At 38.8% G+C, this 265,613-nt stretch overlaps 5 protein-coding genes across 20 annotated transcripts; 3 read left to right on the forward strand and 2 right to left on the reverse strand.

The window, feature by feature from the left end:
- Nucleotides 1–44,525: 44,525 nt before the first annotated feature.
- On the forward strand, nt 44,526–214,438 carry MYCBP2 (MYC binding protein 2). 13 transcript variants are annotated; one of them, XM_067466879.1, is made up of 85 exons: nt 44,526–45,049; nt 73,246–73,321; nt 83,582–83,797; nt 83,919–84,072; nt 84,834–85,030; nt 87,174–87,416; nt 87,893–87,964; nt 89,236–89,332; nt 95,396–95,469; nt 97,269–97,407; nt 98,118–98,194; nt 99,080–99,284; nt 99,418–99,582; nt 100,022–100,180; nt 101,485–101,689; nt 102,949–103,094; nt 103,757–103,858; nt 118,064–118,183; nt 118,518–118,599; nt 120,196–120,313; nt 121,322–121,526; nt 121,718–121,871; nt 125,366–125,538; nt 126,822–126,947; nt 127,036–127,163; nt 127,333–127,424; nt 129,355–129,489; nt 129,575–129,658; nt 130,442–130,538; nt 132,352–132,544; nt 133,240–133,514; nt 133,727–133,948; nt 135,980–136,171; nt 136,902–137,108; nt 137,974–138,105; nt 138,305–138,483; nt 139,280–139,422; nt 141,211–141,311; nt 141,454–141,672; nt 142,208–142,433; nt 142,989–143,107; nt 144,138–144,225; nt 144,895–144,944; nt 145,906–146,078; nt 147,419–147,563; nt 150,131–150,349; nt 151,713–151,768; nt 152,553–152,668; nt 154,700–154,797; nt 156,708–156,824; nt 157,677–157,817; nt 163,619–163,693; nt 164,561–164,785; nt 165,623–165,755; nt 166,877–167,002; nt 172,614–172,799; nt 175,959–176,060; nt 177,403–179,046; nt 179,939–180,108; nt 180,920–181,164; nt 182,814–182,981; nt 184,602–184,759; nt 185,347–185,546; nt 187,524–187,673; nt 188,152–188,312; nt 189,562–189,718; nt 190,242–190,466; nt 190,804–190,869; nt 192,634–192,873; nt 193,922–194,020; nt 194,746–194,826; nt 195,835–196,101; nt 196,255–196,538; nt 196,742–196,838; nt 198,514–198,633; nt 199,523–199,624; nt 203,527–203,655; nt 203,773–203,905; nt 205,154–205,257; nt 206,521–206,709; nt 208,140–208,247; nt 210,335–210,544; nt 211,521–211,628; nt 211,741–211,906; nt 213,623–214,438. In XM_067466879.1, exons 1-85 carry the CDS (start codon nt 44,718–44,720, stop codon nt 213,736–213,738), a joined length of 14,328 nt encoding a protein of 4,775 aa, XP_067322980.1. In that variant the 5' UTR covers nt 44,526–44,717; the 3' UTR covers nt 213,739–214,438. The 13 variants fall into 13 exon arrangements, with proteins under 13 accessions (XP_067322980.1, XP_067322982.1, XP_067322983.1 ...); XM_067466881.1 differs by having other exon boundaries at nt 193,922–194,011; XM_067466882.1 differs by having other exon boundaries at nt 172,638–172,799.
- A 2,857-nt stretch (nt 214,439–217,295) lies between these two features.
- On the forward strand, nt 217,296–229,259 carry FBXL3 (F-box and leucine rich repeat protein 3). 3 transcript variants are annotated; one of them, XM_060769445.2, is made up of 5 exons: nt 217,296–217,539; nt 221,665–222,034; nt 225,654–225,776; nt 226,468–226,639; nt 228,062–229,259. In XM_060769445.2, exons 2-5 carry the CDS (start codon nt 221,666–221,668, stop codon nt 228,703–228,705), a joined length of 1,308 nt encoding a protein of 435 aa, XP_060625428.2. In that variant the 5' UTR covers nt 217,296–217,539; nt 221,665; the 3' UTR covers nt 228,706–229,259. The 3 variants fall into 3 exon arrangements, with proteins under 3 accessions (XP_060625428.2, XP_060625430.2, XP_060625429.2); XM_060769447.2 differs by having other exon boundaries at nt 226,531–226,639; XM_060769446.2 differs by lacking the exon at nt 217,296–217,539 and adding an exon at nt 217,651–217,795.
- Nucleotides 229,260–231,828: 2,569 nt separating this feature from the next.
- Nucleotides 231,829–239,573, reverse strand: CLN5 (CLN5 intracellular trafficking protein). 2 transcript variants are annotated; one of them, XM_060769448.2, is made up of 4 exons: nt 239,373–239,573; nt 237,911–238,076; nt 237,074–237,299; nt 231,829–233,782 (listed from the first exon to the last, which is right to left on the reverse strand). In XM_060769448.2, exons 1-4 carry the CDS (start codon nt 239,447–239,449, stop codon nt 233,271–233,273), a joined length of 981 nt encoding a protein of 326 aa, XP_060625431.2. In that variant the 5' UTR covers nt 239,450–239,573; the 3' UTR covers nt 231,829–233,270. The 2 variants fall into 2 exon arrangements, with proteins under 2 accessions (XP_060625431.2, XP_060625432.2); XM_060769449.2 differs by having other exon boundaries at nt 237,911–238,050; nt 239,373–239,462.
- Nucleotides 239,574–241,753: 2,180 nt separating this feature from the next.
- On the forward strand, nt 241,754–246,173 carry LOC132771435 (glutamine amidotransferase-like class 1 domain-containing protein 3, mitochondrial). The gene is made up of 4 exons (XM_060769443.2): nt 241,754–241,919; nt 243,985–244,156; nt 245,347–245,551; nt 245,891–246,173. The coding sequence occupies exons 1-4, from the start codon at nt 241,809–241,811 to the stop codon at nt 246,081–246,083; spliced, it is 681 nt and encodes a 226-aa protein (XP_060625426.2). The 5' UTR covers nt 241,754–241,808; the 3' UTR covers nt 246,084–246,173.
- A 654-nt stretch (nt 246,174–246,827) lies between these two features.
- Nucleotides 246,828–254,727, reverse strand: ACOD1 (aconitate decarboxylase 1). The gene is made up of 5 exons (XM_060769442.2): nt 254,065–254,727; nt 253,454–253,615; nt 251,967–252,056; nt 250,157–250,362; nt 246,828–249,030 (listed from the first exon to the last, which is right to left on the reverse strand). The coding sequence occupies exons 1-5, from the start codon at nt 254,074–254,076 to the stop codon at nt 248,073–248,075; spliced, it is 1,428 nt and encodes a 475-aa protein (XP_060625425.2). The 5' UTR covers nt 254,077–254,727; the 3' UTR covers nt 246,828–248,072.
- Between the last annotated feature and the right edge of the window lie 10,886 nt (nt 254,728–265,613).

Genomic DNA, 265,613 nt, shown 5'->3' on the forward strand with positions numbered 1-265,613 from the left:
ACAACAACAACAACAACAACTTATATTCCACCCTATCTTCCCGCGGGGACTCAGGGTGGATTCCAGCATATATGTACAGACACTGGGAAACATTCAGTGCCTTGAAACAATGAAATAAATACACAGACAAAGACAAAGGCTTCCCCTTTCATCTCTGGCTCTGGATGCAGTGCTCATCTTCGGTTCTGGGGGAGGTGCTTATCTCCATTTCCAAGCCAAGGAGCCTGCATTGTCCATAGACACTTTCTAGGTCATGTGGCCAGCATGACTGCATGGAGTGCCATTTACTTTCCCACTGAGGCGGTACTTATTGATCTACTCATATTTGCATTTTTTGAACTGTTAGGTTGGCAGGAGCTGGGGCTACCTGGAGGAGCTCACCCCATAGCACGGATTCAAACTGCCAACCTTCAGATCAGCAAGCTCAGCAGCTCAACGGTTTAACCCATTGCACCACTGTGGTGCCTGATCACGGATGTACTCATAAACTCTTCTAAGGACCTTATCACATTAGACTGGCAGCACTGGAAGCCTCGTGTTGCTGCCACAGTGTCGTGTGCTGCTTCCTCTCCTCTTTCACCAGGGATCCCGGCCAAAAGTTGAGGTGTATCATGTAATGGGTTTCATGGCGAAAGGGGAGAAGAAGCAACGTACGAAGGGTAAATCAGCCCATCTGATGAGGTCGTAAGTGTGTCATTATTATCAAAGCAATAACAACAACAACAACAACAACCAACATTTTTTGTAAGGGATGGTAGATTTGAAGAAGTTTTTGTTCTCCCTATATACTTTTTTAGTTTTAAAGGTTTTTGGTGCTATTATTAGATCCCTTCAAGATTAAAATAATGACTGCAAAGTTTCAATTAATGTGAAAGGAGAAAGAGTCTGCCCTGAGAAATGTAAGTGGCACTAATTAAATATGACTCATCTTGCACAGCTGGAATGAGAGGAAGGTAATATTACACCAGGAACATTGACTGACAGCTTGCAAAAAAGCACAACCTTATCGGAAAAGCACATTTTAAAGAACAAAGTGTCTGCATGAAACAGTTCATTGCTACAGAGGAAGACAGACTAGCGGGGCGGGAGAGAGGAAACTCTTAATTTCTAACATTCGTATTCTAAAATAATGAGCACATTTTTGTACTAATTTTCATCTTGGACAGAAATATATATTCTATATTTGGAATCATGACTCATTGGTGGAGCAATGGGTTAAACCCTTGTGCCGGCTGAACTACTGACCTGAAGGTCGGCAGTTCAAATCCGTGAGATGGGGTGAGCTCCCATCTGTCAGCTCCAGCTTCCCATGCAGAGACATGAGAGAAGCCTCCTACAGGGTGATAAAACACCTGGGTGTCCCTTGGGCAATGTCTTTGCAGACAGCATATTCTCTCACTTCAGAAGCAACTTGCAGTTTCTCAAGTCGCCTCTGACACACACAAAAATTGATTTCCAAGTGGTGAAAGATTCTTGTTTTCAATCAACTGGATGAGGCCTTTCATTTCATGGAACGCATCTAAGCTCATAATAAACAATAAATAGTCAATATTGTATCTATCCCCCACAGAAAAACAGTGATATTCCATTTAAATAAAATGGTTCCTTAGTTACTAAAGCAACTACGGTGAAACTGATTGGATATTAATACTATTCATTTAGTAATTTAGTTAGTTGAACTTTAATTCAGTACTAATTTCAGCAGGCGGCACTTTTCTTCTGCCTTGTACAATATTGTTCTATTCTTCTACATCTCTGTGTATATTAAATGTTTTAGAAATCAGCCTTGACTTATGAGAAGGAAACCACCATCAAGGACAATGAGATGTGCCATCGGCTTCCTGCAATGAGCAACAGTAACCACAATTTATGTAACAAGAGGATCTACAACTTATCTGTACCTGGGATAAAACAACTTCTGGTTTGTAGATGGGTGAAGCAATTTTATTTGGTGTCCATGAGTGTACTGCCAAAGATTGATAAAGGCATAGTAAGGGAAATCCTTCCCATCTTCCTAGTTATAAACTTAGCAGGCCCACTAGGAATGGAATTTTGCCCTGATACAAGACAGTGGCCCCTTCCACACAGTTGAATAAAATCCCACAGTATCTGCTTTGAACTGGAATAAACGGCAGTGTGGACTCAGATAATCCAGTTCAAAGCAGATATTGTGGATTATCTGGCTTGATATTCTGGGTTATATGGCTGTGCAGAAAGGCCATTTGTGGAACGGCCTTGTCTATCTGTTTATTATTCTGTATTAATTTCATTTTACTTTTTCCTTACAACAATTCTGTGCAGTAGATCAGGCTGAATTGAGAGTAGATAGCTCAAGGTCAACCAATGAGATTTGTGGCTTCAAGGGCCCTTCCACACGACCCTATATCCCAGAATATCAAGGCAGAAAATCCCACATTATCTGAGTGTGAGCCCAGTTCAAAGCAGATATTGTGGGATTTTCTGCCTTGATATTCTGGGATATAGGGCTGTGTGGACAGGCTCAATGTGAACCAGACTTTCCAAATTCTAGACCAACTTCCTATCCAATACCCCACACACAGATGGAATAGTGGCTGCTTCTGCTCAACGATTTCTGTCTGTATCCCTTCTCCACCACCTATAAAAACTAAACCTTGTCCCATTGAGTGGCTATCCAAGTTGCAATCTGGCAAACCAACCAGAAAGTGTCTGAATGCCAATGTCTGCCAGCCAGTAATGCAATGTAGTCCTATATCCAGTCTTGACCTCCATCCTTTTACTGAATGTATTTTTCCTTTCAGAAAGATAATCAGTTCCAATTAAAGCAGATCCGCTGAATCAATTTTTGAATGCAAAGTCAGCACTTACGTAAGTCTCATTGATTCAGTGTGTCTACTCTATTTTAAAGTGAACCAGTATTGGCTCACCTGGGCCAATTTGTATTCATCACAGAGCATGATGGTAGGTAGATGATGGTAGGTAGTTCATTGTATAAAACCTTTAAAAGGTCCCTCTTGCTCTGCAAATACTAAATTCAAAATGATCTGTGACGGACTGAGGAAGGAGGAAAGAACTGAAGAAGAATAGGTGAATTGCTCAATCATTTTTCTTACTGTGTCAGAAGCAAATTGGGAATATACTGCAAGTTGAGTCTGGTGTGAGAGAATTTTCCATCCCAGGGGATGCCCAGATGTGTTACCTTACTGTGGAGGCTTCTCTTATGTCCCCACATGGGAAGCTGTGGCTGACAGATGAGAGCTCACACTATCTTGCGGTCACTTTATCTTGCGGTGTCAAACCGCCGACCTTCAGGCTTTCAGGTCAGCAGTTCAGCCGCACAAGGGTTTAACCCATTGCACCACTGTGGCACCAATAAAGCATAATATATTAAAACGTATTTAAATATTCCCTGAAAATTGTTAATAAAATTGTAGTCACAGAAATCTCAAAATATTGTAATTCTAAAATTATATTTGGGATCTGATAAGAAACTAAGGGCTCCAGCAGAGTGTGTCACATTGTCCAGCTTCTAACTTCATCACAAACTGACTAGCATACCGCTGCATGTTTTTGCCTGGACATGTGCCTAACATTTAAGATAAATCAGTTTTCTTTTCCTGCTTCCAAATCCCTATATAATTTATAGTGCTAAATATAGATATATTGCGTCGACTTGCTGAGTATGTTGAAGTAAATTACTTTCATTGATTCAGACTAATCAGAACAGAAGTAACCAATTCCCACTGATACTCTCTTTACTATGAAAAAAGCAAATTGCTAAATCCCCCCATTGCAGACAGAGTGCACAATTTTTGCTAGTTGAATTTAGTAAGGGGGAAATGTTAACTGTATGCTTTCTATGAAGGCCTGGTCATAAATGAAAACAAATTTAAGTGGGTAGGTGCTTTCCCAAATGACTTATCATTCATTTGCAGTTACTTCTTTTTTTATTTTAAAACATGTGGATTGTGCTTATCAGTGAGAATCCAGGTAAAACATTACAAAATGTGCTCCATGCTGATCCCTATATTTCTCTAAATGGTGGAGTGTTTGGAATCACCTTTCATCAGGCTGTCAACGACATCCAAGTTCCAGATGAGTAAAAGTTCAGTCTGTTCCACTCTTATCTTCCCTTGGTCAAAGCTTTTGTCATCAATCCAGGATGCATGATCCTTGACCTGTTAGAAGGATACAGTCATGCCCTAAGATCGCGGCCTACAGTTCTACCAACAACACAGGAATCATGAGTGGATTGACCTTTCCATCCTAATGTTTTGGAAGTTCACCTAGTACAGTGGTTCTCAACCTGTGGGTCTCCAGGTGTTTTGGGCTATAACTCCCAGAAATCACAGCCAGTTTACTAGCTGTTAGGATTTCTGGGAGTTGAAGTCCAAAACATCTGGGGATCCACAGGTTGAGAACCACTGTACTAGGTGCACTTCCAAAGTGGGTTTAGCAGCATATGGCTGCCTGGGGAGTGGAGGGGGGAGAAAACAGGAAAAGTCCTGTTTAGTGAGGAGAAGTCCACCCATGTCCTGCTTGATACATCTCTGCCCTCAGTGTCTAAAGGAAAATACTTTAAAACAAGTATAAAAACAAGGCTGGTAACACAAAATAGTTGTGTCTCCAAGTAATGTTGAATTCAGTGAAGGATTTTGGCACCTCCCTCTGGAATCTCTTCCTGAGCATGTGTTAACAGCAAAACAGAAAAAGGACCAATCAGCTAGCCCCCACGTATGTTTTTAAAGCACATATTAAGTTTGGCCACCAAAATGGAAATCATAAGGAAAGTGAAGGCTGTGAAAGAAAATCCCAGCCTCAGATCCATTTTGAAAGAAGCTTTCAAATATCTCTAGAAGGTTAAGCATGTATTTAGACTGATTGTTTAATTTCAGGTGCATACATTGTTAGTTCTGAGTAAAAAAAAAAATACTGAAATGTTTTGAACTATTCTCCGTTTTCTGTGGCTTAGGAATCTATACAAGTTTCTACCATGTCATTTCTGCCTCTGGTATCAAATAACAAATAACTTTGTTGTGGGCCATCATGTCATTTCCAACTGATCATGATTCTAAGGGTGCACCTATAGTGGACGGCCTCTCACATTTTCCCCTGGGGCATCCAGATGACATCTCAGAGCAAAGCATCTCAGGGAAAACCCTGCATTGTGCCAAGGTAATTTGTCTGCTGGAAAGATCCGGGTCTTTCAGAAGATCCTGGTCTTTCCACGTCCAGGGGCTGTGTAGATGGGACTGGGGATTGCACCGCATGATTTCCGGTGCCCATCTGCACATCTGTCTCAAGTTTCTTGGCCTCTTAGAGCCCAAGAAACCTGAGACAGCCCCACCCTGATCCTGAAACACAAGCACAGGCTGAACTCCAACAGCTCCCACCGCCAGCTTCTGCCAACCTAGCAGTTTGAAAACAAGAATGTGAGGAGATCAATAGGTACCACTTTGGTGGGGAAGCAAAAGGCACCCATGCAAACATGCTGGCAATTCAATCAGGAAGGCGTCCACAGACAAAAGGGTCCTCAGCATGGAAAATGGAACAAAAGCATCTCCCCATGGCCAGAGCTAAGCACAGCCTACAGATGCCAGAAATGAAAAGGGGGAAGCCTTTACCTCTGTCTGTGTACTGTCTGTCTTTGTTTTTAATTGTATAATGGCACTGAATGTTTGCCATATATGTATTCTGTAATCTGTTCCCTCGGGGAGATAGAACGGAATATAAATAAAGTATATTATTATATTATTGGTGGCACTTTATTCTCAAGTCTTTCTCTAGTTTGATTCTAATATTTGAAAGATTTTTAACCAATGAAGGTTGAGTTTTAAATATAGAAAAATTATAAGAACAGATTTTTGAAAACAGATAATTATTTTCTTATCACACTTTTGATTTCTAGCTCTCTTTGGACTTAATATTAGTCAGAAGGTCAAACCATGTATAGCCTGCATCTTGAATTGATTTGCAAAGCAGTTCTCTTCATTTGTAAAGTACAAGGAAATACATATGGATGGAGCTATTCTCTTACTCACCCTGAAAACGTGTAGTGCTAAACAGTGAGCATTTACTAGTTGATGGCACTATCAGTTTGTACAAGTTCCAGAACCGCTCCACATATAGGGTATAGTCTGTAGAGAAAAAAAATTACAGGCAAACCTAATATTACAATCCATTTAAAATGAAGCACTTTGCGATTTTTTGATTTTTATAGGAGAAACTGATGGCAGCATATACTTGTCTCTGATGTTGATGAGATTTAGATTGTAATGAGGGTGTTCTCTTTGTGATTTTTCTCAGTGACATTGGACTTGACAGAGGATTTTAAAAAAATCACCTCAAGCCAACCACAGCTTTAGGGTTCATTTAGCACCATTTTGTCAAAGTCACATTGAATCATCTGGCCATGTTCCTAGTGGAGAACTGCACTGAAAAAAGGGCAAGTATTACAATTTGTCCCAATTTTTCCCAAAACGGTGATAACTGGTTTCATTTTTCAGAGATGATGCAAGACTTTTCAACTCTGGGTTACAGCTTATGCAAGCAAGACCGTGTTATTTAACACCATGCCTTCTCCAAAGAGATTACTGAACTCTTGCAAAGGAAAGCCTGGCAAAGGTAGACAACAACAAATTAACACCAGTTTGTCATTCTCCAAGCACATCTTTGTTTCAGAGACTGAGAACTCTTGCAGAATCAATGCAAAATTGTCCAAAGGCATTGCTCAAAATCAAATTATCTTATTTCAGTTAATATAATTATATATAAAATATCATAGAAATGTAGAAATATAATTATAAAAATATATTTATATTTCTAGCAGAGCCATTTTCTTTTGAAATGACATTTTTGATTTGAAATACTACATTTCAATCTATAAACATTTGTGTTTGTCATGAGCTCACTTCACACTGTGTAAATACATTTCAGGTGAGAAAACAAAGGAAGCAACCCTGCCCATAAAATGTAAACAGGGATGTGAAAGTTGAACACATCAGTCTTTATTCAGGAAGGAAATGATTATGGGGGAAGGGAGAAACAAACAGGGAAAGAAGAAACACCATACAAATTATGTGTAATCCTCCCTGACTGAGGCCAGAATAAAACATAACCTTGCACAAAAGCCTTCCAACTCTATGATGCTATCATTTTACTTTGTGTTATTAACTTGTGCAATTTAGTCAAAGCAGGATGCATCCAGTGCTTGAACAGCACATTTCCTTGGCAGGTAAAGCCCCATCATTCAATGGCAAAAGGTTATCTTAGGTTGCTGTGAGTTTTACGGGCTGTATGGCCATGTTCCAGAAGCATTCTCTCCTGATGTTTCACCCACATCTATGACAGGCATCCTCAGAGGCTGTGAAGTATATTGGAAACTAGGCAAGGGAAGTTTCGATATCTATGGAAGGTCCATGGTGGAAGAAAGAACTCTTGTCTGTTGGAGGCAAGTGTGAATGTTGTAATTAATCAACTTGATTACCACGGAATGACCCTGTAGGTTCAAGGCCTGGCTGCTTCCTCCTTGGGGGAATCCTTTGTTGGGTGGTGTTAGCGGGCCCTGATTGTTTCATGTCTGGAATTCCCATTGTCAGAGTATTGCTTTTTATTTACTGTCCTGACTTTAGGTGGACTGAACCACCTAACCTGGGCTCTACAGACCAATGAATACTGTATCACAGACATCAGAAGAGCTGTAAGGCTCTTGCCTAGTTTCCAATATATCTCACAACCACTGAGGATTTCTGCCATAGGTGTGGGCAAAACGTCAGGAGAGAATGCTTCTGGAACATAGCCATACAGCCTGGAAAACTCACCGCAACCCAGTAATTCCAGCCACAAAAGCCTTCAACAACACAAAAGGTTATCTTGTTTGGTGTGAAGAATTCTTTGTGATCCGTATTTATTTTATGTGTGTTCCGCTATTAAAGGGGGGTCTTTGAGACCTATTCATTTTTTTTTCACTGAATAGCTAGTTTTGGTTTTGGTTTTGAAAGGGCTGTGGTAATTGAACATTGAGATAATGAAGGTGGATCAAAAAAGGAGGGGCTATTATCGTTTGAGCTGTTCTTGAAAGATACAGTTAGCAACCTCAGGTCTTGATGTCAGAAATGTATCTGACCTTTTCTTTGCTGTTAAGAGTTGCAGTCAGATCTAATTCCATAGCTCAAAACACATCATTTGAAGAATGACCCATCTAGTGGTATAGCACCAATGCTCCCATTTCAAAGCATTCCAGGATTAACCAAAAGCTTCCTTTTAGTTGCTACACAGGAACAGGCTTCAAAGTGGTGGCTGTGTTAAAATGTATGTTAGGACTCTTCCAGACTGCTTTAAAAAAAGTATGAGTTCTCACCGTATAACTCCATAGGTTTCCCTGGCATTACTGCCCCCTCTTTCATTTGCTCCATTCTTTACTAGCCACTATTTAAAACTGGGGCATGGTTTGCTGTGGAGGTTCTCTGGCCTAAAGGGCAAATTTTCTCCTCTCTTATTTTTTCTCTCTTAGAGTTCTAGTACTGTAGTGCCAAGGAGCCGTTGCACTGCTACACACAAGCACTATATCTCATTTAAAAATTAGAGTATTCAAAGAAAGCAAAGAGAAGGATAAATATTTATTCCAATCTGTCTCAGAATAAAAAAAAGACACACTTTCAAGAGTAGAAGTAAAATGTTGCAGCTGGTCTCAGAAGTTGCCAAAAAATAACCCAAGGCAACCAAAAAAAATCATCATCAAGGACAACAAAAACCCACACAAATAGCAGCAACAAAAACCACAAACTCCAGGAACCTCTGGTTTGTCTTCAGAAGTTGATAGAGAAGAATTCTGCTTCTTGCAAATTTTCAACCTCTGTATCTTCCTTGTATTTATATATGTTGCTCTGAACTCTTCTGCCTTTTCAGATCAGGGGTAGGGAACATCTGTCCCAGGGCCAACATACAGCCCCCAAGACCCTTTGGTCTAGCCTCCTCATTTCCCACCCAAATACTAATCAAGTGCCTTTAAGTGAATATTAGGTGAAGATTAAAGAAATTACAGAACACACCTAAGGAGTTAACAATACGAATGTTGGATATGTTCCCAATCAAAGATGCAATTGTTCAATTGTAGGAACCCCCAATGGGACCTTCTGCTGGCAGGACCGTTGACTGACAGGTCAGCTCTTTGAATCCAGAGAGAGCAGGTTGAGCTCCTCCTGTCAGCTCCAGCTCCCCTTGCGGGGGCATGAGAGAAGCCTCCCACTAGGATGATAAAACATCAAACATCCAGACATCCCCTGGACAACGTCCTTGCAGACAGCCAATTCTCTCACACCAGAAGTGACTTGCAGTTTCTCAAGTCGCTCCTGAGAAACACAAAAACCTGCCTGGTGAGTGTGTGACTGGTGAGGCAGGTCATAGGGGGAGAGCAGGCCCAGAAGTTTGCCTTCCTCTGGCCTTAGTCACACAGGCTTCTTCTACGCCGCCATATAATCTAGATTATCTGATTTAACTGGTTTATATGGCATTGTAGACTCATATAATCTGGTTCAAAGCAAATAATGTAGATTATCTACTTTGATAATCTGGATTATATGGCAGTGTAGAAGAAGCCTTAGAATCACAGAGTTGGAAGAGACCACAAGGGTCATCCAGTCAAACTCCATGCCATGCAAAAGTACGCAATTCCTGACAGTTGCTCATCCAATCTTTGTTTTAAAAAGTCAGAGTATTGTATTTCCACTGTCAAACAGCTCATAAGGTCAGAAAGGTCTTCCTGGTATTTAGGTAGCATCCCTTTTCCTGTAGTTTGAATCAATTGCTTCATGACATAGTCTTTGGAACCCTAGAAAACAAGTTTGCCCCTTCCTCAATATGACATCTTTTCACATATGTAAACATGGCTATCATGTCCTCTCTCAGCCTTCTCTTCAGGCTAAACATACCCTGCTCCCTAAGCCATTCCTTATAAGAAATAGTTTCTAGCACTTTTACCATTATTGTTGCCCTCCTTGGGACATCTTCCAGCTTGTCAATATCCTTTCTGAATTGTGATGCCCAGAAGTAGACACAGTGTTCCAGGTGAGATCTGACCAAAGCAGAATAGAGTGGTAATATTACTTCCTTTGATCTAGACACTATATTGATGCAGCCTAGAGTCACGTTGGCTTTTTAAGTGTCGCATCAGCAAAGGATACTCACATATTGCTCAGTGCTGGTGTTAAAATAGTATTTGACCTGATTCTTTTGTTGGTGCTAAGCAAGGTGCTGACTTCAGATCACAAGCTTCTTAGTGAAGAAAAAAAATCAAGCAATAAAGAGCAGATGGAAGGAGAAACCAAATCCTGGTCAATTAAGATACTTTAAAAATAAGTGATTTAAAGAAAATGGCTGCATAGGTTTGTAGGAAGGTTGGATAATTCCACTTACATGTGTTGCAAGTTGCAAAATGAGTTGATAGGATAAATCTCAGATAGCTTGAATCCAATCACAAAACTTTCCAATTGAAACCATGTGAATAGCCATGGGGCGGGTGATGCAAAGAAGACAAGGAGATCAAGGACCTAAGCAAAAATGAACTTTGAAAGAAACAGAAGTCAAATAGAAAATACGATCGCTGGTTCTGTATGGGTTCAATGAAAAGGAGGGAAATCTCTCCTGCCCCCCCCCCCCCCCCCGGCCACATGCTTCAAGAAGTTTCTCTGCAGTTAATCAGAAATAAAATCCAGTAAAGTTGCAGTAGCAACAAATACTAATGGAATCATCTTTACATTGAAACATTAGCATTGTCTCATATGTCAAAAACCTCCTGAAATAAAAACCAAGTTGATGGATAGTCTCTGAAACAGCCTTTATAGACACCTTCAAAGGACCATTTGTAATTGTAAGACTAAATAAATGTATCTGTGTTGCCCTGGCATTGAGAGCCTCATAAAACATGATGGGACAGATTTGCCCCGTGGGCCTTTCATTTGACATGTGCTCAAAAAGGACAATTGTGCAGATGGTGCTTCCAGATTCTGTCAATCAAGAAACAAGGGCTAGGATAGGTAACTGTGAGTTTTCCAGGCTGTATGGCCATGTTCCAGAAGCAATCTCTCCTGACATTTCACTCACATATATGGCAGGCATTCTCAGAAGTTGTGAGGTCAAACCTCTGAGGATGCCTACCATACATGTGGGTGAAATATCAGGAGAGATTGCTTCTGGAACATGGTCTTACAGCCCTGAAAACTCACAGCAACCCAGTGATTCCAGCTATGAAAGCCTTCAACAACACAAGGGCTAGGATTTTGTTTGTAATATATATATGAAATTTTTATGGGGGAGGGGAAGCATTCTATGAGGAGGTGTTGACTAACTCCTTACACAAATTCCAACACTTTTTCTCTGACAGCTATCAAGCCCCCGGTGGCACAATGTGTTAAACCTTTGTGCTGGCAGGAATGCTGACCGACAGGTCAATTGTTAGAATCTGGGAAGAGCGAGTTGAACTCCCTCTGTCAGCTCCAACTCCCCATGCGGGGACATGAAAAAAGCCTCCCACAAGGAGGGTAAAACCTCAAACATCCAGGTGTCTCCTGGGCAACATCCTTGCAGACAGCCAATTCTCTCACATCAGAAGCGACTTGCAGTTTCTCAAGTTGCTCCTGACATAAAAAAAAAATCACTCAAGCCTTGGGGAGCATTACCATGGTTGTTCATTGAGTAAGGTTATGTGGAATAAGGTCGGGCAGTTCTGCAACTGCAGTTCTGTTGCCAGCATACAGCATTAAAAAGAGACCATTCTCCTGGCTTCTCACTGAATCGTTTGAAGAGACAGCAGAGCAAACTCAGATGTTTTCTTCAGACTGCAAAATTGCAGCTGGGACGGGCACAGCATGGTTGCTCCCACACACAAACCAGTAAACGGCTGTGGATGCCATGCCTGGGGCTTGACAGCTGCTGGGAGTGGAACTGCACATGTGGAATGCTACCTTTGATGTCGGTCAGGTCTGCACAACTTGTGGCCCTCCAAGTGTTTGAAACTCCAACTCCCAGAAGCCTTAGCCAGCTTGGTCAATGGTCAGGAATTCTGGGAGCTGAAGACCAAAACACCTGGAGGGCTACAAGTTGTGCAGACCTAATATTGGCTCTTGACACTTGTGGAGCTATTCTGTCCTTCCTTCCTTAATAAATATTTGATGTAATTTTATTTTTTACAAAAAGGGGAAATGAATGAGAAAATATCAAAAGAGCCAGTGTTGTCTGTAGACACCTCCAAGGTCATGTGGCTGGCATGACGGCATGGAGTGGGGTTAGCTTCCTGCTGGAGTGGTACCTATTGGCAGAAGCTGGGGATAACAGTGGGAGCTGCTCTCTGCACATTCATCCAAATTTTTAAAAACCCAAATCTTAAAAAAAATGAGATAACCATTTTGTGGTTGGAAATTAAGCTTTCAAGGGTTATCACTAAATAGAAACAAACAATGACTAGAACTTGAGTAGCCATGTGGATGAGATAGACAATAAAAATGACAAAACAAGAAGGGCAAAACCTTTACTGAAAGCAACCAGTGTTCAAAAAGAGGAGCAGGGATTTGGCAAGATTTGAGAGCAGGTACTTGGCAATTCAAAGCCTTGTTGGTCTGCACAGGTGGTACTTCTCTGCACTTGATAGTCAAAAATTTAAAATCTTGCCTAACAAAACATAAATCAACAAAGCCACACCTGCTTTCAATTTTCCAAACAGTCAGCAATGGTAAGTGTTGTTGGTTTACCCTAATTTGCTTTTCCCGTACTGACTCTCCAGCACATTCAGACTTGTCTAGTGTGTTGCTGGCTGTTTCCTAGCAACTCCCCTCAAAGTCTTGTTTAGTAGGTTAAACACACATGTATGGTATTTCTTTGTCATAAAGGCACAAGACAACCTTACCCCGCCTTTCCCCCACCTGATTTAACCCAAAGAGATTCTAAAAGCTGTTTATTTGCTTTTTCTCCCACAGCAGAGCTTCACTCTCTCCAATCTCCTTCTTCCCATCCAAACAAGAAGAAACCCCCCAATGCTTCTGTGATGCTTTTTAGATATACCGCAAGCCACATGGCAACTGGTTATGCATAAGTAGTTCCTACACAATTGGAGGAAGCTTGACTTGATCTGAGGTCCCACCAGAGGCGGCCCTAGGTAATTTTCAATGGTATGCAAACAGTATTTTGGCGCCCTCTCCCCCTAACCAATCACTGATATATATTTTCTGTTCGTCGTGGGAGTTCTGTGTGCCATATTTGGTTCAATTCCATCATTGGTGGAGTTTAGAATGCTCTTTGATTGTAGGTGAACTATACATCCCAGTAACTACAACTTGCATATGTCAAGGTCTATTTTCCCCCAAGAGCACCTCAAGAGCACCCCTGGGCAAAATCAACTATACTGCAAATGCTTACTTTGCGTAATGGGTTGAGCCACCCCTGAGTCCCACTGCCACATTATAATCTCCTGCTATGTCCAGTACCAGCAGTTTCACCGATCCATGTGTGACAACATATGATCTCTAGAAATTGTGTGAGTCCACCAGGAATTCTATGGCTGGATCTACTCTGTCACATAATCCTGATTATCAAATCAGATAATCTTGATGATCTGCTTTGAACTGGATTATAGGAGTCTAAACTGCCATATACACTGCCAGGTCAAAGCTGATAATCTGGATTTTACATGGCAGTGTAAATGAGGCCTATGGTAGGCTTCTGCTAGAATTTACTATGGAGTTCCACTGGAGAACCTAGTAAATTCCTAGAAAATATACCTATCTAGGGAATCTCTAGGTCCTCCAGCAGAAGTCATTCATTTCAACAAGGTTCAAAATTATCCACAATTTCCTGTTTCCACGGTAAGTTAAGGAACATAGCCCCATGAATTCTTCTTCAACATAATCTCACAAAAACATGCATACATTTTTCTATGTATTTTACTCTAGAATATGGGTATGTATTGGCATTTTAGCCTAATGCAGAGATAGACATTCTAATCACACACACACACACACACACTCACACACACACACACACACATATATATATGAGAATTTTCCATATTAGTACTTTTATGGTTTTGACCCAAATTGTACATTTTTATACAAAATTTCATACATTTTTGAGACTAGAACTGTTTTGTAAAATTCTGAGGAAAAAAAACTATAGCTAATCTGCATTTTAGCCCTGAAAACATGTATAAATACATTTTTGATATATACTTTTTGGACTAAATGAAAACTGTGAGCACATATAACATGGAGAAGAAAATTGTTTGGTTGTTCTCTGCTTCTGTTCTCTGGTTGTTCTCCACTTTTGATGGAGTGGATGGATTCATTCCATGCTATCTATTTTAGAAAAGCATGACCTTTTAGAAATCATAACCTTTTAGAGAAGAGCCAAAAATCTGTTTGAACAGAATCTTCTCAAGTAGTATACAACCAAATGTAATTATGCAAGGCAATTGGCTTCAGTTGTTAGACTGAATGACCTGTTGTTTCTGATCTGTTAGGAAACATATAATATGCAAGTGCATAAAGGGGTTCTTCAGATGTGTTTTTCTGTGCTCAAAATATATCTTCTCTCCCATAAAACAACTTGTTTTATATTATGCATTCAGGAGACAAAATGAAATGTTATTTGGTAAAAAAAACATATTTGGTTTGCTTCATGTGTTCAGCATACGCAGGTACACAACATATCAGTCAGTTATAGGTATGTTTGAGATAGTTTCTGTGCCATCTGATCAAAACATCTCTCTTACAATAAACAGCAGGCAAGTGTTTGAAAGTCTGCAATCTGAACAGTCCCAAAGTCTAAAGAAGTCTGTCTCTGTGCTCATCTCAGAGTGGATCATGTAGTCTGCAGCCCCTCCCACAACTTCTCAGGAAAAACATAGAGCAAGGAAAGAAAGCTGAATATCAGAACTTAAATAAGTAAGCAAGAGGATTATAGGTAAACAAATTACTAGAGGAGACTTGAAGAAAGTTGCAATTTCCAACAACTTAAACTCTGGAATGGCAAATCAAATCCACTGTAACTTCCAGTTAATGTAAGCATGCACAAGTATTGCACATGCATGGCTAGGGGTTGTGATAAGAGGCAACTCTAGAAAACCACCTCATGTACTGTAAGCCTGTAAGAGGAGCAACGTCAGTTCCGGGAAGTAGGAAATGTGCAAAGCAGCACTGAAAATCTCGTTGAGTTTCTGTAGTTTCTAATAAAGACCAGAAAACATTATGGATGGAGCTGAGATAGTATGCATTCACTAACTAAGTTTTCTTCATTTGAGGTTACCTGGGAAACAAGAAAATAAAAAAAATGTGAAGCTATACAGCACACTATGTAACACATTTTTGTTCCTGGATTGTCAATGTAATTTCCTAATTGGTTCTATTATAAAAACATGGAAAACGTTTATAAAACTGCAAAACTTTGTTTTTGCAGGACACCCTGCAGCACATTTTGCTATAGTTTCTCAATGAATATCTCATTGAGTCTCAACCAATTCAACATAGCTTGTGACAACCACAAAAACAAAGTTATAGAGTATAACAACTACTTTCAAAGCAAGTGCCACACAGTTAAACAGGAAATAGAACTTTCAAACCAAGAACAGAAAATTATTCAAATTTTGTTGCAGTGTTATATATTTATTACTTTTATCACAGACATACCTCAAGAAAAGCTATTCTGTTGCTTTGAAAATATGCAATACATTAAAAATTTGTTCTGAAAAATTGTGAATATTGGGAACATACATTAACATTTTAGCACATGCCCCATCTTTGTATGCCAGAGCCAAGTTTTCTTGCAGAATTAACAAAGAACTAGACCAACAAAGTGCTCCTTATCAACAATTTCCCTGAATTGCAGCCATCTGCCATTTCTAGCTTGTCCATAGGGACAAAAGACAACTGGTACAAAAACAATGCTGGTATAAAAACTATTCCATTATATCATGGGGATACTTTTTGGTCCATACAAGGTAAATTACTGTGTGAGGTAAACAATGTCCATGTCATTTTTGGTTGAGACATGATACTGAGAAGCTGGTGAAAGTGCTAGAATGATTTACAATTTCCCTCCATGGATATCACTTACAGGTGGAAAGGAAACAAATATGTGATCACTTGAACTTGTCCAAGGCCCCGTCTACATACGCTGCCATATAAAATCCAGATTATCTGCTTTGAACTGGATTATATGGCAATGTAGACTCATATAATCCAATTCAAATAAGATAATCTGGATTGTCTGATTTGATAATCTAGATCAGGGGTTCTCAAACTAAGGCCCGGGGGCCGGATGCGGCCCTCCAAGGTCATTTACCCAGCCCTCGCTCAGGGTCAACCTAAGTCTGAAACGACTTGAAAGCACACAACAACAACAACAACAACAACAACAATCCTATTTCTTCAGCCAAAAGCAGGCCCACACTTCCCATTGAAATACTAATAAGTTTATATTTGTTCAAATTGTTGTTGATTTTAATTATTGTATTGTTTTAAGTGGGTTTTGCACTACAAATAAGATATGTGCATTGTGCATAGGAATTCATTCATTTTTTTTTTCAAATTATAATCCGGCCCTCCAACAGTTTGAGAGACTGTGACCTGGTCCTCTATTTAAAAAGTTTGAGGACCCCTGATCTAGATTATATAGCAGTGTAGAAGGGGCCCAACAAGGAACAGGTGGAGATGCTGATATCATGAGAGACAGGAACAGGAAGATCAATTGCAAACATCTACTGCAGGGTAGAGAAGCAAAAGAAGTAATTTGGGAATGTCCAGGGTTAAAAAAAGGACGTATTCACAGCAACAATGCTATTTTTTAAAAAAATGTTTCTCGCAGAAAGCATTTATTACCCGGTAATCCATGAAACAAATAGAAACACATGGTATATATCTAGAGGATGCCAAAAGAAGAACGTTAGCAAAGTCAAACTCTGGAAGACCTTTGACATCATTAAGCTGAAGGCACACACTGGTTTATGGCTCCTGGCAGCTAGATAATGGAAGGCTGAAGAAACTATGGCATCCAATCTCTGTTGCCGCTTCTGAGTAATTAGCAACCCAAAGAGATTTGGGTGATTTCACAAGACTATTGGTATTTTGCAGCAGACAAATGACAGTAATGCAGAGTCACTGTTAATTTGCCTTCCACAACATAAAAGAGTGTGTGATTTTTGAACCTGGTACAAATGCTGGGCATATTTTGATACCAATGAACAGATGGCTGAGTTCAGTGGTAGATGCTCATTATGGCACTATATGCCAAATACCAGGAAACACAGGCATAAAATGTGTGATGGTTCTGTGATGCTGAACCAACATATCATCTGAAGGGAAATATTTACCTGGGCAGGTAGCCTGGTACATCACACGAAATCTATATTGGTTACAGTACAGTGACAACTCTTTTGAATCAAGACAACATTGTCCTGTATCACCGCTCTGAGTCTGAGGATATAAATATGACAAGTTGATAAATATTGTGAGAAAAAAAAATTACCAACTTAGATAAAGCCAAAATAGAGGCCTAATGTACATTGGCACCATTTGTAGATACGCCACCCAGTCACCCACATACATTTTTTTTAACTTCTAGAATAGGACTGCAGATACTTAAAAGGACTGCTGAATCTAAAAGCTCATCCTGGCTGACCAGAAGCATTGGGATTTGATGGCAGTATGACCTGATCATACTGGAATTTTATAAAATATCTGTACACTGTGCCTCCTATTCCAATCTGTTCCTGATGAATTCCTAGGAAAAGCTATGACCTTTGAAATACACTGAAATATTTTTTTTTCTGTCTGCCTGTGTGGATGTTTACTCCAGAGGGATTCCAGTACAAACAGGGGGCAATTTTCACATCTGGTTCTATTATATCCCAGCCCTTTCTTTTGATGATGGGTGGAATTAGGTATAGTTTGTGCTAAAGATATACTTCTCTGACCTAACAAAGTGTATTAAATTTTCTATAAAGGGAAGAAACTCCATTTAGGCAAGAAAAAAGAAAAATTCTAGTATATTTCAAGTGCAGATAAGTCTTGATTAGATGTTGGACTGGGGCAACCATGACAAATTATGATACCAGAAACATAATATACCAACATTGGGCTATGACTCTGTGGCATCAGGGTTCAATTCCCCACTTCCTAGTTATGGAAACCTGTTAGGTGGCCTTGGACAAATCCCACTCCTTCAGCTTTTGAGAAAGATAATGTCAAATCTCCTCTGTATCAAGTTTGCCAAGAAACCTGCCATAATAGCATTGCCATAGACTTCCCACAAGTCATTAATGTTTGAAAGCATACCATAACAACAAAGTTATAGAGATAAGAAGGAGGCCTGGGGAACTTGTGGCCTTTCAATTGTTAGATTACTGATCCCACTGGTGGTGTTGGCTGGGACACACGGGAACAGGAGTCCCACGATATCTGAAGGCTTTCATTCTTCCTTTGTTACATAAGATGGCCACTTAATTTGTATTTCAACCTAGGATACGTTTTCTGAGACCTTGCCAGTAGATAAATGCAGTTCTGCCATATTAGAATAGATATTAAGTAAAAGTAATATGACATGTGGGAAATGATAACCTTCCTTTTTGCAGTGAGAAGCAAATAGAGACAATTCACCTTAACTGTTCATTATGAGTTAATGAAAAGAAGATAATTTAGTATGTGGAAGATCCAGATTTAAGGAACACAATCAGCATGGTGGTCTTTGCTGGCATTTAATATGTGTTATATCTGGAAGAGGTAATTTTTTAAAAAGCCATTGTTTTCCTGCTTACTCTTAAAATGGCCTGATAATGTGTTACAAAAGGAAAAGATTTGATACTTTTGGACACCTACAAACCTTTCCATTTGCAAATAAAAGGCAAATGTGCGCATAAGAGCCTTTAATAAATATGCCTGCTTCAATAAATGTTTTCTTTTACTCAAGTTGTGGTGGAAACAAATCAATATTTATGAATTACTTAGTATTTATGCAGTCCCATTGTAGAATAATTTTGCAAAGACATGGTGTAATCAATGTTAAACCCATCTGTGAATGATAATAACTCCCAATATCATGCGCCAATCCCCCCTCACAGACACAAACACACACACAACCCTGCCAGTATTCAGAGTTGGCCATGTTATGTATGTGTGTCACGTATGGTCCAGATCTATTGCCGGTAGGGTTCACAGTGCTCTCTGGATGTGGGTAAACTACAACTCTCAACATCATGGGTATATTCTCTCCAAACTCCACTAGTATTCAAAGTTGGCCATGTTAGATATGTGTGGTCGAGATCCATCGTTGGCCTCAGGTATAAATCATATTGTGGGAGTAAATCTTACATTGCTATAACCTTTATATGGTACTATGAGAAAGATGGAATATATTTTTTTCTTTAAAAGAAGAAACAAATGTGAAGGTTTCCTGCTGCAAAATCCCAGGTGCAGAGTATAGGTATGAAAGCAAGGCAATGAAGCCCTGAGACCTTCAGAGGAGAGGTGGCAGAATAGCCTTGTGCCCTCGTGATCACATGGATATGTGAAGGCACACAGGGCCTACATACATTTCAGCTCTCAGTTCTGCACTTTTCTCCACAACATGTACCAAGGGCATAGTGAACATGATTGTGATTTAGATTATCTGCATTTTTCATCATCTTGATTTACTATCCTAGGACTTCATCACATACAATAAAATCAGCATTTCTACACATTTAAGAAATAGCAACCAAAAGAGCCCACCATATGATGCAATCATATACAGTGGGTTCAAGATATTTTGCCGTTTCTAAAGTTTTCCCCCCTATACTTCCTAAGTCGATTGGCAATTGGCTTTTTTTCCCATTTCTCGCGTAGAGACATGTAAAAATGCCCAGTTTACCATGTGATGGGAATTCCCCTTGCCTTCTTGTAAACATAATAATGACATCATCATGGAGGGAGGAACTGAGATGGGCCATATTGATTTCTTCTTCCACAATTACTGTTTTGGGACAGAGCAAGGAATGGTAATTTATATATTTTTAAATATTAAATAAATCAATAGCCTTACCTTTTGAATTGAAAGCTATCTGTATTTTAAAGAGAAATTATAATATCCAAAGAAAATAAGGAAGGAGACAGTGGGAGGAGAAATATGTCTCCTGTGTGATGAGAAGGCAAACGAATAATTAGAAAAGAAAGCAGAAAGAGAGAAAACGTGTGATGGGAATAGGGAAATCATCCATTTAATTTCAAAATGGGACTTTGCTAAGCTTAAGAGAAAAACAATGATCCCAAATACTATTGAAATCCCTAGACTATCCTTAGAAGGAGCTCTGGCAATCTCTACATTGCCTCTTTTGGGGTACCAGAGTGGTCCCTTGGTAAATAATGTTTTATCCTTACCCTGGAGAGACGGACATTAAACTCTGTTTGTTTTATTCCAATGTCCTAAGGATAGAGAAGACCTACTGTCAAAAGACGACAGATCAAGAACATTATTTACTGCTTTACTACAGCACCTGTTTCGTTTTCCTTCAGGAGAACTTAATCTCTTCAAATCGATCTCTTCCGAATTGCAAATGTTTGGGGTACAGCAAAGCCACAGATGATTTGGAAAGTATAATAATGCCTCTTACATCATCTTTGGGATGTACCCATGGCCTTTCAGATAAGCTCGCTCACTGCATCAAGAAATATGTTTTTGGCTGATAACCAATATTACAACAATGCAGTTCATTAAAAGAACTGGTAATTGCTGTGATGCTGATTTGGTCCTAGCATTTCCAGGAAAAAAATAATAGACAAACCATAAAGTGAATTCAGAGAACAATTATTAATGGGATTAAAAGCCTGCAGCTGAATGCCAAAATTATTTTCAGTATTATAGCATGGGTAACTTGGAGGTCACACTAAAAGATTATGAAAGCTAAGGAGAAACAGAAGTAGTTTATCATAGTCCAAGTAAGATATGATGTATTACATTCTGGACCCTGGCTGTCAGGGAATGCTGCATGAATCTGAGTTTAAGGTAAATAAGCTAACATATTGCTCCTCCTAATATGAACCTGTTTTGTAGTTTATCATTTTCATTAGCTCAAAAATACTATTGCATATTTCACCTTAAAGGGAGATCAGATTGGTGGGGGCATGGGGAACTTTGTGGTAGAACCCAGGATATTAGATTTCCTAATGAGAGTGGTTAAAGTGGCAATGAAAAATATGTTGTGCTTTTCCCTATACATTTAATGCTTTTTTCATGAGGTAGCTCTTGTTCTTTGAAATGATTCATGCTTTTGATTTGTTTGATTACTGTAAATCCATTTTAATGTTTTGTTGTACATGTTTCCTTGGCAGTTTAGAATTATTTTCATACGAAAGGTGAATTAATGCAATTAAGAAAGATGCCAGTTTTTTGGAGAAGGAAAGCTGAAACAGAGTAAATAATAATGATAGTAGTAATAGTAATAATAATTCACTGGAACTTATGTCACAAGTACCACCTGCAAGCAGTAAAGAATTGGTGGGATCATAAACCCGCAAAGGTCATGGAAAAAGAACACGCAAAAAATACTGTGGGACTTTTGAATCCAGTCTAACAAAGTTTTGGAACACAATACACCAGACATCACGATTGTGGAAAAGAAAAAAGTCTGGATTATTGATGTCATTCCAGGTGACAGTTGCATTCAGGAAAAACAACAGGAAAAACTCAGCCGCTATCAAGACCTCAAAATTGAACTGCAAAGACTCTGGCATGAACCAGTACAGGTGGTCCCAGTGGTCATTGGCGCACTGGGTGCTGTGCCAAAAGATCTCAGCCGGCATTTGGAAACAATAAACATTGACAAAATCACTATCTGTCAACTGCAGAAGGCCACCTTACTTGGATCTGCATGCATCATTCGAAAATACATCACATAGTCCTAGACGCTTGGGAAGTGTTCGACTTGTGATTTTGTGATACGAAATCCAGCATATAGATCCTGTTTGCTGTAACATACTGTGCTTTTGTGTCAGTAAAGTAATAATAATAATAATAATAATAATAGGACATGTCGGGCACTTCCCAAGTGTCTAGGACTGTGTGATGTATCAGCGGATCTGCATGCATTATTCGCCGATACATCACACAGTCCTAGACACTTGGGAAGTGTCCTATGTGTGATAAAATACAAAAGCTAGCATAGTGATCTTGTTTGCTCTGTACTAATCTTGTTATGTATCAAATAATAATCATAGTTTTATTTCTTACTTGCCTCTCCTTGAGGCAAGTTGCAACGTCACTAGTCATCCCTGGACTCCTCTCTCTCTTTAGAAAATTTGGAAATTTTACGTGGGAAAAAGGTCTAGATTCCCCCAGGAAGAAAATATTTTAATCAATGGCCTAGATCACAAGTCCAACTACAGCAAATCCACTGAAGTAATCTGATTTATGTAATTATTAACTTAGTATTCAATAATGGATTCAGCAGATCCACTCTAGTTGCTACTACCAATTCAAGGCCACAAATAGATCTTTTCAAAATCCTTCCCACTATTCATTTATAAGTTCTAGTTAACAACATTAAGCAAATAAGAAAGGTCTTTCTAACTACTGTACTGTATATATACACTGATATATAAGTTTAAAAAAATTAGTTGAAAAATTGGCCTACTTATCCATGGGTCAATATGAGTAATGGACCTTAACTCCATTCTGAGTAGAGTGGTGAAAGGTGAGAGCTGGATACATCCTGGAGGAATCTAAAGGAAGTAACAAATCCTGTATTTTCTCTGACAGCACTGCTTCTAGAGCTTTTGAATGCTGGGGTGGAAAAATGGTGGCCAGGAGCAACTGGTCCCTGAGAAAGCTGTGGCCCCTCTTCATGGAATGATTCTTGACTTATTCACGGGTTTCTTTCAGCTTCCCTTGGCATTACTGTTTAATTTAATCTTTCAGTAACAAATAAGCCTAAATCCAACTATTAGTTCCATACTAGATTATACCCATTGACTCAACAAAATGTATTTACAGTATTTGGTTGTTGTTGTTGTTGTTGTTGTTGTTGTTGTTGTTGCTTTTATATGCAGCCTTTCTCCCAGTAGGAGAGCTAAGTTACATCAGCCAAGTTGACAGTGATTTAGTGGATCTACTCTAGTTGAAAGTTAATTTGGGAAGACACTGGGCAGGGGAAAGCTGCCCTTGGATGATATACAGTATAGCCCCTTATCTCTGGAGCTTGTATCCATGGTTTCATTAACCTATGTCTGAAAAGGACGACCCCACTAAACATTTTCTAGGTCTTCCAATATGACTCTATGGTATTCTTGGGCCAGAAGTCCTCCATTTCAATAGGGTTCATTACTGCCTGCAGGTTTGTATTTCCATGTGAGATCCAGAAACATATCCCTGGAAATAGAGGGTGTACTGTATAACTATATAGTCACTGAGGGAAATAGCAGTGTTATATACCTGAATAGTATCAAGTTGTGTTATCATGAAATTGACACTCCCCCCGCCCCTCATAAATAGACACGAATGGACCAAGATGAATTAAAAATGAATTTATTTTCATTTTTATTTTAAGCCGTTTTGTCAATGTCGAAAACTGCTCTCCCGCAACTCTGAGAAAGTCCAGCCAGCAATATCTCACTTTGTTTATGAAACCAGCTTTTATGAAATTGTATAAACAATAGCAAATGAAATTAACCTTTAAAGTGTCACTAAAACTCCAGATCTATAAAACTGCCTTGCTTAATCTCATGCCTTGGGTCAGGAAATGGGCTAAAGCTGGCTAATGTAGGCAAGCCTGAAAGCGCCTGGGTCTCATTGATGGGATATCTATTGTATTTCTGTGAACCAAAACTCTTTTCCATTGACAAATCTCTTTCTGATTGATGTTGCGAAACCTTCTGGCTTCCACTGATGAGACCTGGAATATCGTCTGATACGGATCAGCAGACCTGCTGCAAGTGAAACCAGCCCATATACCATCAAGTGATCCCAATCACACTTCAGTGTTTTCCGTACTACCCCATTGTGTTTACCTGAACTGAACATTAAACCAATCAGGGACTCATTTGCATGTTTGTGAGACACATTCCTGGGGGTTGTGCCCTTTTCAGGGGTGGAATCAGAAACGGATTCAAAACTTCGAACCAACTAATGAAAGCTGTTTATTTTTCCTGCCATGGGGAACTATCAACCAGTGATGACATCAAAGGGAACCCCAGTCAACGGGAGCCCAGATCCTGGCTGTACCATTTTTCAACCAATCAGAGGCTGGTGCGGATGTTTCAAATGGCTGTTAAAATGAATAAACATGCTCTGTATGTCCCATTGCAGGCAAGTCACATCTTTGAGAGTACAGATGCTATTCTGACCTCCTTTTGGGCTCAAAAGAATAAACCTCTGTTCTTGTCATTTTCAAACCTGGTTCATGTTTTAATCTGGCCTTTGGAGTAGCAAAGCGTGCCGGGCTTCAAACCCCACCTGTGATCTTTGTGGATAGCTGAAATCACTCAACAGTTAGAGAAGGCTACTGCCAAATGCAATTCAAAATCTGTGAATGGGTGTCACCCACATGCAAAGCTTATAATATTTAAAATCTTTTGCAGCAAATGCATATTTTAATTACATCTACTGTCTCATTGGGTGTGGCCTTCCAGGAAAGCAGCATCTCCCAATTTTGAGTGTCCAAGCATTTTTTTTCCAGCCCTCCTATGGGAAATAGCCCACAGCTTGTGGTACTGGCAATATTAACTTTGCATAACATGCCACAAGAGGGTTGCAGATAGCCACCCATTGCTTTTTCTGAAGCACCCCTGTGCTAACACATCACGTCTTAGAATCAAGTCGTCTTGTTTTGGAAAAGGACAGTCAAATGCCCATGTGTATAGCCCTACTGACGTCAAAGGGATTAAGAATACAAAAGGGTGCGTAGGTTTTGTTTGAAAGAAATCTATTAGGAAGCAGAATTATCTCCCAAGGGAAAGGAGTATCTTTTCCATTGTTAGAAGCAGGAGGAGAAGGATAAGTAGCTCACAACACACTAGGCAATAACCTTGCTTCTGAAACACAGTAAGGGGCAGGATAGTTGGCCCACAGCAAGAAATTACAATTCATATGAGTCACAGAGTAATAAAAATGATAGATCTCCAACATGTGTCATCCCCGTTTCTCCCTGCTTTCAATGGTATATTGTAATGCCTTCCATTATCCAAGCAATAACAAAACGACCTATAAATATATCAATAATGCTTATCTTGTTAACTTTAATTCCACTTTAATTTGAAAAGGACACTGGAATGTGTGCTCTATTTGGTTAAGTTGTATGTGTGTGTGTATGTGCCTTCAAGTCATCATATGTCAACCCTGTTGACATGTGGCAATTTCAAAGGGTTTTCTTACAAAAGATACATAGACATCTCTTTGTATAGTTTTGTGTTCTGTCCTCCACATGAGTTACATTAAAACCTTTTAATAGCATCAATCAGCAACATTCATAGTAATATCTGAAACTGCACCCAGTGTAATATGATCTAAGTGGGCAATGCAAATTCAAATGTTTTTTTCTATTGCATTAGTGCAATAGGCTCCAAAGTCTGGTACCAACTAGTAGATCAATAAGCAGCTCTCTCAAAATGTAAAGTGGTAATGACATATAAAACTGGAAGTCAATCCAAATCTTTTTACGCTCACAAAGGTACTAATAAGTATTTGGAGTTTTTATCTACACTATGGCTGGCATTTTGTGGGTCAGTCTGAAGTTCCTTCTGGGCAAAACAGATACAATAGAATAAATAACATTTATAGAGGCAGAGACAAAAATATTAATGTCCTATAGCAAAATTATGGGTCACAATACACATTATATTTTAAATGAATTCCTAAAGTAATTTAAATATATTCCAATAAATGTAAAGAATGAATGAAGCAAGCAAATATTTGCAGAAACTGGAGTAGAGGTTGTGCCAATATACTGTCAAGCAATGCTAAGGAGCAAGAGAGGGAATGTGTAGCTCTCCATAAGTTTTTGAACTAAGAGCTTGTGTTGTTGTTGTTGTTCATTCGTTCAGTCGTCTCCGACTCTTCGTGACCTCATGGACCAGCCCACGCCAGAGCTCCCTGTCGGCCGTTACCACCCCCAGCTCCCTCAAGGTCAGTCCAGTCACTTCAAGGATGCTATCCATCCATCTTGCCCTTGGTCGGCCCCTCTTCCTTTTGCCTTCTACTTTCCCCAGCATAATTGTCTTCTCCAGGCTTTCCTGTCTCCTCATGATGTGGCCAAAGTACTTCAACTTTGTCTCTAGTATCCTTCCCTCCAGTGAGCAGTCGGGCTTTATTTCCTGGAGGATGGACTGGTTGGATCTTCTCGCAGTCCAAGGCACTCTCAGCACTTTCCTCCAACACCACAGTTCAAAAGCATCTATCTTCCTTCGCTCAGCCTTCCCTAAGGTCCAGCTCTCACATCCGTAGGTTACTACAGGGAATACCATGGCTTTGACTATGCGTATCTTTGTTGCCAGTCTGATGTCTCTACTCTTTACTATTTTATCGAGACTGGACATTGCTCTCCTCCCAAGAAGTAAGCGTCTTCTGATTTCCTGGCCACAGTCTGCATCTGCAGTAATCTTTGCACCTAGAAATACAAAGTCTGTCACGGCCTCCACGGTTTCTCCCTCTATTTTCCAGTTGTCAATCATTCTTGTTGCCATAATCTTGGTTTTTTTTTACGTTTAGCTGCAACCCGGCTTTTGCGCTTTCTTCTTTCACCTTGATTAGAAGGCTCCTCAGCTCCTCCTCGCTTTCGGCCATCAGAGTGGTGTCATCTGCATATCTGAGGTTGTTAATGTTTCTTCCAGCAATTTTCACCCCAGCTTTGCATTCATCCAGCCCCGCACATCGCATGATGTGTTCTGCATACAAGTTAAAAAGGTTGGGTGAGAGGATGCAGCCTTGCCGTACGCCTTTCCCAATCTTGAACCAGTCTGTTGTTCCGTGGTCAGTTCTGACTGTTGCGACTTGGTCCTTGTACAGATTCCTCAGGAGAGAGACAAAGTGGCTTGGGATGCCCATCCCACTAAGAACTTGCCACAATTTATTATGATCCACACAGTCAAAGGCTTTAGAATAGTCAATGAAGCAGAAGTAGATGTTTTTCTGAAACTCCCTGCTTTTCTCCATTATCCAGCGGATATTGGCAATTTGGTCTCTCGTTCCTCTACCTTTTCTAAACCCAGCCTGAACATCTGGCAACTCTCGCTCCATGTATTGCTGGAGTCTTCCTTGCAGGATCTTGAGCATTACCTTACTGGCATGAGAAATAAGGGCCACTGTACGGAAGTTTGAGCAGTCTTTCGCATTTCCCTTTTTTGGTATGGGGATATAAGTTGATTTTTTCCAGTCTGATGGCCATTCTTGTGTTTTCCATATTTGCTGGCAAATGGCATGCATCACCTTGACAGCATCATCTTTTAAGATTTTAAACAGTTCAGCTGGGATCCCGTCGTCTCCTGCTGCCTTGTTGTTAGCAATGCTTCTTAAGGCCCATTCAACCTCACTCCTCAGGATGTCTGGTTCTAATTCATTCACCACACCGTCAAAACTATCCTCAATATTATTATCCTTCCTATACAGATCTTCTGTATAGTCTCGCCACCTTCTCTTGATCTCTTCAGCTTCTGTTAGGTCCCTGCCATCTTTGTTTCTTATCATACCAATTTTTGCCTGAAATTTACCTCCAATGTTTCTAATTTTCTGGAAGAGGTCTCTTGTCCTTCCTGTTCTGTTGTCTTCTTCCACTTCCATGCATTGCTTATTTAAAAATAGTTCCTTATCTCTTCTGGCTAACCTCTGGAATTGCGCATTTAACTGGGTATATCTCCCCTTATCCCTGTTTCCTTTTGCTTTCCTCCTTTCTTGGGCTACTTCCAGTGTCTCAGCAGACAACCATTTTGCCTTCTTGGTTTTCTTTTTCTTTGGGACGTACTTTGTTGCCGCCTCCTGAACAATGTCTCGGACTTCTGTCCATAGTTCTTCTGGGACTCTGTTTACTAAATCTAGTCCTTCAAATCTGTTCTTCACTTCCACTGTATATTCGCTAGGAATGTTAGTGAGATCATATCTAACTGGTCTGTGTATTTTCCCTGATCTCTTTAGTTTTATTCTAAATTGGGCAATAAGAAGTTCGTGATCTGAGCTACAGTCAGCCCCGGGTCTTGTTTTCACTGACTGGATGGATGTCCGCCACCTTTGGCTGCAAAGGATGTAGTCAATCTGATTTCGGTGTTGACCGTCTGGTGAGGTCCATGTGTAAAGCCGTCTTTTAGGTTGTTGGAAGAGAGTATTCGTTATACACAGCGAGTTTTCCTGGCAAAATTCTATCAGCCTGCGTCCCGCTTCATTTTGTTCTCCCAGACCATGCTTGCCTGTGATCCCTGTTGTCATTTGACTTCCCACCTTGGCATTCCAGTCTCCTGTAATGAAAATAATGTCTCTTTTTGGTGTATTATCCAGTAGTTCCTGCAGATCCTCATAGAACTGATCTACTTCTGCTTCTTCAGCAGCTGTGGTTGGGGCGTATATTTGGATCACTGTAATGTTGAAAGGCTTTCCTTGCACTCGAATTGAGATCATTCTGTCATTTTTTGGGTTGTATCCAAGCACTGCTTTAGCGAGTTTCTTATTAATTATGAAGGCTACTCCATTTCTTCGATGTTCCTCTTGTCCGCAGTAGTAGATCTGGTGGTCATCTGATGTGAAGTGGCCCATTCCAGTCCATTTCAGTTCGCTGACCCCCAGAATGTCTATCTTTAGTCTTGACATCTCACCAATAACAACATCCAATTTGCCCTGGCTCATAGATCTTACATTCCAGGTTCCTATGGTGTGTTGATCTTTAGAGCATCGGATTCGTCGTTCGCCTCCAGTACCGTCGGCCGCTAGCCTTCCTTTCGGCTTTGAGCTAGCTGCGTCATCACATCTGGGGCTAGTTGAACTTATCCTCTGCTCCTCCCCAGTAGCATTTTGGCCATCTTCCGACCTGGGAGTCCCATCTTCCAATGGCATACCGACATATCTCTGGTTGTACTGGTCCATTTAGTTTTCTTGGCAAGGATACTGGAGTGGTTTGCCATTGCCTTCCCAGGGATCATGCTTGGTCTGACCTCTCTGCCACAACCGTCCCGTCTTGGGTGTCCCTTCACGGTTTCGCTCATGACATCATTGAGGTGCTCAAGCTCCAGCGCCCCGACAAGGCGGTGATCCTTTGCTGGAGAGCTTGTACAAGTTGCTTTTTTTTTTTTTTGGACTATAACTCCCAGCATCTCCCAGCTGTGCTGCTAGGGCATTATGAGAGTTTGATTAGCTTTCCCATCTTCTCTGACCAATGCCATGAAACTGGGATGTGGAATCTAACCACAACTGGAGAATCACAGATTGGTAGTAGAATTGTTATACCCTTTTCAGATGACCTCCTTCTACACATGAATTGAACACATGGAGGAGAATGGAACAAATTGGTGTGCAACTACACGTGTATTACCCACAATTCCCTTTCCATGTCAGGCAGTCAGCGAGGTATCTTATATTCTCTGTTTCATGCATCAAATGTAGGCATTGACAGCAATAAGTAAAGAGAACTTTGGATGTCGCTTCATGTATAAACTATTGCAAAACAATAGCTGAATAACTCCCCCATTTTCTGTTTTGAACTGGAATATATGGTAGTGTGGACTCAGATAACACAGTTCAAAGCAGATATTTTGGTATTTTCTGCCTTGATATTCTGGGTTATATGGATGTGTGGACATGCTCTAAATGGAACGTTCATCCAGTGTTATTGGACTGCAACTTCCATCGGCCCTGGACAGCAAAGTTGAAAGATGATGGGACGTACAGTCTAACTGACTGGTAACAAGACTGGTAATCTTCTCTCCTTCCAGGAATAGCAATAAAAACATTTTGTAGCTCTAAAGAAAGGATCACGTGTGTTGGACCACACAGGTATAGTAGTGACATGATTAGTTGCATCTGAATGCACAGCCAGTGGCAAACATAAGCAATGCTCACAAATCTTCCAGAAGTAATACAAGAATCCTTCAAGCATGGATTGCCCTGGGATGAGCTGTCATCCCCCATCCTAGCAGCAAATATAGAAATGAATCCATTTATTATTAAACTGATCTCTACTTTGAGCCTTCAGCAATAGACAAAAGAAATGAACAAGGACCAAACTAGAAGGAATGTGAGTCTTTACATTCCACTTGTTCTAAAAATGCAAGCTACATTGGCTGGCTTGATATGGATTGTTGTATGGTTTCAAGTTGTTTCCAACTAATGAGTATCCTAAAACATGGATCTATCTATCATGGATTTTTCTTGCCAGGATTTTTGCAGGTGGGGTTGGCCCTTGCTTTCCTTTGAGGCTGAGATAGTGTGACTTGCCCAAGAACATCCTCCTGTATTCTGTGGTTGAGTGGGCATTTGAAGCCTTATTTTCAGAATTGCAATCCAGTGCTCAAACCACTACAGCATGCTGGCACAAGCAGGGATATATTTCACATTTTGAGACACCAAAATGAAAGCCATTGATCTCCCTCTTCCCAGGAAAAACCCTTCCTCTGGAGTGAATAGTTGCCTTTAATACAAATTTCCCACAGCAGTTACAGAGGAGAGATTTTCCTCGGGAACATGTTCAAGAAGTGTTAACTATCTCTCCTCACAGCTCTACTCCCTGTTCATTTCCTGTTAATGTCTCCCTTCAGCTATTACATTTATATAATACAATAATAGTAATCAAGGGCAGATGCAAACACCTATATGACAACTTTGCATCTGGCTCTAAATTTAAACATACCAACTTTAATTCAGCAAATACACACACACACACACACACACACACACACACTAGTGGTCCCCTGCCACGCATTGCTGTGGCCCAGTCTGATGATCTGGAAAATAAGGTAACGAGAAGTGTTGGTTTCTAATATATGTAATGTCTTTATGTTTGTGGGTAACAGAATTTCTTGCCGTTTCTTTGCCAGTGTTGATATGGAGATTGTCTGGTTTGCCTACTCTGGAACATGCAACATATCATTGTCCTTCTTTAGGGGCAATTTCGGATTTTTAAATATTCCGGAATTCCAGATGAGGGGTGTTTAACCCATATTACCATTTGCATTTCATCCCTACATGGATCTATAATCCATTATTAGGGTATTTTAATATAAAAGAACATTGATGATAACTTGTTGGTCATTTCCCAATCTTGTCAATCATCCTATAAGGAACAGACAAACAATACAGAGAATTGACAAGCATTAGTTAGAAGATCTGAAAAACTAGTCAGTAGATTGAATTTATTTATTTATTTATTTACAGTATTTATATACCGCTTTTCTCACTCCTAGGGGGACTCAAAGCGGTTTACACATAGATAATGGCAAAAATTCAATGCCTTACAACTACAATGGTAAAACCACACATTAGACATAAATCATATTAAAAACAGTACATACCAAATATCAAAAAGTTATTAAAACCATAAAACAATCTCATCAGTTGAGTCGCCGTTCCAGTCCTTGTCCCACTAAAAGCTGCATGGTATTGACTAACATAGTATTGACTGATAGCAGTTAAATTATATTAGCATTTTGCTTTCAAAGCATTTTTACATTGATTCAGCTAATTTTCATAAGGCTCTTATGAAGTGTATTTACTTCCCATATCAAAAGTATGTTGTACTATCTTAAAGAAAAAGTGGAATCAATCCTCAGGATCATTAAGACTTTGGAAAGGCAGCTCTATTGCCTTTCCATGTGTCTGTTTTAGGGAAATCGTGGTCTTCATGAAACTTATTCTCATTAGATGTAGGATGAGCTGTGTTCAGGCACAGTGGAAGTAGTACCCTACTTGTGTATATATACAGGAATTTTAGTCAAAAAATCAATTTAAAAAATCTTGATTGATCCACAGGTCAATGTAAGCACTGTACCTAAACTTTTATCAAAAAAGAAACCATTCACTTCTTTGAGTAGAGTGATGAAAAGCAAGAGCTTAGTCTATCTAGGTAGAATTCAAAGGAAGCCCTGAACCCTTTTACTCTTCCCACCATGGCATTGTTAATTACCTTTTTAAATGCTGGATGGAAAAATGTGGCTGGCAGCCAGGAGATACTGGACCCCCGGGTGATATTGGTGTTTTCCCTTGTCTGAAGAATAACCCTCAACCTATTAAAGCAGTGGTTCTCAACCTGTGGGTCCCCAGGGGTTTTGGCCTACAACTCCCAGAAATCCCAGCCAGTTTACCAGCTGTTAGGATTTCTGGGAGTTGTTGTTGTTTTTTTTTTTTTTGTCGTGTCAGGAGCGACTTGCAGTTCTGGGAGCTGAAGACCAAAACATCTGGGGACCCACAGGTTGAGAACCACTGTATTAAAGAATCATATACAGGCAGTTCCCAAGTTACAAACTAGATAGGTTCTGTAGGTTTGTTCTTAAGTTGAATAAATATGTATGTCGGAACAGGTACATTTTTAAGTGCAACTCCAACCATATCTATATCTAGATAGATAGACAGATAGATAGGATAGATATGGGGGGCACTTTGTATAGCATAGGGATTAACACCCCAGTGCTGTTTGTTTTGTGGTTTGTGCCCCGTTCAGAATACTTCCTTTCACTTTCTGTCCTTGTGATCAGGCATGTAGCCGGGGGGGGGGGGCTCGGGGGGCTTCAGCCCCCCCCCGAAATTTTCATGGTGGTTCGCGAAAAGGCCTTAATGGTGCGTTATTTAAACTGTTATGTTTATTCATATCATGATCTGATCACCATACTCAATATATCCCATATGCATGGGCGTATTGGGGTAATGATACAAAAGGTTTGCTAGGCTAGACCCTCTTTCACTCAGACCCGCCCCCCCCCCGAAACTCAGCCCCCCCGAAACCCCCCCTGAAAAAAAATTCAGCCACCCCCCGAAATGAAATCTTGGCTACGGGCCTGCTTGTGATAATTGGCTTGTTATGAAAGCAAGGATTGGTGATAAAGCTTCAGTAGAAACACCTTTTCCCCATTATAACTCTTTCAGGAGTGAATTTCCCTTCTGAGGGGTAGATATCTCTCTCTTCCTGTTGTCTCAACCCTGTTCTTAACTTTGAGTCATTTGTAGGTCGGATGTTTGTAACTTGGGCACTGCCTGTATATAAAAATCCATGACTTTGACTCCACAATTTTAATGAATACATGAAACCGAGTTATACATGGTGGTTCATAGATATTTAGAGGGCCACTGTTTTTCTACCTGTTCTGTACAGAATTTGGTTATACCATTGAAACTGCCAAAATGCTACAAGTTGGCTATCTTGTATCTGAAATATTTTGGATTTTGGATGAGATACCTTGGAGAAGAGTAGCATTTTTTCATCCCACATCCACACACTCTTGAGAAGAGGCCAGTAATTATCTTCTGCTCTCTCTCTATTCTCATATGTGTTAGAAAGGAAACTGAACAGAAGAATTTACAGCTAAATCAAGGGAGAAATCAAAGGCTGTTGATTACTAATTTTCCAGGCCAAGACCAAAAGGAAGCAAGGTAATGGGTTTGCTTAATTCAGGGCACAGGTGTGTGTATAATGCTATATATAAAATGCTTAGCTTGTCGAACTGGACAGTCTGGTACTGAAATTATGTGATTTCATTACACTGCAAACGGAAAGAGACAATTTGTATCTACAAAAAGACTGGGGGAAGTTGCTAAATGTATGAATTTGAGCTATCTATATTATATATAAGTGTATTTTTGAAACATATACCAGAGATGTTACAATTTTAAGAGGTTGTATATAGCTAATTTTAATGCATTTTAATGTTGATAGGTTTAACTTATAAAGTGTTTATTTTTCAAATTTACTTTTAACACATTGTTTTTAACTTGTGTTATTTTAATATGTGCTCCAAGCCTCAATATGGGAGAATAAAATTGTCAGCAGCATCATCTTTGGATTTTTGTTTGGTTGTTGATTTAGAGTTAAGAACCCTGTATAAAAACAGTTTTGGGGCATCTGAAGAGATACTTGGCTTTGGATATTCAGATGCAGTGAGGATTTTAAAACAGAACAGGGCTATAGGTTTTGAAAGGAAAAAGAATACTCCATAACTGACACTATATTGCTAGTAAACGTTTTTAAAATCAGCTTTAAAAAGTGGTAAGTAATCTTGTCTGACAAAACACTTTTTGTGAGATAAAGGTTGTTTTGCCTGTGCAGAAGTCACGAAGCAAATAAAACTGTGAACTTGCCACTGCTCTTGTTCTGAAGATGCATCCCAGCTAATAGGCATGAACTAGATACAAACTATTGAAAAACATTGGACTCAAGGTGTGCGTGTGGTGGTCATTATAACTGGATCAATTTTTCTCTTACCATATAAGGCAAAAGCATTACATAATCTGTGACAGCAAAACAACAACTAAGAATACTCTATTTGAAGGGTAAATATAGTCATTATGCTCCTACTTTTGTGAATCAGAACTCAATCTTAGACCAAATAAATGGCCATCTAAGTGTGTGTAGGTATTATATACACTCCAGAAAGCATAGAGATGTTTTTTTGATTAATTGAGTGAAAACAAAAGATCAACAAATGCATGAGAGTAGAGGGTTTTTTTTTTATCATGTCAGAAGCAACTTGAGAAAGTTTTATGTCACTTCTAGTGTGACAGAATTGTCTGTCTGCAGAGACATTATCCAGGGGATGTCCAGATGTGTTACCATTCCTGTGGGAGGCTTCTAGAGGCTGGATGGCCATCTGTTGGGGGTGCTTTGAATGTGATGTTTCTTGTCAGGGGATTGGACTGGATGGCCCATGAGGTCTCTTCCAACTCTATGATTCTATGATTCTCTCATGTTCCCTCATGGAAACCTGAAGCTGACAGATAGGAGCTCACCACGTCTCAAGGGTCAGCAGTTCAGCCAGCACAAGGGTTTAACCCATTGTACCACTGCAGCTCATATGAGACTAGTGCATATGACTCATACTATTAAATTACCTAATTATTTTTTTTTTACTACCATACTTTGGATTAATGGGAACTCTATTTAATGTGATTTTATTACCACTGTTGTTTGCAGCTAATGAATGCCAGTTGTGAGGAGCCCTGAGTTCCTCCTCAGGGGTGAGATGGATGGGATATAAGTGTCTGAGACAATAAATAAATAAATAAATAAATAATCTGTCAGTTTTTAAACATTGCTTAGCCTTTGGGCTTGATTTTCAAAACAATTTTTTAAAAAACCCTTCTCTTCCACTTTGTGTTTATGAAATATATATCTACCCATTACTGTGACCACTTCATGCCTCTGTGAAACAGACTACTGACCTCAAAAACATTTTGTCACCATGCAGTTGTTAGTCTTTTTTAAAAAACTGATTCAAATAATTAATTTACAGGAGAGTTCTTCAATAATTGTTAGATATCATGTAATGTAGGTAAAGTGGTGCCTTCCATTGCTCTTTTCAGGCAAAACCATGATGCACTTCTAATATAACTAGGGGTGTGAACATCTGTAAAATCAATACTTATGGAGATCTTCTCTTTTCTGTATCCAATCCATGTATAGTCTGTTCTTTATTTCAACAAATTATCTACTTTTTAGAGGTATACTTTTGCATACTTTCTTTCCCAAAGTCACATTTGTCTTTAATAGGTACCATCAAGCCTTACTAAAGTGTTTTGCACACCTTTGAAATATGTACATTGCCCCCCCCCCCCCACACACAATTTTATCCATCCATCAATGTGAAGGTCCTTGAGAACAAATTTTTTCTGGAAGTGCAGATGATGAGGAAGCTATTGAACCTTAGTCTAGAACTGGATTCCTCACAGATATCCAGGCACAATGCTTTGACACTTTAACAATGTTCCAAAGAGGAAGTAATAACTATATGAGGTCAGAAATTTCTGCAGAAGTGCTATCTCCAGTCAAGTGGATAGGTTGTTGTTATAGCCCCTTCTGTAAAGAATGAGATCAACAAACTTGGAATCTTTCAGTTGTTCATAGGCCTGAATGATATGGCTGTGGTGGAAAGAAAGCTGGATGTCCCTGGATGCAAGTATATATAATTTGTTGTGTTCCTATATTATAACTATTGCTGCTTTCCTAAACAATGGCATTATGTATTTGAGATTCTTATTACCAAATTGATTTCTACTACCAAGTTGATTTCTGCCACGTTAATGTGACTTTTGCTGTAATTCTATGTTGCTAATCTACTCCCAAATATTTATTCTTCACAGGTGCAGTAATTCAAATGCTTGTTTCCTCCCCCAACAAAAACCACAGTGTAAATAGCCGCCAATTTAATCAAACACGGAGTAAATTGTTTAACTGCATTACCGCTTGTGCAATAAGTCAATGCTCCTTCCTTTCTCAACTAAGATAAGTATCATAAGCCAGTAATTTTTTTATTTGTGAATTAATGGTTTCTACTTCAAAAAGAAAGAATTAGATATCCGTGGCAAGTGGGCCAACTCTGCTATTGGGCAAAGGGGGACAGCTGTCTTACAGATGACATATTTGAGATGCCATAAAAGGGGATGATACTAATTGTGCTTTTACTGTCAGAAATTGTGTTTGTAATTTTTTGTCTAGAGTGCTAACATACCTTGGCTGGTTTTTGATGCTCTATATTTTGATGTGGATGGGTAGTGGGTATCACTTGCTGTATGCCTCATGTAGCAAAATGGCTTGGCCTGACCTTGTTTCTGGCATCTCTATTCTGGATCCAATGTTGTGATGGCTGTAAACCAGAATTTGGTGCATAGCTGAGAAAAACAAAATGACAGGCCGAAGAGTAAAGCCCTTTAAAAGACAGGACATCTTTAGAAATGAATGTTTTAATTATTTCTGAAAGTTTTCTAAAAACGTAATTTAATATAGCAAGACACACATACATATCCATGGGGAAAATGTTTCCGGATGAACCATGATTAGCTGAAACTGCTGCTATGATTGAACACTATTAAATTAAATTATTGGATTTCCACACCACAGAGTTGCACTGAAAGACCTAAAGATTCATAGGAAGGTATATTTGCTAAGTTCTCCAATGCAACTCTATAATAACTTTTGTAGGGAAGCATACCATAGAAGAATGTAGCAAATTCTTAGAAAGACTATGTTTCCTCAGCCATGGGTAAGTGAAGCTGCAGATATGTGTTCTGTGGTCTGACTGAGCCACCTTGTCCTTTGGAACTGTGGTATCTTCTACTACCAATTGCTTTACTCTGTACAGATACTAGGGGTGAATTAACACTATACAACTATAGTGTTATTTTCCACTTCAGCTTTCATGGTTCTATTCTATGGGATTGATGGTTGAGAGAATGGTGATTTGAATCCCCAGCCAGGTGCCTCTGATCCCTGGATTTTATGAGATGGAACCAAGACAGTTTAAAAACAATAATAGAAGTATAATTGTGTAATGTGAATGATCCCTAGGTTAGTTGAGTGGCTCAAAAACCTTTCAGCTCATTTTGCTATGTGATACATTATTTTTGAAAGCTAATGTGTTGTGGTCAGAGTGTTGGAGTAGAAGTCTCTGTTGAACCATGGAATGATGACCAACTTATTCTGGCTTGCTGTGAGGATAAATTGCAGAGGGTGAGGAGTGGTGGTGTATGTAGCATCTTGAGATCACTGGAGGAAAGGACATATGTAATAATAATAATAATAATAATAATAATAATAATAATAATAATTTTATTTATACCCCGCCACCATCTCCCCAAGGGACTCGGGGCGGCTTACATAAGGCCAAACCATGTAAATAAGAAAAAATGCATTTCTGTGCGACCTTAATTTCTTAAAGACCCTTTTAAAAAAATCTAAAGGGTAGACAATATAAAGTATTTCCCCATCATCTCCTTGCTACTATCTCAAGGGTTATCCTCTCCTCATCATGAACACTTCTTTGTTTCTATATTACAAGAAGGTAGCAGAGGCCAAGAGTCGCATTTATATAGTGTGTGAAGAAATGTTTTCATATAAAAAGTGAAACAACAAATCAAAGATGATGCAGCACATGTCCCTTCCTTGTGCATCATAACTCAGTTGCTGGGATGAAACCCCAAATCCAGAACAGCCAACAACCTCACATATTGGTAACATATGACAAATACCTATGAGAATATGCTAACTACAGGGCTAAACTGTTCTGATAACCAAATTATTGAATTTTTTAAATCTTGTATGTTTTTAAGATAAAGACCAAGTAAATTGTTAACAGGAATTAGGACATGGCTTAGAGATGGTGATGTCATCCAGTTTACTTTGCTTGGCTCAGCAGTTCTCTGGATCATGACTATTTAATCCTACAAAATACTGTGCGTTGATGCCAAGACAAGGAGAAGCTGAGTGGCATATGCTTAAATTTCACCCAGTTTGTGCACTTGTTGAGGTTAAACTTGATCAAGCAGGAACTCACAAAAATTATCTGAGCCTACATCCATATCAACTTAAAAAAACCCAACAACAAATACTTCATTAAGTCATATGAATATTTTTCATTTTTCATATATTTATAATATCATATATGAGTTTAAAACTTTTCACAGATACTATGCTGTTATGAGTTCCATGTTACCAATGGGGTGTTTGTGGCAAAGAATGAATATCTTGCTATGTCATTTAGCATATTCATGGAAGGGGAGATGTGAATTAGATTCATAACCTATATGAAAGATTTGTAATTCAATACTAATTTATAGCTCAGTTTTAGCTATTACAACAAACCAGCCTACATTGGCAAGATAGCTACAACATTTATTTGAGAGCTATCTACTTAAAGTAAGTAATCCGCAATAGTCAGCCTTAGATTCTTCATATATGGGATGTTTGTTCTAAAAGAAAATGGGTCTTCATTTTTTTTTTTTAAAAGGGGGTAGAATTTTTCCATTAATTCTAGCAGTTAGAACTGAGTAGCAAATATTATCTCAGGAATCACAATTTGACCCATACACTCACATTAAATTGAATATATGGGGGAATCCAAATAGAAAATTGCTAACGATGCCCAAGAAAATTGGCATTTCCTCCACAAGAAAACAATGACATAGATTTGCCCAGAGGTCTTAGCCTTAGTCCTCTTTTCAAAGACTGCCTATTTATTTATTTATTCAAAAAAGACTTCTTAGATGAAATCTTCTTGATCATACATGAAGAGGTATGACATTCCAGCATTGTTTTTGACTACCATGTGGTCACCCTTCATAATTCTCCTTCAATTCAAGACAGTTTCTGCTCCCTTTCCAAAAGTGGTCCTCAATTACAACACATAGGGCCCTTCCATACAGCCCTATATCTCAGAATATCAAAGCAGAAATTCCACAACATCTGCTTTGAACTGGAATATCTGAGTCCACACTGCCATATATCTCAGTTCAAAGTAGAAAATGTGGGATTTTATTCAGCTGTATGGAAGAGGCCATACTTGGCTGCTCAAAATAGTGTTGGAGGATTGTAAAATAAAATTCATTATAATTCCTCCATCATCCAATGCTACAAGAGAAGATTACCATACTTCTGGGTAAAGAAATTATAAAATATAGTTCCTCCCTTTAGCCAATAGAGCATTATTCTCCTTACTTTACAGTCCAAATGTTAGATTGAGAACCAAAACCAAGCCATGATCTTAAAGGGATCAAGAGATTCAGTGCTCCCAGAAAGTTCAAAAAGGTCACTCTGATTATCATATTTTCTCAACTGGAATGGGTTTTTAGGACTTCATCAAACGGAGCTGGGGAAATCGGGGGGGAAAGTGGAGGAAATTGTCTTTTTGTATGTAGAATCATTTTCTTTGCATGGGATTTTGTCTTTAATGAAGATAGATTGCCCTCTCCTGCCTTAAAGCAAATTACAATTCCTTGGGATTAAATTATATTTTTAAAATTACTATTCTAGGCTCATGCAGAAGGATTTTGTAAAATAAGTGGAGCATAGGAGACTGCTCATGTGAATGCCCATTCCTCCACATTACTGAAACGATACTATACAGGTGAAATTAACAGTCCCCATCCCACATTTAAGCGCTTTGTCCCATTTCCAAGTGCATCAGGAGCTCAGAAGACATTTTCTACCTGGCTTCAGTTCCCTCCATTTCTCCACACTTCTGACACAGTTTACTTACAAAACATCATGAATGACAGCTGGAAGTCTGTCTTCTTCATATGCTGGGCTCTTTGGTACTTTGTCAATTAACTGTTTTAAAAGTGTGTGGAAACAAGGGGGGACTTGTGTGCAACAAAGTCCTTAATTTACCATAATAGACCTCAACAATGCCTATTTTCATATTGGCATCCATTCACCATATTCTAGATCAGGGGTCCACAAACTTTTTGAACAGAGGGCCAGGTCACAGTCCCTCAAACTGTTGGAGGGCCGGATTATAATTTGAAAAAAAAATGCATTCCTATGCACGCTGCACATATCTTATTTGTAGTGTAAAAAACACTTTAAAATAATACAATAATTAAAAAGAGGAACAATGTTAACAAATATAAACTTATTAGTATTTAAATGGGAAATGTGGGCCTGGTTTTGGCTGATGAGATAGGATAGTTGTTGTTATGTACTTTCAAGTTGTTTCAGACTTAGGTTGACCCTGAGCGAATGACCTTGGAGGGCCGCATCCGGCCCCTGGGCCTTAGTTTGAGGACCCCTGTTCTAGATTCTTCCCTTTTACCAGAATTCTGCCCTTTGGTTTCTTCGCTGTCCCCTGTGGAAGAAAAATGCCATAATAATGGTGTGGTGTAATGTACTTAATGGCCCATAGAATGCAAGGAATAAAGAAAACTGTGGCTAACAGCAAGCAAGAAAGGAAATAAAAGGGAAAGGGGAAAAAACTAACTCATGAAGCAGTCCAAACAAGTGAGGCAAAGAAAAGGAAACTGATGTGACTGGCAGAAGGGACGGGACGATTGCCAAAATATTTTCCTTAGCTTTTCCTTTTGTGCTTGCTCTGCAGGCACAAAATAAACACAGATATAAGTCACTGAAACCACAAAGAACATACATTTCAGTATTATTGGAAGTGAGAGGCAGCATCAGGAAGCTAGATAGTTCCTGGACTTCCCCCTCTGTCTTTCCCCTAATTTTATGTACCTAGACAGTTTGATTTCATCCGACCTGATGATGTCACTTCACCCATCCACACAAAAAATGGCCACTTCTCTTTGTTCCCTTTGTCTGAGAAGGGGCACTCACAGTGTGTCAAATTTTAAAGGAACTTCCAAAATTCATGATGTTCAGGTTTGACATTTGGGAAATAGCTAAGAACATGTTTGTGTTCTACTTAAATATCAAATGAAGGCATTGATTTCAGTTAACCTAGTCATCTATTTCTCTGCAAAATCAACACATTGTCCATATTAAAAATGACACAATGCATATATTGCCATCTTTATGAAAAGCTCATATACAAAAATGCACAAATTTTTGGCATTCATTTAGCCCACAAAAATGGAAATGCACCCCAACCCTCAAATAAGAGACATTACTTATAAAAAAGGACATCTCCCAATGTATTAAGAGACAGGTTTTCTGGTCCGCAAATAAGAAACATCCCTTGTAATAGGGACAACCAAAGAACCTAGATAGTCATGAGGGACTCCATGTTCAATAATTATTACTAGCTTACTTCCATACATAAGAGCCATCTTTAGGGTCTCTTATAACTATATACAATGGTGATTAAGGTGTCTTTGCTGAAAATGACTTCTATCTTTGAGACACAACCTGTTTCCCAGTCATGTTGAGATCTACCTGTAATTTCTCTAACAAAAGATGTAATTGATACATTGGCCATGCCACTGAGTAACTATTAAGAACTTTATCAGGTTATTCTGGTCCTCTGAAACCCTTAACTTTCAATTCCCCAGAATCTTCACACTACTAGACCATATAATGCTGTAACACTAGAATTTATGTTTTCGTTTCTCCAGTCTGGTTGCCTGCCTTCAGTTTCTTTGACAAGCTGTGTGTTTGACATCTCAGTAGACAACAGAAAAAGAACATTGAGAACTGATGATAAAAATAGGGAAAGCTAATTTAATACACACACACACACACAAAGAGCAACCAAACTTATTACTGAACAAAGCTCTTCCAAACCCACATTTTAACTTGGCCTACACATCTAGATTCACTGCTGAGCAATGTCTTAGTCATCAACACAGCAGGCAAATGGCTGGCATTGTGGCACAGATTCTGCTCAGAACTGGAGAAAGTTCAATAATACTGAGTGTTTGAGTTGTCTAAGAGCAGGATAGCAGTTATGGTGGGGACACATCACCCAGACAACATGGAGCCTCATTAAATCAATTTCTGATTTATTTTAATTATTCAGTTTGTACAATATTCCAATTCATCAAAAACAACTATTGAGGTGGACATAGCTCCATGGTATTTATAGAACAAATACTCATAATTTGGATGATAAATGTCTTAGTTGTGAAAAATAACACATTATTGCTAGGGAGGTTACATAGAAATATATGTGTATGTCTGGGGAATCAGAGTAACAATTATGCCATCATTAATATGTCACTTTCTAAGCAGGCAGGGTAATTCTTATTATAGTACTAGCAGAAAGTTGGGGGAAGAGGAGAAAAGACATTAATGAAGGGTCAAGCTGTAACTATAACCTGGCAAGTCAAGTAAGTCTTTTTTTAACTGAAAGATGGCCATGCATAATAAATAAGAGGAATCCTCATCAAGCAAAGTTCAAGTCACTATCGATTGCGAGGAACATCAAACTAATCTAGGGAAAACAAATTAATAACCTCGTATGTAAACTTTCACAGAAAAAAAGTCCCAGTGGATACAAATGGGTATCTGCATTAAGTCACAATATAAGACCAGGCACCGTATGAAATACATCGGGCCATCATAAGTTACCCATCACACTAGAGAAACCCCCCTCCCCCCACTTAAAATCCAGTTTCTGCCTCCTGCAGAATTCTGGGGCTTGTAGTTTAGGGAGGAACCTTTAACAGCCTCACTAAACTACAAACTCCATAATTCTGCAGGAGGCAGAAACCAGATTTAAAGTGGATTTTTTCCTCTAGTGTGATGAAGTAGTTAGACAGGGAAATTGCAAATGCCTACATTGGGCTCTTGGTATTTTCTGTGGTTTGGTTCCAGTGTCCGTGTGGATATCAAAATCCACCCATACATATAATTGTGAAGTATAGAATGGAATATATAAGCATGGCAAAATCAAGCTTTTTAAGTTGTGTGTGCAATATTTTCAAGCTGTGGATAACTGAATGCCTGAATGCATAAGGGGGGCATATGGACACACACAGAATGATACTGCAGAGAAATGACCAAGCTGGGGGGGGGGGGTCACTACAAACTCCTTCGCCTTCCTGTGCTCCAGTGCCCTTATTAGACTGACCACAAAGTAGGGCTTTAACAGGAAACCTATTCAAGATGTCTAATTTGTACAAGAGTGACCATTCTTCCCAGTCGTGTTCAAGTATAGCCAAATGTGCAATCCTTTGCAGTCTTCTTCCATCTCCTTCTCCAGCAGGAATCCTTTCCAAGTTTCAGCCACGCACCGCTTGCCTTCCTCGCTTTGATTGAGGATCACCAATTATTATCTGCTGCAAGCAAACAGCAACCACGATAATTACAAATAATAATAATAATAATAATCTTTATTTATACCCTGCCACCATCTCCCCAAAGGAGACTCTGGGTGGCTAACATGAGGCCAAGCCCAAAATTATAGTACAGCAAAATAAAATACAAGAAGCAAAAATAACATCAAAATAAATACATGAAATAACAAAATAAAATAACCAGTTTCAAAATAACATGATAGAGAAATAGAACACAGTGGGCGGGCCAAATGTACTAGGAATAAAATTGATAAAACCCTGGATGAGGAATGTAGAATGGGTTTCTGAGGGAGAATGTGTTTCTGAGAATGAGTTTCTGAGGGAGGCACACTGGCATTTGCTGGCTCCTTCTCATGCAGTCATTATTCACGTGCTGCTCTGAGATCATAGGCTTTCAGAAGCAGGTGCTGCAGCCCATTCCCCTGCAAACAAACAAACACACACACACACACAAACAAACAAACAAGCAGAGAGAGAATGAATGGGAGGCTGCGGGAGAAGGAAAGGCGCTCTTCCAACCCAGCCAGGCGCACTTCTACGCATGCGCTTCGTCTCTGACAGGAGGTGGGCGGGCGGGGGGGAGTAAGAGGGTGGGGCGAAACAAAAGGGAGACTTCGCGCAGGCGCAGTCCCGACTAAGTGTCAGCGTTTTGACACACGGAAGAGGAGGTGGTAAAGGGGTGGCTGAAAGGGGAAGAGGCGGGGCCAAGAAAGAGAGCGCGCGTGCGCGTTGGAGAGAGAGAGAGCGCGCGCCGAGCCGGCCTAGCCTATCCGCTTTCCTTCGCCGCGCCCTGGCTTGGGCCGAGCGAACTCTCTGTGCTGCCGACCAATCCCCGCTCTCCGGCCACCCCCTCCTTCGCGCGCGCGCACAAGGCCGAGGGGGCGGGGCCGGGCGCCTGCCAGTCATCCCTGCCAGTCAGTCAGTCAGTCAGTCAGTGTGGCGCTGCCGGGCGGGTGGGCTGCCTGTGTCTGTTGCCCGCGGGGGCCCCAATGGCGGCGACGGCGGCGGGGGCTGAGGCAGAAATAGAGGCAGGGCCGCAGAGGCGCTGAGGGGAGGAGCGTGAGGAGGAAGAGGAGGAGGCGGAGGCCATGAGCGCGGCCGCCTCCGACGAGCCCGGCGGCTTCTTCCTCTTCCCGAGCGGCACCGGGCAGCAGCACCCGCAGCACCCGCCCAGCGTGGCCATGGGGCCCGGGGAGAGCGCGGCCTCCGTGGCCGCCTTGTCGGCGCTCCTCCCGCAGGCGCCGCCGGGCTCTTCGGGGCTGGGCTCCCCGGCCGGGGGCGCCAGTGGCAGCGTCGGCGGGGGCGCCTGCCGGGCGCGCTACCAGCTGCTGCTCTCGGGCCGGGCCCTGGCCGAGCGCTACCGGAGGATTTACACCGCGGCGGCGCTGAGCGAGCGGGACCAGGCCGGGCACCCGGGCAGGTAGGGAGAACAATAACAGCCCAGCAGCAGCAGGAGGAGGAGGATGCTTCTGCTGCTGCTGCGCACACGCCCCGCCAGGGACATCCGGGCGGTTGCAGGTGGCGCTTCCTGCCCTGACTCACCTGGGAGGGGGATAGATTGGCTCATCACTTGGGAGCCCCTCCCCCCAGCAACAATACAGCAATATATAATACTAATATTGTGCTGTGCTGATGTTGTAATATATTGTATACACATATAATATGGATAATATTATAATGCAATACAATATAATACTAATAATAATACAATGCAATGATTATATATTTTATATTGCATGTAATATTACTAATAATATTATATAGTACAATATAGTAAGATATAATACTAATATTGTCCTGTGCTAATAATAGGATATATTGTATACACATATAATATTGATAATATTATAATTCAATACTAATAATAATAAAATGTAATGATTATATATTTTATATTGCATGTAATATAAAATATTTTATTTTTATTTTAAACAGAGGCTGGATGGCCATCTGTTGGGGGTGATTTGAATACAATATTCCTGCTTCTTGGCAGGGGGTTGGACTGGATGGCCCATGAGGTCTCTTCCAATTCTTTGATTCTATGATTCTAATATTACTAATAATATTACAGTACACTGGTATAGTATAATATAGTAATATATAATATCAATATTGTGCTGTGCTAATAGGATATATTGTATACACATATAATATTGATAATATTATAATGTAATACAATATAATACTAATGATAATGCAATATAATAATTTTATATGTAATATTACTAATAATATTACTAATAGTATTACGGTATAGTACAATATAGTAATATATAATGCTGATATTGTGCTGTGCTAATAATATATTGTGTACACATATTATTGATGATATTATAAAGTAATACAATATAATACTAATAATACAATGTGATAATTATGTATTTCATATTACATGTAATATTACTAATAATAATAAAGTATAGTGCTACAGTACAAGATAGTCATATATAGTAGTAATATTGCGCTGTGCTAAATATATGTTGTATACGCATGTAATATTGATAATATAATGTAATGCAGTATAATACTAATAATAAAATATAATTTTATCTTTCATATTACATGTAATGTTATTAATACAGTACAGTGGTATAGTATAATATAGTAATATATAATACTAATATTGTACTATACTAATAACATAATATGTACATATAGCTTGTAAGCCACTCTGAGTCCCCTTCGGATTGAGAAGGGAGGCATATACGTCTCACAATAAATAAATAAATAAAGAGGGGGAGGCTGGGCTGCATCCTTCACAGAAGCACCGCCCTCGGCCTATAGACCCCCTCATCACCACCTCCTCAGGATCCAGAAAAGAACGCCTACCTACTTCACACCCCCTCATCTCTTCTGCATTTACTTTAATTGTCCATTGAAATAAAACCCAGCTCTTTGAATCCACTGGTTCCCAATGAGAATTCGCAGGGACAGTGAAATCATGCTCCCTTGTTGCTGTGCTGTTGGGATGAACTTTGCCTCTGATGAGTGCACGCCTCCTCAGAAGTAAACCCCAATGTATTCAGTCGTATGTAAGTGAGGCCTCATCTACAATGTCATATAAAATCCACATCATCTGCTTTGAACTGGATTTTATGGCAGTGTAGATTCATATAATCCAGTTCAAAGTAGATAATCTGGATTATCTGCTTTGATTTGAATGTAGAAGGGGGCTTAAGAATAAGGATAGGGAGTTTATTGTACTATGAGATTTTACTGTCTCTGAGAATCCAGCTCAATTGTGAATGCATCGAATTAGGGAAAGGCAGAAGCTGGGACTAACAGTGGGAGCTCACCCTGCTCCCAGGATTTGAATTGCCAACCTTTCAGTCAGCAAGTTCAGCAGCTCAGCGGTTTAACCTGCTGCGCCACAGGGCTAATATGGCAGTGTAAACTCATATAATCCCGTTCAAAGCAGAGAACCTGGATTATCTGCTTTGATAACGCAAGCCAACAAAATCAAACTTTTTGTAATCATCAGAAATGAGAGTAGCACAGTTTGAATCAATCTTTATGTTGATTTTAAATACGTCTTTTTTCCCATCATGTCAACTTTTTTTTAAATGACAAATGGTACATTGCAGTGGACTACTGTAGAGTCTGCACATTTTGCATCGTATTCGTCTAACAAGCATTTTTCATCAAGTATTTTTCATCAGATATAATTTTGGGTCATTCTTACAGAGTGTTTTGTGCTGGGTTGTTCTGCCTTGATATTCTGGGTTTTATGGCTGTGTGGAAGGGCCCTTGGATATCTCACAGCCAGGTACTCCTGGATTGCTTATTACTTTCTTAGTTGTCTAAAATAGGAAGTTGTTTCTTTCTCTTTACCTGAAGGTAGTTTAACTATGGGTCATTATACTTCTTTGTAAACATTTCAAAAGACAACAAGGCACATTAGAGTTAGCATAACAATAATAATAATAATAATAATAATAATTATATTTCTTACCTTCTCTTTGTGGCGCGAGGCAGGTCACAGCACAGTCAAAACACATAAGCATTGCCAAACTTATACAAGCACACATATTAAAATGTACTTCTATAAAAGATACATATCAAAACATATTTCTATAAAATACATCCTATGAAATACATATTCTTTTTGCTTGCTGGGTGTCTTGTGGTTTCCAAGCGGAGTCAGGATATGTCAGTGTGCAATCTATTTCATACCTGGCATGAAAGTAGTTACACTGCCATAGTTTTCCCGGACCTTCCATATGTCAATAAAATGTATGCAAACTAAAAGGGGATGGGGAAGAGGACTGGCCTTAATGTTGGATAATTCTTAATTGAGAAATTACATCTTTATTGTAATTGACGATTTGCCAGAATTCAAACATCATGTGCCTAAGGCCTTCTTTACATGTTTTTTTCTTCTTGTTGTAGGGATATGTGTCAAATGTTTAAGTAGCCTGTGAAACCAGCCTGGATTTTGACAGGATAGATCAGTTTTGCTGATAAACATGGATTGTGCTTGAACCCTTTGGGTTTTGAACTGTAGGAAAGAAGTTATTTTCTATTAGGTGTTGAAATTGGTGGTTTTTCATGAAGACTTATAGATATGGGTGGCACTCAAACTTCTGATTTAAGACAGTGGGAGAGGACAGACAAGAAGATGCCAATAGCAAGGCATGAAATATGAGGATGTGTTTAGATATCTGGATTTGGAATCAAACAATGAGATGCTCTTCTTTTACATGCACAGAGTTGGTGATTTAGGAAGAGATGAATTGAAGTAGATACTTCACTTTTTGTAATCACATTTTGGTGGAGACAATATTTATAAACTGTCAGTGGATTATTAAGGAACTCTATATGCTTATTAGCCTCATGAAATTTGACCTGTACAGGTCGATGAAAGAGATGCCTTGGGTTTCATGGCCCACATTAATTATTTTAAAAATCCCTGTTCTATTTAAGATCTGGAAGTATAAGCTATCAGTCCAATACTGTGTTGGTGGATATGTCTAATTATATACAGCAGTACTTCCCAAACTCTGGTCTTCCAGGTGTTTTAGACTTCAGCTCACATAATAATCCCTGATCATTCTCTAAGACCTCTGAGACTTTTTGGAGTTGAAGTCCAAAATACATCAAGGACCAAAGTTTGGGAAACACTGATGCATAAGACTGGACCACACATAGTATTCATAATATTCACTTTCTTGGAAATCTGTTGTGATATATTGAAGTTGTTTTGAGTATATGCTGATGAGCTAAGTTTTTTAAATTTTTCTTTCCTTGTAAAATTTTTCTTCATGGAATGATCCTTTGTGAGAAGATGTGATTTACTCACTTTGTTTAAAACAAAAAATGCAATTTCAGGCCTGTGCCTTTGACAAGTTGTTCACTTTTAGAGAATGAGCTGCAAATACAAGACTTCCCTGTATCCTTAGATTATTCTTGATTTGGTGAAGTCAGGCTGTTCCAGCAGCTGATAATAGAGAAGGTGAAAGTCACAGAAGCCCTAAATAATACTAAAGATATTGGGATTCAAGTTTTAATCTGTTCTAGCATTAAAAGGGGTGGGGGTGGGAATCTAATTGTAATTGATATGAACATCCGTGGATTTCAGTGGACTGTTGTGAGTATGATACTTAATACCCAGAGAAATCATGTATAATCAGACAGGTTCCTTATATTTTCACATTCTTAGTTCCAGAAGGAAGACATTGGGAGTAAATGGCAGTGACAAACCGCAAGGTGACAATTTGTCCCTTTCCAAGGAATGAATTTAATTCCTCCTCCTAAATTGATGAGGCTCTTACATGGAAGTTCCTGGGTTTGCTTTGTGCTGTTTATAGACTGTCATATTTTATATCTGCTGCCCCTCTTTGAAAGGGGATAATATTAAATTTAATCTGAGTTTTTCCATCAGTCTTAATAAAATCTACTTCTGTTAGGTTTTTTCAGGACAGACTAAGCCCTTGCCTTTCACCACTCTAGTTAGAGAAGTGGTTGATTAAGAGTTAAGGTGCAGTACAATACAGTACTTAACGTTGATCCATAAATAAGTTAACTCAGTTTTTTTGGGTTGGTTCTTTAACTGTTTTTTGAGACTTAAACACAAATATATAGGGTACCTTTTTTGCTCATATAACTGCACTTTTTTTTTCTTTTCGTCATTAGAGTTTGGTATTCTCTCACCCTCTTTGCAATAACCAGAGCTCCCCCGCCCCAACTTACCATATAGCCATTTTGCTTTCCCCACTGCCTTTCAATGGCTAGTGGAGAGATGTGTGGTAATCAGAAGGTGTCTGACTTTATCACTGGAACCTGAGAATTCTGGAGGACCCTGGCCTTTAGTGAATGATTTTATTGGTTTGTTTCTGGGTATGCAGACAGATCTTTCTCCTTCTATTTTAACCAGCCATGGAATGGTGTGTGTATGTGTTCAGCAGCTGAATAAAATTTGGAGCTGTGATTGACAGAAGAGACATGGTATGGTTCCATTAATTGAACTTTTATACTATATTCTGTGATACAGGTTCATTATGTGGTCTGGCATAGTTGCTGTAGACATGTGGAATATACTTCTTGGGAGTGTGGTTGAGCCTCCTTCTCTGGAGGTTTTTAAACAGAGGCTGGTTGGCAATCTATCAGAAGTGCTTTGTGTGTTGCTCTAGAGCAGCAAATTAGATTGGATGACCCTTGTGATGGCTTCTAACTCTAAGAGTCTGTGTTTCATGTTTCCCAGTCTAAATTATGAAGGGTAATTTTATTCTTGTAAGCAGTTGGCGAGTGTCTGACTTGTTGGAAAGCCACGATTAGCTGCATCTCAATGGGACCCCAATATGATGGTATATGAAAACAGGTAACCACATAACAAAGTCATGTTACTTTCAAAAGTCTAGACATTAGAGTCATGTTCTTGAAAATAACGTGGCTTTGTTGCTTCGCTTGGCACAGGCCCAGAGGCATGGCTAAAATGATCATTTTCTATTTTTCCATTTTCTCCCAGTGTCTTCCTTCATTGCAGTCAAGTCAGTGATTTATGATAAATTCAACTTATGAACAAACCTACAGAACCCATCTTGTTTGTTACTTGGGGACCGTCTGTATGTAGAGCATCAATATATGTATATTGTGCCAGTGCAGCATAGATTTAGTCTTGAAAAACTCCATACAGAGGACAGTACAAATGAAGTCTACAGAAAGACATAGACCTGATTTCTTTACATTCTCTTCTTCCTCTCACCTCCCCCCTTTGACAGTCTTCTAGAGCAATGATTTCCAAACCTTTCTGGAGTGCTTCAGAAGACTCCCCCTCCCTGTAGAAGCCTATGCCCCTTTTCTACGGAACCTTACTTCTGTTCTTCTTTCATCTACTCATATTTTCTGAGTTTGGAAATAAAGAGAATACATTTTAAGTATAATTGCAAACCTTTATTTTGGTACAGGAAAATATTGGATTCACACCTAAAGTGATGAATGAAATTGTTTCATTTTTGTACTTATAATCGTTTGAACTAAGTCTGAGCAGCATCCAGCTTCCTCCTAACTTTTACAATAGGTTTTTGTAAGTGTTTCGGGCTGTATGGCCATGTTCCAGAAGCATTCTTCCTTGAAGTTTCACCTGTATCTATGGCAGGCATCCTCAGAGGTTGTGAAGTCTGTTGGAAACTAGGAAAATGGGGTTTATATATGTGTGGAATGTCCAGGGTAGGAGAAAGAATTCTTGTCTGTTGGAGGTAGGTGTGAATGTTTAAATTGGCCACCTTGATTAGCATTTAATGGCCTAGCAGTTTCAAGATCTGGCTTCTTACTGCCTGGGAGAATCCTTTGTTGAGAGGTGATTAGCTGTCTACCGCATACCATGCACTGTGGACAAGTCTACATAGGGACCACCAAATACAGCACCCAAACATGAATCAAGGAACATGGAATTCACTGTAGACTACTTCAACCAGAGAAGTCAATCACAGCAGAGCACCTGATGAACCCAACTGGATACAATATGTTGGAGTCACCTTTCCTATATGCGTGCGCCTCTCTCCCCCTTCTGTTCTCTCTCATTCTCTCCCTGTGCTTTCCCTTCTCTCTCACACTTTTCCTCTTTCTGGTCTCTCTCTCCCCCCTCCCCCCCCCCCCCAACATCTCTCTGCCTTCTTTTCTCTCTCTTGTGTGTACATGTGTATCTCCGATTCTGCTTCTCCCCTCGCTCTGTCCTTTATATACTTGGGGTTGTGTAAACATTTATTTGGTAAATATTTATTTGGTAAAAGGGGGGTTGCAATTCTTAAGAACCTTTCTTCTGGAGAACCCACATCTCAAGTAGCTACAGTGGGAAGAAATAATAAAAATGGCCTCTTCCTTTGACAGTGTCTATATTGTGTGAATATAGACACTTACAGGGAGTGGTCAACCCCCCTGTTTAAGGAGCTCCACCGGCTGCCGTTTATTTTCCGGTCCCAATTCAAGTTGCAGGTTATCACCTACAAAGCCCTAAATGGTTTGGGACCAGCCTACCTTTGTGACCGCATCTCCCTCCATGTACCATCTCGGACCCTCCGTTCATTTGGGGAGGCCCTTCTTTCGCCCCTGCCAGCTTCACAATCTTGCCTCATAAGCACAAGGGAGAGAACTTTCTCCTCTGTGGCCCCCCGACTTTGGAACTCACTACCTGGAGAAATTAGGAAAACTCCTACCCTAGAAACCTTTAAAAAGGATCTTAAAACCTGGCTCTTCTGCTGTGCCTTTGGAGAGTAGGTATACAATCTACACTACTGCTTAGCCTCAACATTCTGTCATTGGAGTATATGTTGTTCCCCCCCTCTGTGGGAAAGCTTGAGTCCTCAGCCCCCGCTATAATGAGCTCTCCTCCGCAAATAATCTGTCCCTTTTTAACTCGCCTGAGTTTTAAATTAGTTTTAATTAGTCTCTCTTTTAGTCATTACATGCAGCCCACCAATTGTCATTGTGATTGCGTCTATTGTAACTTTATATTGTTATATATTTACATGTTTTATTTTATTATGATGTTGCTGTTTACTGTTTGCGTTTTCAGTTGTGTTTTGGTTTTATTTTTTATTGTAATTTGTTATTCTGGCTTGGCCTCATGTAAGCCGCTCTGAGTCCCCACTGGGGAGATGGTGGCAGGGTATAAATAAAGATGATGATGATGATGGTGATTATTGGGTTTTTAAAGGGATATTTTAAATGTTCTTTCTATTGGTAATTTAACTGTCTATATATTGTGAACTTCTAGCTGTATCCATTTTATCGTTGGTAAGTTGTTTGTAAGGGCTCGGAGAATGGTGGATATAAATAAATAAACAAAAAAGTAATAATTTGGCAGGAGCATCTTCCGAGCAGAATTCTGTTCAGTGGATCTCTGGATTCAATCCAATATGTGTTCAGTGTTATAAATGTTGGTTGCCTATTACTAGTTTTTAAATGATGGAAATAATTGTATCTCACTAATGGGGGCTTCAAATTGATTCCATGCAAATTTAATCCATGCTTAAAGGGTATTAAAACTTTTGAATTGTAGAATTATTAACAGAAATATGATTACTTTGATGGGGATGGTGGAAAAAATAAGGAAAAGTTTTTCTTCTTTTTTCTTCCCAAACTCTCAAATATTTAATTTCAAGATAAATGCACCAATGTAAAGCAGTAGTTTGCAGCATTGTTAAAATTATTGTATATACTCATGTTTAACTTTAGAAATGTTAGTAAAACAATTGACTGAAAAAACTTGGGTCAACATGTCTGCTTAGCAATGTAAGTATTGTACCTTGACTTTTGTCAAAAGAGGGGACCCTATTCTGAGTATAGAAAGGCAAGAGCTTACTTCATTGTGGGAGTCCCTAACAGAAGACCAGTCCTTTCTACTTTCTCAACCATAGCACTGCTTCTGGCCTTTTGGAATGCCCTGGTGACTTTTGGACGCTTTCCCTCAAAGTTCTGAGACAATGGAGATGGATTGGTGCTTCTATTAGGTTTTTCTTGCCTTTCACTACTTTACTCAGATAAAAGGATGGTTCCTTTTTTCATAAGATTTTGATATATGTAGGATCCAACAATGATGACTTAATTCATTTTCATATCACAGCAGTGATCTACAAATACCAATATTTTCCTAATGCAAATTTAATATGCTTAAACACATCCAACCAACAAAGGAGTAACTGCTAAATGTGTCCACTGTGCATGCCACAAGGAAGCATTATATCGCCAAAAATAGGAGAACTAACTAGTGTTTTTCTAAATAGGTGTAGTCATGCCCAATATCATCCTGTACCAAATGTGGTTTTAGGTCTAAATCAGTTTTATATATTGATTAGTTAATTTGCACAGGACAGTCTACTATTTGTTCCATTTCATTTTCTTTCGTTACTATCACATTTACTACTTTCCTACAGACATCTATCTATAAGGTAGGCTTGTAAAGTTCAATTTCTCTGAGGATTAATTTTTCCAACACCTGGGGATGGCTCAGGCACTAAGAGATAATGGTCCATATATGCAGATAGATACCAGAAGACTCATTAAAATTGTTACCAGTGTTTAACTCAGGATTTTTTCTTTCATTTTCATGAGCAATAATACAATAAACAAAATTACAATGTTTTGCTTCTTTTCATAACTGATTATAATATTTTATTTATAAAATACACCCTGTTTCATAATTTGTCCACTTTCCTTAGATGAATGGTTCTCAACTGTGGGTCCCCAGATGTTTTGACCTTAAACTCCCAGAAATCCTAACAGCTGATAAACAGGCTGGGATTTCTGGGAGATGTCGGCCAAAACACCTTGGGACCCACAGGTTGAGAACCATTGCCTTAGATCCAGAAATGAAAATGGAAGTTAATCACAGCATACATGTTTTTAAAATCCTATTGTAAAGCTATGTTTTTAAACAACTTGTTTCCGAAGTAGAAAGGTTTGTATGATCTAGTAGAATTATTTTCCCCCTTCACATAAAAAATATGTGTACAACACATACCAATTCAGATTTGGGGGTCACTATAACTACAAATGAATCTTACAGAGGTTTACAAGCAATATTAACTTTTACTGCAATAGGGATTAAATTTAATGGAAACTCTTAGACAAGTATCTTAGTTTGAGTTGGGAAGACCGGGTTTCTTCTATTTATTTCAGAATGGGTTTTTTTTAAAAAAAAAACTCAATTAGAGAATAATGTAGAAGGCATACAATGAACAAATTCTGAGCCGACAAATTTTCTCTGAGTACCAGAACTCACTGGTGCTCATAGTCTTTTCACACACACACAAATCTAGTGGTGATTATTCAAATCTTTTTACCATAGTTTATTGTGGAGGAAGTACATTTCTTCTCATGCCTGCTTTAGATAACCTCTGTTCACAGAAAGGGTCATCTTTTTGAGCAGTTGGCCCCAGCAGCTTAAGACCTGGCACAGACAATGGCTGACAAACTAGCACTACAGATGTGATCCTGTAACATTAGATGAAACTACAGGGACAGAGCTACATTGGACAATGCCTCTACTCCCTGCCACATTACCTTTTCAGCCAGGGAGTACTCCGGCTGAAGAACTTTTGTGGCAGTGAAGATCAGGACACTGAGAAAACAAAGTCTGCAGAGCTCATTTGCAGTCCTTTGAGAACAGGCAGCTGGGAAGATCCTTCAGCGTCCTGTCACAATTGTATTTATCATTGAGAGCAGCATTTCAGATGTTATTTGCCAGCCCCTCAATCCACAGTGCTTTGGAAACTCAAGTTGGAGGTCTCCCTGGCTGAAAACGTAGTTGGGGGGCGGGGGAGGGGGCTGTCATGTTAAGTCATTAGCAGTTGTAACCATGAATCCCTGTTGTTATGGGATAGTAAGTTCAGTTTATGAACTTTTAACTAGTGAACCTACATTCATAGGACTCTGGATAAAATATGGGAACTGTTTTTCCCCCCAGTAGTTCACCTCTAGCAATAGGGTTAACTAAGAAATATCTGACTTGTTGACACACTGAAATGAAACAAACCAGAAGTTCTCCCTGAGCTCCTTTAGATATGTTAATAACTGCATTTTGGGTTTTAAGGGAGTCTTTTGCTTTTAACTTACAAGCAAGGAGAAAGATGGCACATAAATTAGTAAAAATAAAGTGCTAAAAAAGAGTGAACTTCTTTAGTGCATAATGTTGCAACAACGTGGGCTTTGTATTATAATAAAGCTAGCAAGATGGTTTTCACATATCTAAGGCTCCATCTGCACTGCCAGTTCTATGCAGTTTAACTGCATTCTGAAATTGCATTATATGGCAGTGTAGATGGGGCCTGGGACATCAAGACGGGGTTTGCTACTATTGATACTGAAAAACAGATTAATATCGCCCTGTGGCCGGTGCAGTGACATAGAATAGCAGCAGAAATGTGCTTGTCTGACCAACTCAGTAGAGTTGTGCATGTTTTCGTTTTTCCAAATGGGCTCTGGCTGGCTGGGCTGTTTCAGCCAGCTGTAATGGCATAGGGTCCAACATCGTGGCTGTTGAAAACGACTGCTTTCTGTTTCTTTTAGGTACATGTGGAGCATGGAGAGGCAACCTCACACCCACATGGATTTTCTTATAAGCCATGCCTGTTGAGCTAATCAGAACAGAAGAAAGTCATGATGTGTCTTTTAGCCAAGCTGGGCTTTCATTTTTCTGTTGCAAGCAGGCTTCTGAGAGAGACATATATGATCTAAATTCTCAGTGCCACTCACAGCTCTGCATTTCTTGGCTTGCTTTTTGACTCAAATAGTAATAAATAAGCAATTTACTTTCTACACACTTAAGAAACCGCTACGATTGTGCCCTTCACATGAGGCAAGCTTCAAATGTGGGGTAGAGGACACATCTTACCATTTCTAAAGCCGCCATAAAATGAGGAGGCAATTTATATATATTTTTATAGAAAGGCAAATGCTCCTTCAGGTGGTGTAGCTCCCACTGAAATAAGTGTTTAAAAAGGGTGCCTCCCTTAACTCAGCTTCATTAAAAGGGTATTGAGGGCAAACGATCCCAGAAAAGGTGATTTCTTAAGTCTGATGCCTTTAACCTAGGTCTTACTGAAGAATATAAGGAGAAAGGATCCCAGAAATGATGGGATGCTTCCTGTCTTTCCATAAGGAAATATGTGCTGGGCCGCCCAAAGAGGTTCCCACCCATGTGGTGAGGGGGAAGCTGGGATGGTGCAGGTCACTTCTGGCAAAATGAAACCCAGGTTGAGGAAAGAAGGAAGAGTGGAGGGAGAAATAGCCAAGTCTCCCTTAAAAGTTGAACTCACCTGGCTTGAAACTTGAAGGGAGAAATAGCCAGGTCTCCTCTCCCTTAAAACCTGAACCCAGCCGGCTTGAGAATTGAAGCAACTAAGGAAAGAAAGGTGAGTGAAGGAGAAATAGCTGGATCTCCCCTTTTAAAGCCTAAAATCAGCCGGCTTCTTTTACTGAGGCTTAGGCTTCCCTCTGTGTGATGAGAATGAGGGGGAAGCCTGGATGGTGTAGGGAGTGGGTGGGTGCCACCAGTGGTGCGTGTAAAAAGGTCCAAGGAGAAAGGGGACCCTCGTAAGTTTTCCATTGCTGCCAATGAGCCAAGTCTTCCTATATTTTTTTGGTTGCCAGATCAAAAACCAGATTTTGTTTCTGACTTAATTCGAGAGGCTCCCAAAAAGTGGATCTGGGGGTCCAGCAAAATCCAGATACAGAAAACAGAATGGGGGTTAACTGAATTGCACACCCCTACTATTCAGGTAGTTGTGTGTGCATAAGTTGTCTGTGTTTCTGTGAAATTAGTTGTTAACAGGTTAATCACAATTTGTGGCGATTGCTCTGGTACACTGGTAATGGTACATATTGACTATCCCTTATCCAAAATGCTTGGGACAAGAAGTGTTTGGAATTTGGTTTTTTAAATACTTGTATTCATATAAAATGAACTATCTTGGGGGAGGGACCCAAGTCTCAGCACAATATTTGTCTTTTATTTACATCTTAGACATATAGCCCGAAGGTAATATTTTAAGAATGTTGTGCATGAAACAAAGTTTGTATACATTGAACCATCACAAAGCAAAGGTATCACTATCCTTCCTACCCATTTGAACAATTTTAGATTTTGGTGTATTTCAGGAGAATACTCAACTTTTACAGTATTTTGTGTGTGGAGTACATGTATTTGTTTTAAAAACTGGGACCGTTTAGATAGGTTTGTACTACAGGCTCCAGATCCAATCTTTGAAGCTAGGCAGGGTCAGGCTGGTGGTTAGTACTTGGATGGGGAACTGTCAACTAATAGCAAGAGCTGCTGGTTATAGTCAGAGGAAGGCTGTTGCAAACACCTTCTGTGTATTCCTTACCTTCACAAGAAAACCTTGTGAAATTTAGGAATTCACCATAAGTCGACAGGCAAGTTAAGGCACACACTTTACTCCTACTTGCAATAGAAAATGTAAATAATTAGTCAGTTAATGTGATATTAATATGTTATGTTCTATAGGTTTAACAGTATGTGGAATAAATGTTGTTGAAAATCATTAAACAAAAAAAAACATTAATTTACAGTATGTCTGACATATATAAAATATATTAAGTAAAGTACAGGATATCATTAAAAACACCCTTTTTGTTGAACCCGGTTAAAGTCTGAAGACCTCTCTCTCTAAAAAAAAAAGAAGATATTTTCTCACTGGTGCAAAGAAAACACCAGACTTTCTTGCTGATGTGAAAGTTAGTCCTATCCTTTAATGAGTAAACATTTTTAGAATATTTTATTGTGGTGGGTAGGTCTTCTTTTGACAGATTCAGTAAAACTGGAAGGCTAAAGAGGAAGAAGCATTAAGATTGGAGAAAATGTATCACATGGTTTTGTTTCTAGGCAGATTCATCTGTTTGCTGTAAGAAGGAAGAGGGAAGGCTGCTTGTCAAGTAGGACGGCCATTTCTAATCCAACAATTTGCAGATGTTTTCACCTCCTCCTATCTCCAGGCAATTCTATTGTTGTCTTTGTATTCAAATTACAAGTTGAATTACAGGCACAGGGAAGGCAAATTGAAAACTAAATAAAAGCACTTTTGAAGGTACCAGGAACAATATGTACTGCAAGGATGGATAGTGATAGTCTCCATCCATTGTTTATAAATATCATGGTTTGTCCCAGAAACGAATGCTTTAAATTACAAATAAATTAACAATAATTCAAATAATTACATGATTTCAAATTAAATTAACAGTAAATTGAATATATTTTTCAAATTCTGTCATTTAGTATTATTGATTGATTTTATTTATATCCTGCCTTTGTCTTGACATTGGGTCCAGATATAGAGTTCCAAGCTTTGCTTTGTACATTGTTCTTTAAATTGTACAGTGCTATGGACTACAGTGTGTCTTCATTGCTCCTATTTTATTGTAAAAGGGCATGACTTTTTAACTGAAATGCACAATATCTTCTATGAGATATCTATTTGTATAGTGTTCTTTGGATATGTTTGACCTTAGTTGCAGATTAATGCAGTTAATCTTCCTACTCACAGAGAGTTCAGATATATTTAAAGTACTTTACCGGATGGTTGTAAGCATATATAAAAGGCTGAAATCCTGTATCAGCTATTCAGCTATCATTAGCATCTTCTTTTCAGTCCCCCACAAACCTGATGGAAATGTCATTGAACTGTGCTTCCATCAGTGGCAAAGTGGATCTACTGCTTCCCCTGCAGCAGATGTCCATCATGTTTGTAGCGTAAAAATCATAACTAAGTAGTGATTGTGAATATAAATTTTTATCTAGATGTACTAATCTGTAGCTGTTTGGTATTTCTGATCATTCTTTAGCCATGATTGTGACAGTATTTCTATGGTCATAGCTCCTACTTTACCAGGCATCTGTTGTGTGGGTGAAGGAGGTGCATTCTGCCAGTGATAAGGACATGGCTGAATGACATTTCCATCAAGTTTGGGAGATCAGGCCAGGAGAAGTTAGCTATGGTTGAAAAATCATTTTAATTTTTTAAAGAAAAAAAAATCATATGGCTATTTTCTACATTTCTATGAGAACCTTTCCTTTTAGCTGCTATCTGGTTTAAGGCTCTGAATTTAATATTCTATTTGAATGACTGCTGCTAATAATAGAAGTAATTTATTAAGAGATTAACAAGTTGATCCTAAGTATGCTTATGTGGGAGAAAGTTGTGCAGACTTCAATAAGTCCTATTATTTAGCAAGAGCAATTTGGACTTGTTATAGTTGTGTTGATAGGGGCATGGTTTTAATCACTCCGTTTATTTAACTTTCTTATTAGTGAGAGAACTACTTATATAATATAACACAATCTTTGACCTCTTGGCTGAAATGACAATATATACACCTTACATCTTGATGTATTTATCAAATCATATGTGGGTATATGTATTATCAGTTGTATACTTGTCATAAAACAGAAGTCATAGAAACCTCTGGGTTGAAGAACAAATAAGCCTTTCATTAAATATCATGATTCCAGTTAGTTTGGTTATTTTTCATGGACTAAAAGTATTTTGGATAATTACTTTAATGAAACAGGTAGGTCTTATGATAAGGACAAAAGTAAGCGAAATGTAACATAGAACAACTATGTTACAAGATAGCTTCCATTAGCTGTTTTATAATAAAACATAATCCTGTTATCCTGTTTGTGCTGCATCAAAATGGACTCTAAATAATTGTTGTTTTAAATGGTTGTTCATATTGCTCATGCCTAGGAAAGGTAACAGAATTTATTGTTTCTTGCTGCATCTTAGAATCCTTTTTGGAGCTGCTGGTTTTTGTCATACTTTATGTCAAAGGACACACAATAATAATAATAATAATAATAATAATAATTATTATTATTATTATTATTATTTCTGTGGTATAATATATGCAAATTTTGCAGTTCAGCATGACTTGGAACATTTTGACAAAATTTGATTGTGACACAGCCTAATTGGACTCGTTGCTGATTTCCTTAGAATAATATTAATGTTTACCAAATTAAATGGTCGTTTCTTCAGGCCACAGTATAAATGCTTTGTAAAAATTTGGAAATCTTGATTCAACAGGGCAATTTTCCTAGGAAAACATAAAAGCATTCCTTGTACGGAGTAAGACTGTTTGTCTTTCTAGCCCCTGATTGTCATTGAACATAAGTCAGTACTGCCTCGTTTGTCAGCATTGTTCCACTGGATTGTGACAGAGTGGTTTTGCTTGTACAAACCCTCTTTCCCTGGCAGGCAGTCACTGCTACTGTTGTGGGAAGATTGTTGAAGTTCATCAGAGACTCCCAGGATTATGTGTTCACTACAGGTCGCAAAATAAGTATGTTATCCTGTCATGCAAGTCGAACTTACCTCCAGCATTTGTCAAATTATGGGAGATAAGGTGAGTAAAAAGTAGGTTTGTGTACATTCAGTATTTGAGTATATGTGAACTTTCCAAGGAGTTAGCCATAATGTGGCTAAAAAAATAAATCTTGTGATAGTAAGAAGTACTGTAAGAAATTTATTACATCATACAAAACAAATAGTCCTACTTAGTTGCCTAAGTATTTATGCTTTTTAGTGGTACAAGCCTAAATAAGCTCTGGCATCTATTATCTCCAGAAATACTTGAATTGACTCTTTCTGTGTGCAGTTCCAGAACCACATAATCTTTAATACAGGGCACACCTACACTGAGCACTTATGTCAAAGGATGAGCTGATCAGTTCCATGTGGGCTACATAATGCATGGTGTTCATTTGGTTTAATGTAGGCCAAAGCCAACTTGACACAGCCTATAGCCATGTTAACCAAAGTCGCAGGTTGCTCCTAATTCTCCCTGAGAATCTAGCACAAACTATGGCTCTATGCCCATATAAATAGTTGGACTAGTTTCAAGATGGAACAGGATGCAACTGTTTGCATAGCCATATCATATTGCCCAGGCTTGTGCAACCCAGGGATACGGGATGGCCCCCACTTTTCCTACTTTTGTCATCATGGCAGCCAGTGGGCACAACATGGTTCTTGCCAGTTGCTTGTTGCCTGAAGTGATGATGGCAGGAACAACAAGGCATTGGGGCGGGGCGGGGGGGGGGGGGTGATTCCTCTCCCCTCCTTTGTCACTCTGATATCCTGGCTGACGTCACTTCAGGTTTCAAGGAACCAACATGAGCCATGTCATCAAGATCAGACACCTCCGCAGTGGCCAAGGGAGAAATGATGGCCCTGAAATAAGTGGTCAATATGGATATGCCCACAGATCTAGTTCTGGAAGAACCCAAAGTTTGTTGGAGCATCATGAAGATCAAGTCTAGGTGGGATAAAGTTGGACTGAAACAACACTCAGGTCTATGCTATTTAAAAAGTCCCTAAATTATGAGCATCCCAGACGCATTCTTAAATCCCATTCTTCGAAAATGGAAACAGTAGGATTCAGCCATGACTATGCCTAGAGAAAGCCATCCTTCAAAATACATTGACTGATAAAGAAAAGCATTACTTGGAGAAGCAACAGATGGGGTAATGGTACGTCTGCCCCTGGAGTTGCGTTCTTTTCAAAAACCCCTCATATCATCCCCAGTGGCCTGCCCCTCATCATTTCGTGATGGCAGAAGTATGTTTTCACTTGCCTGCAAAAGACAAGCAGGAATGAGGCTTTATGGAAGACTTACCAAAACTAAAATAAAATAAAATAGGTGTTGCTGACACAAATTGACCTGATAACTCATTTTGAATTTGCAAAGATACATTAAACCTGTGGAAAAGCTACAGCAATCATCTGGCTTGATGAGACGAAGGCATACCATTCTGGTCTTGCCACAAAATGCTATGTCTGTGGCAAAGGCCATAGTGTTCATAGCCTTTGGAATAATATTCCCGCAGTGAAGCATGCTGATGTCTGCATTGTGTTAAGGCTGCACTTTCATCATTAGAGACTGAGAAGTCCAAGATTGAGCAAATTCTAGAAGAAAACCTGTTTCGTTTTGCAAGAGATCTTGGACTGTAACAGTGATTCATTTTCCAATATGACAGTGATGAAACACAAAGCCATGTTAATACCGGAATCGTTTAAAACAAGAATCCAAATGTCTTAGCATGTCAAAGCCCAGATCTCGTCTGAGTGGGTTTCTTTGTCAAGATCAAAAGCTAGTGTTCACCAATGGTCCCAGTCCAACCTGACAAAGAGATCAATTTTGCCAAGAAAATATGCTCAACTTGCAGGATCCAGATGTGCAGAACTGCTTCAGTTTTACTTCAGAATACTAGCAGCTGCAGTTGTGCCAAGGTGCTTAAAGTGGATGATGGTGATAAATATTTAGGAATATAGCCATATCAAACTTAACAAAGCCTCTGACAAAGAAGATCATTTTAATGTCAATTTTCCTCCTCACTCTTTCTCTAGCTGAAATATTTTTAGCACCATCAGTATTGGGAGGATAGTGAAGTACCCCGAGGAAACAGACTTTTAGTTGGATTGCAGCAGTGTATCTGCAGTAAACAGTGCAGTAAAGCTTGAACTGAGGAGACCAGGAATCTTCAGTTGATCTTCTTATAGTAATGGATGCTTGCTTACAATCGGCTATAACTGCCTTCATAATACCTTACTAAGCATGTATGAACAGCAAAGAGAAAGAGAAAGCAAATAAGCATGCTTAACCACCTAAATGTAGTAGGTTAAAAAAGTATAGATTGATAAGTTTGAGCACCAAAATAGAAAATAAAACAGAAATTGATGGTGATGAAAAAATAAATTATTCTTGGATGCATTTTTCAAGAAGCTTTCATGTGGTCTGTTGAAGATTTGGGCTGTTTTTGTTCCTTATACAAGGCTTATGCCACCTGGTTGATTAATTTCAACCAGGTTTAATTGCTTTTTGTGGTGTAGGAACCTGCTTTTATTTTATTTTTGATGGTCTTACCAAACTTCTGTTGAAGAAGTGATGTCCAACTGCATAACTATCTGTGGTACACCAGCCAACTAGTGCCAGTTACTTTACCTTCACAGTTCTGAGCATCTTGTGCTTGTCAAGTTGTAACTATAACAATTAAATATATTTTGATACCTAGGTGTAGCACAATAGAATGTGAAAAAATGCAAGGCTGTATCTACATTTGCAAGGCACTATACATACATGCATGACTTGAAAGGAACAAAATGTGAATAGTGAACAGTCCCAACCATACAGAGTGGTTACAGGAAAAGGAGGAGGACAATTCATTTTTATTCCACACGTGTTTAAATTGATTTATCTAGGGCTTTGACACATAGCAACATCAGCCCACTATATCTTGAAAATCCTCACAGAACATAAAGATCTTGAGGTACCAAAATGTTCATAGAAGCAATTTCAGTCCAAAATAGCCCCCCAGAGTAAAGTGTACCACTTGAAACAATTCCATGTGCCAAATCTTGATGTTTTGTACAAAGCAGGCGTGCACGTTAGTAGCTGTTCTGAATAATGGGGTATGGGGTAAAACAATTGCTAGGTGAGAGGAAAATGACTTTAGATAGGTTCGAGTTCCCAAGACAAATTAACTTAAGAATGTGTGAAGAAGCAGCAGTATATGTGCCTTTCTTCCCACTTGTTTCTTTGCACTCCATTCTATTTTGTGTAGATCTCCCCCAACTCTATAAAAACACAGATGTCTCTAGTGGAAGCAAGGTTCCCAAGACTACAGCCTTCCTTTCTCATGGCATCCTAGCAGGGGGAAGGTTGACAGCATTGCATGGGAGGGAGGGAGGGAGGGGAAGAGTATGTGGCAATTTAAACCATGTGCTTGTGCTGTGGGTTGCTTCCAGTCTGCCGGTATAGACAGTCCAGGTGGTCTGCCTGTCTACTTTTTCCCTTCCTTCGTCTCCCTATCAGAGTCTCTTGAACTACCTTTTCAGTTGCTACCTGCTGACACCAGGATCAGCAGGAGGGAGCCATTACCAGCTCAGGGAAATAGTGGTCTTGTTGTCCTTGTGGAGAGAAAAGGAGTCAGAGCACATGCATGCTCAATATATGGGTGCCTTGTGTATTTCAATCAGCAGCAAAGATAGCACAGCAATGCTGCCTGGCTGCTTGTGCTCATACCGTTGCCTGGAGCTTTGAAATGAGCTTTCATAAAAAAGCAAGCAGGAGGAAGGGAAAAAGAAGACGTCAGAGAGAGAGAGAGACTGAGACTGAGGTCTTGGGGTCTGGACTCTGGAGATTAATAGTGTCATTATCTTTGATAGGCTGAGGAAACCCATAGTGGATTCTGTACAAGTATGAGTGTGTGTATGTGTGTGAGAGAATCTACAGTGAAGTTGAAGGCACACATGCAGAAAGATAATGTGAAGAGACAGAGGATGGGGGAGTTGAATGACTTGCTTTTCAGTGTTTCCAGCCAAAGCTGTTCGGAAAGGGGATGATATCATAATTGCAGTTTTTAAAAGAAAAACCATGGGTATATTTGCCTATCTGGAGGAGGGAGTAGTGTGTTGTGTGTTTGGTTTTCTGAATTACATACGTTAAGTGGGTATGTTTGAAGTACTTTTTGTGTGGTTATGTATTTGAATTTTGAAGGAGAGATGTTGCTGTCCAGGTGTATTTGTGTGGGATTTTGGTGTCAGGATATATTAATGTGTATGATTTCAGAGTGACTTTTTGCCTGGATATATTGTGTTTCTCTGGGTATTACCCGTTTTTCTTCTGGGAATTTGATATGTTGATAATGTCAAACAAGGAACCTAGCATTTGGGACAGGATGAAACACATGAGGAACAGAGAGAGAGAAACACAGTACAGCCAGTCGCCGGTTTTTAAGATCAGTTCAGGGGGTACTATTGTTCTAGCTTTGAATATGCATCAAATATGTTGAATGGTTTTAACAGTGAATCTTTTAATACTGTTTACATGTAATTCTGTTTTAATAGTTGTATATTTGTATATTTTAAATGTTGTGCTAACATTTTTATGTTAAGCTGCTTTGAGTCCCCTTTGGGGGAGATAAAGTGAAGTAATAATAATAATAATAATAATAATAATAATAATAATAGCAAGATAGGTTCTGTGGGTTTTTTCTTAAATTGAATTTGTATGTAAGTCAGAAAAGGTACATTTTTAAGTGTAACTCTGGCCAAATATATTGGATAACATAGAAAAAGGTTACCATCCCTGTGGTGTTTGTTTTTCTCTCTGTGCCTCTGTTCAGAAGATTTCACCTCACTTTCTGTCCCTGTGATTATTGGATTTTGAAAAAAAATTGGCTTGTTTTGGAAACAGAAATTGATGATAAAGCTTCAGTGAAGATACATTTTCTCCACGATAACTCTTACAGTAGTGGATTTCCCTTCCTATGGGTAAATTTTCTGTTGTCCCACCCCCATTTGTAACTAGGAGTTGAATATAAATTGGATGTTTGTAACTTGGGGACTTCCTGTAAGGCTGATTGACTTAACAGCCCTGTTAGCCTGGGTTTATCTCTTTATTTATCTGTCTTTGCACACTTATTGCAACTCAGACAATCCCCAGCCATCTTCTTTCTTGTTTTGAATCCTTTTCAGCCACCCATTGTGTAACAGTTGAATTTTAAAACAAAAATTTTTGGTGGACTGTAGGGTCTGTTCCTATGTGGTAAATTCAGTATTTTTATGGAGGGTGAAAAGAGTTGCTTTGGGTGTGAAAAACATTTTGGAAAGTGTATTTTATAGAAGTACAGCTACCACCATCCCTATTAACCTACAGCTCAAGGGGTTGTGTACATGTGTGAGGCAGAGGTTGAAAAAATATTTCTTTCACTGAAAATGACTGATTCTGCCTTCTACCTTGATTTAACTCAGTGCTTTGGAGTTGTGTGTGTAAAACAGAGATTGGAAAAGTTAATATGTTTTGTATAAGTATCGCCTTCTAATATCTGTTAGACCTGCAAGGTGACATTCAGTGTACAAACTAAGTGAGATTAGATTATCTGACCTTCTGTCTGCTGGAAAAATGGAGAAAGAAGAGAGGTTCTTGATAATTCTGAGTGTGTCTTTGAAGTCATAAATTGCCTTTTGTTGATAGATGCGGTCAGCCCTCCAAATTTGCTGGTATAAGGGGCACAAGATCACTGTGAAAGTAAACAAGCATTATTTATAATTGCTGGTTTTAAAAAAAATCTGAGAGACTATCTCTAGGAATTTCTATATCATAGAGCACAACTCTGTGGTCAATTTCCACTGGAAGCTGACTATAGAGTTGCATTGGATGGCATAGAGATTTCTAGAAATAACATTGTAATGAAAATTGCGAATAATCAGATCTGCAAAAGTCAAATCCACAAATGTAGAGGCTGACTGTTTTTAATGCTTAATTAAATAATAGGGTCCATCTTTTGTCATATCAACAGGGGCTGTCCCTAGGTCTCAAATTTTGTCCCAGAAATGCTTCTGATCTGGTTATCCAAAGTGTAAAAGGAGAGGTGGGAAATGCCTTTTTGTGAATTTCCGTATATAAATTTATCTGGAAGTCTTTATAAAATTAGCTTTTAAAAACTTGATTAATGCAGATGTTTTAAAAGATTTTGGTAGTTGTTAAAGTAATTCATACATCTTTACATATTTGTGTAGTCTTTATATAATGCAGCTGCCTGGGAGTCCTCAGCTAGGGCACTGCTTCTCATATCCATCTGTGTGCAGTTTATATTGAGCATGAGAGATGGAAAAGCAAAGATAGAAAAAAGATATTTCATGCAAAAGAGAAAAAAAACTCCTTTCTTCCTTGAGTAGCAAGGGAACTTAAAATGTTGTCTTCTCTCCTTTACATCTGCATCCTCTCTGTGGTTGTTTCCTGAATTTCTGTTTAAAAATAGTTTTACGTAGACTTTTTTTAAGGAAAGAGAGGGAACCAAAAGTAGTACTACTTTCTGACAGTTTCCCTACATCAAATTCCATCATATTCAGGTTTATAAGTCACTAAAATGAAATCTGGAAGTAGTATCTGGAATATTCATATTATAAATGTACTTGTCATGCCAAATTTTAGTGAACAATATTAGAATAATGTATACAGATATAATAAGGGAAAGTAAAAAATGAGAGCAGTAAATTTAAATGACTAAAAGGGGGAAATCACTGAAAACTGTTGACATGCTAGTTTTAGCACACTCAATAGCCTGTGTATGAAATATAGTGACTTTTCCCTCTCATCTGCTTCCAACAGAGGAAGCAATTCCACCATCCCTGTCATACTCCTGTCTGCAACATTTACACATACCAACTTCCTTACTTCCTTCAGTGGGTTCTTTATAAAAAAAAGCTGCTCCACCAACATCATTTTGACTACTTCAAAGTAACCAGAAACACTTAAATGATTTTGTGCAAACACAGTTCTGCTGTAATTGTGTGTTGAAAAGGAAACATGAAGTACTGTATTATTAGTTTTTGTCTTGGCTGTACCAATAAAAGGAATTCATGACTTTTCAGATGACTTTTATGAAGCAATGTTTTTTTTTTAAGAAATAGAAAATTTCTTAAGCAGTGGAAAACTTTCCATTTTGAATTTTTTTTAACCCAGTCCTTGTACCTTTAATAGAATGAAGGCATTTCTGTACAATAGATTCTTAATTAACTGGAACTCAAGCAACCAGAACTGTCAAGCAACCACCAAAAAGTGAAAAAACCAATAATTTAGTAAAAAAAAGTTTTTTATAATGTAGTAAAACAGTAAAACTTTGCTACATTAAGTCAAGTTTGTCTTCATTTGTCTATTTGCTTTTAACTACTGTATTTCAATATTAATATCAAGTCAATGAAGAGTTTATGGTATGGTATGGTATGGTATAGTATAGAGCAGGGGTCCTCAAACTTTTTAAACGGGGGGCCGGATTACTGTCCCCCAGACCATTGGAGGGCCGGACTATAGGTTTAAAAAAAAAAAAAAGATGGCCAAATTCCTATGCACACTGCACATGTCCTATTTTGCTACTGTTATGAATTGTAATGTAAATATCTGATATGCAGGATGTATTTTCATTGTTACAGATTGAATATAATTAAAGCATAGTGATGAATCACAAAAACAATATGTTTGGAGGAGTATGGGCAATGAATGATGGGATTTGCAGTACCTTCAATCAATTCTGCTCTGACTTCCACAGACTACTGAGACCCCCAGGAATTACAGAACTGGACCAAACTTGGCACACAGAACTGCCATGACCAACAGAATATACTGGAGTGGTTTGGGAAGAATTGACAGTGATTTAGGGGAGATGTAGTTTGCCTACATCTGGAGAGTACTGTGAACCCAAACAGCTATGGATCTGGACCAAACTTGGCATGAATATGCAATATGCCCAAATTTGAACACTGGTGGACTTTGGGGAAAATAGGCTGTGACATTAGGGATTTGGAGTTGATTAGACCTATAGTTCACGTACAATCAAAGAGGTTCTCACTGCATATTTGTGGCAAAGGCAGACATGGGCAAACTTGGGCCCTCCAGGTATTTTGGACTTCAATTCCCACAATTCCTAACTGCCTACCAGCTGTCGGGAATTGTGGGAGTTGAAGTTCAAAACACCTGGAGGGCCCAAGTTTGCCCATGCCTGAGCTAAGGTCACCCGGAGAGGCACCCCCTCCTCTTCCCTCCCTCCCAAAACAAAAACACAACATGGAAGAGGAGGAAAAGGAGGCAGCGAAGCAGCTGGCGTCCCCTGCAGCCAGTGCATCCTCCGTGCAGGCTGGGTGCTGCTTGACTCCACTAATGCCACTGGGTCGAGCTCCCCAGCAGCACTGAGGGTCAGCCAAAGGCAGCAGCAGCCTTCCTTCCTCCCTCCTTTTGCTCCCTTCCTCCAACACACGGACGGCTGGCTGGCTGCAAACACCGGGGCTGTAAACCTGGGAAATGGGACGTGTTTAGGCAGTTTGGATTGGGGAGGGGAGGGAATGGTGAAAAGATTGAAGAAAGGAGGAAACAAGGAAGAAAAAGGAATGAAGGAGAAAGGAGAGGGGAGAGGGGAAGAAGAAAGGGAAGGAATTGAATGAGGGAAGGGAAAAAAGGAAGGCAGGCAGCCAGGGTGGGAGGGAGGAAGTAAGTCCTGCGCCCTGGGAGAAAACAAAAAAGGGCATTTGTCGTCGGAAGGGGAGGGGGGATTGGTAAGGAAGTGAGGACAATGTTCCAAAGAAAACTTTGCCCAAACCCTGCACCCCCCCCCCAAAAAAAACAAAACAAAACATACCCTTCTGGGAAACAGACTGAGCGTCAACACCTTCATTCTCTCCCTCCTCCTCCTCCTGGGGAGACCCTCCATTGCTGCACGTGGCTCCAGTTCCCGCGGCCTGTGGGGAGGAGCAGCGGGCCCTTCATTCCCCCCACCCCGCACTGAGTTTTCGTGCCAGAAGCTCGGCCTGCCCCACAGCCTGCAGGGAAGGCAGGGGGAGTGCGGTGGTGGACCTCATTGCTCCCCCCCCCCCGTGCTGCTTTTTGTGCTCAGTTTGGTAGTTCGGTTCAGATCCAAACTGGCAGAGGGGCCCCGGCAGCCATTCCAGGGAGGTGGAGGGGGTGGGGCCTAAGGAGGCCATGCTGCGACCCCTCGAAAATTGCCCCGTGACCCCTAGGTTGAGAAATGCTGCTGTGGAGGGAGAAGCGCAGCAGAGCGGACGCCATTGGCGGCGGCAAGGGGCATTGTGCAAGGCCAGGACAGGCCGCGCGGGCCGGATAGATGCCCTTGGCAGGCCGCATGTGGCCCGCGGGCCGTAGTTTGGGGACCCCTGGTATAGAGTATAGTTTTAGTTAGGTCTATTTTAATAGTAACTCTTAAGCAATCAGAAAGTAAATTTATCTGGCACCTATCAATCCCCATGGGATTAATTGAGTGCCTACTGTAAATATTTGGAAGCACTTTTCTTTGTGTTATAGTTTTTTCTTTGTTTCCTGTTTATATTCTAAATTGTAAAGTTTCACTTGTTTTTCATAGATTAATTTGAATGTTAGTATTTAATGGAAACTGATCTTGAGTGAATTTATTAAGGGCTACAAAGGTGTATTTTCCAACGTATTAGTATTTTGGAAAATATACCTTTCCTAGATTAAAACTGGCTGTGACTTTAGTGATCAGTTAAATGTCATTATGCATAAACATATTTCTCAAAGTCAGTAGTGTATCCTCTACGAAAGAACATGCAGAATTCTTCCATGGTAGTGCTTGTGGAGTGTAAAACAGGACGACTTGTAGGACAGTGACAAGTATTCTGCTCTGGATAAGAGTTTTCAGGAGCGTTGACACCATTAGCTGTAACTGCAGAATATTTTGTTAATTACAAAATATTGTATGTAGCTGCACATATTTCTGGAAAGGGCATCACAGTGGAATAGTGTCTAAGGTAGCAAGGTTTTATTGGTAGCTTAATTAGCTAAAGCTGTTACTTATTTTACAACTTTAGGTGTATTGTGCCTAGGTGTTTGTGTGGAAAGGCATTTTTAAATAGTCAAATAAATAAAAACAGCTGAAGTGTAGGAGGAGATATGTAGAATTGTTTTTCTTGCCAACAGTGATTGATAGGTTTTGTGAAATTTTAAATCATCTCATGACATTATTTAAAAATAATGATTTGATTTGAATTCACAATATGCAAATACATATAAATACCAACAATCACATTTTTATGAGAAGGCAGTGCTTGTAGTATATATAATTCATCAAGACCTTCCTGCCAAGTCCCCAAGAAATACAGAGGGAGTGCACATAAGCCCATTGTAAAGATTCTGTAGAGACTCTGCAATAAGATACAAGCTGAGTATTATCCAAAATGCTTACAACTATAAGTGGTTTGGATTTTTATTTGTTTTGGATTTTGGAATACCTGTTTGCAAAAACCGTGGACCTTCACATTTGTTGTGGATGTGATTACAGGCTTTGTTCTTCTAGGAATTTCTAGGTCCTCCAGTGTTACTATATAGCTAGGTTGTACCATAGAGTTGCACTGGAGGATTTAGTGATTTCTTGAGATAGCCTCTTTCTAGGCACTTGTTAATCCCCCAGTGTAGTCCTGTGATCAGCTTTCAACAGAATTTGACCATAGATTTCTTCTGGAGGACCTAGAGATCCTGGATAGGTGTTATCTCAGGTAAAAAATAGTGTTTTTTATTTGTTTTCCCCTCACTTTTGCAGGGGGTCCTGGGCTGCCCCTAGCCACAGTGATATATTTGGAGATAGGCTGTGATATATTTGGAGATAGGCTGTGATATATTTGGAGATAGGACCCCAGGTTTGCCATAACATGTTTCATGTAAGGCATGGTAATGGGAATGGATTGTTATTTGTTTGGTCTCATGAAAGAAAATGGATAATGATGCTAGCTATAACATCTTAGATAGTGAGTCTCATTGAAGTTGATAGAGTTTAGTATGGCCAAAATGTGTGAGACTTCATGTCTCTCATTACAGTCTCTGTCTAGGAAGACCATTGTCTTGGAGGCAGCAACAGGTGGCAAGTGATAAAAGTTTCAGATTTAGGAATATTTTGGAATTTGGATTTCTGGATAATGGATACTCTATCTCTGCTATACTGCAGCTGTGAATTACCCTTACACAATTGATGAATTTGCATTGTTGTTACCAGGTTCTAGGATGAGGTTGAGATCTTAAAATGGACACTTTGAAATAATGAATATTAAACTCTAGCTCTCCTGCATGGATTGGAATGTCTTTGGATGTTTATATGTTCTATACATTGCATTAAGAGGCTTTTATATATTTGGTTCATATAAATAGCTGAATGTTTATTGTACAATTGCATTTTAGTTGGCAGATGCACTAGCTTTCTTCTCCAGACTTTTGCTTCCCTTAGAAGAAATCGGTGTAAATCTGTTCACTATTTGGCACCTCACACATTTAGAATATGGGGTGTATTTTTAAGGCAAATTGAAGAAAGTGTTTCCTTGTAAAGTTAGTGGGACTTTCTTCACTAATAGTAACCAGAGGTTGCTTCTTTCTGTTGTCATTTGACTAAAGTTGAAATTATTGAAACACTCTGTTCTATGCATACTGTACGTATTAAAACTTGTTGCCCTCCATTCGTGCCTCTTCTAATTCTACAGCACAGCACTGGTCACAGCTAGAGTGCTCAAGGGCCAGGGCTTCCCAGTTCTTGGTGTCTATGCCAGAGTTTTAAAGTTTGGCTTTAAGCCTTAGGTTTATCTGTCAGGAAAAAGTAATCTCTTTTCTTTATTGTCTAAGGTGGAAGTTGTCTTAATACTGCAATCCTGGTATTTCCTATTTCAATTGTATCTTTGTTGTGGTCAAAGCACCACATTTCAGCATATCCCAAGTGACATCATGTCACTTCTGTCTGCCATTTTAATTTTTCCTTTTGTATTTTAGGGAGCTTGGGGTGGTGGAGGAGTTAATGGAGCCATCTGTTGCCTTTTTACGTGATTTTGAAAGATTTGGAGTGGTTTGAGGTCAAACAAATCACCCCCAAATCAGTCCATTTTTAAATTGAGGGGGATTAGGGGCTTTGAAGGGTTTCTGGGGTGGGTGTCCTGCAGGCCATACTTCTGGGTCCTAAGGGCAACCTACAGGATGCACTTTTCTAATCCCAGTCTAAAGATTGCTAAGCATAATCAACCCTGTGTGTTGTTGTTGCTGTTGTTGTTATTGTTGTTTTCTGGCCTGACATAATACTTATTTTGTTTCTTTTTACCTAGGTGTAAAAAACTTTTGAGCAAGAAGAAGCTAAAAAGAAAACAAAAAAGTAAATTGAAAATAAAAACCCGGAACAAGGTAAAACTGTTCTTCTCTATTGTTTTCATACTGTATTTCAGCCTGGAATAGAGAATTGAAAACTGTAGCATAATTTCAAGAAAGAGGGAAATGATATTATTTTAATAATTATTGATTGCAGAAATCTAAAAAGTTCCATTCACTGTGGAGTAATCTGAGTAGTCCGTAGCACTACTGTATATGTAGTTCCTAGTTCTCAGTTATTTTGCTTTCTTTCATTTTACTAAATTCAGGGTTATTGTTTTATTTGGATTTTTATTTCACTCTTAAATCTCTCTATTGATTGGAAGTTGTTTTAATATGTACACAGTTGCTAAAAATATTGCAGTGAAAGTTTACATACCGTAGCAAGTTTATAATAGCTAGATAAACACCCTCTTTTCATTTTAGACCCCTAAAACAAGACCTCTAAAACAAGAAATAAATGAATAAAGATGTGTGTATCTGTTGTGGCATACACAACATGTATTTTGCTCCCATGTGCAGCTAAACATACATTAGGGTTGCATCCCATGTGATACTTAAGGCATTAATAAGAAAGAAATTATGCACATCTTGTATTCTGAATCTGCACAGAAGCATTTAAGTTACATATCCATTTTTGACCCTCCAAGTGTTGGTTGTCTGCGTCCTAGTCAACATAACTAATGGTGTAGGACTTTGAGCGTTGTGTTCCAAACACATCTGGAAGGCTGCATTCGCTCAACCCTAGCTTTTGGGAGCAAAATAAATATTTATGATGTGTGTGTGTGTGTGTGTGTGTGTACAGTCCCCAAGCTACAGGCTAGATAGGTTCTATAGGCTTTTACTTAAGTTCAATTTGTATTTAAGTTGGAACTTGTCCAGCCTTCTATCTATCTATCTATCTATCTATCTATCTATCTATCTATCTATGTATATAATAAAAGTCAAAGTTTGTATGCGGAGGACAAAAGTGTGGCGGTGTGGCGGTGTATGTGCCAGCATTCTGATTGGCCAGCCTGAAAGTTCCAAGATTCTGATAGGCTGCCGCTGTGGTGCTATTTGCATATGGTCTCTGATTGGCCAGCTTTACAGGAGCCCCTGGTGGAGAAAAGGGTTCATGACAGAAACGGAGACATGAGATTTGCGTATGGTCTCTGATTGGCCAGCCTCAATTCCAAGATTCCGAGATGACAAAGAGAGGAAAGGAAAAGGCCAGGGGCTGGGTCAGAAAATTACCAATACAGACCAAACTTGGCACACAGAGCCCCCATGACCCACTCGACATCCTACTGCAGTTTGGAGGAGGATGAACCATGAATGATGGGACTTGCAGTACCATCACTCACATTCTGAGACCGCTGTTAACCTCATCCAATGACTGATCAGGACCAAATTTGGCACATAGACCTCTCAAGACCCACTTTATGTCCTGGTGTGGTTTGGCCGGGGATGGACCATGGATTATGGGACTTGCAGTACTTTTGCTCAATTTTTGAGACCACTGCAACCCTCATCCAATTACCGATAAAGACCAAACTTGGCACACTGAGTCTCCATGAGGACTCTACATCCTGATGCAGTTTGGAGGAGGATGCACCATGGACGATGGGATTTGCAATACCTGCACTCCCTTCCTAAGACCACTACAACTGCCAACAATGATAGATCAGGACCACAATTCACACAGAGAGCCCGCATGACCCACTCTACTTCCTGGTGCGGTTTGGAAGAATTTGGCAATGGATGATTGCACTTGCAGTCACTTCACTCACTTCCTGAGACCACTGAGACCCTCGCCAATGACTGATCAAGACCAAACTTGGCACACAGACTCCCCATGACCCACTCTACATCCTGGTGCACTTTCGAGAGGATAGACCATGGGTGATGGGACTTCAAGTACCTCCATTCCCCAAGACTGCTGCAAAACTAATCTAATGTCCAATCAAGACCAAACTTGGCACACAAGCCCCCATGACCTGCTCTACATCCTGCTGCAGTTTTGTAGGAGGGTTGGCCATGGATGATGGGACTTCCAGTACCTTCACTCACATTCTGAGACCTCTGCGAACCTCATCCAATGACTGATCAAGACCAAACTTGGTACATAGACCTCTCATGACCCACTTTACGTCCTGGTGTCATTTGGAAAAAATTGGAGATGGATGATGGGACTTGCAGTAACTTCACTCACTTTCTGAGACCACTGAGACCCTTGCCAATGACTAATCAGGACCAAACTTGGAACACGGAGCCCCAATGACCCACTCTACATCCTCGTGCAGTTTGGAGGAGGACAGACCATGGATGATGGGATTTCAAGTACCTTCACTTCCTTCCCAAGATTGCTGCAGCCCTCATCTAATGACCAATCAAGACCAAACTTGGCACACAGAGCCCCCATGACCCACTCTACATCCTGTTGCAGTTTGAAGGAGGATGGACTTTGGATGATGGGACTTGCAGTACCTTCACTCACTAACGGAAACCACTGCCACCCTCATCCAATGACTGATAAAGACCAAACATGGCACACAGAGCCTCCATGACCCACTCTATATCCTGCTGCTGTTTGGAGAAGGGTGGACCATGGATGATGAGACTTCAAGTACCTTCACTCACTTCCTGAAAACAATGCAGCCATTATCCAATGAACAATAAAGACCAAACTTGGCATACAGAACCGCCATTACTCACTTTCTCTAATAACCCGGGCAGCGCCGGGTCCACAAGCTACTATATATATATATATAGAGAGAGAGAGAGCGCGCACAAACGCTTTGGATAGCATAGGGAAGGTTAACTTTCATGTGATGTTTGTTTTACTTTCTGTGCCCCTGTTTAGAAGATTTCACTTCCCTTTCCCTGTAATAATTGGATTTTGAAAAATTTGGCTTGTTGTGGAAAGAAATAAAAATAAATAAACTGAAGGGATTCATGATGGCTTGCAAGGCACTTCAGGGTGCACATATAACATACAACAGGTAAAAATGATACAAAAGTATAAAACAACTCCCATAAAATATAACAATATCAGTTGCGCCACCACAAGGATTGGTGGTAAAGCTTCAGTGTAGACACCTTTTCCCCATGATAACTTTCAGGAGTGAATTTCCCTTCCAGGTGGTAGATTCCTCTCATTCCTCTTGTCTCACCCCTGTTCTTAACTAGGAGTTGTATTTTAAGTCGGATGTTTATTACTTGGGGACCATCTGTACTTGTGTATGTCAACTTCATGTAGAAGTCCAGGGCAGGTTTGGGGCCAAAATTATGGAATTTGATAAGGCTCGTAAGCAAATCCAGGACTGTTCCATGGAGAAGGGGAAGCACCATAGTTGTCTCGGGATCAACGCACTGTCACTGTCATATTTCTGTCCAGGTGTTTAAAAAGGCTTTAATAATTTCCACAGCAGTGATAACAATTCCCCTTCTTTCCTTACTCTACTAAGTTTCTGCAAATCTTTAGATTTTTCACCTCTCCTATCAATATTTGAATTCATTTGAATAAGCTTTGTTATTTCTTCTTTATCCTGTCTTTCTGTAAGCCCATTGTGTACTGTTTTCCTGTTGCAATTTGAGGTTCACAAATGTTTCTTTCAAACATTTTCCTACTTCAGTTTATATAATACTGTATTGTTATAGAATGTAAGGACGACTTGATAAGAGATGCATTATTTGTGGCTTGTCTTTTAATTTCGTATCATCTTGTATTTCTGTTGTATGGGCCATTCCTTTCATGTTGTAACTTTTGGTATATTGGTCAAATCCTATTAGGCAAAGCAGGTCTCTTATATGTTCCTAATGCTCCCTGACCCAATCCTTGAAGATGAAAATTCTTTGTGGTCTTATGGCTCACATGCGTGGCTTGTTCTGCACCTGTTGATCACTTCTACAGCTGAGATTGGGAATCCTGCCCCACCTTACTTTCTGTCCCTGTGGTAATTGGATTTTGAAAATTTTGGCTTGTTGTGGAAACAAGGATTGGTGATAAAGCTTCAGTAGAGACACCTTTTTCCCATGATAACTCTTAGAGGAGTGAATTTCTTTTTAGGGTTAGATTTCCTCACTCTCCCTGTTGTTTCGTCCTTGTTTGTAACCAGGAGTTGTATGTAAGTTGGAGGTTTGTAACTTGGGGACTGCCTGTATGTGGGAATATACTAGCTAAGCAATAAATATTCAATTCTTTTAGGTATTCAGACATAGGAGAGCTCCAGTATGTTTTGGCTTAGTAAATAATTTAATTATGAGACAAGAAACATTAGTTAAGAGAGATAGAAATATAGAACTTTTAATTATACTCAAATAACTCTGATTGGATACTTAGGGGTAGGACACTGTACATAAGTTGGTACTTTGGTCACTTGAAAACAATGAGGGAATAAAAGTATATCTTTCAAGTTTAATCTCTGAAATAGTATTGGTGATATAAGAGTCCTTGCTTGTATATCTTTTAAATTGTGTGTTAGTCATGCTATTTAGGAAGAGTTATGTTTCACACATCCTTAGGATAGCAGTTTGGGAGCCTGAGCTAGACGGATAATTAAAGCTGAAATACTCCTGTTTTTAATAGTCCATTAAGTTTGTGGTTTGAAATAACCTAGGGAAAGAAGAGACAGATTTTTTTGGACAACTGCTCTTGCCTTTTTTTTGCCAACAATGCTTCTGGTTTTCTTCTTTGGTTTCTAAGGAACACACACTGCATTACAGATACAGACTATAGGATCCATAAAATAAAGAAACGTCTGATGCATGTCACCAAAAGTACTCCTTAGTATGCCTGAATAGCTGTAGGTTTGCAGAATTCAGTTCTGCTTACATTGGGTAATAGGTTGCAATTAGATCACAGGTATGGTACCCTATTAAAAACCTATGCTTATTTAAAGTATAAATATAAAAGTAACTGACTATATCTAATATGTAATTACCATATTTCACTGGATATAATGTGCATCAAATATAAGGTGCAGTCCCATTTTTGAAGCTTCAGTTTTTAGGAAAAATCTTAGAACATTTTTTAGAATTTCCTCTGCATGCACAATATCTTGCTTTTGTTTCAGTGTAGCTTTGTAATGGAATCATTCCTGTGGGGTTAGGAAGAGAATGTGAAGAAACATGGAAGTCATCTTGTTTGCATGAGTCTACCTTTCCACATCTATGGACCTGTTGGGGAGTCAAGCTGTTGAGGCTGAGGTCCTTCCTCCTCCTCCTCCATTATCAGAATTTTTTTAAAAAATGATTAATCTAAGGGGCCATCAAATTGAAGTTGCATCCCATTTTTGGATGCTTTTAAATGGGAAAAGGTGAACCTTTGATTTGATGAAATACAGTATAAAGGTGTTCCCCACATTACAGACAAAAGGTTCTATAGGCTTGTTCTTAAGTTGAATTTGTATGTAGGTCAGAACAGCTACATTTTTAAAGTGTAAGTCCAACCAAATAATAAAAAAGATAAATAGATAGATATTATATAAAGGGTACTATTACATTATCTGAGCAGAGGGTACTAGGGGGCACTAGATAGAGAAGGATAGTCCATTTCATGGGGATGGAGGGTGAGTTGAAGGATGGAAACCATTTCCTCCTGTTTTCATGTTATCCCCCCCCCCCCTCATATTTCTGTCATAGGAACAACGCTCCTTTATGATATGGGGATGGAGGAGGGGGCATAACCAACAAAAATGGGGGAAATTGTTTTCCTCTTTCAACTCCCCCATAAAATGGACTTTCCTACACTCTCTACACTCCCTAGTGGTCTCTGCCCTGATAATGGAACAGTACCATATAAAGTTTTGGATAGCACAGAGAAGTGTTAACACCCCTCTGGAGTTTGTTTTCCTCTCTGTACCCCTGTTCAGAATATTTCATCTCACTTTCTGGCCCAGTGATAATTGGATTTTGAAAAAAAAGTCTAGTTGTGGAAACAAGGATTGGTAATAAAGTTTCAATGGAGACAACTTTTCCCCATGATAACTCTTACAGGAGTAGATTTCCCTCACTTCCTGTTGTCTCACCCCCATTCTTAACTATGAGTAGGATGTAAGTCGGATGTATATGGCATTTATTTGTCTAGTTAAAAGGAATGTATCCATATTCCCAGAAGACTTGAGAATTATGATATATGTTGAATTACATTTGGTTCTGTATACTCATAGGTTCTGCAACCATTGCTCAAAAATATTCGGGGGGGGGGGGGGGGTCCGAAAAGCCAACTTTGATTTTAACACTATTCAGATGTATAAGCATACTCTGCTGTAGCCTCCCACCATTTCACAGATTCTCAGGCTCTCTGTGGCACTCTCTGTTCGCATTTTATATAAGGGGTATCATTTTACTATGGTGTTGTATAAAATGAGACTTGAATATCCATGGATTTTGGTATTCATGTGGAATCCAGAACCCAAAACCTAGTACACATTGAGAGCCCAGTGTATATCGGTTGTTGAAGTATTGGATATGATTGCACATGTAGCTGCTTTTGTGGGAAATTATGATGGGAACTCATAAATGCTTTGATTTATTCTCTGGATCCAGTTGGTCACAACATTAAAGGATTTGCAATCCAGTTGAAAAATGTGCAGGTTCAGTATTCAGCAAATTATTAAAGGGAAAGAAGTTTAACATTCAGGACAGCCACCAAGGATTTCTCTGTTCACACCCTCACAGAACAGAATTTCAAACAGATCAGTAGTTTCAAGAACTCATTTAACTGATCTTCAGAAATTAATAATGGAACATGACAGGAGATGTTCTTTAAAGTCTGAACTATTTAAGAAAATTGTAGACTACAAGTGGTTTCAATTGCACATGGAAGAAATGGGTACTCAGTACAGATATTGTAGCACTGGCGCAATTTACTGTTTCTTATATGTTTATATCAACTAAACTTACATAGAATTATTAGTCACAAAGCTTGTTTTAAAGTCGACTTGGAATACAGCTATAAAGCTGTGAATGATATTTGTCACATCCAAGTTGTGATGACAGTGGAAATATTTGCCGATAGAGTTGATAAAAAATAATCTGTGTCATTCCTGCAATTTGCGCAACTGTGTCACTGCACAATCTTAGTATATTTTCTTAAGGTCATGGAGTGACATAGGGATTCTTTTGAATGGATTTGGAGGAACCAGACTTCTGTGATGTGATGAGTCAAAGCAAAGTATTTTCTAAACATAAGATGATGGGGTCAGTATGTATCCCGTCTGAGTACAGTATGCAGTTAATTATTAAAAACCCCCAGGATGCATCATGGTTGAAATGCTAATGTGATAAGGTCCTAAACCTCACACCCCGTAATAAAAACTAAACCACAAAACAAGTCCACCTGTACTTACTCTTAACCCACCTCCGCCTCTATAGATAGATATACACACATCACCTTTTAAAAATGACATTTGTTCGGAAAACATAATATAATTTTGTATTACTTTGGCTTTGTGTTTCATCACTGTCATGCTAGCACATGAACTTCTGTCCCAGTTCTATGTGTGTTACAAATTGAAACAATGTTTCTTCTAGAATTGCTCTCATTTGGGACAACTTCCCCTGTCCACCTGAGGAAAAGCACAGCACAATGCACATACCGCCATATTTCGTCTCATCAGGCCAGAGAAATTTTCACTACATTGGGTTGTATGTTTTCCGGGCTGTATGGCCATGTTCCAGAAGCATTCTCTCCTGACATTTTGCCTGCATCTATGGCAGGCTTCTTCAGAGGTTGTGAGGTCTGTTGGAAACTAGGAATATGGGGTTTGTATATCTGGAATGTGCAGGGTGGGAGAAATAACTCTTGTCTGTTTGAGGTAGGTGTGAATGCAGCAATTGGTCACCTTGATTAGAATTTAATGGCCTAACGGTTTTCAAGATCTGGCTTTTTAGTGCCTGGAGGAATCCTTTGTTGGGAAATGATTAGTTGGCCCTGATTGGTTCTTGTCTGGAATTCCCGTGTTTTTGAGTGGTGTTCTTTATTTACTGTTATGATTTTAGAGTTCTTTAAAATACTGGTAGTCAGATTTTGTTCATTTTCATGGTTTCTGTTGAAATTGTCCACATGCTTGTGGATTTCATTGGCTTCTCTCTGTAGTCTGACATGGTAGAATTTCTGTGTTCTCAAATAATATGCTATATCCAGTTTGGGTCATCAGGTGCTCTGCTATGGCTGACTTCTCTGCTTGAAGTAGTCTGCAGTGCTTTTCATGTTCCCTGATTCACTACAGTTTAGCTGCAACTGCCACTTTTTACAAACTCCAAGTGTGCTTTGTTTTTTCTTCTTCTTCTTACCAGTGGCTTTGTTCTTGCTTCTCTTTCATAATGCTCAGTTTTGTGGAGTGTCCAGATGACAGTTGTCCAATGGACTATTTTTCCCATTTCAGTTACATATCTCACTCCAGGGGTCCAGCATTAACATTTACCATTTGGTTGATTCTCAGGGGAATGTCCTCCTTAGCCAGTCATTGAATTTTGGAGCTGATTGCAGCTGATCCATGTTATTTCCATTTTTAAAGAATGGATTTAAAAGTGCTTCGGAGAGATATTCAGAGTTTTGGGATTTTTTAAATAACTCGGTCCTGTTTGGTGTTTCTGCACATCTTATTTTGAATTTGTACTGTTTGGTCTCCATAATGTTGTTTGTTTATCTGTGCTCTTCAGATACTTAATTAGTGATTATGTGGCTCAGGAACTGCACACAGGGGACTCTGTTCAACTCTTTCTTGGAGATAATGGGTAGTGCCAGAGCTTATTTAGGCAAGCAACAGTAGAGGATAAAAACTTAGGTAACCAACAAATTCCAGTTTGTTATTGTTTATGTAGTTTTGGTGCCCAAAATAAAGCTGTTTTGCTTGTTTATAGTGGTATCTTGTGTAGTTCAAGTTGTAACTAATTCAGTTAAATCAATTTCAACTCCAGGTTGTAACACAACACAATATGGATAACTCAAAATGAGTGTATGTGTCTGTTAATATTTCTGCAAAGCACTGTAGATTTTACTGCATAAAGTGCTCTTGATTATTACTTATTTAGGTTGTCTTCATACTATCTACATGCTCTTTTCCAGTGCAGTATCTCTTAGATAGCAAAGAAACTGAGAGGCACGCAAACATGAACATTTTAAATTAAAGTCCTTTCATTATGTTTTGATGTGATTTGTGCACAAAGCACATGAAGAAAGGAATAACATTATTTTATTCCTTCTTTTCCATAATAATTGCCAGGATATAGCAGAGAAAGCTGCTTGACTGTCTTCTTTCCAACTTATGCATATATGGTATAGCCTATAATATTCTGATGAAGGTCTTTAAAAGAATGACAATAGTGATACCATATAGTAAAACGTTCAGAATGCTTCACATACATGATCTTGTTTCCATTCTTTCAGTAATCTTGTATGGTCAGTACAGTTCTTAAGTGATGACTTTGCTAAGCCTGACTAGAAGGTTTATGGCAGACATGGGGTGCAAATGAGGGATGCCCTGAGCAGTAGCATTTGCTTTGCTACTGTGTTACTCTAGCTCAATATTTTCGCAGTAAATGTATGAATCACAGAAGGTACCCACTCAGGCACGTGTTAGGCAAACTGGAGGTGTGTGTCACTTCCAGTTTGTGTTCTTTGACACATGACTCAGGATGCTTAATATGTACATCTGTATTTCCTCTTTTATGAATCTACTTTCAGAGAGCACTAATATAACCCCACTGTAGTTGCAGCATATGCAAAAGCCAAGTAAAATGTGATGAAGGGAAGGCACCTTTACATTCAAATATCCCATAGCAAGCAGCAGTGGTGGGGACAGGGAAGTGGGTATAGTGGGTTCTAGTACAAGTGGACTTCCTTTCTGCCATTAATTTAAAAGCTGCTGCTGCTGCTCTTTTGCACATATTTTCTTTGTGTCACACCTCCAGCAAAATTGACTGTGAAATGTGTGTAATGAGTAAATTAGTACTGTCTTACAGCCAGATTTCCTTGCTTCAGTTAATTTGTGATTCCTTCAGAAACGATAAATAATAAGAGTTCTTTCATTTGTTGCTTGCCCAAGTTTCTAACAAAAGCAGATATTGCAGCAGTACTTGATCTATTTAAAAAAATAATCCCATTTACATCTGTAACTGTTGTACATCAGCCATTGTTATTGTTGGTTTTAAATTTTATCTTTCTCCTTTCACAGTTTCCTTTGAGTTAAAAGAATAACTTACCTGTTCTTTAAGCAGTGCGAGAGCTTGTAAGATGGATATTATTTTGATGAAAGTGTCTCTAATAAAACATAAAGCTTTTACTGACTGAAACTGTTTTCTTATCAGAGTGAAAACCTGGATAGCATGGTAACCATACCAGACATCAAACTTCACAGCAACCCTTCAGCTTTCAACGTCTATTGCAATGTGCGGCATTGCGTTCTGGAATGGCAAAAAAAGGAATCTTCAGTAGCTTTGGCTTCAAAAAATACAGTGCAGAGTGGTGACTCTGATAGTGATGAAGAAGAGGAGGCTAAAGAACCACCTATCAAGCTTCCGAAGGTAAACAGATTCTAGCAGTTTGAGTTGAGTTGCCAAGCTCAACTCCTACTCTTTGAAATTGTCTGCAGCACTTAACTCAAGACATCATTTCTCTAATGGGAGTTATTATTCTGTATTTTAGATCATTGAAGTTGGACTGTGTGAGGTGTTCGAACTTATCAAAGAGACAAGATTTTCTCACCCCTCTCTTTGTTTGAGAAGTCTGCAGGCCCTGCTTAACGTGCTTCAAGGCCAGCAACCGGAAGGTCTCCAGTCAGAACCCCCTGAAGTTCTAGGTAAGGTTTCTTGCAATTTAATTCTGATTTTTAAAAATAACAAATGTCGATAATATATATCACAGATCCTGAGAAGAATATTTGGTGTCTAACTGCGTTTATTTGGGAAATTAAATATGTTTTGACTATTCTTTGAATTGATACAAACAGATAAAAACAGTTAACAAGAGTTGAAACTAAAGAGGAAAGGGAGCAAGCAAAGGTAATATAAACTAAAACAAGGAGATCACAACACAATTTTAGCCCTATTTGCAGGAAATTCATTTGTTTAGAGTAGTGTCTTTACTTTTAAGATCCCTAAACCCTTTTTTTCCTAAAGACAAAAGCTGTCAGAATAGTAGCTTAGCATACACATTGTATTGTATGAAATGCATAAAATTAACATGCTTTCTTCTGACTCAATGCATCTTTATGATTAAATGTGTCTGTATTGTTAAATGTAAAAATGATCTCTTAAGACTTGAAAACAATGGTATTCAAATTGGCTTTAAATGGTCTGCAACGCTATGTTTGAAATTATGGGTTCTTTGTAATATATTATGGATGCTATTTGTTGCCTTGAAAAACTTGAAAAGTTGAGAGTAAATTTTAGACTGAAGCTTCCAGGACAATGATAGCATTGTTGCCAGCATCACTTGACCCACAGTCTCATCACCAACAAATCTGCAGTCTGGATACTCAGGCATGCGTTGATTTTGTTTTATTTTTGTGTGTTCTGACAGCCCCTACTTTGTGTAAGTAACATTTTGTTTTATCTTTAGAGTCTCTGTTCCAGCTTCTTCTAGAAATAACTGTTCGAAGTACTGGGATGAATGACAGTACTGGTCAATCTTTGACAGCACTTTCCTGCGCTTGTCTCTTCAGTCTTGTAGCTGCATGGGGAGAAACAGGAAGGACACTTCAGGCAATCTCTGCTATCCTTACCAACAACGGGAGCCATGCTTGTCAGACTATCCAGGTGTTTTATCAAAAGAACACTACCTTTACATTATAGTGTTGCCTAAATGTACAGATCTGTATCTTGCCTTAATCTCAACAAGTCTTTTGGAATTTTCCAAACCAGAGACATACAATAGAGTGATGAACACCATGTTGACAATTTGAGACAGACGTTTACACATAGTATATTTGGTACAGTGTAATTTACTTAAGTATAGCATATAGTTTTCATGATTTTGACATATGTCACTAAATTGACAGATATAGCTCATCTTATTCTGAAATGTCCAAAGAGAAGTGCCTCAGTAATTTCTTGAGAAATTGTATGCCTCGAGTTAGATATCCTAAGCTGAAATGTAGTGGCCTGAATCCAAAGAAAGATGTGACTGGTTCCAAATGACCTAGGGAATTTTGACGTCAATCTTTTGAAGCTGAGAAAAAATTGTGAACTAGGACAAAGTAGAAAAGAAAAAAAAATCCTTTGGGTATTCTTAAAGCAGAATTTTGAATCCTAGCCACAACAAATTCAGACTTATTAATAGTTGCTTCCTTGTTTGGGATCATTATTTCAGACATCAACTAATTTTTTTTTAGATTCTAAGTGAAACATAAAAAGTGGTGAAAGCTAAAGGGGAAATATTTTAAGGGGGATATGCATACTACAGGCCCATCTTATGCTTGCGTATGCCATACATACTCATGTATAAGTTGACCCCATGTATATGTCAAGGGCAGTTTGTGGGGAAAAATTGCAGATTTTTATATGACCTTTGGATAAAAGGAGGATACTTTTATCCAAAGCGCCTGGCTGCCTCCATAATTCTTTCACCCAGATATTCAAAAAGACCAGAAGCAGTACTGTGGTATACCCCAAAATAAAGAGACTGCATTCATGGCTTGTATAAAAATAGGCACCACTTTATTTAAATTTGAACCTATTCAGAAATTTCAGGAAAAACTTGTAAAAGAGGAGAGAACTAGCATGACACCATCAGGAACAAAGGTCTTTTTCTGACCTCCTCTCTTGCTTAACATAGGCAATGACAGATTAGCTTCAGTGATAAACTGAACATGTGGGTCATTCCCAGCCTGCTATGCATGGGAAGAGTGGCTGGAGGATCCAACTCCCAGGTTTCACAAATCCTCCCAGGAGCTACAATCTGAAGCCAACCCCAGAGCTTTCCCATCCTCTGAGCTTCACATTTCTTCAGGGAGGCTTTTCAGATCCTTCCCCATGACTAAACTTTCTGCCCCTTTACCTGCCAATAATCGAAAGTCCCATACAGAGTGTAGGGTAGGGGAAATAAAATCTTGCCCAGCCTCTTGGCAACCAGAAAACTTATACTGTTTTAGAGGTGGGATGGTTGGATCTGAATGAAGGAGCATGTGGACAGAGACTGGCTAAATAGCCTTGGCCCCGCCCAATCTCCTCTTGGCCCAGCTCTTCTGTCCGAGCCCAACTCTTGTGGTCTCTCTTGTGGGAAGGAGCCAAAACACACACACCCCCCCCACACACACACACTCACTTTGCACAGCATGAGTGGGGGCCGGATCACAGGGATTAGTGTATCTGTTAAGTTCTCCTGGGACATACTAAGCTCTAGCTTTTTGCTGTTGTACTAAGAAATTGTTCTTTTTTTGCTAAGAGATAAGAGACAGTATTTGCATTGACCTGTGTATAAGTTGATCCAGTTTTTTTGGGATTTATTTTTTGACTAAGAGTTTTAAATGTATACAGTCATGCCTTTTTATATGTCAACAAAAGGAAAGGTATAAATCAGGGGTCCTCAAACTACAGCCCGGGGGCCAGATCCGGCCCCCTGAGGGCATTTATCCGGCCCCTCAAGGAATCTTGGCTCATTTTAAATAGGTTGTTATCCTCTTTGAGTCCCATTATTGGAAGAAAAATGATGTAAAAATAAAACAAGAGTATAAAACTTGTAAATAATTTTATGAAAGGGAGCATGATGAAGATACATTTAACAGTAATTTCTCTTTCTTATAAAGTGCAAAATATGGTTGCAATAATGTCATAATGTATGAAGGTAATATATTGCTGATCGGAAATCAAAGTTAGTAACGTTTAGGTTATTTGTCTGTTCTTTTCCTCATTTTAGTATTGCTGCTTTAAAGTTCCTAATGTGTATTTTTTTTGTATTTAGGTTCCAACTATCTTAAATTCCCTCCAGAGGAGTGTACAAGCGGTTTTGGTGGGCAAAATACAAATCCAAGATTGGTTTAGCAATGGAATTAAGAAAGCTGCCCTAATGCACAAGTGGTCATTGAAAGAAGTTTCTGTGGATGAAGATGACCAGTGTCTCCTTCAGAGTGATGGTTACTTCTTGTATTTATTATGCAAAGATGGACTATACAAAATAGGCTCTGGGTACAGTGGAACCGTCAGGGTAATGCATTTTTGAACTATTTGTTGATGTTTCTGCAAAATTTCAAAGTGAACAATGATGCTTTCTTATGTTGGAAATTTAATTATTCAAAGGCTACTAACTAGTTTTATGGAACTTTATGAAGCCCCAGTGGCACAGTGGGTTAAACCCTTGTGCCAGCAGGACTGAAGACTCACAGGTCGGAGATTTGAATTGGGGGAGAACGTGGATGAGCTCCCTCTGTCAGCTCCAGCTCCTCATGTGGGGACATGAGAGAAGCCCCCCACAAGGCTGGAAAAAGTCAAAACATCTGGGCATCCCCTGGGCAACATCCTTGCAGAGGACCAATTCTCTCTCACCAGAAGCGACTTGCAGGTTCTCAAGTCGCTCCTGACACGGAAAAAGAGAAAACTAGTTTTATTCATCTAAATTGTTTTTCTTGTATCATTTGTTTATAAACTTTTCTTTTACAAAATTGTATGACAATTCTGTTACAGGGTCATATATATAATTCTACATCTCGCATCAGAAACAGGAAAGAGAAGAAATCTTGGTTGGGTTATGCTCAGGTAGGCAAAATAATTTAAAGCTACACCATATTTCATATGAAATTAAATATGTATATAGGCTAACGTATGGCTTAGAAGATAAAACAATAGTTCTGTATTCTGTACATGAAAAGTGTTTCCATCTCATTTTCAGGGATCTCCCCCACTCACAATTGCCTCAGTAGCTTCATGCGTGCCACAGTTAACCTCACCGAAGAGTGTCTCCGAACCCTATGTGTTCAGAGAACTGAGGAGCTGCCATGGAAAAGATCAGCTAGTGTTGTCTGCTAGTCACAGTTGCATGTGCTGAAACCTATTAGAGTAAATGGAAGGGAAGCAGTATCTTCTTTAGTTTGGAAGCCTCAGTTCTAAAATACACATTTAAAAAACATACATGGTGGTGTCTTGTATTAATTTGGTATAGAGTTGGGTTTTTTTTTAATGAACAAGGAATATTTATCTTTCACCGCTGTCAAAAAAATCACTATCATTGTTTTCAGCACTTCCATGATATGATCACTTTTAAATCAATAGTTTGTCATCCTGATTTCTAAAGTGATCTGCTTTTCGGCAGATTTTCTTTCAGTACATTGTTGTTTGTTTTTTGGTGTTCCTGTTGGCAAAATGAATATTTATATGGTAGGCAAATATGTGCCAAGCCTGTTGCATAAAGAGTTGCTGTGGGAAGCAATATTTATTGGCAGTTTAGTTTGATATGACTTCATTTATAATTTCATTTTCCTGGACCTTTCTGTCTTTATTGCATCCTCAAGAGGCAGAAATCTGATCTTGGGTGAAGAATGGGATGACAGTTTTATAGGATAAATGCTTCACTCTTAACACTTGTGTGGTTTACTCTGTATCATTGAATTCTTCTCTGCTGTTGTGTGCATATTTTTCCTAAACATTGCTGATGACTATTACCTACTGAGAATAAGTCAGTCTAAGTCTGAAGTATAAATAAACTGAAAATCATTCCTAGCCTTGAAGTATATTTGCCTTCATAATGCTTCGCATGGCAGTAAACTGCTCCTATAATGATATCATCTTGTTATTATAGATTAGGTGAGGATTATGGTGTCGTTTGAGTCTGATGATGCATCAAGCTTTTTGTGATTATGATTGTATTAGAATTACTTTAAAGTAGTCAGTATGTGCACATGTAATTAAACATGTACCCGTGTTCTCACATTTTTGTAGAGGTTTAAAAGAAAAGGCCCAAGAGAAATTGGGTTTTGTAAATGTGAATGTGGTTTTGAAAATTTCACAGTTGTTCTCTGGTATTTTGACAGGGTTATTTGTTATACAGAGATGTGAACAACCATAGCATGACAGCTATACGAATAAATCCTGAATCTCTGGAGCAAGATGGCACAGTAACATTACCAGGTATGGAAAAGTAGGTTGATCGTTAGGGATCCATCAAGATTGATTATTAAAAAGTTTCTGATTTGGAAGACAGAAGAAAATTATATGGTAAAATTTTCTTCGAACAATATCGGAAATTACACAGCCAGAGGATCACTAATTTAAGTTGGTCTGATTTATGACTGGTTTAAGTTAAATTAGAGCACAGATAATTCATTTGATTATATGTTTTTACTGCCTTTCGCCAGTGAAAAAGGCAAGAGATTTCAAGTCCAATCTATCAGCGTTCTGTACATAATTGTGTCTTCTATTTATTTTTTTGTGCAATGTATAAAAGTGAATAAAATGCCATATTCTGATTGGCATAAGTAAACTATAGTGTTTTGTAAAACCTGGTGACAGCTTTGCAGTCAGCTCACAGAATGCCAACACCTGGAAATACATCAACCAACTCAGAGGGTAACAGCAGCAGTTTCTACATGACAGAATGGGGTCTGTCATATTTGTTTTGAAAATGTTGTTTTTCAGAGCCTAGGAAGATCAAAGATATTTAATTCAACCCCAGATCCAAAACTCAAGTAGTTTCAGCATGTTGTTGATCCTACAATTCTCAGAGCTGAATATTGTTTTGAATAGATGCTTCTGTAACCCTGCAGATGACCGATTTTGTGCAGCAGCCATTTGAAGATAGTTTGTCTTAATGACATAGTTTTTGTCTATGTCATTAAGACATAGCATGGATGGATGAGGGCTTGGTCTTTCTGAAGCAGAAGTGGGAAACACTAGTACTCTAGGTGGCATAGCAGCTGCACCTTTCGTCAGACATTGCCATAAGCGTCAATGGTGAAGGATAGTAAGAACTGCAATCCAGCATGCAGTAGAACCATTGGTAGCTGACTGGAAGCCTTTTCAGCTATTTGACATTTAAGTGATTTCTTCAGTGAATCTGGATGAGTCTAACTCAATCTTGAGTGAGGTTCCGTTTAAAATGATCTTTATTAAATTTTCCTTAAAAACATACAGCAAAAGTTCCTACCAGAATGCGTAAAGTAAGAAGGGGATAGAAAGAAAGAAAAAAGGGGGGGATAGCAGTGTAGAGAAAGTAAAGTAAATAGTAGTCTGATTTTTGTCTAAATGTTCTCGTTCTATCAAGTGACCAGAGCCACGGAAATTTGAAGAGGGGACTGTGAGGGGGGGTGGGGGTGGTGTGATTGTTGTAGATCTGATGTTGACTTCCCGGTATCTTCTCGGAGGTTCTTCCTTTTCCTTCATTCTTCCCTCTATTGGTCTTTTTCTCCTTCTTTTCTCTGCTGCTCTCCCCGATTTATATTTTCCATCATCTATTTCAAGCAATTATTTTCATGCTTTTTTCTTCTATTAAGTATGTTGTTACTTGTTTCCAATCAATTTCAGCTGTTGGGGTGCCCTTTTTTAAAGAAAGTATATAAATTAGTTTGTCCATATTTCTTATGTCTAGAATCTTTGTTAACTATTCCTCTTCTTCTGGGAGTTCTTTCTCTTTCCAGTGTTTTGCATAAATTATTCGAGCTGCAGTGGTCAGGAGGAATAGAATTTTGACCTTATTTTTTTCCATTTTTATATTATGCACCCCTAGTAAAACGGTTTCTCGTTTCCGAGCTATTTCTATCTTCAGTATTTTTTGTAATGATTTTTGTATCCTGTTCCAATAGATTGTCGCTTTTGGGCAAGTCCACCAGAGGTGATAGTATGTCCCTTCCTGTTTGCCGCACTTCCAACATTTTGTGTTTGTGTTTTTGTTGAATTTCCCTAGCCTATGTGGAGTTATATACCACCTATGAGCTATCTTAAACCAATTTTCTTTAAGTTCCATTGATTTCGAGTATTTTAGTTTCTTGTTCCATACCTCTTCCCATTAATCCTTCTTTATCTCTCTTCCTAAGTTGTCTTTCCATTTTTTCATATATGTTTTCTCCTTTTCTGTGTCTCCTTCTCCTTCTAAGAGCTTTTTGTATATCTTGGAGTTTAGTTTATTTTCCGTTTGCATTATTTTATCCCAAAAACATGTTCCTTCTTTGAATCCTTTTTCTTTATCTATCTTAAAGTGTTCTTTGATTTGTTCGTATTGATACCAGGAGATTCTATTGTTTATGATTTTTAGTTCTTGTTGCGTTTTCATCTTGAATTCTCCTCCTTTTTTTATTATATCTTTGTATTTAGGCCAATCATTCCATCCCAATATTCTTCTTTGGGAGGCTTCGAGTGGTGATCGCCATACTGGTGTTTTCTTATAAAATTTATCTTTATACCTGTTCCATACTTTAATTAGGGCTGAATGAACAAAGTGATTTCCGATTTTTTTCTTTTTTTGCCTTGTCGTATCCTATGTGAGCGTGCCATCCTGATCTCAATCCTTCTCCTTCTACATTTAAAATCTTCTCCTCAAGTTTTGTCCAATCTCTTACCCAGATTAATGCACATGAGTCATGATATAATTTGATGTTTGGGGTTGCTAAGCCTCCTTTGTTTTTTCTTTCTGTCATGTTTCTATAGTTTATTCTTGGCTTTTTCTTCTGCCAAATAAACCTCATAATGTCTTCCAGTTGTTTAGTACTTTTTGATTCCTGATTATCGGTAAATTTTGGAATAAGAACACTAATTTTGGCAATATTGACATCTTCACAGTTGCTATCCTTCCTAGTAGGGATAGTTTCATGTTTCCCCATTTTTCCAGATCTTTTTTTTTTCTCCATTTTTCTATATAGTTGTTTTCCAATAATTGTAGATTTTTTGGAGTTAGAATAATTCCCAAATATTTTATTTTCTGTGTAATTTGGATGTTCCAGTCTTTTGCCAATTTTTCCTGTTCTTTCTTCATAATATTTTTTGTTATCACTTTTGTCTTTTCTAGGTTCATCTTAAATCCTCATACTTCGCCATAATTTTTAATTGTCTTTAGCCATTTTTCTAGATTTTTCTTTGGTTCTTCTATTATCCCTATTATATCATCTGCGAATGCTCTTATCTTATAGTTATGTCCCTGGATTCGTGCACCCTCAATTTCTTTATCCTCTCTTATTCTATCCAACAAGATTTCTAAGGTCAGAATGAAGATTAACGGGGATATGGGGCAACCTTGTCTTGTTCCTTTTTGAATATTAATTGTTTCTGTTTGCTGGCCGTTTATTATAATTTTTGCTTCTTGTTTGTTATATATCGCTCCAATTATGTTCTCAAAATAGTGACCCATGTCCATTTCTTTTATTAAAATTTTGATAAAATCCCAATTTACGTTGTCAAAGGCTTTTTCAGCGTCTAATGCTAAGAACATTACCTTCTTTTGGATATTATTTCCGTAGTATTCTATAAGGTTTATGATAGTTCTGACATTATCAGCTTGTGATCTTTTGGGCAAAAAGCCTGCTTGTTCTTCTTTGATTCGTTTACTCAATATATTTTTTAATCTTTCTGCGATTATATTTCCCAATAATAGTCCAGATTTAATAGTGAAATGGGCCTGTAATTTTTAACATTCTCTGGGTTTGTATTTTCTCTATGTATTAGGGTTATCAATGCTTGTCACCATGTCTGTGGCATTCCTCTTTTGTTTCTAATTTCGTTCATGACTCTCTTCAAAAAAGGTATTAGTTCTTCTTGGTATGTTTTATAATATATGGCCGTAAAACCATCTGGGCCCGGTGCTTTGTCTCTTTTCAGCTCATTTATTGCCTTCTTAATTTCTCGTTCGGATATTTCACTATTCAGCTCTTCTCTTTGTTCCTCTGTTATGTGTGTTATGTTTCTTTCCCCTAAGTATTTGTAGATTGCATTTTTATCTATTTCTTCTTCCTTATATAGCATTTGATAGAAGTTTTTGAATTGGTTCTTTATCTCGTTTCCTTGTGTGATCATCTTTTCCCCTTCTTTCAATCTTGTTATAAAGGTTGCTTCCTTTTTCTTCCTTAGCTTGTTTGATAACCATCTCCCTGGTTTGTTTGTGTTTTCAAAATGATCTTGTCTTATGAATTTCAATTGTTTTGCCCTCTCCTCTTGCTCCAGAAATTCTCTTTGTTTCTGTAGTCTTCCTAATAACTTCTTTATTCTTAGGGTTTTTCTTTAGGCTGGCTGCTTCTTGTATGATTTCGTTCATTATTTCTTTTTCTTTTATATTTTTGATTTTATTTTTTATTGCTTTCTGCTGTATGAAATTACCTCTCATTGCTACTTTGCTCGCCTCCCATAATGTATACGGATGTTTCCTGGTTATCATTTATCTCGAAATATTCTTTTAATAATTATTAAACCTTGAGTGAGGTTCCAAGGGCATGTGAGGGCTTAATATGAGCTAGCATCCTTCTCCTTGTCAACAAGAAAAGGAGAAGATTGCTTTATTGTAACTTATTGTTTATGTAGCTCCAACAGCATAGATGGCTGAGGAAAACTAATGTGAGCAAAAAGCTGTGGGAAACATACATTATGAACTGGTGATTTTTGAATGGAATTTAAAACTGGGAATAGGCATAATGGGTGGGACAAGAGATTGAGGCAGAGATTTCTTTTGTATGTGGAACATGTTTAGATGTGACCTAACCCAATACATGAGACATGTTATAAGCAAGCTTGAAACTTCTGTGGCTGCTAGGAGCCAAGAAGGAAAACTAATATTTCTTGATGACACAAGAAATTTTGCCCAGAGCAAGTGATTAATCTGACAAAATTTCTGAATGGCAGGATCAATCTTTTAAACAAACTCAACTTATTATGAAAATTCAGTTTATGTCAGGAAGCCCTAACTATACAATTAAGTGACATGTGGATTTTTGAATAGCAAGATTAAACTACTTTTGCTAGCACTGAAATGTTTATATTTCGGTCTGTGACCATATTATCTTAATCAGCTAATTTTATCATTGAATGAGGAGAAAATCACTAGTGAATATGCATATTTGCTCATAACTTACAATTTAATTTACTGAAATATTTTGATAATGGCATAGAATATTTAGTGCTAAAGAATATTAAGTTGAACATTTTCCTTGCATATACAACTAAACATCTTTTAATTTAAACTTTTTTTTTACTTTGGAAGAATAGCACACTATTTGAATTTCTTTCTTATTATAGTGTTTGAGTCAGTTATGTATATGTCACTAATTTTCCCATCATTGTCTAGATCAGGGGTCCTCAAACTAGGGCCCAGGGGCCAGATATGGCCCTCCAAGGTCATTTACCCGGGCCTCACTCAAGGTCAGCCTATGTTTGAAATGACTTGAAAGCACACAACGACGACAACAACCACCTTATCTCATCAGCTAAAAGCAGGCCCACACTTCCCATTGAAATACTAATAAGTTTATATTTGTCAAAATTGTTCTACATTTTAATTATTCTGTTGTTTTAAACTGTTTTTGCATGACAAATAAGATATGTGCAGTGTGCATAGGAATTCATTCATGTTTTTATTTTCAAATTATAATCCGGCCTTCCAGCAGTTTGAGGGACTGTGACCTGGCCCTCTGTTTAAAAAGTTTGAGGACCCCTGGTCTAGATAGATGTTAATGATTTTGTTCATGATTTGAATGAAACCAAAGTTTGACTGGTAGCAATTTCAGTCCTTTAAAAAAATTGTACCATGTACCATGCAAAATGGAACAAACACAGCAGTTTTAAAAGAAAGACTGCAGGAATTTTTCCAGTTAAACCTGATCTTAAACAGAAATGTTTGAAATGTAAGTCTCAGTGAAATTCAAAATTTAATTGGAATAAGTTCCTAAAAGTTCAGCCAGGAACTAAAAATACAAACATTCAAAGTTGTTCAAAAGAAAGCCAAAATGACTGATGAATTGGGTCCAGCAAATTACAACGAATCTTTCTTTTAGTGTAACTACCCAACTCATTAGGTTTTGTGATTCTGATTAAGTTAGACTTGGAATGATTTTGGAATGAAGTGTATGTTTTCTCCAGCACCAATTTTCCAGTACATCTTTTCTGACTCTGATGTGAGTTACTCTCACTGTGTACATGACAGACATAATAGATCTTTTAAATTATAATACGTATTTACAGAATTATGGAATTGATAAAGCATAATTGTTTATTCTCTAGATTGCCAGACTGAGGGGCAGAACATTCTTTTCACTGATGGAGAGTATATTAATCAGATAGCAGCTTCTAGAGATGTAAGTATAGCATGTCCTCTGATTTTTATTTTTTGAGAATATATTATGTGAGTGTGTTTGTAGGTGCACACTATTGGTTTTTGAACCAGTGACTGCTAAACGTCAAGTAGCCATTTTTGGAGCTTTGGGTAATAGCAACAACATGGGTTTGAGATGACCTTTGCAGGGGTTTTTTAAAATGTTTTGGTATAATAGTATCTGTGTTACCAAAATGGAATTTATGGGGTAGATCCCTCTTCTAAAAAGAAAAATAAAACTCCTTGCAGAGTGCACTGCTCAAAAAGAATAGTTGATCCACCCCACCAGAAGACTGTTAGTGAATTTCTCACCTTAAAAGTTGAGCTTGTTTTTGATAATTTGAACCCAACCGCCTGACGAAGACTCCTGTGAGTCGAAACCGATAGCAGGTTGGAGTCAATTCATGTGACTACTGGAGTCTACTCACATGTAATAAAGAAAGGACATTTTCTCAAATGAAGACTTTGCTTTATACTTCAAGAGAAGAACCAATTGTTTCTACTTATGTGTATGTGGCAGTTTTTGATATGTGTATTTGTGATATATACATGGAGTTAATTTAGTTATTGTCATATCACCAATATCAGTAGATCCCTCTTCTAGACATTATTTTAGTCTCCCCAAAGCATTTTCAGCCATTAAAAATTATAACATAAGTGTTGGAAGTAGGTCAGACGTCAAGGGCCACATGGTATTCTCCCCAGGGTTGCAAGCGGCCCATAAGCTACATGATTGCCACCTTAATATAAATCCTATTCCCTCAAACTCTTCATCTTTTAGTATACGTATCAGTGGATGTTGAGTTCAAGTCAATTATGTATATGTCACTATATACATAACTCTTAGTATTTCAAATTAAATGTTCTCCATATGATTTCATTCAGAAGGGGATAGTTTTAGTTGTGTGTTGATACAAGTACTCGTATTGCTTGCATATCTGGATTTGTCTTTAGTTTGGTCAAGGACTACATAGGAGGCTAATAACCAGATCTTTGGATATCCCCTGCATGCCCACCCACCTGCTCACTCGCTAAAAGTGGCTACAGCGCTGGAATGATTTTGGAATGATCTCTGTGTGCGCTTTAACTCTTTCTTCCAACACCAGTTCTCCAGTACATCATTTCTTGTTCTGATATGAGCTGCTGTACTATTAACATTCATTCACTTATTTGCAGGGAGGCAGTTGTCTTGGGAAGGTATGTGAAAAGAATGTAAAAGACCCTAGAGGTTTTGATAGTGTTTTAATTCCTCTTAACACATCGCTTCTGTGTTTTTTCCCCCTGGATTCACAAAACAGGGAAGTTTTTGAAATGGAATAGTGCCAGAGATCAAAAATGGGCTTTCTTATTCTCATTTTTGCAGGAAACACATTGTTCTTGCTAATTTCCTGTACAGTGAGGTGCAACATTCAATTGCTTTTTAAAGAACTTCAAAACTGGAGATTTCAGCACCTTTCCATTCCTCCTTCCCTTATTATCTAAAGTGTGGCATGCCTATTATGAACTTAAGGAATTATATCTTCTGTAAAATAAAATGTGTATTGGCTGCCATGGCATCTGGATGTGTAAATAATACAGAAGCACTTAAGATTATAACTAACATTTCAGCAAAATGAGGGGTTTTGGTCTATACATTTATTAAGATGAGTTGTCATTTTAACCTGCATTTTACTTATTTTATGAGATGTTCTGTGAGATGGTTGAGCTTTCACTGTACAATTGAGTATCATTTGTATCAGCAGATATTTAAAGTTGTTGAGATTGGTGTTTTATTTGTTGTAGGATGGCTTTGTGGTTCGAATATTTGCAACAAGCACGGAACCTGTGCTACAACAAGAACTGCAGCTTAAGCTTGCCAGAAAGTGCTTACATGCTTGTGGTATTTCATTATTTGATCTGGAGAAAGACTTGCATATTATCAGTAAGAAATAAATTTTCTACTTTCATCTTCATGTTTAAATAGTCATAGCATAAAATAATTTAAACCCCAGAAAACAGATAGCTGCAGTAATAGCATGGTACACCACGAATCAAACTTGTGCAGAGCCATGGTGCCAGTCTTTCTACATGAATGTTTGATGTTTAATGAATCATTACTTTGTCCCTCTCAGCCCATTATTTTTCTGCTTTACTTTAACAATCTACTGGCTGCACGTCTATTTATTTATAACCGTAATGCCTACAGAGTATATTTTGATCTCCCACCTGTAGTTATGTTTGTAACTGGGTTTGTGTGTGTTTTCCAGGCTGTATGGCCATGTTCCAGAAGCATTCTCTCCTGACGTTTCACCTGCATCTATGGCAGGCATCCATCCTCAAAGGTTGTGAGGTCCTCACAACTTCTGAGAATGCCTGTCATAGATGCAGGCAAAATATCAGGACAGAATGCTTCTGGAACATGGCCATACAGCCCGAAAAACACACAACAGCCCTGAGATTCTGGCCATGAAAGCCTTCGACAATACTATGTTTGTAACATTTAATTAAGAATATATTGCAAAACCTATATTTCATGTGAAATGTTTCTAATTGCACATTTGATAGAATGCCAACTGTGGAAAATTTATACTATGTGTGAATTTGATTTTATAATATATGGCTTTAAAAATATTGCAAAATTTGCACTCACAGGTACAGGGTTTGATGAAGAGTCAGCTGTTCTTGGTGCAGGAAGAGAATTTGCACTTATGAAAACAGCTAGTGGAAAGGTATTGAAACAATTTTAGCAAATCAAGTATATAACAGAAATGAGATTTTTTTATATTAGCGTTTTTGTGTCCATAGAATGAACAATGCACAGACAGAATATGAAGCAGGCAAAAAATTGTAATTGACACAACAATGGAATATATACAAAACCTATGACAGTGACTGAGAACATAGAATAGAAATTGAAACTGGAGGACAAAAATCACAATTCAGTATCTAGAATATAAAAGATACTCGATTAAGTAGAAAATGAAATTGGATGAAGGAAAATTTGGTGGGAATTAAAAGGCCACAACTTTTGTTGTTTACAGTTACAGAGGCAACTGTTTCCATGGATGGGCTTGAATCCAGGCCTCAACTAATCCACCTGTTGATCAATGAACCCTTGGCTCCAGCCCTCTACCAGATCCCTATAGAACAGTGGTTCTCAACCTCTGGGTTCCCAGGTGTTTTAGCCTACAACTCCCAGAAATCCCAGCTAGTTTACCAGCTGTTAGGATTTCTGGGAGTTGAAGGTGAAAACATCTGTGGACCCACAGGTTGAGAACCACTGCTATAGAATACGGAGAGGAGGGAGCAAAAATGGTTGTATACATTATTTGAATATATCACTGGATCTCCAACCCTGTTTTTAGCACAAAATAAGAAATTTTGGAAAATAAACATTGATCTGGAAGCATTGAAACGCCAAGGCCATGACTTCTGTGTGATGCTCAGACATGCATAATTTTTTGCATGACATTTTCTTGTTTAACGAAACATTGCCTTCGTAGTCTGAAGTGAAAAATGTGTCTGTGCCTGCTCCTTTTTCTTATTTACATTTATCTTTATACATATCTGTTATGTTCTACGTAATTCTTCAGTTTTTGCTTTACTCCTTACAGATTTATTACACTGGCAAATACCAGAGCCTTGGAATCAAGCAAGGTGGTCCTTCATCAGGGAAATGGGTAGAGCTTCCAATCACCAAATCTCCAAAGATTGTTCAGTTCTCAGTTGGGCATGATGGCTCCCATGCCTTACTCGTGGCAGAAGATGGAAGCATATTTTTCACAGGCTCAGCAAGTAAAGGAGAAGATGGAGAATCAAGTATGTTTTTCCTGCTGTTGATAGTTGTATCTCTTACTACAGGCAGCTGCTACAAAATTTCTTTCTTCAGTAACATGTTAAATCTTACACAGTATAAGGTAACTCCTTTTCTTTTCTTTTTTTTCTCCCCAAGCCAAAAGCAGGAGGCAGTCTAAACCTTATAAGCCCAAAAAGATTATCAAGATGGAAGGAAAAATTGTGGTGTATACAGCATGTAATAATGGGAGCAGTTCAGTCATTTCTAAAGATGGAGAGTTATACATGTTTGGAAAGGATGCCATTTACTCTGACAACACAAGTAAGTTGATAGTTGAGATGTATTAGAGTATGTGGCATGGTTCATTTGTTAAAGAGAAATGATTTATAATAGGCAGCTAGCTAGTTGAAAAAGGAAACATTGAACTGTGACAGATATGTAATGATAAATAATTCGGTTATTTTTGTTGTTCAGCCATGTTACTCAGCAGTAATTCCTTTTGGTATTAATAAAAATTATAGATAGTTGTGTTGTTTTCTTATATAAAAAAGCTAAAACCTATAAGGTAATATCTTACCAAGACTGATCAAAATGTCACAACACTTATAGCTTAGTACCATTTTATTTATTATTATTTATTGTTGACTTTCCTTATTAGTAACCTCTCAATTTTTGCCCCCCCCCCCCCGAGGTGTAATTTTTTTTTATAGTTCTCAAAAGAGGGGAAAATATTTACCACTCATGTGTGTTCATATTGCAGATTTAGTAACGGATTTGAAAGGCCATTTTGCAACTCAGGTAGCTATGGGCAAAGCTCACACCTGTGTGCTAATGAAGAATGGAGAAGTTTGGACATTTGGCGTGAATAACAAAGGTCAATGCGGACGAGACACGGGCTCCATGAGTCAGGGAGGGAAAGGTCAGCACTTCTCTTTCTGTTGACTGTATTCCTTTTCTGTTCTTGGTATTTTGGCTTGTTAGTATGTATCAGGGACTGTTTTATCTGCTTTTGTTCTTTTTATTTAATCCACTGCTTTATGCTTGCATATGCAAGCCCACAATGAAGCTGTAAGTTTGAACTAGCCCCTCCTTTCCATATCACCTGCAGCAGATGCTGTAAGTTTGAACTAGCCCCTCCTTTCCATATCACCTGCAGTAGACGCAAATGCTTATCCATCACCTGTCTGTAGTGCAATGCTAGTACATGTAATAGCAATGTAGTAACCCTTCAGTTATAATGATCCATCCATTATGGTTCTAGAAAGTCCCTTCTTTACATATCCCTGTCATTACTCTTGTTATTCTTGGTTCCCAGCTAAATTTTCTTCTGGTTTTGTGGATTTTCTAAACAGAGATAGAGCCTTATTTTTTTTTAGCAGGCCTTATAATTTTGAAACATGTCAAGTCTGGTTTGTTTCTCAAGAGGGAACTTGCAGTTTTTCTTCTCTCTTGATCTGCATACATGATTAGGAAATTTAAAGATTTCTGGTTTCTATTTAGTAGGGATACAGTTCATTGCAGTTTGGGAGGGAGAGAAAAGGGCGAGACATGAATCCGTGCAAGATTATTTTTCAGATTTTTTTCAGATGGGTTTATGAGAATAATTCATACAGGTAACACGTGCTATGCACACATTCCTCAGTCTTTATTTAGAAGAATACAAACAGAAGTAGAAAAATTGTTAGGACATGGAATTTGTCCTGAAAATTAAAAATACAGATTCCAAGAGGGATGAACCTCTGGAAAATTATATGACTCTGGAGTAGAGTGGGATGTGTTAAATAGAGAAGGGAAAAACTGGGTATATGTATTCACTAACTAGCCTAAGCATTTGCACTTCTTGGAGTCCCACTATTTTCCTTCAAAGCTATGCAGAGCCTACATCTTGCAACCAAACATTGCGTGGGCAGGGAAGAAGTACCTTGACCTGGTATAGATACACATGTAAATAATGTAAATATGGTAGCTCATTAATTAACTGTAATAAGCTATAACTATCCAAGTTTATATATAGTGGAATACTATGTACTCTTCCTATCTGGAGAAGAGGGGATGCATGTTGCTAACCACAGTTCCCATTTATCTTCTACCATGGGACATACTTACCTTAACATAGCTGTGTTTAATGGAGTAACATGTTATAGTTTTCTATGCTTAGTATACTATTTGATTTCTATATTTCTGTGTTTTGTTATAAAATGCAAGATGGATTATATTTTATAGGTTTTGGAGTTGAAAATATGGCAACAGCAATGGATGAAGATTTAGAAGAAGAGCTAGATGAAAAGGACGAGAAATCCATGATGTGTCCACCAGGCATGCATAAATGGAAGTTGGAACAATGCATGGTGTGTACAGTTTGTGGCGATTGCACTGGATATGGAGCAAGTTGTGTTAGCAGTGGGCGACCTGACAGAGTACCTGGAGGGTGAGTAAAAATACAGAATGAATATATATATATATTAGGGCTGGGTAACCACGGAAAAATTTGTTTCTAAACTCGATTCGTTTTTAGGGGGTTTTTGCGTTCCGTTTTTTAAAAGAATTCCGAAATTTTTCTTTTAAAAAGTTCGAAATTTCGTAAATTACGAAACAATTATGAAACAATTACGAATCGATTCGTTAATGGCGGACGCGATTTCGCAATACGCTAAAAAAACCTCCAAATGGGACAGGGGGAACTTCTGAAGCTTCCCTCTCCCTCTGTTGTTGACTGTTGGTGTGATAATTTATTTTTTATCACTGATAAAACAAACAACAACTATAAAACTTGCACCAGACATACGGAAATAATAACGAAACAATTTCAAAACGATTTCGAACCAATCACGAAACAATTACGAAATAAATTGAAAAATTCGTTTCGATTTTTAGTTGCTCCTGCATGGCTCAATATCGGATCGTAAGCTAATTTAAATACGAATCAATAACGAATTACGAAATAAACGAACGAAACCGCCCAGCCCTAATATATATATATAAAAACAAACAAACAAACGAGGCATTCCTGTATATTTTCAGAAACCATGGTGAAGTTCTACAGGTCAATGATGGAAGCAAGTGCAGGAATAGGTGGTTGGTGGTTGATGAAATCAGTCTCAGTGATAAAAAATAAATTATCACTGAGGCTGCAACCCTGTGTTCATAGTTACCAGTTCATTACACTCAGTGGATAACTTCTAATGAGAAATGAATAGGATTCTGATTGAAGTAATGCTCTTTAAGGGAAATACTTGTTTTGCTATGGGTGCTTAAATGTAGATATGTTTCCCATCTTCTATTTTCATGAATTTAGTGGTACTGAATAAACTAATCTGGACTAAAAGAACTTCTAATTTCAAAGAATCTAAATCCTCTTGCAATTTCTTTCTTGAAAAGTTTACTTTATTAATGCATACTCTGGCCCATTTACATTTTTTTATATAAGCAATGTATAGATTGTAATCCCTATTGTCACCCAAACATGCTCTCAAGGGAGATACCAGCAGTTTGAGATTCAGATGTGAAATTGTAATGAATATTGCGGGGTTTTTGGAGTGAAAATGCAAAAGAAGCATACAGTATAGTTGCTGCATAATTTTTTTAAAGTGTTTAAAAGCTCAGCTGAAAGAACGGCATATGGCTGTGCTCCCATAGTAGTTATGTGAATGAGTGATGTGTGTTATCTGCAATCATTGGTTTCTTTAGAATCTGTGGCTGTGGCTCTGGTGAGTCTGGTTGTGCTGTGTGTGGCTGTTGCAAAGCCTGCGCTAGAGAACTAGATGGCCAGGAAGCAAGACAAAGAGGAATCCTGGATGCTGTTAAAGAAATGATACCATTGGATCTTCTGCTAGGTAAGTGACCTGCAACTGAAAATCTTCAAAGATTATGTTTATGTCTGAACAGTGAGGGTGGAAAGTATGGCAAGATTTTTGTTGCTGTGGTGTGCTACATTTTTCCTTCTAAAGAGACTTTATAAAGTAATAACTGCATGAATATTCAGCCAGTTAGGCCTTAGATTGGTTGGCTCTTGGTGTAGGAATTTGCAGATCAATACTTGGCATAAGTGTCATCCTGAAGCTCCCTCATTCAAATTTTGAATGTTCCTCACCTGCCCTCCCTCTAGGACTAGGTTTATAAGATTATTGTTGGTTTACAACTTGTAGGAATACCCTGAAATCATTTAGTCTCAACTTTGGTGTGCTAGTTATTGAATTGGACAAAATTGGTGGGGGAGATGGCTTGGCATTCTCATTGTTCTCATTGTTCATGATGAACCGGGGGTCCCCTTAAGTCATGGCTGGGCAATACCTAGCCCATGGGCCATGTGTGACTCCCAAGATGCCCCCAAATGTGGTACATTCTCAAAATGTCTTAAAATGGTCAAAGAGGGCATTTTTACCACATTTGGAGACCCAAGGAGTCCCTCCAAGTAAAAATGAAAATTGTGACAAGTGTTTCTTCTTTTACTCTTCTCATATATCATTCTTAACAAACCTGTCTTGCTTTGATGTAGCTGTACCTGTGCCAGGTGTTAATATCGAAGAACATCTCCAGTTACGACAAGAAGAAAAGCGGCAGCGTGTGAACAGGAGGCACAGATTGGAGGAAGGAAGAGGTTAGTAGGATTTGACTTTGTTTTACCTGCTATTTTGTCACTAGATCAGTGGTTCTCAATCTATGGGTCCCCAGGTGTTTTAGTGTACAACTCCCAGAAATTCCAGCCAGTTTACCAGCTGTTAGGATTTCTGCGAGTTGAAGGCCAAAACATTTGGGGACCCATAGGTTGAGAACCACTGCAGTAGATGAGTGAGTATAATTCTGATAAACTCTTGTAGAGATATAAACAGATACATGCTGAAGATAGATGTTGAGAGAGTTGTTGGGCTGTTGTTGTTGTTGTTATTATTATTGTTGTTGTTGTTGTTGTTGTTATTATTATCTTGATCTATACTCCACCTTTCTGCCTGTAAAGGCAAAGGTAAAGAGGTTTGGAACCTCGGTTTCTGACGCTGTTCTTGCAAAACTATCCTGATTAAAGGGATTAGAATTAACTCAGTCAGCCTTTCTTGAATTCTAAATTATTTCCGCCACTTGAAATTGAAACATGTCTATTACAACACATAGTCAAAGGGAGCCTGTTCTGTTCTTGGGAGGTGGAATGGATGCTCTGTTTCTGAGACAGAATGTACATTAAAAAAATACAAATACCGAATGATGTGCTTTTTGCCTTTTTTTAAACCCCCCCCCCCCCCCACAAAGGTCGGTTATTGCGGCTGTGTGTGTTCTTGCTGCGTTGCTCTATTTCTGACATACAATGACCTTAAGGTAGAGGTGTCAAATGTGTGGCCCTTCAGATGTTTCAGACTCCAACTCCCAGAAGCCCTGGCCAGCTTGTCCAATGGCCTGAAATTCTAAGGCTTGAAGTCCAAAACACCTGGAGGGTGACAAGTCTGATCCCACTGCCCTAAGGCAAACCCATCATGGACAAATCATGAATGTGTAGGGGTATTTTCAGCAGCATATCAGAGTATTGTGAGTGAATGGCTAGTATTGAGTTCTCCAGATGTCTTTAATTATAATTCACATCTAAATCCCAGGCTAATAGTCAAGAATGGTAGATGTTGCTGTCTGAAATATTTGGAGATTGTGACATTTGCAAAAGCTGTTATTTCTGGTTTTCAGACAGAATCTTATTTTCATTCATTTTTTCTGGGAGCTAATTAGATTTCAACTGAGATTGATTAGATGTACATCAGACAGAAGAAAATAAATAACGTATGCCATAGTTCATCTACTTTGCTCCTACTTTATATTCTGAAAATATTGGGGCTGTAGACTCCTTTGCAGTTTTAAGCCTCTGAATGGTTGCAAAAGGGAAGGGCTATGTATTAAAAAGAGGAATGTAGTGATCATACATTATTGCTGATTGCAGTAGAACGCGTAGTTTTACTATCACATTTGCTGGACCATATGTTAGCTATGGAGTCTGCTTAATACAAATGGAAGATAATATTTAATTCAGAGATTTCTTCTATATTGGTAAAATATTATTTTTGTCTGTACTTTTCAAATTTTCCCTTTTTGCGGAATACAGCTGAAGCATTTTTGCAGAGACCACTGTAAACACAGCAGTAATATTTTTATAGTAGGTCTTGTATCTTTTCTTGAAAAGACATGTGTTGAGGCATTGTTGACCCTTAAAAATAGAAAATTATGGGGAGTTTTTCTGCAGATGATTTCCTGCAAGAAATAAAAGCAAAAAGCTCTCACAATCCAAACCTTACATTGCCTGCTCTCAAGAAAACAGAAAAGCATTCAGGATTCTTATTGATTAAGCAAAGTTGTGTGGGACAATTGCTTTTCTGGAATTGTGAATATTTCCAGTATCTGGGTTTCATACTTGGATGGGGATTCCAATATGTGCAAAAGTGGACTTCCTCCTGCCATATGTGTCAGAATATTGGCCAACAGGCAATAAAAATATATTTACATAAGTGATGGGACAAACCTTAACCATGTAAAAGAAAAAAAAAGATCACAGAAGAATTGAGATGTAATGTGTAGTGACATCAAATTGAAAGTAAGTTGGAAACAAATTGTGAAATAATATGATCACTGGTAGAAGAGTTGTAGTGGAAGTTAAGAAAATCATTGAGTGGCATGATAAAATGAGACTTGGTAAATTATGAAATAATCTTTGTTCAGAAAAACTTTGTTCAGTAGGCAAAAACTACTGTCGGTATTAAGAAATCTTCTAGTTTTCATGTGACTTTAGAGTCATTCCAGTTACTTGTCATATATTTTAGGAATATGAATACTCATTACATGTGTGATACAAGGCTAACATATGTATTATGACAGAAGCAAGAGCGGTCCTTACTCAATTTTCTCTACCACCTTTCTTGAACATTTTAATCCTTCCATGGGCGTCCCATACTATTAGACATGGCGAGCCACAAACTCACAGCCATGGCCAGCCCCAGAGGGTTATTAATTTGTTCTAAAAAGACTGACTATAAGGTAAAAATGGATTTGAGGCCTAAATACAAAATATGATACTTGATTTCTGTAGAACACCATCACAGAAAGCAAATCGAAAAACAAGTCAGCCCTTTTGACACATACTTTTAAAAATGCCTACCTCCAATTCTTACCATTATCTGTCACTCCTTCCCTTTCAGGACTACAGTACTGCTTACATAGAAGTCCCATAAAGCTCAGTTGGGTTTCTTTTTGAGACTGACATAGGAATAATCTAGTCATCCCATCCACCACCACTCCCTTTTCTAAGTTCTAAGTCTTCCTTTTCCAAAAGAAAAGGAAAATGCTATTAAACCCTCCTCTTGGGGACATGGAAAAGAGAGAGGTTCCGGGGCAGACTGTGCAAATAAGTAGCATGGGGAGTGATTGGGAGGGCTGGAAAGAGTGAGGTGGTAGAGCCTGGATCAAGAAGAAGAGGGAGTGACAACCAAGGGCCTATCTTTCCAGCTTTTCTGATCATTGGTCAGCTGGTGGATAAGCGGCAGGAAAAAGTGTTTTGACTTCTTCTCTGATGAGATGAACAGCTGCTTGATTGCTACCTGTAATGTTTATTCAGTTTTTCATGTAATATTGTTCTGTGATTGAGTTCACAGATTTGCTATACTGAAGATGATTAATTCAGTTATGATATGGATATCCTGTGGGATAGGATTTACATGCAACTGGGGTCTGTGTGTTTTCTTGGATGAACACAAATTGTTTTGTCAACAATATACTTTTCCTCAGCCTTATGCAGACAGTGTCAGTCTACAGATCAAAGACTGGGATGGTACCAACAGTTCCCATTCTCTTGCTCATCTTGACTAGCTGATGTTGGCTCATTGGGTGTTATGTTACAATAGGAATCTCTGTACATTGCCCTGATTGTGTGATTCATACCTTTCAACATAATTCAGATTGATTGTGTAGATTTGGTTCTGTCCATACATTAATAGATGTGATATTAAACATATAGCAGGTGGGTCAAAATTCCCAATGGCATATTGCCATGTACTACTTGCCTAGCCTTCATGTTTTGGGGCTGAATGTTTTCCAGTTTAATATGGTAGTTTATTCATTTATGTGTGAATGTTGGTTTGTATTGGATTTATTTGTAAAAAGAAAACTAATTTTAAAAAAGGAACCACATTCTGCTTTTCAAGTCCTAGTCCTAGGAACTTTTATGTTTTTGTGAGCTCATTCAGAAGTACTCTGCTTCTAAATCAAGTGTGTTGTCATTTTCAGAAATAATACATTGAATATTGATTGTTCCATCACGGTTTTATAATTAAGAGTTTTCAATTTTCTTTTCATTATTTCCATTTTGTGAGCCTTCCTATGCATGTGCAAAAAATTTTCTCCTCAGGCCCCTTTGTATTTCCTGGTCCTATTTTTATGAACCATCAAGAACAGGCTCTTGCCAGAATCAGACCCCAATCATCACAGCTAAAGCATAAACGAGACAAGCAAAAAGGTATTTGGTCTTCCATTTTGGCTGGGTTGACATACACCTATCCTTCATCATCTGGGTATTAAGAAAATGTCCTCTAAACACTGAGGACATTATTTTCCTATTTTTTCCCTTACTTGAGTGAATATATTAAAATACATATTACTTTTGACTTCTGTTTCTTTCTTTCATTCATTCATTAATTACTCCCTCTCCTCAATAATGAGAGTAAGGATAGCCAAATAAGTCTTTCTGTGGGTTGATATGTGAGGGCTAAATAATATAACACTCCTTTGTTTATACAGTATATTATTCTTGGAAACCATTGAGCAGCTGTCTCTGGATAGGAAACTGGTGTTCCCCATTTTTTAGAAAGTAATTTGGCTTTTTAGTAACTTCTGCTCAAGTAGAACATCAGCAAATAGGACACTCTTTCCTCATTGATGTGTGGACACCTGTAAAAGAGATAAGCGACACCTTGGGCAGAGGGGACAAGCAATCCCACCCACTGCCCACCAGTTTAAAGAGGTTGACGTTCAGCTGGATACTACTTTAACGACGATAAACAACTATGACAAGGGGGAAAGACTCTCTTATCCCCACCTCAGTAATATTGTTGAGTGACCAACTGTGTTAACGTTGTTAATGACCGATGTAATAGGTAGATTCGCCGCCACCACCTCAATTAATGTCTGAGGAAAACATAAGTGTGAATGTGAAATTGGTAAAGTTGGTTCTAGCCCTTTGTTCTTCTTTAATGGCTGCTTCTTTCGCTGACTGGACTGAAATTGTTTTGTCTTTAGATTAGCTGAGATCTATTGATTGTGATAGACCAAGGCAGACACCAGTTTAAGATGAAATTAGAAACAGGTTTATTTAAACTTGATGAACAAATCGACTCTTAATAAGAGTGGTACAAAAGCGTAATGTGGTTACTGAGGCTTAGCTGTTTAGACAAGCAGTCTTTCTTTAAGACTTTAACTTTTGTTTCCTGTGATTTCCTTGCTTCACACTGTTCACTACACTGACACAGTGTGCCCTTGAGAAGAGCCCACTGACTGCCTCACAGAGCAAACAGGCTTTTCTACACTGACCCTATGTACAGTGTTTCAGGAACCTCTGCCTATCCTATGCTCTAATCCTCAAGGCTCACTTCAAAAGTTCTCTCTCTGTCTAAATTCCTCTCAGCTCCCTCTTTCCAACTATCCTTCTACACTCTTCGATGTTTAAAGCTCTTCTCCCCAGCTTGTCAAAAGACACAGCCTTTTTTCCCTCTAAAACCTAACTCCACCCCTGACTGCTCTAGCCAATCAGGAGCCGGCTGACTCCTCTCTCCTGCCTCTTAGCTCTCCTGCCTATCTCTCAACATGTCAGCTACTGACTTTCCAGGTTTCGGCCTTCCTGGCAAAAGGTTAGATTCATCACAATTCCTCCCTGCCTTAAGTTCTTGCTGGAAGACTTAAATTTCTAATTTACAGTCTGCAAGAAAGGGGTTTCTTATAAAGAGACCTAGCTTTAACTTAACTCCCTTTTCCTGCACCTAACCATCTGCTCTAATCTAATCTAAGGCAAGGGCATTCTGTCTGCTTTCCTATCTTGCATGCTTTCTAACATATCTAAACATCCTATAACACTAAACATTTCTATCTTACAGGCTACTAACCTAACCAACCTTACATTGCCTGCTAAACAACATTTGCAAATAACACATTTACTCTATGCATTTTATTTAATCAAACCTGCAATGCAAAATAACAGTTAGTACATTTATACATACCTGTAATAGAAAAACATGTTATATACAATACATTACCTTATATAGTATATTCTATTATGCAATTACCTATACAATTACCTGTATAATTACTCTACCATTCTCGATAATGCATTCAATAACGCCTGTATACAACCAAGGTATTAATCTAACCTGCAATTAACTGTTTTAAGTTGCAAATAATAATTTAGTATTATCTATACACCTAAGAAACTTTTATTGAAGATGTCCTTAGTGTAACTTTTTAAAGTTACCATGGGGTTTGCTTTGGTTACCTGGTAACCTAACATTTTAACTGGGAACAACCTGGCATGGAAAATATAAAGGGGTTGAACCTTGTAATACTTCATCCTATGCCACAAATTCTCCCTTTGGTTCTTAAATTATCATTACTAATGGCTAACTTAAACCCCATATTACTATCTTCAGATGTTTCTTCCCAGGCTGAAGCTGAGACAGTGCTATCTCCATATAACACTCTCTGGACCTTACACTCTAGCTCCACCTGCTGTTCTTGTTCGTCATTACACATAAATTTTCCCTCCAAATTTACCAAAGACCTAACTGAGTACACTCTTCCTCCTCTACACAGAGTCACATTCTCCTTAGTCTCTGGCAAAATTTTTTATCATAAAGTTAGTCCTAGGAAAATATGGTTTCAGTCTATTGACGTGCAGCTTCTTGCACCTCCGATCTCCGCCATCTTCTGTGACTATATAAGTCACCTCAGAGTCCTTTGATACAACGGAAAACGGTCCTTCCCAAGCCACGTCCAACTTCTTTTTGGCTCTGGGCTTCAAGACCAACACTTTGTCTCCCATGGCAAAGCTTCTGTGCCTAGCTTTCGAGTCAGCATAGTCTTTTTGTCAGGTTTGAGCTGCTGTCAAGCTCTCAGCGGCACAGTCTCGGATCAAAGTCAAATGTCTCTGTAGATCTTCGATGTACTCGACCACGTCCTTCTCTGGAATCTCCTCACGTCCGATCCACGCCTCTCTCATGATGTCCAGAGGTCCACGCAGGGTTCGGCCATACAACAGTTGAAACGGGCTGTATCCGGTACTCTCTTGTGGCACCTCACGATAGGCAAACAGGAAATGCTGAATTCTTCTGTCCCAATCGTTGGGGTTCCGATGTACATAGGTTTTCAGCATGTGGTTCAACGTCGTGTTGAATCTCTCTGTCAGGCCATTCGACTGTGGATGGTATGGAGTCGTCGCCACGTGTTGAATTCCACAGGATCGAATCATCTCTTTCATTAACACCGACATGAAAGATGTTCCCAAATCCGTCACGATAGATTTAGGGAACCCCACACGTGCAAACAATGTCAGGAGTGTGTGTGTCACAGTTTTGGTGTCAATTTCCTTCAGGGGAATTGCCTCAGGATATCTGGTCGTGAAGTCCACCGCTGTGAGGATGTAGCGGTGTCCATCCTTGGTCACAGGTGACATCGGACCAAGAATATCTATCCCCACTTTCTCGAAAGGAATAGACACGACAGAAATAGGCTGCAGCAGTCCCTTGGTTTTGTCTTTTGCCTTGCCCACAAACTGACAGGACTGACAGGATCTGCAATAGGTGGCAATGTCCTGTCCCATACGGGGCCAAAAGAACCGGCTCTGCACTCTATCCTTTGTCTTCTTGACACCCAAATGACCACTGAATGGAGTGTCATGGGCCATTTTCAGGATCTTTCCTCTGTATTTCGGAGGCACTACTAACTGTGTAACTACCTCATACAGTCCTGGGCCCTTTTGATGTTTGACCATCCTAAATAACTTGTTATCTATATTTTTGAAGATAACTGGTTTGGTTTCAGTGGGTTCAGTCTCTTCAGTTTCTACTGATTCCCACAGGCCCTTTAAATCTCCAGCATGTTGCTGTTCCCTCAGGAACTCAGCTGGCTGACTAGATGGCAACATTACTGGGAACTCTTCCATGTTGTTACAGTCAGAGCTATGAGCCATTTCCGAGGTGGATTTTCTTTCCTCAGAATTTCCTGCTCTTTCTGCCTGGCTTCTAGTCACAGCATTGATCTTCAGACTATGTTCTGACAGATCGTTCCCAATTAACACAGGGACCTCCAAGTCTGACAAAATTCCTACTTTCCATTTCCCACAGAAAGTTTTGTATTGGACTGGGATCTCTGCTACATCGACCTCAAAGCTGGGACCAGTTATTCCTTTTAATGTCCACTTCTTTCCTGGCACTATCTGTTCTTTTCCTACTACTTGAGGGCGCACTAAAGACACCTCAGCGCCTGTGTCCCTCAGTCCCATTAGCTTTTGGTCATTGACTTGGACCTCTTCCAGGTATTCCTTGCTCACACCACGGTCCATACTCCATACCCTCATTATTTTGATGGGCTCTCCCTCAGGAGTAGGTTCTTCAGCTTGTGGTTGAGTCTTTTTTACTACTTTTACAAATTTTGGCTGGCTTACAGGTCTCTCCTTAGATAGCTTTGGGCATGAGGCTCGTACATGTCCCTCCTGATTGCAGAGGTAACATACAATCCGACGTGGCACAAACTTAGAGCTGGCATCCCCTTTCTTGGCTCCCTGACCATCCTTGTCAGTTCTACCCTTTGGGACCCACTCCTTCTGCTTCTTGAACAATGAGGAACCTATCTCAAAGTCTCCCTCCATCTCGTCCAACACTGAAGCACACTCTGCCACTGTCTGGATCTTCTTATCCTTGATGAACCACCTCAACTGTGCTGGGACCAGTTTGTAGAACTGTTCCAGACAGATCAAGTGTCTCAATGCCTCAAAGGTGGTCACCTTACTCCCCTCCAGCCATCTTATCAGAGCCTTTTCAGTTCTAGGCCCCACTTGGGAAAATGTCTCCCCAGGCTTCCTCTTAATATCTCTGAAGGTCTTTCGGCTTTGTTCTGGGGTTAGACCAAACCGAACCTTCACTCTTTCCTTAAACATCGTGTAGTTGGACCATTCTTGAGCTGGCAAGCTAGCATAAACTTCACTCAGCTCTCCAGAGATTAGTCAAAAGACACAGCTTGTCAAAAGACACAGCCTTTTTTCCCTCTAAAACCTAACTCCACCCCTGACTGCTCTAGCCAATCAGGAGCCGGCTGACTCCTCCCTCCTGCCTCTCAGCTCTCCTGCCTATCTCTCAACATGTCAGCTACTGACTTTCCAGGCTTCGGCCTTCCTGGCAAAAGGTTAGATTCATCACAACACCCCCCCCCCCCCCCAAAAGATATAAAAAACCCACATTCTGTTGCAAACTGCAAAACATTTGCTATCTCTTTGTGGGCAGGACTGGAAGATTTTGGGTTTTTTTTCCAAAATACAAGAAATAGCAAAATAAACATTTATGACATTTTTGGAGCACACAAAGTGACAAAACTAATTATACTAATACTGTTCAACTCTCTTGTCAAATCCCAAAATGTTTTGATTCTGTTAAAACAACTGGTATATTTTCTGTTAAGGTCTTTCCAGTGAGTTCATAAATCTACAAACCAGTCATCATTTAGGCATAAGAGATTACAATCTGGCCTGTTGAAATGAGAAGATAACTTACTGTGTAGTGGTGTAGACAGTGTGCTTAATTTTCAGAAATACATTTTAATGACATACTGTATACAGAGGAACTATTATTTTAAAATAGTAAATTCAGATGTGAAAAACAATATATTTTTTACAGTACTTTGTTTTGTATGCTTTCACAAAAAGCATTTTTAAGTCCAGCTTTACGGATTGTTTTGTAATAGGATAATGTCTGTATATATGTGCCTTCAGTTGCCTGTTGACTTATCATGAGAAGGCCGTATTATATGCTTTCCTAGTGAAATGTGTTGTAGTGGAATATACAATAGCAATTCGAGCAAGCTGATTATGGGCCAAGGTCCTATTCTGCATACACCTGAACTAGAGTAAACAGCCTTTGGCACCTAATTAATAAAGAATACTAGCTTGCCATCTTTATTTGGAGTTTCTAGAAGTAACTGTTTTAGAATACAGCCATTACACTATTTGAACTTTTGACTTAGATGTTAAATGTATGTTACATAACTTTAGTTTACAGAGGAAGGGAGAATATCTTTGTATCCATGCAAGTTCATGGTTCAAACATTCCCTCTTATATGTGTTGAGAGGAGGTGGCAAGAACTAGGGTGGAAACTGAACTTTAATATGCACTAGAACTAGGGGAATATAGGCGGTCACCGAGTTACTTACATCTGACTTACATCTGATTCATAAGGGGGTGAGACAATAGAAAATGAGAGAAATCTACCCCTGGGAAAGGAAATTCACTCCTGTTATCATGGGGAAAATGTGTTTCCATCAAAGCTTTATCACCAACCTTTGTTTCTATAAGCCATCCCCCCCCCCCCCCCCCAAATACAATTATTACAGGGATAGAAAATGAAGTGAAATCTTCTGAACAGGGGCATAGACAACAAAACAAATGTCACAGGAGTGCCAAACCTTCCCAATGTTATCCAAAATCTACCCACCTACCTATCTATCTCTATCTCTATATATATTTGGCTAAAGTTATACTTAACAAATGCACCTATTTAACTTACATGCAAATTCCACTTAAGAAGAAACCTACAGAACCTCTCTTATCTGTAATTTGAGGAGTTCCTATATATCAAGATATGCTCAACATAGTTAAGGCTGTGGCATATGTTCAGCAAATAGTAGGTATTTCACTTCCAAGTTCCTTCATTTTATCCTGGCAAAGGTATCTATGTAATCTCCTTGTAATTATAGGATTTGCGTATGCCATATCTCGGTGGCTCCGACTGCCTGACATTTTCAACCCCCCTGTGACTACCTTTAACCAGTCACAGTGTCAAATACAGTTAGGTTTTGAGAGGCACCACTAGGCAGAAAAGTGTGCCAGGTTTTGTGTTTATTTCTGCCATGTACAACGTAATGCATTGTTGATAACAGTATGGTCATATGTGCAGCAGATTCTTTCGTATCTGCTAACTTGTTAACATCGAAATGTACAAGTCATTAAATACAAAAATAGTATGTTGGTGGTATGTGTAAGTATTTCTATTTCCAATAGGTATGTTGTAAGGCAGAACATGTGGCACTGTTTGTGTTTTCACACAAAATACGTGGTCCATCTCTCTTTGACAATCATCTTCATCACACTTCAAAAAGTTAGCCAAAGACATTATCACCATAGCTCTTAAATTTGCATCCTTCTTTTCTTATGTCCCATTGCATCAGAAATTATTTTGTGGTCCTTTTCCATTCTCTCTAACCTATTCTGGCTTATTTGTTTTTTCTTCTAGATTTTGTATCTTTCACATAGATAATGAAACAGATAGTTTCAGTCCAACAGTCATCTGAGCAAGAGAATCTTTACCTCTTTCATTTCCAACTCATATTCAAATTTGATGTCCATTTCCATCTGCTTAATTTCATTTCTCAGAGCTTGAAGTTCTTCAAGGACTGTTTGATGGATACCTCCTGTTTTAGGGGACATGTTTGGTATTGAAAATCTTATTTTATCCTTCTCCCCTTTCTTCTCTCTTGCTTTCCAATTTATTGGTTCTGGTCCTGCTTAACATACTTAAAATCTTCTTTCAAAATAATGAAATTTTCAAAATATCCATGGTACATAGTCTAGGTATAACTCCAGTCCAAAAAGAAGGGGTGGGGGAGATAAAGATGAAAAAAGAGAATGATGAAAAATGAAAAAGGTCTCTTAAAGAACAAAAAAGATGAAGAAACTTCTGAAAACAAATGTAAGATGTGTTAAGTCCTTCTGTCCTGTCACTGCTCTTTTATCATAATCCCACATGCCTCAAGGGTCATCAGGTCCAGATTCTGAGCACATATGGATGATCCTTTGCTCCCTTTATACCTAGGAGGAATTTTTCCCCTGGTTTGGAGGCCCTAATGGGCAAAAAGCTACAATCTGCATCCCTATATCCCAGAAGTTGGCCTCTTGTTTCACTTTGTATTGTCTCATCATGAGGTTACTTTGGTACACTCTATGAAAGGAAGCTTGTCATGCACAGTACTAACAAGTATTAACCATGGCATTACTGCTATTGCTTTCTTTGAAATATAAAGCACATACATCAAATTTAACTTAAATTTATTTTAAGTTTAAAATATTCTGGGAGCTAAATTTATAGGTATTTTCGGTGCAAGCACTGTTAGGTTTAGGTCTGTGCGTCCTTTCAAAATCTTTGGATTTTGCCTTTGTATTTTATATTTAATATGGCATTTTCTAGTTGTTAGTTAGCTGTGGTAAAAAACTTTTATTAGCCACCTTGTGTGTTATGTTTTCCTTAAATATATACCATAAATATGAATGTGTTTCCATTTTTCTTTGTTCCTATAGTTAGAGTATATGATCAGCCAAATTAGAAGGACCATAACTCAGTAGTGGAGCAGATGGTTTGTATGTAGAAGTACTAAGGTTCAGTCTTTGGCATCTCTAGGACGAAATAAGCCATGGAAGTTTCCTAGCTATCAGAATAGACCAGGTTGGGCACATTTGGGACTCAGAGACCCAAATTTAGTACCAGAAGATTTCACATGATGTTGATAGCTCTATTATAGCTGTTGTTTCATATGTCCAGTCAAAGGTTCTTTTTGCTGTTTTTTGCATTAGAGATTGTGGGGTTTGCCATTAGAACTTTTAACATAGACATCAGTTGGATTGGTGTGGCAGTAAATAGGATGGTTAGAATCTGTGGGAGCCTAAAGGCCACACAGTGCCTCTTGCTGCTCCCTTCCTGGGCCATGTGTGCTCTGCAGCTCCCATGTTTTCCAACCCTTGTGTACTACATTGAACTGGATGGCGCCAGTAGTTTGATTTTGTATAGAACAGCTTGCTATGTTTCTGTGTTTAAACGATTTGATGGAAAGTGATATTCCTGGAATCGGTCTTCATATCTGAACTTCAAATGATTAAGAGCATCTTGCATGTTGATTTAATTTCGAAGAGGAGTACAAGTTTTAATACATTTTCAGACAAATTTAATATGGATTTGCAGTATTTGGGTAAACTTCCATTAAATATTATAGTTCTAAATTGCTTAATTCAGCTGCAGTTAAAGGTAAGTAACATCAGATGGATTCAGATTAGGATTTTTTGAGCCCAGGAGAGGTCTTTTTTGCAAAATAGGAAGTAATTTCTTGTTAACTTTTGGTTCTTAAAAAGGCTTTTCATGGACCTAAAATGAGGGGGAGGGGGCATGGCGAAGAAACCTCCACGTCCCTTATAATAATATGAGTTTTGGAAGTTATAATTTTTAATTTTTAATTCCAAATTGTTGAGTTTTAAGGACCTTATTACAGTTCATTCTTGCTTTATTTGATCTCTTAAGCCTTTAACTGACTTGAAAATTCGTTATTTTCTTTTTCTTGCTTAGTTCACTTCTTAATTAGAAGCATCAACTGTATAATAAACATTTAGAGGCAACTTATTTAGCCATCATTTTTGCAATTTCTTCATATACCTTCTCTATTACCTTGTTTGAGCTAACTTCACATTTCAGACAGCTCCCCCCCGCCCCCCCCCCCCCCCAGCTTTGAGCTGGCATTTTTACACATATAACATATAAAACTCTCTTTTCCCCTCACTGCAGCCATTTGGTCCACCCAGCTCTCTGAGCCAGTTTTGGAATATCCAGGGTGGCATAGTGGTGAGGAATATATCCTGGTTCTAACTACATCTATGGCTTGTCAGCAGAATCTTGCAAGTTTATAGAATTCAAATTGCTTGAATTTTGTGCAAGTGAAGTTTACTACTCCATATTACAATACTAGTATTATGTGGAGACTTTTTGTGTTTTCTGTGCCAGAAATTTCCATTCATTCAGGAAGAAACTCCAGTTTCTGTGCTTGATCTAGAATGTATATATTCTTATACCTTCAAGCCTTTGTTTATATATTAAGCTTTTCAGAAGTGTGCATTTTCCAAAGTTGAACTAGTAATACAGAGTGAACTGTATGAACTGGTCAGAGTAGGTCATGGGGAATACGTATCTGTAGTATCAGCTGTGGCTATATTGTATGTATACCATTGCTTTCTTTTTCATACCTGAAAACTAAAGACTTCTGATGACTTCCTGTTTGGAAAAAAGGCCTGTCTTGGGCTTAAAATATCTGGGAAACCCTGTGCTAAACTGACATGGCATATAGTATATATATATTATATTTGACGAGAAAGCCAAATCTTTTTTCATACTGTTTTGTATTTACATTATATCATTTTGTAAACAGCAAAAATAAATCCATCCAATGCATAAATAAGTTTCACCAGAATATAATTCATTGATTTTCCCCTTTCTCCTTCTGTGTATTAAATTATGTAATTAAAGCTGCTTACACATTGTACAGTCCGCTGAATCTGCCAAGTGACCCTTGTAATAATTAAAAACTATACGATGTCAGATTACCACTAAAAATCTGATGGGTACCTAAACTCAGATTTTCATGGTTTCCATATTTATATTTACCAGTTTCTAGTTTCTTAATCAGTTGTTCTTCTGCTGCTTTGTAATTTGATGACCATGCACCATAAAGTTTATGGAAGAAAAAATGTGGTACAATTATGTATTATATTTGTAGATGGAAGTGCCGATAGAAGTGAGAAAGATGCCAGTAAAATCACAACCTATCCACCTGGGGCTGTTCGCTTTGACTGTGAACTCCGAGCAGTACAAGTCAGTTGTGGATTCCACCATTCAGGTACAAAAATACAGATCATTTAGCATGGTGGCATATTTCCCATGTTGTTAGTACTTAGAGACATTATACTTTCTTAGAAAAAAATGTGAACTCTTTCCATATTGGAACTAGATAATTACATATTTCAGTTCTTAAAATGGTACTTCAGACAAGTATCCAGAAGCATCTTATTACTTGTCCAGTAGTCTTTAAGGGACTTTTAAAATTCAAAAGACCTAATGCTACTTTTCTTGAATGTTACAATATATAAAGTCAGCTTGTTCTCCTTTTCTGGATGCATTGGAATGAATTAATTTAATCAAGTGTTAACTTAAAAACATATTCTAACCTTCAGTTGTATTGATGGAAAATGGAGATGTTTACACATTTGGATATGGACAGCATGGACAGCTTGGGCATGGTGATGTTAATTCCAGGTATGTTCCTGTTTTAATAGACATATAATAGTTGCTTCTGTGAAAAAAAAATACTTATTTTATTCTAAAAAATGATTCCCACTCTTTCTTTGAAGTTGAGCTCTGGCTTGAGTTTGAGAGAGATCCCAGAACTAAAAGATGTAAAATATAGTAAAGCAGTGGAATTGTCTCATGACTAACCATTACTTTTTCTCTATTGGGCCGTACTCCATTTTGGCAGCCATAGAGTTTGCTGAGTAATTTTTACTAATATTAGTAAACATGTTTATACTTGAGAACTTTACATACAATAGGACTATAGAAGAGCATAATACTTAAATATATATTGGCCAATAATATGGTCTGTATTTCCATATTTTTAAGATTTATGTAAGTGTATGATACTATTTTTTCCATCGTGAATGTAGCAGGCTAATGAAAGTGTGGTAGCTACCCTACATACTCATGCGTAAGCCTTACAATTTTACTCAAGAAATCAACCCCCCCAAAAACTGAAACAGCTTATCCACAGGTCATTGTGAGTACTGAGCCTTAACTCCTATAAAAAAGGAACCATTTCCACCTCTGAATAGAGGGACAAAAGACTAAAGCTTACTCAGCCCCAAGAGAACCTACAAGAAACACTGATCACCTCACCCCTCTTTTTCACCATCATGGAGTCACTTCTGGACTTTTTTGAATGCCTGGGTGGGGAAATGACAGTATCCAGAGGTTTGTTTTTTTAGTTTTGGATAGCATAGGGAAGGGTTAACACCCCTGTGGGTGTTTCTTTTGCTTTCCACTTCACTTTCTGTCCGTGTGCGAATTGGAATTTGAAATGGCTTGTTGTGGAAACAAGGATTGGTGATAAAGCTTCAGTGGAGACACCTTTTCCCCATAACTCTTCCAGGAGTGAATTTCCCTTTCTGGGGTAAACTTTGCTTCATTTCCCATTGTCTTACCCCTATTCTTAACTAGGAGCGATACGTAAGTTGGATTTCTGTACCTCGGGGACTGCCTCTATAAAAAGAAAATAAACAAATTATTAGAGTAACAAACAGGAAGAAAGGAAGGGGAAGGGAGGGAGAGAAAGAATGCAGGAGCATCTTTAAGATTAACTAGATTTCATTTTAGCATAAGCTTCATAAATATTAACCTATATCTTCACATGCAGTACAGAATGATATCCACATCTCAAGATATAATGCATATTTTCACAGTTGTAGGAGTGGAGTGTTATGTAGTGGTATCCAGAAAGATGCACATCATGACCCTTACTCTGAATTTCCAAAGGGTTGTGTAAGGTGTGTAAATGGATCACTTCTATGAGACATTATTACTCATAATTGAAAAATGACATCGATATTGTAATAGTATTTAAACTAAATAAGTTGTGCATGTTGCCTTATTCTGCTGTCCATTGTTAGCTGTTTTTACATTTTGAATTATTTTGTTTGCTTTTCACAACCCAGTTAAATATATTTCAGCTGTTTTATATTCTTGATTTAACAGTACCATTTCAGCTTTATTCATTACTGTCAGGCACAATTTCCATGTATTGTATATTTTTGTTAGAGGATTAATGGATGCACTTACAGTAGCTTTATTCTGACATAGGGGATGTCCTACTCTGGTACAGGCACTACCAGGACCTAGCACGCAAGTGACTGCTGGCAGCAATCATACAGCTATTCTTTTAATGGATGGACAAGTATTTACATTTGGCAGCTTCTCTGTAAGGATTTTTAAACATTTCTTTTCATGTCCTAATAAGTTGTTTTCATGTAGAGAATGTGGCATGATATTTAATAGCTGTTAATGATGGGATTGTTATTATTTGCCTTCATGGAAAACCCTAAGGCAGGAATTTCTTGGCCAGATTCATTCTGAGAATGTTTGCTTTTGCCATTCTCTAAGACTGAGAGAGTGTAATTTGCCTAAACTCATCTAATAGGTTTATGTGGCCAAGTAGTATTTGAACCCTGATCTCCAGAATCATATTCCAGTGCTTAAACCACTACAATGCACAGTCTCTCTTGTTGGGATAGGGAAAATTACAAAATTGTAAAGTTATCAAACTTACGGAACTGGAGAAACTGGAAATAGATTTCTCTAGATTTAAAACTCTTTCCAAACCTCTTGTGAGACAGGACCAAGCTCTATTGGAGTCTAGGGTTAGTTTTTCATAATGGTTTTGGCTCAATTTGGTTAGTGCTATCTGATATCTCCCCATACCTACCATATTGCAGAAATGTATTGTGGCTAAGTTCAAGAAGTTGGCATGCAGTGTCCAGGCCCCCTGGAAACTATCAAATATGCCGTTCCTTCTTATTGCCATAGTCATATTTGGACGAGAACGATTGTAGTAGGTTTGCTGTTTGAATAGGAAGTGCATCTATGTCTAGTCAGAATAATTCATTCCATTTAAATTACCGTATTCATTTTGGGCCTAATCTGAATTTCAGTGGCTTCTGTTCCTTATTAGGTCCAGGTAAATTCGGTCATTACCAATTACAAATTTAATACCAATAATATTGAAACCCAGTTTTTAGAGTGTGCAACTTATGAATGCTTGTAAAAATTGAAGCTTGAGCAGTTTATGAAAATAGAAATGTGATAAAATACATTTTTAACAATAGTAATACTATTTAATGCTGTACTTGGTATTTGCTACTGTATGAATGTTGATAGTGCCAGTTCATGTACTTTACTAATAATTTCTATTTCAAATTTACATTTCTAGAAAGGGCAACTTGGCAGGCCCATTTTGGATATTCCTTACTGGAATGCAAAACCAGCACCCATGCCTAATATAGGATCTAAATTTGGACGCAAAGCTACTTGGATTGGAGCCAGTGGTGACCAGACCTTCCTTCGGATTGATGAAGCTCTCATTAACTCTCATGTACTTGCTACATCAGAGATCTTTGCTAGCAGGCACATAATAGGCAAGGTTCATTTGCTTTTTAGTTGTACTTGAAGGGAACCAATTACCTTACTCCCCATTTATTTTGGTCGCTTTTGCTGGTGCATTGATTTCCTCAAGACAAAGTGCATGCAATTTCATTTTTATGCATTCTTTCCATTCAGTGAAATGAGAGGAAATTAAATATGTGATTTCGGCTTCCATTTTTCCTAGGCTTGGTACCTGCGTCTATATCAGAGCCCCCTCCATTTAAGTGTCTTTTGATAAATAAAGTTGATGGAAGCTGTAAAACATTTAACGATTCTGAGCAGGAGGACTTGCAAGGATTTGGTGTGTGTCTAGACCCTGTTTATGATGTTGTTTGGAGGTAAGCTTTTTTTGGTCATATCTCTTGTAAATGAAAGCAAAATTATAGAAGAGGAGAATTTTTAAAACATAGTGTAAGGGTAATTAGTATGGGTTCCACCTGTGGCCACTTGGTTTTTCTCTTGGAACACTGAATCTCAGCTTTCTGAGATTGCACTAGTTGCAAGTGCAGAAGCCTAACTTGAAATATTAGATGCCTTTGGTGTGTATTTGGTTTAAAGCAGTGGTTCTCAACCTGTGGATCCCCAGGTGTTTTGGCCTACAACTCCCAGAAATCCCAGCCAGTATACCATCTGTTAGGATTTCTGGGATTTGAAGGCCAAAACACCCAAGGACCCACAGGTTGAGAACCACTGGTTTAAAGGAAGAAGAGTGCAGAGAATATGTTCATAAAAATGGAACAACGAAGGACATGTAGGAACCTGGATGGTTGAATGAAAAAGAAATGAGAGAAGATAGGAAGTAATGGGAAAGGAAGACATTAAAGCCTACTTTTATCAGACAAAATAAGTATATTGAATTATTGGAAGTGGGCAAAATATGGTTTGGGTGTTGGAATTGATAATATCCAAGAACTGTATATGCTTAGAACCTGAAATTGCAGCTGTCTCCTTCCCCTCCATTTCACAAATGAGGTTTTTCTTGAATGCAAAAATGTGAGTCACATAAAGGTATTTAAGCGTTCATCATAATTCCTTTGTATCTAGCAACTGCCAATACTTGAGGAGACTCTTGCGTGTGGTCTTGTAGACCCACATCCAGCACACTTACTTCAAAGCAAGTCCTGCCAAGTTCCATGATAAGGGTGACTAGGGCTGAGACTGCATAACTTAAAAACCTGTGTTCATTCGTTCAGTCGTTTCTGACTCTTCGTGACCTCATGGACCAGCCCACGCTAGAGCTCCCAGTTGGCCATCACCATCCCCAGCTCCTTTAGAATCAAAAAAGTCACTTCAAGGATGCCATCCATCCATCCATCTTGCCCTTGGTCGGCCCCTCTTCCTTTTTCCTTCCATTTTCACCAGCATCATTGTCTTCTCTAAGCTTTCCTTTCTTCTCATGATGTGGCCAAAGTATTTCATCTTTGCCTCGACTATCCTTCCCTCCAATGAGCAGGCAGGCTTTACTTCCTGAAGTATGGTCTGGTTGGATCTTCTCGTTGTTCAAGGCACTCTCAAGCACCACAGTTCAAAAGCATCTATCTTCCTTTGCTCAGCCTTCCCTATGGTCCAGCTCTCACATCCATAGGTGACTATGGGGAATACCATTGCTTTAACTATTTGGATCTTCATTGCCAGTGTGATGTCTCTACTCTTCACTATTTTATCGAGATTGGACATTGCTCTCCTCCCAAGAAGTAAGCGTCTCCTGATTTCCTGGCTGCAGTCTGCATCTGCAGTAATCTTTGCACCTAGAAATACAAAGTCTGTCACAGCCTCCACGTTTTCTCCCTCTATTTCCCAGTTGTCAATCATTCTTGTTGCCATAATCTTGGTTTTTTTTAATGTTTAGCTGCAACCCAGCTTTTACGCTTTCTTCTTCCATCTTGATTAGAAGGCTGGTCAGCTCCTCCTCGCTTTCGGTCATCAAAGTGGTGTCATCTGCATATCTAAGGTTGTTAATGTTTCTTCCAGCAATTTTAACCCCAACCTTGCTTTCGCCAAGCCCCACACATTGCATGATGTGTTCTGCATACACGTTGAATAGGCTGGGGAGAGTATACAAACAACCCTGCCGTATGCCTTTCCCAATCTTGAACCAGTCTGTTGTTCCATGGTCAGTTCTTACTACTGCTACTCGGTCCTTATACAGATTCCTCAGGAGAGAGACAAAGTGGCTTGATATCCCCATACCACCAAGAACTTGCCACAATTTATTATGATCCACACAGTCAAAGACTTTAGAATAGTCAATGAAGCAGAAATAGATGTTTTTCTGAAACTCCCTGCCTTTCTCCATTATCAGCTGATGTTGGTAATTTGGTCTCTTGTTCCTCGGCCTTTTCTAAACCCAGCTTGTACATCTGGCAACTCTCGCTCCATGTATTGCTGGAGTCTTCCTTGCAGGATCTTGAGCATTACCTTACTGGCATGAGAAATCAGGGCCACTGTACGAAAGTTTGAGCATTCTTCAGCATTTCCCTTTTTTGGTATGGGGATATAAATTGCTTTTTTCCAGATGGCCATTCTTGTGTTTTCCATATTTGCTGGCCATATGGCATGCATCACCTTGACAGCATCATCTTTCAAGATTTTAAACAGTTCAGCTGGGATCCTGTCGTCTCCTGCTGCCTTATTGTTAACAATGCTTCTTAAGGCCCATTCAACCTCACTCCTCAGGATGTCTGGTTCTAATTCACTTACCACACTGTCAAAACTATCCTCAATATTGTTATCCTTCCTATACAGATCTTCTATATAATCTCACCACCTTCTCTTGATCTCTTCAGCTTCTGTTAGGTCCCTGCCATCTTTGTTTCTTATCATGCCAATTTTTGCCTGAAATTTACCTCCAGTGTTTCTAATTTTCTGGAAGAGGTCTCTTGTCCTTCCTATTCTGTTGTCTTCTTTCACTTCCGTGCATTGCTTGTTTAAAAATAGTTCCTTATTTCTTCTGGCTAACCTCTGGAATTGCACATTTAATGGGCATATCTCCTCCTATCACTGTTTACTTTTGCTTTCCTCCTTTCTTGGGCTACTTCCAGCGTCTCAGCAGACAACCATTTTGCCTTCTTGGTTTTCTTTTTCTTTGGGATGTACTTTATTACCGCCTCCTGAACAATGTCATGAACTTCTGTCCAAAGTTCTTCTGGGTCTCTATTTACTAAATCTAGTCCTTCAAATCTGTTCTTCACTTCCACTGTATATTCGCTAGGAATGTTAGTGAGATCATATCTAACTGGTCTGTGTGTTTTCCCTGATCTCTTTAGTTTTATTCTAAATTGAGCAATAAGAAGTTCATGATCTGAACAACAGTCAGCCCCAGGTCTTTTTTTCACCGACTGAATGGATGTCCACCACCTTTGGCTGCAAAGGATGTAGTCAATCTGATTTCAGTGTTGCCCATCAGGTGAAGTCCATGTATAAAGCCGTCTTTTAGGTTGTCGGAAGAGAGTGTTTGTTATAGATAGCGAGTTTTCCTGGCAAAATTCTATCAGCCTGCTTCCCGCTTCATTTTGTTGACCCAGACCATGCTTGCCTTTGATCCCAGTTGTCATTTGTCTTCCCACCTTGGCATTCCAGTCTCCTGTAATGAAAATAATTTCTCTTAAAAATATTCTTAAAAGTATTCTACTCAATAGTTGTTGCCACAGAAAAATGGCAGGCTGTTTTTTTTCTTCTCAGAGTTCCACAGCTGTCTTCCATGCTGGACTGGAGGCTGAATAAACTCACCTACACACCCATTTCATCAGTTGAATTGTGTGCAAAATGAGGTTAGGTTGTATATCTCTTATTTCAAATCTGTTACATTGAAACAATTTCTTCTTTTGGTCAGATTTCGATCTAATACAAGGGAACTGTGGAGTTACAATGCAGTTGTAGCTGATTCCAGGCTTCCCTCAGCACCTGATATGCAATCTCGTTGTAGCATCCTAAGCCCAGAACTGGCTCTACCAACAGGATCTAAAGCTCTTACAACAAGGTCACATGCGGCTTTGCACATTCTAGGTACGAGTCACCTAGGATATAATGTATGATTTTATTATGATCTAAAAACGGTGCTTTACTTTCACTTCTTTTTAAAGCTTTAGTTGAAAGCTTTCAATGGGGAATGATAGCACTTCAATTAATCGGCACTTTGTTATGCATAAAATAGCAAGCCTGTTTCTTTTTTCAGTGATTTTCCATTCTTGATAGATTTGATGTTCAAATCCCACAATTGTGCCTGTATTTAATTTAATTTATATATAGTTTTATAAACCAACAGGATTGGGCATAAAGATCACCCATTTTGAAGGTGTATAAAAAATGAACAGAGCTATCTAGAAAAAAATGTATATATTTCTGAAAAGTACATTAAAACAGTTTTGTTTTAATGGGTTTTAAAAAGTATATCAGATAAATGACAACCATCATTGGCGATACAATGCTAAAGACATTCTGGAAATGTCTCCATCACTGTACATAGCATACTTCCAAACAGAACACCTTGGCATTTGCTGAGTGGAGGCTCTTACTGCTTCCACATTTTCTGGCATTCTAATGGTCCTAGGTCTGCCAGGTGATCTTCTTTTTAGGGTGGATCCAGTTAGAAATCCATAAAAATTGTTTTCTGATTGGTACAGATGCATTTTGACTGAGCGCAAAGCATACACAAATGCTCTCTGCATCGTTGTCATAGAAAGGTTGTTCTCATAATATACCTGAACCACAAAGTTCTGATGTTAAATGGTCCAACTCTTGTTGGGTACTGAAAATGGCAAAGCATAACCTACTGAATTAAAACTACCCCATTCCTCTGCTCCCTCTACAGCCCACACAGTGCCCCCTCAAAATATGTACCCTGTACTTGTTCATGTGGTAGGTAGTGAATATAAAATTAGAAAGAAAAGATATTGAGAAATTGGTCATTAAAGTCTTGAACTCTAACTTGAAGACATTATTTTACAATAAATGAATTACTAAAAAGTTAGTATAGTTGCCTGAGTTTATTTATGGTAATTTCAGTATCTCTGTTAAAGACTGATGTAAATAAACTTCAGTTTAATTTGGGGTACCCCAAGTTGTATGACTATAGGCTCTCTAAATCATTTGCGACTGTGTCTCACACATTTTGCTCTTAACTTTCGGTAGTAACTTTCCTAAATTGCAAGTATAGTAATTACTGGAAAGGCCATCTTTGTAAATTAGTTTTAAAAAACAGTTTCTTCTTCTCCTCTTCAGATCAGAAGAATTAAATGTCTCTTGTGATGGGATCTAATAATTGCTGTGGTCTTTCTGTTTTCCTTTAGGTTGTCTTGATACATTGGCTGCTATGCAGGACTTAAAAATGGGTGTGGCAAATACAGAAGAAGAGACACAAGCTGTGATGAAAGTGTATTCCAAAGAAGACTATAATATTGTCAACAGATTTGAAAGTATCTATCTGTGTATCAAATATAAATATGGTTACTCCATGTAGTACAGTTCTGCTGTTGTATAAGACTTGATTTTTTTTTCTTTTAGGTCATGGAGGAGGTTGGGGTTACTCAGCTCACTCAGTAGAAGCAATTCGTTTTTGTTCTGATACTGACATTTTACTTGGCGGCCTTGGCCTCTTTGGGGGCCGGGGTGAATATACTGCTAAAATAAAGGTAAGAAATTGAACCATTTGGGGCATATTTAAATGAGATTTTAGAATTTAACATCTAATTGATCAAGCTGGATCTAGGAAGGAAGATGTAAAATGATGTCAAGGGAGAGATGTTGGGAATGACATAAATAAAACAGGAAAGTAAAACTTTTAAAGGCTTCTTTTTTCAGTTGTTTGAATTGGGTCCGGATGGAGGCGATCACGAGACAGATGGTGACCTTCTTGCTGAAACAGATGTCTTAGCATATGATTGTGCTGCAAGGTAAAGGAAAACCTGTGTGACCTTATTTTGAATATAGAATTGTTTTCTTCTACAGAAGTCTGTTCCAGATAAGTGTAAATTGCAGGGTTTTGTAGAAGAGAAAATGATTCTGTGTTTTAAATCTTTAGCAGATATAGCATGGCAGATGTCACAGCTTGGGCTGGGTTATATGAGGAAATGTGGCAGAGTTTTATTTGTTATAATTATATATGTAAAAGTTTTATAGAACTCCAATATGTTGATGATTAAGCTGTTCTCATAGAGGAAGACCTACAAACACGAAAAGCTTGGCCTCTCACAGAACATCAATAAAACCAAAGTGGTGTGTCAGTAGGCACCAACCAATCCCTCTGCAATGCCAGAAATAAAGCTTAACAGTGTAATGCTAGGAAACGTCATCCATTTCTGCTACATAGGCAGCCATCACAAAAATTGGCATTGATTCCAAAATACAACACCATCTGACCTCAGTAAGTGCAGTATATTTTTTAAAGAAGCAGAAATTTTGAGGATCAGGACTTTCATAGAGGATACCAAGATGCTTTTTTAAATTAATCTATTGTCCTCCCAACTCGGTTGTATGCCTACGAAACATGGACTGTCTACAAACCTCACTCTAGACTTCTAGAAAGATTCCATCGGATTTGCCTCTGAAAAATCCTGCAAATCTCTTGGGAAGACAGGCTGGAAGCAGCAAAGACGATCCTCATTGAAGTGATGATCCTCTGCCATCAGCTTTGCTGGATTGACTATGTTGTCCGAATGCCTGATCACCGTCTCTCAAAGCAGTTACTTTACTCTCAGCTAAAGAAAACAGAATGTTGGTAGAGAGCAAAAGAAATTAACAATGGGCTTAAAGCTAACCTCAAAAAATGTGGGAAAAACACCAGGAACTGGGAAGCTCAGGCATTTGAGTTCTCTAACTGAAGGTCAGCTGTTACCAACAGTGCTGTGGATTTTGAGGAGGCATAAATAGAAAACGAAAGGAAGAATTGTGTCAAGAGTAAGGCACATCAGGCAAACTCTTGTGGTGACTGCCTTCCATTTGGAAATCTCTGTCCTCACTGTGAAAGACCATGCAGACCCAGAATAGGTCTCTACAGTCATTTAATGGACCCACCGCCAAGACTCTCCTCTACCTTTGGAAGACAACCATGCTTGGCCATGAGGGATCACTTATAAAAAGTATAATATGTTAAAACTCTATATTTTACAGATTAATACTGACACTTTGTATTGCTTCCAGTAATTAATAGAAAACTTTTAAGTAGACATATCCATTAACACATCTATGGTTGCATTCTGCACTACATACAAGTAAGTCCACAGAAAATCTTTGAAAGCAGACTCCCATTGAATGAGCTGTAATAAGGCAAAAGTAATTGCATCCAGGCAGTTTCAGGCACTGAGATGAAGGAAAGGCACTTGTAGCCACTGAAGCCACTTGATAATAGTATAAATTATTTAACTAGGGTGTGAAGAGATCCAGTAGATGACATTGAAAGAGATGAATCAGATTGGCTTCTTGAAATAATGCATGTTGACAAAAGTGAAATATCAGTATCTCTTAACTTTGAACAAAACAATCCTTTTGTCCAGAAGATCCCACTCACAGGAGGAGGAGAGACAAAAGTTGTCTTGCTTCTTTTCCACCATTGAGAATATCTCAGGTGCCACACTAATCGTGCTGGCAAGAAAGAAAAAGGTTTGGATTCAAGGCCTGTATAAGTATTTTAATGTTAGAACTTAAGCTCTATATAAAGTTGGGTGTTCTATTACTCTTAAAATAATTGTGCTCCCAAATTTGTAGGAAAGTAGCTTTCATATAAAAGCGATAATGTGGATGCGATAAATTTTATTATTTCCTGTTTGTTTTGGCTTTTGGGTCTTCAACATATTTTCCTATATGTGTGTTGTTTTTTTCTTTCAGGGAAAAGTATGCAATGATGTTTGATGAACCAGTTCTTTTACAAGCTGGTTGGTGGTACGTCGCCTGGGCAAGAGTATCTGGTCCTAGCAGTGATTGTGGGTCCCATGGACAAGCATCTATCACTACTGATGATGGGTAAATGTTTTTGTCTGGATACAAGCCTTGGATGTGTTACTAGCTGAAACAGGCTACATGACTGATATTTGAATATTTTTTACAGAGTTGTTTTCCAGTTTAAGAGTTCCAAGAAATCCAATAATGGTACTGATGTTAACGCAGGTCAAATCCCTCAATTACTGTACAGGTAATGCTTTAATTATCTCTCAAATTTAAAACCAGTGGTATCAATGTGGGGGTGGTAGAGAGATTGCATATGGAGTCTAACAAAATATATCCTATTATTACCAGTACGAGTGTCTTAGCAGAATTACAACTCTGTAATTTTTCATGCTTGACAAAGATGGAGTTGTCATTCAACCAGTCTTTCATTATATTTAGTATTCCATTTGCATCTCTCTCCTTCTCCGAGGAGTTCACTTATAGCTCCTGAATTAATTTAGTCTGAATGATAGCGGCAAATCCAAGGGAGCATACTGAAATTCATGTCAGAGTGGGATTTATACTCAGACCTTCCTGGCACACCAAGCAAGCCTGTCTTCTGGATTTCTTCCAGTTGCCACCACTAACTTGTTTTTCTTTTTGAGAAATCCTACGTTTTCTTCTAATGAAGAGCAGCCAATATTTGCCCTGAAACCCAACAATTTAACAGTAAGATATATCTTAAAACAGAAGAACAAGTGTTTTATAGATCAGTAGTATATACGTCTTCAGAATTTAAACTGAATGATAAATTGTAAAAAAAAAATGGATGGGGGAATAGCCAACTCCTGGAACCTTAGGTTTGAATGGTACTTCTGGTATGTTAACTACAATCAAATGTCTTCAGAGGTGAAAATTGCACCCCTTCACTAAAATAGCTAAAATAAAAAACACCATCTCTACAGAAATCATCTAAGGAATGTCTTGTTGCTATAAAACCTACTGGCAGCATAAAGAAGGTATTCCTTTTCTTTGTTTCATCTTCCAGGCTGCCCACAAGTGATGGCAGTGCATCAAAAGGGAAACAGCAAACAAGCGAGCCTGTGCACATTCTAAAGCGATCTTTTGCTCGAACTGTCTCAGTGGTGAGTAATATTTAAAATTGATCAATGGGTTATATTTTAATTGCCAAGAGAAGGAGAAAAAGGAAGATGAGTGCACTGAAAGGCTGAGATGTTGCACGCCGCCCTGTCTTTCTCGCTGTATTGCAGTCAAATGGAGTTTGGGGAGACAGGAGCTTTTTTGCAGCTTGACTCGAAGAAGGGCCAGAGTGGCAGACAGCACTTCACCTTTTCAACTGAGAAAGCAGAAAGGGCTGAGGCTTCTTCGAGGTTCTATTAGCAGAGAGTAAGCTATGAGAGTCCAAGGCTTAGTGTTGGCTGGAAAACCCTGAAAGAAACAATTACATCCATTTCTCTCTCTCTTTGGTGGCTGTTTCATGCTTTCATCTCACAAGTGAGAAAGCAGAGAGAGTGCATCCTTCTGTATGCCAGGAAAGCCTGAAGGAAGCAACAGCCCAGTCTGTTCCCTTTGTGACAGCTTTTTTGGGGGCTTCCTTGCCACAGCAGACAGAGTCACTTCTCTGCTGTGGTGCAGAAGCACCAAAGAGCTGCTGTCATTGCCATTTTGTTCCAGGCAATACAAAATACCTCCAGAATGAGCAAAGGGGATCAGTACTTTTTAAAGAGTGGCTTCAGGATACTTTGGAAAATGGTGTACATGGGCAGCTTGCCCTGTGAGGTATTGCTGCTTCTTTCCCTCCACCCAGAACAAACCTGAAGAGTGCTGTGCTGAGCCTTAAAGTTTTATTTTCAATTTATCCACAGGTCATATAAAATGTCTTTGTTTTGGTCCAGTATATCCTATTAGGGGCTGGCCCTGTTTGCTCTCACTAATAATGTGTTTCTGAAACTGTTTTGTACCCTGCTTTAGAAGTTACTACTTTAATGTGCATTAGATACTGCTTCTAGACCACAGGTTAAAATCATGTAGCCCTTTAGAGGTTGTTAGACTGAAACCTTCAGCATTCTTTTCAATTATACTTCTCAGGGCTGCTGAAATTACACAACATCTGGAGGACTGCGCGATTCCTAACCTGGTCTAGATTTATTTCCCTGTCTGATACCAATAATTAGTTCCAGATGAAGTGGTATAGATTTATGATTCTGTTAAATGTAAGGTGTTTGAACTTAAAATAGGGGCAAAATAGGACACCTTGAACCTCCTCCAAAAACCAAAAGCAGCAAGCAAGTGTCTAAATTTTGTTCTTTCCAATCAAGTTGGAAAAATGTTAGTGTTGGATTTGTAGCACTAGATAAATTAAGTTGGAAACGTCATAGAATCGTAGAGTTGAAAGAGACCACATGGGCCATTCAGTCCAACCCCCTGCCATGCAGGAAAAACACAATCAAAGCACCCCTGACAGATGATAATTTGATTGAACAATGTTATCAGAATGTTTTAAATGAATGAGCATTTCCTTTTGGACAGGTCATAGTGCTAGCCGTGGAAGAGAATTCTGTGGCCACTTAAGACTTTTCCTCTTCAACTGTTTTTTGGGCTTTAAAGATCGACATAAGCAGTAGAAAAAACATGGGATGGTTACAAATGCTTGACAGTGTTGTTTGGGTATCTAGAACATGTTTTGTTTGAAGCAAAGCAACTCCATAATAAAAAAAAAACCTTCAAAAGTACTCTAAATATATATGGAGGTGTCTATAGATTGAGAGACTCTATCTTCTCCAGCATTATAAGCCTCCTAAGAACTTTGTACCTTGCTTCAGAAGATACTGCTAACAGGGTGCTGTTCAACAATTTGAGATCCTCTTTACTAATTATTTCTCATTATTTCAAGGTTCATCACTGTTTTTCCTCACACAATTTTTTGTCCTGAAACAGGAATGCTTTGAATCATTATTGAGTATTCTTCACTGGAGTTGGACAACTTTAGTTCTAGGAGTAGAAGAACTTCGGGGTTTGAAAGGATTTCAATACACTGCTACACTTTTGGATTTAGAAAGGCTTCGATTTGTTGGCACTTGCTGTTTGAGGTTACTGCGTGTCTACACATGTGAGATCTATCCAGTATCAGGTAACATGCTTGGTTTTAATATATTAAATTCAAATGAAATGCAAATTTATAAAAAATGTATGCATTGGTAGCTACAGTGGATATGAAATCAAACTTCTAGCCAGATATTGAAATGACACATTTCCAGTGGCCACATTTCTTATTGAAGAATTCATAGACTGCCATGGCTGAATTCAGATTACCCTATTTTGTTTTAATGTCCTTGGGCTATGCATTTAGTCCCATAATTTTTCTTGTTTCAATTGAAATAAACAAAACAAAAACATATTCTATTAACGTTTTATGGCTCTGTTTGACGGTGTGTATAGTTTTTAATGATTTTAATTTATAGTTATGTTATTGTTTTAGTTGTAATGTATTGTTTTATATGATTGTGGGGCATTGAATCTTTGCCATTTATTAGTTGGAAACCGCTTTGAGTCTCTCAAGGGGTTCAGAAAAGCAGTATAAAAATACAATAAATAAATAAATAAGCTATAGTTTCCCGTTTTGTCCCGCTGGAAAACTGTAATTGTTCACTTCAGAACAGTTTTCGATTTTTGACAAGTCACCATGTTTATCTAAAAGGCTTGTCTGTATGGCATCTTGTTAAGAAGGCCTTCAGATCTGATTGTCTTTCTTCTGGGAACCTACATTAAATTACTTGACTGAATCAATGTTAGTGATTTTGTTGATATATTTCCATCTCTTTCTAGCTACTACAAAAGCTGTTGTTGAAGAAACTAGCAAGTTGGCAGACTGTATTGGGAAGACGAGAACGCTGCTAAGAAAAATCTTATCAGAAGGAGTTGATCATTGTATGATAAAGCTGGACAATGACCCCCAAGGATATCTCACTCAGCCACTGAGTCTTTTGGAAGCTGTCCTTCAGGAGTGCCATAACACATTCACAGCTTGCTTTCATTCTTTCTATCCAACCCCAGCTCTGCAGTGGGCTTGCCTTTGTGACTTGCTCAATTGTTTAGATCAGGTACTAACACATTTTTCATGTAGTCAGAATTAATATTGTAAAATCTTCACATTAATCTTTTTAACAACATGGGGTGACATACCACCACAAAACTGTTTGAGAAAGAGTGTATGAAAGAGGTACAAAAGAGCATGATGGAAGCAATTACATGATTGACTTATTTTACTTAGTTCCGATAAATCACCTTAACGGGCATTTTTTGTTTTTCAAAGGATATCCAAGAAGCAAATTTTAAGACTTCGAGTAGCAGACTTCTTGCAGCTGTAATGTCAGCACTCTGTCATACATCTGTGAAACTTACCTCTATCTTTCCTATTGCTTATGATGGAGAAGTCTTACTACGTTCTATGGTGAAGCAAGTGAGCACTGAAAATGACTCCGCACTGGCACATCGCTTCCCTCTACTGGTAGCACATATGGAAAAACTTAGTCAGGTGGGTGTCCAGCTGCAGAAACACTGCTAAACTCTAAACTGTAAATGAGCCCAGCTGGGCATTTCTTCATACTGTCTTTTTCTCCAGTTGTTTTTTTAACTGAATCTGTGCAGAAATTGTAGAACCATGTAGAAAATATGAACACAAGAACAAACTTATTAATGAGAGCATACTTAATGAGCATGGATTTACAACTGGTGGTTGAATGCTAGATGTTGAAAACTTTTGTTCCATTCTTGTACAGCAATTAGTTTATTCGCTTAGTGGGATTCATGGCCTATTGATCCACTAAAAGAATAGAAAGTTTCTGTAGCATACTTGAGAAAAAAACATTGATTTGTAGCTTAAGCATTTGCTTAACTGGCAAGGAAGTGAATTTTCAACTACACGAAGCAGAAGAAAGGTTCCCTGCCTAGTGTGCATCATTCTAATAAATTAATGGTAAAGGTTTCCCCTTGATATTAAGTCTAGTCATGTCCGACTCTGGGGGATGGTGCTCATCTCCATTTCTAAGCCGAAGAGCTGGTGCTGTCCACTGATACCTCCATAGTTATGTGGCTGGCATGATTGCATGGAGCACCATTACCTTCCCGTCAGAGCTGTACCTATTGATATACTCACATTTTGCATGTTTTTGAACTGCTAGGTTGGCAGAAGCTGGAGTTAACAACGAGAGCTCGCCCCACTTCCCAGATTCAAACCGCTGACCTTTCAGTCAGCAAGTTCAGCAGCTCAGTGGTTTAACCCACTGTGCCACCAGGGGCTCATCTAATAACATTACATTATGATACATTACTTATAAAATAATTTAAGATTTAACCTCAGAGTAGCCTCTGATATGTAACTTTCCATTCTCTATTAAAACTATACAAATTCAAAAGGCCACATGCTGAAGATGTGGATGAATTCATGTATGTTTAAAGGCATGATTGCAGTAACAAGCAAGCAAAACATTAATATGTAAAGATACAAAGTGATATGGAGATGGTATACCACGCCAGTCAAACAACATCAGATGGATAGCAAGCAAAGTAACCTCTGCTGGAGATGTGGCAAACACAAAGGGACATATTTTCATTTATGGTGGGAATGCCCCCAAGTGAAGAATTTTTGGAAGGATATATTTACCGAAATAAACAACATTATAGGATCAAATATTACGCCGGATGCTAGGGTTGCATTATTGATGGATACCACGAAGCTGAATGTAGAAACAAGAAAGAAAGAATTGGTGACTATTTTGCTCACAGTGGGAAGAATTATAATAGCAAAGAACTGGAAAATAATAACTAATCTAACACTGGACGCATGGTACAGGGAAGTTTGGAATGTAGCTTTAAATGACAAACTAACAATGGAAATGAGGGTATTCAGGGGGGAAATTAACAGGTCAGATTTTGAGGCATACTGGTCAGTCTTTATTAAATATGTCTTAGAGAGCGAAAATGGAAAACAACAGAATTTGGTTGGTCAGGAATTTTGGAGATGACATTTGATTAAGGGTTGCTTTATGAATACATGGTGAAGGAAATTATACATGTTCAGGCCTTGGTGGTGGGGTTATGTGTTTGTAAAATGTTCACTGTATTGTGTTTTGTCTATTCTGTATTTAAATAAATTAAAAAAAATACGTAAAGATTATTTTATGTCAAGAGTTTTCTTCATCTAAATAACAAGTGATTAGAAAATTTACTTGAGTATTAAATGATTTGTTGTTATGTGCCTTCAAGTTGGTGCAAAATTATAATACAGTTCTTGGCAAAAATTTGTTCCAATCAGTCCTTGGCTTCCTCTAAGGCTGATTATGACTTGTCCAGAGTCATCAAATGGCTTCCTATGGCTTAGCAGAAATTTGAACCTTGGACTCCCAGAGTACTCATCTCAAACCATTACACACCACGCTGACTTTCTTTCAATGTACAGCAGTTCCATTTTCAATTATTGAGTGCTTTTAAGTGAGTATGCATGTGTCTGCACAATTCATGTGTTTACATAAATTGTTCACTTCTAATTTGTCGTTTTTTTCTACAGAGTGAAGAAAATATCTCAGGGATGACAAGCTTTCGTGAAGTGCTTGAAAAGATGTTGGTTATTGTTGTGTTGCCTGTCAGAAATAGCCTCAGACGTGAAAACGAGCTGTTCTCTGCACACCTTGTTTCTAACACTTGTGGATTACTTGCCAGTATTGTGAGTGAACTCACGGCTTCTGCACTGGGGTCAGAGGTAATATGATCCATTCATTTGAAGAATCACAGTGTGATAGTCAGTGTGTACTAAGTGTATGCTATTTTCTTATGAAATGTAAATGTTTCAATTAATTTTTGTTCTGGAAGTACCACAGATGGTTTCAAGATTATGATTCATCTTCCCTGATTGTCTTTTCTTCTGGGCTGTTACATAGTGAGGAATTTCTATTTCTGTAGTAAGTTTTGTAGAGAGAGAGTTAACTGAACAGTACAGAGATAAAAGGATATGTTTATTAAGAAAAGGGGCATTACTAATTTTTAATACAAATTAACATTTTGTTCATGTTAATTTGTATTAGAAACAAGGCTCGAATTCAAAATAACTCAGTTTTTTCTTAGTTCATTTTTCTTCTTCTTTCATGTCAAGATTGATTGCTTTTAAAGTGTCATTTCTAGTGGTCATTTCTAGTTCCTCTCTCAGTTCCTATTACAGTATGAGAATATAGCTCTGTGAAATCTCTTTCGACTACATTTTCCATTTTTCTTTTACTTTCAATTTTGTGTTGAGGCTGTTTTTAAGAGAAAAACAGGACAGAGGGAGAGAAGGGGGCAACGGTTGAGATGCATTTTGCTCTTCTGTCTTGATCAGATGGCATGAGGGATTAACCCAATGGTTGTGGATTGCTCCTTCAGGTGTCCTCGAATGATCATTCCCAAGAAAGATCACACTCTCATTCTGTTCCAATTGCTACTTTGTTTCCTTCCAGGCTGATGGACTTAACTCTCTGCATTCTGTCAAGTCAAGCCCAAACCGCTTCACAAAAACAAGCCAAGGCAGAAGTTGGAACACTGGGAATGGGTCTCCTGATGCAATTTGTTTTTCAGTGGACAAACCTGGGGTCATTGTTGTAGGATTCTCTGTCTATGGTGGAGGTGGAATCCATGAATATGAACTGGAAGTGTTAGTTGATGATGTAAGTATGGTGCATGAAAATAGTAAATTACTTCATAATTGTTCATTAAGAGTACATACAATTAAATGCAACATTCCCTTTTTTTGTTTTGTTTTTTAAACTCCAAACTGTGTTTATGAATTAAAATGTTTCCTTTTTCTTCATTTATTTATTTTGGTAATCTAACCAAGTAGCTTTAACCTTTGGAAGCCTGAGCTCCAAACTTGATGAATATGGAGCCCTGTCTCCATCTCAATGTGAGTGTTTTTTTTAAGAGGAAGGAGGAAATGCTAAAAATCCTTAACAGAATTATGCAACCTGCTCTAATACATAGTTGGAAGAGTATTTTGAAGGGGGCTATGATTATTAAACCATTTTATTGCATTGATAGTTTAGATACATATTTTTGTTTCCCCATATCTTTATATTTTTCCTTAAAAAAAAGAAAAGGAATGGAAATTTTACTCACTTTAAGTGAGAGAAATCTACCCCTAGGAAGGGAAATTCAGTATTGAAAGAGTTATTATGGGGAAAAAGTGTTCTCCACTAAAACTTTATCACCAATCCTTGTTTCCACAACAAGCTAATTTTTTCAAAATCAAATTATCACAGGGACAGAAAATGAAGTGAAATCTTATGAACAAGGGCACAGGCAGCAAAACAAACACCACAGGGTTATTAGCCCTTCCCTATGCAATCAGTAGCTAATATATATAGTTATATGGAATTACACTAAAAAATACCTGTTCCAACTTTTAAACAAATTCAACTTAAGAACAAACCTGCATAATTTCTCTTGTTCATAATTTGGGGACTGCTTGTATATATCACATGTTCACTATTAACTTTTGTGTTGAAAATTGACCCACCTTTTTTTAAAATTTAGAATGATCATACAGGAGATTCAACTCATTCACATAGATGGACATCTCTAGAGTTAGTGAAAGGAACCTACACCACAGATGACTCCCCAAGTGATATAGCTGAAATTAAACTCGACAAAGTTGTTCCTCTAAAGGTAAATAAAGTACAGTTTTTGGAATATGAATAATGCCTTTATGCTTTTATTGGAAAGACACGATTCAGCCCAATCTATTGTTAAAATCAAACTTTCTAAAAATGTTTTATTGGAAAATATTTTGAAAATCAAAACATAACAGCAAAAAATTAAACAAAATGCTGTAGATTACATATTTTCTTAATTCTTTAATTTGTAGGAAAACGTGAAATATGCAGTCCGGTTGAGGAACTATGGAAGTCGCACAGCAAATGGAGATGGCGGAATGACCACTGTCCAGTGTCCAGATGGTGTCACTTTTACTTTCAGTACATGCAGCTTCAGCAGTAATGGCACAAATCAAACACGTGGGCAGATTCCACAGATTCTCTATTATAGGTATGAACCGAATAATTAAATTATATTATCACCTCCCATATCTTTGCCAGACATGTCAGACAGCTATATATAACAGTATAAACATTATAGATAGAAATATTGTGCTGAATTTGTTTTGCAGGTTTCTTAAAATGAACTATAAGTAACAATATGGTACACAATTTTGAAAATCTTGAAAAGAGAATAGGCCAGTGAAGTGTCGAGATTAAAGAGGCAGTCCCTCCCCTGGGGTGTTACTTCCAGCTGCCATTTTGTTTTGTGATTTCCCTCTTTTCTTCTTTTTGCCATTTGGGGGATTGGAGAACAGTAGTGAAGCCAACATGGTTGCCTGTGGTTTCAAGTATTTTGAGGCAATGTTAAGTGAAAATTTGCTCAAATGTATGTGGACTGCATTGGTAGTCTCCATGGTGGCTTTGGGATGTAAACTTGGAACTCCGAGGCCGTGTAAGCAGTTCATGGGCTATACTTCTCACACCAGAAGTTAAATTATTACTGTGGTATTTGAGACGTTCAGATTCGTGTTCCAGTGGACTCATAATGCTCACTTGGGTAACTTGGAACCTATATATATATGTGTGTGTGTGTGTGTGTGTGTATAAGGGCAAAGTGTGAAAGAGGGTTGTGCATATTACCCTGAGCTCAAGATCTAATTGTAACTAATAAATGAGAACATTCGTATATGCAGAAGAATGCTTTCAAAGTAGATCTATCTCGTTGCATTGTCTGAAATCTAGGCTTAGCATATTTTACTCAAGGCTCATTCAAACATATGTGGTTTCATTTATGTATTTTCTAGAAGCGAATATGATGGCGATCTACAGTCACAACTCTTAAGTAAAGCCAATGAAGAAGATAAAAATTGTAGCAGAGCGCTTTCTGTTGTGAGTGCTGTGGTGCGGGCTGCTAAAGATCTTTTACATAGGGCTCTAGCTGTAGATGGTAAGAATATGTTGCAATACAACCTGTTTTCCTCTTATTATGGATCTATTGGTTTTCACTTCCTTTAGAAAGCTATTCCCGTGTTGTTATATTTAAGTATGTATCCATGTAAGTGTATGTGTCTTCAGGTTGTCTGTCAGTTTGCGGCAATGAATATTCAAAGTAGTCCTTTTGAAATGTGGCCTATAGCAAAGCTTCTTAAACTGTAGGTTGTGACCCTTCACGAACTGAAGTGGAGGTCATGAAAAATCTATGTAGTGTGTCACCTAGTGGCTGTTTTAGAAATTTACACAAATCTGTTAGCAAATACTTCAGCTGTATTTCATAGAAAAGGAAAATCAGCCTGCCTTGTTTTGAAAGCCTTGCAAATACTATTTTGCTTGATGGCTGTCTTTTCAGTTTCAGAAAAACTTCCCTTCAACTTTTGATTCTGAAATACTCAATTCAATTCATAAACCATACTCAGTTGATTTTTTTTTTTTTAAAAAAAAACATCAGTCATCAGTCATTAAATGTTCAAGAATAATTTGCCTGTAAACTATGCTGGGCGGGAATGGTTAATACCAGCTATTTATTTTGGGAAGGGAGAGGAAATTATATTAATTGCATGCATGTATGTGAAAAGACCATGATAGAAACAAGAGAGAGGTGGCTGGGGATCCATTTCAGGCATATGGCCCTCTCTACAACCTGGGACCTTTTAAGTTGAACGACGGGCCCCCAACAGATGCCCCATTGTGCCCCCCCCCCCCAGTTCAGGAGGGAAAAGGAGAGCCAAAAGAGTATATTCTGCCACTTGAGGCTGCAAACCAAGCATGCCAGCATGACATGGAAAACGTTGAAGATGATCTTCATTCTGCGGTATCAAATATTCAGCCACAATTTAATTCTTTGTGTAAAAATAAAAAAATGCATGCATCTCATTAGTATACAAATTTGCTTTCATCTTTAATAAATGGTATACACTATATGTATAACAAATAATTGTTTCAAAATACATTTCTTTAGCATTTATTATCAGTAAATGTGTGATTTGTATACCTGTTTTCTATACTTATATACACATAGGGTCAAATAAAATATTTTGGGGCAAAAAGGGAGAAAGTTTAAGAAGCCCTGGCCTATAGCACCTGGTATTTTCTGGCAGCCTCACTTCCAAGTATTAACCTGAAACGACCCTGCTTAGATTCCAAGATCAGATGGAATCTAATGCCTTAGCCTGCTTTACCTACAGGTACAGGCAGAGGAGTAGCATCTAAAAATTGAGTGAGTAGGATTTTGGGAGACTGTGCAGTTTTTAAATGTAGTTTTAAATGTATCATAATTTTTTGATTTTTGTTTTAAATTCTTACACTCATATTTCAGTGCATTTCCTCTGTTTTAATTGTATCGTCATGTTTGCTCTTTGCCACCTTGAGTCCTTATGTTGGGAGATAGATGGGATAAACATAAGTAGATATGGAAAGGCACCTGGAGTGACAAAATATGTTATTGTTTAAAGTAATTTGCAGTTTTTTTTAAAAAAAGGCTGTGGAAATAGGATAAAACTGAAACATTGCACTTTAAAATCCATGTGACATAGCTTAGGGTTTTGTTTTTTTTAAATGTGAAGGTGATCATTGTGTGAAGAGCAGGATTTATCCTTGCATGACCAAAATTAATGTTATGTCACTTCTGGTTTAACTGTTCAATGTATGTTGGAAAAGTGATAAATTTGTATTTTAACAAAAGGATATGTTAGATTTATAATGATATTTGTGGTTTGTTTCTTTTGTTTTCTTTTTGTAGCAGATGACATTCCAGAATTGCTCAGCTCGTCCAGCCTATTTTCTATGCTCCTTCCTCTAATTATAGCTTACATAGGGCCTGTGGCTGCAGCTATTCCTAAGGTATGAGGTTTGAAAAGTAAATATTATTTTAAAATCGAAAGACAACTTCTGAGAGCAATAAGGATAACTTTGTTCATGTTTATGTTCCTTCAGAATGTGGGAGATTTATATTCCTCACCTTGTATTATTTGCCATATTTCAGGTTGCTGTTGAGGTTTTTGGCTTGGTTCAGCAGCTGCTTCCATCTGTAGCAATCTTGAATCAGAAGTATGCCCCTCCTGCCTTCAACCCTAATCAGTCTACTGATAGCACTACAGGAAACCAACCTGAACAAGGGCTCTCTGCTTGCACTACCTCTAGCCACTATGCTGTCATTGAAAGTGAACACCCCTACAAACCAGCAAGTGTCACACAGTACAAGGTAGGCAGTGCACCCATGTTTGCCACCCATTTTGTTGAGTGTTTGCTTGATTGTAAAGCAGACCATGTAAGGGGCAGAAATTAAGGCATTAGGATATTTAAAACAAAATAAACACTAAGAACATCTCCAGCAGTGCATATTATTTGCCCAAGAAATTACACTCTCAATGCATATACTTAGCATTACTCTGTAGTATACTGAAAGCTAGGGTAGAAGTTTTGAGTATTTGTTTTCAGGTTGTGTTATGGTACTTTTTTGTACTTTTTTTTTTTAAAAAAATGGTTTGTTTACTTATTTCAAAACACTGCACATAATACAGTTACATCATCTGTTGCATCATGTGTTCCCAGATCTATGCTCCCCCCCCCCCCACACACACACCATCATTCACATGGAATATGTGCCCCTTTTCAAAATAGTCATGCTTAGCATAATAGGTAGCTGTTAGAGCTGAAAGAACTAAGTTGTGAACAATTTTAATCGTGAACTAAAATGTAAAAAAAAATTCTAATTTTATTATCCAACTTTCACATAGGTGACTTTTCCAGAATGTGTCAGATGGACGACAATAGAATTTGATGCTCAATGTGGAACTGCCCAGTCAGAAGATGTACTTCGCTTGCTGATTCCTGCACGTGTCATGCACATTTCAGCATTTGGACCAAAACAAGCTTCTGTTCATGAAAATCTCAATTCTTGGATAGAATTGAAGAAATTTTCAGGCTCATCTGGGTGGCCTACCATGGTCTTAGTATTGCCAGGTACTTTTTAAAACATGGGCTGACCTAGACTAATTTAATTGTACATTTGGAAAATTAAATTTCTGTCTACAGCAGGTAAAAATAAATCGAATTTAGAAATGTAAGTTTTTAGCAAGTAAAATAGGGTTTTGTTTACTTCTGATTATGTTTCAGAATGCACAAATAAGCAATAAAAATCTTTGGAAACAACCAATTTTGGGGGAGGGGGGGATCATCAAATTATGAAGTAGTTAGATTACTGTTTAATTATGTTCATTGCTTTGGGTTAGAAGAAAGTTTATTTCGTGGTGATATTATTTCTATTTTAAGTCCAGGAGTATTTGAACACTTCCATATTACTTTTTTATTTTTTAGTAACATGTAGTATTCCAGGTAATTACTGACATAGACTACATAGATAATTGGAAAATAAAATAATGTATGGCAAGTTCTTTCTGTAATTTTTATAGATGTCTTTACAAATATTCACACAAATTATAGATACATTTTAAACGTACTTGTAGGGTGGCCTGTTACCCATTTTTGTTATTTTACTTATTGTTTATTTTACCCTAGGCAATGAAGCACTTTTCTCATTGGAAACTGCATCAGACTATGTGAAAGATGAAAAGGCTACTTTCTATGGTTTCAAGTGTTTTGCAATTGGCTATGAATTTAGTCCAGGCCCTGATGAGGTGAGGAAAAGTTTACGTAATGCAACATATAGATAGATGGATGGATGGATGGATGGATGGATGGATGGACAGACGGATAAGAAGATGGATGGATAGATACATAGACAGACAGACATATGTGTGAGTGTGTGTGATCATTTGCAGTTGCAGATGTCTTTTAGATATATTAGTTAAACTCACATTTTAGATTATTCTCAAATGATACTCTTATTTTCATTTAGTATTTTCTTCAAGATGTGAACCCACAGAAAGGATTTAGGGGCATAAGATTGAATGCAAATATTTACACACCTTGAGTCATAAAGTTTTTGTCTTCTGTTCATATGCCATTGTTGTATTTTTTTCATTAACCCTGAAGCTCTGTAGTTTCACGCCAGTTATTAGAGTCTTTTCTGACAGTAAGTTCTGGTGCCTAACTTAACTGATAATCCCATGCTTCCATAGCATTGAGTCAAGGTAGTGAACATACCAAACTGCATTAATTCTACAGGGGACTCTCTGTCTTTTGATAACCTCACTCAGTTGTGTTAGCTCAGTGGTTCTCAACCTGCGGTTCCCCAGGTGTTTTGGCCTACAACTCCCAGAAATCCCAGCCAGTTTACCAGCTGTTAGGATTTCTGGGAGTTGAAGGCCAAAACATTTGGGGACCCACAGGTTGAGAACCGCTGCTTTATCTCAATGTTCAACAACATGTTCAAGAGACACCTAGTGGCATGAAAATGTCACAGTTCAGATCAGTCATGTCATAGCATCTGGATGACTAAACATACTCTTTCCCCACAACTGTAGCTTGCAGCCCTTTACACTGGTCCAGCCTGTCTTGAATGGATGTTCCCAAAAGGAGAGAATGGTGAATTAGGAAAAAAATATTCTGGTGTGCAGAATACTTGCCTTTTTAGCTAGAGACAGGGCATTTATAATACACTATTTTATTTAAATAATTTATTTACATTTATCTTGAAGTGAAGAGAATGAGGAAATTTTACTGAACACTTAAAGTCATGCATGTCTTTGTCTTATTTATTTTAAGGGTATCATTCAGCTTGAAAAAGAGCTGGCCAATCTGGGAGGAGCCTGTGCTGCTGCTTTGATGAAAAAGGATCTGGCACTTCCCATTGGTATGTGTCTTTCAGTTCTGATCACAGAATAGTAATGTATCTTTTCAGGTTGGAAAGGAGGTGAGGACATGAAATTAAAGATTATTGTCTTGATGCTATGAAGCCGCACCACAAACTGCTTTTGTGAGTTCTTCCAATCAGCACTAGAGATTAGCCATTTACTGCATGAGGCTTGTGTGATGCTGGAGAGCCAACCAAAACTCTTGGAGCAACTTGTCAACTAGTTCTGTGAAGTCTGACCCATGGTCACAGTTTTCCAATTACATCAAGATTTCTGTAGCAGCTTTTTAAAAATTACAGCATATTATGGACTCACACGTTATGCTGAAGCTAGTGGCCTCTCAAACATTATAAACAATTTTCGTCACTTTTTGTGTCATGACCCACCAGAAATAGAAACAATGATTGTCTCATAAATGTGTAGTATTCAATTTTTTGGTTTTGTCTTTCGTGTGTCAGTTTGCACATTTCTAATCCATTTCTCAGGTCCCCCCTCCCCCCCCCCTTAATTTATACTGGTGATTGAATATACCATTTGCAGGAGTTTTGAAAGATATAAGGAGGAGAAGGGGGAAGGCACCTATTCAGTTGGCTATATTATAATTTAATGTCTTTTTAAAGCTCTCACTTGTATTTGAATTCATGATGTTATTCACTATTTTTAAACAGGCAATGAATATGAAGAAGATCTTGAGATCCTGGAAGAGGCTGCTTTGCAGGTAGGTTGTGCTTATTGCTCTCGTGAAATAAATTACTGGGGCTTTTTTTCCTTATTAACACAAATAGAAAATTGTTAGAAAGTGGTTTTATTGACTTGTGGAGAACATTTCGTAGTGTTCATTAATACCCAGTTTTCTTGGGAATTGGCTCATGTGGATGTCTGCTGCATCTAAGTTCTCCACTTTTCTCATGACATTCTGCTCTGTCTTTTTAGACTTTTATGTCTATAGTTTCCAAATTTCGTCTATAATCACATGATATAAAAGCTGCAGTTGGGATGTTGGAATTAATATCCACGTAAAATTGAAAATCACCGGAGGACCTTGTCCTGTGTTTCGCAGCACAGTTGTGGACATGCTTGCTGCACACAAAATGCTAGATGGAATTTCTGTTGTAAATAACACTTTTGGAAGATCTTGTAGATGAAAGGGAAAAAATCTCAATAAAGTAATTAGTGCCTTTAAACTGATTCCAAGTGAAGTGTCTTTTCTTTATTTACTGTACATTCTTCAACACAATCAATCAGTGAAACCAATTGTTAAGAATTTCAAATGGAATATTCAAATGTGCACATTCATTATATCCTTTACACTAAAAATCGGACAGTGTAAAAAGTCATGGCAGAATGAATTAATCAGTAATAATATCCTGTCACAAATTGAAGTGTGCTTGAAGCAGATGCGTAATAATGCTGTGAAGAATCAGCACTTGTTTATCATGTATGAACGCAATAACAGCTAATGTTCATAGTCTTTTTTCATTTATCTGTGAAAATGTTTGTATCAATTTTTGTTAAAGATGTGAACATACGTAAAAATTGATAAATGGAAACAATTGGTATTAAGAATAAAAACTAAGTCCACTAAAAACTTTGTCATTATGAGGAGTCATTTCTTCGTTTTAAAAGACAATAAAACTGTGAAGTTAACAAAGAATTTATATTTTCTTATCACTGACCAGGTTTGTAAATCTCACTCTGGAATCCTGGGTAAAGGTTTAGCATTGTCTCATTCACCAACTATCCTGGAAGCACTTGAAGGAAGTCTCCCATTGCAAGTACAAAGCAACGAACAGTCATTTTTGGAGGATTTCATTTCCTGTGTACCAGGATCAAGTGGAGGACGGCTTGCAAGGTAATTATTAGTTTGCCCTTCACTAGAGCTATAGTTGGTTTTTTTTTTTTTTTTGCAGGGGTGGGGGCTGGGAGAGTTAGATCATAATATGATAACACTTCTAAAATTTTATTGTCTAAATTTCTCAATTTGAAAAAAATAACATGTTCTGATTCAATATTTGTCTGAGTGTCTAAAGGTAGATTTTTGTTTGTACATAAAGGCATGCTATTTTGACTTCTAGAACTAAAATAATTGAAAATATTGCAAACCTGGCTATAAATATAAGCAAGTGATTTAAACTGTACATGTAAAAAACAGTTTTGTTGCAGAATAGTCAAATGAGATAAAATGTTAACTGTGATAAAATCCTTTAGTTCCTTTAGTATTGCCTTTAGTTCCTAGTCATTTTTCTTGCTTTCGGTCATTATAAAGATTCCATGTTAACCAAGTCTTCTTTTTTAGACACAATATCATTGTGTTTCCATGAAGTATAATATTAAAGAGCAGAGCTTTCCAAACTGTGTTAGTGTGTTGTTGTGTTGCACAAATATAACAAGAAACCCCAGTTTATATGAAATAAGCAATAAATTTTATATTTTAAAATATATAAATAAAAGAGATTTGTTGTGACGTCATACATTTTATTATTATAATTTATGTATTTATAAGGAGTTGATTTAACTTCCCATTTGCTAGTAAAATTGAATTATTGTGTCAAAAGATGATTCATATATAAAAATGGTGTGTCACCAACATTAAATGTTTGGAAAGCTCTGGTATAGAGGTTTTTAAATACGTATATACTCAAGTATAAGCTGACCCAATTATAAGCCGAGGCACCTAATTTTACCACAAAAAACTGGGGAAATGGGTTGAGTTGAGGATAAGCCAAGATTGGAAAATGAAGCAACTACTAGAAAATTTTAAAATAAAAATAGATACCAATAAAATTATAGTAATTGAGGCATCAGTTACTTAAAAGTTTTTTTAATATGTACATAAAACTTTAATTTAAGATAAGACTGTCCAACTTTGATTATAAACCATGATACTAACCTTCTTCAATGTATTTGTGCTTTTGTATCCTTCCAATAATAATAGAGAGTAAAATAATAAATGTAATAATAATAATAATAATAATAATAATAATAATAGAGTAAAATAATGGAAATGTAATAATAATAATAAATAGAGTAAAATAATAAATGTAATAAAATAATAACAGTGTAAAATAATAAATAACTCTGACTCGAGTATAATCTGAGGGGGACTTTATCAGCCTAAAAAAGGCTGAAAAACTAGGCTTATACTCAAGTATATACAGTATATGTTTTACAATTTTCATATTTGGGTTTCAGATGGCTTCAACCAGATTCATATGCGGATCCCCAAAAAACATCCTTGATTCTGAATAAAGATGACATCCGGTGTGGGTGGCCAACTGTTATTACTGTACAAACAAAAGACCAATACGGTGATGTTGTCCATGTGCCCAATATGAAGGTAATACGTGTGAAGTTAAAAACTGTTTTTTCATATTAACTGAGAACCTTTTAGTAGTACAACTTGTATTTGAGAGGATAATATTTTAAAATCTAACAATTGCAAAATGTATTTATTTACTTATTTTATGTATTCTCCATCTTTCACCCTTTGGGAATTTAGTATAAAACTCCATTTTATTTAGAAATTGGCCACTGTGGCTCAGGCTTCATTTAATTTTGAACCCAAATAACTTACAGATACAGGTTGACTCTTCTTTCTCCTGTAATCTGATATACTCCAAAACCAGAAACTTTTTGCTGCCACTTCCACCTTTGGCGAAAGGGGGCTAGCCATACATCTAGCACCTGCTGGGTCTTTCCTCAAGGAGTCCTAATGGGGGAAAGAGAAGAGAAGAGAGCATTCCACTTGGCCAGTGGTGATGGCACACAGCAGGGTGAGCCTTGGAAATTGCCATGATGATGAGCATGAAGTGATTGTAGGCTGCTGCCTGCACCCACTCAGAGAAAATTAAAAAAGAGTTCACTGAGAGGGGTGAGGGGGATGGTTGAGGATTTTGTTCTCCCTGGCTATTTTGCTGAAAGAGCAGAAAATGTGTTGACAGCTGGGGAAGCATTTGTGCTGTCTGGTTTTTATGGAGGCCTTGAGTAACTATAATCTTTCCCTCTTCTCTTACCCTTGTCAGGGCTCCTTGAGAGAGAGAAAAAACAGCAGTGGGGGCTAGATGTATGCTTAACCCTTTCTCTTAATTCACTGTATATATGCAAGTTCAGGTACAGGTTGGGCATTCCTTATTCAGAATTCTGAAATTCTGCAATTCTCCCAAAATCAAAATGTTAATGTACACAAAATTCATATACTTAATTATTAAAAATATTACATAAAATTACCTTCAGGCTATGTGTAGAAGGAATGTGTAAAACATAAATTAATTTTGTGTTTAGATTGGTCCCATTTCCAGGATATCTCTCTCTCTCTCTCGCTTTTTTGTTTTACATAAATGCAGGCATTCCAAAATCTGACAAGAATCTGAAATTCAAAATAGTATTGAATCCCAAGCATTTCAGATAGGAGAGACTTAATCTGTACTCTAATTTACTATTCGAATGATGACAAGCATTCCTTGTCATCTATTTTTTTTCTAATCCCTGCATCTGTCTAAATTTCAATGCCTCACATGTGCTTTAGGAAAGCAGCATTTTTTAACAGCTCTAGTTAGTGGGAATATATTTGATATCATCATCATCATCATCATCATCATCATCATCATCATCATGAGTTTATTACCCACCTCTCCATATGACAAATAAAACATCATTAAAACACTATTAAAAGACATGAAACAAGATACACAGAGTTAAAATACAAATTAAAATCCTCTGATGAAATGCAGATTAACATTCACAATTTAAAACATATTTTTTCTGTTTTGGCTATACAGCTAAAGTTTTGGTACCTTTTTTTTAGCAGAATAGTGGAGCACCAATGAAGATATCGATATTCACTTCATGTGTAGCAACTTATCCTTCAAACCAGTGGTTCTCAACCTTCCTAATGCCGTGATCCCTTAATCTAGTCCCTCATGTTGTGGTGACCCCCAACCATAATATTGTTTTTGTTGCTACTTCATAACAGTCATAAATCATAATGTAAATATCTGATATGCAGGATGCATTTTCATTCACTGGACCAAAGCGGGCACAAATACCCAATACACCCAAATGTGAATGCTAGTGGGGTTGGGAGAGGATTGATTTTGTAATTTGGGAGTTGTAGTTACTGGGATTTATAGTTCACATAATCAAAGAGCATTCTGAACTCCACCAGCGATGGATTTGAACCAAACTTGGCTCCCATGACTAATGGAAAATGCTGGAAGGGTTTGATGGGCATTGACCTTGGGTTTGGGAGTTGTAGTTCACCTATATCTAGAGAGCACTATGGACTCATGCCATGGTGGATCTGGAACAAACTTGGCACGAATACTCCATTTGCCCAAATGTGAATACTGGTGGAGTTTGGAGAAATTAGAGCTTGACATTCGGGAGTTGTAGTTGCTGGGATTTATAGTTCACCTCCAATCAAAGAGCATTCTGAACTGCACCTACAATAGAATTGAGTAAAACATCCCACACAGAGCCCCCATGACCAACAGAAACTATTGTGTTTTCTTACGGTCTTTGGCGACCCCTCTGACACCCCCTCGCGACCCCCTCAGGGGTCCTGACCCCCAGGTTGAGAAACACTGCTTTAAACCTTTCTTAGTGATGTTTAGGACATGAACTTCAATGGAAATTTTGTAAATGTTTTAAATGTTTTTTCTCTCTGATTCATGCCTGGTTGGTTTCAAATGTATTTTCTGATAGATTCTTTGGTGGTTTAATAGTACTAGCTGAACACAGATATTGTGGGTTATATTTAAAACGAGATTATTTTCTTTTAAATCGCTTTGAGATTTTTCAACTGAATAACAGCATTAAAATGCAATAAATAAAGGTTTCATTTTGATTTGCCTAGCTACTTGTGCTGTTTCTCTTGTAGTCACTTTTCTTCCTGAAATTTGTCAGGTGGAAGTCAAAGCAATCCCCGTTTCCCAAAAGAAAACGTCTTTGCAGCAAGAACAGGCAAAAAAACTGCAACGTATCCCTGGTAGTCCAGCAAGTGGTGCTGCTGCTGCTGTTAGCACTGATATGACCTTCGGAGGACTTCCGTCCCCTAAACTTGATGCCTCATATGAACCAATGATAGTGAAGGAGGCTCGCTATATTGCTATTACAATGATGAAGGTAAATTGCTTATGCCATTTTTAAAAAACAAAATCTCTGAAGTAAGGAAACTGAATAGTTAGCTAGCAAGAGGAGTGGTGTCAGCCGCAATGCAATAATAATGATTTTTTTATATTAATGTTTATTGTTCAGACTGGATGCTGTTTAAACAGACTTCTGTTGCTATGTAAAAGCAATGTATTAGAGCCTTGCGAGAGGCTGCATTTTTGTCATGATCCTTTGACTCATTTTGGGATTGAAAATGGCTCTGCTTTTCCAAAATATGGTTTAGTTGGAGTATTTTGTTGTGCTACATTTTCTTTCTTGAAAAATAATTTAGGCTAGGTAATGTTTTTTGACAGAAACTATGCCCACTGAGGAGCAGCTTAGGGAACTAGGTATGTTTTGCCTGAAAAAGAGGAGATTGAGAAATAACACAATAGCCATGTTTAAATATTAGAGTGGCTATATTGAGGAAGGAGCAAGATTATTTTCTGCTGCAGAGTCTAGGACTCAGAGCCAAGCTATTTGACAGTGGAAGTACTGCCTTGGCATGTGCTGGAGTCTCTTCTTTGGAGGCTTTTAAACAGAGGTTGAATGGCTATCTGTCAGGGTATATTTCTCGATGGTAGGAGGTGGCACAGTGGGTTAAACTGGATGACTGAAAAGACAGCAATTCAAATCCAGGAAGCAGGGTGAGCTTCTGCTAACCTAGCAGTTCGAACACATGCAATTGTGAGTAGATCAATAAGTACCGCTTCTGCTGGAAGGTAGCGGCGCTCCATGCAGTCATGCCAGCCACATTACCTTGGAAGTGTCTATGGACAACGCTGACTCTTTGGCTTGGAAATGGAGATGAGCACCACCCCCCAGAGTCATACACAACTAGACTTAATGATGGGGAAACCTTTACTAGGAGGTTGTACTGGATGGATGGGCCTTGAGGTTTTTTCCAGCTTTATGTTACTATACCGAATAGAGAGGCTACAATGAAGTGGAGAAAACAAGTATCATGTGATTGAGTCAGTTCACGAGCCCCCGGTGGCGCAGTGGGCAGGACTGAAGACCGACAGGTCGCAGCTCTTCATGCGGGGACATGAGAGAAGCCTCCCACAAGGATGATAAAAACATCATATCATCCAGGCGTCCCCTGGGCAACGTCCTTGCAGACGGCCAATTCTCTCACACTAGAAGCAACTTGCTCCTGACACAACAAAAAAAAAAAAGTTCAGTCATAATTTTTTTCTGGAAGCACCTTTCCTATTCAGAATATTTCCTTCAGGGTTCACCCAATTCAAACTTTCTGTCCTATATTTCACAGCCAGATAATAATTATTTGAATTATCCATACCACAGAAGCAGTTTGATATGCTCTTCTTTACAGGTATATGAAAACTACTCTTTTGAAGAGTTACGCTTTGCTTCTCCAACACCTAAGAGGTAATAATAATTTCTGTAAAATGTAAGAAATGAAAGAAAGATAAAAAAGATACTATCAGCTTTGTATTTTAATTAAGTATTTCAGAAAGTGTATTTTAAAAAGGAGAAGTTCAAAAACTTTTTTATTTTGCTTGGTTTGAACCTAGAAAAAATGTACTATATATTGAACTCTGTAACTCAGCGGTTAGTTCCATTTGCATTTTATGTGCGTGGTTTCTTTTCCAAACATTCACATTTTGTTAGAGTCTAGGATCATGTCCTTTTAGGTTTGTCCAAAAGACCAAATGCATAGAATGGATAACTACCCCCCCCCCTTTTTTTTGTACTGTGGGCTCCATATCACTGCTTTCAAAAGTCGTCCGTCATGCAGCAGTATATAGAAGGGTGTTACTGCTTTCTGGGGGAGGAGGCAGTTTAGTATCTCTTTGGGTATGTGAACTTAGGCCATGAAAACCTTTAACAACACATTATTATACTTATTTATACCCCACTTTATATCTCCCAAAGAGAACCCCATTATACAATTCTTGAAGCCCCAGCTGAAATTAACAAGAGCAGATGTCTTGTAGATGCCCAAGAAGGGAAGTGTTGGATACACAAATAATTTTGGATAAGGTTATATTTGAACTGTTTTGGCAGAAGAGATTGTACTGTACTGCTTAGGATTTTAATTTCCTATATTTTCTCATGTAATTCAGTATTTTCTGAGATTCAACTGAAGACAAGCATTAATGTTGGAGGACTGAATAATGTGATTTTTTTTCATTATCTTTTATTTTTCTAGACCAAGTGAAAACATGTTGATCCGAGTCAACAATGATGGTACTTACTGTGCTAACTGGACTCCAGGAGCAGTTGGTCTCTACACCATTCATGTTACAATTGATGGCATTGAAATAGGTATATAAATTATTTATCTTTCTGCAGTGCCATATTGGTAGTAGATGTATAGCAATAAGCCTACAGTGTATCATAAAACTTAGAACAGGACAAATTTTGATTAAGTAAGTTCCCCTTCTTTCTACAGCCAAATGTAATTAAATTATGTGTAGCCCAGATAATTAGAAAACATGTTTAATTAAGGTTTTGTGTATGTTTCAGCATATATTAACATTACGAAATGTAGTATAGCATACTTGTAAAATTGTTTCTCTATATCATCCCTACTATACTTGCTTGAGTTGTCCAACCACCACATATAGATGATCAATGCTGCTGTCAATGTCAGGCTGTAGCCCAGCTTTTGAGTCATTTGGTGTCTTTGTGTATTTCCTTTGTATATCTCTTATATGTGAGATATAGTGTAGTCTTCTCTACACATCTTCAGAAAAGGGAGCCCCTGGTGGCGCAATGGGTTAAACCCTTGTGCTGGCAGGACTGAAAACTGAGAGGTTGTGGGTTCAAACCCGGGGAGAGCGCGGATGAGCTTCCTCTGTCAACTCCAGCTGCCCAGAGGAGAGAAGCCTCCCACAAGGATGGTAAAATATCAGAACAACCGGGTGTCCCCTGGGCAGTGTCCTTGCAAACGGCCAATTCTCTCACACCAGAAGCGACTTGCAGTTTCTCAAGTCATTCCTGACATAGAAAAAAAACTTCAGAAAGAGACTGGACAGCTCTTTCCTGGAGATTCTTTAGATGGAGATCCTGCACTGAATAGGGGTTTTTAAATTTTTATAATTTATTTTTATCCTGCCTTTTTTCCACTATAGGTACTCATGATGACGCATAAGGCCACTTTCAACTCTATAATTCTCTTTGTGAGCAGCAATTGTATATAGCAGTGGTTCTCAACATGTCGGTTCCCAGATGTTTTGGCCTTCAACTCCCAGAAATCCTAACAGCTGGTAAACTGGCTGGAATTTCCAGGAGTTATAAGCCAAAACACTCGGGGACCCACAGGTTGAGAACCACTGGTATATAGGTTGAGAACCACCCGCGATAAGTGAAAATCCGTGAAGTAGGGACGCTCCTCTTTCCCCTCCCCTCCTCCTTCCCCATTTGCTCAGGGAAGGAAGGAAAAGAAACAAGCCCTCCTCCTCTTCCTTTACCCCTCCTCCTTCCCTGCACGATCTTCTGGTGCCTTCAGTTTGCACAACTCCGAACCTTTGGAAAGGAAGCAAGCTCTCCTCCTCCTCCTTTTCCCCTTCCTCCTTCCCTGTTTGCACGGGGAAGAAAAGGAAAGGAAGCAAGCAATCCTTCACCTATTCCCCTTCCTCCTTCCCCGCTCCTGTTGGGAAGGAAAGGAAAGGAAGCAAGACCTCCTCCTCCTTCTCCTCCTCCTCCTTTTCCCCCTCATCCTTCCCCATGCAATCTTCTGGTGCTTTCAGCTTGTACTACTATGAACCTTTAGAAAGGAAGCAAGCCCTCCTCCTCCTTCCCCGTGAAACAGCGAGTCCGCAGAAAGCGAACTGCAATATAGTGAGGGAACACTGTAGTACATTTCCTTTTGTATCCTAACATGGGCTTCAGGAATTTCTATTAGAATGAAGCAGCTCTTGAAATTATTCAAAAAGTTGAGGTCATTTGTTTGAGACTGTTTTATATTGTTCTTCATTTTTGGTACTGTTAGGATTTGAATACTAACATACTGAAGTGTAATCTTCCACAAAAAGTTGAACTTTTTATTGAATGAATCTGCCCAAGAACATCAAACCTGATTATTCTTTGCTCTTTTAATGAATCTGGGACATTTTCAAAAGTAGATCTGTTAGGAAACGGCATTAATTTTAATTCATGAGCCGTATATCTCTTACCTGATTATGTTTTGTGTGCTTAGACTACTGTATACTCAACAGTAAGATTCATTGAACAAGCTAGAATTTTTATGATGCAATAGTGTATTGTCAGGAACTGAAATCTAATGCACTTTTAAATAACTTTCAAATATTTAGATATCTTATTCATATGTTGGTGCTCTTTCTTACTCTACAGATGCTGGTCTAGAAGTAAAAGTAAAAGATCCTCCCAAAGGAATGATACCACCAGGAACCCAGCTGGCAAAACCAAAAGCAGAGCCATTGCCAAACAAGGTATAAGAAACAAGCAATTTTAATTGAAGTGACATTAGTATGTTTTTATAAAAATCAGGTCTCTTTTCCATGAAAAAGTTTCATGTATTTAAATGGTATAGAAAAACTACTTGAAGCAATAAGGATAAAAATATATCCTCTAAAGATCTCTATTTGATATAAGACTTTTAAGACATTGTTGTTCTCATTTGAGTCAGAAAAGCAGGGTAACAACATGTTTTAAATTATCGCTCTACAAATTGTTCCAGTCATTACTTCACCATTTGTGAAGTTATTGCTTCACCATTACTTCTCCATAATTTACCCATAATATTACTGCTTCCTAACAGAGTGATCAACAACTGCAGATGTGCATGTTGCTTTCCTCATTCCTTTAAATGGGCATCTACACATTTACCAACTTGAGGACCATGAGATATCTTCACACAGTCCATGTCCACAACAGAACTCATAAATTTTGGCCTAGATCCTGCACCACTTTGACAGTGCAGCATCAGTGTAAAGGAACTTGCAGCTTTCCAAGAAAGTAACTCACAACCCTCCACAACAGGTTTTTGGGGCGGGTTTATCTCTGATTGGAGCAGTTCTGTCATTAGAGTACCACATTGCTACCTCACTGTCATTGCTGTGTTGTTCAACTAATTTCTTACCAAACAGTCTTCAAGGAAAAATTCAGAAACTATGAAACATCTAGTGAAATCTACAGCACAAACTGGAGACTCATTTCAAGATGCTCAAAAAATGATGATTTTTAGTAACAACAACAAAAAAGTCTGATTTATTTTGTCCTGTGTGTACTCTTAAAGCCTTCTTCCAGGAGGCTGCGCCAAATTATAAATGCATACTGCTTTATATAAAACCACCACTCCATTGGTACAGTGCCTGTGGTGTGTATATGCTTATGTAAAATCAGACTTCAGAAATTTCTGGGCCAAAAACTCTCAAATCATTTATTGGAGAAGTGAAAACAAGTGAACTAAGCTTGAAAGAATCTTGTAAGGAAATGTAAAAAAAAATATAGATGGGCTAAAGGGAAAGAAGGATTGTTGGAACACTTTAAAGAACAGGGAACAGTATAGATCTTCCTTCACACCTTTTGAGAGCAAAGGTTTAAACTTTGCAGAGCCATCTGCCCCTGCCTGGGCCTGATTGGTTATCTGTCACACAGTTCTTTAGTGGGCCTAACTGGATATGATGGACCCACAGGATCAAAGTGGGTCTGCTCCCCTTTTCTAAAACTGCCTAGTATTATAATGAAAAAATACCAATATGGTATAAAATTTCTGACCCTAATGAGAACCTTCCCAATACTAAACAAAGTGAGGGAGAGTGGGTGAAATTACTCCTCAAGAGCCCACTGACTCTTGGCATGCTGTGAGGCTTCCTTATATGACCAGGGGATGGACCAAGATGTCAGCTCCCTAGTCCTGACTTGCTGGCTTTCCCAATCCCTCCTAAAGCCTATTAAAGTCATGTGGTCTTCTTAGAAGAAGTTGGAGACTCCTAAGAACATGGTGTGCAGCACCACTCTATCCGTTGTGATGGCCACCAATTACACTCCCTACCAAGTCATGGAAAAGTTGTTGTATTAAAACTAACATAATTAGACTGCTATCTTTTTCAATTTATACTGCTGCTTCTGACATGTTTAAAATAATTAAATCTAGCTTAGTTGGTGTACACATGCATGATTCTTAATTAAACCTAATTTTAATGGTATCCAGATAATGGGGGAGGGGGAGAGACAGGTCTGATGTTTTGTTTTGTATTTGGCGTTTAGTAGCAGACTGTCGTGGTTAGTAGACTTTCACCTTAACTATTCTAAAGCTTTATGTCTATAACCTTTTTATTTTAAAAAATAAGCCTCTTTTATAGTTTTCTCTGCCTTACTGTGTCTCTGCTTCTCTTAGGTTCGCAAATTTGTTGCCAAGGACAGTGCAGGGCTGCGTATCCGTAGCCACCCTTCCCTTCAGAGTGAGCAGATAGGCATAGTAAAAGTCAATGGATCCATTACCTTTATTGATGAGGTAACTTTCCCAAAATCTGTATGAAACTGAAGCAGTCATATATATGAGCTAGCATCGAAATAATTGCATTACTCGTCTCAATTATGGCCAGTGAGCTTTGAACATAGGGTTCTAGAAAAGGTCCCAGATCGTAGAAGCAGCTTTGAAATGGAAGGGTTTCAAAAGCAAATTGTGATACAGAATGGGGAACTTGTTAACCCGGGGGTGTGTAATGTGTTGGGATTTTGCCTGCAGAATTTAGATAGTTGGAAATAAATGTCTTGGGTTGTGTTATTAACCTCCCATTTTGCTTTCTGTGCTGCTTTAAATTCATGCTACAGATTGCAAGACTGCTGTTTTGGTAAAACAATAGTTGTTTGTAATTCTGTTGTCATTTTAAAGATTCTATTTATCAGTCTTTTGAGAAAGAACAAATTTACAATAAATAAATAAAGAGCTTTTCTCTTTTATACAATTAGAACATTTCTGTCTTATATATAAGTCAGCTTGTTCCCGTTAACATTTGCAAACCATGTGTTGTAACCATGGTTTAGATTGGTTTTTAATAGGTCTCTTAACTTTTATATTTGCATACATTCTTTACCTTGACCATAAAAACTAAATCTTAAACACATGAAGCAAAAAATGTTATCTCCAATTCTCTTTTAGAAAAGTGTTCCATATCACAAAGTTATATTGTTCTGTTAAATATCTAGAGCTAACATGTTACACCTTCAGCACAATTCTTATTCTATCTATTACTTTCATCTGATTCATAGTTCTTTTTTAAAAAAAATAGCCCAAATAAAGCTTTGTTTTGCTTAATCTCTCATAATTTGTGATCTAAGTAACCAGTTTTTTCTTTCTTCATAGATTCATAATGATGATGGTGTTTGGCTACGACTGAATGATGAGACAATACGAAAATATGTCCCTAACATGAATGGCTACACTGAAGCTTGGTGTCTTTCTTTCAACCAGCATCTTGGCAAGAGTCTTTTGGTCCCCATTGATGTAAGTAAAATTCAACTTTAAAGTATAATATAAATATTTTTAAAGATTAATACCATTGACCCATCCATCCATTTATCCTATATGGGGGAAATAATTTCCATTTATCAAATTTTGGATTTTTAATCAAAGTGTAGAAAAAATGAAGTTTCTATGAAATGTTCTCATGGGCCAAGTTGGCGTTTTCCTATATGTGATTTGGGCCAATAGTGTAGTTGACTAGAATTTAAAGTAATAATCAGTATGCCTCCCTGGTTTTAAAAGAGATGCGATTATTTATTTATTTCATATCAAAAGCATTGCATAAAGAGATGCGGTCATCATGACATAATGACATGCTGGAAATATTGTATTCTCATAAATTGGAAATATTGTATTCTCATTTGGATAATTGACTGATACTGTTTGGTGGAGTAATCTGATAACTATATCTGGTAGTTTAAGTAAGGGGCGATAAAAAAGGAAATACATCCAGATGCTTTGGGATTGGTGGTGTTTTTATTTTGTCAGTAATGGAGTGTCTTATTCTTAACTGTAGGTTATTCGTTGCACAAATAACATTTGTTATTTACTAATGTGTTATATCCCTTGACAATAGTATATTTGAACACTCTCAACTGATTTAAGATGCGATTTAGGACAGAGTAGAGAAATGGAGGCACTTTTTAGTTAAAGAGAGGAAGACTATAGATCTCTGCTATCCATCAGGACAAAGCATCTGAATATGGTATTAAAACAGTCACATTTGTCAGTATATCAAGAAGGAAAATCTGGTCCAACTAAAATTGTTGAAAGATATGCCATAGTTTGATTATGATATTAAAGCGCCTGTTAGTATTATTGCTGGTAGTTAGATAGTTAGTTGCTGTTCTGTATTGAACACAAGAGAGGTGTTGTCTTCGTGTGCAGGCAAAAGTTGGAGTTTTTTGAAAAAAATGCTTAGTGTAAGTTAACTAGTACAGCTGCAAGCAGGAATGTCTTTAGAAACCAGGAACATAGAAGCCCTAAGAAACTTATGGAACATGGGCTCTGTTTTTTCATTCCTCCAACAAGTCAAGAGCAAGAAATAAACTAATTCCCAGACTTCAAATTCTGGCCTGTTAGAAGAGTGACAAGCCAGGAATCCTGTACTCGAAATAGTCCTAAGTTTTCTATGGTAAGTTCTTGGCTAATGCTCACAAAAGGAGGCAAGCAGGAATGTTTGTGGATAAAGTGCATGGTATAACATTTTGTGAAAGTAATCCTGGTTGCGGTGGTAATAAATGAAAGATAGGCACCAAGGTAAGTTTTTCAGTTGGAATAGGCATATTTTCATAGGTGAAGGAGTTGGCTGGTGTATCTCTATTGTTGTCTTGTTTAAAAGTGTCTGGAAACTGCAGTCTGTAACATATTTAAACAGACAAGTAGTCAAACACGATAGTATTATTATTAGTATTAGTATTAAACATTCACACCTAGCCCCAGCAGACAAAAGTCCTTTGTCTCACCCTGGTCATTCCACAGATATATAAACCCATTTTTCCTACTTCCAATAGACCTCACTACCTCTGAGGATGCTTGCCATAGATGCAGGCGAAACGTCAGGAGAAAAATTGCCTCCAGAACATGGCCATATAGCCCGGAAAAACCTACAACAATCCAGTATTATTATTTATTTACTCTATTTGTATACCATCCTCAGTCCGCAGGTGACTCAGGACAGTTTACAGAGGCAGCAATTCAATGCCCACAATATAAAATCAAAGCAAAATTAATAAAACATAGATCATTTACATCTCCTAGTTAAAAACTTTGTCCAGTCTCGTCATCCAGTATTCCCAATTTCCTAGTACAGGGAAGCAAGAAACCCTTTGGCTTTTGTTGAAAGACAACAACTATACTCTTTGCACAGGGATACTGCTTCTGCAAGTTGCATCTATATTGGTGAAGCAGTTGTATGTTTCCGTGATACTGGAGTAAAAGTTATATTCAATGCAGGATAAGAAAAGCTTCCTTTAGAATGAGAGATTGTATTTACGGAGAAGGTTCATTCTGGGATGATAAGTGGAGCAATCTTGTCATTCCATTTGGAGCGTGGGGGTTAAAAAACCCAAATTGTAGTGGATTGCTCCTCCTGGCCATTCTCTCACATATTCTCTTTTTTTTCTTTGAGCTGGATTGGGGAATGCATGTAGCTTCTTCCTAACTCCCAGCAATAGTTCCTACTCTGAATCAAATCACCAGTTGAGAAAGAGTGAACAGATTTGTATTTCTAGATAGCATTGTGAAAGGCTCCTGATGAAGAACAGCCATCTGTAGCTGACAGTGGAACTGACACATTTGTGCTGTGCTGATCCACAGGGTAAACCAACCAGGGCTGTATCTGATTATTTTCAATGGGTTATGTATGATGTGTGCTTAGGCTGAAGAGTGACTTCATCCACTCAAGCCACATGTTGATAACATCAGGATGAAGGCAGGTATAAAGCACCCCAGGTCAGATTTGGCTTTCTCATGGACAGCAAAGAGTCTTCACTGAGTCAATCAGATTCATTTGCTAAGTCTAGGCCCCTGTATGCTCTTTTTGGCTGCATGCTGCATATTAAATTTTCCCACAGTCTTGGGTAACAACAGGGATATTCTGCCTATCCTCTGCTTCCCTCTTGAAGGTTACTTATGACCAGTTCCAGCAGTTTTATCATCAGTCAGTTTTTTGTGTAATTACTTGGCCTTACAATTCTTTCTTCACAATGTGTTACATAAAATTGGGTAAAGGGTTTTATTGTGTTAAACTGTTCAATCCAAGAGCTGTGAGTAACATTGGCAACATGACAACTTAAAACTTTTCTGTTTCCTTTTGAGAGAGTACTATCTCTGAAAGAACAACCTTTAAGATTTACTCTTACAGTATTGTTTGCAAATCTGAAAGTTGATTTTGGCAATACTTAATACCTAGTAGTATGCTACCAGATCAACTTCTATAAATTCCAGTACTAAGCAATAAAAAGAGGGAAGAGAAAGACATTATAGAGAATTTCTTAATATTTACAGAAACTTGCCTTTTTGAGTGGTTTCCATGTTTCATTCATCCTTGTAGAAATATTTGATATTTGGCGGTCCATACAGAGGAAAATATAATATTTGTAAGAGTGTTATGCCTAACCACCAAACTACATTTTATGTCTCTGACACATTAGAAATGGTCCATTTATTTGGTTAAGGAGTGGCACGGGCATGGTATAATTTTTAATCCATTCTTGAAAGGTTACAAACATCACATCTCTTCCTAATTTGAAGTTTCTCCTTAACAAACTCAAATGCCAAATCAGTTAGGTTTGAAAAACCTAACTCATTTGTTGTGAAAAATGGGCCAAAATGGAAATATTGATGCGGGGGGGGGGGTGGTTTTTCACAGTTCGGGCTATTCTAGAAAATACTCTCTTCATAATCTGTTGGGGGGGGGGGAGTAGTAGGTTATATGCAAATTCCTTACTATTAAACATGACTATATATAGACCCTCAATATCCACAGATTCTTCATCCATAATTTCAACCATTCATAGCTTGATTTTTAAAAAAATCAAAAGGCAAATATTATTTTTTTATAATGGACATCATTTTACTACACTGTGGTAGATGGTAGGACTTGAGCATCTCTGGATTCTGGTAGGGCACCACATTTGCGGAGAAGAGGGGGTACCGTAGTGGATAACAATGGCCCACTATATGTCTTTTCAGAGGAAACGTTTAGCATGTTGCTGTTATTCAAACTTTAAAAGAAAAGCACATATTTTAGTGAGGCTGGATTGAAGCAAACATTTTTGAAGTATTCATAGTGCATCCTGTCGAATCTGTGGCTAAAATAACAGCTACTTATGAGACCAATTTAAAGAGTCTATTTTTGAAGATTTATTTTGCTAAGACATTGCATTAGAATATTTACATTGCTATTGAACAAGGTTGACAATTCCATATTGGAAGCTTTATTTAAAAGTGGCATAGAGAAGATAATTTGTCAGAGGAATGTTTAGGTCCACCATTCACACAAATAAATGCATCATAATTCCCATCACCGTCATCTTTTATATCCAAAGATAACATTCAGTTTGAATATTGCACAACTACTGTACTACTTTATCATTACCTGTTAATTACATTTTCATTGCTTTTTTCTGTAATGTATCACAAGAATAATTAAAATGTGTGTTTGAAAGAGCACTATGGAAACCTGTATAAATGTTTTATGTATGGAAAGTCTGCAATATAACGCTGTAATTCTGGTTTGCGATCTAATTTGCTAGTCCAAATTTTAATACAATTTATTTTATGAGAAATTGATTTTTGATGTGTTCAACATTGATTTTTTATTGTCCCATTTGAAGAAAATGGTCATCAGCCACCTGATTTCTGTATAAGTACTGGGTGTATTATAATTTTAAGGGCAGGTTCAAAATAACACAAGTGTGATAGGTAGTTGTTTCTGTTTAGACATGAGTTTGGTCAGTTTTGTTTTGTTTTTTTCTTGCTCGAGAAAATTATATCCTGCTTTTATAAGTGTGTGAGGTTCAGTGTGTGCATGAAATGTAGTCTTGAATATATAGATGTTATCCAAATAGACGTAGACAACACTTAGCTTTTGGGCAAAACCTATTTTGAAACTAAGCTTACTGGGATTGTAAAGGTTATACATGCATACATATACACATACATAGAAATAAGAGTATGTTTGTGGTTTGAAAGTGGTATTAGTTTTGACTACAGGAAAACATGGCTGTTCAAATCTTCTTAAAATTTAATTGTTGTATAACTTTGCCATTTGTTCAACTTTATTCCTTCAAAATAACACTGGGGAATAGTATATGTTGCCATTACATACGGTCTTTGTTCTAAATTAAGCGTTAATGATTTATGGCTTGGTATGATCCAGAAATTATCTTCAGTGCTAATGCTCAGTGCTAGAGCATCTGAAAGAAAAAACAAGCAAAGTGTTACCTTTCTGTCACTTGGGTTTAGAGGACTTAGTTGCAGGCCTGGGTTGGCTGGGTAAGGGATACGATGATACTTTAAAAATAAACTATAGGATGCTTTTCCCAGTGGGATTTGTGGAATTGAGTAATTCTGCCAAAGGTTATTCAGATTCTTCTGTAAACGGGACTGTTTCCGGGACTATTGTTGGTACAAAATAGGAAGTGCCCATACATTTTTGTTTTTGTTGTTCAAAATTTTATTGTTTAATTTGTTTCTTCTTTTGGTAATGTAGTAAGCAGAACTGAAATCAATATGTGTTAATAAGCAGAGGATTTGGTTCTTGATATGGTTGAGATATCTGGCACAACATACTAGTTTCAGTTAATCTTTTCCAGTTATGAATAGGTGGCTGAATGTCCACATTTAATCCTTTTCCTCACTCCTCTTACATCACTGCAAAAAATCTTCACAAAGTTGCAGACTGTCTTTCATAAAACAAATTTGGCTTGTTATAGGACTGGCATTCCCATTCAGACAAGAGAATGGGAGTCACCGTGCACAAAATGTGTTCAGCTCTAATATATATATATATGTATAAATATATATAAACTTTCTATTTGTGAATGGCATGACACACTACATCATTTAGAGCTTTCATTATGAGGTGTTTGTCTTCAACAGATTTTTCCCCACGTGATAAACAGTGGCTCTCTTTTCTTTGTAAAAAGAAATTAGTATTGTTACACGGATGCAATAAAAGAATGAGTTTTGAAAAATGTTCTCTTTCTAAATGCTTTTGCTGATGTATACATGTGCCAATTCTTTGTTGATATTTGTCTATCTTAAACTTTACATAGAGTATCTTTAATGCTAGCCAAGGAGTCAGGGATTTGGACTTATTTGCATGGACTTCCAAACCCTTTCCCTCTCAGGTGAGTTTTCTTAATTATCAGGATCAGTAATTTTTTTGGCATTTGAGAGTATGAGATCTTTATGTGGGTGATTTGGAAATGTCAGTTTTTGGTAAATTCCTTCCACATTTACGGTATATCTGCTGAGGAACCATTTTCCATTTCAGGAAAGACCAAGGCTTATTCCATGACTCACACTTGGTTTAGTTGTCCTTCAGTCTGATTGGTAACCAATTCTGGAGCAACTGAAAATGCACCCAGACCATGTGTCAAGAGTTTCCTGCCAGTGCAGGGGTCACTGGTGGTGACAGACAAACTGTCCTTTAGGCAAGATCTTGAGGAGTCAATAGTAGTCTTCTGAGGAGCACCGATATTTACTGAAACACACCTTGAATACATTACGTCAAATCACCCAGGTCTCTTTGTCTGTCAGCAATTTCAATTCACATAAACTTCTGTTGAATTCTGTAGAAGGTATCTGTTTTTGATGTATTGTTCCAAGATAAATTGATGCTGTACCACTTCACTAGTCATGTTTCCCCTTCCATCTTGCGCTGTCCTGCATGAATGCTTTTAACTAGGTCATGGTCGTCTTTTTCTTGTGTTTGTATCAAAATCTTTTCAAATGGTAGATAGAGAATTCCTTTTGTGATGCTCCCAAATGTTTGTGTTTCAGATGTGCACTTTTTTCTTTTAGTAAACATTCATATAGCAAATGTTTTACATTCTTTGTGTTCAGGAATAGTTTAATGTCTATTATATAAGGGAATCTACAGTGCAAAACTGTAGATTTAACAAAAGGTTGGGTGGGAATTAGATCAAAAATACAAAAAGGCATTATTAATGGGATTTTTGTTTTGTTTTGGTTTTTTTGTTCAAATTTTTCAGGAGTCTAGATCTAATGCAGATGACTTTTTCAAAGACCTAAACTCACACTGCCCTCAGGAAGCGATAATGCAGGAGCCAGATATGCCATTCCTTCGTGGTGGGCCTGGAGTGTATAAGGTAGTGAAGACTGGCCCCTCTGGTCACAACGTCAGAAGCTGTCCCAACCTTAGAGGTATCCCCATTGGAATGTTAGTTCTGGGAAACAAAGTCAAGGCAGTAGGCGAGGTATGGATCCTTGTAGCTTCAGTTCTTGTCTTCATAGATACTGGCTTATAATAGTAGCACTCATAAGAAAAGCAGCAGTCCTACACGAGGTTTGCTTTTCCATCCTGGGTGGGCAATCATTAACTTTCTTGAGGTTGGTTTATGTCATAAACCGATGCAAATCACTGTTGCTTAAATCATATATTTCATCATCTGGTGTTATGTGGATGTTTACTGTACATATGACTTGAGAATGTTGTTGATTCATCAGAAACTGATTTAATGTTTTAATTGTGTCTTTCAAAGTTACCTGATGAATTACTTTGAGGGATAAAGCAGGAATCAAAAATTACTTTATTTTTTTACCATTGATTGAACTGATGCATGCTTGATTATGATCTGGTGTCTTCTTCCACAGTGGGCTTGAGGATGTAGTGTGTCATGCTATTTTTCAAACAGCCTATGAAAATTATAGCAACTTTGTGAATATTGCGTAGCGTCAATTTCAGGCTTTTCCGTATTTCAGGCTTCTATAAATTAGTAAATCTATCCTTTCTTTCATCTGTGTAGCAAATTGGGAGCACTTTGGGTGATCTGGTTTTTTTCTTCTTCTTCTGAATGTCATTACATCTAACATCCTGAAAATACTAATTGATCATAAATGTCTTATGAATTCACATGATTTTTATTCTACTTTATTCTTTGGATCTTAACTTGAAGAATGTTTCTTGCCTTTCCATGACAGGAAAAACATGCATTTTCACATGTGGAAACATTTTTCTGCATTTCATTGGCTCCTTATTTCCGAAGTAAATTACATGTGCCTTTTGTATATATGTGTATGTATGTATGTACCAGGTGACTAATTCTGAAGGGACATGGGTGCAAATGGATAAGAACAGCATGGTAGAGTTTTGTGAAAGTGATGAAGGTGAAGCATGGTCCTTGGCCAGAGACAGAGGTGGAAATCAGTATCTCCGGCACGAAGATGGCAAGTAAACTGCTTTAAAACTAAGCATAAAAACAGTATCAAGCTTAGCTGTAAATGATTAATTATGAAGTGATGAAAGATTTAGATGAGGACAGTGTTGATTTTCTGATGTTGGAAGTATTTTATTTTGAAGAGTTGAGGCTGTTTCAGTACAGCTAAGGTAGATCTCCCCAAGTGAGAAAGTTAGACCAAAATCTGAAGATGAGGGCAGATATCTATGCCACAAAGTATTTTTTAAAGAAATGACAAAATTAAGAATGTAGAATACAAAGTTTTTTGATAAGTTATTTTTAGTATGTTATATATTCAGCCATTAATGTTTATGTGGATTAAGGATAGGATAACAGAGCATACCTTAAGAGCACAAAAGTGGTCAATGCATAGAATGGGATGCTTAAACCAAAATGTTGGTTGTGCTTTCAAATTTATGTAGCTTTCCTCTCACTCTTTCTTCAAATGAATGTGTGAGAAAAAACAGGTCCAAATAAGTACACTTTGCGGGAACTGTAATTTCTGTCACACAGGATTCAGGGTCCATTACATTCTAGGTTTTCTTTCTAAGAAGTCCACTATCAGTTCATAGTCATTGAGGACAAAGCCTTAATAGCTTGTTCTAGGCATGAAACCTCTTCACACAATTTGAGTTAGGAATAAAAAGGGGCCTGGGGGGAGGGGCTAAAACCTGATACAAAGAGGAGCTCAAACTATCCTCATCCTTTTCCTTTGTTGTCTTGATTGTGTGAGAAAGTGATTATTCTAAGAAGTATAACTTCTTTTACGTATGTAAGGTCTCCATGTGACCCAGAATTTGAATATTAAAGGCTTCTGACTTTAGCAAATTCAGAAAATAACCCTCCTTTTCACAAAGCAACAAAGAAGGAGGTGGAGTTAGCATACTCCTTTTTTTCTATTTCTTCTTTCAAACCGTTTTTGAATGCCTTGAATCAATATAAGCTCACTTTTATTTAGAGAAGCCGCATTCTTTCCATTGGAAGTCTACTTCGGAGTTACTTATGAAACTATCATATCTTCATTATTTTTCGATCTGCATCATTATCTCTTAAGTTCCCTTTTGAAGACATGATTAATCAAATTAAAGAAATATTTCTTTGTTTTTATAGAGCAAGTTATTATAGATCAAAATGGGCAGACTCCTCCACCGAGCCCTTTTTCATTGCAAACTTTCAATAAGGGGACAGTGTGCAGTAATGGACAAGGATTTGACTATGGCCTTGGCAATAATAAAGGTATGTTTTGTGGCACATTTTGCCTTTCTGCCATGTTTTTCAGTCTATGTTCTATTGTTATATTTATTGTATCAATATATGCACTTCAAAAAATCTGAAGCAGGTTATTTTCTGGGTATTTTTCCAATAAGGAACTGATACTATAAAATAGATTCAGTTGCTCAATTTCAAATTATTCTAAAATGTTATATGAGGCAGCAGTCGCATAACACAAAAGTGATGTTGCTCATTGATCAAAGACCAACACCAAAATCATGAAGAATCACCATTTGCTCAACAGAACAGTCTTGATTGTAATGTGTCTGTGTCATAACTAAAATCACAAAGTTTGAAGAATTATTTTAAAATCCTGAATATTTGTGACTGACAACTAACAAAAAGGATGCTTCTTTTCATAATTTAAGTTAAATTATACATTTATTGTATAATGTATCTTACATTACAAATACCTCATGTTCAGTTTTGAGAAGTCACATAATTGATTTTCAGTCCAATTCTCATTAGAATCCTCTACACAAATGGCTTGCCAATAAAAATGCTTTCCTGTATTTGTTGTGGTTTCACTTGTTTGTTTTTTAAAAACAAAGGGCAAAATGCAACTAAAGTCAGAACTTTTAAGTCTCATTAATTCCAGTGGGAAGATGCACTTAACTTTGGTTGGATCATGTTTATTACAGCCATAATATGTATGCCTTCAGGTGAATGTTGTGATAACCAGGTATTGCTTCTAGTTCAGTGCCTTGTTTTTGAGAAAGTCATGAACTGTCTGCAACATGAACTTTGTTTCCAGACTCCTTTTTCCCCTATACAGTAACATACAAAGAGTTCGTGTTTGTTTCTATTAATAGAAATGTCAGCTAGGGACATCTTCATGTCAACTTTTCATTCATTCATGATTCCTGAAAACCCTCTATTTACCTTTTGCTGAGTCAACCTATGCTTTGCAATAGAATCGCTTTGATGTTGCATGTTTTATTACTTTCGTTTCTTCATGTCACAGTCTCCCTGGTTGTTTGCAAAAAAAAAATAGTAAGGCAGTGAAAAATACATAGCAATTTAATTATACTGTTTAATTGGGCATATTATTGAAATACGTTTTCTTGAACATAGATTGAGCAGCATGCCATTTAAAGGGTTTGTGAGAGCACTCTTACTTATGTCACAAGAGCATCATAGGGAAGCTTGTACATTGTATTTTCATAAGAAGCAACTAGGTAGAATAAAAACCATCATTTGGCTTTGTAAAATGAGGAACAAGTTACACTTCATTGTATATTATAAGCTTATGAGTAATAGATTACAGAAAGGAGTTAGACTTTGGAAATCTTTATAGGATCCTTTTATGGAATAGGAGTGTGTTGTCTCATTAGACTCTTGTTACCTTTTTATGAAACACTATTTTCAGAATTACTCCCATTTTTTACTTTCATTTCAATAAAATGATGAAACCTCCTTATTGCTGCACTTAACCTGTTTAATCAACAGGTACATTTTTCAGGTTTATTTCTCCCATATTTTTTCTGAACTCTTTGTGTCTCGTTGTTGTTGTTGTTGTTGTTGTTGTTGTTGTTGTGTGACTTCAGTTGTTTTTGGCATATAACAATCCTAAGGTGAACCTAAAACAGAGTTTTCTTGCCAATACCTGTTCAAAAGAGGTTTGCCTTTTTCCTTCCTCTGAGAGTATGGCTTTTCCAAGATCGAAGAATGTACCCCTTTCTTCCTCACTCCCATCTCCAATGGAACCTGGGGAATGGGAGAGAAAAGGCAGAGTATCTTATTTCATGGTCTCCTACCACAGAGTAAGATCTGGAACTTTCAGACCTCAATCTGTACTGAGGAAGCCTTTGAGAAGCACCTAATGCCCCTGCTTCCTCTCTCCAATCCCAATCAGCTTGTGGGTGGGGTGGGAGGGAGGGAGCAAAGGTAGGTTATTTATTTCAAGGAAGCTGGGAAGCAGAGTTTCTGCTTTTTACAATCTTTCACCATGGACTAAGATCTAAGACTTTCATCTTATTCCATGCTGAGGAAGCCTGAGAGAAGCAGCTAAATCTCCTGCTCCCTCGCCCACACCTCAGCAGACCCTTATGAGGAGGTAGGGGAGAGAAAAGGGGGAGCAAATACAAAGGCAGGCTATTTCTTTGAGAGGAAGGAGCTGCTTTTTCTTTGTGGACTCTGTGAATGCACACATATAGAGTATCTGCGCCTGCACAGGCTCCTTCATGGCGCAAAAACAAAGCGGTGTGCCTTAAAGCTTTACTTTACTAACAAACCTTGGTGCCTTCGGCTCCTGTCCTTTCAACCTTAACGGCGGTTCAGCTTCCTCCAAAGCCAAAATTCACGGCTTGGAGATGTCTCGATCGTCCAAGCTGTCCTGCACCATCATTACGGTAACGGTTCCAACTGGGCCCCGGGTGACTCGGCCGTCCTTGACCTCGAGCTCTCTTGATTTGGTGAGGTCAAGCCAGTCCACCATAGCAACTCCTCCTTCCACATCTTTGATGCATATTGCTTTTAAGAGGGTCCACAAGGAATCTCACCAAGTGCAGTTTGACTCTGCTGCTCCGGTTCCTGTTCCCCCGACCCCAAGGAAGTCTATGGTTCCTCCAAAAGGGAAATGGCCTCCAGCCAAGAAAAGGGCTCCCCAACAATCCTCTTCTTCTCCTCCAGAAAGGACCAACCGTCCTCCTCGGCCACTTCGTCCAGGCCCTCTTCTCCTCTTCCACTGGCTCAGCTCCCAAGGTCTTTGCGTGACTCCTTGATACACCAGCTATCAGAAGGTGAAATCTAGGGCTCCCCAACCCACTCGGGCTAGATGGTTGTTTGGGCACCTCTTCAACAACTACAACCTACCAAATCTTTTGCCCGAAAACAGATTTTTCCACCAACTTCGACACCAGAGAGGGGCCGCCAGACGACACGCCTGACTAGAGTGACTTAGACCTCGGCCTCAAAACAGCCTCCACCTCCCTCTTCTCCGAAGACAGTTCCTAGGCCGCCTCCACCACCTCCATTTCCTCATTCTACTAAGGATGATGACCAGGGCAAAGACTCACCAGAGTCGGTCCATTCTGATTCAGTCCTCTCCCTGGGCATAGACCTTTCACCAAACCCAGATGCCTACGATGTTGATCCTCCTTCCCCGATGGATAACGTCAGAACTTTGACTGACCAGATGGTCCAAATGGCGAATACCCTTGGTCTGAAAATCAAACAAACATTGAAGGCTGTACACCCCAGTATTTAAAAGGGTTCAATCGGAGACCCCACTGGCAACCCTATTATTGTTCCTGCCTTACCTTCTCGATGTCATCCAGGCTTCTTGGAAGACCCATCCTCGATCCCATCCACATTGAAACACATAGAGGCATGGTATTGCACTGATGATGAGGACCTTGAATGGCTGAAGCACGATCCCGACCTGAACTCCGTAGTGGTGAAGTCAGTCCAGTCCTCTGGAAGGCAGTCCAACACCTTTTCGGACCGAGAGGGCAAGCATTTTGACACCGTCGGTAGAAACTCTACTATACTCTGGAGCCCTCCTCCTCGCCAGGATGGCGAATTAATGAGCCTGTATGGGGGCTTACCAGCAAATCCTCTGGGAAAAAGCTTGACCCTTCCATGCCAAACTTTCTGAGGAAGACCAAGCAATCCTCTGTCCCAGGAAGCCACTTCCTTCACTCATCACCAGATCCAGATGTCTAAACACACCGGTGACACAGCGGACAAGATGATAGCCCACGCAATTGCTGTCTACCACCACTCTTGGCTGCGTTCTTTTAGCCTCTCCTTCTCCTCAAAACAAGAAATCAAGGGTCTCCCATTTGATGCCCTCGGTCTCTTCAACGCCAGTACCGATGACAAGCTAAAGACCAAGCAAGACTTTAAACTCCTAGTGGCTAAATGCAGTGTCCATCAGCAGTCCAGTGCTCAGAAAACCCGCTGGTACCAACACCACTAGCATCAGTATGGAAAGCAACCCTTTCTCCTGTCACTAGCAACCAAAGTTCATAATGTTGTTACTATGTGCCTTAACATGCTTTGTTACACAAGTTACTTGAAACGTGATATTGTTATTACCTCTTGAACCACTTCGCCCTTATGTTCTCAATGAGAAGTCTTAACCATGTGGGTGTTTTTTCCTGTACCCTCATGAGATTTTTGTCACCTTTTCCCTATTGTGATATATCTATCATACTTATATTTGACCTCTTCAGTCACTTCTTGCATGGGTTATACCTTAGCTGTTGGCACTTGCTGCTGTTACAAATAAAGGTGTTCTGTTTGCACTTAAAAGGTGTCAGTCTGCATATGTCCCACCTTCCAGTACTTCAGCTTGCTAGACTCCATATGTGTGCTTTCACAGAATTCATGAAGATAAAGGACAGGTTACTCACCTGTAACCGTGTTTCTTTGAGTGGTACTCTGTAAATCCACACAAACCCGCTCTTCCTCCCCTCTTGCAGACCTCCCCCTTTCTCACTGCCTTTACGGCGTAGGAACTGCGGAGCGTGCAGCCAGCGCTCCTTTGATATCGTCAGAAGGATTGGGCAGGGTTCCCAACAAAATTTAAAGGTTTAAACTTTAGAAGTTTTTCGTTGGAACCTGCACAAGCACAGATACGCCATATGTGTGGATTCACAGAGTACCACTCGAAGAAACATGGTTACAGGTGAGTAACCTGCCCTTCTTTACAATCTCTCTCCATGGACTGAGATCTGGGACTTTCAGACCGTATTCCATGGTGAGGAAGTCTGGGAGAAGTAGCTCCAGTCCCACTTTTTCTGCCCAGTAGAAAAGCTCCAACACAGTTTCTGCTCCTGCCACAGCCACAATTTCTTTTTGAACTGGCGTTTGAACCTAGGCTTTGGGCTCCATTTTTAACCAACATTTTTCAACTTGTACATGAGTATGCATGGCAGATCCATTTGCAGAAATCTGTGTTTTGGTTAATGTTAGTAAAATATGGAAGAAACATCTTTTTGGGATCCATTAAGCTAAATATTGTAATACTGTTTTCTAAAATTTTGAGACTTTCAAGGTAATGTGGCATTCAAAAGCAGTGTATGCTTTTAAATATTTCTTTGGAGAAATAAGACATGACAATAACTGGAAACTATTATGAGGGTTGAACTTACTATCTAGTTGTAGTGCTTCCTCAATCATTATTTTTAATCATACACACAAATCACATATAGTCTGTGGCTTAGCATTCTGAAGGAAAGCAGATTTGAACTGTTCCAGACAACAGTTTTTTTTTTTTAAATCCTAGTTTTCATGATATTCTTCCCTGTCCAGTCATATCAGAGTCTTTTTTTTAAAGATAATGGTAAACTTTGTTTAGTTTTAAAATGAAGCAAGTAAGGAGGAAATTTGAAAAAAAAAATGTAAATTACTTGCACATTTAGTTACCCTTTTATCTTCTTCCCTATCCAAAAGTATTTGGTTGAACTTCTGGCTCTACCAAATTATTTCTCAGTTGTTGCATTACTTTATATTCTATGTCGTTATAGAGTAATACCTAGTTACAAGATCGCAGGCAAGGGCAAGTTTTATCACTTTTAACTTTCAAATGAACTCCATTTAGCCTTCTTTGGAAAGTAACAGGTTGTAGTTTTGACTGTTTTGCCCGCTGCAGGTGACCAAGTGAGTGCCACACTGACTCCCATTCAGTCACGGCCTAGTCTCCCAGCTCCTTCCATCTTTGATCAAGCTGCAAAACCTCCCTCTTCCCTAGTCCACAGCCCATTTGTGTTTGGACAGTCCCTTTCCTTCCAGCAGCCTCAGCCACAGCTTCAGAGTAAGTCTGTCATCCTTTCCTGCCTCATCCGTCCATTTCTGAACCTTTGCCATTGCTTTAACAATCCTAGTTGCTTAGCAGCTGCTAACCATCCAACATTGCACCTTCTGTTTTCTGTTCTTTTATGTTGATTTTCCATGACATTGAAGCAAACATCAGTCTTTCCACAAGTAGTAGAGACCACTGCACTGACTGCTGTTCTGTAGTGTACAAAATCCTGTTAAACTGGAACTGTAAAAAGAAATCCTTTTAGGTATTAATTGAGTCAGGGGGTTTAAAATACTCTTGTTGATCTAACAACTGAAGAAATTTAAAATGTGTTTGTAGCATATAACCCTATTGCAATCCTACTAGTGCTTTGTTATAAATTCCAATGTTAATGGAGCCACAAGGAGAAGCAGGTAATAATAATAATAATAATAATAATAATAATAATAATAATAATAATAGCAAAGCAATTTTGGTACCCTTTTACTCTATAAACAGTTTACCTGAAAGCTTCATCAACAGCAGTATAGATCTGTCAGATAATATTTTTTCACTTACTTGAAAATTATTGTTGAATTATGTGGTAATGATTTCAGATCTAGAATCCCAATTATTTCAATTGCTATCAGTTTGTTTTGCTTAGCTTATCATATGAGCTCCTGTTATGTCCTAGTTCCATTGCCTTGTTTAATTTTTCTGCTATGATCTTAAATTGCTGCTCCAGAATGAGTGTGGTGTTTGTTAGGCTTTAATACATGCCTGGTTTCAAAAAGCTGTAAGGATTACAACTGGCAGTACTGATCGTACACAGTTCCTTAGCTTCACTGAAGTGCATTGAGGGGACTTCTTGGAACACCCAGTGCTCATGTTATTTCAGTGCTTCTTTAAAAGAAGAGAAGTTTCAGGTAGAAGATATTAACTCCCATGGTGTAATTAATGTAGTTAACATCGTCTTGGGTTTAGGATATACCACCATATGCAATGACAACCTGGAATGGCCTTGGACTATGATATTGGATTATGTGATTTTAAATAAGTGGTTTTAAGGTTTGATAGGCTTTTAATGATTTTAATATATATGTTTATTTTACTATGTATGTCCATGGCATTGATTGCTGCCTATGTATGTAAGAGACTTTGTCCCCTGTGGGGTAAGAAGGGCAGGGTATAAATATGGTAAATAAATAAAAGAGGGAAGGCTTCTTTCTGTTCTCTAGTTTGGGCAAGGGAGGTGAAATGGGGTGAGAGTGCTTCTCTCTTCTGCCTCTTAGCACTGCCTTCACATTGTGTTCTTACAGTACTGCATTCTCATAGTTTTGCCTCACTTATATTTATTTCCCTGTCTATAGAAATATATGTAGATATTTTAAGAACAGCAATGCAATCCCCTCCCCTTGTAACCTCTCAAATAAACAGATCTTCGCCTTCGATTTAGTACATTCCCTCTATGTATTCTTCAGAGAAGAGGAAAATATTTGTTTGTTACGTGCCCTTAACTTTTGTTCTTGACTTCTCCATGGATGAAAGCAAAATCCATTGTTTTGGTCCCCAAAACTGCCTTCCACTTTTACATGAGGTTGACTTACACATGAGTATATAGGAGTACTTATTTTATCCAAATTATGCATGATGTTAAATACATATTTTTAAAAATGCAAATGACATTAACCTGGAGGACTGGTAGTTAACATTGGAAGAGGCATGGAGAGCTAATTTTTTCCCTCCCTGAATAGCATGTCTCCTCTGACATTTTTATCTTCAAGACATGAATGCCTGCATTGGCATTAAGGATACATTTGATATCACTTGTGGTTTATCTATGAATTGATGAGACTAGAGCACTGCATGTAACAGTTTGTTTCTGTGACAATGAAAAGGTTGAGGAAAAATTTGCAGGTTTTTAGATTAAGCCTGTTGACCAAATTGTAATGCATGTCTATTTCATTTTGATTTATGCTGAGGGTGGTGTATATAGCATTGGTGTACAATATTAGTCTATTTTTTTTATTTAAATGCAATCATAGATTGAGCATCTCTTATCAAGGATTCCAGAGTCTCTTTATCCAACCTTTGCTCATCCAATGTTCTGTATTATCCAATGCAGTCTGCCTCCCACCCAGATCCACAGCTGTTTCAATACATTGCAATGTTTTGGTGCTAAATTCCTAAATACAGTAATAACTAAGTAACATTACCATGTACTAAACTGCTTTTTCTGTCAATTTGTTGTAAAACATAATGTTTTGGTGCTTAATTTGTGAAATCATAATGTAACTGAATATTTAATAGTCTTTTCCTCAATCCCTCCTTATTATCCAACATTTTTGTTTATCCAACATTCTTCTAGTCCGTTTATGTTGGATAAGCGAGACTCTACTGTACTCCAAAATTGTCCACTTGGGTGGCTGAGATTGTGACACCTTTGCTTTTTGATGGTTCAGTTTACACAAAAGTATTACAAATATTGCATAACGTTATCTTCTGGCTACGTATGTAAGGTGTACATGAAACATAAGTTAATGCCATGTTTAGTCTTGGGTCCTATCTCATTATTTATATAAATGTGGATCAGATATTTCAAAACCAGGGTAGAGGGGATAGAAATCTACAACACTTATAGTTGCATGCATTTCAGATAAGGAATACTCAATTTTTACTTTCTTACAGTAGCATTGTTATATGAACATTTGGACCAATATCAGATAGACCATGGCATGCGTTCTGTGAGCCCAAGATGGCCTTAAATGTGTTTATGGCAATTTCTTGTAAAGCATGAGAAATGCGTAAAATCTTGAGGGAAACTACATAAATTGTCATGATTTGGTACAAAAGAGAGCTGTTAATATGAGTGAGAAAAACTTAACTTAGTATGCACAAGCCCCTGAATAAACAGTAGGAGTTTTTGGATTCCAGTTTTGTGGCCTGTCTATGCTGAGCACATATATTGATGTTAATCTGGAGTGGGGTCCTCCGGATCAGCTCCAGGGGAGTTGGCTTGGTGGCTGGCAAGCATTCACACGGCACTGAACAAAGCCAGCCTTAAGAGGAAACTAAAGCACATTTGCCTATGCCATAGAACAAACATGTCTCATCTGAATTGCTTGCTTTGCTTATCTTTGCTGTTTTTCCATTGAATCTATGCTGCTTCTGTGCCACTGTTTTCCACTGTAGAAACTCCATCCCGCAGCCTTGCTTCTCGTGAGCGCATTTACAAAAGTAATGATGTAGCTGTGCCTGCCTCTGCTATTTCATCTCTCTCACACAAACTGAAGGGTGGGTACGCATGCCATTGTAGACAGGTTATTCAAACATTGTTTGAAAGTCTTAATATATGTTTTCTATTCAGTCCATCTCATCCCATTCACAAAGAACTTTGTGCTTTATATAATTATGTTTAATGACTCACTGTGAATGTGTGGATTCTTTATGAAATAGTATGCCAGTTTTGTTTCAACAGCTCTAAGTGGTTTAGATAGCACAACAATTATATTTAGAAGCACATGAAAAATAATTCTTCTCAACTTTCCAAATGGAAATGGAGCACAATCCGGGTAGTTACAATGAGTTGGGTCCAGATTTATCAATGTTTATACAGGGTGATGAAAGACGACTTTGCCAACCCCTCCAATACACCAGAAGGAGAGTTAGGAGACCCTTCTGAGTGTTGTGAACTGTGGGATGTTGGGGGGTCTCTGAAAATCCTTCCATAAGTGAAGACCCCAGCAAAAAGAGGCTTGGTTCTAACCCAATAACTGGGGATTTGATTTTCTTTCCAAACAAAAATGGGGTGGTTGTCTTATACTTTTCAAACATGTGTGATTTTATTGTTTCAAAAGAAAGTACATTTGTAAAACTTTATGCAGTTATAAAGCATTATAATTGACCCAGTATACTTGTAGAACTTCTCTTTGAGTCTTAATTAGCATTGTATATGATACCTAAGATAAGCAAAACATCATAATAATTCTACTGTGTGGGATAATTCTGATAAAATAGTTACAAATAAGTATATTTTACAGAGTGTGTTGATATGTTGATGTCTAAGATAACTCTCAAATGTTTTATTTGAAATCTGTGAAATAAACAGCTTCATTTGAATCTTGTTAGTATTCTTGTTAGCCTATTAAAATGCATATTAATAGTTGTTTTGAATATTCCGCAATAGATAGATTTTAGTTAAAAGTTGCACATTTACTAAATCACTTATCTCAGATTGTTTCAGCAAGGGAAATGATAGTATTGCCTTGGAGCAAAGGTACTTTATAGAGAACAATAGTAGTGATACTCTGTGATTTCCAATTCAGTCAACACCTTTGTCCACACTTTTCTAGAGGATCACACAAAACTGACTTAGAGGAATGGAAAAATCAGTACTCTCTTTTTGTTAACTGAGTTCCCTTTTACCTTCTCTGAATCCAACCCATAAAGTACTGAACTCATAGCCTTTTGTTCTTTCTTTGTTATATATCTATGGACTATAATTCTTTGTTTGTTCTCCAGTTGTTAATGGGGTTTTGAAGTGGAAAGTTTTAGAGTATATGTATATTGCCATTGAGGTTTTGGTTCTTTATAATATATATGATATTTTAATGTCATTATAAAATGTGTTATACAGGTGACAGAATGAATTTTACTGCATCTGCTAGAACAGTTTCTTCAGGGAAATCAGACATGGCCTCCAAATACAAAGTGGATAGCAGGTCACCAAGACCTGATGGACGCCTGAGCCACACCATTGCAGACCAAAAGAAACCCAGGAATATGGAGAACTTATCTGCCAGTGAGTCTCTCATGCTGAAATCTGATACTGGAAAGCTGAGGTCTGATTCCCACAGCAGATCACTGTCTCCAAACCATAATACTCTTCAGACTTTAAAATCCGATGGGAGGACAACATCTAGTCTGAGGGCAGAATCTCCAGGGCCAGGAACTCGGTCGTCTTCTCCTAAAATAATCTCATCTGGTAAATCCTGTACCTCTGGAGTTGGATCTCGACGGTCCTCCTCCCCTCACGATAAACCTCTGTGTCAGAAATCCTCAGCTCCTGTGAAAACAAAGCTTGATCCCCCCCGGGAGCGATCTAAATCTGACTCATATACACTGGATCCAGATACTCTTCGCAAAAAGAAAGTGCCCCTAACAGAACCCTTAAGGGGGCGATCAACTTCTCCCAAACCAAAAATTGCATCAAAAGATGGAAAGCCTGCTAATGAAACAGAAAACAGAGCCCCCTCCCCTCACGTTGTGCAAGAAAATCTTCACAGTGAAGTTGTTGAAGTCTGCACATCAAGTACTTTAAAGACAAACAGTATTGTAGATAGTACCTGTGAGGACAATTCCGAATTCAAAAGTGTGGATGATGCCACTAGTAAAGTTCATTTCAGCATAGGAAAAGCACCATTGAGAGATGAACAAGAGACAAGAGCATCTCCAAAAGTGAGCCGCAAGTGTACAAATAGGCATGTGAGGCCCAAGAAGGAGAAGTCTGTGTGCCTTTTCAAAGGTGATGGAGCCAGGCCTGTGGAGCCTGCCAAGCAAGCCATGTCTCCTTCTGTGGCAGAGTGTGCTAGAGCTGTCTTTGCTTCTTTTTTGTGGCATGAAGGAATAGTCCATGATGCAATGGCCTGCTCATCTTTTTTGAAATTTAATCCTGAACTTTCTAAAGAGCATGCCCCAATTAGAAGCAATCTTGGCCAACAGCCTGTAGAAGAAAAAGAAATTAAGCTAAAGAATAGGCATTCCCTAGAAATATCATCTGCTCTGAATATGTTTAATATAGCCCCTCATGGACCTGACATATCAAAAATGGGAAGCATTAATAAGAACAAGGTTCTGTCTATGCTTAAAGAACCTCCCCTTCATGAACGATGTGAGGATGGAAAAAATGAAACTACCTCTTTTGAAACATCCAGCCACCATGTGATGAAGTCCAAGTCTCCACTTCCCTTAACGCTGCAGCACCTGGTTGCGTTTTGGGAAGATATTTCTCTGGCCACTATCAAGGCAGCTTCTCAGAACATGATTTTTCCTAGCCCCGGGTCCTGTGCAGTCTTAAAGAAGAAAGAAAGTGATAAAGATAATAAGAAATCCAAAAAGGATAAGAAGAAGAAAGAGAACGCTGAGGCCAGACCAAGGAGAAACCTCTTTGGTGAAATGGCCCAACTTGCAGTGGGTGGACCAGAAAAGGATACCATCTGTGAACTCTGTGGGGAATCCCACCCGTATCCAGTGACCTACCACATGAGGCAAGCTCATCCAGGTAGGCTGCTCTGTCTGTACAAAGTTTTTTTTAAAAAATTAGCAAAGAAACATTGCTGCACATATTTAAGAAAATGCAAGCTGACCTAGAAGTCATTTAAGATGCCATGTTTAACATGGTAGGGGATTCGTATAATGTTTAGTCATAAATATGTGCTGTTGATGTATAAAGCAGGGAATTATAGGCCAGAGTCTGTTTAAGGATCTGACTCATTTCTTACTTTGTTTTCCCATACTCCTATTCCCAAAATATACTTCTTTTGACCCACTTTGGTTTTGGTATGCAGCCAAACACAAATAATTAATACTTCCCTCACCAATATGTTTCTGTTCAGTTTAGATTCATAAGTCTCTGTTTTATGGATAAACAGGGCAGGCAGACATATTTATGTGAATTGCTATAGATTTCAGTCCTTTGTTAAAAAAAAAAATTGCTGTTTATTTTAAACACATATGCACATCCTGATCTTTTATCTGTCTGTCCGGGTTGTTTCATGTAGAACTGGTTTAACCTATTCTAAGCCCAAGTTGCATTCTAATGACATTCCAATGCAACATATTGGAAACTAATTCTTTTTAGCATTATCTGTAAGTTCACAGCTTCATAAGTAGGTGGATGGTGGGTGCCTGTATTGTCCTGTCAATTTCACCGTTATCTTTAGTAATGATCAGAATGAATACTTTAAATAGCCATGTGATATCACCATTCTTATACCTGAGGATGTGTTCTCACATGTAACCCTCGTGTTGACTTAAATACCAGTAGTAGTGGTCCTTTGATCCTCCAAAGAGTCATAAAATATGACAATGAACACATGGCCTAGAAAATGAAATCACAGATCTAGTAAATCTTAGTTATAAGTAGTATTCAGCAGATCTTTTGTTATTTTAAGGATGTGGTCGCTATGCAGGCGGACAAGGCTATAACAGTATTGGACACTTTTGTGGAGGATGGGCTGGTAATTGTGGTGATGGTGGCATAGGAGGAAGCACATGGTACCTTGTCTGCGATCGGTGCAGAGAAAAATACCTCCGTGAAAAGCAGGCTGCAGCAAGAGAAAAGGTATTTTTAATTATCTATTTCTTACTATCTCTCCCAAGGATAACCACTTTCTCACAGCCCCATGTTTCAGTCAAGTCAAATTAGAGTAGCAGGTTCTCTTGCTCTCACTTCATCAATCCAAAAATAAACAGGGTGGGATGTAGTCTAACTACATGGTTCTACACTGAGATTTGCAGTCTGAATTGTCCTTTGGTTCTAGGTCTTCAGCAAATGTTTTTGTCTCTGCTGTAACTTGTGTCAATTGATTCACAGTTTCTTTCAGAAAAACATGCCAGGAGATCTTCTGTATATTTTGTCTCTCTTTCTTGTTACCCATAACACAAATTAAAGCCTGGTAGAAAGGGTGGCAAATAACAGAGAAGTTAATTTAAGGGATAGCTGGTTTCGTTAACTCCAAAACCAGTTAAAATGAAAAAGAAATGTGGTGTTAGACCATTGTCTACCTCAGTTACAGATCTGTCCCATCCAGGTAATTTCAGTTTTTCAACATTCCCTTTCCACATGTGACTGAGATGTATATACTGCCCTCTTTAGACACTGCAGCCATATTAAGCTCACCACTGACAACTGAGCCCTGCAACTCATATCCCATATTAAGTCGTAGTGAGGTAGCATCAGGACAGGCAATATAACAAACAGACTTTGAGATATATCCAGGTAATTTCAGTTTTTCAACATTCCCTTTCCACATGCGACTGAGAAAGGAAGATATGTAATATCTATATCTATGGCAGGATATTGTGTCCCTTCTTGTTTTATCCTGCAGATCACTTCCTATAATAATGCAAGATAATTATTTGTCTTTCCATAGGTTAAACAATCAAGGAGAAAGCCAATGCAAGTTAAGACACCTCGTGCCTTGCCTACCATGGAAGCTCATCAAGTGATCAAAGCGAATGCACTGTTCTTGCTGGCCTTGAGCAGTGCGGCTGAACCCAGTATTTTATGCTACCACCCTTCCAAACCATTCCAGTCACAGCTGCCTAGTGTCAAGGAAGGCATCTCAGAAGATTTTCCAGTTAAAATGACTTGTCTCTATCTTCAAACATTAGCAAGGTAATTTTTTTAAGAAAATTGATTATTTTTTAATTATTAAGGTAACTATCTTCATTTAAAAATAATTTACTTGTTCTTAAGAGGACAGTTCGTTTGAAAATTATATTTCAGAAGAAGTGGTATTGATAATTATTTCCATCTGTTGAGCTAATCATAATTGAGAGAAACATAATTTTAATTGCAATTATCAGAATTATAATTACTTCCCTGTGTCTGTGTATTGAATGTTGCTTGAGAAAATCTAATTGTTCTAGACATAGTTAAAGCAGACTGATTTTTAAAAATACAAAAAACTATTAATGAAATTGCCCTATTGCTGTCTTTACTGTGATTGCTTCCAATCAGTTCATTAGAGCCCTTGGTGGTGCAATGGGTTAAATCCTTGTGCCGGCAGGACTGAAGACCGATAGGTCGCAGGTTCAAATCCAGGGAGAGCGCAGATGATCTCCCTCTGTCAGCTCCAGCTCCCCATACAGGGACATGAGAGAAGCCTCCCACAAAGGATGGTAAAACATCAAAACATCCGGGTGTCTCCTGGGCAATGTGCTAGCAGACGACCAGAAGTGACTTGCAGTTTATGAAGTCACTCCTGACATGGGAAAAATGAGTTCAAGTTCTTTCAAAGTATTCTGATTGCTTGCAACTTCTTTGAAAAAAGCAAATCTGAATTAGTATAAATATCATTTGGTACCTGGACCATTTTTGTGACGGCGCGTGTGGCGCCTCATATATTTAGAACTGTTAGTTGCAGGATTTTAAACTGCCATTTTATTTCTGTCTACCTTGTACATGTATAGTTAAATGTCATTGGTTATTATAGCTGTCAATTTATTGTTGTTGTGCGCCAATTGGCTTGTTTCCCCAGTTCAGTTGTTTAGGCTCCGCCCCTTCCAAGGGAGAAAGGGAAGGTTTCTCCCTCACCTTTTTTACCTCAGTAACAGACTCATTGGATGGACGTGTCCAAAAGCTTGGCCCAAAAGCCCCTGGTCAAGGCATTTTTTACTACCAACTCTTAGGTTTTGACCCCTGAGTCTTATTCTTTATGTTCAAACCCCCTGAACGAACATGCGAAGACCTCAGGCACCCTCACACCAGTTCTTTGGCACCATAGGAAGGTCTTGTCCTTCAATTTAGGCCACTGAACTGGGGTTGTGGTTTGCTCCGGCATCCATAGCCATTGAGAGAGAAGGAACAGGAAAAGCTTCTCAGCTTATTACTCCTGGGACCCTGGACTTAGAGTTTATAAAGTATTTTTTTCCCAGTTGAAACATAAAGTTTGTGTCAAAGAAAGAGAACTGTTAACAATAAACATCATTTCGAGTTAACTGTTGTGTTCTGGTCCTTGGGAGTTCCAGTTTCCCTAAAGGAGGGCAAGAAAGCAATCCCCTGGGGAAAGCAGTCACGTCCATGCCTCTTTCTCTATAGCCCCAGGCGCGACGGCACAATTTTAGCATTTGTAATGATCAGTTGGTATTAATGTTCAGGCTACAAAAAGGACAGATGTAGAATAAATCAGTGCATGCTGGAAGTGATCATATTGTGCTGATGCTGCATAAGCATTCATTTTAATCTGATTTTTATCCTTTTAAATGGTTGATTGAGAATTGAGTCATTAGTTTAATAATATGGAATATCTGATCCTTTTTCAGGCATCACCATGAAAACTTTGTTGGCTATCAAGATGACAACCTCTTTCAGGATGAGATGAGGTATCTGCGTTCAACTTCAGTACCCGCACCTTATATATCTGTTACTCCTGATGCCAGTCCTAATGTCTTTGAGGAGCCAGAAAGTAACATGAAGTCCATGCCACCAAGGTATTGCAATATATTTTATTGTGAATAGATATTCCAGTTTGTTTCCCCAAGGAGAAATTTATAACGTTTTGGAGAATTGTTTAATTTTCAGATATTTGACAGAAATGCATCTAATTACTTTTTGACACCAATGATAGTAACACCTTCTAATTTAGTGCAGGTTAATGCAAAAAATCCCTTCTGATTTCTTGCATTCAACTTTTTAATATTAAAATCAGTTCAGTAGAGTTTACTAACAAAATTTCCATGACCTTTGATTTTATCAGAGATTATGAATTGACATGGTGCTATCATAATAGTTTTGGATTTGCTGGGTAATTTAAAAGTAGCACACACTGTTCATAAAACATGTTGTGGTACTTACTTGGACACCTCATTCCCCCCAAATGTGAATTCCTCTTCTCCAAAAAATTGGATCTTGCATTTCTAGTGTTTGAGTTTCTCATGGTTTGTGTGGGAGGTGGCACAATACAACCCCCTGAAGCCAAAAATTGAACTAGTCAATCCTGGTTTTAATTTTTTGACGTCTTCAACAGATGTTGGGGATAAAAATTTGGCCCCCACTCCTATTGTAAGAAGAGTGGATAAAACTTCATAAGATAAAGTTTAATGAAAATTATGAATTCCATGCTATAGCACAACTATACCCAAGACAGCTACCAAAGGCTGCATTTCCTTCCTCCCAAGCATGGCATTTCAATAAATAGGGGGCATGAGATCCTCTGACAAATTGGGAAGAAAAAAGTCTTGCTTGCACTATGTTTTGTGTTTGTTTGGTCAAAGAAGAAATTTTTTACTTTATTTGTCTAATTTTGGAACATTGTAGAAATATCAGTCTTCAAAACCACCTGGAATCCAGCATCATTGAGTACTTGATGACTTCTAGGTGCCGCTCCAAAACTTGTTGCGTTTTGGCTAAAGCAGTGTAGGGCAGTTGGCTCTTTCAAACGTAAAATATCAGTGAACAGCAAAATGTTTGCCCCCATGGCTTTACTAATTTGACTAGCCTCGAATTGGCCCTAATAATTTCCATACAACCCACAAAGTTGCCTACAATGATTTAAGGCAGGCCTTGTCAACCTGTGGCCCTCCAGCTGTTTGGGCTTCCAACTCCAGGAATTCCTGACCATTGAAAAAACTGTACAAGGCTTCTGAGAGATGGGGGGCCAAACAACTGGAAGGCCACAGGTTGACGAGCCCTGATTTAAGGGTTTGTATAGACCAGTGGTTCTCAACCTGTGGCTCTCCAGGTGTTTCGGCCTACAACTCCCAGAAATCCCAGACAGTTTGCCAGCTGTTATGATTTCTGGGAGTTGATGGCCAAAACATCTGGAGAGCCACAGATTGAGAACCACTGGTAGAGATCAACATAAGCCATGGAATTGTCTTTTACTTGCCTCCTTTTCTCTGTCTAATGCAAAAAAAAAATTGTCACATTAACCATAGCTTGTCGTGATACGTGCGTAGTCATTTCTGATGTTGTACACTAATGAGGATTAATTCCTAATCAATTCTTAGAACAAATTCCACTATTTCTTACTAGAGATTAGCTAGATTACGCTGAATTATTCAAATGCTTATATTACAGAGTTTTTAATTAGGGCACTGACTTGTTTCCAGTTTAGAGACCAGTCCCATCACAGACACAGATCTTGCAAAGCGCACAGTTTTCCAAAGGTCGTATTCAGTTGTTGCATCTGAATATGACAAACAACACTCCATTCTACCTGCCCGGGTAAAAGCCATTCCCAGAAGGAGAGTTAACAGTGGAGATGCAGGTAAGGGTGGAAACTCCCGACTTAAAGCATGTACATACCCTTTTGGGTGTTTTTTTTTTTTAACTTAATAGCAGACACACTTCCTGCATGTCTTATTCAATACTGCTTTTTAAATTTCTTCCAGTCTTTCATAAAGATTGCATTGAAGACTTGTTTTATGAGAAGTAGAAATTATAAGCCTCATTGCTGAACAGATACAGTACTTAACATAATCTATGTATAAATACACCGCAATGAGTCGCCCCTGGGCTGAGAATTGCGGTATATAAGCGAAGTAAATAAATAAATAAATCCCTAAAAGTTTATCTGTTATAGATGTATTAATGAAAACGGCATATCAGCTTTTAATTTCACATAACTAGAATAGTAAATTAGTCTAAATTCAGGAAATTTATTTGTGTCATAATGTACCTGTTCACTCTTTGAAAGACGTATCACAAAGTATGAGATTTCTAAACCGGTAGCAGATATTATTTGTACAGTTTATTTTTACATTTCATAGTAATATGCTAGTGTTCTCATTTGCATCATTGTGACACAAAAGATTCAACCATCTAATATTTATATATTTTTATGCTTTTAAATAGAAGTGGGGTCCTCTCTTCTGAGACATCCATCTCCTGAACTTTCTCGGTTAATCTCCGCTCATAGCTCTCTTTCCAAAGGAGAGAGAAATTTCCAGTGGCCTGTTTTGGCATTTGTAATCCAACACCACGACTTGGAGGGACTTGAAATAGCAATGAAACAAGCTTTAAGAAAATCAGCTTGCCGGGTTTTTGCCATGGAGGTATTTATTGCAGCAATTGTCTCCCTAATAGACATGACACCATTACTTTATTGTTTTTATAATAATTCTACTATATTAATCTTCAGTTTTCAAAACTGAGCTCTTAAGAAAGCACAGTGCAAGCATGTAATGGTATATGTATCTCTTTCTTGCATAGAATGTAACACCTGTATATCATATTTGCTTCCAGTGTCTAATGTATTTTCTCTTCCTCCACAATAGATAAAAATTACAACTTGATTGAACTTGACTGCATATATTTCATATGTAAATTCCAAAGCATGTATATTTTGTATGCTTGTAAACTTAGCAGTCTTTTTTTAAATCTTTGGGCTAGTATTGTAAGGGGTTGGTTACAAAAATTCAATTTAGGAGCATAAAGGGGAACCATAGTTCCGTGATATGGAACATGTTTTGAATATGTTTTGAGGGCTCTGTAGTTAATATTGATCTGCTTCTAAAGACCACATAAAGCTATGTAGTTGCAGTAAAATAGGCCACAGTTCTTACTGGTTACAACAGGAGTATCAAACTCGTGGCCCTCCAGATGTTGAAACCCCTAACACCCATAAGTCCAAGTGAGCTTGTTCAGTGGCCAGGGATTCTGAAGTCCAAAACACCAGGAGGACCACACATTTGGCACCAGTGGGTTACAGCAATATGTAGGTGTGATACACTAAGGGGTCTGGATGCAAACATTCATGTATTGGACAGCTGATGGACAAGTCATGTAACCTAGCCTGATTGCCAGGTATTAGCCAGGATGACAGATACATGATTCTACATGGCAGACATAATTGTGTGATTTCTGTGTCATCTGGAGGTATAGCAAAAACAGACAAATCTGATCTAGGTGTTATTTTTTATGGTAACTTCCAAAGTTACATAATGGAATTCCCTTACTATTTTAATGGGACATGCAAACTGTTACTACTTTCCTCCTAAATTCCAATCCCATCTCAAACCACCTCAGAGGTTTAACACCCTCCACACACACGCACTCAACAAAACAACATTGGAAACAACATTAGATGAAGGGAGAGCAGGAATGAAAGTCCAAAGCCAACTGAGACACAGCAGAACAGCCCTAATTATCTAGCACCCGACCAAAGTGAAGCCTACAGCCTAGCTTCTCCATTCTTGCCCATCAGACAATGAATTCAGATGTTATTACTTGGTACTTCTCACACCTTCCCCAAACCTCATAGACTTATGGGAATGAGAAAATCACAACTGAGCCAGCATGACACCCTTTACTACATGCTATCCCTACTCACCATCCTGCCTCTTGGTAAGTTGTGGAGCATCTTTAACACAGTTAAGAACACTTCACTGACTGTAACTGCACATAGTGACTTAAATATAGTTATCAACTGGCTCCGAGTATGCCCCCCAGACACAATTGTTCTCTCACCATGGCTCTCCAGTTTATATTAACAAATTACTAGAGACGATATCCCATTAGAGGTCTAAAGCACAGTCCGTGTTTCCCTATTTCCTGGTTTGATTCCGGAGAATTCTGGAAAATTTGTTTGGGGCAGAGCTTTTGGAATTCCCACCCAGAAATGTCCTCGACTTCCATAAACTATCGTCCTGTATAAATGAATAAATTTGAAGGGTAGGAGGAGCGGTTTTGAGGATATAAATAGTTGCTGGGAAGCAATGGCCTTTCATGAGTTACTATTAATTAGATACATAGAAATTTGAGATATGAACACCTCACTTGTTCCAGTTTAGTTATCCACCCATTCTTACTATCACTTTTATCTGTCATTTCTATGTTTTTGGGTTAATCTAGCTATTCTTAAATGTCTGCAAAAATAACCTATATATTATAGGACACTGCTGCCTTGGTTGTAATGAATTGCGTGAACATTGTATATATTTTCCAGAGTATCGTTAGATCTCCTAAATGTTTGTATAATATTTTTTCCAATTTTCATTTATATTTAAATAGTATAACTTTCTGGTTTCTAGGCATTTAATTGGCTTCTTTGTAATGTCATTCAAACAACATCACTTCATGATATCCTGTGGCACTTTGTGGCTTCTCTTACTCCTGCCCCTGTCGAGCCAGAGGAAGAAGATGAGGAGGAGAACAAAGCAAACAAAGAGAATATTGAACAAGTAAGTTAAACTGCTTACAGATCCTTTAACATTAATTTTGGTTGTTTCAGTAAAACCAACTTTAATACATTTAAAAAAATCTGAATATCTATATGATTTTTAAAATAACTTTATACTTCGTCATAACTTTACACTTCTTCAGTAAGTATCCAGTAGTGTCACTTGAATTATTTTGAAAAATGTTTGAATCATTCACCACATTTCATACATCAGTTGAATAAATTATTTTCACGTAAAGGATAGTATGTTTTCTTAGTATGCTAGTTAGAAATGTATGAAGGCAGATGTTGTTAGATAATCATTAGAAGATTTGCAAATGTTTATTTACCATGAAAAAAAATCACTGTTTGAATAAAACATTCATGATTTCATTACTGTGTTATATTGCCAACAGAACTGTGTTTTCTACATGGTAAGATCCCTTGGAAAGCCTTGAAAGTTAGTTAAAAATATAAATATCCATATTTGGTTTTTTAAGGAAAAGGATACCAGAGTCTGTGAGCATCCATTGTCAGACATTGTGATTGCTGGTGAAGCAGCTCATCCTTTACCCCACACTTTCCACCGTCTGCTACAGACAATCTCTGACCTCATGATGTCCCTCCCAAGTGGAAGTTCATTACAGCAGATGGCTCTCAGGTAGGTGTCAGATACAGAAAAAACATTTGAATAGGAACAACTGTAATACAAAAAAATACAGAATGCATTTCAGCTAGGACAGCTTTAAAATATTCTTAAGCTTTGATTGTTTTAAGCAAAAGTAAAAATAGATCAGAATTATTCTATTCAAATTGTAAGTGCCAACTTAATTATCTCATACATGGGCTATGTGTTAATTCAGTTAAAATTGCTTCATTTGCATGTCAATTTGTCAGGATATGTGAACGTTAATCTCTCCATCCACCCTTTTAAAAAAAAAATGCTGAGACGTATTTTCACCCATGAAAATGTTAGGGTAAATGAGTAGCAAGATCTTTTGTCTCCCTCCCCATCTCACCTTACCTTTTCCATGTGCTGTTTGTTGTTTGTTTGTCATTGTTTCATTCCCAATCTACATCTTCAGCCTAGTCAACTTTCAAATTCAGCAATGTGGTAATGTCATGGTGACAAATCGTAATGATGTTAGAATTTTCATGAGGTTCCACAGCATAATATTCCATTCACACTTTTCAGAAATCACAAGGTGTATATGTGTTGAATTTTTTTTAAAGCTTCTGTTTTTCAGTAGGGGGAGCCTTATATTTAGCAAATTCTTCCTCTTTTCTCTTATTTAGACTACATTAGCCGCCCTGAGTTCCTCTGGGGAGAGAGAGTGGGTTAAAAATGTTATTGTTATTATTATTATTATTATTATTATTATTATTATTATTATTATTATTAGTTTAGCATCTTCATGCACTGCTACCAAAGCTAGTCAGTCAATAACATTTGGATGTAATAGTCCTTACAGTTTGTGTTATAGCCATAGGAGTTCTGGCATCACAAGGCTTCCAAGATTAATAGTTTCATTAACTTCATAGTGGAGTTGTGTCTGTCTTTACAGTGTTTAAATATGCACGCTGTAGTGGGCAACCTTTGGCTCTCGAGGTATTTTGGACTTCAACTCCCAGAAATCCCAGCTAGTTTACCGGCTGTTAGGAATTGTGGGTGTTGGAGTCCAAAACACCTGGAGGGCTGAAGGTTGCCCATGCCTGCTCTAGCAGAAGATTAGTTAATTCAGATTCCAGATATTGTTGGACTATACAACTCTGTACCTTTCATTGCAGGCTAACTTAATTAAGGCTACTGAGAGTTTCTGTCCAACAAAATCTTGAGGGCTTCACAATTTTTGTCCTTGTGGTTGCTTGATCATAAAATGGTAAAGTCATGTTCTTTGCTTGTTTTTCAGATGCTGGAGCCTCAAATTCAAGCAATCTGATCATCAGTTTCTGCATCAGAGTAATGTATTTCACCACATTAATAACATTCTGTCCAAGTCTGATGATGGAGATAGCGAAGAGAGCTTTAGTATCAGCATCCAGTCTGGTTTTGAAGCTATAAGTCAGGCAAGTTTTATCTCCAGATAATCACAAAAGCATCATGATGAGTATAAATGGAATTGAGGTATTTCCCTGAAATGTTTTGTTTCTATCAGTAGATGAGGGACTGATACTGTTAAATTTAGCTTTATATTTTAGTGATATTTATATAATTATATTTCCCATTTGTAAGGACTTATTGAGATAATGTTCAGATTGTGCTTTGTATGCCAATAACTTACATTTGACATTTCACATAATCTTTACATTAGAACTTTATTTCTATACCGCTTTTCTCAGCCCTCAGGCGACTCAGTTGTTCAAAATAGTTCTACAAACAAAATGCTGACTTTCATTAGAATGGACAGATGAGAGAGAGACGATATATGAGAAAAATGAATGTTTCCCTTTAGTTTCTTGTGTTTCCTTTGTTTCTGTTTACTCTCTCATTTTAGTACTTTATTGAACTTGTTGCTATTCAGGAGTTGATATTTGTTTACATGTTGTTACTGAATTTTCTCTAAAGCAACCTTTTTTTAAAAAAAAACAGGAATCCTGTATAGTAATTTGTCTCAAAGACTTAACCAGCATTGTTGATATTAAAACATCGAGCCGACCAGCTATGATTGGAAGCTTAACTGATGGATCAACAGAAACCTTTTGGGAATCGGGTGATGAGGATAAAAATAAAACAAAAAACATCACAATAAATTGTGTCAAAGGAATTAATGCTCGCTATGTGTCTGTCCATGTTGATAACTCAAGAGATCTTGGGGTAAGAGTTAAAACTCATTATGTGAAATTTGCTCAAATGTACTTAACAGAATGTTGGGCTTGTTTACAGTTGTAGAGCTTGAATTTATAAACAGATTATAAGCTTGGCAATTCACTACTAGCTATTAGCTTAGGAAATGATGTTCCAGATATCAGACTGCAGATAGACCAGGTTCAAGAAGAATGCAGACAACATGTACAAATGACAGCTTCAAATGATTCACATGGATATTTAAAAAAAAATCTTTGATAAGTACTTTGTTCTTCGAATATATTTTTGACAGTGCTATTGGGTGGTATAAACTGAATTATAACGGGAACCTTTTTGTCATCTGCAGAACAAAGTGACTTCAATGACCTTTTTAACAGGAAAAGCAGTAGAAGATCTTTGTAGAATAAAACAGGTAAATCATTCTTGTCATTATTAGAAACATAATATATTTTGATTTATGAACCTGGCAGCCAATTTGGGCCTATAAGTTTAGCAAAAAATAAACCTTTTGTTTAAATAGAGCAGGCATGGGCAAACTTTGGCCAAAGAGGTGAAGTTTTGGACATCAACTCCCACAATTCCCAGTAGGCTGTTTGTTAGGAATTGTGGGAGTTGAAGTACAAAACACCAGGGGGGAGGGGGGCAGGTTTGCCCATGCCCAAAATAGAGAAAGCTACAACTAGAATGACAGATTGTAGTTGTAATCAAGATGATAAAATTATTTCACGCATCCCTTGGCTTAACTATGCATTCTAATATGTCAGTACAGTGGCTCCGCCCAACATGAGATTTCTGAGTGTTCATTCCACCTCCCTCCATCTGTGCTCTCAAAGATTCCACAACCATCCAAAATAATTTCCTCTCCTTGTGAGGATTTTATGCTTGATGTTCACTCTTCCTTCCAAGCACATCAGACTGTATGATAGTGACCACGGTGAGTCCCAGGATCTAGGCTAGCTTGTTAATAGATCCTCGGGTTGTTCTTGACAAACTGGATATTCAGAGCATTCAGTGGACCTGAATCAACAATTTGCTCCATTTCTATTGGAGAATCCCACAACCTTCCTGTCTCCTTAAGCTATGTGATTTGCACGAGGTCTTCCAAGCCAAGAAAAAAATGCACTGGATGCTATAGTGAGGGAAGGAATTTACATAGATATGTGTTTAATGTCTGCTAGGTGGTGAGCCCTGTTGTGGTATGGATTTCCCATTCCATACCACAGCTTGCAAAAACTGTGTGGGCTTCCAGGAAAAATAAACAACATCACCGTATAGAGAATCACATCTATCAACACAACTGATTTGGAACAGTTAACATTCCATATCGAGGACTAGTTTTATTTATTTATTTATTTATTTACTGCTCTTATATACCGCAATTCTCAGCCCGGGGGCGACTCATTGCGGTTTTACAAATTCGTTTCTGTAAATAAGGACTAGTCCTCTGCTGCCAGCCCAGTTTTCAAAGGATTGCATGCCCACTTTTTCTAACCTCTTAGTGGGGAATCATTTGGTGGCTGAGAACGGAACGTGTTTCCGTGGTCAAACATCAGAAGCATTATGTTCACTCCAATCTCCCTTTTTAGTGTTTAGGAAATACCAGTGCTCTTCCATCATGTATGTTTGATCACCTTTCCACCCATTTTCTCCAGGTTTAATGCCTGAATGTTTTAAATTTTGTGTGTTTTATTAATTTGCCTCTTATTTTCTCAACTTAGTTGGCAGGTTATCATGATGGCTCTACTTTAGGAGAGGATATGGGGTTCCAAGCTAATTGTTGCCTGAATTTTGGGAGTGCACATTACCAGGGTCAGGCACAGCCCAGGGCTGTTGGACTAGCACCGTGCTCAGGTGATCAAGAAGATCACACAGTGATTCCATGGTGGTCCACGAGCAGGCAGGCTAGAAGAAGTTGGTATCATATCAAATAACACGATATTTGGATGTTTTAACGTACACTGGGCTGTGTAGCTCTAGTTTTTAAAGAATGGCCCTTTTCCCCTCTGATAAAGTTATTCTAGTCTGTGTCTTTTCTCTACCCTCACCCACCATTCACTGACTGCAACCACATTAATGAATGTTGATGCTCTGATGTCTCCTTAGTTTCAATTTTCCAGTGAAATTCACCAAAACACTCCCTTCTTCATAAATCTTTCTTCATATTCCTGTGCTCTAGGTTGACTTGGATTCGAGGCATATTGGCTGGGTAACAAGTGAACTTCCCGGTGGAGATAACCATATCATCAAAATTGAATTGAAAGGGCCAGAGAATACCCTTAGGGTGAGGCAGGTCAAAGTGCTGGGATGGAAGGATGGTGAAAGCATCAAAATAGCAGGACAGATCTCAGCAAGTGTAGCACAGCAAAGGAACTGCGAATCTGAGACACTGAGAGTCTTCAGACTCATTACATCTCAGGTGAGACATTCAAGACCCTCTGTAAACTTTCATTCTAAGCAGTATAAACAAAGGATTTGTTTCTTCTATTTCATTTAATTCTATTTTATTTCTTGTATTAATTTATTTATTAATGCTTAAGATCCTAAAATTCTAAAGTAGCATACATCAATGAAGCATAAGCAAACACAAGGTGGGGGACTGTGCTTTCATGTTTTCCATTGACTAATGGCAACCTGTAACTTTCATAGGGTTTTCTTAGGCAAGGGAATGAATACTCAAGGTGATTTTGCCAGTTCCTTTCTCTGACATACAGCACCTGGTATTCATTGGTAGTTTTTCATCCAAGTATAAATCTTCACCCTTTCTACCTTCCCATATCAACTGGAACCACGTGTTTTTTTGAAACCAGTGGGATTTAAATTCATAATGACTTGATTTCAAATGGATTTCTTTAAGTGTGATTTAATGCTGGATCCAGTTTTATTTATGTAACCCAGTATGAACTCCTTAGAAAAAATATTGGATACAAATTGAATAGTGTGAAAAACTGAAACTTCCTGCTTCATTTATTGGCAATATATAAAGATGTTTTGTACAACTAAATATTGGCTTGCAGGTAGTTATAAATGAACCAAAATAAAATAACTCTTGAGAATTTCTCCTTTAATTCTATATTTTTTCACATTTTAAGACAAATGCCTTAATCATTAGTTGTAGGCAATGTCTTACAGTAGGAATATTGTTCTACAGCAGGTACTGGCATATACTAACTTCAAATAAACATTTAAAAGCAACCCTGCCTTTTATTTGCTGATAGCAAAGTCCTATTTCACAGCATTGGAACCATTTGATTTAAGAAAACAGGAGGCAGTTTCTTCTTAACATTTTCCATGTCACATGTGATATGTTTGCAGGGCTCAGTAGCAACAAAAAACCTCTTATTTATCCCTTACAATTAGGATTCAGATATTGCACACACTATTTTTAAATTGGTAATGTGCTTAATGAAAGGCTTGTGGATTTCCTTCAGTCCTGATGCATTATTTCTTTTATGTTCTCTTAACAGGTCTTTGGAAAACTCATATCTGGAGATGCAGAGCCAACACCAGAACAAGAAGAAAAAGCTTTGTTGTCTTCACCTGAAGGAGAAGAAAAAGTACACAATGTATTTATTTGTATTTCATAATTTCTATGATTCTAAAAATATAATTCAAGTAATTCAAGTTATATCAACTCTTATTATTGCTTTGCCAGATAGTATTCCTTTTAATCAGATATTGAGCCTTTGGATATTTGTTTGAATCACTCCTACTAATAGTCAAATTGCAGGTAGCAGGGCTCATAGGAAGATGTTTATTTTAGAAAATTTGATTCAAAAAAATTAAAAAATTCAGCCATATCTTTTCCTTTTTTATTTTGAAAATAAATTTGGTTTAGTTCAGTGGATAAGGTCGTCTACTGTAACATTGATCAGCATTGTCTGGAGCATTAAATACTCAGAACAATATTTGTAGTAGAACGCTCTGCCTCGGAGTGTGGTGGAGGCTCCTTCTTTGAAAGCTTTTAAACAGAGGATGGATGGCCATCTGTCAGGGGTGCTTTGAATGCAGGTTTCCTGCTTATTTGCAAAGGGTTGGACTGGATGGCCCACGAGATCTCTTCCAACTCTATGATTCTGTGAGTGTTAATCTGTTCAAAATGCCTTTTAAAAGGCAGAAATATGTAAATATGTTTCTGCTGTTTCAGTGTGGCTTAATCTTCTGTTTTGCGAAAAGGTATTTCTCTTAACAAAACTTCTCTAAAGTTCTGATACCCAATTACATCTTCTTATAGAAATCAAAATACGAAATTTGATATTCTCACATCAAACATTAACATTTCTCTTTAAAGGCTACTTCAGATGCAGACTTGAAAGAGCACATGGTTGGAATCATATTCAGCAGAAGCAAACTGACCAATTTGCAAAAACAGGTTTGTTTATTGTAATAATCTTCTCCTGTGCTAGATATTGTACACAGACTTGTATGTGTAGTCTCCAGGATACAAGGAGAGGAAGTCTGGCAATCGAAGACTTTGCGGAAAAAGGAGGTCAAAGTCTATTTTTAAAAGTTAGCATTATGTTTGATGTTACCAGACCCATCTCCTGTCTGAAAGGTGTATATCTCCCATCTCATTACATTTTTAAAAACCCACAGTATGCTTAATTTCCAACAAAGGGAAGAAGACCACATATTCCTTGGACCAAGGAACATAAATGAGTGTACAAACCCTACATGTATGTTTAAAAGGATTATATGGTTGCATCCATCCAATGGGAATTGGTTTTGAAATACTGAAAAGGAATATTAATTAAAGCTAGTGCTGACACATTTTCTTGTGACAGATTGGAGTGCAGGAAGGGATAAGCACAGTTTAGAAGCAAAAAAAAGTTATGGAGGTTTTCTCCCCCCAAAAGCTTTTTTTTTTTAAAGGCATTTGAAAGTACCACGTTGTATATATGCATTTAATGTTTGCATTAAATGCATTGTTGTTGTTGTTCATTCGTTCAGTCTTCTCCGACTCTTCGTGACCTCATGGACCAGCCCACGCTGACATACTGACATACAATACAATACATACTGACATACAATACAATACAACGGTTAGTTCCATCAGAGAGAACATGCATCTTGAGTTACACATTTCTGCTTTTCCTCCCGCAACCGTTGGATTATTTGGACAGAGTTGAGTCACATGTTTATATCAGTCATGGAAAATGGTGAAAAGGATCAAGCAGCCTAAGCTTGATTTCACACTAATTGGAATGAATACAATTTGGTGATGACATTACAAATGCATTACAGTTAAAAGTCACTCTAGAGGACTGATTAAAAAGAGTTACAAATTAACTTCACTTTTTAATTACCTTGGAGTCAGAATGTGGTTGAATTTTGATTTGCTTTGACTCTGTGCTCCTGTTTGTTTGCTTGCTTTGATTAGGTTTGTGCGCATATCGTACAGGCGATCCGAATGGAAGCCACTCGTGTGCGTGAAGAATGGGAACACGCCATTTCTAGCAAGGAGAATGCTAACTCTCAGCCCAGTGATGAAGATGCATCCTCTGATGCCTATTGCTTTGAACTGCTCTCTATGGTGCTGGCACTGAGCGGTTCCAATGTTGGGCGTCAGTACTTAGCTCAGCAGCTGACTTTGCTTCAGGATCTCTTCTCACTGCTACACACGGCTTCTCCCAGGGTGCAGAGGCAGGTTAGTTCAGAGAAAACCCTTTGTATTCCATTAAAAAGCACCACAGTCAAATTCACATGGTTCTCGCCTACAATCAAAATTACTGTAAGACTTAATGTATACATGAAATATAATTATGAAAAGGCTACCTATCTTCTTGAATGCTTCTTCCAGGTGACATCCTTACTAAGACGTGTGCTGCCAGAAGTCACTCCTAGTCGTTTGGCTAGTATCATAGGGGTAAAGGCACTACCTCCTGCAGATATAAGTGATATCATTCATTCGACAGAGAAGGGAGATTGGAACAAACTGGGTATCCTGGACATGTTTCTTGGATGTATTGCCAAAGCACTCACTGTACAGCTAAAGGCCAAAGGAACTACTATAACTGGGACAGCGGGTACTGCAGCTGGCAAAGGAGTAACTACAGTTACATTGCCAATGATTTTCAATTCCAGGTTAGTAGAAAGTGTACTATTTCAATATTTCAGTATATTGTACACTTGGAAATACAACTTTGATTTTACTAAACAGTAAAACAGGGCTCTCTTTTTTAAACAACTTCATATTAATTCTCTTTTTAAAGTTTCTCAAATGCATATTACTTTCAATTGTATTTTCATTTTTTTCCATTGACACTGGTTATCTTTTCTCTTTCTAGTTATCTAAGAAGAGGTGAAAGCCATTGGTGGATGAAAGGTTCAACCCCAACACAGATTTCAGAGATCATTATTAAGCTCATAAAAGACATGGCTGCTGTAAGCTTTTTACTGTTCTTCTGCTCTGTTGTACTCTAAATACTGATGCAGTACAAAAGTGTGTTTTCTTTATGAAGGAGTTGAGATTATGAAATAAAGAAAACAGAAGCCATTCTATTCTGCATTGAACATTTTTAATTTAAGATGTATTGGTTCTTCAAAAAGTAAATGAAAAGTAGCAGATGGATATTCCATTTATAAAATCAGTGGCTAAGTATTATATTTGCCTTTTGCCATGGAAGAAAAATAGGCGTATAAGTTGATGTAGAATAATGTTACTGTCAGTCAAGATACTTGTTCTTTTGTATGTCTCTATTGCTTGGAGAAAGAGAAGGCAATCTTGGAGGTTATGCTTCTGTGCTAAATTGGTCTGTGAAGCTTTCTCTTTTCTATACAATATGGCATTTGAATCAAATATTTCAGAAATGATACCTTCTCTCTCAGTTATCTACCAAGCAGTATTTGTATAGTTATGCTAGATTCCGATGCGTTTTGCAAACTTTCAAAGAAGGAAATTCCCAGATTATCTTTATTTTTCCCTTATCCGTTTCCCCTTTCTGCTATCTTTGTGACCTCTTTGCTTTCCTGAGTTTTCTTTCCCAAGGATCATAGCAAATCAGAAATCAGAGTGAGAATGTGCTGCAGCCACAGTGCTACGTAGTTTGTTGAATTTGACTATAAGACAACATCATTAAGAGAAAACAATGCTGAAGCTTTACCTTCAGGAGAAAGGAGAATAAAAAGTGTCTCCGTGGCTGAAACAGTTGCATTACTTCAATAGCTAGGATGCTCCCTGTCTTTGCTGTGGAACTGCTTCACTAAAGTTCAGTGTGGCCAATCAATGAACACAATATGCTATATGTGTGTTCAATTCCAGAAATAGCCTAATGGAATTATCTATTGTGGTTGACCAACATTTACAAGGGCTTCATCCATGGGCTTCTTTCTAGAACTTAGAAGACAGTTGATATCCAGATGGCGCATCCTTCGAGAGAATATCTTGCCTTTGGTTAAGAGCTGGCAGTTCTTAACCAAAGGACTATTTTGTCAGCCACCCCTAAATTGTGGAATAAATTGCCAGAAGAGCTGCAACACCTAGATTCATTGTTGGTATTTAAAGCAGCATCAAAAACAATTTTCTTCTGGCAGGCTTATTCAGATGTTTTGAAATAATGAATGTATTGTTTTTAATCTATATTATTTTAAATAATATTGTATTAAATATTATCCAAATTTAAGCAATTTGGCCAGACATTGACAAGAATAGCACAGGATCGTATATTTTGACAAATGGTAGATTTGTGTGAAGTCCAAAGGGTGGATTGAAGACAAATTGAATAATTATGCTATTAACTATTATTATGCATGTTATAGTTTATGTTAGCCACAGTTAGCCAATTGTATAAAGTGTCTATTTCTTGCTATATTTTAATCTCTTGTGCCTTTACCTAGATCCATAGGGAGGGGTGGGTAAGAAATAATAATAACAGTAATAACAGTAATTACTACTACAATCATTAATTGAATATAAAAGCAATGTTTGAGTGGAAAACCTCAGCAGAATTTACAATAAAATTCATCAGGTTTTCATGACTAGTAATCCTTGTTTCTGCACAATGCATTCATATTAATAAATCAATACGAATCTTCATATCTTAAGTTTTCCCTTTCATAGGGTCACTTGTCTGAAGCTTGGTCTCGTGTAACAAAAAATGCTATTGCAGAAACAATCATTGCTTTGACCAAAATGGAAGAGGAATTTAGGTCACCAGTGCGGTGTATTGCAACTACTCGGGTAAGCAGTTTTTTCATCCAGTGCATATTATATTTATCTCTGTTTTCTTCCAAATAGATATGTCTGTTTTGTGGTTGTTTTGTTAGTAATGGTAAAAGAAAACAGTACTTTCTTGGCTGCCTACACTACCAGTCTGTAGGCTTTCAAGTAAACTGTAGCCCATGTTCAATCAGATTCTAAGTTTTCAGCCAACTTTGCTCTACTCCTGGCCTGCACAACCTGTGGCCCTATAGCTATTTGGGCCTCCTAGCCAGTTTGTCCAGTGTTTGGGAGCTTGTCCAGTGTTTGGGAGCTGAAGTCCCAAACACTGGAAGACCAGGGAACTTGTGTTTTCCAAACTCTTATATTTTAGTTGGTGAGCCCAACCCATTTACATTCCAATATATATTATAAGCTCATCTGTTTTTTATGTCATACTGGTGTTATTATGCTATTATGTGAGATATGTGCTTTGAACAATCTTTAAAGTATCATTTCAGTTACTTGACAGTGAATAATTAACAACCATTCTCCCAGAACATCCCCTCTCCTTGGGAACAGTAAATATTTGAAAAAACAAGATAACCCTGTAATCACAGAGTTTAAAGCCTCTGCATTGTAAATACCCATTCTCGGTTCCACCATAAGGTGTCTTACCATGTTCATATGAGGTGCAAAATATGCCAGATATTTGCAGCATGTTATTGTGGCATTTTATATAGAAAAACAGCCAATACATTTTCAGCATAAGTGTTTAATTTATTACCCACCCTGACTTGCTGGGTTTGATATACTAAGATAGTTCTTGCTGTCTGAGGTATATGAAGCCTTGTATATAAACTGTCAATATAACAGGAATGACAAGATAATGTAGACTAATATATGTGTGATCTTGCCATTTTTTCAACAGCTCTGGTTAGCTCTTGCATCCCTTTGTGTGCTTGATCAGGACCATGTAGACAGACTTTCCTCTGGAAGATGGATGGGAAAGGATGGACAGCAAAAACAGATGGTAAGGAATGGACAGAAATTAATCTCTCAAGTCATTTTCTTCTCAAGCTCTTGATTTAATTCAGCTTAACTTCCTGAACTTGCGCTTCGCCCAGCCACAGCCTTCCATTTTAAAGTTCTGAAGAATAACAAAATAAAGATACCACAGTAAAACGAGTATACAAATTATTGACACCTTTTCTAAAGATAGATTAAGACTAGAAGTGTTGTATTGGTTGTTTGAAAAGGTTTTGCTGAAAATATTGATTATTATGTGCCCTATTATCAAAAATTCTTAAAGGAATTCAATTATTTCTTCTTAGGTTACTGCATTTTATATATAAACTAGCTGTGCCCTGCCACGCGTTGCTGTGGCCTACAGTAAATCTTTTCAAAGTAGAGGTAGTTATTTGGAGTATTATGATAGAGAGGTACCTACCCATTCCTTCCCCCTTTTTCTCCCCCTTTCTCTCCTTTCTTCCTTCTCTACTTCTTTCTTTCTTTCTTTCCTTCTTTCGCTCCTTGGTTTCATCCTTCTCTCTTTCCCTCATTCCCCCCCCCCCTTTCTTCCTTTGCCTCCTTTCTTCCCTCCATGTTTCCTTCCTTCTTTCACTTTTTATTTGCTGTGACCAACCTTCCCTCTTTCTCTCCTTCTTTCCCTCCTTCCTTCCTTCCCATCTTTCCTTCTCCGCTTCCTTCTCTATCTCTTTCCTTACTTCCCCCTTTTTCTTTCTCTTCTGCTGTCTCTCTTTTCTTCCTTCTCTCTTTCCTTCCCCCCCTCTTTCTCTACATCTTCCCCCTTCCTTCACTCCCTCTTTCCTTCCTTAATTCCCTTTTTTCTTTCCTCCTCTCCTTCCTTCTGTCCCCTTTTTCTTTCCCTCCCTCTTTCTCTCATTTCTTCCTTCTCTACCTCTTTCCTTCCTTCCCCCTTTTTCTTTCTCTTCTGCTGGCTCTCTTATCTTTCCTGTGGCCCAGTCTGTTGATCTGGAAAAAAAAGTAATTTATTCTTGTGTGTAAACTTGAGTATTTTCTGTTGGTCATGGGGGTTCAGTGTGGCAAGTTTGCCCCAATTCTGTCGTTGGTGGGGTTCAGGATGCTCTTTGAGTGTAGTTGAACTGTGAAAACTCTCAAATGTCAAGGTCTATTTCTCCCAAACTCCATCTGTGTTCATATTTGGGCGTATTGAGTGCTTGTGCCAAGTTTGGTCCGGATCCATCATTGTTTGAGTCCACAGTGCTATCTGGATGTTGGTGAACTACAACTCCCAAACTCAAGGTCAATGCCCACCAAACCTTTCCAGTATTTTCCGTTGGTCATGGGAGTTCTGTGTGCCAAGTTTGGTTCAATTCCATCATTGATGGAGTTCAGAATGCTCTTTGATTGTAGGTGAACTATACATCCCTGCAACTACAACTCCCAAATGGCAAAATCATAATTGTTTGAGTGATGGTCAAGGCGTGTGTGTGTGTGTGTGTGTGTGTGTGCCGCACAGGGGGGGAGTGAGGGGGCGTGTGTGTGTGCGTGCCGCACGGGGGGAGTGAGGGGGCGTGTGTGTGTGTGTGCACCGCGCGGTGGGGGAGTGAGGGGGCATGTGTGTGTGTGTGTGCCGCGTGGGGGGGAGTGAGGGGGCGTGTGTGTGTGTGCCGCGTGGGGGGGAGTGAGGGGGCGTGTGTGTGTGTGTGTGTGTGTGTGTGCCGCTCGGGGGGGAGTGAGGGGGCGTGTGTGTGTTTGGCAGGGGTGTGTGGTGTGTGTGTGTGTTTGCGGCGGGGGAGGAGTGAGTCAGGGAGGGAAGGGGTGAGGGGGAAGGAAGGGGGCGTTTCTTACCGGCGTGAGTGTGTGTGTGTGGCGGGGGTGTGTGTGGGCAGCGGGGGAAGAGTGAAGGTGCGTTGTGTGTGTGTGTGTGTGTGTGTGTGTGTGTGTGTTTGCGGCGGGGGAGGAGTGAGTCAGGGAGGGAAGAGGTGGGGGAGAAGGAAGGAGGTGTGTCTTACCGGCGTGAGTGTGTGTGTGTGTGGCGGAAGGTGTGTGTGGGTGGCGGGGGAGGAGTGAAGGTGCATTGTGTGTGTGTGTGTGTTTGCGGCGGGGGAGGAATGAGTCAGGGAGGGAAGGGGTGGGGGGAAGGAAGGGGCGTGTCTTACCAGCATGAGTGTGTGTGTTTGGCGGGGGGAAGGTGTGTGGGCGGCGGGGGGAGGAGTGAAGGTGCGTTGTGTGGGTGTGTGTGTTTGCGGCGGGGGAGGAGTGAGTCAGGGAGGGAAAGGGTGGGGGGAAGGAAGGGGCGTGTCTTACTGGCGTGAGTGTGTGTGTGTGGCGGGGGTGTGTGTGGGCGGCGGGGGGAAGAGTGAAGGTGCGTTGTGTGTGTGTGGAGGCGGTGTGACCAGGGTAAGATGAAGGAGGGGGAGGAGGGATGGTTTTGACAGGGCGGGAAACGGCGAGGCGGGACTTGGAGTGGGCGCGGAGGGAACGTTGGCCGGCAGGCCGTGTGCGTGCGCCAGGGAACATGCGGCTGGGTGCCATTGCGCATGCTCAGTTGTTTTGTCGTTTTGTGAGTGTGTTGTTGTGTTGTTTTTCATTTTGATTCGGTTTGTTTGTATATAGTGGGTTGAGGTAGGTGCATGGGAATTTTGGTTAATTTCCGTTGGGGGGGGGGGGTTGAGTTTTGCTTCTCCGTTCGACGCCACTTTCATTTTTATATATATAGATAAAAGAAATATCTAGAAAGGCAGAAATCGATATTCTGTTCACCATTAAATATAAATTTGCAGAATTACTAGCACATTCCTTCTTTATCCATAGTTCTTAGAATATTCCTGTAATATTTAGGTGTTTTTCTTTATGTCACTACTGCTGCCCACAGTTAGTGGATCTAACTTCATTTCTTACAGGAAATGCTAATTTTATGCTGATTTAATTTTAAAAGCATCTTTCTTTTAAAAGTAAACTTGGATTAACAAATTTTCTTCTCAGTGTTTGGTCAGGTATGATGAAATTTTAACTCAGCCTCAATTATTTTATTTATTTATTTATTTATTTACAACATTTATATGCCGCCCTTCTCACCCTGAAGGGGACTCAGAGCGGCTTACAAGGTATATATACATACAATATATTATATTATTAGCATAGTACAATATCAATATTAAATATTACTATATTGTACTATACCATTATATTGTAATATTATTAGTAATATTACATGTAATATAAATATATAATTATAATATCATATTATTAGTAGTATTATATTGCATTATATAATTATCCCACCCTCCTTCAAAGACTACTAATATCTTACTTTTCAAAAACCATTGGCTTTACTGATTTTATAGTCCTTCTGTCCTATTATATAATATAAAATAAACCCAACCAATATTTTTGTATAAAGAGTCAGATAAGTGGTCTGATCCATTCACTGTGTGTGTGTGTTATAAAATGTGCATCCAAAACTTCCATGTATAGATGCTCTTCAGCATTCAGACTGAAGCAGAAAATTGAGAATTGCTGTTCTGGTGTTCAGTACATTACAGAGTGGTCTTATCTTCTTCCCAGGACCTTCCCAATCTAGCCTCACCTATTTTTAAAAGGAATTTTAAAATTTTATCAGGTCAAGCATTTATAGGCATTTATAGGTAATTCTGTGTTTTAAAATATACATTTCTGTATAGAATGTACTAGTTGTTATCCATTCGTTCAGTCGCTTCCAACTCTTCATGACCCCATGGACCATCCCACGCCAGATCTTCCTGTCAGCCGTCACCTCCCCAAGCTCCTTCAGGGTCAAGCCAGTCACTTCAAGGATACTATCCATCCATCTTGCCAGCTTCCTTTTTCCTTTCATTTTCCCCAGCATCATTGTAGAATAGAAAAAAATATTTTTTTGAATAGAAAACAAAGCCCAGCGTTGATTTTTGCCTCTATTTTTGTTTTCAGCCAATGTGTGATAACCATGATGATGGAGAAACTGCTGCAATTATCCTGTGCAATGTCTGTGGCAATCTCTGTACAGATTGTGATCGGTTCCTTCATCTTCATCGACGAACAAAGTCTCACCAGAGACAGGTGAGGAAAAGGCTGTTTTTAAAATGCAAACTCAATGTGTATAAAAATAATTATATCTCTGAGTTATCTAAATTATCCATTTCTTTGGTTTAATATGTGTTTGTCCAAATGTGACAGGTGTTCAAAGAGGAAGAAGAAGCTATTAAGGTTGATCTCCATGAAGGCTGTGGTAGAACCAAACTGTTTTGGCTGATGGCACTTGCGGATTCCAAAACTATGAAGGCGATGGTGGAGTTCAGGGAACAAACAGGTGAGATAATATTTGCATTTATTTTTCAGACTGTTCATAGAAAAAAGAAAATATTATTTGTTTTCCCTCTAGTCTGTAAACTTCAGCAGTTTATATAGAGTAGAGGTTGGGTACAAACTGTACTAGCCTGCTTAAGCAAGAGGTCCCATTTAATCTAAAACAGGTTACTAAATACTCATTCTGACCCCATCTATATTGCCTATACTGCAGCTTCAAACTGCATTATAAGGTCAGTGTAGACTCATGTGGTGCAGTTTAATGCAGTTAAACAGCAGTATATGAGTCTACACAGCCATATAATGCAATTTCAAACTGCAGTGTACATGGGTAATGGAGACGTGTAGCATTGGTAGACTGTCACTTTTGGAGGTTGCTGTGCTGGCCGGATGAAGAAGGAGTGATAAGAAAGGAATGTGCTTCTTGCAGTGTGCCGAGATGTGAGCAGACATGATAGTTTATTGTCTTGTATATATTGTGTAAAATAAAGGTAAGTGCCGCTTTCCGGTGAAAGCTGAATTGAAGGAGTCCGGTATCTTTACCACTTTGTGCTTTCAAGTCGAACTTGGAAAGTCGAATCAAACATGAATTACGGGCTGCCAGCAACGTTCTCCTGGGCGAAGAAGCTAATGAGGACAACAGGCAACTCAGAAGAAAAGGAAAAGCAGCAGAGACAAGCACAAAAGCCCTTCTTTTCTACCATCTCTCTTTAAAATAGATAAACTAATGTTAAATTTTAACATAACCTGACGCCCAAGTTTACCAGCTTCCTGAATAAAGGTCTGATACCTTTAAAATACCCCTACTGCATTCTGAGTTCAACAACCTCCCTAGGCCATGTTTCCTACTGAGAGCAGCACTTCCAGCATCCTGACTGGATCTGTTGGTGGTGCCCCCTTTGTTACTGGTTAGTTGGGTAATTTTGATGCATACAGAAAGAAAATGTGTAAAAGTAAATCACTTGGAAAAGGGAATGGCAGTTTCTGGTTGGTCCTCTGCTGTAGTGCTGTATGTGACCTCCCTCTCCAGGGCCTCTGTGGACCACACCAAATCCTTCTGAATGCTGCATCCAGCCCCCAGGCTTCATGTTGTGTAGCCCTGCTTGGTAGATATAGTGACTTATTTCCCTGTTAGATTAATTTTCCTACTTGTATAATGTTTCACATTTGCCTGATAAAATAATATTGAGATCAGCTAACATCTTTTAAATTTTGATGAGACTTCTGACTGGCCCTCCCTCTATTAACCCAGGCAAACCCACTACGAGCAGTTCTGAAGCATGTCGTTTCTGTGGCTGCCGAAATGGAACAGAATTATCAGCAGCAGGCAGTGTTTGTTCGGATGCTGATTGTCAGGTTTGTATGTTTTAAACACTGCAATCATTCAACTTCCATTACAGGAATTCATGAAGCAAGCTTTATTTATAAGTAAGAAATCATTTTGTTCTGTCATTTAACGACTTGTTTATAGGTTAAATGAAAGCATGCAATGGAAAACTTCCAAGCCACCTATTCATTAGAAATCTGTGGGTACATGGATTCATGACTCGGGAGCAGAGAAATGGGAGTAGGGGCAAACTACTGACTTTTCTAAATGTATGTTTGCCAAAGATAAACTTGAAGTTAGGAGGAAAGTAGCAAATCAAGAAAAATAGGACTTTACTGTCTCTACTTTGAAAAAATTGGGCTGCCTGATTTTACTTATAAAACTGTATATAGTTAATTCAAAGATATTCAGAAGCTTAGTTTTTCAGTTAATTTGGCAAAGGAAGATATGCATTTGGATAAATGATTTTTTTCCTAGAATTTTTAAAAACCATAAAGAGCATGAAGACCTGGGTTCAGTAGAATCATAGAATAGGGAAAGACTAAATGAGCCATCCAGTCCAACCCCCTGCCGTGCATGAAAAGCACAATGAACATACCCCTGACAGATGGCCATCCAGCCTCTGTTTAAAAGTCTCCAAAGAAGAAGCTTCCATCACACTAGAAGGCAGAGAGTTTCACTGCTGAACAGCTCTCACAGTTAGGAATTTCTTCCTAATGTTCAGGTGGAATCTCCTTTCTTACCATTTGAACATATTGCTCCAAGTTGTAGTTTTCAGGGCAGCAAAAAACAAGCATGTTCCCTCTTCCTTCATAGGTAAAAACATAATTTGAACAGTACACTTAATATACAAAGAAGTTAGTTTCCTTTAACAGAAAATATTAACACCTAGACAAGCATTATTACATTGCTTTTGTTGTAACATATCTTACTGTTGACGTTTATATTAGTTTTTCTTTTATAACATTGAAGCCTATCGGTACATTTGTGCTTGAGATTGCCAGAAAAATAATTTTCAGGCAATGAGAATGGCATAATTGCAAAGAGACGCAGACAAATTTAAATTACTAGGTCTCCCCCCTCATCTTGCATTTCTCCAGCCTTCTTGTTTACTCTGTGCTTACCAGACAGTGATCTTTTTTTAAAATGAGGATATTGCTGCCTTCATAAAGCTGTGTAGCTTGTATAATAATAACTGCTACCTATCTGTTAAATGTATTGAAAGATATCATTTTGTCTTCTAATTCGAGTTCATGACCTTTGGAAAGCTAGTTTACATCTGTCATTCACAGGAATATGCTAAAATAGCTTGCAGTAGGACACATCCTTGTGGTCACCCCTGTGGAGGTGTCAAGAATGAAGAGCACTGCCTGCCCTGTTTGCATGGTTGTGACAAGAGCACAACCACCCTTAAACAAGATGCAGATGACATGTGTATGATCTGTTTCACAGAAGCACTTTCAGCAGCACCAGCTATTCAGGTTTGAATTTTGCCTTTCATATATGCAATATCAAATTAGTGGGAAGCAATCCAGTAGAAATCATTAAAAGTCAGTGCATGTCAGTAAGCTATACAAGGTTTAATCACCGTTTTCTTTGTTCAAATCTGCACCTGTAGTCTTTAATGTCTGGTGGGCATCCTTATTATGATAGCTGAAATCTGACATAGTGCTTGTGAATAGTTATGGCAGGCCAAAAGGTATCCCCAAATCTAAACCAATCCAGCAAGGTTGACTGCCACCATTATTATGTCCAGTCTGCCAGAACCAGTAGAATCAGAGACCTTACAGGATGTTACTGGGCTTCAAGGCAACAAGGGTCTAAACTCTGCACCCTTTGTTCATAGAGACTCAGACCTCTGCCTTTAAAAATAGTATAGTGCAACTTAAGCAGAAAATGGCCAGTTCCTGACCAACTACTGTATTTATTTAAGTATAATACTCCATGTAATGTAATGTGCACCTCAATTTTGAAAGTGTGCATTACAAAAATGGATTTGTCCTCAAATGTAATGCGCCCACCACTTTAAGCACAGCATTATTTATTTATTTATTTATTTATTTATTACCCGCCCTCTCCGAAGAGACTCAGGGCGGTTTCCAAAATATAACAAAAATGGCAAACATTCAGTGCCAAGTACAAACAAACAACAATCAAGATGAAACATGTTTATATAAATTATAAACAACCAAACTTAAAGGATAAACTAAATAAACAATATAATACAAAGAGTCAGACCAATTAACATGTCAACTAACATTAGCATGTCAACTCACTAAATTTCATTGCCAAAATTCCCAACTGACCTCATTCATGAGGCCTTCAGTACCAAAGGGTGAGGGGGGAGGGGAGTTGAAGGCCTCACACATGAGACCAGTTGGGAACCACACTGGACTGAGCGGGGGGGGAGCGAGGGAGAGACCCAGAGGGCCAACTGGGAGGCAGGATCTGTGACTAAGCACCAGGAACAACAGGGTATTCCTTCTCTTTCTCTGGGCCTATTCGCCGCCTCCCTCCACCTCTTGGGGACCCCCTGGGCCTTTTCATGAAAATGGGTTTACATGCACAATTCTAATGCACCATTGAATCTAATACACACCTCAATTCTGGTAATGTAATTTAGCCAAAGAAAATGAGTATTAGACTTGAATAAATACGATAGTTATTTTTATGTTGGATAGTATCCTTTTCCCATATTGTACAGTATATTGTGCCTTAGGTAAAAACCATCAGCATGCTAAAACCTCATTGTGATTAATTCAGTTTCACAGTAATAGAAAGAAGTTGTATGGAACTCATTTTTCCTTGTGAAACCAGAATTATATATGAATTTTTAGTTCACCCATTTGTTGTTGTTATTATTATTATTATTATTATTTAGAATGTTCTGATGAAATTTTCCTCTTTGTAGTTGGACTGTAGCCACATATTCCACTTGCAGTGCTGTTGCCGGGTTCTAGAAAACAGATGGCTCGGGCCACGGATAACATTTGGGTTCATGTCCTGTCCTATTTGCAAGGTGAGCACAGATCAAATACTAGTCCATAACTTTAAAAAAATTGAAGGAATAAGAGATGTCTCTTCAGATTTTGAAAATCAAAATAAAGATTGCATTTGATAATCTTCAGGATTATTGATGTGTGAAAGGGGAAAAAAACTTCTCAATTTTATTAACCTTCTTTGTTGTTGATTACCTGAAAAATGAATTGTTGTTTTCAGTGTAAAATATTGAACAGTTGAACATTGATCAAAATGTATGAAGGCACGCGTTCTTGGTTACTCACTCACAGTTAAGAACTGCATTATGTTTGTAGTAGTCTCCTGCTGGAGAAAATAAAAAGAAATGGCCATGCAAGGTGATCTGCTTCCTGGACAAATGTGTGAAGAAATTCAGAGTAGATATGAATAGGATTACTCTTTTAAGAATGCAGCTAATAACTTTGGTTGGTTTTCTTGTTGTCATATATCAAATATAGTCAGTCCCCAAGTTACGAACAAGATACGCTCTGTAGGTTTGCTCTTAAGTTTCATTTAGTTGTGATATTTGTTTTTCTGTCTGTGCCCCTATACAGAAGACTTGACCTCATTTTCTGTCCTTGTAATAATTGGATTTTGAAAAATTTGGCTTATTGTGAAAACAAGGATTGGCGATAAAATCTCAGTGGAGACAAATTATTTCAGGAGTGAATTTCTCTTCCTAGGGAAACATTTCTCTTATTTCCTGTTGTTTCACACATGTTCTTAACTATGGGTCATTTATAAGTCAGACATTTGTAACTCAGTGACTTCCTGTACACAGTTTTTAAAAGAACTGTAGAAAACTATCAATCGCAGAACAGAAGATTCAGAGAAATTTCAAATAGTACTTTCCTTAAATTCTAGAACATAAAGATGGGGCTAATTTTAAATGAATCAAAGTATTAAAGATACCACTTTTATCTAATACGCAAACATATTGCGAGGAAATATTAAGAACCTGAAATTTAAGCTTAAAATTTGTATCCAAGTTAGTTAATGGCCTAAGTCAAATTATTAATTTAAAGTAGAACCATTGAACCATTGTGTAAAGCAGTGATTCCCAACCTGTGGTTCGTGGACCACCAGTGGTCTGCAAGAATGAAAATATGGTCTGCGACCTCACCATTACTACACCATTGCCTTGAAACCGCGTGGCAACGAGAGTAGCTTGTCTCGTGAAACCCTCTTGCAGTGTTGAGGCAACAGGGATGTGAGGAGTGGAGCCTTCTTGTAGCTAATCAGCCTGATTAACTACAAAAGATTACTACTACCACAACAGCTCTAGTTTATTAAATGTGGGCAAGCAGATAGTGACTACTGGATGGCACATGTTCTGTATCAAAAACTAGAGCTGACGTAGTGTATCCAATGCAATTTTCTGAATCAGCTCCCAAATAACCAACCAAACAGTATCTAAAGTTAACTAAAACTGATTTGTAACCCTTTTGGTACTAATGTTGGATAGTGGTCCAACATTAGTCAAAGTGGTCCCTGGTCAAAAAAAGGTTGGAAACCACCAGTGTAAAGTCAATATTTATATAAATACCAGTAAACTGTTGGTAAGTTATAGTGGGAGTGACAATTCAATTTGAACCTCACTTAGTTGATGTTATTTTTTAATAAAGATTTTTCAGAAAAAGTTAGTGATGCAGTGATGTGGACCACATGCAATAAATATTAATACGGTTCAGGCCACTACTGTAATGATTTGAAAATAACCATTTGTCATTTCATGTAATTTAATAAGAGGGAAACATTCTACAAAGGTAATGTGCAACCTCTGAACTGTGGAAACCATGGACATGCAAGTGAACAATTTTAATGTATTTCCAAAATGCATAGGCAGGGGTTAGAAACGGTAGAAACAAACCTGTATCCTGGGTCTATTACTTACTAACCATAATGGTTACATGACAAAACATATTTTATTACTTTGTATTCCTGCTGAGGTTCTTACGTTATATAACTTACACAGACCTTTTGGGTGGTTTTCTTTTTGTTTCATTTCAAATGAAATACTAATTTTCTCCCAAATATATGAGTCTCTTGTGCTCATGTACTTTCTCTTTACCTTTTATTTTATACCAGAACAAAATTAATCATCTAGTATTGAAGGAGTTGCTTGATCCCATCAAGGAGCTTTATGAAGATGTGAAAAGGAAAGCTCTAATGAGACTGGAATATGAAGGGCTGCACAAAAGTGAGGCCATCACAACACCCGGAGTTCGGTTTTATAATGATCCTGCTGGCTTTGCCATGAACAGATACGCCTATTATGTTTGCTACAAATGCAAAAAGGTATGACTCAGTCACTAGACAGATTATGTGGATTAATCAGAAATGAAATTGCTGAGAAGCTGGTGGGCTGTGATTAATTCTATCAGTTGAGCAGAAATAGAGATAAGTCTGTCATTCGTGGCTTAGAAGACTGAAGTTCTAAAAATGAACATGTTATAGGCATATTAGCAGTATTCTACATTAAGGGAGGTTGTATTTAATCTAAAGTATATTGAAATCTGTTCTAGTGCAACTGTATCATTCCCTCATTTCAACTGTATTCTTGAACTAAGCATTGAAAAAGTAATTGAATAAAAGATCATGTTGAATTCAGACTTCTTTTTCCTACTAGCAGTCTATGGGTGCATCTATGCAGTAGAATGAAGTGCTTTTAGTCAATGCTGTGGTATCCTGGGATTTGTAGTTTGGTGAGGTGGCAACTATCTTTGGCAGAGAAGGCTAACAACCTTGTAAAACTACAACCCTCATGAACCCTAGTATCAAATCATGGCAGTTAAAATGGTGTCAAACTGCAATGATTCTACAGTGTAGATATACCCTTAGTCTTTGCAAGCATTTTGAGGATAGATGATTTAACCAAACCTATTTCTCTCAAGAATGAATATTCTTATCAAGGTATTGAATTTTTTAAAGCATCATTGTTTATCACATATGTTATAACAAAAACCTCACATTGCAAAGCATATATGCATAACAAATGCTTTGAAGTCATGCATCTTAGAAGGAGTACCTATTTGTGTCCCTTATGCAATGATTTCCTTTCATCTGGCGCTTCTGTTGTGTTTCCAATAAATTTCTAGGGAAAAAAATGGAGAGGCAGAAATTTTTGTAGTTTATTTAGGTCAGTGAAAGAAGGGCTCAAAATTTCACATACACAAGTTGATTTCCCCAAAAGGCTAGAAATTAATCTGTTTTCAAAACAGGCCGGTGAATGTGTTTACATTTCTGAAGTTCATTTTTGTGTTTTCCCTTCAAGGCTTATTTTGGTGGAGAAGCCCGCTGTGATGCTGAGGCTGGCCAAGGAGATGACTATGATCCCAGGGAACTTATTTGTGGCGCCTGCTCTGATGTTTCAAGGGCTCAGGTGGGTAAACACTTTTCTTTTTTAAAATTAACAAATAATAATTTCCAACATATTCACTCTAGTTACAGATTTCACACAGTCATTTATCCTATGGTTCTTCCCTTTTTCACAGATGTGTCCTAAACATGGTACAGATTTTCTAGAATATAAATGTCGTTATTGCTGCTCAGTGGCTGTGTTTTTTTGCTTTGGGACAACGCATTTTTGCAACGCTTGCCATGACGACTTCCAAAGAATGACAAGCATTCCTAAAGAAGAACTTCCACATTGTCCTGCAGGTAATAAAGTGACCTAAACTCTCCAGAGCATTGCTAACACAAGAAGTGGTCCTTTATCAGGATTTTGTATAACATTGTCCTTCCAGATGAGCTTCAGAAACATAGGGGGGAAATTACTTGGCTATATTTTAAATGAGAAGCTCCTCTAACAAACTAGTTATATTTGTTTCTGTATTTGATTTGTGTTCTGCCATGCTCTCAAACCTGGGACCCAAGACAGTTAAAGCAAGATTAACTAATTTTAAAAATGCAAGTGAAAGCAGCCCAAAGTTGTCATGTGAAAGGAATTAACAGATTGTAACATTACAATACAATTGGATTTAAAAGATGTTGAAAGCATATCAATAAAGTACACATACAGTTTAATAAGGGTGAAGGGTCCTTTCCCAGCAGACAGTTGCTCAAAGCATGCATGAATCAAACATATTTGCCTACTTATAGAACCACAACATGAAGCAGACCGGACTAGTTCCAGAACCTGGAGAATCTCTCATTTTCCCACCAGCTAGCCTTTAATGCAATACAGGACCTCTAATTTCCCAACAAATTTTGGACTGTTCGAGTTGTTCTTAAGTTGAACAGTAGCTTAAGAAGAAGATGCTGCAAACATCCTGTTTGAGGTGCTGTAATCAGTATTGGTGGGAGAATAAATCCTAAAATGGCTAAAACATTTGCAATGGCTAAAACTGAATTACAGCCATACATTCCAATGGGTCACATCCAATGCTTAGATAGGTCACAAAATTCTCCAGGTCTGTGTCACCATAAACTTGTATTGTCTGATCTGTGTCAGTCATAATGGCTTCTACAATATTTTACTGTTTTCTGCCTCACAAGGATCCTGCATCTACTAAAGACAGATGGAAACAGCCAAGGACTTAATTTTTGTGTGTATTTGGTTATATTTCAGTCTAATGCGAGTTCTGTTCTGCTTTCCTAAGGCACAGTTTTAATTCACGGTATAAGAACTGCCACATTGCTATAAGAGTGCTATTACTGACATTCAGAAGGCATTATGAAGCTATTCCATCTTTTTTTCCTTAGCAGGTTTCTGGGGTTTTTTCTAATAAGAAAAAACCCCAGAATAAGAAAAAAGATGATAGAAGCAGTGGATAAACACATATAATTATCTAGATCAGGACTTCTTAAACATTTTCCACTCGTGACCCCATTCCACCTGAGAGATTTTTATGTGACCCCAGGCATGTAAAATAGGTATACACATGAAGCACTTTTTCCCTTTCTCAACAGCAACCCAATACCTTGTCTTTGTCCATACACTTTCTGCCCAAATAGTTTGTGACCCCACTACACAAGCAGCCCCATTTGGGGTCGCGACCTCTATTTTAAAACACTTTGATCTAGATTTACCATGAAATTGTGTGAAAGGGATTTATTTTGTTTCTCTGAGATCCCAGATCTGAACTCTACCCAGGTCCTTACAGCTCTCTTCTAACAAGAGATCTACCATGTCAAATACCCAATCTTGCCTATTACCTGATTTGCTATGCTTCTGTTCATACAAGAAAGAGTTTTTCCCAAAGAGCAGAACCAAGAGAGTAAACTGCTCAGATGTAGAATTCCAGCTGCAAAATGTTTGTATTGTAGCCTAAAGAGTTTTGTGCCCAAAGTTCTGAAATATCCCTTCTTAGTTGTGTGAATTTCTATGGGTTTGTGAAAGTCACCGGTTCCGCTTGCTGTTAAACTGTTTTTCAGGTCCCAAAGGCAAGCAGCTTGAAGGCACAGAATGTCCCCTCCACGTAGTCCATCCGCCGACTGGGGAGGAGTTTGCACTAGGCTGTGGAGTCTGCAGAAATGCACATACTTTTTAGTCCATAGTTCTCTCATTTGCCAGAACAAAGCTGCTGTCATCCCATAAGTGTCCTGAGTTCAGTATAAACCACACCTAAAAAGAGTATGGGACCATTTCATAATCCAGGGAAAAGAAGAAAGGTTGCAGCGCGAGAAGGATGCCAAATACCATGTACATAATCCTTGCTATGGGAAATTGACATTTATGACCCAAGAAATCAAATCTTGTGAGGTGTTTGCATGTGGCCATTACGCGCATCAGCTAAGAAGCATTGGACACTTACAAATAAATAATTGCTATCAAAGAAGCATTTAAAGGCTCTGTTTCCATGGACTCCAAATGATGCTGGATATCAGATGAAGAAAAAGTTGATTATTGTATACTGACTTTTTTTGTAATTCTGTACAATTGTAACTGCATCACGGGTAGGGGTGGAAAACAGAAGTATTCTGGTTTATTTCTTAGACTGTTATTTAAAAAAAGTGTTAGGAAGGCATAAATGTATCCAGTATCACACTGTATATATAAGATCAATGTTTGTCCTGTATAAGAATTACTAAATTGTAAACAGCAGTTTCATTTAAACTTCTGGGTTATGTTTGAGCCTGAAATTTTAATGAAGTGCAATACTGAGTGTGCCTCATATCTTGCAGCTGTAAACATAATGGAATGTATATGTCAATAAAGCCGCTGTACATTTTTATACAGTGAAAGTCTAATGAATTCGTAAGAACTTTCTTTTGAAGCAGCTGAAGTCCCTCTTTTCATAACTATTAAATTCAGAATTCAGAAAACAAATGCTTTTTTGTCCATTTTCGTATGGTGTTTTAGCACATAAAATCTGCTCATTGTCTTCTTTAAAGTAGTTGAGACGACCTTAGGCTCTCCTTGTTACATCATAACCCACATTGATATAATCTGTTAACCATACAATTTTTAAAGAGATAAAATTCCTCAAGCATAGTAGTACTCCAGTTAATTTAAAAACATGTATTTGAACAAATCCCTAAACAGCAGGTAGAAGCATCACAAGGAAAGTGACTTCTAGGTTCACTTTTTTTGATTTTCAGCCTAGGTTCAGCCTTTTTGATTTTTGAGAAGGCCAAAAAAAGCAAGCAAAATCCTCTAGATTTTTTCCCAAGAACCCTAAAATATATATCCATTTTACTTGAAGTGATGCATATTTCCAGGTAATCCTATCATCTACCATATTTTATAAGAACTTATTTTTTTCTTCAATTATGGTCATCTGGTGAAGATTTGATAGAACTGTTGTACGGTAATAAAATGCTTAAATAACTTTGTTAACACCCCACCCCACCCCCCCACACACACATGGCATTGTGTGCCTGGGGCTTATAAATGAAGCTAAAATGTTTAGGCCAACCATGTTCAGCCCTTTTAGCATCTGGCAGTGGTGGAAATGATTTGCAGGGGCAGTTGGTGGCTTCTATAACAGTGAGGTGGTGAATATTCTCTGTCTTCTATTCCACTCTTTTATGAATCCTTTCACAGTACACAGTTATAGTACAATAGTTCCACTTCAGCTGCTGTCACTGTCTCTTGTGGGATCCTGGGATTTGCAGTGTGATGAGGCCTTCCAGATCTCTGCCTGAGCATTTTGAATATTTTCTCTAAACTTCAAATCCCTGTAGTTTATATAATGTTTTGTTGGTAACTAAAGTGTAACCGTCACACTATAAATATGCAGCATGAAAGTACCCTCAAGTCAACGATTTGTTCAGCACCTTGGATAGGTCCTGTGAAATCCAGTGTCACTTAATAGCTAACACTAGCTAGCATTAGTAAGAGTTTTCACACTTGGAAAGTCACCGGTTCATCAGCCATAGTAGTCTTTCAAAGGAAATGATGTCATTTTGAACACAATTCTTGGAAATGGTGTCTTATTTTCTTCCATGTCTAATTCTTTTTAACTCAAGAATCAAAATCACATTTGTTTTTCAGGGCAGAAGGGTAAGTGGAACAGACTTGCCATGTTATGATGATGGCCTTCACATTCAGATATTGGGGGCTCAGGATTAATAAACCATGATTTGCTTTGCAATATACTTTCTTGACTCATGTAACATAAGAATAATAATGTGTTTTTAACAGTAGGTAGTGGCTTTCCCAAATGTAACTTTTCCTTTTGGTGAGGGTTAAGAGTATTATATGCTGATCCAAGGTTGGCCCAAGATATGTTGCTGTCTAACAAATGCCATATAGTCTTAGACTTTGAAGGGGCCTCATGGGCCTTCTACTCCAACACCCTGCACAGTTAAAGATCTCCAGCTACAACATCAGCAGCAGGTAGCTGCCCTGTCGCTTTCTGAAGGAGACTCTACCAACACTCTAGGCAACAGATTCCTTTGCTAAACTTTTCCCACTCAAGGGTTTCCTTCAATCAAAATCTACCTTTCCATGACACCCAACAACTTCTGCCTAATGGTAAGGCTAGCCATGTTAGGGAATTCTCCCCAAAATAACAGAGCATCCAGTAATATAAACAGGATTCTTAATTGCACAGTCAGCTCAAAGCAATTGGAAAGGGGAAGTGTCATATGGCTGCAAAAGAATTTTTGAGCTTAGCAGGCAAAGATGCAGAATTCAATCCTCTGACGTTCCAAAAAAAAATTCTTTACAAATAAGAACAACATTCCTTGATAGGAACGACATTCCTTGATGAGTCCCCTCCGGGGTGAGAAGGGCGGGGTAGAAATAAATAATAATAAATAAATAGGGAAGAATTGGGTCTAAGCTTCTCTCTAACTCCATAACTTCTAAGCTCCAAAACAAGAGGAAAAACCTTCAAAGAACTACATCTCTTCGAACTCAGATTAGAGAGAAGTCTGAGTGCCAAGATGAAGAAGCAGAAGACTTAAACTTTTTTTGTGACCAGGCACCACTTTGACCAGGGACCACTCTCCAACATTAGCACCAAAAAGGGTTACTATTCAGTTGTTGGTCAGCTTTAGATTTGGTTATTTGGGGTGCTGAATCAGAAAGAGAGCGGGGTGGTGGTGGTGCGAAACAAGTCGCTCTTGTTGCAACGATGTAGTAATGGTAAGGCTGCGGGCCATATTTTAGTTCTTGCGGACCACTGGGTCCATGGACCACAGGTTGGAAACCACTGACTTAAAGGCATGCAACCTGAAGAGAATCCATTCCAGTTCACCAATCAGAGCAGAGAGAGAGAACAAATCCATACATTCCAACTGACATTCAGGAGCCAGAGGAAAAGGGATTCCCTCACCCTTTTCTAAAGCTAACTGTTCCTCGTTGAGGACTGCAGACTTGAGCAGGGTGAGGTTGACTTCCAACAAACAGACAGTGGACTGCCAACTTGCGGCGACCTTGACGTTTTCATTCAACCCCACTGTTCGCGATTTTGGGTTTGATTTTTCTTTTCTTTTGTCTTCTCTCTGTCACTTTTACTTCTGCGCCCAATGACAGCGAGAGCGTCGCGGGGAACCCGGAAGTGTGAGCCGGAGACAAGAAGACCGCGCCTCTTCATGAGGGCGGGGCGGCTTCCCAAGAGAGGTTGGTTGGGGGTAGGTCCCGTGCGAAGCTCGCGCATGCGTCCTGAGGGCCCGCTCCGTCGCAGAGTCGCAGGGGCCGCCATTTTGGTTTCCCGCGGCCTCAGGGGCGCGCCGGTGCCGAAGTAAACAAGGAGGCGGCGACGTCGAGGAGAGGGAGCGTACGGCGGGAGCGCGAGCCCCGTTCGGCTGGCGTTTAGTCGGGGGACGGTAGGGCGGCGAGGAGCTCTGCTGTGACGGATGAGGAGGCGTCGCAGGCCCGGCCTGGGCTGAGGAGGCCGCAGGTGAGGGAGCGAGCGGGTGGGTGGGCGCGCGGGAGGGAGGAAGGGAGGGCCCGTCTCCTTGGCAACCCCCTCCACCCAACGAGCCAATCCCCAGCCCAGATTTGGGCTCGCCCGAGCCGCCTTTTCCTGGAGCTTTTCGCCTGTGATTTGGGGACTGTTGGGCCGGGCACCCCTTCTTGCAAAAAAGCGAGGAGTTCAGCGTGTTCTTGGGCTCCTCCTCATTTAAAGGAGCATTTCGGCCTGCTTCTGGGAGAAGGTAAGCTGAAGGGGAGAGGTGGATTTCTCCCTTTCTCTGCATCTTCTCACCCCACGTCCACCCGGCCAGGAGCTGAGGGCGCTTCTGTAAGATGGATGCACTTGGGCCCCGCTTGAACTGCCCGTGGCTCAATACTGTGGAATCTTGGGATTTGTAGTATTACAAAGAGCTTAGCCCCCTTCCACACAACTGAATACAATCGCACATTATCAGCATTGAACATGGCAGTGTGGACTCAGATAACCCAGTTCAAAGCAGATATTGTGGGATTTTCTGTCTTAATATTCTGCCTGTGCGGAAGGACCCTTAGTCTTTCCTCCCGAATTATATTTATTTATTTATATCCCGCTTTATTTCTCTATGCAAAGAGTCAAAGCGACTCACAATCAAAAACATTACAACTTCAAATATACAATAATAAAAACAGTGTATCATTATATACTATTATATATTATTATTATTAAACTCTCCCGCAGGACTCGATGCGGCTTACAAAGGCCAAGGCCTCTACAACAGTACAAACCTAAGCAAATTAAAATAATTAAAGCAATCTAAAACAACAAGCAATGAACAATCCAATAAGACACAATAAAACTGGGCCGGGCCAGAGTAAGGGTACAAGGGTTAAAAGTGCTGATGTGACAGGTGGAAATGAGGCTTATGGACAGTGCAGTGTGCAGCGATCTTGGCTCTAATAAAGTGCTTGTGGGACTTGGTAATGAAAAGTTTCCTATTCAGGAAAGGCACATCGGAACAGCCAGGTCTTCAAGTTCTTTCTGAAGACTGCCAATGTAGGGGCCTGTCTAAGATCTTTGGGGAGGGTGTTCCAGAGTCGGAACACCCTCCCCAAAGTTATAAATATAACTCCCCAGAGTTATATATTATCAGTAGTATATATTATATTAATTTATATTATATTTGATATATTAGTATTATATTACAACATCTATATAAATAAAAATGTAATGTTCAATTGTGGGATTAACAGAACTCAAAAACCACTGTACGAATTGACACCAAATTTCGAAACAAGACACCTAACAACCCAATGTATGGCCTTCACTAAAAAAAATGATTTTGTCATTTGGGAGTTGTAGTTGCTGGAATTTATAGTTAACCTACAATCAAAGGGCATTCTGAACTCCACCAACGATGGAATTGAACCAAACTTAGCACACAGTTCTCCTGTGAACAACAGAAAATACTGGAAGGGTTTGGTGGGCAGTGTCCTTTGATTTTGGAATTGTAGTTCACCTACATCCAGAGATCACTGTGGACTCAAACAATGGTGGATCTGGACACAATCAAAAACATTACAACTTCAAATATACAGTAATAAAACAGTATATCATTATATACTATTATATATTATCAGTAGTATATATTATATTATATTAATTATATTTAATATATTAGTATTATATTACAACATTATTATTATATATTATATTGTAATGTATTATTAGTATTGTATTACATTATAATATTACTACCAATGTTTTATTTATATGTAATATATTATTATATTATATATTAGTATTATATTACAACATTATATATTATATTGTAATGTATTATTAGTATTGCATTACATTATAATATTATTACCAATGTTATATGTATATGTAATATATTATTAGCCTAGCACAATATTAGCATTATTTATTATTATATTGTACTACACCACTGTACTGCAATATTATTAGTAATATTACATGTAATATATAATATACAATTTTTCTATTATGTATTATTATATTGTGCTATATTATTATACCACAATATATATAATACACTATCAGTATATTTTATATATATATATTATATATATATACACACACACACACACACTAGTATTATATAATATATTGTACTATGTTATAAGTTGATACCCCTTAAAACTACAAATCCTGTGTTTCCGTAGCATTGAGCCAATGCCCGTTAAAGTTACCCTTTCTGGTACCTCACCAAACTACATGACAACTACATGATCTCTGTTTCTGTGAGAGGAGGGGTCTAAAAGGCTGGAGAAAGTCTGCAGTTGGCACTCTCTTTTTCCTGCATCCTCTACTGCTATGGCCACCCCATCAGAGGCTGAGGATGCATCTCCCCTAATTCTCAGTCTAGGTGCAGGGAATGCTGTGGATGTAGCATATCTTGATTTCAGTAAGGCCTTCAACAAAGTCCCCCATGACCTTCTTGCAAACTAGCCAAATGTGGGCTAAGCAATGCTACTATTAGGTGGATCTGTAATTAGTTAAGCGACCAAACCCAAAGGGTGCTCACCAAGGGTTCATCTTCACTCTGGAAAGTAGTAACTGGTGGAGTGCCGCAGGGTTTGGTGCCTCACCAAACTACAAATCCCAAGATTCCAAGGCACTTAGTTCAACAGTGTAGATGCACCCATAAACTGCTAGTAAGGAAAAGAAGTCTGAATTCAATGTGATCCTTTACTCAATATCTTCTGAAGTGGGAGAGTGGTATACATGTACTAGAACAAATTTCAGTACAACATGCTAATGTAAGCCTATGCTAATATAGTACAGTGGATCACTTATCTATAATGTATAACTCCTGGGCCTATAATGTATAATTCCTGAGAAAGAGGCTGTGCAGTATCTGTAATGTTGTCAATAACTGCTTTTGTGGGCTTGAATCATATTGAGATGTAGAATAATATTAGTGCTTGTGATATCTGCCACTTTAGATGTGTGATTAAGTGGCAATTCAGAGAATCTTCTTATGTTTGGGTCCTGCATTCCAGATGGATAGACTAATTCAAGGAAGCTACAGCCCAGAAACTGCAAGATCTGAGCAAGGCTGTTAATGAAAGGGTGACTTGGAGGTCTCTCATTCACCATAAGTCAAAGTAGACTTCATGACAGTTAACCAAACAGATATGCATTATTTTATGATATTGTTTCGTTCTTATAGTTCTCAAGACTCTGGATTTAAATATTTTCAAAGTCTTGCAGATATTTTCTCCTCTTTATCTTCAAACAGTACAGCAAAAAGTAATTAAAACGGAATACGATGGATAGCTGTTTGGCTTGTTTCTATGTAACAAGTCTGCACAGTGTAAACAATACCAAATATTTAACTTGTCTAATCAGAAAATACCTGGGGTTTGTTTATTTTTCATTAGAGGTTTTGATAGATTAAGTCAGGCCTACATAACATGGGAGAGGCCAAAATTAGATAGGCTAAGCCTCTTGGGGCCACAAATAGATTTTTAGCACTTCACTTTCCAAGTATGTTATAATTAATTAATAATTAGGATCATTGTTGTTGTTGTTGTTGTGTGCCTTCAGATCTTTTGAGACTTAGAGCAACCCTGTCACAGAGGTTTTATTGTCAAGATTTATTCAGAGGGGACCAGCCATTATCTTTCTCTGAGAGAGTGTGACTTTTCTAAAATCACTGAGTGAGTTCAGAGCTTTAGTTTAAACCACAACACCACACTTTCTTAATTAATTCTATCTCTTTTTCCTTCTTCTCTTTCTTTCTCTCTTTAGTTCCAAATGATAGTAATCAAAGTATGATGGTGTTAGGGTGTTAGGCCCAATTTGAAATTGCTATACTTGGTCCCATATACTGAAATAACACAGAAAGCACTATGTTATCTCTGTTCAACATACCTTTCACTGTTTATCATTATCTTGTGTTCATAAATGGCAAATTTACCAGACAGCGCTACAAAAATAACTTTATAATCTGAAAACAAGCGTATTTTGTACCTTTGCATTTTTCACTATTAGATTTTATATTATTTGGGTAGAATAATAAAGAGGAGGAGATCATGCCTAGTCTTAGGAAAATGCTTTCTAATGTATGAAAAATTTATCTTGAAAATGTTCTTATTTTAATAGAATGAAACGAGGAGGAAGAAAAAGTAACAAAGCTAGCAATCAGTTATCAGATGAGGAGAATACAATTGATGACAAGAAAATGAAAATTCCAGATGAAGAATCAATCAGAGATATTCCGAGTGCTGACTGGGGGAACCTTATTCCAGAGATTGTTCTGCACATATTCCAGCATTTGCCCCTTCTTGATCGTGCTCATGCATCACAGGTTTGCCGTAGGTGGAATCAAGTGTTTCATATGCCAGAACTGTGGAGATGTTTTGAGTTTGAACTGAATCAGCCTGCTACATCTTACTTAAAGGCTACTCATCCAGAGCTCATCAAGCAAATTATCAAAAGGCATTCCAATCATCTACAGTATGTCAGTTTCAAGGTAGCTCCTTTCAGTTTAAAAATAAATTAACTTAAATGCTTTGTAAATTGCTGGTCCTGTTCTGGCTTTGTATACATGTGGCAGTTCTGAGCAGATACTTCAGATATCAATAGATAAAGAAGAATTGAATCAGATGTTTTTATTTTATTTTGACTTTTGAATTGTTTTAGATGTGTTTAAGTGGTTTAAATTATTGTAAAGCTGTTATTTCCTCTTCCCTCTTGACTTAATAAAGTGCCTAGAAAGAAATAATTAATAAAATAAGTCCTTCTCTTTGGCAGAGAGGAATTGCTATTCATCAGGAAAATGAAGTTAAAAATAATGCATTAATTAAAAACCCCGGACTTGGTAACACACTTGCTAAACCTGAGCCAGATTAATCTAATTTGAACAAATTAAAAAATACACCTCATGCTGATATATTGCTACAACAAAGAGACATTGAAATATCAAAGTTTAAATCGTATAATCACAGAAAGAACATCTGAATTCAGGATTTAAGTTAATCCTTTTTTTGTTTGAGTTAATCAAACAGATTGGTATATATTTCTGTTGATTTCAAATAAAAAGTATCTTACTTAAAAGTGCTGTTATATTCCAAGGCAGTAAAAATCGCTTCATATAATTAACATGCCAAATTAAATGAAATAGATGTTTTTATATTTCAAAGACTTAAGTGAACCATTCATCTTTTAGCTAATGCAGTACCCTTGTAGAATAAATAGCACAGACTTACATTGACTTGTGATCATCTTCTGACTCTGACTTTTTTTGTAACTTCTCTCCTTTCTTCTGTATCATACTCTTCTAGAGAATGAATTGGGAACAAAGTTTGGAGAGCTGTGAAGGGGAAAGCTGTGAAAACACAGAATGAAAAACCATTCTGATCATACTATGAACTTTAGATTTCATGCATGTACTGCAAATGGGACTGGGAGGCTCCTAACCCTCAGGAACCTATTCAAGATACTTAAAGTGTGAATGTGAACATGTTTCCATTTAACACTTGGTATTTTCTGACAATATATTATTTATGACTAACTTCGTTTCATCCAGTTCATATACATACAATTTTGTTTCAGTGTTTACTAAACCTTTTACTATTTAACACTTTCTTATACCCAAGTTAAACTAACAAAGAGTAAACTTGCGGGAATTATATCGTAGTTTATTTGTAACTACAAGAATGTGTCTTGTTGAGATGTTGTTTTTCATTCTGTCTGAATGAGAAAGGGTAAGGAAGCAGCATTCCTTCTGAATGAGAAGCTAGGGGGAATTAATAGGTTGCCTTAAGTGCCCTACCAAAGTTCAGAAGGATATACTTTGGTATGAGTTGGGATTCTCTAGATATTATGTATCCTTTATTGGACAGTTTGGATAATGGTGAAGTTAAAAAGATAGCAGAAGTGTAACACCATGCATGTACATCTGCTGACTATTTTGTGGCTGTGGTTTCTAGCAATCCATATACACACTGAAGGTTAATACATTTCCATTCCTATTGTCATTCTCTTTGGATGGAGGAGGAAAGCAAGGGAATGTGAAGAATCTATGTGGATTTTAAGATTCGTTTTGTTTTTCATTGGATTCTCTCTAGATTCACTTTTGGAATTGCATTGTGAGGTTTGGCACAAAGCCTCTTGGTGAAAGCAAATCTGTGCCCACTAGGATATAATTTTGTCATACGGGAAGGGTGGGCAATTCTAAGGCAAAGGGATACCTCATTCAATAGGAAGTGTTGGAAAAAGGCCTCTCCTGGATGTTAGAATAGTCCTGGCCCATACTGCCCTCTATGTTCTCTAGTGAAATTAAATGGCATTTTGAGAAGGGAAAGTTTTTAAGGATTTTTTAAAAGGATATTTGCAGACCACCCTGTAAGATTCCTTAGGGAGTCAGAACAGTTCCCTAACCTCTAATAGTTGCCTACCCTTGATGCAACATCTTACTGCTCTTGGGAAATGCAATAATTGTCAATTGCCAATAATAATTGGCAGTTCGAATGTTAGTCTGACTGTTGAGAAGCACTGATATATTGTGTGTAATGCTAAATAATTAACTTCTTCTATAATATACAATAAATCTTTACTTATGTATATTCTGTATCTTTGCCTGGCTATCCTTTGCCACCAAATACCTTTGTGGCTAAGGCAAAATTGGCAAAATTCTCTGTATGAGACAATAATTTTTTTAACTTTATTTTTAACCCACCCTATCTCCTCAAGGGGACCCAGGGTGGCTTCCAGTAGAAAACACAGTGGCAATCGTTAAATAACAGGAACCAAGAACAACATATAACAAATCAAAAACCAACTCAATAAAAATTAATATAACAACATAAATAAACATAGCATTAAATATTTATCTGTTTCATACATTGCAGCCATCAGATAGTGATATTGTGTTGTCATATGTTATGGTCTGCTGTGGTACTATTAAAGGCTAAGATAGATGCAATCCTTTTAGTTGTGAGCCACTTTGAGTCTCCGTATGGAGAAAAAAAAGTGGCATATAAATAAACATAATTGCAATAACAAACAGGAAATAGTAACCCCTAATAAATTCCAGCGGCAATGATGCATTCTTTGTCTGATATTTAATTAAAAGTATACACTGTGTTTATATACAATATTTTACAATGTTTATGGCACCAGTATTTTAATTGAAAAACATGAATAAGGGGAATATCATAATAACAAATTTAACTGTCTTCCTGTCCTTGTACATAGTACTCTACAAAGAAAGAATCTGAGTTAAAAGAGCATATGATATAAATCTAAGCAGTAGACAAGGAGGAAAGGATATCAGATGGTTTTGATTATATGTAATATTGTTTTTTTATTTTTTTTTTGGTTTTTCCACAAAACAAAGGTGGGTTTTGAATACTCGTTGAAAGGGAACAAAAGATGTAGCCTGTGACACAAGTCCAGATGTAAGGTATAGCAGGACAAAAAGTATGTGGTTGTTTTAGAGAGCAAGAAATCCTACATGGATTAAGAGTCGAACTGGGCAAGTGAAAGTCACAGGAAAAGATATATTAAGGTGTAGGACTGGAAAAATAAAGAAGAATAAAGGATACGAGGGCTTTAAAAGTACTATCCAGCAGTAAAAAAAAAAAAAAGACCATCTTAGGTATTTTAAAATGGGCATCATATTTAGGGAGCCGAAATGTATTCACAGAAGAATGCTGGATGGAAGTGAGACAGTGGAAGCTTAAAAAGGAAGTGATTATAGTAATTATTGTAAAAATGGCTAGAGCTGTAAGTAGAATGTATGCCAGGGAGATTTTTTAAAAAATATGGAGAAATGGCATGATTTGGCAGTTGCTAAATCCAACTAACAAAGCAGAAAAATAGAGGAAAAATTGAATGTTCAAATCTCCCAATATCCAAAGAGAAACTGTGCATAAATTGACAGTAGGAAAAGGAATTGGAATGTGGTTAAGTAATGGAAAGTCCTAATTGGACTTTTCCTTGATGAAAGATAAATTGCAAAATGTTGTTGTAACTCCCCTTTTTGTCTTCCTAAAAGTGACAAGCAATGAATGAGCTCCTTGTTGATATTCAAAATCATTTGACTGGAATGATGCTTGCATCCTTTGACACTTTATTTCTTTTAAAAGGTGGATAGCAGCAAGGAATCAGCTGAAGCAGCCTGTGATATCTTATCACAGCTTGTGAATTGTTCATTAAAAACACTAGGACTAATTTCAACAGCTCGACCAAGCTTCATGGATTTACCAAAGGTACTTGATCATACTGACATCTTTTGTTCTAAATGTTCACAGGATTCAACTAATAAATTATGAATGCCTGAATTACTGAATTCACAGTGTGAAAGCTAGTTGAATATTTCTATACAAATCTTCTATAAACCCCATACATGACCCTAACATTTGTGTGAATGTACATATGCACACCCCTTTATTTTGTATACTTTACTGTTGTACAAACACTTGGAATCAAATTATGTTTCATCTCAACATTGAAGAGTATTGAATAATTAGCTCCCAAACGTATTGTTTCTCTCTTAAGTTGTTTGAATGGTATATGAACTGTAGGTTGGCATGGCCATTCATCATGGTGCTAGTTGGGATGAATGGCCATGCCAACCTACATGAGTTTCTCTCATGTAAACTGATCCTGATCTTGCTGTCAGAAATGGGAATATCTGCATCAGATGATGTGACACTTGCCCATCTCTGGAGGAAAAAAAACAGGCCCATACCTCACTTACAACTTAATAAAGCAAACTTTCATGGATCGGCATCATGCTTCTTGGAATCTGATTTTACCAGTCTGAGATGAGCTTGTTACCCTAAGATTACTGTGCTCTTTAGGCGGGACTTTGAAACGTTACTTATGTATCCAGATTTTCTACTATTGTGTGGTGGGTATAGTTTCACTTGTTGGTTTTCCTGTTTTCTTGTTCTACAGTCACACTTCATTTCTGCGCTGACTGTGGTATTTGTAAACTCCAAATCCCTTTCTTCACTTAAGATAGATGATACACCAGTAGATGACCCATCTCTAAAGGTACTAGTGGCTAATAACAGTGATACCCTGAAACTGTTAAAGATGAGCAGCTGCCCCCATGTTTCACCAGCAGGTAAGCTTGCTGACAGAACTGTCATTTGTGTTGTTCTCTTGACACAGCCACACTGATCAGATATCTGCAAATGTATTTTCTGGTCAACTTTAGATACTTCATAACTGTTGACTTTTCTTTAGCTGGTACAGTTATATGTAATCATACAATTTTGATACAACTGTCATAATATAAATATAAATTATGCAGGTTGCTAATTGTAGTGTGAACCTGGAATGTGTTGTTTTCCAAGCCAAGATATGTGCATTCAAATTGGATTGCCGTGTCTTTGGGAATTGAACATCCGTTTAATCACATTAAATTCGTTCTTAATAATTCCCATTAATTTTCAGCTATTTCAAACAATATGCAAAACTTACAGGTGGTTAATTTTTCCCACTACAATCAAGAGTAATTGGTATTACTTGTCTGTGTTGGACTCCTTTCATTCTGTTCAGGTTTAGGTTGCAGTATATATTTTGAAGGACCAGACTTCAGTTTCCACCCACCAGGCTTCTAGAAACAGTCGCATTAGTCTGTACAGAAAATACATGAGGCATGTGCATGATTTCCTGTTGCATAAACATTTTGGTGGAAATGCAGTTTGCTTGGCTTTGCCTTTATAAAATATAAGCATGTGGCAATGCATATTATTCATTTGTATATATACCATGATTATTTTGAGTTGATTTATTTATATTCTAATTATATTTTTTACAAAATTAACCATGGTGAGCATATGTTATCCCTTATCCAAAAGGCTTGCTACCAGAACCTCTGTAAAATGGATAGGGCAGGAGTGTATTATATCAATGTTTTCACACCCCAGCTATTTTTATGCATCATCCAAGCCATTTATTTAAATAGTATAGTGACTGTCATTACATTAATCACTTCCACAACATATGGCCTATATTTTGGTAAACAATATATCTGAATAAAATGTTCCATTACAAATTGGTCTTCATTTTAGGCAGTGATAAAGTGCAGTCTTTTAAAAACCAATTTGAGAGCTGCTACCCCTAGCACTGTTACGTTTTCTTCTTGCCTCTGTTAATGAACTTTTTGGGAAATTGGGTAACATAGAGACCACATTAATTAAGAGATTAAGCATATGCCAGCAATCCAGGTCACTTTGTTATTTCTCATAGGGAAATGCTTCGACTCTGTTAAATTCATGTTTCAAAAGGATGACATATTTACTAGACTGTAACTCCCACATCACCCCAGTACCATCATTGATGAATATTACACTCCAGCACAAGAAGGGAAATCTTGCTTGGAAAGTATCATTTTATCCCCTGATTTTCATTTCCAAAATGCTTAAGCTCATATCTTATATTTTGTAGATTAAGGAATGTCTTCCATTTACAGGACAGAATCTTCATTTCCATGGCAGGTTGGATATGAGCTCACATTCTGAAGTTTCATTTTCTTTCTTAGGTATCCTCTGTGTAGCAGATCAGTGCCATGGTTTGCGTGAGTTGGCACTAAACTATCATCTGCTAAGTGATGACCTCCTCCTTGCTTTGTCTTCTGAAAAACATGTGAGATTGGAACATTTGCGCATTGATGTAGTCAGTGAGAATCCGGGACAGACACACTTCCACAAAATTGAGAAGAGCAGCTGGGATGCCTTTATCAAACATTCTCCCAAAGTGAACTTAGTCATGTATTTTTTCTTATATGAAGAGGAATTTGATCCGTTCTTTCGTTACGAAACCCCTGTCACTCACCTTTATTTTGGGAGATCAGTCAGCAAAGAAGTACTTGGCCGGGTTGGAATGACATGCCCTCGCCTAGTTGAACTGGTAGTGTGTGCCAATGGATTACGGCCCCTGGATGAAGAATTGATTTGCATTGCAGAGCATTGTAAAAATCTCTCTGCTGTTGGCCTTGGGGAATGTGAAGTCTCCTGCAGTGCCTTTGTTGAATTTGTGAAGATGTGCGGTGGCCGCTTATCTCAGCTGTCTATCATGGAAGAAGTCCTGATTCCTGACCAGAAGTACAGTTTGGAGCAGATTCATTGGGAAGTGTCAAAACACCTTGGTAGAGTTTGGTTTCCAGACATGATGCCTACATGGTAGAGACTCAAGAAGGCAGGGCTTGTGGAACAGGATCTCCTGTTTTGGGCATACCAGACAGCAGCTTAATATATAAGCTATTTGTGTCCTAGAAAATCTATGTAGTAGTTAGTGCTGGTTTTTAGAATCAAAGTTCATCAGGGGAATCTGAGGATATTTTGAAGCACTTGTCTGTATAAAGCCTTTTGTAGTTTGCTCTTTTTTCACTGAGACAAATCCTAAATATATGTACAAAATGAAATACTATCACTTATTCATGTAAGTTCCATAGTTTATAATTGGTTTACATCTGGCACTTCATTTACGTACCATGATAGATGTGACTGACTGAAATTCAGTTTTCAAAGTGTGGGTGAACACTTCTGTAATTTACTTCTGGAAACACTAATAGTGCATAAGTTATAGAATAATCGGCAGTTTAGACTGTAAATATTCTGTAGGCTGTTCGGTGTTTTGATAATAAAATAATGAAGAGCAATACAGCAATGTAGTTCAACATATTTGTATACAGGAAATGTGTTTCATCTGTGGCTTATTAAATTGCTCTAGATAATGTACTCGTGTGTAAATTACTAACCTTCAACATTCTTTCATTTTTATGCATTTTTTGAAATGGACATCTGATAATCGTGAAATGTTAATATGTATATATAAATCCATTTTAAGGTATTACTAAAACTCAGGTAGCTAAAGTATTCTAGTAAAAGTATGTTGTATTTTGGTGATTTTCTTGGACAAGTGTTTTTTCTAACACTTGTTTTGTAACATTGCTCTTATGAATGTTGCATATGTTTTGCAGTAAATGAAACCAAGCTTTTGTACCAAAAAAATTAAAAATATGAAGTGGTTTTTGGTGGAAAGAAAAAGGCAATGACTTCATGAATCCTTTGGCTACTTAGAGCAGAAGGTGGCAAGTAAAATTTTGGAAGCTGCTATTGTTATGCTTGAGCACCTTATATTAGTCCTAAAAAATGAGAGATTGGGGCTATTTTTGTCATGTGCAAGGATAACACCCCTTTTCTTAGGAAGAGAACATTTAATTTCTGAAGAAGCCTCTGTACAGTAACATCTTGCAAAACTCTTTCACATGGACTGCAATCAGCAAGTTTTACCTGGACAGTACCTCATTTTTTGGTAAAATATAACAGTATAGAGGCTTAAAAATATCAATTGCACATAATATTTTACTGAATCAAGTGGGTCGTTTGGTAGCTGGTTCTGTACATACTTCTTTGGATAGATAATTAATGTAACAATAGCATTCTCTGAGATCTCATAAATGGATCATGATGCAATTTGGAGATTTTAGCAGAAAAATGCATAACCACATGAATATTGGGGAGTAGGACTCTATTCTAGCTAGAAAGTGCCCCTATTGTTAAACTTCTGTGCACCAAATGTACTGCCAAGAACAATCTATTCAAGTGCCAATCTAAACATCTGATTTTGAAAAAAACATATTTTGTTTGGGGGGGGGGGGGTTGAGTTGGTAAAACCTCGTGATTGAAATGCAAGCAGATTTGCTTTGAATTTGTTGTAGCACTGTAATGTTGTCTTGATTTACACATGTGCTCAGTGTGCATACACAGTTTTAAAGAGAAACATTACTAAGTCCTGTTGGTTCCATGACTTTATATATTTTTAAACAATATTTATGTCATAGTTGATACAGCTCAAGTAATATGGTCTGCTCACCTTTTGGGTGCTCAAATTTTAGAAATACAATTGTAATGTGAGACGGCCTTTAACAGTGAGCTATCCCAGCCCTCTTCTACACTGCCATATGATCCAGGTTATCAAAGCAGATAATCCAAATTTTATATAGCAGTGTGGATGGGGCCCCAGTTCCTTAAATTGTTCTCCTTCTTTCCAAAAGTCTATCATCTCAGAGCTGAGGAAAGCCTTTCCCACAAGATCTGGTTGGTAGCATGTTTGAATGGGTGCTGAAGGTTGAGATTTACTTTTTTTAAAGTCTGAAATAAGACCCTCAAGGCCAACTGCAAGAGAAATACTAGAGGACTGGGAAGTTTAAGCATATGTGTACTACCCCGCTGCCAAATATTAAGATTTTGCCAGAAGCCATGTTTCATAGATTGTTAATCTGCTATAAATTACCTTGGCACTTCTTTGATTCTAAGGCATGGTATACATTTGAACAAATAAAATGCTGGAGTTTTTAGGGTACATTTGAAATAAATTTATATTAGGAATATTGTGTTCTTGTTCTGAAACTCTTAGCAGCTGGAAAATCATTATGTGACCAACAGTGGGTATCTGTGGAAAGGTAGTCAATAACTCTGGGGACTAGGATTTGATTCCCTGCTTGGCCATCCATGGAAACCCATTGTGTGATCTTGCATGAATCAACACACTTTCATCTCCAGAAACCCCCATGATAGGTTCATCCATAAGTCAGAAACAACTGCGAAGACTTCCAACAACACCAACAGGGATAGTGTTCTGTTTCTTCAAGAGCTCCTGCCCCCGTCATCCTCCTCTTTCCTTTTGAAAGATTAATACTTTCCTGTCTTTGATCAGAAAAAAAATGGTTCAGTCGTTTCAAAGAAAAGATCCACTCCAACATAATTCCATGCTGTGCTTCCCCCCAGAAGTCATTCATTTCTGTGTTTCCTTGATAAGTCCAGGGAATGTATCTATTGATATGAGGGATTGCACTGTATATTCCCACAGCTAAGTGAGTAAACTATATTCTTCAAGTCATGTGGGGTAGCTGTGTTTATTTTGGTTTTAAAATGCATATTTAAGTAATATCTTTCTTAATATTCAATTGTAGTGATGGGAAGGTGGAGTGAACACAATATTGAAGTCACATGTTTAGAATGAGGTACTGGCTTAAATCAGCTGAATTCCTGCATGAATAATGTTTACACGATGTCCAGTGTGTCAAATAAACAGCTGTAATATTGTAGTAACACAATGAGAGTGCAGAGGAAATTAACCCCAGAAGTCAGCGCAGAGAATCCTGTAGAGGGAACTCTTCTCCAGAAAGCAATAGGGGGAGGTGGGAATTACTCTTAAATATGAATGCTTATTTATAAGAAAAAAATAAAAATTAAAAGAAAAAACCTGGATAAATTACAAATATTTCATAAGACACACAAGAAATTTGTTTTTAAAAACAGACTTTTATTTTCAGGTTTATGGCACAAAAAATAACACTGTAGAGGCAAAAGTATTGATTCAAAGCTTGAAAAACAATTCAGCCAATAGCAAAAAAAAGTTGGCAGTCAACAGGATTTTTTCCAAATCAAAAGTTGCAGAGGCCAAGTAATTTGGTGCTTGTGACTCATCTGGGTGCCTCCAGTAATTACCTCCCAGGTTTATGGCAGATTGGCACAGATGCTACCATGGGGTTGGCTTGTGATTGGAGCAATCATATCGCAACAACACTTTTGGTTTTAAAGGCCAGTTCACATGATCAACAACCTGAGAACCAACCTAAGCTGACATAATCAACAATCTAAGGACTACACTTCTCTTGAGGACTGATGTCTCTACTGCAATATTCTTAGAAAATAGACCGGGGGGGGGGGGGGGGGGCATTGCAACTGGGAAGTTGGAAACATGAAGTTGATATGAGATGCTTCAACCTCCATTGTGAATCTAACTATATTTAACAGCTGTTGGTTTGGTTTGTTTCTCATTTACTTTCAGGTATGACAGATGATGCATACATTTTATACCAGCTGCATCAAGAGCACAGTATCTCTGTGAGGTTTACATCTACCGCACTTCATATTCCAGGTATAGATTCCTAACACTGTCACACAACTTGTACATTGTAATAGTTGTGGTCCCCAAATTCAATCAATAAAGCATCTTTGAGTCCTCTTCACAGACAAAACTTGCTCGTTCGTTAATTTACATTGGGATGGTTGCTGTGGTAGTTTTGTCCCCAGAACCCTCTGAGTGCTACACAAACCCAGAAAAACAACAACCAAAACCTGAAATTGGTCAGGATGTCTACTGCTAGCTTTGAAAAAAACGGGGGCAGGTCTGCAGGATTTCTCAAGAAGCAATTTACGCAATTTTTGGTCAGAAGGAAATCTGGAGTGGCCAAGGGCTGCAAAAGAACAGCGTCGTGAGCCACATTTTGTCCACTCTTTAGATACTTGTCACTGTTTATTGTTTGATGACCCACCATTTGAAAGTGACAGTTTATACAAATCTGAGTCCCCTTGTGGAGAGAAGGATGGGATAGAAATGTATGAAATAAATAAAATATGCCAGCTTTGATTAATGATGCTTCCATGGTCTAAACTTAAATATTTATATATCATCCATCAAGAAATGATGCCAGGGAGTTCATTAAACTATAAGAATATATAGAAAAATAGAAGTACAGATCTGTAAAAAAAAAATCTCACATTCTGATTCAGTGCAAGGAAAATAGCTTGGTTCAGATATCTTTAACTTGTCAGAGGACTTCTAATACTGATAGAAATCCAGGTGTCTACCACCACTTGCTCCTTTCCACTTCACTCTGAAAGAATGCCCTGGCCTGTCCTCAGCAAATAGAGGTATTATTTTAGAACATGAAGGCTTAATTACATGCCAAACTTTGTGGTATTTGAATTAGGCAATGGGATTTCTTCATAGGCTATTCTCATGTAAGGATACTTCATGGGCAAAAACCAATATTCGAGGTTGTAAAAGAGGTAAAACTGGTGATCCAGAACCACCTCATCAACTATTCTCAAGAGGTTTACGAAGAATTCTTTGACTGACCGAAAAGGTTTGAATGGAGAATAGAAGTTTCTAATTGCAACAGCTACTGTTTTGTTCCCACGTGGTCCAAATATAGTTGTTTCATTTCCCAAATAAGTGGGCTGTCCACTGAAGAGAGTGACGGTGGTATAGTTAGTTTGTATCTTCTTGAAAATAGCTCCAAGTTCAGCCAGTTTTTGATATGTCCGCAATACAAACTTGGAGCATTCGTACGACTCAAACCAAACTCTGGCATTCTTGTCTGGACTCTCTTTGACGGCCCACGTCTCATAGTAAATGCCAGTGTCATTGTCATATTTCACCCACTTCGCCATTTCATTAAACACAGCTCCTGTAAGAAGGCAGGAAAGAACGTCATTCTGTTCAGAATTTTACTGCATATTTTCTAAGTTAAAACATCTGCGGCCCAGAAAACAGGGATTTCAGAAGCTATGCAAATAATATTAATGGCTATGGCCTAGGTTACTGTTTTAGTCTGAACTATAATTCTGTTTCAATCTGGACAAGAGTTAACTTTATTTATTAAAATGAATAGGTCCACTGATTTCAGTAGGTCTAGTCTAATTTGAAATTGATGTTAAATTAAGCCTCACACAATTATGAATTTGGCACATCTACTGTGCTTCTAGAGATTCACTAGGACTTCAGCACATACTCTCTTTTTAAAAATAATGCACAACATAAATTCCTGTCAAAAATATTCTGATGAACCTTACTGAATAGTCACACTTTTAGACTGTTCCAAGAGGTAATAAAATTGACTACTAGTACAACAAGAATGTAAGTGTAGTTGCAAATAATAACATTTGTCTATCCAAAAACTAGAATGGGGAGAGGAGGAATTGTGCATCTGTATATTTAAAAGTAGGAAAAGAGTTGAAAATGGTTTAAAATGATCCCCTCAAACTTAACATTTTGTAAGGAAAGAAGAAGAAATTATTATTATTATTATTATTATTATTATTATTATTATTATTATTTCTTACCCGCCTCTCCTCATGGCTTGAGGCAGGTTATAACATTGCTAAAAACACAATAATCTAAAAACATTCTATAAAATACACATATTAAAACATTTCTACAAAATACATATTAAATACACAAAACAAAGATTAAATAAACATAAGATGCAATTTTAAAATTTGTGATTAAAACTGGCTAGGTAAGCCTGCTGGAAAAGGTAAGTCTGCAAATGTGTTATAAATTCCAACAGCTCATTTAGCTGTCGGATCTCTTCTGGCAGGTCGTTCCACAGTCTTGGGGATAACCACCACAACAACTCACTGCATTGATGTTTTGATAGGTAAGGACTTGGTTACAGAAAAATAATCCATTACAAATCCATTACTTGTAACTCATTGTTTCTGAGCTCTGCTTTTTCTGATCTTTATTGCTCTAGTGTGTGGAGCTCCAGTTTTACTTCAAAGCTGCTGCAGCTCCTGTCTGCTTTGCATTATATGTATATGTGTATATATGTGTGTATGTGAGAGAGAGGGTGTGTGTGTATACACACACACTCTGCAAAACCCAGCAAATGTGAAAACAGATCCATCCATGATGCTCACACTCCCAACAGGGCTATTTACCTTCATTAAGGTTCTCTGACTAAACAGGGTTGAAGCTTATAAGCAAGGTGTGTAAACACTATAAAACTTCTTCAAGTTCACTAAAATATCTACATATTATAGGAGGGGAGTGAAAGCACTAAGAGTAACAAAACTTCCTGGCACAGTGGGATGTGGGCTTCACTACCAGAAGAGGTCGTTGCAGTTGCCAACTTTAAAAGAGGGTTGGGCAGATTCATGGGGACGGGGCCACTAGGGGCTAGTACTCTGGACAGCCACACCCCACCTCCAGCACAAGGGGCCTCATGTCTATAAATCTGCTGCCAGGGAGTGCTAGATGGAGGGGGCAGCTGTCCTGCTGGTGGCCTTCCCTTATGCAACCAATTGGATGTTATGGAGCAACATGGCTCTTATGTTCTTACTCTCCTTGTCATTATGTATTTTCCTACCATCTTCCCTAAAACAATTGTTGGCCTGTTTCCCACCTTCCACATTCATTGTTTGGAGGGGAGAGGGAGGCAACAATGTGCCTACTTCCCCACTTATTGCAATGTATCACAGACTATAGGGACACATACTCTTTCCATTGACATTAGGGAGCAAGGAAGGAGGAGAGAGAAATACTGTTTATGAAACAATAGGTATGAAGAGCCCATGTCTCCTATCACACAGTAGACAAGATGGGCCATCAATAGTGGCTGCTAAGAATTGGTACATATCCTCTCCAAAACCTCTTTCATCACAGGGCCTATTTCATGGCTCTGAACTGGCTCTAAATTTCCTAACAATCTCCCCTCCGGAACTTCAGATTCCCCCAAAACGGGACTCTTGTTTTTTCTCCAAAACTATAAAGCACTGAGCACATTCACATGAAAACTCAGCACCCTTCGGCCCCATTGATGCCGTTGGGTTGAGGGAGCAATGGGTTGTTGCAGGAGCCACAGGTGGGGGTCTTCTTTGTTAATTCCAACTAAAGAGGGCCCTTTTAAGCCACTGGTGAATGGTGAGTCAACACAGAGGAAATCAGATTGCTTCTGTGGCAGTTCTCAAGTGGCACTGATTATAGGCCACAGAATTTTATTTTTGGCTGAAAAAGGAACCAAGACCTACAACAGGAAGTCACATCCAACCACAATTTCTGGGCTGAAATGAAGGTTTGCAGAGCTTTGGGGTGTTCCTAGCAGCAGCATGTGTGAATTTTGATGTGAAAACCCCCTCTAAAATGGACATTTGAGGAGCTAGGGAAATCTGTGTATCCCCAAAAGATCTCTAGGTGAGCAAATGCTACTGTTTGTTGACTGCACAATTCCCAGCTCTGGGAAGGATATTTTAATCCCCATCTGCTAAAATTATGTTTTTAACACTCCCTTAATGCCCAGCTAATTGCAGAAAAACTATAGCCATTAGCCAGACATGACTGCTTAGGTTTTTAACCAGGCAGATTTCAAATCTCTGTATTTTCCACAGAGGAAAGAACCTCAGTTCAGTTTTTGTCTTGCTTATTATGGTATCACTTCCTCGGTGCTGCTCATACAATTAGTCATTATGGAATGTTTAATGTTTCACTTCCTTTGAAAATGTGGATCTCGGCTCTTAACTACTGACAGACAAGTCTGAGGAACATTATAGGCGCTGCTGACTGATGAGGTTTGCTTCTCTCACAAGCTGTAAGATTTACACTTGGCCAGTGTAAATGAGCAAGGTACTCAAAAGTCAACGTAAACACAGCACACTGTAGAAATGAAGCATGGGATGAGCAGCTGAGGCCATTTACAATGTTTTTGAATTGTAATAAAGCTGTAGGTGAAAAAGAGTCACCTGCCACAAAGGTTCAGTATAGTTAACTTTGTCTTCTGAGATGAAACTGGAAGAAGTCCTTTAGTTTCACTAGAAACATAATGGGTTTCAGGCAGCTGTCCCCCCATGTTTTTATGGATACAAGATCCTGACATTTTCTTCATTGTGCAGCTGAGAAAAATGATCTTGGGACAATTATAATTATCATTAAACTCCCCTGAACTGTGTAACAAGGCCTATGGGAATGCTTGACTGCTTACCTGAGATTGTGGTCACCTGGACCAACGTCCCATTCTCTTTCCAGTGGGCATCATCTATTCCTTCATAGAAGCAGGCAGCTCCTTGGTTGCACCAAAAAGGCGCAAACAGATCGGGCCGTATATGCGGAAATGTACAGTTTCCCAGCTGAAAGAGCTCATACCACTCCATCGTGTAGTTTTTCCCTGTTAAAGTGCTCCTGAAACCGACAGCATCGTGCATGATTTTCTGAAAGAGGCAAACAAGCAACCATGACATGGGCAATGTTTATTTATGTATTCATTGTGTTTATACCCTGCCTTTTTCTCAAGGAGCTTAAGGAAGCAGACACGGCTGTTCTCCTTCCTACTTGATTTTCAGACATCCCTGTGAGGAAGTCACACTGAGGGATTTGTAACTCAGGAGGGATCTACATTTGGATTTCCCAAATCTAACAGCTTGCAAGTGTTACAGAGTTTGCTTCCTTAAATTTTCAACTTTTGGAAAGTGCAAAATATCTGGAGAGTCTCCACTACCTGATCTGAGAAGAAGAGTTTAACAATTGTAAAAAAACAGAAGTAGCCAAGGTTAAATATTTTTAAAGCAATCTTGATAGTGTAATTTTTAAAAGTACTTTGAGTAATTTATAAAATGAGTTAGGAAAAAAATCAGAGTGTTCAGAGTCCTGCCAAGTTGCCATCTTGGCCTTTTCCAAACACATTAAACACCAACCTTGTTATTTTATACACCTATTTAAATAAATAAACTATGCTTATTCATTGACATTATACCTCTTGATTTTAATGTCAGTTGGGGTAAGAGCAGAAGGGCAGAGGAAGAGGGAGAAAAAGCCACCATACCATACGTCCAAAGAGGTCTCCCACTTTGAACTCCCAAACAGGGGCCTGCAGTCGATAAACTTCCAAGACATCCTTGTCGCTCATCAGTGGGACGGGAAACCCAGTTGGGCAGAAAGTGTATCGGGCTTGACAGTAAGGATCTGTTTTAGGGCGGTAATCAAAACGCCTGCATTAAAATAAAGTCATTCATTATTTCAATGAAAAAGATGCAAAAATGTTTATGTGACACATTGATAGTTGCTTCTGGCTTACACTTCTTGGAGAGTTTTTGTTTATATATGTTACACAATTTCCCCATTCCCTGTAAAAAGCTTTGTCTCAGAAGCTTGCAATCCTTCATACATTAAAATCCCTAAAATCATATGGTTTGCCTCTTAAAGATACCAGGACTTCCAATACATTTTTATTTCAGGAGACTATGCAGCTCTGCTGAAGCTCCTTCCACTCCACACAGAAGGGATAAAACAAGAACTGAAAGACAATGAGTTCAAATTACAGGAAAAGAGATTCCACTTTAATATTAGGACTTTCTGACTATAAGAGCCGTTCAGCAATGGAACTTTCTGCTTCAGAGTGTGGTGGAAGCTCCTCCCTTGGAAGCTTGTAAATGGACTGGAGGGCCATCTGTTGGGGGTGCTTTGATTGTGTTTTTCCTGCAAAGCAGGATGTTTGACTAGATGGCCTATGTGGTCTCTCAACTCTATTATTCTATTACTCTAGGTGCCATGAAGGGCCCTTCCTTAACACCATTTAGCACACGGATACAGCCCTCTAGACCAAGTTAGCTTGTAGCTCCAACCAGGAGGATCAAAGTTGCAATTAAACATCTGGAGGGCCACCTATTTGCAATCCTTGAGCTAATACTTTTCTGAGTGGTCCAAATAGTAAGTCGGGTGAAAAAAAAAGTCCAGTTTGTGAGTTCCACATCCCTTTGTAACAAACCCCAGAGACCCAGCAAGTGGAGCGTGGCAAAGAGTTACTTTTTGGTTCATTTGGGCTGGATCTACACTGCCATATATCTCAGGAGCCCCGGGTGGGACAATGGGTTAAACCCTTGCAGGACTGAAGACTGACAGGTCGGAGGTTCGAATTTGGGGAGAGCGGGGATGAACTCCCTCTGTAAGCTCCAGCTCCCTATGCAGTGACATGGAGAAGCCTCCCACAAGGATGGTAAAACATCAAAACATCCCGGCGTCCCTGGGCAACGTCCTTGCAGATGGCCAATTCTCTCACATCAGAAGTGACTTGCAGTTGCTCAAGTCCCTCCTGACACGAAAAAAAAATCCCAGATTATTTGGCAGTGAAGACACATAGTCTAGTTGCAAACAGATAACCTGGGATACAGGTCAGTGCAGATCCAGGCTTGGTGAGCTCTGACCAAATGGGGCTTCTGGAGGCAAAGCCTAGTTGGAAATGACAACCTTCTTCAAGCCTCCACTACTCATATGTTTTCCTGCCTCACCTGTAGGGCACGGGCCACGTGGAGCAAGGAGGAGGGAAGATCACCACCGAGACCAGCAAGAGCCAAAGAGACGCCATCTTCCCTGGAAACGAAGGGCGACAGGCCAGGCGGAGAAGCAGAAAAGCGTCCTAGCGAGCTTCGCTTCCGGGCAATTCCCCTCGGAGTCAGCTGAGCGAGGCTGTCACATGACAAGCCGTCTGACAGATATAGTGCGCATGCGCCCTCCGGCCGACTCTCTTCACGCGCAGGCGCACTCCTTGCTCCGCCCTTATGTGGACTTCAGTTGCCAGAACCCCTTGCCATTGCCCGAGGCGGCGAAGGCTGCTGGGAGTTGAAGTCCAAAACAACCAGAAAACGTTTGGGTTTGGGGATTCAGATTTGGTGATGGGAAACAGCGTGACACCACTTTTAACAGCCTGTGGGTTGTAGTTTCACAAGGTCTTGGGCCTTCTTGGCCAAGGGTGATAGTGCCCCAGGATCCGAGAGCACCGAGCCATGGCAAAGTGGCGCCAAACTGCATTTATGTGATACTAGTGCCCCCACTGGCATTCTTGGAAGTCCTAGAGCAGGTATGGGCCAACTTGGGCCTTGCAGGTGTTTTGGACTTCAACTCCCACCATTCCTAACAGCCTCAGGGGAAGGGGCCTGAGGCTGTTAGGAATGGTGGGAGTCGAAGTCCAAAACACTTGCAGGAGCCAAGTTGGCCCATGTTTGTCCTAGAGGAAAGCACATGCCGACCCTTTATGAATAAATCTGGCCAAGAAAAACTCCATGGAAGGTTTGCTCTAGGGCAGGTCTGGCTGGGCCAACTTCACCCCTCCAGGTGTCTTGGACTCCAACTCCCATAATTCCTAACAACTTGCCGGCTGTTAGGAACTGCAGGAGTTGGAGTCCAAAACATATGGAGGTCTGAAGTTGGCCCAGGCCTGTTCTAGCGTCTCTATAAGCTGGAAACAACTTGAAAGTGCCCAACAACAACTGTAACAACTATACATGGCCTGTCTTCCATTGCATGTGGAAGCCCTGATCTGGACTGAAACAAGTCAGGTATGAAAGGGGATTAAAATTTGTTATCCCCCATGTTGTTGTTTTTGTTTATTCGTTTAGTCACACCCAACTCTTTGTGACCTCATGGACCAGCCTACACCAGAGCTCCCTGTCAGCTGTCACCACCCCCAGCTCCAAGATCAAGCCAGTCACTTCAAGGATGCCATCCATCCATCTTGCCCTTGGTTGGCCCCTCTTCCTTTTTCCTCCCATTTTCCCCAGCATCCTTGTCTTCTCTAAGCTTTCCTTTCTTCTCATGATGTGGCCAAAATACTTCAACTTTGCTTCAAATATTCTTCCCTCTAATGAGCAGTCGGGCTTTATTTCCTGAAGTATGGACTGGTTGGCTCTTCTGGCAGTCCAAGGCACTCTCTGAATTTTCCTTCAACACCACAGTTCAAAAACATCTCTCTTCCTTCGCTCAGCCTTCCCTATGGTCCAGCTCTCCCATCCATAGGTTATTATGGGGAATGCCATAGCTTTAACTATGTGGATCTTCGTTGCCAATGTGATATGTCTACTCTTCACTATTTTATTGAGATTGGACATTACTCTCCTCCCAAGAAGTGTCTTCTGTTTTCCTGGCTGCAATCCGCGTCTGCAGTAATCTTTGCGCCTAAAAATACAAAGTCTGTCACGGCCTCCACATTTTCTCCCTCTATTTCCCAGTTGTCAATCATTCTTGTTGCCATAATCTTGGTTTTTTTAAATGTTTAGCTGCAACTCAGCTTTTGCACTTTCTTCTTTCACCTTAATTAGAAGGCTCTTCAGCTCCTCCTCACTTTTGGTCATCAAAGTGGTATCATCTGCATATCTAAGGTTGTTAATGTTTCTTCCAGCAATTTTAACCCCAGCCTTGCATTCGTCAAGCCCTGCACATCGCATGATGTGTTCTGCATACAAGTTAAAAAGGTTGGGTGAGAGTATGCAGCCTTGCCGTACGCCTTTCCCAATCTTGAACCAGTCTGTTGTTCCGTGGTCAGTTCTTACTATTGTTCCTTGGTCCTTGTACAGATTCCTCAGGAGAGAGACAAGGTGGCTTGGGATGCCCACGCCACTAAGAACTTGCCACCATAAAGGCCTGTAAAGTCTCAATGCTCTTTGGACTGGAAAGAAAGCTCTCATTGGCTGGGATGCTGGAAAAGAGGCCCCATTGAGAAGAGAAGACGGGCTCCACTAACCAGCGGAGGAGAAAATAAAAACAACAAGGATGTCTCCGTGTAAAGGAGCGCCTGATAGACTGGATGTCTTCTTCGTTTCATAAGGTCTTGGAATTGCCCCTGGAATCGGCCAGGGAGGGGGCGTGGCCTGGTATGCATTCTGGGCGGGGCCAGCAGGGGGCGCGCTGGAGCCGGTCCCTCGCTGGAGAAGAAGGAGAAGGCTGTGCAGATGGCGGGGCGGCGGGTGGCGCTGGTCCTGGCCGGGTGCGGCGTCTTCGATGGCAGCGAGATCCACGAGGCCTCCGCCGCCCTGGTCCACCTCAGTCGCGCCGGAGCAGAGGTGAGGCCCCGCGGCCTTGGGAGGCCCTTTCCTGGAGCGGCGTTCCCCGAGCATGGCCTCCCGAGAGGCTTGGACTTCATTTCCCAGAATCCCCGGCCATTGGCCGAAGCCGCCGAGGCGTCTGAGAATTGAAGTCCCAAAGTCCTGGAGGACCAAAGTGTCTTAGACTCCCAGTGTGTTTGCCCTGTCTATGTATTCTGCAAGGCAATCTAGACTCACTGCGTTCACTGCCAGCCGGTTTAAATAGAATTGCAGCTTTAGGAAATTAAGTCCCGCTGAATTTGGACTGGGCTGTGGCGCACCTAGTTAGTAGCCAGCTGCATTAAATCACTACTTACCGAGAGGTCATATCACCACTGACCAAAAGGTCATGAGTTCAAAGCCAGCCCGGGTTAGAGTGAGCTCCCGACTATTAATAGTCAAGTTTGCTGTTGACCTATGCAGCCCCCCAAAAAAACCCTAGTTAAATCTGTCAAATAGGAAATTTGGGTACCGCTTTATGCAGAAAGGCTAATTTAACTAATTTATGACACCATAAAAAATCCTTCCAGCATTGTGCGTAAGAATGAGGAAGTACTCCATCAAGGACTCAGTGTCACAAGTAGACGGTAAAGCGATAGCTGCCCTGTGGCCGAAATTGAGCAAACTCTCATGAAGCCGGAAAAGCTGGAATGTTAAATTGCCTCTGTGTCTGTCTATATATGTTGTCTGTCTAATTGGCATTGAAGGTTTTTCCATGTATATGTGCATTGTAATCCGCCCTGAGTCCCCTGTGGGGTGAGAAGGGCGGAATATAAATACTGTAAATAAATAAATTTGTGAGGTTCACACCTGAGTCCCCATTTACACTACCATTATAGTCAAGATTGAACAAGTATGCCTTAGTGCAGTGGTTTTTAACCTACTAGACCAGTGGTTCTCAACCTGTGGGGCCCCAGATGTTTTGGCCTTCAACTCCCAGAAATCCTAACAGCTAGTGAACTGGCTGGGATTTCTGGGAGTTGTAGGCCAAAACACCTGGGGACCCACAGACTGAGAACCACTAGAGTGGTTTCAGCCTTGGACTATAACACTGGGAACAAGGGTTCGCACCTCTCTCCACTTGGCCAGGGGAATCCACTAGGTGACTTTGGGAAGTCACACTCTCTCAGCCTCAAAGAACAGCAAAGACAAATCCCACTCTGAACACTCTTGTCAAGGAAACTCCATGATAGATGACAATGACGATAATAATGATTTGTCTCTATAGAAAAGGAGAGCCTAAGTGGCAATACAATATATAATCGAGCACCATATCAGAAACTACCGGAAGACACACAACATCCCATAATTGGCTCAGTAGACAACATGTAAAATAACATACGTGTATAATAGTGCTTCATACAGTCATGCTGACCACGTGACCTTGGAGGTGTCTACAGACAACGTTGGCTCTTTGGCTTAGAAATGGAGATGAGCACCAATCCCCAGAGTCGGACACGACTAGACTTAATGTCAAGGGAAAACCTTTACTATAAACCGTATACATTGTGGGAGCCCCTGGTGACTCAGCAGGTTAAACCACTGAGCTGCTGAACTTTCGGTTGGCAGTTCGAATCCAGGGAATGGGGTGAGCTCCTGCTGTTAGCCCATCTTCCACCAACCTAGCAGTTCAAAAACATGCTAAATGTGAGTAGATCAATAGCTAACAGCGCTCCATGCAGCCATGCTGGCCACGTGTCCTTGGAGGTGTCTACAGACAAGGCTGGCTCCTTGGTTTAGAAATGGAGATGAGCACCACCCCACAGAGTTGGACACAACTAGTCTTAATGTCAAGGGGAAACATTTACCCTTTACTTATAAACTGAATTTTAAGGGACTTCTCTCACTATATATTGACACCTTTACATTCAGGAAACTTCTCAATCCTGATGCTTGCAGTAATTATATTGATTGCATTTTTTTAAAAAAATAAGAAAAACCCTGCTTGATCTGGGTGCACTATAAGTTTCCTGTTTGCTATATAGAGTGTCTGTCTCATAGTAAATGCACATACACATTTATTTGTGTTTTGTTTTCTTTTCAGGTAAAAATATTTGCACCAAATATTGAGCAAATGCATGTGATCGACCATTTAAAAGGTTGCCCAAGTGAAGAAAAAAGAAATGTCTTAGTGGAAAGTGCCCGCCTTGCAAGAGGCAACATTCAGGATTTGGCCGAATTGAAAGTTGGTGAATTTGATGCTGTCATTTTCCCAGGTGAGCCCTTTTGCAGGTGACTCCTTTACTCCTTGTCTTTGACAGTTTTGCATTCCCTGAATATGTGCAGTGTTATGGAGGGGGATTGGAAGTGAGTGTCTCCAATGTTGTGTCCCAGTGTGACAACACTCCCCCAAAGGAGAATACGTGTTCCTCAAAGGCTTGGTTCCCCAAGGCTTGGCATCCCCTTTGAATCCTGTAGGGGTGGGTGAATGATGGATTGGGATTACCCCCTCAAGAGACATGGACGTGTTTGGGAGCTAGGTTGGTGGAAGGGGTGGCATTGAAGGGCAGCCTAGCCCAAGCCCCTCCACATATGTCAAAGGTCCCTTCTCCCATCGCCCATTTCTGCACCAGAGGACCATGGGGATCCCCATCTCTGCTGTGATACTTTAGCTAGAGTAAGTCTCCCTGAACTCAGTCAGACACTGTCTTATGTCTGGGGATACACTGTATAAAAACAAGTTAAGGAACTTGCCACCTGTTCACTCCTCAAAGTGTTAAGATATTTGGAAATCTCTAAGGATGATCTGGTGCTGCAAATCTCATACAGGGATGACTTGGAGGTCATACATAAGATAAAGGGATTTCTCACTGCTTTGCATATGTTTTAGCTTCCTTGGTAGTATTATATGCCAGTTAGTTTTAACAAGCTATTTATTTATCGTGTCAGAAGCAAATTGAGAATACAGTTATAATGAATAGACCAGGTGTCCTCAAACTTTTTAAACAGAGGGCCAGGTCACAGTCCCTCAAACTGTTGTAGGGCCGGATTATAATTTGGAAAAAAAACATGAATTAATTCTTATGCACACTTCACATATTGTATTTGTAGTGCAAAAACACTCAATACAATACAATAATTAAAATGAAGAACCATTTAAACAAATATAAACTTATTAGTATTTCAATGGGAAGTGTGGGCCTGCTTTTGGCTGATGAGATAGGATTGTTGTCGTTGTGTGCTTTCCAGTCGTTTCAGACTTGGGTTGGCCCTGAGCGAGGGCCGGGTATATGACCTTGGAGGGCCATATCAGGCCCCCGGGCCTTAGTTTGCGGACCCCTGGTATAGAAAAATAAAAAACAAAGTTAAAAACTTGGCATTATACTAAATGTCCTTTGACCAATCAAAGTGGTGTTTTTTCCCCTTCCCAATATTGAAAGTCTTCTTCCGTTCTTTTTCCTTTAAGGGGGTTTTGGAGTAGCGAAGAACCTGTGTTCCTGGGCTGTGAAAGGGAAGGAGTGCTCTGTAAACGAACAGGTGAAGTCCACCCTTGAGGCCTTTCACAGTGCAAAGAAGCCAATTGGCCTGTGCTGCATCTCCCCTGTGCTGGCAGCCAAAATCTTCCCTGGCTGTGAAGTCACTGTTGGCCACAGCAAAGATACAGATGGAAGGTAAGCAAACAGCTGGCAATTTGGAGTATCACCTGTCTGCCGGTGGGCTTTAATGGGCAACATAATGTAGAATCCTGAGATTTGCTGTTTAGGGAGAGACTTACCCATGATCCTAGATTTTTTAAGCCATAATCCAATAAATGACAACATATAGATAACACAGAACCCAAAGTAACCTGTTATTCTGTGGAGATTATGAAAAACAATTTGGAGGATTTCCAGCTTGCTTCTAATTGCAGCAAGAATGTGTCACTCGTTCTTGGAAATCTGCAGAACCGCTCTCCTAATCCTCTTTTTCTGGATACAGTTTCCTAGTTTTTGTGACTTGCTTTCTTGCAGATTTCCTGATGCGGACACAGCAGCTGCAATAGAAGAACTTGGATGCAAGCACATTTCCAAAGATGTGCATGAAGCCCATGTTGATTCTGCTAACAAGATCGTCACCACGTGCGCATTCATGTGCAAGGCCCCCTTGCATGAGATTTTCGATGGCATTGGAGCCATGGTTTCTGAAGTCCTGAAACTTGCCTGAGTGGGGACAGCTAGTGACTGATGGAAATTATGTTTAACAAATAGAACTTATCATGATAAATGGAATTAATAAAATTTATTCAGCTCCTGAGTTTAGACTCTTGAACATTATCTTGGTTTTTTGTTTTATTTTAGTCTTTTAACAGATTAGGCTTGTTTCTTCTCCCAGATTTTTTTTTGGGGGGGGAGGGTCAGGAGCAACTTGAGAAACTGCAAGTTGCTTCTGGTGTGAAAGAATTTGCCATCTGCAAGGATGTTGCCGAGATGTTTTGATGTTTTACCATCCTTGTGGGAGGCTTCTCTCATGTCCCAGCATCGGGAACTGGAGCTGACAGAGGGAGCTCATCCGTGCTCTCCCCAGATTCAAACCTCCGACCTGTCAGTCTTCAGTCCCGCTGGCACAAAGGTTTAATGTGAAAGTATTATAAGCTGTATCCCATAATGCAATGAAGTGAGCAATTTTTATCCTACAGGTGCAGAATTTATACAGTTAGATCTAGAATATAGTTTTGCTAGGCTAATGTTTTTTGCACTGCAGGTCCCAGAAGATCTCTTGGTTGTGGAAGCTGGAAATTGTAATTCAGTTCTATCTATTAGGCTCCATGTGTCCCATCCCTCTCCCATTAGCAAATACAATTCCCAAGTTTCAGCCACTTAGATTTACATGTTCAGGAGTAATATAATAATAATAATAATAATAATAATAATAATAATAATAATAATAATAATAATAATAATACTTTATTTCTGGACTGCCCTCTCTCCCCGAGGGGACTCAGGGCAGATTACATATACAAAAAGGCAAGCATTCAATGCCTCAGGTGAGTACAAACATATCAAAATACTACACAATAAACAACAGGAACAACAGTGAGCTTATGACAAAAGAATTAAGCATTGTGATGAAAAACAAAACAATAAGGCATAGTTAACTAAAACATAAGTAAACATTACAACTAAAAGCAATTTAAAATACAGTTACATTGAAAATGGCTGGCGCCAATGTTCATTTGAAATGTAATATGGCAGCCATGATGGCCATGTAGCAAAATATATCAAAATCCAAATTCCACAAAATAATATTTTTATTGGGCCAAATAAAAAAGGCAAGGAATCCAACTGGTGCATATTTCAGCTGCCCAAATATTTGCAGTGGAACTGAACTCTACACATCTTTTCTTGGATTGTGTTCCTCACAAAGGGTCTCGGATATCACCATGTTGTTGCAACAGGGTGGCAGTCTTTAATTTTTTATTGAATGCAGGTTGGTAAGGCATGAGAACAAATTCATTGCAGTGAAAATGACTTCTAGAACACCTTTTCAAGGCCATTTTAAAACATCGTAGTTGATAATACAGAAAGAATCACTTGACAGTTTGTACATAATGCCTGGAGATGATGGGTGTTCAGCACTCCCATCTAAAGTGTCCCAGAACCTCTGTGCTAGAAATACGATAACAAAGTTCACTACTCATTGCCCTCAAATGGGACATACAGAACTTGGTCTTCCTGAACTAGGAGACAGCAGGAATTTGGCCCAGGTTAAAAGCCATAGGACTTAGGGCCCTTCCATGCAAGCCCTATGCCCCAGGTTTCCTGCTTGAAACTGGATTATATGAGTCTGCACTGCCTGATAATCTGGGATAACCTGGGATCAGATCCTGGAATATAGGGCCTGTCTGGAAGGGCCCTTAGAAGAGGTTTTGTGATACTCTGCAAATGAAAGCACCATTGGTCAAGATCTGAAGAGCTATTCTTGCTATACCAAAGCAGTGGGCTCTTGTTTATCTCACACACATACACACAGTCTAATATATGGATTGTTTTTGGCTCCTGGATGTGCATATAAAATACATAATCATTTTGGATTTACTTCTCAGAAGTTCATCTGATCCATAGCAAATGATTTTTTGAGAAAACCAAACAATCCTAAGTCTGAAAAGCCATCCATCTCAATTGTGCAGGGATGAAACTTCATTTTAGAAGTCCTTCATGGCAGCTCACTTCTCAGTTTTGCCTGTTCGGCTGTCAACTCATACCCTTGGAGAAGTGAAGTCAACACTCTACAGTCTTCTAGTCTTTCTAAATGATCAACTGTTTCAATTATGCGTTGGGCTCCTTCCAGTGAAAGAACAGTGGTGGCATTGGCATTGAATTTTTTCACCAGGTCGGCCCTGCGCAGTGGCTTCCTCCAGTGCCCGTAGAAGGTGTCACAATGCTCTGAAAAGGTGCTTCCATCTTTGAGGGTGATGACGATTTCGCAGTAAAGGCTGTTGAAACTGGGGTGGTTGTCAAGAGGATGCTCTAGATGTGTCTTGCTGAGCAGCTCCTTTAGCTCTGGGCGGGAGATGTTCCTCTCTTTGAATGACTCAACAGAGATGCACCCATCCAGCAGTGCAGAGCATGCCGCAAATTGGAAAGAATGCCTAGCTTCATGTTCAGAGGAAGGGAACAGCCTATTAACATATTGCATGTCCGGGACTTTAAGCAGGACCGACTTGATTCGGCCGATGGGGAGGGACTCCCCATCCTTTGCAAGGTGCTTCCTTGCGGCCAGGGCTGCTTCCGCCATCCAGTGTGTGCCAAGGTGTGCTGGGAAGGTCTTGATTGCAACGTCTTGTTGGCCCAGCAACCAAGAATAGCATTCCAAGCTTGGCAGAGTCTGAGGCAAGTATTCTGTGTAAAAGACTCCAAAGCCTGACTCGAGGTCCAGGATCAGTTTGTTTGCCTGGAGACCCAAGGATGCCAAAGTGGTTGCTTCCAAGCCATGCCTGCTTGCGTTGCCCACATGGAGAGGTTTAGTTTGGGTGGCTGCATTGGCCAATGGTGCGCCACCATAAGAGGCAGCAATTGCCAGGGCTTCCTTGCATTTAAACTGATTGAGACCCAAGAGTTTAGCGGTGGCTGCAGCACTTCCCAGGGTGCCAAGGATGGATGGTGGGTGAAACCTAAGAAAAGGCCAAAACAGCTTTAGTTTTCTTGCAGAAAGATCTAATGTAACTTTCTGAAATTCATGATCTGCCCTTAAAGCAGTGTTTCTCAACCTTCCTCATGCTGCGTCTCCTTAATATAGTTCCTCATGTTGTGGTGACCCCTCAACCATAAAATTATTTTCATTGCTACTTAATAACTAATTTTGCTGTTGTTATGAATAATAATGTAAAGATCTGATATGCAGGATGTATTATCACTTATTGGACCAAATTTGGCACAAATTCCCAATACACCCAAATTTGAAGACTGGTGGGTTGGGGGGGGGGGGGGATTGATTTACCATTTGGGTATTGTAGTTGCTGGGAAATTATGGGATGTAAAAGTGCAGAGCTTTGGCTAAATAATTGTGTTGACCTTTATTATGAATAGGGCTCCCAGGTGGTGCAGCAGGTGAAACTCCTGAGCTCTGAACTTGCTGACCAAAAGGTTGGCAGTTAGAAATGGAGGAGAAAGGTGAGCTCCTGCTGTTAGCCCCAGCTTCTGCCAACCTAGCAGTTTGAAAACATGAAAATGTGAGTAACTCAATAGATACTGCCTTGGCGGGAGGGTAACAGCATTCCTTGAAGTCATGCTGGCCACGTGACCTTGGAGGTGTCTATGGACAACGCCGCCTCTTTGGCTTAGAAATGTAGATGAGCACCACCCCCCAGAGTTAGACACGACTGGACTTAATGTCAGGGGAATCCTTTACCTTTGCCTTATTATGAATACAGTTTATCCTTTTCAGCTGTTATTGCTGCAGTTATTTAGATCAGGGAGATTTGCCTGAGAAATGTATCAAGTGAAACACAAATTGCATCCCATGTCTCTTGAAGTCCAAAGGAACATTCATGCTTAGGTTCAATTAATATCCTTAACAAGAACTGCGCCTCAACTCTACAATTGGCTCTCTGTTATCAATGGATTCTGAACAGATGTAACTACCAATGACTTCAAAATATCAACCCCCTCCCAAGAGATAAGATACAACATCTTAATATGCCACTATATATGATGGGGCTTTTTATCCATTGGGGTCCTGGAACCAAACCACAGTGGATACAAAGGGCCCACTACACTGAAATGGTTTCCTTAACATACCTTTTAGGAACATTGCTGGCCTCCTTTGAAAAGTGCATCAACCTTCCTTGTACTTCAATTCCTACATTGAAAGCCAAAAGCAAGTCTTGACCAGAAATACGTTGCTTTTTAGGTATGGCTTCGGAGGCAGCAAGGAGAGCAGCCAGCACAGCCCCAGAGGGGTGTGTGGCTGGGTGCCAAGTGTCATCAAAATCCATGGAGTGAATCTTTGGAAAGAATGAAAAATGCTCTGATTTTAGATCACCAGTTAAATATATATATTATATTTAAAATAAACATTCTGATTTCTAGATTTCATATTGAAATCTTGAGTTCTTTCAGACTTACAGTGACCCTAAGGCGACCTTATCATGGCATTTATTTTTGGCAGGATTTATTCGGTGGGGATTCACCATTGCCTTCCTGAGACTGAGAAAATGGGTTTCCATACCTGAGCAGGGATTTGAACATCAGTCTCCAGAATCATATTTCTCAGCTCAAACCACTACACCGGCTCAATATTGCCCATCATATCTGCAGGATGAAGATCTATAATTTCACTTGCCCAGATCTGAAAACACATGATCTATAGTATGGTTCTGCTAAAACAGAGCATAGTGTTACACTGGAGGACCTAGAAATACTAGAAAGGTGTCCTCTCTTAAGTATTTTCTAGGTCCTGCAGTGCAATATTATGGTATACTTCCACTAGAAGTTGTTTATTTTAATAGGCCTTGCTAATATTTGCATTTTCATACTTTCGTGGCAATTCCACGAATACAGTGTTCCCTCACTTATTGCGGGGGTTCCGTTCCAGGACTCCCCGCGATAAGTGAAAATCCGTGAAATAGGAACATCTGGCTCCCTCTCCCCTCTTACTCCTCCTCCTCTTCCCCCCTCCTTCCTAAACTACCAGCGCTTTGATGCAAGACCCAGCCAAGGCCTTCTCTGCCAAAGATGGCCCTCGCCCTTCTGAACCTGGCCCCGATCCTGTCCCCTCCACCTTGGGCCCACCTGCTTACCTCTTTGGGGACCATGGCCCGTGGCGCAAGCAGACAGGCAGGCCAGGAGGCAGAGGGGGGGGAGGGAGAGCTTGCCGGAGTAGGAAGGAGGTACGGATGAGAGAAGAGAAGGCAGCTCATCGAAAGTAGTGGTGTTTCCCTTGCTCTAGGTGGTGGCCTCCTCCTCTTTCCCTGACAACAATGCTTCAATATCCTCCCTCCGCCAGCGGCAATTAATGGCCTGCCAGCACCAATAAATCCATGTTTATTAAAAAATACATTATTTTAAAAAAAACACAAAACAGCGAGTCTGCATAAAGCGAACCGCGAAGCGGCAAGGGAACACTATATTCTCCAAGGTATGAGAGTCATACATAGTAATGTAGAAATAGTAACAGGGTGAAGAATGATGATTGGTTCACTTGCACGGTGGCATGGTAATGTTGCTTTTTTGGACTGTAGCACACAGTATCCTGAAGCTCTATGTGGCATAGGAATTCCAAACTGTGGTCCCAAAATTATTCCCTCCCTCCAGGTTATGGGATACATAACACTCTAGAAATTATACTACTAGTAAAAAACAGTGAGGTGGATTTTTTCAGTTTGAAAAGGACAGAAATATAGTGCTGTAGAGCTGTCTCGCTGAATGCTTCGATATGATAACCACTTACTTGAGAATAAGTGCTATTGCATTCACTGAATTTCTTTTGGAATCAATGTATATAAAATTGTACTGCCTGGGGTTTCACTCTAAATGGCTAGCCTGTGTACCACAAAACAAAACAAAAAAACCTACGAAGCCTGCCACATCTAGAAGTGTATTTCCTTACCGCCACTCCATTCACGAAAGCTGCATACAGAGCAGGAAGCTTAAGATACGGGTGACCCCAGACAGAGCTGGATGTGTCAGAGCTGTAGATCTGAAACCACAGGACAACAGTTTAGTATACAGTTAAGACATAAGTCAATTAATTTTAATTCTCCTGAGAGTCAGAAATACCACAGTGTAAGGCACTCAGGACATTTTTTTTTATAATTTGTCTGTATCAGTTCTTCTCAACCTGTGGGCCCCCGAGATGTTTTGGCCCAGAACTCCCAGGAATCCCAGCCAGTTTACCAGCTGATAGAATAGGAGTTGAAGGCCAAAATATCTGAGGACCCACAGGTTGAGAACTACTGGTCTGAATGAAAGAGAAGGGAGAAATTTTGCCTAAAATACAATGGAAGTGAGAGCACTAATAACCTGCCCTTGGTTTGTTTCGTTTAAAGTTTGATATTTTACTTGGGATGCCATAAAGAGGCTGTAGCCGCTGCCCCTTTTTGCTGAATTGTCTTGCTGGTCCCTTGAAATCCACCACTTTCGACACCAATGGTTCTCAACTTGTGGATCCCCAGGTGATTTGGCCTACAACTTCCAGAAATCCCAGCCAGTTTACCAGCTGTTAGGAAGTTGAAGGACAAAACATCTGGGGACCCACAGGTTGAGAAACACTGCTCTACTCCAATGTTACTCAAGGTGATGCTGTTTCATGCGCAGAAAACTATGCAAATATGATTGTAACATGGCATCAATACAAGATCTGCCCCTGGCATTTAGAGTAGCTTGGGGGGGGGGGGGGCTGCTGATCCACCACATCAGATGGTTTATGTGGCACATGCTGAAAAGTACAGTTTCCAGAGCTTTTGTCGGGACAGGATCTTTTCCTTCTCCACAACTCCTTGGAGTTCCCAAGGACTTGACCTGGAACCATTTGCGTGTCCTGTATTCTGCGGCCATGCATTGGCTCCTACTTCTCAAGTTCATGAACAATATGTCATGAAGGCTGTGTGTGAATGGGGGTGCTTCTGTACCACATATATTTTCTATCAAAATATAATACATTATGCAAATATCAGCAATGCCATAATACTTATAGGAAATTGTATGCATTTGCATAGTACATTATGTACACTGTTTAAAAAATCCAGCTTTTTATGTGCTCGAACAGCTTTAAAACATGCTAATTATAGTTCTAAATTTATAATTAGTTACATATTTTTGAAAGAAACATTTTGCTTTTCTTTTATTCAAAAATATGGAAGAAGGTAGCTCCTCATGCAAAAAAAAAAAGAAAAGAAATAAACATGAGGCACATCAGGAAAAAATACTAAATCGTGGAACACTCTGCCTCATTTAGTGATCCCATATACTCAGAACAAAAAAAGTGACTAAAAAGTTAGAGTTGTTGAAAAAAAGGTGAAAACTTATTCACAACTGAAGATATACACTTACTTTTAAGAATAGTTATTCATGTTATATACATCTTGAGCATCATACCTTGCTGTATTGTACCATTTTCTGAAAAACATCTGTCCTGGTGCCGAGCAATCCAACTCCCAGGGTATCCAGAATCATCCGTTTGCTTCTCTGAATAACCACATCTGTCAGGTGGTTTGTGGTCAACCCATGGATTACATTAGCAAAATTTCCAGTAATATTCTAGCAAAAAAAAAAAAAAGGAATTCATAGATGTAGAATGCGTGCATTACCCATTGGGGTCTTTTGGAAGTCTCTGCAGATCATATATCATCTGCATTTGAACCACAAGACCATAGTCAGATGTTTCACCAACCCTCCACCTTCCATATCCATGGAATGACCACAGAGGGAAGAGCTGGAGAGGCTCAAGAGTTCAGTGAGATGCATGTGACCATTAAGCGGATAGAAGATAATGCAAACCAAGGTAATAAAAAAGATAAACACAATGTAAGTTGGACTTATGGTGTTGCCAGTAACAGGATACCAGTAAATGTATCACTGCACCAAAATCTCTCTGTTAGCAGAAAGCACCTGGACTTCTCTTCCTCCAGCTGTTCAATTCCACAAGAATTATAGAACTTCTATATGAATTGCTTTCCCCTCTTCAGAGTAATAAATGAAAAGAGTACCTTTGCCCACATCTTGCAATGAGTAGCACGTTCTCACTTCCTCTCAGATCAGGCTCCAGGAGAAACAGTGGAGGTGACCAGTTTTTCTGAGAATCTTTTGGTAAGGCAAAGAGACCCTGCCTTTTATATGCCATGAGGAACTGCTCTGGGGAATGTGAGGTGCCAGCTTGGCCCTTCGTCTGCCCAGAAGTTTCCTCTTTTCAACATTTCCAACTTTCCCCTGAACACAATAACCGAGATTGTAGACTACGGCAGGCTCTTGCAACAGTGGATGAGTCAAATTTGTGTCATGTGCAAAAGAGACGGAAAACATGTCAGATTGTCAAACAGAGACAAAACACAAGTAAAGATAAGGAGTTAGTCATCCTCAGGCTGTATGTCCCAGATAGAGCACACTAATGTCCTGAGTAAAAACTTCTGGTATGTTATAGGGCTTTCTGCTCACAGGTATTGTTTTTTTTCCCAGATCCTCACAGTAAGGAACCTCAGGATGACAGTATTGTCTTTAAAAGTGCGTATATGTGTGTTTTCCATGTTCTTGATATTTGGTTGATGCTACTCTCTCAACATCACAAGGGCCTGCCTCTTGTAACATCACCAGGGCCCATCTGGTTGAAATAATGATGGATCATCCCTAGGTCCCAGGTTTTGGTCCTGAAACATCAGGGTATGGGATAGTCCTTAACAAGGGGAGTTCTGTAAGTTGCACTTATAGATAATCTTTCCTCCAATTAGCTCATGGCTGTCTTTCTCTAATATACTTATCTTCTCATCTTCTCATATTACCACTTCATCGCAATGAACCAGGTCAAGTGTTTGGTAGAGTAGTAGTGATTGGTTCCTATTTGTCTGTGTGATGAACACAAACATGTGGCACAGTTCTTGTTTACTTTTCCACTTCACTCATTGGCTGGGATTTCAAATTTCAAGTGCCTCCATGGTCTTAGCCAAGCTCTTATCTTGACTTTTGGAGTTTTTTTATATTAAGCATGTGTTTATTTTATGGAGATGAAAAAATAGAACAGGTGATAGGCTACATTTAATAATAGTATAGCAAAGAGTAGACTGAGTAATATAATCCAGTTTATCATAAAGCCTGACTGTCTAGATCAGTGATTCTCAACTTGTGGTCCATGAACCACCATTTGTCCACAAGAACTAAAATAGGGTCCACGGCCTCACCATTACTACACTGTTGCAACAAGAGTGACTGGTCTTGTGAAACCCTGTTATAGTGTCGAGGCAACGGGGATGTTGGGAGGGGAGAGGCTGACTACCCATGAAAGACACAACATCAAGCCTCCTGACTGCTTCTTCTCATCCTCCTCCCTTCCCTTGAGCAGAGCTGTTCCATGTGGTGGAACAGGGGCACGTTGGTGTTTTTGCTTTTAGGCCTGTTTCTGGGGTCATTTGGGGTGCTGATTCAGAAACTAGAGCTGATGTGGTCTATCCAATGCAATTTTCTGAATCAGCACTCCAAATAACCAAACCGAATCTAAAGTGGACCAAAAACTGATTCATAACCCTTTTGGTACGATCATTGTAGTGGTCCCTGGTCAAAGTAATCCCTGGTCAAGTGGTCCCTGGTCAAAATTATTCTTGGTCAAAGTGTTTCCTGTCAAAAGGGTTCCTGGTCAAAAAAGATTGGGAACCACTAGTCTAGATTTTCTCATGTGAGAATAGTGGCAGTTCTACCTATGAATTAACTGTTGTGTGAACTAGTACTTCTTTCGTACAACCCGACTAACCTGAGTATTGGTGTTTTAAGATTTGGAGACATCCTGATTTTTGGTGGGATCAATACATTTTCCTCACAAACCTCCTATTTTGTGCTTCTCTTGTTTTCTATCTCCTTTTTCAAACTTGCTGCATGAAAAGAAGGTGGCTTGGAAGGAAAAGTCCTGACTAGAGACTTTTGTAAATGTTTACATTTTGGGAAACCCCAATCAATGATTAAAAGCAAAATTTCCGTTGCATGTGTTTTGTGACTCTACTTTGTGGTGCTTCACTTGGTAATTGTGCAATTTTAGAAAACTGGCAAGACTTACACCATCTGAACTTCCCCTTTCATTTTCAATATGTTCAAAATAAAAGTTGGACATGACCCAGAAAGGCTGAACAGGCAGTTTGCAGGAGATGGTATTGCCTCAGTGCTGCGGTCTTTCTCAGCCAACTAGCCCTGCATCCTTGGGAATGTAGAGTCTTTGTTTTTCTTTCTAAAAAGGAATTGCCCGCTTCTTCACAGAGACCAAGTCATTTTTCCCCATTATTTGTGCCTTTTGGAGTAATTTAGCTCTCATTGACACTCATTAGCAAAATATTATGAGCTGTTGTATCCTTCTCTCCCAACAATATCTCAAAAGCATTGTCTCTGGGCAACCCATACAGATAGCTGTGAAGACGGAGATAGCAGAGTTGGAAGAGATCCATGGGATGTGCTTTCGATCTACTCCAAATTTTATTTTCTCATTTTATTTATAGAGCTCTAACATGTACTAAACATCTAAAGGAAATGGGTCAAACTCAAGGCAGAATCCAGGCCTTTTGTTTTCTACCAGACTACCAATTGCTTGGGAAGCCTATACTTTTGTGATTATGTTTACCAAGCTTTTTTTCTACTTATACAATGAGGCATGTGCCTGTCTTCCAGGGAAGGTGGAGAAGCAAACTGAGGGCACACATATATAGCAGAATTAATGCAGTTTGACACCACTTTAACCCCCATTTACAAAGACCTGTTCAAAGAGCCAGGTTTTTACTTTTTTCCGGAAGGTCAGGAGGGAGGCGGATGATGTAATATACCTAGGGAGGGAGTTCAATAGCTGAGGGGCCATCACTGAGAAAGCCCCATTTCCCATCCCCGCCAGACGTGCCTGTGAAGAAGGTGGGATTGAGAGCAGGGCCTCCCCAGATGATCTTACATTCCTAGATGGTTCATAGGGAGAGATATCTTTGGACAGGTAAGCTGGGCCTGAATCGTTTAGGGCTTTATAGGCCAAAGCCAGCACTTTGAATTGTGCCTGGTAGCAAACTAGAAGCCAGTGGAGTTGGCACAACAGAGGGGTTGTGTGCTCCCTGAGAGCTGCTCCAGTTAACAACCTGGTTGCCGCCCACTGGACCATTTGAAGTTTCTGAGCAGTCTTCAAAGGCACCCCCGTAGAGCACGTTGCAGTAGTCTATATGGGATGTAACCAGAGCATGGACTACCATGGCCAAGTCAGACTTCTCAAGGTACGGGTGCAGCTGGTGCACAAGCTTTAACTGTGTGAAAGCTCCCCTGGTCACCACCAAGACCTGGTGTTCCAGGCTCAGCGATGAATCCAGGATCACTCCCAAGCTGCGACTCTGTATCTTCAGGGGGAGTGTAACTCCATCCAACACAGGCTGTAAACCTATGCCCTGTTTGGCCAGGAGTACCTCTGTCTTGTCTGAATTCAATTTCAATTTATTTGCCCTCATCCAGGCCATCACAGTGGCCAAGAACCGGTTCAGGACCTGACACCCTCCTTAGTAGTAGGTGGGAAGGAGTGACAGAGTTGGACATCATCTACGTACAGGTGACACCACACCCCAAGACTCTGGATGATCTCCCCCAGGGCCATAGGACAATGGCTGCGGGGTCGAACAGGTGTCCCCCAACAACACCTTCTGGGAATGGCCTTCTTGGAAGGACTGGAGCCACTGCAGAACAGTACCTCCAAAGCCCATTTCCACAAGGTGTCCCAGCAGGATACCATAGTCAATGGTATTGAAGGCTACTGAAAGGTCCAGCAGAACCAACAGGGACACACACCCCGTCTAGCTCCCAGCGTAGATCATCCACTAAGGTGATCAATGTTGTGTTGGTTCCATGTCCCGGCCTAAAGCCAGACTGTGCTGGATCCAGATAATCTGTGTTTTCAAAGAACAGCTGGAGTTGCAAGGCCACCATATGTTCAAGGACTTTGCCCAAAAAGGGGAGATTGGAAACTGGCTGATAGTTGATGAATTGAGTGGGCTTCAGTGATGGGGTTTTTTTCCATTGGGAGGCATTAACCACCACCTTCTCCCACTCTGCTAAACCCGCTCTGGCTTCTTTTATCAAAACTTTGAAATGTGGTCCCATACTTACTGGGGCAGGGGTGGAGGGGGACTAGGAATTAACACTATTTAACCCTAGCTATTTAATAGTTCAATCAAATTGGGTTTTCACTAACTTCTTCACAACCTTTCATCCTACTAGCAGGAATGTGATTTCTGTGCCACTCTGGAGTGCCAGCAAATGATCATCCCAGGCACTCAGCCTCTCCACACAAAAAGGGAGAAAATCAGGAACCAGACTGATGTGTTTTCTAACCCTGTTGCTGAATCTACTGCTGTTTCTCTTTCAGCAGTGGAAAGAAGGAAGATATCTCTGAGCTCTTTAAACCTCAAGAGCTCTTTAGAATTAAATTATGATTATGTTAGGACCATTTTCCATAGCTAAATGTATGATAAATATTTTGCTTCAAAATCATCTCAAGTGCACTTACAGGTGTTTGGTACTGATTAAAATAATTTGGAGCAGCGGTATAACTACCTCAATTCATCCTTGCCTCTGAGGTGTAGTAATCCACTCTAAGTTAAAAGGAACTACAAATCACAATGTATCTCGCTTCTTCACTAGGAAATAAAGAGACCAAGAGAATGGGGGTTACCATGGTTCTAGCTTTCTCAATAGCTAGAAACATGGTATCCCAATTCTCTCAGATATTGTATCTTTCCCCTGGTATTTTTTCTTTAAGCTTGGGAGGCATTTCTCTTCCTACACACAGAGAGAGACACACAAAGTTGCAAGCTGTTCTGTACGTATGAGGAAGAAAGAAGGCTCTTCTCAGAGATAAATAACTAGTAGACAACAGGTTCCTGCCATTTTTGCCTCATATCAAATTTTAATTATATGGTCATATTTCAGGGGAATAAATTGTGGCCCTTCACCACAAAAAAAGTTGTGTATGTTTTAAATTGTCATAGCTGCTTTGGAGAAGCCTGGTCCTTTTTCAAGGCAGAGAAAGCATCATCTTTGATGGCATGTTCTGAGGCCAGGAGAAGGTGGCAGTGCAATATGTAAAGGAAGAGTGGTGTACATATATCATGTGGGCTGTAATTCACCCCATAAGCTTGCCTGTTGCCCTCAGGTGCAGTGAAGGAATGCTACCAGTGCTGGAGTTAGATTAATTTGCTTCCCTATTTGGTTCCTCCATGGAACCACCACCTGTCCTTCACATTAGGCACCATTTTTCTCATACGGACCTTGCTATGCCAAAGTGTATAGGTGTGTGAACTCATCACTGCTAGATAGTGTTATCTGTATGTTGAAGAGTGACTACCAGCCGTGAATGACTTGGGTTTTGTGGTCAAACTAACATGCAGAACGCCATTGAAATCCAGAGTGAAAGCCCATTTTAAATGTCCCACAGATAACCAGCTTTCTGGAAAATCTAGCAGTTACCATTTTCAAGTAAAATGAGGTGTGTCTTATCTCTCCTGACACACACATCCCTCTCTGACTCTATCACAATGCAGAATTCTAGCAGTTTGACACCACATTAACTGTCATGGCTCAATGCTATGGTATCCTGTAATTTGCAATTTTGCAAGCTATTTACCCTTTCCTATCAAAGAGGTCTGGTGTCACAACAAACTACAAATCCCAGGACTCTAAAGGATGGAGCCTTGGCAGTCAAAATGGTGCCAAACTGCTGTAATCTTGCAAAATGGATGGTTTATACCTTTAATCAGAAAGCAGAAGCGTGACCTCTTGTGGAAAAGAGCTCAGTGGGAAATAGGACATGTTTGGGCCTTGGATTTTGTAGAGCTATCTACCCCTAGTATCCAGAGGCCTGGTGCCTTGGCTCCAGACTGCGGACACTCTTTAATATAATTTATCTAATGTATTAAAGAAGTACTCTTGAATTTGGGGTGTCTCTTTTGTCACTTTTCTTCAGTGAAGGAAGTTTGCAGAGTTGACTTGATATAGTTTAAACACTGTTTTATGCTTTGCTGTTTTAGTTGTGTTATAATTGACTGCCACATGTTATTATGTTTTAATCTGTGTTTTCTTTCTTTTTTATTTATTGTTTTTGTTGGCAAATTTTGTTGTATGTTTTGGGCTTGGTCCTGCTTGTAAGCAGCCCTGATTCCCTTTCAGGAGATGTTGGTGGGGTATAAAAATAAAGTTGTTGTTATTGTTGTGGTTGTTAAGTTCAATTAAAGTTATTCTTTTAGCACTCCCAAAAAATGTAAGTTATGCTTGGTTTTTACTTTAGCATCCCTTAAGACCTGCAAATTAGAATTCATCCACTAGGTGCTTCCCTTTCCTCATAAATACCCATCTTCTTCCTAAACCAAGAGATTTCAAATAGTTTTTAAAAAGTAATTTTGTGTGTTTTAAATTTATAGTTGCTCAAACAGATTTTAAACAACAATAACAACAACAAAACAGACCATATGATGGAGGGGAGACGGAAATCCACTGGTTCTTGTATGCCTTCAAGCAATTTCCATTTTATGGCAAACCTAAGGCAATTCCATCATGTTGTTTTTTTTTGTTTTTTTTTTTTGCAAGATTTGCTCAGGAGGATTGTCATTGCCTTCCTCAATGTCTGAGAGAATGTGACTTACTTTTGTTGGAAATAGCAACCTTCTACAAGCCTCCTATGTTCATTATATATACATAATTCAGATTGCTTACCATATTGCATATGTGTGTATTTTTTAAAATATATATGTGTGTATTGATATGCAGTTTTCACTTAACTCTGTTTTTTGAAGTTGTGGGAGAGACTGCAGACCATGTGATCAGATCTGGGACTATTCAGACTGAGACTCTATTTTAGAAGACAGTGTCAGTGTTCAGTATTGTACTGTATCGTCAGTGTTCATTATGCATTAGACATAACATGGAGAAGAGACTGAAACAGAATGAAACAGAATGCCTTAGAAAACTTACTATTTAAACTTCCACCTGATAAGCAATGTACTTGTATGTTGAATACATGAAGTCTGTGAGTAAACCAACTACGTTATTGGTTTACTGTGAGTTTTCCAGACTGTATGGCCATATTCCAGAAGCATTCCCTTCTAGGAGAGAATACCTATGAAACATGGTCATACAGCCCGGAAAACTCACAGCAACCCAGTGATTCTGGCCATGAAAGCCTTCGACAACACACTGAACTATTTTTTTTTAAACAAAGACTACTCATTTTTGTCTTATGAGAGCATGATTTAAAAACAAATATATTTTAAGTGAGAGTACATGTTTTTGGGTAATTGAAATAACACTTCTAAAGATCTGTTATATATTTTGTGCATTGGCATAATCTTTGTTCCTAACAGTTCAAAGAGATAACCAGGTATATCAGTCTAATAGCTGAGAAACCTAATTTGCCTTGCCTGAATACTTACTTAGGCGATCCCTCGTTTTCCGAGGATGATTGTCTTCCAATATTCTTGTGGGTCCGTATGTGGCTGTGGAGCCCTATTCTTGCTCTGCATCTTCCTTCGCAGTGAGGGCATTGGTTTCCAGGTGGAAGGAGGTCTTGGTCGGGGTTGGCTTGATGCGCCTTCCTCTTGGCACGCTTCTCCCTTTCGCCCTCCATTCGTGTCTCCTCAAATTCTGCAGCACTGCTGGTCACAGCTGACCTCCAGCTGGAGCGGTCAAGGGCCAGGGCTCCCCAGTTCTTAGTGTCTATGCCAGAGTTTTTAAGGTTGGCTTTGAGCCCATCTTTCAATCTCTTTTCCTGTCCACCAGCATTCCGTTTTCCGTTCTTGAGTTCGGAGTAGAGCAACTGCTCTGGGAGACGGTGGTCGGGCATCCGGACAACGTGGCCAGTTCAGCGGAGTTGATGGCGGAGGACCATCGCTTCAATGCTGGTGGTCTTTGCTTCTTCCAGCATGCTGACGTTTGTCCGCCTGTCTTTCCAAGAGAATTGCAGGATTTTCCGAAGGCAGCGCTGATGGAATCGTTCCAGGAGTTGCATGTAGACAGTCCACGTTTCGCAGGCATATAGCAGGGCTGGGAGGACAATAGCTTTATAGACAAGCACCTTGGTATCCCTACGGATGTCCGGGTCCTCAAACACTCTCTGCTTCATTCGGAAAAATGCTGCGCTCGCAGAGATCAGACGGTGTTGTATTTTGGTGTCGATGTTGACTTTGGTGGAGAGGTGGCTGCCAAGGTAGCGGAAATACTATATATATTATAGTATATATAATATACTAATATATATATATATATATATATATATATATATATATATAGTATTATAGTATAGTATATTATAATATAATATAGTATAAAATATATAGCCTGAATACTAGTGGCTATATACCACTAAAGAGAAGATTCACTCCAATGGTTTTTTAGCTCTTCTCAGGAAGATCATGCTTAACAAAAAGGTTATGATTTTCCAAATGGTAGTGAATGCCAATTAATCTCCAAAAGGTCATCCTTCCAAAAGGCGTTGGGGGATTCTGGTTTTCCAAAAGCTTTAGGTCACCCAATGGGTTTCTACAGCAGAGCGGACATTTGAACCCTAGTCTCCAGAGTCCTACTTCAGTACTCAAACCAGCACAGCACACTGGTTGTCATATACATAGGATGGCAGCTCTACAGAAGACAACCTTATAAAGGGGAGTGTGTGATGAGAGTAGATGGAGTAATCCTAATGCCATTCAGGGCAATCTAGTTGGTTGATTCTGTAAAAATAAGTGCACAAAATATTGGCTGATTTCAGTTATTTGTCTTTTATCCTGAAATGGCAAGCTGGAAGTTCACAGCAGTGTTTGTATGAATCTCCAAGCTGTCAGCTTGCACCATAAATAGGTTTTCACACGGGGAACAGGCAGGGAGGGGACGCAGCAAAGGCTCTATTTTTGATTAAACCATTTCGTTCCAGTGGCAGCATCTCTGCACAGTGAATGTTCTTCTCCTTAATAATCTCCTATGTCAATCGAGATGACAGCAAAAGATGCCAGGGAGATTACGACAGCTTTATGTAACCAAATGACATGGAGAATAGGCCCCCTATTTATAAATTATTATTATAATAATCATGCTGCCTTTGAGGGGGGAAATGAACCTCCATGTTGTTCATGCAGAACTTTTTTGGCAAATGTTCTTTCAATTTTTAAAAAGTTCCAACACGACTATCCAGAAAGCTGTAACTACAAACTGCCAAAAGCATATATAACAAACTTTTTTTTGAAACGTCAAAACTATTCTAATCTTTAGGAAATCATATCCATTTTTGAAGAAAAGCACTGGCAAATATCCTTTTTATTCCCTTTCTCCACTATCTGTTTTTTCAAAGCCAGGCAATGGTAATAATAAAGGGTCCTCTTTTTCAGAAGGAGGGAAATGATACCTGCCTTCACTCAAGGAATGCCTGGGAAGAAAAGAAAATAGCAGATGTTGAGACATTGCTGCTTGCTTTAAATTCACTGCAATATTTCCTTATTGAAGCATACATGCTGTTGTTATTGTGTGCCTTCAAGAAATTCTTGGCCTACGGGCCCCTCTTGGAGGTGGACCATTAGACACACCGACACTTTAAATGCTCCAATGAAATTTTATTGAATTTCCTGCCACCACAAAGCACCAACCAGCAATGATGCCCGATGGAGTCCTTAGTCACACAGGACACAGATCCTAGCTTTGTTTTTTTCAACCAGTTAGGAGCTGGCACAGTTTTCTTTAACAACTGTCAAAAGAAATAAAAATGTTCTGTGTTCACAATTGCCGAATGCCAGTATTTTGGAGTGCTTTCTCTGCTGACATCCTCTTTGGCCATTGAAAATAAACCTCTTGCCTGTAACTGATTTGGCTTTATGGAAGAGCTATACATACCTGGTTTTCGAAACCACGATTCTTGCTGTAGCTGAAATCACTCAACATCTTTGTGTTTGTCCTTTCCATTAACACACAAGAAATCCAAATAACGCCTCCAGTAAAATCGAATTAATTTTGAGATAAAGTAGGGAAACACTGCTTTGTCCTGAATTAATTTGATACTTGGTATGATACATGGTCCTTCCAGGTATGGGCCCAGTATGAATTGAGCCCAGAGACCACATCACGCAATCCCTCGGTCCACACAGTCATAGAATCATAGAATCATAGAATCAAAGAGTTGGAAGAGACCTCATGGGCCATCCAGTCCAACCCCCTGCCAAGAAGCAGGAATATTGCATTCAAATCACCCCTGACAAATGGCCATCCAGCCTCTGCTTAAAAGCTTCCAAAGAAGGAGCCTCCACCACACTCCGGGGCAGAGAGTTCCACTGCTGAACGGCTCTCACAGTCAGGAAGTTCTTCCTAATGTTCAGATGGAATCTCCTCTCTTGTAGTTTGAAGCCATTGTTCCGCGTCCTAGTCTCCAAGGAAGCAGAAAACAAGCTTGCTCCCTCCTCCCTGTGGCTTCCTCTCACATATTTATACATGGCTATCATATCTCCTCTCAGCCTTCTCTTCTTCAGGCTAAACATGCCCAGTTCCCTAAGCCGCTCCTCATAGGGCTTGTTCTCCAGACCCTTGATCATTTTAGTCGCCCTCCTCTGGACACATTCCAGCTTGTCAATATCTCTCTTGAATTGTGGTGCCCAGAATTGGACACAGTATTCCAGATGTGGTCTAACCAAAGCAGAATAGAGGGGTAGCATTACTTCCTTAGATCTAGACACTATGCTCCTATTGATGCAGGCCAAAATCCCATTGGCTTTTTTTGCTGCCACATCACATTGTTGGCTCATGCTTAACTTGTTGTCCACGAGGACTCCAAGATCTTTTTCACATGTACTGCTCTCGAGCCAGGCGTCCCCCATTCTGAATCTTTGCATTTCATTTTTTCTGCCAAAGTGGAGTATCTTGCATTTGTCACTGTTGAACTTCATTTTGTTAGTTTTGGCCCATCTCTCTAATCTGTCAAGATTAGGGACTTGAACTCATTAAGAGCGGATAGGTATTCCTGTCCTCTGGACTATTGGCTATCCCTCCCAATTTGGTGTCATCTGCAAACTTGATGATCCTGCCTTCTAGCCCTTCATCTAAGTCATTAATAAAGATGTTGAACAGGACTGGGCCCAGGACGGAACCCTGCGGCACTCCGCTCGTCACTTCTTTCCAAGATGAAGAGGAAGCATTAGTGAGCACTCTCTGTGTTCGTCCACTTAACCAATTACAGATCCACCTCACCGTAGTTTTGCCTAGCCCACATTGGACTAGTTTCCTTGCCAGAAGGTCATGGGGGACCTTGTCGAAGGCCTTACTGAAATCCAGGTACGCTACATCCACGGCATTCCCCGCATCTACCCAGCTTGTAGCTCTATCGAAGAAAGAGATCAGATTAGTCTGGCATGACTTGGTTTTGATAAATCCATGTTGACTATTAGCGATGACTGCATTTGTTTCTAAGTGTTTGCAGACCGCTTCCTTAACAATCTTTTCCAGAATCTTGCCCGGTATCGACGTGAGGCTGACCGGACGGTAGTTGTTTGGGTCAACCTTTTTTCCCTTCTTGAAGATTGGG

The sequence above is a fragment of the Anolis sagrei genome, chromosome 3, assembly GCF_037176765.1.
Source record: "Anolis sagrei isolate rAnoSag1 chromosome 3, rAnoSag1.mat, whole genome shotgun sequence".
Classification (NCBI taxonomy): domain Eukaryota; kingdom Metazoa; phylum Chordata; class Lepidosauria; order Squamata; family Dactyloidae; genus Anolis; species Anolis sagrei.

What these genes read in the sequence shown, in the direction of transcription:
- MYCBP2 (XM_067466879.1), top strand. Translation starts at nt 44,718, where the DNA reads ATGAGCGCGGCCGCCTCCGACGAGCCCGGCGGCTTCTTCCTCTTCCCG. An exon ending in TTGCTCGAACTGTCTCAGTG is followed by an intron (nt 130,539 to 132,351) that starts GTGAGTAATATT and finishes GTCCTGAAACAG; the next exon opens with GAATGCTTTGAATCATTATT. An exon ending in GCCTCAGCCACAGCTTCAGA is followed by an intron (nt 172,800 to 175,958) that starts GTAAGTCTGTCA and finishes TTTCCACTGTAG; the next exon opens with AAACTCCATCCCGCAGCCTT.
- FBXL3 (XM_060769445.2), top strand. Translation starts at nt 221,666, where the DNA reads ATGAAACGAGGAGGAAGAAAAAGTAACAAAGCTAGCAATCAGTTATCA. An exon ending in TACAGTATGTCAGTTTCAAG is followed by an intron (nt 222,035 to 225,653) that starts GTAGCTCCTTTC and finishes TTCTTTTAAAAG; the next exon opens with GTGGATAGCAGCAAGGAATC. An exon ending in CCCCCATGTTTCACCAGCAG is followed by an intron (nt 226,640 to 228,061) that starts GTAAGCTTGCTG and finishes TTTCTTTCTTAG; the next exon opens with GTATCCTCTGTGTAGCAGAT.
- CLN5 (XM_060769448.2), bottom strand. Translation starts at nt 239,449, where the DNA reads ATGGCGTCTCTTTGGCTCTTGCTGGTCTCGGTGGTGATCTTCCCTCCT. An exon ending in ACGTGGCCCGTGCCCTACAG is followed by an intron (nt 238,077 to 239,372) that starts GTGAGGCAGGAA and finishes ATTTTAATGCAG; the next exon opens with GCGTTTTGATTACCGCCCTA. An exon ending in GAGACCTCTTTGGACGTATG is followed by an intron (nt 237,300 to 237,910) that starts GTATGGTGGCTT and finishes TGCCTCTTTCAG; the next exon opens with AAAATCATGCACGATGCTGT.
- LOC132771435 (XM_060769443.2), top strand. Translation starts at nt 241,809, where the DNA reads ATGGCGGGGCGGCGGGTGGCGCTGGTCCTGGCCGGGTGCGGCGTCTTC. An exon ending in TCAGTCGCGCCGGAGCAGAG is followed by an intron (nt 241,920 to 243,984) that starts GTGAGGCCCCGC and finishes TTTTCTTTTCAG; the next exon opens with GTAAAAATATTTGCACCAAA. An exon ending in TGATGCTGTCATTTTCCCAG is followed by an intron (nt 244,157 to 245,346) that starts GTGAGCCCTTTT and finishes TTTTCCTTTAAG; the next exon opens with GGGGTTTTGGAGTAGCGAAG.
- ACOD1 (XM_060769442.2), bottom strand. An exon ending in AAATGGTACAATACAGCAAG is followed by an intron (nt 252,057 to 253,453) that starts GTATGATGCTCA and finishes CTGTGGTTTCAG; the next exon opens with ATCTACAGCTCTGACACATC. An exon ending in GCCAGCAATGTTCCTAAAAG is followed by an intron (nt 249,031 to 250,156) that starts GTATGTTAAGGA and finishes GCCTTTTCTTAG; the next exon opens with GTTTCACCCACCATCCATCC.